Source organism: Hemiscyllium ocellatum, chromosome 45, assembly GCF_020745735.1.
Source record: "Hemiscyllium ocellatum isolate sHemOce1 chromosome 45, sHemOce1.pat.X.cur, whole genome shotgun sequence".
Lineage (NCBI taxonomy): Eukaryota > Metazoa > Chordata > Chondrichthyes > Orectolobiformes > Hemiscylliidae > Hemiscyllium > Hemiscyllium ocellatum.
Window position 1 is genome coordinate 13557216 of NC_083445.1, and position 288358 is coordinate 13845573.

At 41.7% G+C, this 288358-nt stretch overlaps 1 protein-coding gene across 4 annotated transcripts; it reads right to left on the reverse strand.

Moving 5' to 3' along the window:
- Window positions 1-2304: 2304 nt before the first annotated feature.
- Window positions 2305-153215, reverse strand: rfx1a (regulatory factor X, 1a (influences HLA class II expression)). Of its 4 annotated transcripts, XM_060855316.1 has the most exons (19): window positions 153152-153215; window positions 133105-133439; window positions 94199-94308; window positions 58669-58764; window positions 50828-50931; window positions 48887-49154; window positions 46832-47013; window positions 43246-43365; window positions 41312-41451; window positions 40207-40325; window positions 27681-27790; window positions 27251-27402; window positions 27023-27120; window positions 17953-18102; window positions 13049-13257; window positions 8706-8859; window positions 8199-8244; window positions 4803-4969; window positions 2305-2325 (listed from the first exon to the last, which is right to left on the reverse strand). In XM_060855316.1, the coding sequence occupies exons 2-18, from the start codon at window positions 133388-133390 to the stop codon at window positions 4812-4814; spliced, it is 2502 nt and encodes an 833-aa protein (XP_060711299.1). In that variant the 5' UTR covers window positions 133391-133439; window positions 153152-153215; the 3' UTR covers window positions 2305-2325; window positions 4803-4811. The 4 variants fall into 4 exon arrangements, with proteins under 4 accessions (XP_060711299.1, XP_060711301.1, XP_060711300.1 ...); XM_060855318.1 differs by lacking the exon at window positions 2305-2325 and having other exon boundaries at window positions 4671-4969; window positions 49034-49154; XM_060855317.1 differs by lacking the exon at window positions 2305-2325 and having other exon boundaries at window positions 4671-4969; window positions 41312-41427.
- Window positions 153216-288358: the final 135143 nt, after the last annotated feature.

A 288358-nucleotide genomic window follows, 5' to 3' on the forward strand; every position in this document is an offset into this window, starting at 1 on the left:
TGCCATTTCAATCTTATTGCACTTCTTTTTCATTCAGGTAAAGGGAAATTCAGTATTTTTACAACACTTCGTCCTTCACCAACCTTTACTTTCCCTTTCACTATCAAAGTCACTATTTAATGCTTTTAGTAGAATCCCAAAATAAAATATGAAAACAGGATTTGATCTGTTATTTTACACTTCAGTCTTGCCAAGAATCATCATTCAAATAAAAATAGAAATAACATGTCTAACAGAACTGAATTTCTTTATATTATTTTCCTAAGACAAGTTAAATACCATATCGTAGAGAATGAGGTCACCTGCTGTTGTGTAGTTTTAATATAGTTTAATGACACCAACACAAGTGAAATTAATACCTATTTCTTGCTTTACTAACACAAAGTAAAGCAATTATTTGATAAAGAGCAGTTTGAATAATTTCCTTTTTTTGGGTTGTTTACTAACAGGATCCTGTTAGTAGTGTAAAATGCATGTTTATATGAGGTACCTTTACCAGATCTAATTTAAGAGAGGAAATTTTTCAGCATTGAATTAGTCATCCATTTACAGCTTCAGTATTTTGCACTCAAGTTTGACTTGACTGACCAAGTATCCAAATACAGTAACCTCTCAATATGATGGTCACTTGAATCAGTTGCAGGGAGAAAAGCACATCTAAAGAAACAGACCTTGTGGCACAGACAGTGAGGTTCACAGATCGAAACTTCATGGTTCTGCTCCTGTTTAATCATTAAGCTTAAATATTAACAGAAGAAAATGACCATAGCTTCCTTTTTGAAAAAAAACGCTTTTTCTCATTTAAATTTTTAAAATTCCCTTGTGAGGAATTTCCACCTGTATGTCAGAAGATTACTTCAATCATCCAATAATGATTGCGTTAGATACAACATGGGAAGGACTGCTCAGCACCTGCCTAGGCAAAGCTGTAGCTCATGCTGCACTGAAATAATACTTTGTTATTTTTAATGGTGTCACGTGAGGATACATGGGCAAATCATTTTTGTTGACACCACTAGACAGTAGTGCAGGGAGGGAGACTATGTATGTTAACAGGTGAATGAACATTTATTGGCAGAGGATTACAAAGACAAAAAGCATCAATGTCAGCCATTAAACTAATGTATTCCTTCTGGGTCAATCATGTTGTGGGAATTAATTGATCAGAATACAATTAAAGCCCAATAAATTACCTCCAAAACAGGTTAATTTGAAGGGTCAACTACTCAATCCATTTTACATTCACTAAATATTTAAATATCCTTTTTGATTGTGTGTAGATTTTAAAAGTAAAGAAAATTGGAATTGTAACAAAGTTTGTTGATCACAGCTGAACAAGACATATGTCAACAATTTCTTGGTTTCTACTGATATTTTCTATTAGTTGAAGCATGACCATTATGGCTATGATTTACACTTTAAAAGCATATTTTTGACAGTGAGTGAATCATAACCACTGGAACTTTCGACACAGAATTCCTGCACCTGGTACTGAGGTGATATGTTTTGCATTTTGATGAGCTGATAACCTGCCCAATTTCTGAGTGGCTTCAGTGTTCTCGCTTCAACTAATAAGGCTGTGCCACCTATTGATTTTTGCTCCTTTTGTTCTTGTCTTGCAGCCAATTTAATATTGTGTGGGTCATTATTTAGAATTAATATTCAGAATTAGACTTTGGACCAGGTGAAAAGTCAACCTTAGTGAGGCAAAGCATTGGTTTGTAACCTTAAATTTATAAAAACACATTATTAGATTACTCTTTGGGATCTGTTGCACTCTTCCTGCATAAATTATAAAGTAATTCAAAGACTGCAGAGTGTTTCTTTTAGCTCTTCTTACAAGCTTAAAGACTATGCTTTGTAGCATGACAGCATTGGGCTCTCAAGTAGGAAATCCTCATATGAATTTACATTCTGGCATCACTTAAGAGATAGATTTCTGAAAGACAACAAAATCTAATTCAGTTCATCACTGATTATTTAACGGAAAGAAAGAAGAGTGAGGAGATAAAAGAATTCAAAACAAGATAATCATCAATGGATAGTGACCACACAGGCCTTGACAGAGGAGGTTATGTGAAAGGCTAGCAAAGTGAAAAAGTTGTCTGATTATTATCTAGTGTTTCCTACTATAAAATGTGCATGGATACATGGGTTAAAGACAGAATCAAATTCAATTGTGATGTCACACATTGTCAATAGCCTGTTGACACCCACTGGCCAGGCTCAAACATTGAGAATGACCATATGGGTGAAGACACTGCAGCACTGTCACCATTGGATTATATTCCAACATGGGTCAGTATCTTCAGGAGAAAGCAGAAACTGAAAAAAAATGAAAAAAAAGTATAATTTTCTTTAAAATGCAAGTATTTTGGGTTTTTCCCTACTGACAAGGAGGAGTCCCTAAGACTAAAACTTGTTATTTACTACATTTTTAATGGTTAGTTGGATAGAGCTTTGTTTCAGTTAAGGAAGTCAATTTTCGATAAAGACACTGCTCCAAATGAAAACATGGTAGTCAGAAATATAACAAGCTCAAAAGTTTGTTGCAATACAATTTCTCCATTAATAATATTTCCCAGGATGTTCATTATTTTCATAATTATAGAAGGCAGTGATGCCTGATGAATCAGCACGGTTTTGTTTTACATATATACGTTCACATATAAGGCTGATTCTGAATATTTTTCAGGTTGGATTAAGTGAACTTTTAAAAAAAACACAAGCTTAATTTTGAAATCTGAATAGAGGTTTGCCCTTGTTTGTGACTGTGCTTTAAGTTGATGCTAAACTATAATTCAGCAGGTAGATTGAAAAAATAAATATTTTGCACTTATATCAGTACAGCTGGTGTCATCTAGTGATCTTTATCAAGTTTGATGTAATATGTACAATGAGTATTGATAGCGTTCAACAGGGCTCTTCATAATAATTGTTTGTGATTTCAATTCATTGACTTGCAAATCACGTTCAGTATAGAAAAGATCAGAAGGCCTCTGCCTGAGAAGAGCATGGAGAATAAAGTGCTAACAATCTAAGCTCTATCCCTTTTACTGTAACATTTTAATGGGCCATCCTTGCAGAACAGAACAAGAATAATCAATCTGGAAACTTAAAATTCCATTAAATATTGCAACATAAATGATTAAACTACATCAACAAATCATACAGGAAAATATGACAGTTCCTGAAAGTTATGTCAATACACCAGCAAATTAGTGTTAGTTAAATTTTACTGAACATTGACCTAATCATATTATTGGCAAAGGATTTACATCTTAATACTTTTCTCCCCATTGCCTAAATTCCTGTCTTCCTTTGTGTTACATTTTGTAGTGGACAGAAAATACCTATAAAAGCTTTAGTTTGCAACCTGTGAGATAATACAACTTAGCTAATACTTCCAGTGAGCTCATTCCAATTTTCTAGCCTCTCTAGGACTCCAGATTCATCTCCAACTCACAAGTCTGATGTACCTCCCATGAAACACCAGGAATAGAAAGTGACTGTGCAACACACTTTCAGCCCAAAATCCCTATTTCCTTCGAGAAAAGTGCCTCATTATGTCCTATGTAATGGTCAATTCTTCAAGCCCATCACCAGCAATTAGGGCCACCTTAAGAAGGACACTGAGTTAAAGGATATAATAACATGGAAAAATGGATCGTATTTCTTAGGTTTCACTTGACATAAACTTTCATTCTATGAGCAGTACAGATAAAGAGAAATCCAAATGGTTACTAATTTATTTGTGGGAAAGTCAAAGAAAAATAATGCAAATGTGTAAAGTCAGTGTTCTGTTATAACTGCTGCCACTGCACAAGCTAATGCGTAGCCTTTCAAAATGTGTCTTAATAAATATGTTTAACTTGTAAAACAAACTAACATATTAAAGATAAAAACCTATAAAATAAGCAGAGGAACGTCTCCAAGATTGGCTTACAAGAGGTTTATTGGTGTGAAAGTATCATCATACTTGTCAATCTAGAATGAGTAATCTTTGATTCAACTCAATGTTATGTTCCCAGTTCAATCTGTGCTTTCTTGGCAGTAGGATATAGTTGTTTATTTTTGCTGAATGAAGCTACTTGTGTGATCAAACAGCTTGTAATTCTTTTAAAATGTGAATATTTAAAATAACATGTGTAAACTGACTCAATAGTCTAGTTAGTTTCAGACTTTATTTTAATTAAAGGTGCATCAGGGGCCCACATGTTAAACACACTAGCTCCTATACCTGTACAATGTTTAGTAGCACACTTATAAACAGACCTAATTTAATTTGAAATAAATTCTCTTAGAAATTCTAGTGGGATTTTTCATTTCACCTTTTGTTTATTCCAGTGGCAGCAAACAATACTCGTGGATGCAATGTTTTGGTTACGAAAATAAAAGTAAATGCAGCTGAATGAGATGAAATTGTAGTATTTGGGCAATAGGTTACTGACTTGCCTGGCTGGCATGGTTTTCAAAGAAAGAATGTAAGCAGCAGAATGCAGCATGATCCTGAGCTTTGTAAAGCTTCAGTTTCTATATTTCTTGTGAGCTGAGTGGCTTTAAATTTGTAACTGTGTGAAGATATTCATTTACCAACATGCTCTACACCTAGTGCCCAAATGTTTCTTCTTTATTTTTAATATAACTCATATAAATAAATGTTGAACTAAAATAATTTTGGCAGATGTTTGAGATTCGTGATAACTATAGACAATGTCTTTCTATGCAATGGCAATTAAGTGCCATGGGTAGTGAGCGAACTGCATTAAATTCAAGCAAAAGCTTTCTGATTTTTGTCCTACGTTTTATTCTCAGTTGGTTGGTGGTGCTTGGACGAACACTCCCCTTGAATCTGTCCGTGGTAATTTGGCTGGTGGCTCCATGGCATCTGTTACTAATGTTGGTTCATTGTCCATTGGAATTTCCTGTTGACTGTCATCATCACTTTCTTCTTCCTCTTCCTCCTCATCTGATTAAGGTGATTTAAAAGGAAAAAATGATACAAATTCAGAATCACCTAAATTAATAATTTACTCTTCCTCCACAAAAACCATTCAAGGAATATTTACTTTATACAAAAGCTTTAGATTAAAAGCTGGGCATAACGATGAACATGGTTGAAATTATTAAAAACAAAATCCCTAGGAATTATACAGTGCTTTTAAAACTGAAAAATATCCTAAGCAAGAGACATAAGAAGTTTAAAGGTGACAAAGATGAAAGCTAAGCAGTGGGCTTTGGGGAGGAAAAGAGGTGAGATTGTTTATAAAACCAGGACATGGAGCCCAGTCGAGCTTTCCGAAGGCAAAGCTTTTAAAAGGTGAGAGAGAGAGAGACAGAAGTACAAGTAGCTGTAGAGATAGGGCATGATATACTAGGAGAGGCTACAGATATGGGAAGCAAGGTAAAAACAATGACTGCAGTGCTGGAACCCAGAGTTTAAATTAGAGTGGTGCTGGAAAAGCACATCAGTTCAGGCAGCATCGAGGAGCAGTAAAATCGTGCAGTGCCTGAAGGGTGGAGAGATAAATGAGAGGAGGGTGGGGCTGGGGAGAAAGTAGCATAGAGTACAATAGGTGAGTGGGGGAGGGGATGAAGGTGATAGGTCAGGAGGGTGGAGTGGATATGTGGAAAGGAAGATAGGCAGGTAAGACAAGTCATGGGGACAGTGCTGAGCTGGAAGTTTGGAGCTGGGGTGAGGTGGGGGAAGGGGAAATGAGGAAACTAGTGAAGTCCACATTGATGCCCTGGGGTTGAAGTGTTCTGAGGCGGAAGATGAGGCGTTCTTGCCCCAGGCGTCAGGTGGTGAGGGAGCAGCGGTGAAGGAGGCCCAGGACCTCCATGTCCTCGGCTGAGTGGGAGGGGGAGTTGAAATGTTGGGCCACAGGGCAGTGTGGTTGATTGGTGCGGGAGTCCCAGAGATGTTCCCTAAAGCGCTCTGCTAGGAGGCGTCCAGTTTCCCCAATGTAGAGGAGACCGCATCGGGAGCAACGGATACAATAAATGATATTGGTGGATGTGCAGGTAAAACTTTGATGGATGTGGAAGGCTCCTTTGGGACCTTGGATGGAGTTGAGGGAGGAGGTGTGGGCACAGGTTTTGCAATTCCTGCGGTGGCAGGGTAAGTTGCCAAGACAGAAGGGTGGGTTGTAGGGGATATGGGAAGCAGACTGATCACAAAGTGATTTAAATATAAGGATAAGAACTCTAAATTTGAACATTTGAGGACCAGAAATCTGGCAAAAACAGATTAGATGGCTGAGTGGCATCTACTGCATGGTAAGATATACAGATAATCTTGGTGCTTTGAGGCAGGAATCAGATTAAGGTTGAACAGCATACTGAGGTAGGGAATAGAATTAATAATTGAGGTACAAATCTTGGACAGGAGCTGAAGATAATGGGTTTGGTCTCCCCAATGTTCATCAGGAGAAAATTGTGGCTAATCTGGGGCTGAATGTTGGGCAAATAGAAAAGCAATGGAAAGATCAAAACAGGGGGTGAGAAGGTAGAGTTGATTTTTGATAGCACCACATAAAAGATGATTCCATGATAGGTGAAGAAGGGCAGGCCAAAGATCTTTTGATCTTCAAGAGAGCTGTCTAGGAGAAAAACCATTGTTGGAGATGCAATGGCGATGATCAAATAGATAACAGCAGATCCAAGTGAAATCAGTCCCACTGTGCCTGACAACACAAGGGACATTGAATGAGACTAGTGTGGTTGATTATAGTAAAGTCTACTGGCAGGATGATATCCACAGTCATGCAGTATGCCATTTGCAACTTTACTCATAGCTGCTTTGGTACTGGACAGGAGTGGAAAGCTGACTGCATGGCATTACAGGAAAAAAAACCCATCACAAATCTGGGAGGTGATGACATTTTGAGAGACTTCAGACAGTAAAGGATGATTGGCAATGAGGAGTGTGTGTTTAAAAAATAAACAGCTCAATGACAATGACACATAGACATAAATTACACCCTGTAAATAAATAGGCCATTCATCTCAACCAGTCTATTTTGATGCTTATTCTTTACATGATCAATAATTTAAACCCATCATAGAGAATCCCTACAATGTGGAAAAAAGGCCATTTGACCCAACAAGTCCACACCGACTCTCCAAAGAGAAACCCACCCAGATCCATTTCCCAACCCTATTACCCTACATTTACCCCTTACTAATACACCTAACCCTCACATCCCTGAAAACCATGGGTAATGTAGCATGGCCAGTTCACCTAACCTGCACATCTTTGGATTGTGGGAGGAAACTGTAGCACTTGGAGGCATCCCCAGTGGCTTAATGGAGAAGGCACTGCTCTCCAGTGCCAGCGACTGTGGGTTCAAGTCTCACTGGGGCTTGAATTGGGTTTGCAATGAGGGGGAAGCTGAAGTGCTGTCTGTAATTCATTATGGGTGGCATGGTGGCTCAGTGGTTAGCACTGCTGCCTCACAGCATCAGGGACTCGGGTTCGATTCCAGCCTTGGGCACCTGTCTGTGTGAAATTTGCACATTCTCCCAGCGTCTGCGTGGGTTTCCTCCCATAATCCGAATATGTGCAGGTTTGGTGCATTAGTTAGGGGTAAATGTAGGATAATTGGGGAGGGGAATGAGTCTGGGTGGGTTATTCTTTTGAGAGTTGGTGTGGACTTGTTGGGCCAAAAGGCCTATTTCCACACTGTAGGGATTCTATTCTACTCTAACCCATTGTTAACATTGGGATATATATAACCTGAGCAACTCCATACACATTCCAAACAACAAGATTAGTTAGATGTTGTGACCAATCTAATTTCATTCCTATCTTTGCATACCTCTGAATATTTACACATTTATCTTCCATATGGAATCACACATCAAAAAATTCAAAAAAAACTTACTTGCACAGAAATACTTTAAGGAGGTGAAAGGATGTTGCTAAGGAAAAATGACTGCACTTCGCAGCAATGAACAACCACAACATTCAGTACCAGGACATGAGGTACTCATCATTCTCAATTAAGTGGTTGTGTTTGTTGAATCAACATAAATACCCAAATCAGAGAAAGGATGAAAGGCAATGCCTCTCACTCTCCAAATTTGCATAAATGATCAACCTGTCCCAAAGTTTAGAAATCTTCCAATACTACAAACTCAGTTATAAAATAAACATAAATGTGGATTTGCTTTTTGTGTTCAAGTACATTGCCTACCTTTGTCAGGATCCAGAGGGTTTAAAGCCCGTCCTAGATCAGCAAACTACATTAAAAGAAGAAACGTGTCTTATTTTGCCTTTAACTCATTGCATTGCAAAAGTGGAAGAGAACTAGACCAGCAGCTCTAGCAGTTGAGTACTACATGACATACTTTTGTGTTTAATCATTTAATTTTACAATAAATACTTCTACCACATGTTTTGCAAAATCAAACCGTGAATTTAAAATACATTGTATTTTGCATGAACTTGTCATTCTTTAGGAGTATAGATTTAAAACAATGCATTTTACACTATTTTTATACAATACAGTTAACAATTATTTATCCATTGTATTTCAAAAAGTAAACAGTATTTCAACAATTGATGCAGCGATTAAAGATTTGGCAAATAATATCAGTGAGAGTTTAGCATGAAGATTAAAATTGCCACATTAGCATGTAACAAATTAAAACATATGCAATTATGAGAACAAAATGGAGACAGAAGATTACATACAACTTACCTCACCCATGACAGCAATGGGTGTTTCTCCCTTTGCCTGTGCCACACGATGCTCTATCAAATAGTACATGTATTCATCATATAGAAGGCGAATAAGATGAAAGGACCCAAAACTTGCTGCACTCCTTAAAGTTAAATCCCGAATCACCATTGAACTAAAGTAAATAGAACAGTTCTTTCTGAAGTGCTGTTAAATGTTTTATTAATAAGAGTTCCTCACTACAAATTTTCTAAAAGCATACGTCATTCTGGAAACCTATAAGCATCCAACATTAGCTTTTGGCTTGGAAAGAAGACAACATAAAGAAGAAGTGTTTTTACAGCTGGTTTCCACTTGCCACCTACTCCTTAATTATCTAATCTTAACGGGAAATGTATTAGATGGAGGGTATGATTGAATGATAAAAATGTTTGCAGCACAAAAGAAGACCATTAAGCCCACTGTGCCACTCTCTGCAAGAGCAATTTAATTAGTTTTTTACCCTGCAACCTTTCTCCACATGCTGCTATTTTTTTTCTTTGTTCAGGTGTTCATTTAATTGACTTTAAAATCTTCAATGAAATCTGCTTCCACCACCCTCTCTGGCAATCCAAATCCTAACCACTCACTGTATAAAAATGGTGTGTCTCATGTAATCATTCACCTTAAACTGGTGTCCTCTGGTTCTTAAATGCAGGTCTGCCAATGGTAAAAGTTTGTCCTTATCCACCATCATGATTCTAAACATGGTTATCAAATTACTTAGCAGAGCTGATGAATATCATCAAGACTTGAAACATAAGCTAATTGTCTCTCCACAGATGTTGCCTGATCCACTGTGATTTCTTACATTTTTTTTTGTTTTCAGTACAGATCCCAGGATCTGCAGTAATTTGTTCCTACTCAGTTGTATGATCAGCCATGATCATAACGAATGGTGCAGCAAACTTAAAGGGCCGAATGGCCTACTTCTGTTTCTATTTTCTATGTTTAAAGGGAAAGATTTCAAGAGTGGATTCGAGACTGTCTTAGTCTTGGATTTATTGGAGTTGACTTTGTAACCCAAGAAGGAGCCAAATTACCTATCTACTGTCAATATGAAAACGATCTTGAGAGAAATAATTAGTCATAGTTTTTTACCAGGAGACTTGTGGAAGTGTACATACTGGATACAGTTTAACACAGCATGTTTACTAAAGAAGTTGAATCTCTTGTCAAGAGAAAGAAGGAGACTTATGTGAGGATGAGACGTGGAGGCTCAGTTAGAGCACTTGAGAGTTGAAAGTTAGCCAGGAGAGGACATGAGAAGTCTTTGGCAGATAGGATCAAGGAGAACCCTAAAGCTTTCGATAGGTATGTCAGGAATAAAAGAATGATGGGAGTAAGATTAGGGCCAGTCAAGGACAGTAGTGAGACCTTGTGTGTGGAGTCTGAGGAGAGGCTTAAATGAATATTTTTCATCAGTATTCACACTGCAAAAAGACAATTTTGTTGAGGAGAATACTGAGATACAGGCTGTTAGACGAGACTCGGTTGAGATTCACAAGGAAGTGGTGTTAGCAATTCTGGAGTGTGTGAAAATGGATAAGTCCCTTGGCCTAGATGGGATTTATCCTAGAATTCTCTGGGAAGCTAGGGAGGAGAATGCAGAGCCTTCAGCTTTGATTTTTATGTCATCATTGTTGACAGGAATAGTGCAAAAAGACTGGAAGAAAGCAACTGTTGTCGCCTTGTTCAAGAAGGGAAGTTGGGACAATCTGTAATTATAGACCAGTGAGCCTTTCTTTTGTTGTGGGTAAAATGTTGGAAACAATTTTAATAGATAGGATTTATAATCATCTGGAAAGGAATAAGTTGATTAAGGATAGTCAACATGGTTTTGTGAAGGGTAGGTCATGCCTCACAAACCTTGTGAGCTCTTTGAGGTGACCAAACAGGTGGATGAGGGTAAAGTGGTTGATGTGGTGTATGTGGATTTCAGTAAAGCCTTTGATAAGGTTCCCAATGGTAGGCTATTGCAGAAAATATGGTGGTATGGGACTGAGCTTGAATTAACGGTTTGGATTAGAAACTGGTTAGCTGAAAGAAGACAGAGGGTGGTGGTTGATGGGAAATGTTCATCCTGGAGTTCAGTAATTAGTGGTGTACCATAAGGATCTGTTTTGGGGCCACTGCTGTTTGTCATTTTTATAACTGACTTACATGAAGGTGTAGAAGGATTGGTTAGTAAATTTGCAGATGACACAAAGGTCAATGGAGTTGTGATCACTGCTGAAGAACGTTGCAAGTTACAGAGGGACACAGGTAAGCTACAGAGCTCGGCTGAGAGGTGGACAAGTGTGAGGTGATTCACTTTGGAAGGAGTAACAGGAACGCAGAGTACTGGGCTAATGGTAGGATTCTTGGCAGTGTGGATGAGCACAGAGGTCTTGGTGTGCATGTACATAGATCCCTGAAAGTTGCTACCTAGCTTGGTAGAGTTGTTAAGATGACATATGGCATGTTAGCTTTTATTGGTAGAGGGATTGAGTTTCAGACCTATGAGATCATGTTGCAGCTGTACAAAATTCTGGTGCGGTCGCACTTGGAGTGTTGCGTAAGTCTGGTTGCTGCATTATAGAAAAGATGTGGAAGCATTGGAAAGGGTACAGAGGAGATTTACCAAGATATTGACTGGTATGGAGGGAAGGTCTTATAAGGAAAGGCTGAGGGATTTGAAGCTGTTTTCATTACAAAGAAAAAGGTTAAGAGGTGACTTAAGAAAGATATATAAGGTGAGCAGAGGATTAGATAGGATGGACAGTGAGAGCCTTTTCCTAGGATGGTGATGGCTAGCATGAGGGGACATAACTAAATTGAGGGGTGATAGATATCGGACAGATGTTAAAGATAATTTCTTTACTCAGAGTAGTAAGGGCATAGAATGCCCTGTCTACAACAGGAGTGGACTTGCCAACTTTAAGGGCATTTAAACGGTCATTAGACAAACATATGGATGATGATGGAATAGTGTAGGTTAGATGGGCTTCAAATTGGTTTCACAGCAACATCGAGGGCTGAAGGGCCTGTACTGCACTGTCATATTCTATGTTCTATGAAACAAGACACCAACAACTTCAATTTTACTTCCCCAAATCAAAGATATCCATTCCACAGTTATATAAGATAATTTTAATAATTATTGGTGCTGATAGCATATCCTATATTCAGATACAAGCTATGAATTTGCATTGATGAAGCATTTTCTGGGATTCAAGTCACAGGATCAACAATTAGTTATTGTCGAAAATGATAACTGAATTTGGGAGGTGGTGGGAGATCAGAGGAATCCAAGTCTCCCAATGCTACTTACATTAATAAAACTTTCAGAGTACTGATGTGCATTAAAATAACTTCGTTTAGATAATCAGATCCAAACCACTGCATCCAAACAATTAAAATTTTGAAACTTTGAGTGTTGAAAATTTCATCCAGCAATGAAAATAGGACTAACACTCAGACATACTCACTCCATTTTATACTGCATGAAGATTGTGGCTTAGTTTGAGATATTTACCAATATTATGACATTAAAATTTCTTAACTTCTCTCTGCAGGTGTGGAGGAAGCCCACTCCAGCACTACATGGAGGATGCCAGAGGAACAAGAATGTCACTTTGTCTAACCAGCATAGTTTGAAGTTACATGTTATTCTTGTTCAACTACAAGACAACTGACTACATTTTAAAAGTTACCCATTGTTTGCCAAGGTTTTTGGGCGATCCAAATGAAATTTTTTTTAAATGCAACTCTGTCTTCTCCTCCACATGACTGAGTTCAGAAATGACACCAGACATATTTGAGAAAGTAGATCTGCAGCTGAAGGACTATTTTATTCAAGGTGAGGTAACAAGTTTATTGAACTGTCCCTTCATAACAACCAAACAGCGTACAAAGAGAACAAATGTTGTTAACTGTACAAAGTTTTGACATTTACTCATTAGTATTACTTACATAAAAGCACAAGAAATAAAATGCGTTGTATAAAACTAGTAGTTTGGTTCAAATGAGTGAAATATATTGATATAATATTTAAATTCAAATACAGTCATTCCTCCATATCAGCGAGAGTTCTGTTCCTGAGAATCCCTGTGATTGATGAAATTAAATTAAAAATCATTGATACATGATTTTTGCCTGCAACGTCTTTTTTTTATTGGTAAATTATATTTTTGGTGTGGTTAGGCGAATTCATGATTTCGTGGATACAGACGATTTACTGCAACCACTGTAATTAAATTTCCTGTGCATCATGACACATTATCAAGTATATTTTCATTTAATAACCCACTTCTACCTACGCAGAACAATATTATAAGACTTACCTGTAGAAGGACCACTTGAGCAGGAACTGTTTGGCAGCTTTGGGGAAACTAGGACTGCCATGATATGGTTTGAGGACCTGGGTTACCACACTGTCTAACCAGGATGCCCATTGCTCTAAGGAGTTCTGTTGCTGTAAAGTCATCTTAAAATCCTGTTCCAGCCTTTGCACAACACCATCCTCACAACGACACACCCATGAAGCTTGTTCCTGAAAAAAACCATTAAATCACTATTACATGTACATCTGCTCAAGTACAAACCGATTTTCAAAAGACAAGCTATGTTACCAGGGATTTCTCTCATTGACATAAAGACATTAGCAAGAGGCTGATTTAGCTCTGCTGATTAGTTTCACACTGCATGAACTCATAACCAATACAGAATCAATTCTGACTGAACTGAGAAAGTGCAAGTGACAAATCATAAAAGCCAGTTTGGCTTGGTTGATAGCATCTTAGAGTTAGAGGTTTGTAGGTTCAAGCTCTGCTTCAGGACATCAGGTGAATTTGACAGTTATTTGGAGGTTTGGTGGACAGCAAAGAAGGTTACCTCTGATCAGATGGGGCAATGGGCTGAACAGTGGCAGATGGAGTTTAATTTAGATAAATATGAGATGCTTCATTGGGAAAGGCAAATCAGAGCAGGGCTTATACACTTAATGGTAAGGTCCTCGGCATGTTGCTGAACAAAGACTCCTTAGAGTGTAGGTTCATAGTTCTTTGAAAGTAGAGTCGCAGGTAGATAGGATAATGAAGGAGGCATTTAGTATGCTGTCCTTTATTGGTCAGAGTACTGAATGGAGGACTTGGGAGATCATGTTGTGGCTATACAGGACATTGATTTGGCCACTTTTGGAATATTGCATGCAATTCTGGTGTCCCTCCTATTGGAAGGATGTTGTGAAACTTGACAGGGCTCAGAAAAGATTTACAAATATGTTGTTAGTTTTGGGAGCTTTTGAGCTATAGGGAGAGGCTGAGTAGGCTGGGGCTGTCTTCCCTGGAACGGAGACTGAGAAGTGACCTTATAGAGGTTTATAAAATCATGAGGGGCATGGATAGGGTAAATAGACAAGGTCTTTTCTCTGGAGTGGGAAAGTCCCGAACTAGAGGGCATAGGTTTAGGGTGAGAGAAGAAAAACTTAAAAGGGACTTAAGGGGAAACTTTTTCATGCAGAGGGTGGTGCATGTATGGAATGAGCTGCCAGAAGAAGTGGAGGAGGATGGTACAATACAATATTTAAAAGTCATCTGGATGGTCATGTGAATAGAAACAGTTTAGAGAGATATGGACCAGATTAGGTTAGGATATCTGATCGGTATGGACGAATTGGACCAAAGGGTCTGTTTCAGTGCTGTACATCTGTACTCTAAATACAGTACTGAGAAAATGCTGCATTGGTTAGATAAAAAATGGCAACTAGAATCTATTTGTTTGCTCTTGTGGTCAAGATGGATATTAAAGATTCCATGATAATGGCACAGAGTACAGAGTTTCCTATTACTCTGGCTAGCATTTGTACCACAGTGCAGACCACAAAAAAGACACTGCTGATCTCACTGCTATGTGTGTCATGTGAATCCTGTTGTGTCCACATAACAACAGTAATTGCATTGGAAAGTAATTTTTTTTAAACTTGAAGCATTTTAAGTTCTGTATTATTGCATGTCTTCCTGTAACTAAGTTGATTAACACTTTCTAGCTACTATATTGATATGGTACTTGCTTTAATATAATATAAACAGCAAATGGCACATGTATAGGACTATTACCATTTGATTAAGAAGGAGAAAATACAGTACAAAAGGAAGCTTTCAGGGAACATAAAGACTGATACTAAGAGTTTCTATAGGTATGTGAAGAGAAAGAGATTAGTGAAGACAAATGTATGTCCCCTACAGATAGAAATGTGCAAATGTAGAATAGGGGACAAAGAAATGGCTGAGCAAGTGAATATATACTTTGGTCTGTCTTCACAAGAGAGGACACGAATCAGATACCAAACATGTTGGAGAATGCAAGATTTAATGCGAGGGAAGAACTGAGGGAGATCAATATTAGTAGAAAAATGGTGCCGCAAAAATTGAGGGGATTGAAGGCAGATAAATCTCAAGGACCTGACAGTCTACATCCCAGAGTACTTAAGGAAGTGGCTCTAGAAACAGCAGTTGTATTGGTCATCTTCCAGGATTCTCTAGCCTCTGGTACAATCCCTGCAGGTTGGAGGGTAGCTAATGTCACTCATATACTCAAAAAAAGTAGAGAGAAACCAGGGAATTATTGACCAGTCACCTAGCATCAGTAGTGGGGAAAATTCTCGAATCCATTATTAAGGACATTACAGCAGAGCATTTAGAAAGCAGTGGCAGGGTCAGACAGAGGGAGCATGGATTTATGAAGGAGAAATCATGCTTCACAAATGTATGGGAATTCTATGAAGATGTAACCAGTAGTTGACAAGGGGAGCCAGTTGATATGGTGCATTTGGACTTTCAGAAAACATTTGATAAAGTCCTGCATACAATTATTGTGCAAGATTAAAGTGCATGGAATTGGGGGTAGTGTATTAAGATGGATTAAAAAAAACTGGTTGGTAGAGAGGAAACAAAGAGTAGGAATTAATGGGTCCTTTTCAAATTGGCAGGCAGTGACTAGTAGGGTGCCACAGGGAACGGTGCTGGGACCTCAGCTATCCACAATGTTATTAATGATTTAGATAATGGAACAAAATGTGACATCTCAAAGTTTGCAGATGATACCAAGTTAGGTGGGAGGGTGAACTGTGACTAGGATGCAGAAATCTTTCAGCATGATCTGGACAGGCTAGGTGAATGGGCAAATCAATGGCAGATGCAGTATAACTGGGATAAATGTGAGGTTATTCACTTTGGAAGCAAAAACAAGAAGGCAGATTACTACCTGAATGGCTGTAGATTGGGAGAGGGGAGAGTGCAGCGGGACCTGGGTGTCCTTATGCACCAGTCACTGAAGGTACAGCAAGCGGTAAAGGCGGCAAATGGTATGTTGGCCTTCATTGCGGGACGTTTCAAATACAGGAAAGGGGATGTGTCATTGCAGCTTTACAGGGCCTTGGTGAGGCCACACCTGGTATAGTGTGTGCGGCTTTGGTCTCCTTTTCTGAGGAAGGATGCTCCTGCTCTCAAGGGAGTACAATGAGGGGTTTCCCAGACTGGTTTCAGGGATAGAGGGACTGACTCATGTGGAGAATTGACTATGTTAGGATTATTTTCACTGGAGTTCAGATGAGTGAGGGGATCTCACACAGACTTACAAAATTCTAAAGGACTAGACAGGATGGATGCAGGGAGGATGTTCCTGATGGTGGGTGCATCCAGAACCAGGGGTCACAATCTGAGAATCTGGGGCAGACCATTTAGGATGGAGATGAGGAGACATTTCTTCACCCAAAGAGTGGGGAGCCTGTGGAATTCATTAGCACAGGAAGCAGTTGATGCCAAAACATTCAATGTATTCAAGAGACTGCTAGATATAGCACTTGGGGTGAATGGAATAAAGGTTAAAGAGACAAAGCAGGACTGGGCTATTGAGTTGGATAATCAGCCATGACGGTGATGAACAGCGGAGCAGGCTCATGCTCCTATCTTCTATGTTTCTATATTCTTCCTTTCACTCTTGGATTCAGAGATAACATCTTATGTGTGGTGTCCTCCACCTCCTCAACTATTATTTTCTTGCTCTTTTCAAGTATTAGGAGAGGTCTGAATCATTCTACATCTGAGGATATGGGACAGTTGGTGTTCTTAATGTGACTGGGTAAAAACAATGACTGCAGATGCTGGAAACCAGATTCTGGATCAGTGGTGCTGGAGGAGCACAGCAGTTCAGGCAGCATCCAACGAGCAGCGAAATCGACGTTTCAGGCAAAAGCCCTTCATCCTGATGAAGGGCTTTTGCCCGAAACGTCGATTTCGCTGCTCGTAGGATGCTGCCTGAACTGCTGAGCTCTTCCAGCACCACTGATCCAGATTCTTAATGTGACTGACCATTAGATATTAGGGTCAAGGCGGAATCTAGCATTGACTGACAACGCCATTTCCAGGAGTGGATCAAAGGATAACCATTAAATGAGGCAATATCTGGTTCATCCTTTTTTTCTCCCTAAATCAGGGCACTAAGTCTATACAATGGACAGATCTTCCAGTCAGTGGAGAAGCAATGACGTCCTCCACTACACTTAAAGAAGGTTGCCAACAAAGATACAGCAATCTCTGTGGTGCAGACTTTAATGATGGTAGTTTCTTTCTGGTGCTGAGTTAATCGGCATACAGCAGCAGTAAGGTAAGCAGCAAGTCACATTAAAATATTCCCATACACAAAAACAGGAAAGTTAAAAGTTCGCTACTTTTAATTTACTCTATTTAACAAAATAAATGATTTGAGACATACACATTGGATTAAAATAGAAGATAAAATATCATTAACTTCAATAATTTCAGAAGATATGTATAATTTATTATAAAAGAGAAATTTCCAATTGGAGACCTCCTGTACTCAATTTCTAAAGAATCATGCTTTCAGTCACAGCAATCACCAGCTTCTGCATTTAAACATGTAATTGTCAGTTTCAAATACTTATCCTTCAACTGGTCTAATATTTTGGCCAATTACAAGGTTGTGCCTCATGATCTGATTTGAAACTTTAAATGTTCCTGCTCCTTTTTCAACTTTAAAATCTGTATTTTGGTTGCAGAAGTCACATTGTCAGTTTCAAATGAGTAATGACAGCAACCACAGACAGTTCTGTCCTCATTACCAACATAAAATCCAGACCAGTGCTTCCTTAACACTACTTGGTTGAGATCAGCTAATTCAAATGGCTATGATTGGACCTGGAGCTTTTTTCTGGTGCAGTGCTAATTACCTGAACATTTGCAAAATCTACTCGGTTTAAATCACTCAGCATCTGGTTAATCTGTGCAGTATTCTGCAGCACAGCACGGGCTGCCTGAGCAAGATGATTTAAGGATGTGTAACGTCTCAGAGTCTGTGCAAAGGCACTTGCAGCTGCCACCTACAGGAGTTAGAAATGAACAGCAATGAATATTTAAGGTCCAAATACAATTTAAAATTTATTAATAATGGGCCAGTGGTGAGTGAATAAAACAGTCAAGGATTAATCTATTTTCTGATATAGAGTTTTAAAACATAAGTTACAGGATTACATTAAAGAATAAAATTAATCAAAGTGCTACAATTTTAACAGGAACACTGAATAAATCTTTCCCCTGCATATCCTGAAATAATGTGCATTAGAGGATACGTTATGCTCAAAGGACATCTGAAAATTAGCATATCAAATTTAACAAACAAAACGGCCTCCAGGCTGAACAAACAGCATGCAATTTGAGGCGATGGAATGAATACATGCTTATACCCTTAAGTATAACATATAAAAGTGTTAAAACTGTATTTGTAATTAAAAAAATTAAACAAATGATAAGCACAGCATTCAATTGGAAGGGCTTTTGTGGTGAAGTGGTAAAGTCCTTACTTCTAGAACTGCAAATCCAGGTTCATGTTTCACCTGTCCCATAGATGTACAAAAACATGTTTGAAGAGATTGGTTAAAAATTAGAATCTCTTAGAATCTTCTGACACTGTGGTAGTGTCTCTATCTTTAAACCTTTGGGTTAGAAGGTCCAGGTTCACATCCCAACTGTTCCAAAAGTCTGTTATAACATGTTCAAATAAACTGATTAAAGATACTTATCCTTCAACTGGTCTAAGTTTTTGGCCAATTACAAGGTTGTGTCTCATGGTCTGATTTGAAACTTTAAGTGTTCCTGCTCCTTTTTCAACTTTAAAATCTGTATTTTGGTTGCAGAAGTCACATGAAGAAAATCTACGGGTAATTGAATCCCCCACCCCACCGAAGAACTGATGCCTCATTGTTCTTTGATGACCTGTTACCTAACCTATGTAATGAAGTACGATGATGCATCATTCATTTGATGAGGAATATCAAAGAAACAAATTGATCACATTCCTGATTTTAAAAATAAATTAGTACTTGGATTTACCAAACATGACTGATATATTAGATACACAGAAAGAAAACCACAAATGAAGTTATTAGGTTATTTAACCCTTTACAATTCACATTGTCAGGTATAATTTGAGGTCATTGTTCTCCTGCATTTGGTAAGGCTTTCCTTAATATAAACTCTCCTTTGATCTGGCTACCTTACATAACATCTGTTTCCAGGGTCTCAATCAAAGACAAGACTAGGTCTGATCACTCCATTAGACTGCTGTACTGGACACCTAATTTGACACAAACTGAGTTTATAATCCTTACATACATACCATCTCAATAACTATTTCAACACTTGAAAAATCATCAATGTGCATTCTGCCTCATATTTTCCAAAGATCATTTTGCCAAGCTGCCTATTCTTTGTACATTTCAGCACATCAAAAGCACAGCTGTCCTTGTTGTCTCACTTGCTGATCATCCCTATCCTTTAGCAGTTCATTGGATTTTCATGAAGATCTGCAGCTTGGGTTATAGATAAGGTGGTTGGTTAGCTCACTGAGCTGCTGTGTTATCATGCAGATATTTCGATATGCTGGGTAACATCATCCGTGCAACTTCCGTGAAGCACTGTTGTTCTGTCCCGTTTGGTTTTTATGTGGTACGGTCTGTGGGGGTGATTGTCATTTCTGGGTCTTCTCTGCAGTGGTTTGTTCACTATGTCTTTGTGTTTGTTGATGGCCTTTTTAGTTGAAAACTAGGATACCAGGAACCCTCCAACATGTCTCTGGTTAGCTTGTTCTAGAAAGGCTGCTTTGTCATAGTTGAATTGATGGCCCTCTTGTGGGTCTGTGTATATGGAGATGAGGACAGTGATGCATGTCATTTAGTTGCCAGTTGGTGTTCATGAAGTCGGGTGGCTTCCTGTTTGTCTCATGTAGTGTTTGTTTGCAGTTATTGCAAGTGATTTTGTATAATAAAGTGTACAGGAAATTCAGCCACATAGTCCAGATTCTCAACTACAATAGCAATCACCTCTACCTCCACAAACCGAGCTGTGTAAGGGCACTATTCAAAACAACTGTGACACACTGCAACACACCAGAACTGTGCAAGGAAGAGGAAGAACTCTTGCACAAAGTCTTTGCTAACAACAGTTACCCCATCATTTTCATCCACTGATGCCTGTCCAACAGACAACCTAACCTGTGAAGAACATTTTAGAATTAACTATTTGGCTGTTATGACCACTAGGTATTATGGTAGCATGCCAACCAACAGCTACATTATGCCAACTACTTGCCAGGACAAAGGACCCATAGCCACAGCATGTAGGACCAACGTGGTATACAAATTCCCTTGCAATAACTACAACAAGCACTACATTGGACAAACAGGAAGAAAACTAGCCATCCAACTTCACGAACACCGAATGGCAACTAAACAACATGATCCACTCTCCCTCATCTCCATACACACAAACCCCCAAGTGGGCCATCAATTTGACTATGGCAAAGTAACTATTCTAGGACAAGCTAACCAGAGACAAACCGCTGCACAGAAGACCCAGAACTGACACTCACTCCCACAGACTGGGCCACAATAAAAACAAGTGGGACAGAACAACAGTGCTTCACAGAAGTCACACTGATGATGTTACCTAGCATGGTAACGAAACATTGGCATGATAACCCAGCAGCTCGGTGAGCTAACCAACTACTTCATTGGATTCTTGGTTTTTAATTTGAAATTTCATTCTTGCGCTTAAACTTCAAGGCTTTGCCCCTTTCCACCTCTGTAGCTCTTCCAGTCTGACCGCTCTGGCAAAACTCTTCATTTCTCAGACTTTTAGTTTATTATTAATTCCACTTTCTATTTGGAAAACATGTCTACACCTACAGCTGTTTGGGCTCTTTGGAATACCTTCCTGTAAACGCTAATAAATATCCCGTCACCAAGTCATCCTTTATTTACATGTGGAGAGTCCTTAACACTGAACCAGTTTCCTCAGAGCCAGGTCTTAAAAGTGAACGGGTTGTCTGACAGTCCCATTCTTATCTGTCAGCCAGGGCTCCCTGACTGGACCATAATAACCATCCCAATCAGGGAACTCATATTCTGTAAGGTCCAGCTGGTTGACCTCATTACAATCACTATACCTCTGGTCCTCGGAGTCAGAGGACACAGGTCAGTTTTTCTTTGTAGCTCCTCCTGGGGCACTGTAGCACCAGGTCAGGTTTGTCCAACTCTGCCTCTGACATGGGCAGTGCGTAATACACAGTAGCTCACCTCTTGTGCCCAGAGCATCTTGGAAGAAATTCATTCTACTCTTCAGGTGGCAAAACTATTGAGGCTGTGACATCCGCCGCGTCCATCGCAGATTTTGAGGTATCTTCAACATTTGATGGATAGGGAGAATTCACAGGTCCTGGAACAGTTGAAAAGTATGTCGAGGTGTCGGGCACGTCTTGCTCCCATTTGCAAGTTTGCAACTTTCATATGGTCCATGTGCCTGTTCAGCACTTGAACTTTATACATTACTGCACCTGACCTCGTGTCGACCATGCCTCTTACCCATCTAGGGCCGTTCCTATGATTTCTACACAAAACTTTACCCCCTGAAATAAATTACCTTTCTCGCTTAGCGGAGTCTTGTGTCCAGCACTGGCGTTCCTGATGCCATTTCACCCACACCTTCAAGTTTAGGAAGTTAGATTTAACCCAGAGCGGAGTCTTCTCGCCATGAGCAGTTCTACTGGAGCTATCCCTGCAGTTGCATGAGGGATGGTCCGATAACCAAATAGGAACCAGGACAGTTTAGTATCTAGTGAAGCTATAGGCTGCTTCTTTAAGCCTGCCTTCAAAGTTTGGGCTTCCCTTTCTGCCAAACATTGGATGATGTCCTTTATGTCGAATACCTTATGTTGAATATTCAAATTCCCTGCTGGTAAATGATGCCCAATTATCTCTGACCAACACTTCCAGGAGTCTGTGTATTGGAAAAGATGCACACAATTTCTCTTGCGTTGACCTCATGTTTGACAAATGCACTCTTAGGTACATGCAACCAACTTTGAACGTGCGTCTGCAATGACTATGAATGTTGAGCCCAGGAAAGGACCTGCACAGTCGAAATGTCGCGAGTCCAGAGTTTACTGGGACATTCCCACACTACTGATGATAATTTCTGTCTTTCTTGGCACTCTAGGCACTACCCCAACACAGCTATGTCTGCATCTAATTCTGGCCACCAGACATAACTTCTTGCCAACAACTTCATTTTGGAAAGCCCTGCTGGATTCAACCAGGATCTGGCAGCGACCTTTGCTCAGGACAATCACTCTTGGTCCCCATAACAATATGTCATCCTCTACTGTGATCAGGGCCCTCGGGATCCAAAATGGTTTTAATTCTGGTCAGCCCTTTGGACTCACCTATACCCCCAGCTGTTTTAGTTTTGCCAGGACTGGCTCTTGCTGCGTCCAAAGTCTGATATTGTCAGCTGTGACTGGAAGTGTGTCCACAAAATTTAGAAGCATTATGGACTCTTCCAGTGGCAGTACCACTGGTGGTGTATTTGCCAGTGGAAGGTAGTTCAATGCATCCACGGTGTTACTTGTCCTCTGGGACGGTTTTTGAACATGTAGTTATACACAGTTAGAATTAGAGCCCATCGTTGAATTCAGCCCGAAGCTACGGGTGGCACTGCCTTCTACTCTTTAAGGAGACCTAGCAGGGGTTTGTGGTCTGTTATTATTACAAATTTATGTCTGTAAAGGTATTGGTGAAACTTCCTGGCTCTAAATATGACTACCAAACCTTTCTCTATTTGGGTGTATTTATGTTCTGCATCAGCCAAAGTAGTACATGCATATCTGGTGGGCGTTTCTTTCCATGAGCTAATACTATCGCAATGCTACATGGGGAGGATATGTCAATATCAGATCTCGCTTGGGATTACCTGAGAGGATGATAGCTGCTTTATCACTTCCCTGAAAGTTATGCCTTGGCTAAGTGACCAGTTCCAAGACTGACCCTTTTTTAGGAGTTGACGCTCAGCTTCCAGAATGTAGGCCAGGTTATATATGAACTTTTCATCATAATTCATCAAGAGAAGTTCCTAAGCTCTGGTACAGACGTGGAAGTCAGGGCACCATTGATCACCCTCATTTTATCTTCTTGTTGACTCTGTAGCCCAAGTAGGTCATTTAGGGTGTCTGGAACTCACATTTTTCCCTTCTAAGGTATATGCCCGCCTAGGACAAAAGTCTAAGGACTATATCTAAGTTCTCTCAGAGGACTGTGGGGTAGACCTTGTAAAATAATCTCCATTGTGCACTGAAACGTTGCACAGCTGACAATATCCCAAATTTAAAAATCACACAACACCAGATGATAATCCAACAGGTTTATTTGTAAGTACTAACTTTTGGAGCACTGTTCCTTCATCAGCTAGCTGTGGAGCAGGATCATAAGACTCACAGTTTATAACACAGGGTCATGCAACTGAAACAATATATTGAACAAATTTAGATTGCTGTTAAGTCTTCATCTTTTAGAATGGTTTGCAGGTTTTGGTTCATTAATATGTAAATCCCAGATTTCTTTTAAGTCACATTCTCGAGGTAACTTAAGGTTCTATAAAAAATTGTGACATCTCAGCTTAGACAATGTATTAAAGGTGTGAGGTTAGACTGTCTGTATCCCAATCTTGAGTCAGACTGGTTGTATTTCCAAAGTTAGAATTGATAAAATGTTACATGGATGTACTCCTGCATTGACTGCCTGCAGATTCTGTGCTTTTTGAGGAAAATAGAATGTCCCTGCAAATACAATTCTGCAAATGCAAATTGACCCACCAACTTGTGTGTGTGTGCGTGCATGTGAGGGAGAGAAAGAATGTGAGTGAGTGCGTGTGAGAGAGTTTGTATTTGTGTGTGAATGTGATGGAATTTAAGCATGTGAGAGGGTGTGTGTGTGAGGGGTGTTTGTGTGTGTGGCTGAGTCTGCATGAGTGCATGAGTATGTAAGATTTTGTGTGTGTGTGTGTGTGTGTGTGTGTGTGTGTGTGTGTGTGTGTGTATATATACGTGTGAGCGAGAGTGCGTGGAGAGAGAGAGAAAGAGAAAATAACGTCGTGGGGTCACCTGTAGAGTGACATGAGCCCAAGATCCCAGTTGACGCCATCGTCCTGAGTTGGTCCTGACCAAACTTGGCTATCAGCCTCTGCTCAACCACTCTGTGCTGTTGTGTATCCTGAAGTCTACCTTGGAGGATGGTCACCCGAAGATCCGAGGTTGAATTTTCCTGACCGTTAAATTGTTCCCCAACTGGGAGGGAGCATGCCTGTCTGGTGATTGTTGTGCGGTGTTCATTCATCTGTTGTCGTAGTATTTGCTTGGTCTCGCCAATGTACCATGACTTGGGGCATCCTTGCCTGCAGCTTATGAGATAGACAATGTTGGCTGAGTCACAAGAGTACCTACGGTGTACATGGTGGATGGTGGTGCCACGTAATGGTGGTATCCATGTCAACACTCTGACCCATATTGCAGTGGTTGCCATGACATTGTTGTATGGTGTTACGGTCAATGTTGTCCTGAAGGTTGGGAAGTTTGCTGCGAACAATGGTGTGTTTACGGTATAGCAGTTCTTTAGATGCAAGAAGTGGAGGCGTAGGGAAACTCTCGGCGACACTGCAATCTTTTGCTATTAATCCTGTGTCTTATGATCTTGCTCCACAGGTACATGACGAAGGAGCAGCGTTCCGAAAGCTAGTACTTCCAAATAAACCTGTTGGACTATAAGCTGGTGTTGTGTAATTTTAACTTTGTCCACCCCAGTCCAACATCGGCACCTCCACATCGTCAATATCCCAAATGGCAGTCTTGTATATTGGTACAAATCCTTATGGGTACTAATTGTAGCATACTTCTGGGAATCCGAATCTAACTGCAATTGCAAATACACGGGGCTCATGTCCAGCTTCGCGAAGGCATATAAATCCTCTACGCAAGGGATTGGGTACTTCTCAAGCTGTAAAAAGTGATTTACCATTTGTTTCAAATTTTCATAAAGGTGAACCGACCCTTTGGGCTACACGATTGATACAGTTGGTGCTGCCCATTCTGCAAACTGGACTGGTTTGATGATTCCTTTGCTTTTCAGCCTCCTGACTTCTGCCTCTACTTTTGCTCATATGGCAAATGGCACTGGACAGGTCTTAGAGAATCATGGAATGCTTCCTGGTCAACATGCAAATGGCCTTGCCTCCTTTGATAATCTCCAAACCTTCCTGAAAAACATCTAGGTATTTAAGTAGGACTTCATTCAGGCAACCATTTTCTGATTAAAAAATGTTGAACCAATCTAAATGAATCCTTCTCAACCAATTTCGCCCTATCAATCTTGGGCCTGAGCCTTTTATTACAATCAGTAGTAATTGAACCAGCTGCTTCTCATAAGAGATCCAAGTTATACCCTTAATCTGTAAAGGTTCCCTGATATAGGTTCTCAGCCTAGTCAAGGTCTTGTGCAAATTTAAAGGGCTGGCATCCAGATTGAATTTTATTCAAGACTGGTTCTACAATCACCAAACTGGCTGGGCTGGTATCGTCCTCCATTAGAACCAGGTGACCATTTAACCAGCTGTTTATTTTGAATGACTCTGATTTGTATGTTGCTAAGCAACTTAACTGTTCCAAACGAGATGCAAGTGGACTTCTCAGGGTTTTCACTCTCTTGGATATAGGCTTATGAGTTCTCTTACTCAATTTAAGTCTAGTGTGACTCTTTTGCTGTCTTGCATCAGCATACCTGCAGCAACTATAATGGCTTGTTGGCCCAGATCCTGAAGAAAATTTTAACCGTTTGGCCGAAGCTTGGCTTTGTTTTGGTGATTTGCTGTGGGCTGACCTAAAGATCCTCTGTTAAGAATATGGCCTGAATGAGGCTACACAATTCCCTTCTCTCAAGTGGTGTTTCCAAAGCTCAGTCGGACTGGTGAGGGTGTCCATTTCCATTGGAATATCCTGAAACTCCTATGTTCCACTCGCTGCATTTTCCAGTGTTAAAGCTAATTGTAATGCCTGTTTGAAGTCCAGTTGGGCTTCAGCTAATAGATGCTTTTACATGGTTGCATCATTAATCTCACTGAAATAACTCCATACAGGCCAGTCACCAAGTCACCCTTTATTTACACACGGAGCCTTGACACTGATCTAGCTCCCTCAGAGCCAGCTCTCAAGATGAACAGGATGTTTGACATTAGTGTTCTTTTTTTTAAAAGGAGTCAGCTCCCAGAGTGAGCAGAACCTCTGATACTGTTTATACACTTTTTTCTTTTTTTTTCCCAGCACCCATGTTGTGTGCGCAAGTGACATTTCAGTTCTTATCTGTCAGCCAGAATCACTGATTGGACCAGATTAACAACCCCAATTAGTGAACTCCTATTCAATGAGGTCTACCTAACTGACATTATTACAATCACTATAACGATCACCTATCTTTTCAGACCCTCCTTAAAACATATCTTTTTGACAAAGCTTCTCATTGCTCCTACTATCTGCTTTTAAGGCTTTTTTTTGTCTGATTACGCTTCTGTGAAGTGCCCTCGGATGTTTTTCCAGCTTAAGGATACTGTATAAGTACATACTATTGGTGTAGATTTGAATATTCATGCTCTTAGGCACAGTAAAATTTGCCCAGTGTCAGCCATTTCTTTTCGTGACATTTCAAGCTGTGTTTCTGATTTCAAGTTTGCTAGTTAGGTACAAATGATATGACTCCATTTTTCTTGACACTACTGATTGTGATTGATATCAAAGTCATACACTTTTTATTAGTAAAAACTGAAAAAAAAGAGAATATGATCATGATAATATTAGCCTCTCCTAAACCTACAATGGATTGCCCTTTGCATCAGATTACATTTAGAGAACGGAGAAACTCATCTTACCTTCACACGAACCATTTCTTCAGGAACATTCATCATTGCATTGGTTAACCAGCTTTCCAAACTTTTTGCAAAATTTCGAATTGCTTGAGTCAAGGCACCTGGAAACCAAGCAGTTGCATTTAATACCTATAAATAACGATTCACAGAGCACAAGAATACCAAATATATATCCATAAAATTGTTCTAGCTATAATTGTAGCATTATTTAACTTTACTGGAAATACTCACTCGGGATAGGTCGTAAGACATCTGGGATAAGGATCTCCACCAGACCTTGGTAAAGCATGTTATCACAGTATTTTGTCCACTTCAGAGACGGCTCATACTTACAGAGAACAACCAGGCATGACTTAGGGAGGCGCTTCTCAGATTCATCGTGACTATGAAAAGGAAACATTGAGTTGAAAACAATTTGGGTCATTGTCAATGTCCGTATCATTTTTTAGTTTCTCTTTTGAATGCTAAAGAGGATCCTGACAAAACATTTGACAGTTTTGAAATATCTAGGATGCCATTCTGTCGGAATTAGATCTCTGGTTTAGTTTAATAATCCAATGCAATACCCATACCCCACCTCATCTATAGCTTACCTCAATTTTTTTCCCACCCTGACTTTTAGAATTCTTTTCTCCTGCAAGGCACTCTGTCAATCACTTACACTGACAATCCTGAGCCATCACTTGACTGGGAAGTGTTGTATCGCCAAAACGTCTTCCACAAAGTTTCAACCAGAGTAAACTGTAGGTTCACCATAACATCCAGGATAGCCTGCAGAAAGAATATGAAGAAGTCTGAAGAGTTTATTACTATTTTAGTAGTAATTTGTCTGGCAATGCTGTTAATAAATATGGAGAAATAAAAAAGGAATATGAAGTAAGAATGCTTTCATTCCAATAAATTCACTTTATGAATAAGAAGTATTATGAACTCTAGGAAAAGAAAGCTTCCATCTGAATAAGGGGAAAGTGAGCACTGCAGATGCTGGAGGACTCATGCCTGAAACGTCGATTCTCCTGCTCCTTGGATGCTGCCTGACCTGCTGCGCTTTTCCAGCAAAACATTTTCAGCTCCATCTGAATAAGCCCTTGATAGGCAGAAATCCTTTCTTGAGAGCAGCTGCTCCATCAAAGGCTGACATTCCTCCAGTACCAGTGTCATCACTGGAAATGGTAGCTACATTCAGGATCACAGTGAAGCCTTCAGCAGGGATTGATATTGGAGGAGAAGTAGGGTCTGGTGGCCAGCCTCTCTAATTCACAAATCCCTCATTTAAAGGACTCAATTGGCTTCTGAGATGGACGGCCAGCAACAAAGCTTTCCTCCTCCAGATTTTACTGGAGGGATGAACACCCTGTACTTTCCTCCATGAACACATGCCTTTGAAGCCTGGAGGGGGAGCCTTTAAATTTTGTCCATTGGGTTAACAGACAAAAAGGAGATGACAAAAAACTTTGCAAAGAAGGAAAATAATTGGAAGGCAAAGTGAAACTATAAATTTACATTATTATGAAAGAATTCTACAGACAAACAATAGAAGAAAACGTGGATGGTGACAGGGTCACACACCATTATGACAAAGATATTAAAATATCTACTGTGCCTTTGTATTCACTAAAATGAAGACACGTGACAACAGAAAAGTATCTGGAAAGATATCTGTGGATGGGGTGGGGGGAATTATTGGTAAATAGATTTAAACCCCAGGTGTAGATGGATTGTCATTGCATTTTTAGATGAAGTTAGAGGTGAGACAGGAGCGGCACTACTTCATTTACATATATGGAAAAGGAATTAGGAACAGATGGTGACTTGGTCCTTCAAGCATACTCTGCCATTCCATATGATCATGGCTGATCATCCAATCCTGTATCCTGTTCCCCTACTTTCTCCCCATAGTCCCAAGAACTATGTCTAAAAACATGACTTGGTCTCAACCACTTGCTGTGGCAGAGAATTCTACAGACTCACTACTCCCTGGGTGAAGAAATCTTCCCTCATTTCAGTTCTAAATGTCCTATCCCAAATCCTTAAACTGTAACCCCTTGTTCTAGACTCCCCAGTCATCAGGAACATTCTTCCTGCGTTTATCAGTCTAGTCCTGTTAGAATTTTATTGGTTTCTATGAAATTCTGCCTCATTATGCTAAGCTCCAGTGAAAATAGTCCTAACCGATGCACTCTCTCACTCTGCACATTGATTCCTGGAATGGCAGGACTAATCTGTAAACCTCTGTTGCACTCTGTCCATAGAGAGAACGTATTTCCTCAGATAAGAAGACCAAACTTTCACACACTACTTCAGGTTTAGTCTCACTAAGAACTTGTTCAACTGCAACAAGACATCCTTGTTCCATAAAGAATCCTGTCACTATGAAGGCTAACATACCATTTGCCATCTTCATAGCCTGCTGCATCTGCATGCTTGCATTCATGAAATGGTGCACAAGGACACTCAGTTCTTGCTGCACTCTTCCCTCTTTTCCCAATCTATTGCCATTGAGATAATCAACAGCTTTCCTGGCTTTACTATCAAAGCGGATAACTTCACATTCATCCACATTATATTTATTCTGTCATGCATTTGTTCCCTCACTCAACCTGTCCAAATCACTCTGAAGCATCTCTGTAGTCCCTCATAGTTCACTCTTCCACCAAGCTTGGTGACATTTAGAAACCTGGTGACATTACTTTTAGTTCCCTCATCAAAATCATAAATACAAATTGTGAATAACTGGGATCTACGCAGTGACCCTTGCAGTACCCCACTAATCATTACCTGCCACTCAGAAAAAGGCTTGTTTATTCCTACTCTTTGTTTTCTGTCTGCCAAACCGTTCTTCATCCATGTAATTATACGATCCTAATTCCACATGTTTTAATTTTAAATGCTAATCTTATATGTAGAATTTTATCAGAAGTCTTCTGAAAATCCAAGTAAATCAGATCTACTGGCTTATCGACTCTTATTAGTTACATCCTTGAAAAATGCAATAGATTTATCAAACTTGATTTCCCTTTTGCAAACCCACGCTGACTCTGCCTAATCCTATCAATGTTTTCTAAGCGGTCTCCAATAAATCTTTTATAACTGAGTCTAGCATTTTCCCAATTACCATTACTAAAGCTAACTAGTGTACAATTCTAAATAAAAACTGAATGAACTGCAGATGCTAAGAATCAGAAACAAAAACAGAAGTTGCTAGAAAAACTCAGCAGATCTGGCAGCATCTGAGAAGAGAAATCAAAGTTAATGTTTCTGGTCCAGTGACCCTTCCTCACCTGGACCAAAAACGTTAACTTTTCCAGCAACTTCTATTTTTGTAATCTATAATTCTACCTCCTATGTTAAATAGTGGGGTTACATTAGCTACTTTCCAATCCATAGGAACTGTTCAAGAGTCTATACAATCTTCAAAGGTGAAAATGCATCTACTACTTCCAGGGCCATTTCTTTAATAACTTTGGCATGTAGATTATTGAATGCTAGGGATTTATCGGTCTTTAAACCCATCAATTTACCTAACACCATTTCCTGGCATACTCATTTCCTTCAGTTCCTTCTGCTCACTACACCCTGCTTTCTGGGATGATATTTGTGTCCTCCTTAGTGATGACAGAACCAAAATATGCATTTCATTGGTTTGCCATCTGTTTCCATTATAATTTCCCCTGTTTCTGACTGTAAGAGATCTACATTTGTCTTAATCTTTTTCTCTTCACATACCTATAGAAGCTTTTACAATCAGTTTGTATGCTTGGCCAGAAGCTTACTTTTGTACCCTATTTCCTTCCACTTAACCAATACCTTTGCCCTCCTTTGCTGAAATCTAAATTGCTCCCAGTCCTCAGGTCTGCTGCAAATTTTGGCCAATTTGAATGGCCTTTCCTTGGATCTAACAATAATTTTCCTTGTTAGCCATGGTTGGGCCACCATTCCCTTTTTTTGTGCCAGACAGGAATGAACAATTATAACAGTTCTTCCATGCACTCTTTAAATGTTTGCCATTAAGTATCCACTCACTGTCATCCCCTTGTGATGTTTCTCAATTTATCATAGCCAATTCGTGCCTTACACCATCACAGTTTCCTTTTTAAAGATTCAGAATCCCAGTTTCAGAATGAACTATGTCATTCTCCATCTTAATTAAGAATTCTATCATACTCTGGTCACGCTTCCCCAAAGGGTCTTTCATAGCCAGACTGCCAATAATTCCTTTCTGGTTACACAATATCCAGTCTAGGATGGCGTGTGACGTACTTGGCTCTTCAATGTATTGATTCAGAAAAATCAACCCATACACATGCTAGGAATTCTTCCTCTATGATTTTGTTACTGATTTAATTTGACCAATCTATGTGCAGGTTAAATTTGCCTATAATTATAGTTATATCTTTACTGCTGTGGCTCTAATGTTCCGTTTAATGCCTTCTTAACATTACCACTACAGTTTGGAGGTCTATTTTTAATTCCCTTGATTATTTACTGCCCTTTGGGCTTTTTAAACTCTACCGATACATTCCACTCCACTACAGCTAATATCCTTCCTCATTATTGCATTAGATTCCTCTTCAACCAGCAGTTCTACCCCATGCCTTTTCCTCTTTTGTCTGTCTTTTCTAAAAACTGAATATACCTGGATATTCAGTTCACATCCTGTCTCTGTCATCCCAACAATATCATGCTGGTTTATATCTATTTGTGCAAATAATTTATTGGAAATGCTCCACATGTTGAGACACAAGACCTTAAGTTTAACTTCTTAACTTCTTAGTCTTTCTTACATTATTTTACACTACTTTTGCATTAGCCCTGCTTGATGCCTGTCCTTGAATTCATTTGTCTTATTTATCATCATGTCTTTTATTTTTGCCTGTTTTCCTCTCTTCTGTCTGGCTATATAAGTTCCCAGTCTCTAGTTTAAAGATTCCCCAACTACATTAGCAAACACTTCCCCATGGACATCAGTTCCGATCCTGCATAGGTCAACCCTTCCAGCTTTAACTGGAACCACTTCCCTGGAACCAGTCCCAATGTCTCAGGAATCTGAGACACCCCCCCTTTGCACAATCTTTCGATATACTATGGTCATGTAATTCATTTGGGGAAAAAATATAGTAATGGAGACCTGCCAGATTGCGAATGTGATTTCTATTTTTAAAAAGGGATATGGAACAAATCCTGGGAACTAAATATCAATTAACTTTATGTTGATGGTTGGATAGATACAGAATACGTACTCAAAGATGAAATAGAAAAATATCCAGAAACTAAAAATGTAACAGTTTCAAAAAAGAATGTCATGCCTGACCAATCTGACTGAGTTCTTTGAGGAAATAACAGAAAGGAATAAGATAATTAGATTAGATTAATTACAGTGTGGAAACAGGCCCTTCAGCCCAATAAGTCCACACCGACGCTCCGAAGAGCAACCCACCCAGACCCATTCGCCTACGTTTACCCCTTTACCTAACACTACGGGCAAGTTAGCGTGGCCAATTCACCTAATCTGCACATTTTTGGACTGTGGGAGGAAACCGGAGCACCTGCAGGAAACCCACGCAGACACGGGGAGAATGTGCAAACTCCACACAGACAGTTGCCTGAGGTGGGAATTGAACCCAGGTCTCTAATGCTGTGAGGCAGCAGTGCTAACCACTGTGCCACCTTGCCACTATAATGCAGTAGGCATTATGGTCAGAATTCTACAGGAACTGGAATGACATAGGATAAGGTGAGAAATGTTACAGAATTACACAAGAAGTCCAGCGAGGCCGATTCTGATATCGGGGACAACTTGCCGCATTTTAAAACCACTTTCTGGGTCTGAGGTGAGATACTTGTTGGACACTGACAGAATGCCAATTAAGGACGATTATTGCTTGTTACCCACTTCAATGTCCATCTCACCTTATTAGTATGTAGCTTCACATCCTACCAACCACCATGAACAAACTAGATGCCAAGATCTCTTGACATGTAAGTCAGGGCAGGTACCTATTATTTCAGCTCACTCCTAGCTGTGGAGAGTCTCCATGCTGCTTATCATAGCATCTTTAAGCACAAACAATGGGCATCAGCTGCAGGCATCTCTCAGTCAGACTTTGGCACTTTATATTTACATTGCAGGGTGCACCAACAACACGCAGTGAAAAGCTGCTGCAAGGACAGGGAAAGGCACCCCATTCATGATTGGAATAGGCTGCATCTCAGGGCTGCTTGCTTGCCCTTAGTGCCTATATGAATGCTCAGAGCATCTCAGCCTTGCTTCGCTGTGCCCATTAGTGCAGACACACACCAGACAGCTTGCATGTTGGTCAGCAGTCCTCAGTCAAAGAGGCAGACATCTTACTGTACAACACCATGCTACATCAACTCACATCTGCCCCAAGGACCAGCAGCTTACACAGCAAACCATGTCTCAAAATCTTAGGGATGTTGTCCTCACTGAAGTCAACAGAGGCACCTGTCAGCGAAGGGTCCCAGCACAGGAAGTTGAGGGCAGCCTCCAATAGCAGTCTACAGTATTGACACAATCAGTGTGTTCTCAGTAAGAGTTTCAATACCTCTGTAGCCTGGCACTGGGTCACAGTTAGTCCTGTGACTCTATAATGCCACTGTGGGGGAGATAGAAGCAATGAAGTCAGAAATGTGTGAAGGCATCAATCATGGGTCTGGGCTCTTCTTGTCCAGGGCTGTCCAGTTAATTTGCTCACAGATTGATATCAAGTTCATCTGGAGAAACTAGGGGAAGGGGAGGTTACGGAAAAAAGGGGACTGCGACAATGGGAACTTATTAAGGGTTGCAGGCTCGGAGGGCAGGAAATTAACAAATGTGAAGAGGGCAACAGTACCTGTAAGGGGGAATATGGCAAAGCCTGAATAGGAGTAATGCAAGAGGGGGACTGCTCCATGATAAAGAGCACCCTGGCTTCAATGGGGAATACTGTATCAAGACATCTAGCACGATCACCTCATATACCAGAGGTTGGGGGTGAGGTGGGGTGGTAGTTAAGGGGAAGTGTGCAGGTGAAGACTGTGGAGAATGTGGAAGCATTGATGATCCTTCAGGAATGACTGGGAGTCAAGGGAACTGGAAAATGGCTAATGTAACACCTGCTTAAGAAGGGAGGGAGTTAGAAGATAGGAGGTCATAGGTTGTTTAGCCTGACTAAATAAGAAGAGTTTGTGGTGTTAGGGGCAAACTACTGGCATGGATAGAGGGTTGGTTGACTGGCAGATAGCAAACATAGGAAATAGAGTGATCTTTTCGGAATGGAAGGCAGTGACCATTGGAGTTCCTCAGGAGTCAGTGTTGGGACTACAACTATTCGTATTACACATTTATGATCTGTTCAAAGGAACTTACGGCATTGTTACTAAGTTTATAGATGACAGAAAGAGAGGTAAAAGGACATTGCAGAAAGGCTTGGTCAGGCTAGGAGAGTGAGCAAAAAAGTGGTCTATGGAACATAATGGGGGCGAGTCTTAGGGGTTTTGCACTTTGGTAGAAAGAATAGAGGCACAGACAATTTTCTCAATGGAGAAAGGCTTAAGAAATCTGAAGCGCGAAGGGACTTAAGAGTTATTGTTCAGGATTCTGTTCAGTTTAACATGCAGGTACAGTTTGTAGTTAGGAAGGCAAAAACAATGCTCGCTTTCCTTTTGAGAGCGCTAGAATATAAAAGCAGGGGATGTATTGCTGAAGCTATATAAACACTGGTCTGACAGCATTTGGAATATTGTGAGCAATTTTGGACCCCACAACTAAGGATGGATGTACTGGTGTTGGAGACACGAACACCTACAGAGTACCTGGAGAGAAGACTTCTGAAGAGCCTATGTGTTTCCTCCTCCTGTTGGGTGCCCCCTAGCACCACCCTGTCTCCTTGTGAGAAAGTAGCATTTAGAGTGCACGTCAGGTCCTCCAAAACCAGTTGCCATATCTTTAGACTTGAAGACTAATGACTGGGGCAATGGGGTCCAGGTATGTGTGCTTCTCCAGCAGACCTGAGGGTACTGGATTTGATTCTCCATGGCAGTTAGCAACCTGCTCAAGTAACCACGAGACATAGAAACAGAAATAGGCCAGTCAGCCCATCTGCTCCTCCATTCGATGAGATTGTTGCTGATCTGATACCAATCAAATCTACTTTTCTGCTACCCATATTGATTAAAAATGTGCATGTCTCAGCCTTGAACATAATTAATGACCCAGTTTCAACAGCTCTCTGTGGTCAAGAAATCCACAGATTCATTATATTCTGAGAGAAGAATTTCTCCTTAAGTCCGTCTTAACTGCGGGATCTCTTATTTTGAGATTATGCCCTATTGTCCTAGAATCTCACGCAAGGGCTACAACCTTTCTGCATCTACTATCAAGTCCCCAAGAATCTTGTATGTTTCAATAAAGTCGTCTCTCAACCTGCTAAATTCCACGAGTACTGGCTGAACCTGCTCAACGAGTCCTCATAGACTATCCCTCCATACCTGGGATCATCCTAGTGAACCTTCTCTGGACTGTTCAAATACCAGTATATCTTTCATTAGATAAAGGGCCCAAAATACTTCACAGTAGTCCAGCTGTGATTGGACTAGTGTCTTGTATATTTTGAGCAAAAACTCTCTACTTTTATAATTCACTCTCTTTAAATAAAGGGCAACATTCCATTTCCCTTCCCTATTACCCACTGAATCCTATGTACTGCAGCTTTCTACATTTAAATAACATTCAGCTCCTCTATTCTTCCCGATAAAGTGCATAACCACACATTAACTTTATATTCCTTTTGCCAATTTTTCGTCCACTTGCTTAACCTCTCTATGTACCTCCGCAGACTCTGTCATCCACTTTCATCTCACTTACTCTCTTCCTCGCCACTTGACCTCCCATCTATTTTTGGGTCATCAGGCAGTCAGATAATTTCATATTTGAGGGAGTTGAGTTCCCATAGCATAGCTGCACTTCTGCAGTCTCTGGGCTATGAGGACCATCGCCTCCCATATACTGTCCGCTGCTCTTTTTCCTCCCTGTGCATGTGGATGAAGTCACTGATTGCTGACACAGGTGCTTGGACTCCAGCAATCCTCTGGGTGTTAGTGGCCTGGAATGTTTCTTCCTATGCCATCTACGGAACTGTCAGTGTGAAGTGCTCACAATAATGTGCTCCCAAATGTTTTAATTGTGACATTCCCACTGAAGTGTCAGTATCTGCACTTGTGGGAGGTACAGGAGGCAGTCGTGCCTATACTTCCTTTGAGGCCTTGGTCTCTTTCTTAAAGGTCAGGAAGGAGAGAAAGGGAACAGAACAGGCCATTTCTTCACTGGTCTTGTGGACATCCCACAGTTACCTGTAAGATACAAGAGAGAAAAGGCATTGCAGCCAATGGTTAGAAGTGGTGTTCAATTAATGATCCAGAGGCTGAGTTTATTATAAGAATTACACTGGAATGAAGAATGGAACTTACTCAGTTGGGAGGACATGGTGTCTTGACATCCTCACAGGAGCCATCCCAATCTTCCCCTGTGAAGGGCAAGATTCTTTGAGAAGCTCGATGTAGGGCACTCCTCTTCTCGTCTGGGCTCTTGCTGCCCTACTGTGAGCTGCATTCTTCCAGAATGAGGGAAAGGGAGAGATTGAGTGAGATGAAAGTGGATGGCATGGCTGTTCATCCAGGTGCAGGTGGTCAACAGGTGATGAGGTGTCCGGACGACTGTGTAGGCACTGCAGAGGCCTTGCAAGTTTAGTGGTCTGGAATGCGGGGAAATGACAGCAAGTGAGGGAAGATGTTGCAGGCAATAATGGGAGTTGTAGAGTATGAGCCTTGGTGGGATGTGGGTGCAGGAGCAGAGATACAGTGAGTGTGAGGTATCTGAGAGAAGAGTGTGACACTTACCCTGGTGGAGCAGAGAAGGTCACTGACCTTCTTGCGGCACTGTTGACCGCTCCTCTGGACTGTGGAGGCTGTACCTTCCTGGGTGGTGACCATGGACCAGGCTGCCAGCATCTGGTGGTGTGGCCTCCTCTGCTGGAAGAGAAAGTCCTTTCTCTGCACCACTCCATCCACCAGTACCTTCAGATCCCTGTCAGAGAATCGGGCACCAGTTACCCCTTCTCCAACATGTTGAGAATGTCTGTCACTGACGAAGTTACTGTGCTTGACCATGCACAGCAGCCTTTCAAATATGGCATGAGTGGCAGGGATGGCAGCTTTTCAGCAGATATAGAATGAGTGGTGAGTTCTTCTGGGAATAAAGTGTGGTGAGATGGGTTCAGAATTTGGCAAGAGGAGCACCTAGGTGTGAGGTAAGTAGCTAATAAGTTGAGTTTGGTAAGATATGACAAGAGATCTCACAAGAACTTGCAGTAAAAAATCTTCCAAAAGACTTGACAAAATTGACACAGACTTAAAAAAAATGTAAGATTCAACCTAATGGACTTAGATTATCAGAAAGCCCTTGACAAAGCGCCACACAATATGTCTATCACTGCCAGAATTGATTGTGGTGACTTAATCCAATTGAAAGGCTTGCCTGCGCTCCTAGCATCAGTGATATGGATGAAGATAGGAGCATGGGGTGGGCAAGTAGGATCAGGCCAATTAAAACACATAAGAAACTCTTCAGGAGCTTGCTTAATCTACCTTAGGTTCCATCTCCCCTCTAAAATGTGAAAATTTTGCATTTTTTCAAATGCAAAACCTACTGTCTAACTCTGCTATATAGAAGATGCTGTGGAATAAGGTTTATTTGACTTAGCACAGTGAATTTTGTACACAGCACCTGTGTTGTGGTGGTCCTAAATGCAGTGAATGCTTAATATGGTGGACCAGTGCTGAGCACACAGACTACACTTTCCCAGTCGAAATTGAGAATCCTCAATATTGGTGAAATTGCATTCATCACAAGTGGAAAATATTGCATCACAAATCTCATTTGCATTTTCAAGGAAGTGGACATTTCTGGGGAGCCAGGAGATGAACTACAACATGGAATACCCAGTTCCTAACCAGGACCTGTAGCCAGAGTATTTATGCAGTTGATTCAATCAAATTATATCTGGTCAAATGAGACCCCAATTACACTGACTGTCAGGGAAATAGAGTATCGTAATAGCACTGATTTACACTCTTTCATGTTGGAAATACTTTTCCATGTTCTGTACTTAAGTGGTTAGTAACATTTCTGCCATTTATCAGCCCAACTCTCAATATTGTCCAAGGCTTGCTCCATGGTACACAAATGAATTCATTACCTGAACAATTGCAACTGGAACTGATGTTACAGGAGTGCACAAATATGTTCATTTCTCACATTATGATAAGACCATGAGACTATACGAAATAGGAGCGGAAGTAAGGCCATTCAGCTCATCGAGTCCACTCTGCCATTCAACCATGGCTGATGGGCATTTCAACTCCACTTACCTGCACTCTCCTCATAGCCCTTAATCCCTTAAGAGATTAAGAATTTATCAACCTCTGCCTTGAAGATAGTTAATGTCCTGGCTTCCACTGCGCTCCATGGCAATGAACTCCATAGAACCACCACTCTCTGGCTGAAGAAATGCCTCCTCATTTCAGTTCTAAATTGACCTCCTCTAAATCTAAGGCTGTGCCCACAGGTCCTGGTCTCCCTGCCTAACGGGAACAAATTCCCAGCATCCACCCTTTCTAAGCCATGCATTATCTTGTAAATTTTTATTAGATCTCCCCTCAACCTTCTAAACTCTAATGAATATAATCCCAGGATCCTCAGCCATTCATCATATGTTAGATTGAGAGGTCTGTACATAACTCCCATTATGGTTTTTTCATGCCTTTGTGGTTCCTCAATTCTACCCACACAGACTCCACATCATCTGACCCTATGACATTCACTACCACAGATTTAATTTCTCTCTTAACTAACAAGGCAACCCCGCCCCTCTGCCCACCTCCCTGTCTTTTCAATAAGTTGTAAGTCCTTGGATGTTTAACTGCCCGTCCTGAATCCCCATAATCTCTGTGATCCCACCACATCATAATCATTCTCGATGATTTGTGCCATTAATTCATCTACGTTTTTACGAATACTATGAGCATTCAGGTAAAGCGCCTTAATGCTAATTTTCTTATCCTCATGATTTCCAACATCCCTAGTAATATGTCCTAAGTTATCATTCCTTTTTGCTTCATTCTTGTCTGCCTTGAACTTAAACCCTGCACACATGCAATCCTGCCGCTTAACTTTCTACTTGACTCCATATTCCCTGTTGCTTTGCCTTTCTCTTCCCCCCAACTCATGTTTAAAGTCCTAATGACCACCCTATTTTTCCTTTTTGTGAGAACACTGGCTCCAGATCGGTTCAGGTGGAGACCGTCCCATCCGTACAGATCACCCCGGTTCCAAAATTGATGCCAACGTCCCATGAAATGGAATCCCTCTTTTCCACACCAATCTCTTTGCCACATACTTACTTCCCTAATTTTCTTATCCATATGCCAATTAGCATGTGGCTCAGGCAGTAATCCAGAAATTATGACCTGCAAGGACCTGTTCTTCAATTTCCTTCCTCGTGCTTGATACTCCCCAAACAGGGCCTCCTTCCTAACCTTGCTAGTGCCAATGTGGATGGTAGGATAGCCCTCAAAGAAAATTAAAACTGCGTGACACTGCTCTGAGGAACTCTAAAAGAAGTGACCATTTTCATTTGTGTTAGATATGGCTCCAGATAGTGAATTTTTTTGCCTGATCACTACTGAATTCAATTTTACTGGGTTCCTTGGTACTACACTCAATCAAATGCTGCCTCAGTGGCTAGGATAGTTAATCTCACCTTGCCTCTGGAATTGCCTTGTCCATTTTGAATACAGATTATAATGTTTGTAACTGAGTGTTTCTGGCAGAACCCAAATTTAGCATTGTAGGCAAGTCACTGGTGTTATAACACTGTAAATGAAAGCTTGCATTACTTTGCTGACCATGAAGAGAAGATAACTGGCCAGATTGGGATTCCTGTGGTTAAAGCAAAGCTAGTGAATTTTTGACTTTGATGTGTAAATGCCATGCCTCATGACAGTACAGAAGGGCATGTTAGAGATACCAATGATGTACTCCTGTCTAAACCATCATGTTCATAACTTAAGGTTCTAACTATTATGCTTGGCTTTTATACGTATGATTTTAATCAGCTGTGTCACAATACCTCACAGTGCTCCCGATAGAGTAGTTGGAAAGCCTTGATGTGTTCCATAGTGATACCATCTGGCAATGTTTTTCCCTGCAAGTCTATTTCAACAAATTCTGGTAGAGCCCGAGAAGCATCTGTAATATAACATGAATTGAAAAATGCAATCACTAGTTAGTATTCTTGTAAAAATGGTATCAGACACTGAAAAATGAATCTACTGTAGGCTTGATCAATGCTCAGGCCAATGTGTCAGCTGAGTGCTTACATTAGTTGGTGATCTCACAAAATTTAGCAGCATTTCTCAGGCCATCAGATTAAATAACTAATTAGAAGGAAATCAGGAAAACTGTCACTAGTTGTTAATCAGCTATATTTTTTGGTCAGCTACAGAAAAGTATTGGTGCTAGTCATGGAGAAGGCAACCAACACAATGCTGACAGGAAGTTTTTTAGACTAAACATACTGAAAAGGTGGGTTTTTTGTGCTTTGTAATAATATGACATATATTTAATTATGTTTAGTTGATACTTTGATAACCAGAAAGGGTAGCCTTGTTAGGACAACACAAGATTTCATTCAGAATCAAGAATAATCATCAAAGCATTTTAGACAGTAATTGTTCAATCTTTTATCTATGATATTTCAACACACTATTAGCCTGTAAATCTACTTTTGGTATTGCAGCTTCATCTAGGTTTCTCACCTCAAAATATGCTCACAACAGGAATACAAATGAGATCAATTCATAGGCATGAAAAAAATATTTTCAATCATTTACCCATTTTACAAAAGTTCAGTATGGTCATAACAAATACCCACTCAGATTTTCCAGTCATTTATTCATGTGCCAGGTCAAAGTTTCTGTATGGTTAAGATGTATGTTTAATGATGAAATAAAAGATTGTGTTTTCACAGTTGGCCAAAAATTCAGAAAAGCTACTGAAAGTAAAACTGTTTAAAGCTTTTTTTATTTTATGCATTTTACCAGTTTATTCAACAAGGTGAGGAGAGAAGAAAGTCAATATTTATATTTTACTATCCATGATTACCTCAAATTGTAATGCAAAGTATATTATCTGCATTTGCTACTGTCTAATTTATCAGGTCAGTGATAACTTACCCAAGAATTGCTGATACTGCTGGACCTGCGCGCTGATATCTGACAGGCCACCACCCTGTTGCTGCCCAACTCCCATACCATTTGTCATCCCCTCCACCTTCTGGATTGGCTTGAGTCTGTAGCATGAAGGAGAAAACGGACTGAAATACAGTCCATTCCTTAATGGTCAAAGTAGCATTTTCCAAAAAAAAAAGAATAAAACCTACTTTTCACTCTTGCCATTTGATTCCAGAATCGCTATGTGGGGATAATTAAAGCTCTGAAAGGGACATTCCATTTGAAGTAATCCCCCAAACCATGATATTGATGCAAAAGTGACTTGGAAGACAATTAACAGACACAACCCCAGATTACGAATCACTGTGCCATCTACTTTATTTGTATTACAATTCTCATTGATGCAAAAGTGACTTGGAAGACAATTAACAGACACAACCCCAGATTACGAATCACTGTGCCATCTACTTTATTTGTATTACAATTCTCATATATTAGCAGGTGCACTATTTTAACTATAACAGCACTGCACCACATGCCCAACATGCTACTATCATGGCAATTGGAACAAATGGAATTCCACATTCAGGACTAACAGAATGCTCCAAGTGGTGTTCCTCAAAGAGCTGTGAAGAGGCCTCACATACAAATGACTTGGTTGGGAGGCACAGTAAGTTATATGGAGGGGAGCAGGAAGTTGCAAAGGCATGTGGATGTAGTGAGTGGGTAAAACAATAACAGGTGGACCAATGTGGGAAATTAAGAGGACATCAACTTTGGATCTTAGAAAGTTGAATCAGAATATTTTCTTAATTGTAAGAAACTACTGGCTGCAATGGAGTAGAAAGGTTCAGGAGTCCAAATCACTAAAGGCTGAACACAGATGTAGCAAAAGAAGGCTAACGGAGTGTGAGCCTTTGTCACAAGGAGACTGTAATTCACGTTATACACAACCTGAGTCAGACCTCTTTTGAATTATTATTTGGACACCAAACCACAGAAAATGCATATTAACTTTCATAGCGGCATAGGAAAAATTCAACAGAATTTACAAAATCACAGAATTCAATATGAGGATAGGTTGCATAAACCTAGCTTGCATTCTTTTGAGTTGAGAAGACTGATAATCCAGTTGATAAATTGATCTTTCAAGGTAGATAAACCATTTCCCTGGTTAGGGAATCTATAAAATGACAGCACTATTTAAATTCAGAGCTATGCCATTTGGGAGGTGGGATAGGTGAATATCAGAAAGAACTCTTCATGTCAAAAGTAACAGAAACCTGAAAGCTACTCCCTAAAATGGCTGTTGATGCTACGTACACTATAATTTACAAACCTGATTGACACGTTCTTTTTGTTCATTAAGAGAATCAAGATATATTGAATAAGGACAGGTAAATAGAGTGAGATAGAGAACAAGTTATCTATTTGAACAGATTCAAGGTGCTGATTGGTTAACTCCTGCTCGTATGTAGGATTCATCAACTAGCTTGCTAAGTAGAAAATATATATTAATTAGACTGGGACAATCATGGAGTAAGATTCCTTGAGGAGGAAAACTGTGTTAGGCAATTGGTTCTTAAGCAGGTAACTACCAGCATTGCTCAATGTACTTGCACTCAAATTATCAGCAATCATTTAAAGCATGTACAAAGTAAAGATAGTGAAAGCTAATGAAGTGATTAATTCACTTAGGAAAAAGGGATGCTGAAAAGTCTCATTAATCAATATCAGAGTTGTATGCAAATTATTTCAATAAATATTAAATAATATCCATTTTTATAAAGCTCTAATGGACACCACAATAAAAAGACACACATTCTTTATTTTGGATATGAAAGCCTGTCTGAAAATTGTAACTTGCCCAACCTGATTCAGAATTGATGCAAATCATCAGCATCAGCATAAATGGGAACTTTCTCTCATTCACTCACCTCTGTTTCTGTGTAAATGGCTGTTGTCTTATGGCCAGGTGTTGTTGATCCTCTATCAGTCGAATTAAAGGTGAATTTGCTTTAATGCGAAGTCCATAATAGTGATATTTTGAATTTCCCCTATTGATAAAGGAAAATAGTTTCAGAACAGTAGCTGGGGTGACCAGAAAATGCAGTCATAGTACCTACATTTGCATTCTGACCTTAGGAATATAACATTATGTTACTGGACTAATGTTCCAGAGGCTTTGATTAATGACCTAGACACATTAGTTCAATTTTTACCATGACAGCTGGAGGATTCAGATGTAATTAATTAAATAAACCTGGAATAAAATACCCATATCAATAATCATTACCAGAAAACCACCAGAGTTGCAGAAAAAACTCAGTTCCCTCATGCCCTTCAGGGAAGGAAACCTGGTGTCTATATCTGGTTTGGCCTATACATGACACCAGGTTCAAAGCAATGTAGTTGACTTAATTGCCATCTGAAATTGCCTAAAATGTTACTTAGGTACATTTTGCAAATATGTGTAATAAATGCTGGTCTTGTACTGATGCCAATATCCCATGAATTAATACAAAAACTTTTAAAATAATAAACAAGCCTTCCTGTTGATGCTAACTTGAAACACTCCAGGTAAAAATGACTAATGCCTGTGGCCAATATTTGTGTTGAAGCATGGAAGATTTACTTAAAGACGGCATAAAAAGTGCTGCAATACTGCTGTTCTGAGGTGGACTCAGCACACCTCAGAAATCAGTCCAGAACCAACTTGGCAAATCCAACTAAAACAAGAAATAAAGTTTAAAAATGATTGCAAGCAAATCACAATTTTATTTTACTTCTATTTTTAGTTGTGCAGCCTTTTTTCCTAATACATTTCTTCTTGTATCATATTTTAATTATCACTATATAGACCTTTATTAAAATTTGCATTTACAAGAAAATCATTCTATTTCTGTTCATTTTTTGGATAAATCTTGTTTCATGCCACAACCTTGTTTGACATCACACTTTTGTTAAAACTTGACAGAAAATAAGATACTGGTTATGATGTATTCTTATCCTTTTATGGCTTCTGCAGAATTTCTTTTCCATTGTTTTTGACAGTACTTTCAGACATTCCAATCTTTAAGTACAATACCTACTCAAAGTACAATACCTACTCTGTCCACAGTGTGGTGCTATCACATCATGGCCAAAGTTATATTTCCCAATTCCTTCGTCAAACTCCATCCCATATTCCCAATTCCTTCGTCCTACACCTCCTCCCACCCTGCCCCCTGTAAAAACTCCATCCCATATTCCCAATTCCTTCGTCTCCACCGCATCTGCTCCCAGGAGGACCAGTTCCAATACCGTACAGCCCAGATGGCCTCCTTCTTCAAGGACCGCAGATTCCCCCCCAGACATGATCGACGATGCCCTCCACCGCATCTCCTCCACTTCCCGCTCCTCCGCCCTTGAGCCCCACCCCTCCAACCGCCACCAAGACAGAACCCCACTGGTTCTCACCTACCACCCCACCAACCTCCGTACACAGCGTATCATCCGCTGTCATTTCCGCCAACTCCAAACGGACCCCACCACCAGGGATATATTTCCCTCCCCTCCCCTATCAGCGTTCCGCAAAGACCACTCCCTTCGTGACTCCCTCGTCAGGTCCACACCACTCCCGGCACCTTCCCCTGCAACCGCAGGAAATGTAAAACTTGCGCCCACACCTCCTCCCTTACTTCTCTCCAAGGCCCCAAGGGATCCTTCCATATCCACCACAAATTCACCTGCACCTCCACACACATCATCTATTGCATCCGCTGCACCCGATGTGGCCTCCTCTATATTGGGGAGACAGGCCGCCTACTTGCAGAACGCTTCAGGGAACACCTTTGGGACGCCCGAACCAACCAACCCAACCACCCCGTGGCTCAACACTTTAACTCTCCCTCCCACTCCACCGAAGACATGCAGGTCCTTGGACTCCTCCATCGCCTGAACATAACAACACGACAGTTGGAGGAAGAGCGCCTCATCTTCCGCCTGGGAACCCTCCAGCCACAAGGGACGAACTCGGATTTCTCCAGTTTCCTCATTTCCCCTCCCCCCACCTTGTCTCAGTCGATTCCCTTGGACTCAGCACCGCCCTCCTAACCTGCAATCCTCTTCCTGACCTCTCCGCCCCCACCCCCTCTCCAGCCTATCACCCTCACCTTGACCTCCTTCCACCTATCACATCTCCATCGCCCCTCCCCCAAGTCCCTCCCCCCTACCTTTTATCTGAGCCTGCCTGGCACCCTCTCCTCATTCCTGATGAAGGGCTCTGGCCCGAAACGTCGAATTTCCTGTTCCTTGGATGCTGCCTAACCTGATGTGCTTTAACCAGCAACACATTTTCAGCAAAGTTATATTTTTGAAAGGAAAGATGAAAGAACCTGAAAACATCCTAACCCACAACTCATTTCAGCCCTATTTTCCGTTGTTCTAACATTCTCAGAACAAATGAGTTATTTAAAAAAGTATACAAATTATTAGGGAACAGATTGGCAATTTGTGTCAGTTCAATAGACCCTTCTGATGTTTTGCTCTCTCAATAGCTGAAATTTTATACAAAATATCAATATTGCTGCAATAATCTGGTAGGTCAAACATACAAATAAAAACAGGCATGTTGAGAAGCCGAATAACTTTATCAGAGAGCTGCTAGCATCAGCTATTGCACTAATCAATGTGACTTTGGTCACCCATCATTAAATTCTCCACCCTTCTCCCAACCTTTTGCTTGTTGCCTTCTATTCTGTGCCAATGAAACTCAATGTAAACTCATCTTTTGGTTAGACAGCCATCTAGACTCAATGCTGAGTTCAACAACTTGATCATAATTTCTACACCCATATTTTCAGATGGCAGCTGTGACTGGTGGATTCATGATCATGACTATTCTTATTTTTGATTGTCTACTAGACACATCTTTTGTTTTTTTGCTTGTGTCGTGACAATTCCTTTCACCCTGCCCTATCATTTCTTTGGTCATTTAATCTCTCCAGCCTTTTGCTCCATCAGGGAGCTACTCTTGTGCTCTTTCCCAACTATGTCACTCCCTCTCTGCATTTGTACTTGATTTAAATCTGTTAAATCTCATCAAAACCAAAAGAACTGCAAATGCCGGAAATCAGAATATATTAAATCTCGTCATTTTTCAGATTGCGATGAAAGACCACTGACCTAAAATGTTAACTTTCTTTCTCTCTCCACAGATGCCACCAGCCTGACCAGCTAAGGATTTCCAAAACTTGATTTTTTATTTCAGATTTCCACCATCAGTAGCATGTTAGTCCACAAATAGTGGAAGTTAGAAATGCATCACAAATTTGCATTGAACACAATTACAAATGCAATTTCATGGAAATATGTGCATTCCAGAAGTTGTAAGAGACAATTTGTTAAAACGTTGAACTTGGAACTGTAGCAGTGCTGAAGATAATTCACATTTCAGCATTGGAATATTTCCAATATTAGATCATGCAGTTTTCAATTTGAATTATTATCAATCCCTCCTGTAAAATGGTAAAGAAAGCTAACCGTGTGCCAAGTCTCCGGGTTCGGAGTCCCATGAACACTGATCTTATCAGTTTGCCAAATGAGGCAGCATTTACAGGCTCCAGTTTCTGCTCCTGGCAGTGTAACAGGTAGTGACAATAAAGAGTGCTTCGAGGCAAACTCACTCCTTCTGCAGTTTCATAGTTATCTAATAACCACTGAACCTGTGCGAGAACAAGAAAAATTTTTGTTTTATTTCACCTTTATTTGTCATCTTCTTTGAAACATTTTACTGTGAACTTAAGTTAAAGCAATTTCCAACTTGTCAAGACTTCACATTTATTTAGCGTCATTGGAAAATAGCTACATCAACAATAAAGAGACTTTACAGTCTAAAAGGCTGAAAAACCAAAGGAGCAAAATAAAAGACATGTATTCATGTTCAAGAATATTTCCTTAAGATTAATTTACAGAGTATAGCATTTCACAAATAATTTAAATAACTAATTATCTTGCTGATGCATTGCTTGTGGAAAAACAAATTAAACTGAGATGGATTTTCAAATTATCACCGATACACAAAAATGATATTGCAGGTCTGTTGCCATAACAGAAACTGTTCCATTTTAGTTGTTCTCAGTGGAAATGATATTAGGCTATTTCGGCATTAAGAGGTTAATTTGCAACACCTTTCATATATCCAAGCAGGGAAAATTGAAAACCTGACCCCATTGTCCACGTTCCATAATTCTATCTCCTGATGTTTGATTTGCAATCATTTCCTCTGGTATTTCCTACTTTTCTGATTCTGTCTCAATCTTCCTCCCACCCTCTTACTGTAAATCTTTCCACTCATTGCCTTTCTTCGATCGCTTTCCCTCTCTGATTGCTCTGTCTGAAAGTAGAAATGATATCTCAATGTGTACATGTCTATCTCTAAAGTAAGCCTCACAAGCACAGAGGTGACACTCTTTCATTTAATGAGAATAACTAAAATGCATAATAATTGTTAAAACTTCCTGATCACCTAATAGCTGAAATAGTTCAGTAGGTATATAAAACAATCCAATTCATTTTGTATCAAATTTAGGTTTCATGCACAAAAATATCAGTGCCATCTTTTCTGTGTTTTAAGTTACTATGTTCTGAAATGTCCCATTTATTATCTGTTAGAATATTACCTTTTGCAGAATTTCACATTGTTTCTACAAGGTGTCAAATTTAATAAATAGGTCCTATATGAAGTGGTCTTATTATTATACAATCACAGTTATAAACCACTGGTTTTTCACTGTGCTTATGAACAAATACTTGCATAATATACAAAATAAAATGTAGTCTTGTAATGCACTAAAACTCACATTTGCCTGAGAAGGTTTGCCATATTTCATATATATTTTATAACATTACTCATTTCAATATTTAATATAGAAGATAGGCAGAAAACCATTAATTAATTATTATGCTCTTGTATCTGCCTTGTACAGAAATGTTTTAGTGGCCACAACAGTGAGGGTTCAAATGACTATATAAAGCATTAGGGGGTCAACTTTTGCTGTTCACAAAATCATGAGAAATCTCAGTTGTGATATAGCCACACATAATTCCAAGCATATATTTATTCTACACATTATATGCACACCAACACGAATCAGAAAATTCTTAAGAAAAATATGTCTATGTTTGTTTACTTTGTATTTATTCCCAATTTTATCCAAGGTGCTGCTCGCCCACAGATAGCATCCTTCTGTCTGGAGACTAGGATGGTCTGGTGCGCAGATTTCTATATCACAGTTTTCAATGTTGTTCCATGAAATAACAACAGAAAATACACTTGCTATTCTGCAAGTCTATCAGCTCAGCTTTTTCAAAAGAGCATCCCAAATTAGAAATATCACATCTAGCAAACACTGATTAAATTTAGTCTCAAAAGTGGCATGCAATTTATCGTGACAGGCAATCCTGTGACCCAGACCTTAACCATCTGGTTGGGAGGCAGGTGTTCTAACATTTGTGCTACTGGACCACCCTTATTGAACAACACAAAACAGAAACCCCAGGGGAGTCAGCACTTGGAAGAGTTGACCAGTGACTCACTGTGGCTGGAGAGGCACGCATGGTGTGACTGTAAGACTGACTGGAGCTCCCCAGCATGTAACCTCCCTGGATGACATAGGTCCCTCCTCCTGGGTTGGCCACAATCTGCCCTCCCGTGACATACATTGGCACCGTTCCACTACTGACCACGTTCTGCGAAGTCACCGGCGTGGCAACCTGGTTTGGTGTCCCCTGAGATTCATAGTAACTCCCGCTTGTGTTCTGGTTGTACAGCTGAGTTTCTGAGTAAGGGTAGGTATTTGAACGTCTGAAATGAAAGAAATACGGCAGCAGTTCCACAAAAATGACTCCAGTGACAGTTGCCTACTTATACTTAGAAATGCAGCAATACAAAACAATAGCGAATATAAAAGATAAACAAACCATATTGGAGACTCTACATTAAATGCCCTATTTTGGTTGCCCAGTAGGCATGCAGTTCTTCTAATAAATTTGCTCCATAGATCTTCAAAATCCTCTAAAACACAGTAGGCACTTACTATGGTAAAGAAAATTTAAAAACGCAGGCAATCAGGTACATGAATTGTCATTGCAGTTTCAAAACATGCTCAGTTACACCATTTACTATAACATTCATAGAAGTTTTGAATATGGAAAGTTTTGAATGTCCTGAGTGATATCCTGAGTAATTCACCACATAAACTATTTTAGAAGCAGGTAGTAATAAAAATGAGGAAGAACAGAAAATGTCTTTTAAAACAAATATAATTTGATAATTTCATAAGTTTAAATACTATACAGGTCAGGAATGATTCTTATACACTTGCTACAATTTGAAATCCTGAGACAGATGGTTGCAATTCAGCTTTTGTTTCAGTGATCAATGGAAATATTGATTTTAAAACTTGCTGAAAAGAGAGCTTGCTGTATTGGTCAGAACATTTATTTAATGTAAATTTACTATTAATATTTGTGATGTTTGAGCTGCAAATATAGGAGCCTTTAACTGTGAAAATCAATCTTTAAAACAGACATTCAGATTAAACATTTAGAAATGCATGAGTATCTCACAACAATGACCTGAATTCATACAGTACCCTTATATAACAATGCCCCAAGCTTCTAAGAAAGCATACCGATTTAAAAATTATCAACATCAAGACACAGCAATAGATAATAGGCCACACGATTCAAGCTTGGGGTAAGAGGGAAATTTTAAGAAGCATCTTCCAGGTGGAAATGTAGAAAGGTGGACAGATCCAGGGAGGGAATTTCACGTTGAAGTTCCAAACAACTGAAAGCACAGCAAACAATGTTGAAGCAACTAAACCTGGGAATGTGTAATTGGCCAGAATTAGATCCTTACAAAGTGCTCAAAACTAATTATTTTGGTTCATCAATAGCAATGAATTTCAAAATAAGTTATTTTAAAAATAACTAATTCTGCTTGCTATAAACTATAACCACACTTGTTGAAATCAGCACCCACCATCTCATTTGTGGTTTTGGTTGTTGTCTTCACTCGTGAAAGTTAAATGGCTTTTTATAAGCATGCAATTTATAACCACAGAAGTTTATTTTTTGACTGTTCAAACCCTGAACCTTTCACCTCTACCACACAGAAATGTATTTTTGAGGGATGACTGACTCTTAATATTGGTCATCTTGGGTGACATTTTTCTTTCTTTTCTAACATGATGTCTCTTTACTTCCCGTCAAGAAATTTTACCATGCTGTGATGATGCCACTGTTGTACATATGCAGTTTATGAGCTGTGATAGGATAATGACCCACATTATATTCACTCACATGAATTAAGGATTACCCATCAGTGGCCCTCAGGTTCTATGCTGTTTTCTTTACATGCTCAAACATTGTAATTATATGAAGTTGTACCCTTAAAAATAACACAAATTCCATTAACTTGTATATTCCTTGACCAGTTCTTGAAGTATTCTTACATGCTTTCTTTCTACTCACATTGTGCTTCCCGTATAGCTGGCATCACCCCCTTCTACATACTGCACTTGATTCGAGTAGACATGCTGAACCGGCTGCACAGGGACCTGTTGTAACTGCTGAACCTAATATGGAGGTCATCAGGAAGGAAAGGTTAATCAGGAGGTACTATTTATTAACTAACAAACCAAGATATCAAAACATTTGTCTTGAAGTGAAACTGCTAGACCATCTTCCTTAATAATGGCCCTAACTTCTTAACCTCTGTGTATCATAGTACTGGGGGGGGGAAACCAATTGAAATGTTTTGATATTATTATTTGAAGCTCACAATGCATTAAATACCATTATAGCAATACTGCTTCCATAAATCAGTGTGTTAAAATGTAAGTTGTGCCACCATTGGGTCATGCAAGTTATGACAAGCTTTCATTTCCTTTTATGATCACTATTCAGCAGCCACTGTACATGATGGCAACACTGCCATGACCATTCTGGGGAGACTGACAGGATTAAATCCTGATCAGGCACTTGGGCCTCCAGGTTATTGTGAGTGGACTTTTCCCACAGAAAGTCCAGTATGGGGCAAGTATATTGCCCCTGAGATGCCAAAGGGTAACAGCTCACCAGTACCAGCAGCATCACTAGGATTAGAATACTTGAAAAACTCAATCCGTTGTGAGTTTAGCATTAACATGCTATTTTAAAATATTAAAAGTTGTAATAATGCAACTTTATGCTGAGATACGAACTTTGGAGCTCAACTTAAATGAATATCAAAAGTTGAGCCATGATTTTCCACCTACATGGTGACACATGAACAATTCTAGTTTATTAACATGAAATGTTTTTTAAAAATTCAGATAGGATGGTTATAATAAATTGATTTATTAAAAAATGTGAGATTTAAAAAAAATTAATTTAGTTTGCTGCCTTAATTACCCTCAAGAAATTGATAGTGAGCTCCCTGTTGAACCACTGCAGTCCATGTGGTGTATCTATACCCACAGCGTTATTAGGGAAGGAGGGAGCTCCAGAAGTTTGAACCAGTGACTGTGAAGGAACAGCATCCCAGGTGTTAGTCAGGGTGTAGTTTTGAAGGGAAATTGTAGGTTGTAGTGTTCCCATATACCTGCTGCCCTTGTTCTTATAAGGTAGAGATCGCAGATTTGTATGGTGCTATCTATGGGTGAGTTGTTGCAGTTCTACTGTGGGTTGATGGTGGAGAGAGTGAATGTTGAAGGTGTTAGGCAGGGCTTCGACCAAGTGGGTGGCTTTGTCCTGGATGGTGTTGACATTTTTTGTTGAGTGCTGCTGAAGATGAACTCATCCAGGCAAGTGGACAATATTCCATCACACTCCTAAATTATGCCTTGTAGACTTGAGACATGCTTTGGGAGTCAGGTGGTGAATTACTTATCATAGAATACCCAGCTGCTAATCTGCCCTTATGGCCACAGTATTTATATTCCTGCTCCATTTCAATTTTTATTCAATGGAGATCTCCAGGATGTTGATAATTGGAAATTCAGTGATAGTTATGTCCTTGAATGTCAAGGGTGATGGTTGGACATAGTTATTGTCTGGCACTTGGGCAGCCTGAATCTTACTTGCCATTTATCAAACCAAGCTGAAATACTGTCCATAATCTAATCAAGTAGAGTCAGCATGGTTTCATGAAGAGGAAATTGTGTCTGACTAATTTATTAAAAGTTTTTGAAGAAGTCTCAACCAGATTGGATAGAGGGCAACTGATAGGTGTGATGCATTAGGGCTTTCAGAAGGCAAGGTAGCTCACAAAAGATTGTCATAAGAAAAGAGCCCATCATGTAGTATATCATGCAGGTAGTAAATCAGAGTTTATAGATAATTAGTTAATAGGCAAAACAGTGAATGGGGAGAAGGGCTTCTTTTTCAGAGTGGCAACTTCTTTTTAGCTGGGTTCTACAGGGATCAGGCCTGGCACTATAACTGCTTACAGCATAAATGAATGACTTGGAAGAGGGAAGTGAATGCGTCTATAGGCAAATTTGCAGACGGCACAAAAATAGATGGATTGGCAAGTTGTAAGGGAGATACAATTTACAGAGCGATATCAATGTGTTGACTAAGTAACAGGAAGTTGGCAAATGGAGTACAGTATAATGTGTAAAAATGTGAAGTTGTTCATTTTGGAAGGGAAAACCTGCAGAAAGCTGGAACACAAAGGGACTTGGGGGTGCTTGTGCATGAAACGCAGTACGCTAGCACACAGGGGCAGCAGGTAATCAGGAAGGTCAAATAAACTACAAGCAGGTTAGACTATAAAAGTAGGGAAGTCTTACTGCAACTGTACTAACCCTAACACTGGTATTATTTCATTGGAGGCCATTCAGAGATGTTTTGCTAGGATGATCCTGGAATGAAGGAATTGTCATACCAGCAAAGGTTAAATAGTTTTAGATTCTATTCACTGGAGTTAGGAAGAATGAGAAGAAATCTAATTGAAATATACAGGATTCTTAAGATGCTTAACAGAGTAAATGCTGAGAGGAAGTTACCCTCATGAGAGTCTACGACCAGGGGGCACAGTTTCAGAATAATGAGGTGCCAATTTATGACTGAGATAAGGAGGAAAGTGGCTGTGAGGAATGTCAGGTCAGTAATCATTCTACCGAATGGTGGTGCAGGCTTGAGGGGTAAATCTGGTAAATTTCCTCTGCACCCTCTCCAGTGCTATCACATCCGTCCCCTATAACGTGGATTCCAGAACTGCATAGAATACTCTAGCTGTGGCCTAATCACAATTTTACACAGTTGCAGCATAAACTTCCAGCTTGTAGACTCTATACTTCAACAAATAAAGACAAATATCTCATATGCCTTCTTAACCACTTTATCTACCAGTCCTGCTACCTTAAGGGATCTGTGAATTTCACACCAAGGTCCCTCTGATCCTTTGTGCTCCCCAGGGTCCTACCATTCATCACATATTCCTTTGCCTTGTTTGTCCTGCCCAAGTACATCATCTCGCACTCATCCAGATTGAAATTCATTTGCCACTGATCTCCATCTGATCAGATGGTCTTTATCCTCCTGTGAACTAAGGCCATCATCCTCACTATTTATCACCTCACCAATTTTTCCATCATCCTTAAACTGACCGATCAATCTGCCTACATTCAAGTATAAATTGCTTATATATATATCACAAACAGCAAGGAGCATCAGCTCACATTAACAGGGTTAAATTCCATCTGCCTCTGATCTGCCCATCTGACCACGGCAGGCAATGGCCTCATGATATTATCGCTGGGGGAATTGGGTTTGAATCCTGTTTCAGCAGATGGTGGAATTTGAATTCAATAAAAATAGTTGGAATTAAGAATCCAGTGATGGCCATGAATTGATTGTTAGAAAAACCGTCTGGTTCACTCATGTCCCTAATACTCATTTCGGAAAGGAAACTGCCATCTTTACCTGGTCTGGCTTACATGTGACTCTATACCTATAGCAATGTGGTTGACTCCTAACTGCCCTCTGGATAATTAGGGATGGACTATAAATGCTGTCTAGTCAGCAACACCCTCATCCCATGAATAAATTTTTAAAAATCTGTTTATATCCATCTTTATTCTTCCTCCTCATTGTCAACCACCCAGCTAATCTTTGTATTATCTCCAAACTTACTTATTATCCATCTCACATTATCATCTGCATAACTTATGAATATCAGAAACAATAAAAAATCCAGCACTGATCGCTGTGATACGCCAGTGCACATTGGGCTATAGTCACACAAAAAGCCGCCTACCACCAACCTCTGTCTCCTGGCATAAACCAATTCTGGATCCATCCAACTTGCCAAGTGAACCTGGATCCCATGAGCTTTTACCTTTCTATCAGTTTCCCGTGGACAATATTTGCGAGTAATCAATCAGGACAGTAATTGGCCAGGTTTGATTTGTTCTGATTTTTGTTGGCAATTTTCTAAATTGTTGGATAGATGTCAAAGTTGTAACTATTCTGCATAACCTGACTAGGCATGTGGCAAGTTCAGCAGCCCAAATTTTCATAATGTTCTTAGGGGCCATAACCTTTACAATATCCAAGGTCTTCAGCCATTTCTTGTTATATGGAATGAATTGAAATGGATGAAGTCAGACCTCTGTGGTGCTGGGCACCTCTGGAAGAGGCCAAGGTGGATTGTACACTCACCATTTCAGAATCAGGTTTTACCCATTTGAATAGATACTTTCTAAACTGCAGTAAGTTTTCAGGAATTCATTTGATGAAGGAAGATCCTTAAATAACAAGTATCTATAAATTGTGCACTAGACACTTTCACATGTGGATCAATGAAGCCTTAGTTTCCATTAGGCCATCAGACCTTGTTCTGTCTGTGGTTAGACATACGGTGCACTTTCATATAAAATGAAGAATTTATTGGCTAACACATTACCTCTCTTCTTTCCTTTTAAGAAAAACTAAGCCAGTAGTTTTTCCTTTGGGTTGCTGTCAGTTTTTGAAAACTTGTGGGCAGGGAACCTGAACACACGCAAGTGCTTTCAGGGGTTATTTGTGTAGTAAAGTTTTAAAACCAATGCTACTTGTTCCTTTGTATATATATAAATATATATATATATATATATAAATGTAACATAGGAATATTAATTATCTCAATGAAAATAACAGTGCATATCACTAATACACAATACTGTATATTAAAGACAAACAAAATCAGCACAACTTTCAACAGCAAACATCTTTAAGGAACTTGAACAACTCAGCTTTCTGTTTATCCTTATTATTACTTCTTATTGACCTACTTTAACAGCAGTTGGTCCTGTTCCAAAAACTAGTGCCTGAGGGACTCGCTGGACCTTGACTCGTTGCTCAGGGCTGGCTGGTAACATGGAGAAAAATGGAACCTGCTCAATAATCACTTTCTGCTCTGTGCTGGGAAGATGCTGGGGAGTAAATCGAATCACTTCGACTCTTGGTGCGGAGGTTGAGGGCATCATGTGCAAGACGTGTACTTTGTGTTCTGGACTCAGTGCTTGGGAGTTTCCTAACTGATGTTCTTCATGAATATTGTTCTTTGAGTTGGGAGAATCGGCAACTACCTGCAGCTTCTGATCTTTCTCTATCAAACTGGCAATCTCATTCTCCGTGCTCTAGTGTACAATATAAGCAAATAATTCTTACTAGATCAATGTACTCTACCAAAATAAAGTTACAACAGCAAAAGGTGGATGAACATGCTAACGGAACCGGACCAAATACAACCAATTTGAAAGATTTTTCTAATGGTTTCTAAGTCTGAAGCATTAACTTTGGCATACCGCAATCCAATTCCTAAGGGATCCAGACCGAAGGTACAAGATTATTCTTAATTTAAGTGGGGAAATCAATTTAGTCATGAAGCAGATGTGGGAAATACAAAAAGTAAACTGGTGCAGGGAGACTGACTGGTGAAAGGGGGAAGGTATGGAATCTGTGCCAAACGTAAACTGACAATTCTGGATACAAAATCAATTCCATTCCCCAGCATGGTCATCCCTCATCTGGTACACAAAATTCACAATATACTTTAAAAGAATTTGTGAAACAACTTGATATACACATTTTATAATGCTAACTTATCTATATAGGTTATAAAAGACATCCACTATCTGGTTTCTAAAAAATGGAAACAAATGGAATTGAATTGTTTGCCCATAAAAGACAATCAACTCTTTAATTTGACTGTTTTCCCAAATTTAAGATTTTTCATCCCGATAGGAAACATTTAGTCAGAAACAGAAAAACGATGGTGAACGATTAGAGATCAAACCTAAGAAGGTTAAAAAGTGAATATTTAAATAATTTTGAAGATAAGTTATTGTTCTGGTGGAAAGCAAATCAGATACTAGGAGATGACATACTTAATTAAATTAATTTATCGATACTTATGACTCCATAGATAGTTTATATATAATACTTGTTTTGTTTAATTCTGATAAATGAAAGAACATATCACTGCAAGTCATTTTAACCTCAGATAAACTGCTCATTTCAAGCCAAATAAATCATGAGACCATTAAGACAAGTTAGAATTGGCTGATTAGAAAGAATTTCAGAAAACTACTTAAGTGGAATATGGCCTACCTCCAATAATTTTGGCGTGTTTTTGCTCACTCCAGATTCAAGTTTCAAACAAAATCAATGCTTGCAATAAAAATATGCATTTTTCTAATTTTACAAGAAATGTAACCCCTATCTGGTTAAATTCAGATTTGTATCCTGTATTAATGATGAAATGTAAAATTATCTACCATGTGCATGGCTTACCTCATCTTTTGAATGCAATAGATTCACATTAATAGGTAATCACGAAACAAGTAAAATTATTGAGACACTGACTTTTTATAAAGCTTTTACTGAGATACGGAATTTTTCTACACTCACTGGGTATCCTGAAGTATATGTAAAAGTTTGAAAGATGTTACCAAGACAGAATGCAGACTTTCTTAACACTGCATTCTCCATGTTATTGAGTAAAGTTACATATTAATTCACAAAGCAGTGATAAAGTCAACTAGAAGCATTGAAAGAATGCTCCAATAATTCAATAACAACACACGCTTCTCCATCATCTTTAACAAAGTTGAATACTGTGGCAACATTAAACAAAACTTGACACCAAACAGCAGAAGGAAATATTAAGATAACCGAAAGATTGATCCAAGTGGCTTTAAGCAGAATCTCAAATTCGGAACGAAAGAGCTGGAGAGTTTTAGGGAAAGAATTCCAGCAGCTAAGGGAAGACCCACCAAAGTTGGAGTGACTAGAATTGGGATAAAAAGGTTAAAATCTCCAAAAAACTCGGTCATTAAATGTAAGAGTTCTGTTGTACTATGCAATGAAAATGAATAGTCATACATTTGATGCCTGCTCTGCATTGAGTAAAATCACTATGGACAATATTAATACAGTTATTGATGATTTCCAACTTAGAAGAAAGGCAGGAAATCAGCTTTGGTTGCTATTCTGATTCAGGAACTACAGCTGAAAAGTGCATGTCTGATGCATAAAGCATAGCTATGATTCCATGAGACTTTCTTTTCTTTGAATAGTTAACTGTCAGTATTCTAATTATACAACAAAAATGGAAGCATTGTGTATGATAAAGAAAGATAACTTTAGAACTGAATTCCATCATTAGTTACTGCCTTCAACAAAGAGAAGAGAAATTTATAAAGTGAGAAATGAAGTCTTGTCCCTATCTGGTCATGATACAAATATTTGCTTGCTTTTCAATAAGAAAAAAGTGTGTAATTTCACCTTAGGTTTTTCTGTTCTGGGTTAGATGCTTCTTAGATAAAATCTTGAGGTGGAGATGCTGGTGTTGGACTGGGGTGGACGAGCTCAGAATTCACGCGACACCAGGTTATAGTCCAACAGGTTTAATTTAAATCACAAGCCTTTGGAGCACTGCACCTTCATCAGCTGACAAGGGAGCAGCACTCCAAAAGCTTGTGATTTCAAATAAACCTGTTGGAAAAAACCTGGTGTCGTGTGACTTCTGAGCAAAAAAAAATCTGACTCAATTGAATGGCCACCTCATTGAGGAAAAAAATGTCTATAAAGCAACATGAGAATAACTTTGTCAAATGATAAGATCTCATATTGCCATTAATAATGATAATGTTCCTTTGTTACAACATAAACTTTGATCATCATGATTCTGTCTTTTCAATGCAATACAGAACACATATTTCTCAGATTGAAGTCATAACTTACAATTAACAAAATCAATAATGCTCATAACTTGATTCCCAAGTTAGTTTGAGTGGAGAAAATATAAGAATGGAGATAACAAAATAAACAATGCTACATACCTCCTGAGAAACATGAACTTGCTGAAGTGCTTGTACTGATAACTGTTGAACTTGGCTAGTTTTAGCAGCTTGGGGTGTTGTTTGCACAACAGACCTCTGTAACATCAAAATTAAAAATAATTAATTTTACTTTGAGCTTAACCTATAACTATCAACTTACTTCCTTACTTTATTTTATGCAGTGTCACATATTTAATATTTCAAACGCTTTGTCGTATGGAGAACCAAAGGATTGCTGAACAAAGTGTTTTCAAATTGCTGCACATATCTTCTCCTCCCTTAGCGCAGCAGATATAAAATTTAGAACATGATAAAAATCATCTTCTGATGAAAACTGTCAGAGCATCAGTAATAGTTCCATAGAAATTTCATACATTGCTGCTCCAATTTTGCCTGAGCAATGAGCTGAAAAGCTAATCTTCTCCAACAGCTGACATCAGAGAAACAGTTCTTTACAGAGCATAGCAATTGAATTGGGTGTCCAAACAGAACTGAAAAATAAAATTTATGGGAATCAGATCCTAAGCAGGTGACTTTCAAAATTACTTTTCAGAGGACTTTGGAAGCATTGAGTGCTCTCTCCTTACACTTCTTAAAAATAAACTTGGCAAACTTTTCCAACATGTTGAATGATCAACAGTTGTAAAGGGTTGTACCCACAGTTGTTTCTGGGGGTAATTTGCAAGGCACAGCAGAAATTCATCCCATGGAAGACTAAACATACTATGGGGAAGACGAGGCAACCATGGCTAATGAGGGAAGTCAGGGACAGCAAAAAGATAAAGTGTACAATGTGGTGAAGATCTGTGGAAGGCCAGAGGATAGAGGAAAACTAAAAAAGGGGAAGAAGATCAAACATTAGAGTAAGCCAACTAGTAATACAAAAGAAGATTTCAAGAGTTTTTTTTTAAAGATATACAAAAGGTAAGAGAGAAGCAGCAGTGGACATTGGACTACTGGAAAATGAGATAGGGGACGTAGTAACAGGGAATAAGGACAAGGAGGAGGAACTGAATAGGTACTTTGCATCAATCTTCACTGTAGCATATCAAAACTTCAAAATAGTCAGGGGGCATAGCTGAGTGCAATTGCCATTACTAAAGAAAATATGCTGGGGATGCTGAAAGGTCTGAAGTTGGATAAATCACCTAGACCAATGGACTACACCCCAGGGTCTGAAGGAGTTAGCTGAGGAGATTGTGAAGGCATTGGTGATCTTTCAGAGATCACTGGTGTCAGGGAGGGGTCTAGAGCATTGGTAAATGGTTAATGTAACACTCCTGTTTAAGAAGAGAAGGAGGCAGAAGACAGGCATTTATAGGTTGGTTAGCCTGACCTCACCTATTACTAAGATGGAGATTGTAGAGTACTTGGAAGTGCATGGTAAAATAGAGCTGAGACAGCATGACTTCATCAAGGGGAGATCATGCCTGACAAATTCGTTAGCATTCTTTGAGGAGGCAATGAGCAAGTAGGACAAATGAGAGCCAGTGGGCATCCTATTTGGATTTCCAGAAGGTCTCTGACCAGGTGCTACACAGGAGCCTGCTAAATAAAAGCCCATGGTGTTAGGGGCAAGGTACCGGAAAAGAGGATAGACTGATTGACAGGTGGCAAACACTGGGGGATAAAGAGGTCTTTTTCAGGATGGCAGCTGGGTGGCTAATGGGGTTGTGCATGAGTCTGTTGGGACTACAACTATTCACATTACACATTAACAATCTGGACAAATGAAATTTGGGCATTGTTGCAAGGTTTGCAGATGACACAAAGATAGGTGGAGGGACAGGTGTGTTGAGGAAGCAAGGAGGCTGCAGAAAAACTTGGACAGACTAGGTAACTGAACCAAGAAAAGGCAGATGGAATACAATGTGGGGAAGTGAGAGGTTGATACAGGCATAGACTATTTTCTAAGTGGAAAAAGGCTTCAGAAATCTCAGTACAAAGGGCCTTAGACATCCTAGTTCAGGATTCTCTTAAGGGCTAGAATACAAGAGCAGCGATGCACAATTGAGGCTGCATCAAGCTCTGGTCCAAAGGCATTTGGAATATGGTGAGTAGTCATATCTAAGTAAGGATTTAGTGGCCTTGGAAGGGGTCCAGAGGAGGTTCACAAGAATGATCCCAGGAATGAAGGGCTTGTCATATGAGCAGTAGTTGTGGACTCGATGGAGTTTAGAATGATAAAAAGAGATCCCATTGAAACTTACAGAATATTGGGATGTCTGATTAAAGTAAACATGGAGAAATGTTGCCACTAGTAGGACAGACTAGGACCCGAGAGCACAGCCTCAGACTGAAGGCACAACTCTTTAGAACTGAGATGAGGAGAAATTTCTTCAGCCAGAAGTTAGCGATTCTGTGGAATTTATTGCTGTAGAAGACTGTAGAGGCCAAGTCATTGCATGTCTTCAAGACAGAGAGAGGCAGGTTCTTGATTAGGAAGTGGATCAAGGTTTCACGGAGAAGGCAGGAGAATGGGATTGAGAAACATATCAGCCATGATCAAATGGTGGAGTAGACTTGATGACCAAAATGGCCTAATTCTGCACCTATATCTTATATCTAGGTCTAAGAACAAACTAAGTGGCCTTTGGATAGGTACTTCGTTGCTTCTCACTTTCCTTGATGTTTTTGCAATTATGCTCTTCAAAGATCTAGACACAAGTATTGCTTTACCAGAGAATCAAGAACAATAATTAGGACCACTGTGATGGGAAATTGTTGCCAAGGAGATTAACTATCTATGCATAGTGTTTTTAACACATAAAAATGTATACTATTCTGCATTATTTTGTGTTGGCAACACACGTTTAGAAAATGTGGCATGCTTGTTTATGAAATTGGGCCAGAAGTGTTTTAATTAACACTATAGACAAGAATCAACCAATTCAAATGGTCCAGAATATATCTGAGTAATTAACACCTATATGAGACAAGTTGTTTGGGAACTAGTTGAATCCATAGGTTTTCAGTTTTCCCTTTTTTTTATTAAAATACTTTTGTAACTCTAGATAAGAAAAATATGAAATGTAATATTATTGGAGATACTTATTAATAGTGACAATAAATCTGTAACAATAGCTTACAACAGACCTCAATTTAAAAAAGCACTTTCTGAATCTTGCCCTTTAAATGCAAATTCCAATTGGCTGACTCGGCACCTATTATTCTGGGAAGCAAATGTGGGCACATTTCTGACGGGGAAAGAATTGTCATGCTCTGTTCACACTGAAAGTAGTGCTAACCCTACTGCAAATTATAGTCCCAGTAAGTATTTGAGAATGTGAATGTAATATCAGTTTGTCAACCCTCACTCAGGAGAACCAGACAATAACATTGTCTGCAACCTATGTTTTTGGAATATATTTGTCCTGGTTGCAAACCCTGATGGTACTCTGCCAACAACATTATTGTAGTTCTTGCCAGTCAAGGGTTATTATATTAACTGCAAATTTTATCCACTGGTTCTAGCTTTCTTAATTTTCATTATCAGCCTTTCCAATCGACTAGCATTTTGTCAACATCCTTATTCAAATCCAAGTGCATCACATCTGCTGCTGTTTCGTCACATCCTCAAAAGATAACCAATAAATTCGATTGATAACACCTCTCCTTTGTGAATCCCTATTAGTTATCATTTACGATTTCATTTCTATTATTTCATTACCTTATTTTTAGTAAGGATTTTCAGATTTTACTTACAATGAACATCAAGCTCGTTATGTTGTAGCTTTTTTTCCTCCCATTTTTAAAAATACAAGCATTAACCATTTTCACCCTCATGTGCCTCTCCATTACATACTGATTTCTATTTGATGTGCAGAAGTTTTGCTTATACATTGCATTATCACTTGGTATTCTTTCAACCAGCCAGCAATGTGTTTAAGCTTTTGATTCAATGCAATCAGCATCATCCCCAAGAAAACATTCTGCAGCTCCCATATACACTTAACCAAATTACATTATAATTAGCACCATTAAATTTAAACTGCTTAATTCATAGTGGAAATATTTTAAGACAATAACATATGAATTCACAGAGAGAGAGATAATGTGACAGGAAAAATGTATTGGTCATATGCAAATAAAATATAATTCAGAATTACAAAGTGATACATTTTCAGAGGAAGAATGTAAAATGACAAATAAACAATCTTAAAATGGATGCAAAAACAGTGACGTCTGAGGATTCACATGAATAAAACTTTGTTATAAGGACATGTTGATAAAATATTTTAAAACAGAAGATCCTTGGTTTAAACAAAGAGAGGCAGTGAGTTCAACAAGGAAGTAATGCTAATACATTTTAAGTCACCAATTAAGCCTCAACCATAATTTTAAGGACCGGTCTCTTCATCATTTTCAAAGTAAGATTTCAAGGTACTTGAATGACACAAGGCTAAGGAATGTCATGGAATTGATCTCCTTAGAGCAGAAAAGGTGACTGGAGATTTAATGTAGAAAATTATATGGCTTTTTGATACAGATCTTCTGCTGCTAAAGGCAGGAAAGTTAGCAATCATTGCCTATCTCTTCTCTTAAATCTGTATCCAAAGTGGAGAGAAATGTATTTACACAGGAAGTTCTTATAACCTGAAAGGTACCCAATCATGCTGTGTTCAATGACAAGTTGGACTGAAAGGTCTGTTTCCGTGTTGTACATCTCTATGACTCTATGGTATGTATACATACCTAAACACTGACATGTACAGACAACAGCGTTGGGAGATGCCTCAGCCTACAACTTCATGCATTAATTTCACACACAACACGGAAGTCAAGTCCATTTGTGCTGATGATTTGCACAGAACTTAATATCGTACTCGCACTTACATTGGAAGTGACTGAAATCTCTGTAATGTGTCCTCTCAGAAAAGTAGGACCCAGAGGAAGGATACTTATGCAAAATACAGGTGAAGTGCTGTATGAAACTGTCCATCATGTATTGGTTCCAGTTATTCTGAATGTCTCAGGTATTAAGTTACTATCAATGTTGAAAACTTAACTTTGCATTTATAAGGAGTTGGTCAAAGAGGTTGTTTAATCAAGAGGGTTACACACTGAAGGAAAAATAAAAAGCACAGAAGTTTGGTAGGAGATGCTTCAGGCATTTACAGTGCAGGAGCTTCTACAGTTCATGGCTTACACAGACTTAAAATCACATTTTAGTATATGCATTATAGACAAATGCCTACAGACAGTTGATAGAGGATATGACTCAGACAGATGACAGATGATATGACAACAAAGGTCTTTGACACTTGGAGCAATGCTAGAAATCAGGACCCTGCTGAGTTCCATACAGATGGTAAGCGTCTGGAACTGACCGTTTAAGAACGGATGGAGATGCAGAGAAAAGCAGTAAATATCTGGGAGAGGTGTCAGAGCTCTAATACGGACCAGAGTGAAAGATGGAGAAATCTGTTTGTGTTTTGTTTGTTGTGATAGCTCTGGCATGCTACCTTGATGGAAAGTGAGGCCACATTCTTCATCCAGCAGAACACCCAGAGGTGGACAGATACATCTTCAGACATTTACTCCATCACTCTAGCTATGGTGCAGTGCAATAATTGCTAAGAAAGAGGTGGATGAGACACCTTGGTCTCTCGTTGTCCTGCTCGAGGAGTCAGAAAAGTGCCACTGCTCACTGTTAGGGAGAAGAACTTTTAGTCAAGTACCTGACTGACTTTATCCCAGTGCACTCCAAGGATACCCAACCATTCTACCATCCTTTTTCCCAGTGACCAAGTCACTTCCAACAGATCAGGGTGAGGAGAGTGCACATATGCTGAAAAACGTTGCATTTTTATCATGCTAGTTGCTGTAATAGTTATGTACATTCAAAAGAATGCACCTTATTCTCAATCAGTTCTGAATGATATTCATTGTCAGTTGTGGCATCTCAGAGTTTCCTGACATGAGCAGGCTTCCTGACATTGAACAGCATTTGTAGAGGCAGATGTTTGAAGTACATCCAAAAACCTAGCAATTGCTGTGCACTCAATTCTCATGCCTCTGAAGCTGCTGTCTGAACAGTGTCACTAGCCAAGTCACTGCATGCCTTGCTGGTGTTTACATGATAGAGTTCTTCCCAAAGATTTCTCTTAATCGGTGAATGTGTCAGTGACATATGTATCACTGCCAAATTGCAAGTACATGTAGCTTACAATGCAATGTGTATCTGGGTTTGCTGGTGCCAAGTGTCTGCAGCAATTTTTCTTCTGCTGCCCAAAGTTGTATGAATGTGCAAAGTTATACATGCTGTGTCCAGTTCCTATGGACACAGATGCTGCAAAGCTGTCTGAGCAGCACACTTAGTGAAAGTGGAATGTGCATTATTTCAAAATGGTCAACCATAAAAATCACAATCAAGGAGAATGACAGCCTATAGTGGTGCACAGATGGTTAGTGCCACACTTGGCTAGGAACCTGGTGGCAATGAGTGGCTCTTGGGGTTGTATGCCAGATTGCAACATAGTCCCAGTATCTGTCAGTGTATCTGCAACATTCACTCCCTGAAATAACATCATCTTCTTCCCCTTCTTCTTCATCAGAGAAGATATTTGGCTCCTTCATCTTCCCTTTGCAACTTCTGGCCGCTGCTTCATTGAATCCAGGGTCACATTCTGTCAGTTTCTCAGCAGTTGCACTATAGCCATCAGCCATCACGCATGCCTGAGGTTATCTGTGAACAGATGGAATGATTTGGTCCCTTGAGGCCTTCCCTCTTATCTTGAGCACTTTTGTTCAATGCAAAGCACATATACTGTACTTAATATCAGGCAACCATGGCCTCCACCCACCTGTGATCAATACCATCCTGGAGGAAGATAGACAACATCACTCTTTGTTGATGTAGTTATTTTCATGGACATCAGAGCAGTACCTTGGTAAGGGAAGTCATGACAATGCAGGCCCACTGAATCATTATTGAGCTTTCCAACTTCAGCCTCAGTCCAACAACTTACCTTGCCCTTCGAGAGGTTTCACCTATCACTTTAACAGAAATGAGCACCTATCAGAGAACAAAGCACAATGATGAAACATGGCTCTGACTCAATCTGCCATTAACTATCATAAACTAATTCCATAATCTTTTAATTTCCCTCAGTTACCCTCAATCATAGAATCCCAACAACATGGAAGCAGGCTATTCAGCTCATTGAGTGCACACCACCCCTCTGAAGAGCATCCCACCACCCCCATCCTATCCCTTTAACTCTGCATTTCCACCTAACCTGGACACAATGGGAAATTTAGCATGGCAAACAATCTAATCTGCACATCTTTAGATTATGGGAGGAAACCGGACCACCGAGAGGAAACTTAGATATACAGGGAGAACATGCAAATTCCACATAGGCAGTTGCCCAAGGGTGGAATCGAACCCGGGTTCCTGGTGCCGTAAAGCAGCAGTGCTAACCATTGAGGCACTGTGCCAACCCTCAATTCTCACAAATTCTGGAATATCCCTCTCCCCAAAATCATTCTTCTGACATTGAAGTTGTCTGCATGGTCCACCATCTCTGTTGTCCATGAAAGATCATTGGGATGACTCTGAGTCAACAGAAGCTGTCCTTAAGTGCACGATCACCTTTTTCTCCCAATTTTGCTGGGATGTCAGTTGACTGAGATCCATATGGCAGTCAGCTAATGTGTTTGAAAAAGGACTTTTGAGGAAAGAACACACCTGACCATGGTTCCTTTCCACTTAATTCCTCATTAGCAGGATGTCCCATTGATCGGTCAATTATACTCACCAATAATTCCAAATATTTCACAGATCGTCCTTCCACTTGGAGGACCTGCATTTTTGGAGCTATTACATTTTCAGGTTCAAGAAATTCACTTCAAACCCCAGTTACATCAAAGCTCCCAACCCCCACAAGCACCTGACCCTGTGCTTTACTTTTATCTCTCTCTGACCATGACATTACATTATTACTACATCCATCACACCCTTCTGTCCTCGACATGTCCTTCACCCTTGCCTTGCTTCCCTGATTCCTCCATCCCTAGGTCAACTCTGTCTGATGCATTTTGCCTGTTGCCATCTGATCTCAGTCATGGCCTGTCATGGATCAATCAATGCTTCCCAAGGAGAAAGAACAACTGCTACTCATTCCAACTCCAGCAAGTAAAATATCTTGCCTGCTAGACATCACTTGTATGCAGTTGGAATTCTGAAGGCACACATTTCTCACTTGTGGAGAATCTTATTCGAGAAGTACATTTAATTCTGGTGAGAGTGCCTTTTAATGAGCTTGAATGATATGCAAATTTATGCAAAAAAGTTCCCAAAGTTTGCTAATGGATAGTTTGGCTTGCTCTCAAACCTCTGAGAACCAATATTGTTCTAGCCCACTATCGGTAAGTTAACTTAAGGGTTTCCTTTGAACACACTTCCTCAAAAGGCAGTTAAAGTACAGCCTTTGAATATTTTTAGGGCAGAGCACGATACATTATTGATAAACAAGGGAATGAAAAGTTATTAAGGACAGACAAAATTAATAAAATTATCAGGTAAACCATGACCTTATGGAATGGCACAAAACGTTTGAGTGGCCTGTTCCTAATTCATATTTATGTATGTTCCCCTGCCTCCCATGAGCAGCAAAAGATTCTGCCCACTGTTTCTATTCAATTCACCAATTTCCTAATGAATCAACTTGTTTGTGGAAAGCCAGAAGAAAAAAAAAGCTATAATTTCCTTCATTGTAAGGTTGCATATGTTTCACAAACAGATCAAGAAAGTAAACTGTAATGAATAATTAACTGTACAATAAATCCTAAGCTGACAAAATACACATTTTAAGCAGTAATTTTAATGCAAACTCACCATTTATCAAGAGAGACAAAATCTGCACTGTCTGTGTAAGTGAGTAATGCTTAATATCTGTTCTCATCAGCAACCACAGAAAGCCTTTTGATGACATATTAACATCAATATGAAGGTTGAAAACATAAATTAAAGGAAAAGGAAGCACTGGGATGTCCAAACCACAATATTTTTTTGCTCGTTTGAAAAGGCAGTGCTCTAATCTGCTAAATTTTCCCTGATGCAATGCTAAAGATAAATTTCAAATAGCAGCACAATTAAAATAAAAGACTGCAAAATATTTTTTACGTTAAATATATCTGTAATCTCAAAGCTTTGCAAATCCACAATCAAAATAGAATTGTCAAGAATTCAAAACATAGCATTAAAGGTAACAAGTATCATTGAAAGTTTTTTTTTCCAACATCATCCCCAAAGACTGACATCAAAAATAAAATCAAAGTGTTCTTGTACATGGAATGCCATTGTCAGAAAAATGATGAAGAAAAAATTCATAGCAATAGCTTACAAAAGGAAAAGAGATTTATTTTTAAGATTCGAAGAATATGGGTAAGAAAGGGCAGGACAATGCAACTAAATGGGTACAACTTTCAGAGAGTTAGTATGGACATAATAAACTGAATAATCTCTTCTGCTGTTATTATATAATTTGGATCTCAAATGAAACTCCAAAGAGATTGAAGAATGCTTGGAATAAACTAAACAAAATGAAAACATGTAGTGGTAAAGATCTAAAAGAAATTTGAATAACCAAGACACAAGTACTTTCAGTATAAACTAAACTCATAAACCCATTAATGCATAAGAGACTTAACTGGTCACAGATCTCTAAACAACAAATAATAGTTTTGAAAATCCTTAACATCAACAGCACTAGGATTAAATAATCTGTTAATTATCGAAAATCTGTACTTAATTATTCCAACTGATAACTGCACTATTCTTCCACTGCATTTTGTTTGCAGTCAAATTATATTGGCTAAACATTGTGAGGCACTGAAGTTAAAAGTTAAGAGTTAAAATTGAAAGTTAATATCATCACTACATGTGCAGGAGCAATCCGAGACTATGCAGGATAGGTGTGGGTATTGCAATTGCAGTGTGGAGAAATCCAGGATATGCAGAATAAACTGTTAACACAAATTAAGTTTATCTTAAGAAAAAGATGAAGTAGACTTTACACTGGTCCATACAAGTAACAATAATGAGTAATGAAAGCACATTGAATAGAAACCATTCCTGAGGGCTGTTAACATCAGTACTTACCAGTTAACCTACAGTTTACAATGTTGCACTTTATTATGGAACGTAAATTTTAGATTCAGTCCAAGGCCTTTACTGTAACTTAGACATTAATAATAAACCACATCACTATTTATTGGTTAAAAATATTTCTCTTTTTTTTAAACCTCTTCTCCTGTTAATTTGATTACTGATTTATTGTTTTACATCTTTTTCTAACATTATGGAATTATTACTATTCTTGCTTTATTAAGGATACAATTTATCATTACTATCCCAAACATCTGTTACTGTTTTACTGAAAATTAAAAATAAAACTTAGATTGCTAGAACAAACTGAAGTTCTTACAGCTATAATTCCTTATAGTTTGAGACTATAAAACTGAAGCAATCATCCAATGTAAGATTTGTTTCATTTTAAATTCTTTCAGATTAATTGAGAACATTTTTATTTACTTGGTAATTAAGTAAAAGCTAATGTGCCTTTTTTTAACATGGGATGATGTCATGCATTTAGATGTAGCAACACAAAGTCATGAAGCAGTTTACATTGAGCATGGTTCACACAATTTCTGTAAATTGACTTCTACAATGGGAGCATATATTTCTGGAATAATTCTTAGGGAAGATTATGTTCATGGAATAGTTTGACAAAGAAAAAGGGTGTTAAGCATATGAGACAATAATGTAAATTACACTGAAGTGGATCTTTGCAGTGACCCCTTTTGAAAAAAGAAATAATGGAGCAATTCCAAGAATTATTGAATATATGAAGATTCTGGTATACTTGAAACTGAAGCAGACTCTGACTGCAGACTTGGTCAGATGTGAAATAGCCCCCCCCAATAGCATAACTCCACATCTCTGGAGGCAAGTTATCACTCAAAAGTAATCACTTTTTTTCACTTCCTCTATTCTCATCCAATAACATTCCCCTCCCACGCTCCACACTCCTCTCCCCAAACACCTCTCCAAAAGACATAAGTTCCTTCATTAGTACAGTTTCCATAAGTGCCAGGCGCCTAAGCGTACCATTCAAATGGCCATTGGTCAGGTATAAGATTATATTGTGAATGTCTACCAACTAAAGGTGCCCTAACATTCATAATGACAATTCTTTAATGGTTTTACATTATGAAGAAATGTATTAGTGAACTGATTAGTAGAGTTTAATGAGACATAACTGTCAGGTAACAAATTTAATCACTTGTGGAAAATATGAACACTCAATAGTTTGCAATATTTGCCACAAATTTGTATTACTGCAATATACAAAGATATCCGATTAGGATTGATATTAATATTGAAACTGCATAAACCATACCAATTATTATTCTTCTTTTATTATAATGATAGTAAGAGCAGGATAACAGCATCAATACCCATGAAAAATTTGGCACAAGACGATTTAATAAAGATTATTCTGAATTTTTTTCACTAATGTCATAATTCACTGTAGCAGAATCAATCACAGATTAAGAATGTCCTTCAGTAAATAACGACCAGAATTTGTGGCATCCCTATTCATAAACTAAGTAACATCTCTAAAACTGTTACCTGATGCATTATTTTTACCTGCTGGACTCCCAGCAGCTGGAGCTGCGGGAACTGGTCCACTTTTGACTGTACCACATTCTGTACTAGAAGTCTCTGCTCAGGAGAAAAGTAATACATTATAGAGAATCCAACTTGAAATGCACTCTGAAACAATTGTAACGTGGTGTAAGGAAATTCAATCAACATATATACCCAACCCATGTTTGAACTTCCCATTCAACACAAACAATTGCCTTCTGTCATTGATAGAAAAAACAGCAAAACCTTATTAACTCTTTGAAGTAATCAAATTAATCACTTCTGCACACAGGGTGATGAATAACAATCTATGCTTATAAACTATTAAAAAAATTGGCAATGATACAATTTAATGCACAAACTACAGCTTAATCTGGTAGCAAACTGACATTAAACTTACAATTTATCTATCCCATCATCCTATTCAGATATGCTACCCTTTTAAGAAAACGGATGACTTCTAATATAAGCCACTTACGTCCTATTTGCTGACTTACTAGAGGGTGGGCAAACTTTCCTTCCCAATATTCTCACTTCTATTCCTGTCATAGAAATGCATTACCAAATGTTCTCATTTAGCAAGAAGGCAACACCAAAGAAGTAAACTACAAAAACATAATCAATGGTAATTTGTTCAGTCACCAAGAGGCAAGGCATTTTGGTATAGTACTCGAAGAGTTGGTTTTCCATTGAGTAATCAGCCACTAAATAAAATTGTTTGTGAAGATCGAAGACCCCTTAAAGAGGGGCTTCTCGGTTCAAGATCAGTCAAAAGAATTGACAAATGCGGTCTATTCAAAAAGAAAGGGCCATTCATTCCATGACTACACCATAAAGGCATGGATCAAATTAATTCAATTCAATAAAGTTGACAGAAGTGTAAATATTATCAATATGTCTATTAATGTTTTCGAAAAGATCAGTGACCATCATAATGCATTTTCCTTGAACTATTTATACACTACAACCACCTGATGAAGGAGCGACACTCCGAAAGCTAGTGCTTCCAATTAAACCTGTTGGACTATAACCTGATGTTGTATGATTTTTAACTTTGTACACCCCAGTCCAACACTGGCATCTCCAAATCATGGTGGATATATGTTGTGTTCAGTTATATTTTTAATTTCAGTTTAGTTGTTTATTGTGATAGGCCAGGCTAATATTCAAGATAATTTGGAACAGCCAGCCTTTGCTAGGTGATTTGTTAAAGATGTATGGAAGCATTAAAAAAAAGGGGTCAGCATGGTGGCTCAGTGGTTAGCACTGCTGCCTCACAGCAGCAGGGACCCAGGTTTGATTCCACCCCCGGGCATCTGCCTGTGTGGAGGTTGCACATTTTCCTGTGTCTGTGTTTGTGTGGATTTTCTTCCACAGTCCAAAGATGTGCAGGCTAGATGAATTAGCTATATTAAATTGCCCATAGTGTCCAGGGAGCAGCTAGGAACTGGGCACAGTGCACAGGATCATTGTAAGGGAATCTTGTTGACTGGCATTTAGAAGGTATTTGCACAATTATCAGTACATACAAAGCACCCAGAAGCCCCGTACCCCTGCCTGCTCTTTAAGAAACTCCTTAAATGAGTTCTACCTTAAATGAAACTTCTGCCTCTAATACCAAGTCTTTTTGGTCATCTGTAGGAATATTTATTTTCATTGCTTGGTGTCAAATGGCATTTATAATGCTGCTGCAGATTGGGGCACCATATTATGCTAAAGGAGCCAAACAAATGTTGCCTCCAGTGTGACTATCTCCTTTATTTCTTTGTTACCACTACATGTGTGGTCTGATTACAGCGCAATAAGGTTTGATCCTAAGTTTTGATTAGGTGGTTCAATATTATATTCGCATTAGTGATTTCTACTCTTAATTGATTGAACATAAACATGTCAGTTCACTGTAACAACAAAGTTGCTTTCAAGTTCATCTTTAGTTATTTGAACACCACAGTACAGGTACTTATGCTGCTTAGTTTTCTTACTGAGTGCTGTAGCCTTTGGTCCAGAACTTCATTGCATGTCCTTTCTTAAATTGGTTTACCACTTGGGTTATTAGTGCCTCAGGGATATTACTGAGGCTAGTCCAACAGTATCTGCTCATATAAGGTTGTTTACAGTGCTGTTTTTGACAGATGATTCTTCCTTGATCAGAGGTTCTATGATTGACATGGAAATGAATTAACAAAACTGGATTTGCAATTGGCTATCTGCCTTGTCAGTATTTTTTAAAAACGTATCAATAGATGAGTTTGTTTCAAACTACTAGTAGCATTTGGATATTCACTGACGCCTCATACTAATTGTCAGTACCTCACAAATCTCTCTTGAAACAACAGAATAAGTACAATCTATCTAAGTTGGAACAAGTCACCTATTATCCCTGTGCTCACACAATTACATTAATTCCTGGTTTGACAAAGCCTCAATTTTAAAATCCTCATATCTCTTTTCAGCTGCTCCACAATCTCATCCCTTCCCATTTCTGGAACTTTGTCCAGCTCTACAACCCTGATATCTGCATGCTTCCTCAATTCTGTATTTTGTACATCCCTGATTTTCACCCCTTCACCACTGCCAGCAGTAACTTCAACTGTCAAGGCTCTAAACCCCAGTAATACCCTCCCAAATACCTCTTTAGCTTTATCTCTAGTATTTAAAAGCTTCTTATAATCTATAAAAGAGCATACAAATTGGCCAAATAAAATGCTACCAATCCTCAAGTCTGCTAAGGAGGACAAAGGGATTAACTAAGTGGGGGGGGGGGGCATAGACTACAAGAGTAAGTTTGCAGGGAATATGAAAATGGATTACAAAAGCTTCTATAGATATACATAGAGGAAAAAAAGGTTAAGACAAATGTAGGTCCCTTATAATCAGGAACAGAAGTTACAATGGGGAGCAAAGAGATGGCAGACCAATTAAGTACATATTTTACTTTCTACCAGCAATATTAGGAAACACGGGTATAATGAGAGGGAAGAACTGGAGGAAATCAGTATTAGCACAGAAATGATGTTGGGGAAATTGATGGGATTAAAGACAGATAAATCCCTCGAGCCTGATAATCTACATCCTAGAGTAATTAAGGAAATGCCACTTGAAATAATGGATGCATTGGTGATCACCTTTCAAGAATCTATACACTCTGGAACAGATTCTATTGACTGGAGAGTAGCTAATATTACCTCACTATTTAAAATGGGAAGTAGAGAAAACAGGGAATTATAGACTGATCAGCTGGATATCAGTAGTGGGGAAAATACTACAGTAAAAGATTTAACAGGACAGCACTTAGAAAACAATGACAGAATTAGACAGAATGAGTCTGGATTGATTAAAGAGAAATGATGCATGATAAATCTTGCCTGGAAAGGACGCAACTCCAACAACACTCATGAAGCTTGATACCATCCAGGATAAAGCAGAAAGCTTGACGGGCGCCACATTTACATGCATCCACTCCACTCACCACTGATGCTTAGTAGCAACAGTGTGTACTGCTTATAAGTGCACTGTGGAAATTCACCAGAAGTATTTAGACAGCACCTTCTAAACCGCAGCCACATCCAATCAGAAGGACAAAGGCAGCAGATATATGGGAACACCACCATCTGCAAGTTCTCCTCAAAGCCACTCATCATCCTGCTTGGAGATATATCACCATTCCTTCACTGTCGCTGGGTCAAAATCCTGCAAATCCTTCCTGAGGACATTGTGAGTCAAACTACAGCGCATGGACTGCAGTAGCTCAAGAAGGTAGCTCACCATCACCTTCTTAAGGGCAACTAGGGGGCAGGCTGACCCAGCTAGCGATCCTGAGTAAAAAGAATAAGATTTTAAAAATCTACTGGAATTTTTCAAGAACATAACTAGCAGACTTGGTTAGGAGGAGCCAGTGGATGTGGTTTAATTGGACTTTCAGAAGGCTTTTCATAAGCCCCAACTAAGAGACTAGCATGTAAAATTAAAATGCATGAGACTGGGGATAGTGTATTGACATGGTTGGAAAAGTGGTTGGCAGACAGGAAACAAAGAGTCGGTTTGAACTGGCCTTTTTACAAGTGACAGGCAGGAGTTATTGGGGTACCACAGCGATCAGTACTTGAACACAGCTATTCACAATGTATATTAATAATTTAATGGAGGAAATTAAATGTAATAAATTTACAGATGACACAAAGCTGGGTGAGAGAATGAACTTTGAGAGGATGCAGAGATGCTTCAGTAAGATTTGGACAAGTTGAGTGTGTGAGCAAATGTATAGCATATGAAGTGTAAAGTGGGTAAATGTGAGGTTATCTACTTTGGCAGCAAAAATGAGAACACATGTTATTACCTGAATGGCAACAAATTGGGAAAGGGGAGATTGCAATGAGAACAGGGTGTCCTTGTAAACCAGTCGCTGAAAATAATCTTGCAGGTGCAGCAAGTGGTGAAAAAGGTTAATGATATGTTGGCCTCCACAGTAAAGCACTTGACTATAGAAACAGGGATATTTTGCTGCACCTATGCAGGGTCTTGGTGAGGTCACACTTGGCGTAGTGCGTGCAGTTGTGGTCTCTTTATCTGACTATGGAAGTTGTGAAATGAAGGTTTACGATACTGATTCCTGGGGTGGAAGTACTAACGTATGAAGAAAGACTGGATTGGTTAGGACCATATTCAGGGAATTTTATAAAAATGAGGGGTATTTTTATGGATCAGACCAAATCCCGTCAAAATATATTAAGAAGATAGTCTTTTTCATTTGCTTTTTTTAAAAGGCAAATGAAAGGCATTGTGCTCCAGAGGCTATTTAGTTGGTCAAACAACCAGGCTTGAAGCAAAACACTATTTATTCTTACACAATAGCTAAAATACAAACAAAAGAAAGCAGAATTTGAATAACTTAATTGGATTGGAAAACCCAGAATACTAAATCAATTAACTACTAAACAGCAACTGTTACAATATAGTAACATCCCATAAACGCAGTCCTCACTTTCTCCCACAAACATACCCTTGGCAAAGGCAAATTCCATAAAATAGATCGTCTTACATGCAATTCTAGCAGCAGAAAGAGAACCAAGCTTTTAACTGTCACAGAGGGAAGAAACAAAGTTTCCACATTCAGCTTCCACATTCAGACCCCAGTAACTACTGAAAATCCTGGTTCTGTGGGAGCTTGAACTCACCACTCCAAGCTGCTTCTATTTTTCAAACTTTAAAAAACAAAATCAAGGCTTCACAAGCTGGTTTACTTTATTGACTGGGATCAGACTGCTTGCCACCTCTATCTCAGTCTCTCTTCATAAGAAAACCAGGACAAAATACACATCTTAAAGCCATAGTATCAAAACAGGATTTCATTGAAACCTATAAAATTCTAACAGGGCTAGACACAGCAAACACAAGAAGGGTGTTCTTGACAATTGGGAGTCCAGAACAAGAGGTCACAATCTAAGGATACAGAGCAGGTCATTTAGAATTTGACATGAGGAGAAATTTCTTCACCCAGACAGTGGTGAACCTGTCACAGAAAGTAGTTGATGTCAAAACATTAAGTGTTTTCAAGGAGGGAGATATAAATTGACAGGCTAAAGGGATCAAAGAATATGGGGAGAAAGTGGAAAGAGGATGCTGAGTTAGAAGATTAGCCTTGATCATAATGAATGATGGAACAGGCTCACAGAGTTAGATAGCCCACTATGCTTCTGTTTTATACGTTTCTACATTTCCTCTTTGAGCATGTATCCTAATATCTTCTTACATGGCTCAGAATTAAAATTGATAGTGTAGCTGTGGAGTTGCAGTAGGACATTTAGTACATTTTAGTACTATAAAAATGGAAATTGATGAAAAGGTTTTACCTTTTTTGATAATACTCCTGTGGAGGATCTTAAGATGTTTTAGAAGTGTTATGGAAATGCAACCAATTGCTCTATTTATGAATTTGTATGTGTTTAACCATTTCAATTTGCCTGGTATGCCCATTTCTTTAATTAGTGCTGAATTATGCCACCGATTCATTTTAGGGATGGGAGACATATTGTTCTTGTTTTCTCCAGAGAATACTTGGAGATAATAATTATGCACATTATTAACTTTTTTGATGATGCTCATTTTCAATGCAATTTCTATATTTTACTGTTCTTATTTCTCTTTGATAGTCCTCCCGCTGTAGCAATACTGAAATCACTTTTGCTATCATATATTGCCTCTACAGCCACAAACACATTTTTTCTAGGTCTCTCTTTAATTTTTAATTTGTTTTTGCATGCTAGATGGATGGATTCACCTTAGAGAATCCATCTTTCTCCACGCATGGATATATGCGCACTTTTCCTTCTTCATTCATTTTTAATTTCACTCAGTAATTCATTCAGAAACATGCATGTTTAACTAGAGCTATCTGATCTTAGACTGAGGTCTGCCTTGCATGCCCAGCATTATGTTTTTTAAAGATACTCATGTCTTCTACTGACTACAGTTAAATATCCTACTCCAGTCCTTTGTTTTAAAATTTCACTCACCTCTTTGAATTTAGCACGGTGATTCAGTGGTAAGCACAGTTGCCTCACAGAGCCAGGCACCCAGGTTTGATTGCAGCCATAGCTGATGGCCTGTGTGGAGTTTGCACATTCTCCACGTTTCTTTGAAACCTTTCCTATCCATGTAAATGTCCAAATGCCTTTTAAATGCTGTTAATATACCAGTCTTCCACTGGTTGCTCATTCCATTGGCGTACCACCCGCTGTGTAAAAATATTGTCCCTCAGGTTCCCTTTTATTCTTTCCCCTCTAACCTTTAACTGATGCCCTCTAGTAATAAATTTTCCCAACCCTGAGACAAAGACCGAGTACGTTCACCCTGTCCATGATTTGCATGATCTTACACACTTCTATTACACCCCCCTCAGTCTCCTATGCTCTAAAGAAAAAAAAGTCCTAGTTTGTCCAATCTGTCCCTAGGAATCAGACCCTTGAGTCCCGGCAACATCTTTATAAAGTTCTTCTGCACTCTTTCTAGTTTAATAACATTCCTCCTATAGCAAGGTGACCAAAACTGAACACAATGCTCCTACTGCAGCCTCAACAATATCCTGTACAACTGCAACATAACTTCCCAACTTCTATACTCAAGGCCCTGACTGATGAAGGCCGGTGTGCCAAAAGCTGCCTTCACTGCCCTGTCTACCTGTGACTCCACTTTCAGAGAACTGTCCATCTGAACTCCTAGATCCCCCTGTCCCACTACACTCCTTAAGGCCCTATCATTCACCATGAAACTCCTACCTTGATTTAACCTTCCAAAATGCAAGACCTCACACTTATCTATATTAAAATCATTTGGCCATTTCTCAGCCCACTTCCCCAGCTGATCAAGGTCCTGATGCAATTTTTGATAACTGTCCATGAGACTTCTATTTTAGTGTCATCTGCAAACTTACTAATCATACCTTGTACATGCTCATCTATATCTCATTGATATAGATAACAAACAGCAATAGGCGCAGCACCAACTATTGAGGCACTCCACTAGTCATAGGCCTCCAGTCTGACAAGCATCCTTCCACTATTACCCACTGCTTCCTACCATCAAGCAAACTGTGTACCTAATTTGCCAGCACCCCCCTGGATTCCATGCAATCTAACCTTCCAGCGCAGCCTACCATGTGGAGGCCTTACTGAAATTCATACAGACTATGTCTACTGCCCTGCCCTTGTCAACCTTACCGGTCACTTCAAAGAACTCTAACAAATTTGTGAGGCCTTATTTCCCATGCACAGTCATCTGATTATTCCTCATCAAAGCCTTTCTTTCCAAATGCACATATATTTTATCTCTCAGAATCTTCTCAAGTAACTTATCTGCAACAGATGTTAGGCTTACTGGTCTATAGTTCCCAGGTTTTTCTTTCCAGCATTTCTTGAATTAGTGTACAACATTTGCTACCCTTCAGTCTTCCGGGACCTCACCTGTGGCTAATGATAATGCAAAAATATCAGCCAGGGCCCCCACAACTTCTTCTCTAGCCTCTTGCAGTGTTCTTGGAAAGATCTGGTCAGGACTAGGAGATTTAACCACTTTCATACATTTAAATATGTACAACACCTCCTCTACTATGATTATGGACTGTCCTCAAGATATGACTACTAACTTGCCTAAGTTCCCAAGTCTTCCTGTCATTCTCCACAGTAAACAAAGGAGAAGAAATATTCATTGAGGACCTCGCCCATTTTCTGTGGTTCTACACATACATGCCTTGTACATGCTCATCTATATCTCATTGATATAGATAACAAACAGCAATAGGCACAGCACCAACTCTTGAGGCATTCCACTAGTCATAGGCCTCCAGTCCGACAAGCATCCTTCCACTATTACCCATCGCTTCCTCCCATCAAGCAAACTGTGTACCTAATTTGCCAGTACCCCCCTGGATTCTATGCGATCTAACCTTCCAGAGCAGCCTACCATGTGGAGGCCTTACTGAAATCCATACAGCCTATTTGAGGGATCCTGTTCTCTCTCTAGTTATTCATTTTCTTTTAACATACTTAAAGAACCTCTTTGGATTCAACTTAATCCTCTCAGCCCAGGCTATCATGTACTACCTTTTTTGTCCTCCTAGTTTCCTTCTTCAGTAAACTCCTGTATCCCCTCCAGGGATTCCTTGATCCCAGCTGCCTATACCTGAGCCATGCCTCCATTTTTTCTGGTCAAAGCCTCAATATACTGTCTCTGTGGAGTTTGTAAATTCTCCCAGCATCTGCATGGGTTTCCTCCGGGTGGTCCGGTTTCCTCCCACAATCCAAAGATGTGCAGGTCAGGTGAACTGGTCATGCTAAATTGGCCATTGCATTAAGTGCATTAGTCAGGGTAAATATATAGTAGAGGAATGCGTCTGGGTGGTTTATTCTTCGGAGGATCTGTGTGGACTTGTTGGGCCAAATGGCCTGTTTGCATAGTGTAGGGAATCTAATCAAACCTAATCTAATCTCGTTACCCTTGAAACTGAATAATTTGCCAGCAATATCTATTTCCAATATTGGAACTAAAAGTTATTTTCACTTCAGCATTCATTAATATTGAATGTAGATCACTCGTGGTCAGACATACCTTAAGTAAAAATAAGATTGAGTCATTAAAGACGATCAACGGAATAAGTTCAAGGAAAGTTTTGCAGTCCAACTATCAAGCTCTATATCCTGTAAGGAATATTATTCTTAACATACCAACGTACAACTTTGTTTTTTAATTCCTATTGTGCATGTCAGAGATAGGCTGAGTGCCTCATTATTAGCCTGCATGAGGTTTAACTTGACAATAAAGTCTTGGCAAAGTTGCAAACATTATTTTCAGCTTACATCATGTTGAATCTGTGCTACCACATAAATTACACGTTTCTATTATGCTAGAAATGCTCAGCAATGGCCACTCATCCATTGAAGCAAAGCAGTTGAAGAATTTAGTTACAATGTGTTCATTCACATTATGTATGTATATTCGAACTGTGAAGCTAAATGTGCAAATAAAATTATGCCACTTCCAGAAAGCTGGAAATGACAAATACTTACTTCTTACATTCTAGACTGACCACTTTGGCTTAACTCAGAAATTATTAACAGCCTTGGCTATATCCAGACTCCAGGTGACCAAAACTTGCACAATGAATCCTTAAAAGTAAAATATGCAAATAACTGGGGATTCTCATTTATCTTAACCATGTCAGCTTTTTTTTAAAAAAAATCTTGCATGTAATTTCTTGTATTCTTTGCAGGGAAGTGCAGTGGGACAAAGTGGAATCTCTGCATGTTTGCTGAGTGAGGTGTTGTGTTCTTTTTTCAAAATCTTTTCTTTTTGGACACCAACAGTTGAAAAGCTGCAATGACAGGGCTGAGTTTGAAAATAAACCTGATGGATATCATAGGAGAAGTTGCAGTTCATTAATTTTAATTAATCATTAAGTTTTGTTTCTAATAAATATGAGACATTTAATGTGTTATAGGTTATTTTTATTAACTTTATCATCAGCCCATTAAATTCATTAATACCAGGTTCCTGTTCATTCATTCATAACCCTTTACTAACCCATATTTACTTTAACACATTGTCATTTATAAACTGCAGTTCTGTAGCACATTTTACTGTCATAAGATAGAACAAATTTAAAACAATTCTTTCAAACTATCACTGCATTTTCACCCCTTATCAGCCCTTACTAAAAGCAGTGTTTACCTCTGAATAAGTGTAGCATCCCCACCATCATATCTCCATGAAATATTATAATATTAATCAGCCCTTACCAAACAGCTCCTGGACCTGAATAGATTACAGAACACCAAACAGTTCCCCCAGTTAGTATGTACCCGTTAAATACCTTTTAATTGGGTTATTATCCCTTTAAGAAACTAACTGACAAAACAGCTTTCCACGAAATTGCATGAATGAATTATATTCACACTGGCAAATAGTAAACAAATCTCATGACCCAGTTGCTGTAATCAGTTTAATATCCTTTATTCTTTTATGAAATACAGGTACAATTTTTAACGTTTTTAGAGCAAACGGGCCCAGTATTTTTACTAATATTTACTAACTTAAAAGACAAAAGGACTAACACCTCTTAATTATGCAAGCAGACCAGACAGACACTCTTAATCCCATCAGAAGTAGCAGCCAGCATTTAGCACGTTTTAACCCAGCTCCTGTCTGCCAGGGCAGAAACCCCTCAAACCTTTATGTAACACCATAGTAATGGAATTTTAGTCTATGTAAGAACTGAGTATAAAGGGACTCTTGTGAGAACTGTATTCTGCAATTCTATTGTCACCTTGAACTTGTGCTATGCTACTGAATAAAAAGATGATCTTCACCTCACCGATTCTGGTCGTTATTTGAACATGATCCCGCAACTTGGCATAAATAATACAAAATTAATTTCAAGGAGCAGACTCGGAATTGGTTAAGTAGAACATTGTAGTACTGGAGAAAGGGGATGTCTCAGACAGTTCAAGGGCAGAATTGATTTAGTTGGAGTGAAGTAACAAGAAGGGTGCAATTACATTGTTGGGTATAGTCTTCTAACCAGCAAATAGTGGAAAGGATGTAGAGGAAAAGTATGCAGTGAAACTGCAGAGCGATGCAAACATTATTCAGTAGTATAATGGGGGTATTTAATTCTAGAATCTACTCTTGGATAGTGACAGTGGTAAAGGCAGAAAGAAGTAAGCATTCTTACCGATTCAGGAGAATTTTCTACAGCAATATTTATCTAGTTCAATATGAAAAAAGGTATTAATACACTCAGCTCTTGGGAATGAGATAAAATTAAAAATCACATAACACCAGGTTATAGTCCAACAGGTTTGTGTGGAAGTACATGCTTTCGGAGCATTGCTCCTTCATCAGGTAGCTACTGGGACAGAATCATAGGACACAGAATTCATAGTAAAAGATCGAACAACTGATACAACGTATTGAACAGACCTAAGTTGTGGTTAAGTCTTTAATCACTTAGAATGGGTTGCAGGTTTTGATTCATTAATATGTAAATCCCAGAATTTATTTCAAGTCACATTCCCGAGATAACTTTAAGGTATTATAAAAATGGTGCCATCTTAGTTCAGACAATACATTAAAGGTGTGAGATCAGAGTTTGGCTGTATTCGAACCTTGGGTCAGATTGGTTCTATTTTCTCATACACATCTCTACACACACACACACACTCTCCAAGGCATCTACTCCATCACACTTATGTACACACTTTATCAAGCATACGCACATGTAAACTTGCACACTCTCTTCCCCCACCCCACCACACACCCATACTCTCTCTCACTTTCCCTCTCACACAAAAGGCATATACACAAAAAAGTCAATGAGATGAATTTGCATTTACAGATTTGTATTTGCAGATACATTCTATTTTGTTAAAAAAGCACACTATTTGTAAGCAATCAGTCAATGTGACATTTTATAATTCCTTCTGTGTCCTATGATCTGGCCCACTAACTATCTGATGAAGGTGCAGCACTCCAAAAACTTGTGCTTCCATATAAACCTGTTGGACTATAACCTGGCGTTGTGCGATTTTTAATTTTGCAAAAGTGAGGACTGCAAATGCTGGAAACCAGAGTTTAGATCAGAGTGGTGCTGGAAAAGCACAGCAGGTCAGGCAGCATCGGAGGAGCAGGAAAATCAACGTTTTGGGCAAAAGACCTTCATCCTAATGATGATGGGGGAACAGTTAGGGGACAGTGATCACTGTATCATAAAGCTAAGGGTTACAGTGGAATGGATAATGGACAATCCAGAGTAAAGCAATTCAGGGGAGGGAGGGATACCTAACTGCAGCAAGAATGGAGCTGGGCCAAATAGACTGGAACCAAAAAGTTGGCAGGAAAATAGTCTACATTCAAAGAATAGATGATTCATATACAGTCAAGGAATGTTACCTTAAAGTGCAAATAGGACAAACAAATTCAGAGCTCTCTGGATTAAACAGGAGAAAGGCATTAAAATAAAGACAAAAAGTGTGTTTATGACTGGTATCAGGTGGAAAATACAACTGAGAACCAAGCTGAATTCAAGATGTTCAGAAAGCAAGTGAAAATACAAATAAGCAAAGAGGGAATATGGAAAAAGACGGGAGACATTTAGCATGTCTGGCAGCATCAGTGAACAAATAGAGTTTACATTGAATACAGTGACCCTTCTTCAGAACTGGACTCAAAATGTTAACTCTGCTCTCTCTTTACACATGCTGCCGGATCTGCTGAGTGTGTCTGGGGTTTGTTTTCAGAGCTGTAGCATCCGCAGCTCTCTGCTTTATGAAAAAAAATTAGTCTAACATAATAGAGTTTCCAAAAGTTGTGGGAATACTTAAGGTATTAAATGAATATTGTGCATCTGTCTTTACTAAAAAAGGTGTTATCCAGGCTTTTGCAAAACAGGAAGTAACTCATATCTAGAAGGATTCAAATTTGATAGTGTGGTCATAATGGATAAGCTGTTAGCCCTTTATAGTTGACAAGGCACCTAGACTAAATGATGTGTATCTGAGAATATTGGAAGAAGCGAAAGTATAAATTGCAGAGGCACTGGCCATAGCTTTTCAGTTTTCCTGCGTGTGGAGCCAGAGGACTGAAAAAATGCAAATTTGATTTATGAAGGTTTAAGGGAAATCCTGGCAATTTCAGATCAGTCAGTTTAACTTCAATAGTGGGGAAACTTCTAGAAATAATAATTTGGTAGAATCAAAAGTCACACCAGAAAATATGGGCTAATTATAGAATATCAGCATGGATCTCTTGTGGAAAAATCATGTTTAAATAATTTGCTGAAGTTCTTTGAAGAGATGACAGAGAGGGTTGATGAGGCTGTTGATTTGGTGCACATGGACTTCCAACAGGTTTTCATTGCCAGGCTACACAACATGAATAAATGGAACAATAGTAAGATTGGATATAAAATTGGCTGAAAAACAGGGTTCCCCAGGAGTCTGTTTTGGAATCTTGCTTTTCCTGGTTTATATTAATGATCTAGATCTTTGAGTGCAAAGGAAAATTTCAAAATTTGCAGATGAAACAAAACAATAACAGCAGAAACATAAAACATAGAATATTACATCGCAATATAGCCCTTCAGCCTTCGATGTTGCACCATGCTGTGAAACCAATCTAAAGCCCATCTAACCTACATTATTCCATTTTCATCCATAAGTTTATCAAATGGCCATTTAAATGCCCGGAAAGTTGGCAAGACTACTACTGTTGCAGGCAGTGTGTGCCACACCCGTACTACTATCTGAGATTAGGAACTATGTCTGACATCTGTCCTGTATCTATCACCCCTCAATTTGAAGTTATGCCCCCCATGCTATCCATCACCATCCTTGGAAAAAAGCTCTCGCTGTCCACCAGACCTCCTGATTATCTTATATGTCTCACTTAAGACACCTCTCAACCTTCTCCTCTCCAACAAAAACAGCCCCAAGTCCCTCAACCTTTCCTCATAAGACCTTCCCTCCATACTGCAGCATCCTAGTAAATCTCCTCTGAATCCTTTCCAAAGCTAACACACTGTATGCCTTCATAACAACTCTATCAACCTGGGTGGCAACTTTCAGGGATCTATGTACCTGGACACAGTGATCTCTCTGCTCATCTACACTATCAATAATCTTACCATTCCCCCAGTACTCTGCATTCCTGTTACTCCTTCCAAAGTCAATCACCTTACGCTTTTCTGCATTAAACTCCATTTGCTATCTCTCAGCCCAGTTCTGCAGCTTATCTATGTTCCTCTGTAACCTACAATATCCTTAGGCACTACCTATAACTCTATTGACCTTAGTGTCATCTGCAAATTTACTAACCCATTTTTCCACACCCTCATCCAGGTCACTGATAAAAATGACAAACAGCAAAGAACCCAAAACAGATTCTTGTGGAACACCACTAGTACTGAACTTCAGGATGAACATTTCCCATCACCCACCACACTCTGTCTTCTTTCAGCTAGCCAATTTCTGATCCAAACCGCTAATTCACCCTCAATCCCATGCGTCTATATTTTGTGCAGTAGCAACCATGGGGAAGCTTATATAACACCTTACTGAACCTCAATCCCATCTAGTCTAGTAGCCTGTTTCTCAGTATTCTCCTTGACAACACTGCCTTTTTCCAGTGTGAATATTGCAGAAAAATATTCATTTAGCACTTCCCCTATCTCCTATAACTCCACGCACAACTTCTCATAACTGTCCTTGATTGCCCTAATCTTACTCTAGTCATTCTTATAACCCTTATATACCTATGAAAGTTTTAGGGTTTTTCGTGATCTTATCCGCCAACAACTTCTCATGTCCCCTCCTCGCTCGTCTTAGCTCTCTCTTTAGGTCTTTCCTGGCTACCTTGTAACTCTCAAGCGCCCTAACTGAGCCTTCATGTCTCACCCTCACATAAGCCTCCTTCTTCCTCTTGACAAAGAGATTCAACTTCCTTAGCAAACCACAGCTCCTGCGCTCGACACTTCCTCCCTGTCTGACAGGTATGTACATATCAAGGACACACAGTAGCTGTTCCTTGAAAAAAATCTCCACATTTCTATTGTGCCCATGCCCTGCACTTTCTTTCCCCATCCTATGTTTCCTAAATCTTGTCTAATCACATCATAATTGTCTTTCCCCCAGCTGTAGCTCTTGCCCTCTGGTGTATACCTACCCCTTTCCATCACGAAAGTAAACATAACTGAACTGTGGTCACTATCACCAAAGTACTCATCTACCAACAAATCTAACACCTGATCTGGAAAGAATAGATGCACCTGAATGAGACACAATACATCTCAGCTGGAATACTATGTATAGTTCTGGCCATCACACTTTAGGATAAATGCGAACACATGGAAAGAGTGTGCAGAATAGGTTTAAAAGAATGGTACCAGGGATGAGAAATTCTAGTTACAAATAAAGATTGGCGATGTTGGGACTGCTTTCCTTGGAGAGAAGCAAGGAGGAGATTTGATTGATCTCTCTCAAAATCATAAATGGTCTGGAGAGAGGGGACAGGAAGGAACTTCCCACTTGTGAACTGACTAAGAACAAGGTGGCGCAGATTCAAAGTGATTTGCAAAAGAAGTAAATGCGATGTGAGAAGTGAGAGGTTTTACACGGCAAATAGTTTGGGTCTGGATACATCACCTCAAAGTGAAGTGTAGGTTGATGCAATCAAGGCATTCAAGAGTGCATTAAATTATTATTTAAATTTAAACAATGTGCAGGATTGAGGCGGGGGTTTGCCAGAAGATTGGCATGCACTTATGGTGCTCATTTGGGCAGCCAATACTCCCAAGTTGGGAGACAAATTGGACTTAATAGCCTCTTCTTCACCACAACAGTTCCAAGATTCTACTATTCCTTTAAATAAAATCTGGTTTTAAAAACTGAATTCCTCAAAACTTACTTGGGTCTTTTGGTTCCTATTTTCCCTAAGATTTTATCATGATGTTTTGCACATTAAAATACATCTTGAAGAACATCCTAATTTTTTTAAATTGCTAATCAAAACTAGTTGTAATATTCTTTATCCATGTAACCAATGAAGAAGCTTTATTATTACACCTATATTTCTCATTTATAGATTGCATTATAATGTCAGTAAAACAGAGCATCGTATCTCTATCATACATTTATTGCCATATATCCACATTAATTAGAGCTAATTTTATGCAAAGGGTTTTCTGGATCTAAATTTCAATTACCTTTTCCCATATTTCCTTTAAATACATTTGACAAAAGAGACATTCATCCTATAGAAGGATAGTTTGCTATGAGATAAGTGCTGATGATTTAATTTTCTCCTGGAGGGAATGCTAATTTAAACATAAAGCGATGTTCCCTAAAATTGAATAGCTGAAATACAATGCCACTCATTAAACTAGAGCAGTGAAATACAATAATCAACACATGACTCTTATACGTCAAAATATTGACTGTATACATTATTTGAAACCTGTAATAATTAATCTACAAAATAAACTTTAACCAATTCAGTCCTCTATAGAGGGGCTGTACAAATCCACACAAATATTCCATAAACGACAGCGTGAATATTCATTTAGGGGAAAAACCGCTAAGATTTATCGCAAAACTACAGAAAAAAGTTTCTTCTTCAACATTTTCTTGAAGCAATTGCTGGTTTTTTTTGAGGACATATTTTGTAAAACTTGGACTCTACAGCAATGAAATATGTCATTTAAATAAAAAAACAGTGGTAAAACTCTTTACATTAGTGGATTTTGCCAGCTTTAGTTTCACTGAGATTTAATACAATCCTAATTCCATTTGAATAAAGTTTCAACAATTCCTTGGTGGCTAGTTCCACCCAACTTTTTTAATTGGAAAAATGCCATTGTACTTAAATAGCTAATCCTAATAAAAGACTATTTTACTCAATTTCAGAGTGAACCTTTCTATTTGACTCCACAGGAACGTGCCTTGAAGCAGGTCTCAGTAAAAGGTTATGAGTAGGTCAAAGAGATTGGTACCGAAATAATTCTGACTTCCCACTTACAATTCAAATAAAAGCTCAATAGATAATGGAATTTATCAGATTGAGTCAGACTATAAAGTAACAGGAAAGTCAAAACATTGTTACTAATGTGTATATTGTTACTAATGTGTAAAATACTTACTCTATTTTAAGCAACTTAGTCAATAATATGCAGACATAACTAAGTACAATAACAGAAGAGATGATTTAAAATAAAGACACATTTCCTGGAGTGGGGTATTTCATGACGTTCTCCATTTCATAGATATTTTCCTCATGATTCAAATTGAAAAGAACTTAGACCACGAAATGCTAAATTTGCAAGCTGGTAATGCCATTGCAAAGTCAAAAGAGGCACCTGAGACCTGGTGAAAACTGGGATAAAGTTTTTCCTTAATCAATAAATCAAATATTAAAAGATAGAGGAACATTGGAGAAGGAAATAATGTGGTTAGACTCAAATTAGATTTAAGAAATCAGAAAATAAAGGTATAGAATGAAAGCATAATGAAAATACTTTAAAAATGAAGATTTTAAAAAACCTGTAGGTAGTAACAATTTATATCTACCTGCAGGAATAAGAATCCACAGTTTTCATTACTCCCTTTTTGGGTGTTTGAAGTTGCAGGACAGTGCAGGAACATAATTCTTGTTTACAAAAGGATCTTTACATGATGAGTAACAGCCCAACATTTTTGCAGCAAGTGTGTTTTATTTTAACTCTGCAAATACAGCAACCTCTTTAACTTCAAGGAAGCTGAAAATGAACTCCCTTTTTAAGAGTCTATGGAGTGACAAATCATCCAGTAATTTGTGGTCATTTGAAACTCTCAAAGCATCTCTTCCTCATCACAAATTACTGGGTTAATTACATACTAATAACACTGTGCACATTTAACTATCGTTCTCCTCAGATCTTTGGTATGTTATTCTCTTTCTCTATTTGCTACAAAAACAAATCACAAGTCTATGACTTTATAACTTTCAATTACAATATCTCCTCCACCTTTTTTAAAAAATTCATTCATGGGATGATGGCGTCACTGGCCAGGACAGCACTTATTGTCCATCCCTAATGGCCAAGGGTGTAGTTAAGAGTAAACCACATCGCTGTGGGTCTGGAGTCACACGTACGCCAGACCAGATAAGGATGACAGATTTCCTTCCCTAAAGAACATTCATGAACTAGATGGGTTATTCCTACAATCAACAATGGTTTGATGGTTATCATCAGACTGTTATTCCCAGGTTATTATTGAATTTAAATTCCATCATCTGCCATGGTGGGATTCGAACCCAGGTCGCCAGAACATTATCTGGGTTTCCGTATTAATAGCCCAGCAATAATACCACTAGCCCATTGCCTCCCCATTGCCTGTTTTTAACAGGCTCATGTTATCTTTAATCACTTGCTATACCTGAAACATTCTCAATTCTATTTTCCTTGCATTCCATTGCTAATCTTTGAATTCCTCCTCTATTTGTGGGAGTTTAATTTATATTTTTTTGTTGACCAGGTTTGCTTCATTTTACAAGTCAGTCTTACTCAAATTAAAATACTAGTTTCTGACTCACCCTCTCAAACCAATTATGTTCTATCATGCTATGGTTCCTATTAGCAAAGTGCACCTCTATCATTAGATCTTAAAGTCATAGCGATGTACAGCATGGAAACAGACCCTTCAGTCCAACTCATCCATGCTGACCAGATATCCTAAATTGATCTAGTCCCATTTGCTAGCATTTGGCCCTTATCCCTCCAAACCCTTTCTGTTCATATATCCATCCAGATAACATTTAAATGTTGTAATTGTACCAGCCTCCACAATTCCTCTGATAGCTCATTCTATACACTCACCATCCTCTGTGTGAAAAGGTTGCCCCTTGGGTCCCTTTCCTCTCTCACCCTAAACCTACACCCTCTAATTTTGGACTGTCCGACCCCGGGGAAAAGTCCTTGTCTATTTACCCTACCTATGCCCCTCATGATTTTATAAACCTCAAATAAGGTCACCCCTCAACCTCCGATACTCCAGGGAAAATAGCCCCGATTCAAGCTTCTCCCTATAGCTCAAAGCCTCCAACCCTGGCAACATCCTTGTAAATCTTTTCTGAACAGTTTCAAGTTTCACAACATCCTTCCTATAGCAGGGAGACCAGAATTGCAAGCAGTATTCCAAAAGTGGCCTCACCAAAGTCCTGTACTTAATTAATTCATTACTAAATCTAATATTGCCTATTCTCAGAATATAGCTCCAAAAACACCCAAGAAACATGCAATCATTCAGCTTCTCCCAATCTATGAGAAAATCAAAGCCTTTATAGTTATACACAATTTTCTCTCATTGGCTTTGAGAAGTCTGCTGGCAACTCCTAGTATTTGCATCTTTTTCTATTCTGAATTTCTATAAACTTGAATGTACTCTCTTTTCAATGCTTTAATATGCTTCATCAATATTGCCACTTTTCTGTTGTCAATTTTGTTGTCTTTTCTAAATTCTGTAATGGAATATTTATCATTCAGCTAGGTCATGGAGATGGCTATCATTTCTGGATTTCCATTTCTAATTTGTTTGTTTTATTCCTTATGCTATGCCCATGTGTATAGAAGGTTGATTGCATAACAGAAACTTTGGACCTGATGCAGTTTTTGATGCAGGTTTCAAGCATCCTTGTTTTTCATAACTACTGTTCTACTTTGATATTCTAATTTTTTCAGATGGTAAAGTATTCACATTATGTTTAACACTATTTATGATCTGCCGTTGAATTTGTTGCCCTCTTGTGAAGGTAAGTGCAAAGGTGAAAGGCAAAAATTCACACCACTGACCCAGCTTGTGGGCCCCAACCTGTCACTGGGCCATTTCTCTGGAAGTGAACTGGCAGTTTGAAAGGCTAACCTCATGCAAGTGGCATGCAGTCAATTAATGAGAATTAAAAGCCCATCAAGACCTGCTGGAATTCTTTGAAGAGGTGACAAGTAGGTTAGACCAGGGAAACCCAGTGGATGTGGTCTATCTAGACTTCCAAAACGCCTTTGATAAAGTGCCACACGGGAGGCTGCTGAGCAAGGTGAGGGCCCATGGTGTTCGAGGTGAGCTACTGGGATGGATTGAGGATTGGCTATCTGACAGAAGGCACATAATTGGCATAAAAGGTTATTTTTCGGAATGGCAGCCGGTGACAAGCGGTGTCCCGCAGGGTTCAGTGTTGGGGCCACAGCTGTTCGCATTATATATTAATGATCTGGACGAAGGGACTGGGTCATTCTAGCGAAGTTTGCAGATGATACGAAGTTAGGTGGACAGGCAGGTAGTACTGAGGAAGTGGGGAGGCTACAGCAGGATCTAGACAGTTTGGGAGAGTGGTCCAGGAAATGTCTGATGGAATTCAACGTGAGCAAATGTGAGGTCTTGCACTTTGGCAAAAAGAATAAAAGCATAGACTACTTTCTAAACGGTGAGAAAATTCGTAAAGTCAATGTACAAAGGGATCTGGGAGTGCTAGTCCAGGATTCTCTAAAGGTAAACATGCAGGTTGAGACCGTGATTAAGAAAGCGAATGCAATGTTGTCACTTATCTCAAGAGGGTTGGAATATAAAAGCACCGTTGTGCTACTGAGACTTTATAAAGCTCTGGTTAGGCCCCATTTGGAGTACTGTGTCCAGTTTTGGTCCCCACACCTTAGGAAGGACATACTGGCACTGGAACGTGTCCAGCGGAGATTCACACAGATGATCCCTGGAATGGTTGGTCTAACATATGAGGAACGGCTGAGAATCCTGGGATTGTATTCAGTGGAGTTTAGAAGATTAAGGGGAGACTTAATAGAAACTTACAAGATAATACATGGCTTGGAAAGGGTGGACGCTAGGAAATTTTTTCCGTTAGGCAAGGAGACTAGGACCCGTGGACACAGCCTTAAAATTAGAGGGGGTCAATTCAGAACAGAAATGCGGAGACATTTCTTCAGCCAGAGAATGGTGGGCCTGTGGAATTCATTGCCACAGAGTGCAGTGGAGGCCGGGATGCCAAATGTCTACAAGGCAGAGATTGATAGATTCTTGATGTCACGAGGAATTAAGGGCTATGGGGAGAATGCGGGTAAATGAAGTTAAAATGCCCATCAACCATGATTGATGGCGGAGTGGACTCGATGGGCCGAATGGCCTTACTTCCACTCCTATGTCTTATGGTCTTAAGACTTATCATCAAATGCTGATAAATGTTCCAGTTGGTCTCTGTTTGTCCTGTAAGGTTTCAGGTACTAGGCCAGTTGCCTGGAAGCAGTGTCCCAGCAGCAGACCGGGGTAGGGTGGGGGCACTGGAAGTCAATACCCATGCAAGCTTTGAGATCTTGTCTGCCCCTCGAAACTGTTGTAGTCTGGGCAACTTATATACGTTGCTTAATCTAAAGTTTTTTAAAATTTGACTGCACACTCTTAAGATGTAGAAAACCATTCGCCTTAGGCACCTTATCTATCTCTTCCCTGATTAAAGTTGCTTTTTTTCTCCAGTTGGAGGAATTCCTAATGGCCCACCATTTGAAAGTACACCTTTCACTCTTAACTATACAGTGAACTTGCGCACTGGGCACTAATCTGCAAACTCGAGGAAAATCCCTACCAAGTTCAGTCTCTCAAATTCTCTGGGACCATGACCTCTACTTCAGCCTGACTGAAGGATCGTTTTCCAAACCCATAACCCAAAATTCTACCACTGGATGTTTCTCTCATCACTTTTTACCACTAGAATATATTTTGTTTTATTATTATTCTGCCCAAACCCTTCCCCTCTCTTTATTGGTTTATTACATAACGTCTTGCAAAACAAATTCCATGAGGTTTCCTTATTAAGGCAAACTCCATTGTGATTTTAAATAAGGGCAGCTTGGAGAATCTACAACAATGTCATAAAATGTTACTGTTAATTACTTTTCATGTTAAAATCAAAGCACATCAGTGTGTAGGTTGTTTTAAATAAAAACTCATATCTCATCTGTTCATGTGAGTAAGCTCTGGACTTCTAAGCTAATTCAAATCCCAATACTATCTCTCATTCACATTTAATTAGCTCCATTGTTTCATCAGTTCTAAACCAGACTGTTAGAAATCAAAGATCAAAGTGATGCAGAAAGAGATATTTTTATATAACACTTGGAACCACTTTCCTCAAGGTGGAATGGGAGTCTGAAATGGAAAATGATCCAATCAGCTATAGCATTGAATGGTTGAATAAAAGGTTTACAAGCCTTATGGTGATTTCACATTCTTGGTTCTGTTATGATGGGAACAGTTAGGACATGCTCATTTCTCCACTCACAAAGTAAAATCACAGCTTCAGCTGCACATACGTAACTCTGAGAAGTTATTTATCATGACTGAAAAGACAGCAACTATAATTTGATCCCCTTCCTATCATTTCAGGCAGAGAATTATACCAAGAGGAGATAGGAAGGTCGCAAAAAAAAAACATTTATTAAGGCAGTAAAAAGATGTGAACCATACTACAGTGAATAAGTTGTTAATCCATCAAAAAACATTTTGCAGAAATGCATCTCATTCTAGACTGTTTACACTGGTATTTATTTGCAGAGATGCATTGTTACTTCGATAAATTAAGTCTAGACAAAGCATGATTCATTCTGGCTTGAATTGTGGCTCCTAAAATTTAACAACATCGATCGCAGTCAGTAAAAGTCAACAAAGTGTTTGATGGTTGACCCCAAAACAGTACAGTAAGAAAAACTAGCTACCTGAAGAGGGAGCAGTGCTCTGAACTTCCAACAAACCTGTTGGACTATAACCTGGTGTTGTTTTTTTTAAAATTACGAAAAACTTGCACTTTATTTTGAAAATGATTTGTGGAATTTTGAACTATTTTAAAGATATTTCAAAAGAAGGACTTTTAAGAGTTGATGTCAATTATAAAGTGATCAATTAGAATTTTTTTGAATAAGAAGAAATAAGATGCATGTGATCTGGTGACCCTTGACCAGAAAGAAAGTTAACATACAAAAGCCATGTGGCCAAATGCAAAGGAGAGTTGTAGATAAAGCGAGAACAGCAGAGGCACATTTACAAGGAACTGTTTGTGATACAATCTTTAAGTACTGAAAGATGCCAAGATAGAGTTGAGTCAGGGATTATGAATTTAACTGAGTTTTGCTAGAGTCAACTAGATCATTTTATTGGGTTTGTTAAAGCAGACTGAGAAATCTGTGGCATCGAGACTGGACTTGAACCTAGCTAAGGAAGTTCTGTGGGCATGTGTCTTTCAAGTGACGTCAAAATCTGGGCACCTTGGCTGAAATACAACTGCTGTTGAATGTAAATTGAAGGTTAACTTGATTCAGTAGGGAAATAAGAAATCCTTTATATTAGAGGCTGAGTTAGAGAACTTTGGAACTGCACATGGTGAAACATATCTGTGGGATGCAGGTGCAAGACGTGGCTTTATTAAAATGACTAACATTTCTAGTTGAAGGATAATTTATGAGCTAATTAGTTTAATTTGCATTGGTTCGGATTCTGGCAAAGTTACAAAAAGTGAAGCCTTACTGGCAACCTCTTCATTTGGCAATTGTTTGGCAAAAGTAGATTATTTTGGTTTACAGTTTTGCCATAAGGATTGTAACAAAAGGCATTCCATACTGATGATGTAAATCGATAGTGGCAAATCTCTTAAAAGGACATAAGAAAAAAATGTATGCTAATATGTTTGATTGTTCTGTTGGCCGAGGGCATTTAAAAGTTACATAAAATATTCAACAGTTTGTATAAATATAATTTGTATGAAGATTCAATACATCATTCTCTATTGTTTACTTACCTGCTGCGATGCCTGAACTTGCTGTACCACCTGTGTCGGCACTCCAGACTGTGGACCAGCTGAAGAGGAGCTGGAATCCGAACCTGTCTCGGTTGGCCTCATGCTTGCTTCTAAACAAAAACAGTAACATTTCTTGAAACATGTTTGTAACCTCTGTATTTATTTGAGAAAAGTTTCTGTTTTTGAAAATCTAAAGTAACAAATTATCTAAGGACAAGAACAGAAACTGTTGCTGAACTAAGCGGGTCTGGCTGCAAGAATGGAGAGAAAACAAAGTTAATATTTTGAGTCTATCTGGAACCTGAGTTGAACATAGTACATAGAAATAGAACATTACAGTGCAATACAGGCCCTTTGGCCCTCGATGTTGTGCCAACCTGTGAAACCAATCTGAAGCCCATCGATCCGAAACTGTTCTGTTCTCGTCCATGTGCTCTCCAGCAATTTCTTTGTTTTTGTTTATTTCAGATCTCCATCACCCACAATTGTTTGTTTAAAATTATGTAAGGAATTTGAGATGTAGCAGGGACATCTTTAATCCAACACTGCCAACCTCACCCATTTAATTCACAATTCATTGTTCCAATGATATCTCATGCTGAACTTGGCTTTTTTTGCTTTACCTTTTATAAGTCAGGGTATCATTTACCAAGATATTGAGAACCATAAGAAGCAGGAGCAGGAAAGATCTTAAGGCCCATCAAGCCATCGTGCCATTCAGTACTGATTTGGTCATACCGATCTTCAGCTTCAAATCCACTTTCTGCCTGCTTTGCTGTTTCTTGATTCACTGAGTGGCCAAAAATCTGTCTATTGCAGTCTTAGATATACTCCATGATGGAATATTCACAATTCTCTTTACCAAAATTGGAGAACAGTACCTTTGTTAATAGACCAGTAAACAGAGACCTGGACTAATGCTTCAAAGACGTGAATTCAAATTCAACCACAGCACAGCAGCTGTAATTCAAGTAATTAAGAAATATGGAATAAAAACACTGATCTCATAAATAATGGTGAAATCATTAAATTCTGTGGAATCTCATCTGATTCACTAATGTAATTCACAAGAGGAAACCTGCCATCCTTATGTAGTCAAGTCTATAACCTAAAGCAACATAGATTAAATACCCTTAAATGTCCTCTGTTATGACCAAGCAAACAGCGAGGCCTGAGCATGCTTGATCATTCAATATGATCATGAATGCTCTTCTACTTCAATTCCATTTTCTTTCTGCAATAAAACAGGAACAATATTGCAGATTGCAGTTCCATACCAGCACCTAATCATGGCACTGGAATGGCCCAGACAATTATTCTTGACAAGTCCTGATATAAAATCTCCGGTCTATTACATGGAGGGCCATTCAAAGACTTTCCTCAAAGCTATGGCTACCAGACTTTCTAATAGGTAGGAACTAAACCAAGTACTATTTGGTCATGGTTCCTGAGGCTTGTTTAGGGACAGAATTGAAAGATTGTGCTTGCATGCTGAAAAATAAATCAGCTGATTTGCAAACCACAACACTGAAATCAGACATTATGTCTACTATGATCCCAGCTGATGGCAATAATGGACAAGTCAGATCACAGAATGAAATTTAGCTTGATATATCATATGTCTAATTTTTGTAGCTGGTTTACTGTGGTGATTAGTCAATCAAATATTCACACGAGGTTGCAGATGTTCTTTAACAGAACACAAGTTTATTAGACAAAGGAAGGAAACAAAGTCATACATACGTTGAAGACAATTGAAAAAGTTCTTAACATAAGTAGCAAAACAAAGTTTCAACCTGTTGCCCAACACTACCCTTGTTGCACAACATTATACTCAATTTTATTAACCTAAATATCATGCATTAAGACTCTAAAAAAGTATTTAAAAAGTTTGCAAGTCCAAATTCACTACTGGTGTTATTTCATATCTGAACAGATCACAAAATATTCACAAAATGCTGCTATTTTGATGTAAATAATTTCCATTATGTTCATCAGTTTCAGTTATTTGGTGTGATTAAAATTAATCTAATTCAGTTTAAATCATATCACATTTACTTATGTTCAAAATTCTATAGATTCTGGCACGATTCCTGTAAATTTGAAGCAAGCACACCTCACCCCGATTTTTATGAAGGGAATGAAGCATCTTCTGAATCTTCATTAATGACCTTCCCTCCATCAAAAGGTCAAAAGTGGGGATGTTTGCTGATGATTTGCCCAATATCCAGTGCCATTCATGATACTTCAAAGGTCACAGTCAAATGCAACAAGTTTAGGACAATATCCAAGTTAAGGGCTGACAAGTGGTATGTAACATTATATCTTAAAATATTCAGGCAATGATCATCTCTAGTAAGAGAAAATATAACCATCACCCCTTGACATTCAATTGCATTCCCACTGTAGAACCTTCTCTCACAACATCCAGGAGATTATGACAGATCAGAAATTGAACTAGTCACACAAATACCATGGCTACAGGAGCAAGTCAGAGGCCAGGAATCCTACAGCAAGAAACTCACCCCCTGACTCCCCAAACCCTTAAGAGGCATAAGTCAGGAGTGTGATGGAATACTCCCAACTTGCCTGGATGAGTGCAGATCCAAACAACTCTCAAGAAGCTTAACACCATCCCAGGATACAGTAACCCATTTAATTGGCACCAGACTGACAAACATTCACACCATTACCAGCACACAGTAGCAGTCGTGGATACTATTTGCAAGATGCACTGCAAAAATTCACCAAGACACCTTAGAGAGACCCTTTCAAATCCATGACTATTACCATTAAGAAGAACAAGGGCAACAAATACCTGGAAACACCACCATTTATAAGTTCCCCACTAGGCTCCATACTCAGTCCTGACTGGGAAATTTATCAACATATCACTGGGACAAAATCTTGGAATTCTCTCCCTAACAGCAGTCTGGGGTAAATCACAAGGGCAATTAAGGATGGGAAATAAATGCTGGCCAAGTCAGCAATGCCCACATTCTAATAATGGATTAAAAGGTATACATGTCCAGTGATCAACCAGCATATTAACCAAACTGCAAAGTAAAACTCATGATCTATCAAACTATGTTTCTCTCTGGGGTTTCTGAATTGTCCAAGTTACCAACAGCTGGGATCATAAGATCACAAATCATAATATTAATAACTATACACAGAACAACGTCGATTATCCGAATGAGACTGGCGGGGAGTATTTTGTTCGGATAATTGATTGTTCGGATAAAGGAAAAAGCTTTTATGGGACTCGAGATTTTGTTCGGATAAAACGAAATCTAGGTAACGAGGCTGTTCTGTACTGCTGAACATATTCTGTGAACTGAGCATAATGAATTGAAAGATTAATAAAAGTGCTCTCACCTCAGAGTCAGAAGTAAATAATATAGGCTGACAATGCAGTAAAGTGCAATAGGACTGAGATGTCAAATAAACTAAATTCATTCTTCTTTTACTGATTCGAACTAATCAATTATGCCTATAATCTCGTCAAATTATTCCAAGAACATTGGTTCAACTCCTGATACTGATGCATTATGAGTAAATGGAAAGGGAGTCAGTAGCATCACAGTTGCTGGAATTAATAAGTAAAATTCCATTTATATTGTGCTTTTCACAATTTTGCAGACTCTCATGGCACAGTGGCTCATTGGTTAGCTCTGCTGCCTCACAATGCTAGGGACCCAGGTTTGGTTCCAGCCTCAGACAACTGCCAGTGTGGAGTTTGCACATTCTCCTAGCGTCTGCGTGGGACACCTCCAGGTGTTCTGGTTTCCTCCCACAGTCCAAAGGTGTGCAGGTTAGGTGAATTGGCCGTGCTAAATTGCCCATAGTGTTCAGGGATGTGTAGGTTAGGTGCATTAGTCAGGGGAAATGTAATAGGGTAGGGGGAATGGGTCTGGCTGGGATACTCACAGGGTTGGTGTGGACTTGTTGGGCCAAGTGGCCTCTTTCTATACTGTGGGATTTCTATGAATACCTTAAGTGTTTCAGAGCATTTGAAGTGTAGTCACTGTTATAACTTGGGAAAACCTGGCAACAGATTTACACATAACAAAGTCCACAAAAGCAATGATAAATTAAGTGTTCACAACAGGTGAGTAAGAAATAGGACTCATTGCGATGACTACCATGTTAAATAACCTACCAAAGTTTGTGGCTCACCACCACTTTCTCAAAGGTAACTGGGAAAGGGCAAAAATGTTGACTCAGCGATTTCACGTGATTAAAAAAATCATGCAATAGCAGTGTCATTTAAACGAATGGGACTGGAATCGCATTGTATCCAGAAATTTGCATTCTACAAATAACCATCTAAATTCTTCAACTGTGTTAAAGCCAATTCACATTGAAGAAAGATGTTATAGCAGAACCGTCTGTACTTGGCTGAGATATCAAAGGACAAGTGGCTCCAGGAAGTCATTCACCAGTTTACAGAACTGGATTTTCAGATGCAAAGGAAGAGGTAGAAACAGGAACAAAATTGAAAAAATCGTACTAGTTAATCACTGAGATTATTCCAAACACTTGATCATAGTTGCAATTTAGAAGTATATTGTTGAAATATAACAGTAATCGAGAAATTACATTGAAAAAAATTCAAATAAAAAATCCCATGCAATGAATATTTCAAAGCATAAAATATGTGAATCACAGCGTACAATGCTGGAGGGGGTCAGTTTAGCTCAGTTGGCTGGACTGTGAAGTAGTATGATGTCAACAGCATGGATTCAAACTCCATACTGGCTGAAGTTACCATGAAGGACTCTCCTTCTCAACCTCTCCCCTTGTCTGGGGTATGGGACCCTCAGGTTAAGTCATCACCAGTCTTGTCTCTGTTTCTCTCTCTCGCTCACTCTCTAAAGCAGGCCTTTGGCCTGGTAAGACTATGGTGACTCAGCCTACAATGTTAGAAGGCTGGAGTGTACCAATTTATTGTTCTGCAAACCCTTGCCTATAAACTACCTGCCCTACATACAATTGTCAGGGATTTTTCAGTGAAATTGAGCAATTACAAAATAATTTTAACTTGCAGAACTCTAGTGACATAAAGACATCCAAGGCAAGTTGCTAAGCTTTATACTTATTTTTACTAACCACAAGTTAATCCAGGTAGTTAATACTTAATTTTGCATGCAGTTATCTGGCTTTCTTTTGTTTTTCTGTTTGTGATTTATATCATTCTTGTGTATCTAAATGCTACTTTAGACCAATGTAGGTAGGCACTTCAGGAACGGAGTACAGTACTTTGGAAGCACTGTCTTTGAAAATGATACATTAAAGTGCGGCTCCATCTACCCTCTCAGATAGGTATAAAAGATTAATGACATGATTTCAAAGCTCAGCAGACAAGTTGTTCCTCAGTGTCAAGGCCAAATTTTGCCCCTTAGTCAATATCATGTGCAACAGATTATTTGGTCATTATCTCAATATTCAAGGGACACTGCTGTGCACAGAATGGCTGCTGTGAGTATACTTCAGAAGTACCTCTTTAGAATTAAAAACACTTTAGAATGTCTTGAGGTCAAGAAGATGCCATACAAATTCATTTATTTTTCTAAGCTTTAACATGCCCTTTGATCACTAATCTTTGTTTCATGCTGGTAAAACAGATTGGTAAAGTTATCATTACTAATTCTGAATCACAGTTATTGCTCTGTCCAGTCAAAGAAAATTCAAAGTTCAGTTTATATCCGATTGATGCTATAGAGAAATTCATCGTCCAAGCATATAGCAAACATTAAATTGGAAGCTACAAAAAAGTCTTGCTAATCTATTTTTTAAAAAATCTTTCACTAGGTCTCTCTATTGATTTTGACAGTACTTTTCTTTGTATTGCTTTTACTTTCTTGAAAGAATACAGTAATTGTTTTTTTGAATAGTTGGATTTTCAAAGTTTAGTATGCTGTTGCATACATCTTTTGCACACTGCTCATTGAGAATTGATCTTAAGCTAATTTAAACGGAAATAGAGATAATCTACCACAAGAAACACTTTGTTGTAAACTGAACTTGCATCTTCTAAGCTGTTTGCTTACATTATTTGTTCTTCGCCCTGTTGTAGCTGTGATCTCACAGGGAGCATTACATTCTGACTTCCTACACAACTTTTTCCTGATCAGGTGACAAGAAGCATACTTACATCAGAGCTTGATAAGCAAACTGACATTTTACTTATATCCACTTAAGAGTTGCAACAATAACTGCAAAGATTAAATATTATTTTTGGAAAAGATACAATACTTTGTTGCATTGTACATTAATAAATACCTCAAGTGCTGTGCAAAAAAAAACCTTACTTTTATTGTTTTGATTTTGATCACAAGCTTTCATCATTCACCATTGTTAATTGCTAGGTCAACATTTCTCATTCAAACGTGCTATATCAGCTAAGGCAAATTATAGAATCTGACCACTGTTTGACTCAGCCACATGCTGATACATTATATGTCAACTGATGATAGAACAAAAGAAATACATATAAGGCAAACGGCAACATACTCATCTTAAGTCAGAATTTGCGGCTCAAGACCTGTTGCAGAAACTTAAGTTTACATCCATATATCTAAAATTGATACTGATACTTCATTGCATCTATTCAATGCAACCAGTGGCAGATAGGACACTTGTCATACACAGGATCCAAAAGGCAAACTCATGGGGTTTCCACTGACCTCCTGAGGCAAATGAAAAGTGGGGGACAGTCTCGCTCAAATATTGCTTGATCAATATTCCTGTATTGGGAAATGAGCAGTTTGCATAGAGCTGTACCCTCAACTTCCCACCCCAACTGTGCTCAAAACTACCACACTATATCCCATCGTGTCCTGTCACATAGGCCTTCAGCAAACCTCGGCCTCTCCTTGGACATATTGCTAGTAGCTACCACCTCTCCTACTGGTGCAATGGATAGTTTCCAGCATATCAGAGGATTATACCAGAATTTTGACACATGCTTGATCCAGTTGGCATTTAATTTGGTAGCCATTCCTGAAAGCAACACCAACTGCAGCATTGAATGGCAAGAACCCACTACTCCAATTATATACTTTCCAATACCACAAATGCCATACTTTCCAAAGCGAAGAAATCTAAAAATCAGAAAATTAACCTAATGTGATTGTGTTGCTCACCTCTCACCAAAATGTTGGAAGGTTCACGAAAGAAACCTGGCTACTAGTCAATTACCATTCTTTGGCAGTTGAGGAAAAACAAAATATTGGAGAAGTTAATGTAGAGTTCTGGAATATAAGAGATCGAAACCATAATGTCTCAGAATTCATTCTTTTAATGCAAAAGGCAAAATGTAACCTACCAAGTTTATACGTTTCAGTATATATACATTGATGGTCTGGATGACAGCAAGGGGATAGTGCTTGCTTCATACATAAAAAAATTTCAACTCAGAAAGCCTTAAGTTCTGGAGCATAAATTCCCTAATTCAATATCACTTTAAATTTGGAACAATCTATAAGCAATTTGTCGTGTTCAGCAACAAGCACGTAGCAGTCAGATCGATCAGCCAATCATGTTCAAGAATTCGTAGACAACAAACATGAAAGTAGAAGTAGGGGAAAAGAATTTAAATCATTAGAAGGAAGTGAAATAAGGATTTGAAAATACAAGAGATTAAGGCAGAGCTTAACTGTGATAAAACAATCGTTATAAAGAAAAAAAACCTCATTTTTAAATTCTACATTATTTAAATTTTCTTCTGAAGGTAACCAGGCCATGTGTTAGAAATCAGGCCAGGTGTTAGATTTGGAGGCAGGAAAGCACTTTGGTGATAGTGACCATAATTCGGTTATGTTTAATTTAGTAATGGAAAGGGATAGACATGTACCGCAGGGCAAGAGTTATAGCTTGGGGAAAGGCAATTATGATGCAATTAGACAAGGTCTAGGATCCATTGGATGAGAAAGGAAACTGCAGAGGATGGACACAATTGAAATGTGGAGCCTATTCAAGGAACAGCGACTGCATGTCTTTGATAAGCATGTACCTGTCAGGCAGGGAGGATGTGTTCAAACGAGGGAGCCATGTTTACTAAAGAAATTGAATCTCTTGTCAAGAGGAAGAAGATGTTTGTGTAAGGATAAGACATGAAGGCTCAGTTAGGGCGCTTGAGTGTTAAAAGTTAGCCAGGAAAGATCTAAAGAGAGTGCGAAGAAGAGTCAGGAGGGGACAGGAGAGGCTGTTGGTGGTTAGGATGATGGAAAACCTTAAAGCTTTCTATAGATATGTCAGGACTAAAAGAATGTCTAGAGTAAGATTAGGGACAGTCAAGGTAGTGGGAAATTGTGTGTGGAGTCAGAGGAGATAGGAGAAGCGCTAAATGAATACTTTTCGTCAGTATTCACACTGGAAAAAGACAATGTTGTCAAGGTGAATACTGAGATACAGGCTACTTGACGAGATGGAGGTTTCACAAGGCGGAGGTGTTAGCAATTCTGGAAAGTGTGAACATATATAAGCCCCCTGGGCTGAATGGGATTTATCCTAGAATTCTCTTAGAAGATAGGGAGGAGAATGCAGAGTCTTTGGCTTTGATCTTTATGTCATTATTGTCTACAGGACAAAAGTGCCAGAAGACTGGAGGAAAGCAACTGTTGTCCCCTTGTTCAAAAAGGGGAGTAGAGACAACCATGATAATTATAGACCAGTTAGCCGTACTTAAGTTGTGGATAAAGAGTTGGAAAAGGCTATAAGAGGTAGGATTTATTCCTCTTATAAGGAATATGTTGTTTAGGGATAGTCAACACGGTTTCATGAAAGATAGGTTGTGCCTCGCAAACCTTACAGAGTTCTTTGAGAAAGTGACCAAACAGGTGGACAAGGGTAAAGCAGTTGATGTGGTGTATATGGATTTCAGTAAGGCGTTTGATAAGGTTCCCCATGGTAGGCTATTGCACAAAATACGGAGGCATGGGATTGAGGGTGATTTGGCAGTTTATTTCAGAAATTGGCTGGCTGAAAGAAGACAGAGGGTGGTGGTTGATGGGAAATGTTCATCCTGGAGTTCAGTTACTGGTGGTGTACTGGGGCCACTGCCGTTTGTCATTTTTATAAATGATCTGGATGAGGGTGTAGAAAGATGGGTAGTAAATTTGCAGATGACACAAAGGTCGGTGGAGTTGTGCATAGTGCTGAAGGATGTTGCAGGTTACAGACGGGTATACAGATAAGCTGCACAGCTGGGCTGAGAAGTGGTAAATGGAATTTAATGCGGAAATGTATGAGGTGATTCATTTTGGAAGGAGCAACAGGAATACTGGGCTAATGGTAAAATTCTTGGAAGTGTCCATGCACACAGATCCCTGAAAGTTACCATCCAGGTTGACAGGGTTGTTAAGAAGACATATGGAGTATTAGCTTTTATTGGAAAAGGGATTGAGTTTCAGAGCCATGAGGTCATGTTGCAGCTGTACAAAACTTTGCTGCGACTACATTTGGCATATTGCGTGCAGTTCTGGTTACCGCACGATAGGAAAGATGTGGAAGCTTTGGAAAGGTTCAGAGGAGATTTACTAGGATGTTGACTGGTATGGAGGGAAGGTCTTACAAAGAAAGACTGAGGGACTTGAGGCTGTTTTTGTTAGAGAGAAGAAGGTTGAGAGGTGACCTAATTGAGACATCTAAGATAATCAGAGGATTAGATAGGAGAGTCTTTTTCCTTGGATGGTGATGGTTAGCATGAGGGGACATAGCTTTAAATAGAGGGGTGATAGATATAGGACAGATGTCAGAGGTAGTTTTTTGCTCAGAGAGTAGTAGGGCATGAAACACCTTGCCTGCAACAGCAGTAGACTCGCCAGCTTTAAGGGCATTTAAATGGTCATTGGATAGACATATAGATGAAAATGGAATGGTGTAGTTTGGATGGGTTTCACAGGTCAGCACAACATCGAGGGCCGAAGGGCCTGTACTGCACTGTAATGTTGTGTGTTCTGTGAGTTAGCTTCTATATTCGCTTTTTAGGGCTAGTGATATTTATTTTCCTGTCAATGGTGAAGCACTTGGTGTATGATGCACAAAAATCTGTACTTAAGTGGCTAATAGGCTGCAATGAAAACTTCACTTTGCAGCAGTGTCTTGCATCGGGAGAAACAGTGAAGTCTTTTGAACTAGCTAATTAGTGAAAACACAGCACCAAAATGTCACTATCCAAAGGCATACCCTGAGGTGAGTCTTCTGCTCAGTAACAAATAAGTTTTTTCTGTTATGTTTCTAAATATTTAAAAATTATGATACTTCCAAAAACTATTTTAAAAGAATTTTAACACGTTTCTAATAGTTGTTGTTTTCAGGGTCTGTCCTTTGGGTATGAAAGTGGGCTAGCTCATCTTCCCACAACCATCCAGCTCCTCTTCTCATTTCTGGTCTCTTCCCACACAACCCCCTGCTTCTTTCCAGCATTCCCAAACCTACGACACCCCACATCTTCTTGGCTCCGATGATATAGAAACAGCACTTCAGGGGAGGGGGAGAAACACCGTGAAACCACCTATTTCTTCACAAAGTGCTGTTTCTGACATTAGCCAAGACTTTGGAATTGGTGTGGGAGTTCAAAAAGAAGGGAGAGAGGAGCTGGATGGATAGATATTAAGAGGAGCCGAGTCGTCATTTGTGACTCTCATTGATTGCGATAAATCATGATATTTTCATCCACCTTGTTGGACAGAACTACTTCTCATAATTTTTAGTCACCTTGTTAAATCACATTATAGTCTTTCCAAGTAAAAATCTATGTATGTTGTGTGCAAATAAATTCTAGCTTCCATATATGTAGATTAAGCACATCTTGTGTGGAAGGCAAATATCATAATTATGATTGTGAGTTGTCCACTGTGGAAGTAGATAAATAACTTTTATCAACACAGATCAAACAACCACTTTACTTGCCTTTTACCAGACTTGTGCTGCCTTGGCACTGCTTACAATAAGACAAATATTTCGATCATATATATGAGAAATCAGAGCTTCAAAATAATTCATTACTGTAAAAAGAACAAAATACACTCACACCCAGACAAGTTCATATGCTGTATTCCAGAATATATCTTAGTGTAGCAGATCACAAAATAAAGTTCTCATAATCAGTACAACTTTCAACTACAGAAATATAACGTGGATATACTTCATATAAAACACACAGTCATTATTTTCATGAAATTATATTGAAAGGCAGTAACATTTAATTTTGTTTAAATTGCAAATTATATTTGTTTTAAGGATAAATGATAAAGACAAAAGTAAGACACTTTAAAACATTAAATTTTTCATGAATACAAAGTCCTAACATGTTAATATGCTTGGAATATTTCACCCATATTCTAAAAGAAATCAAGTTATAAATGCAAAGGCTATACTTACTGGGAGACATGATCATGATACAAAAATTATCATGATTGGACATGGACTTTTTCATTGACAAGAACTCCATTATGTTGTGCTTCATAAAGCTTCACTACCATTCGCAAAGCATCAGCTTATGTATCCAAGACAGACCTTGGAAACCTAATCTCACAGCATGACCCAGAGGACTGTCATATTTCTTATCATTAGCATCACATTTTCAAACTCCATGAGTAGTCATATTTCTCAGGTAATGAGATGGGTACAAGCACCACGCTTATGGTATTATTTTTGAAAGATTCTACTGTGTATTGATGTATTTAAAATTTAGGATTTGGAGAGTTTGTACTTTAGATAATATGTTGCCATGTATTTATAACGTGACTCATTTATCAACAATAAAGAACAGCTACCTTGATTGCGGAGGACTGGGTGTGGATAGCTATCTCTGAAGAGCATAGGTGAATATTTGGAAATGTCAAATTAGAAAATTATTCTTCAGATTTGCTTGATTATCTATGGACATAAAGGAGTATTTAGACAGAAATTCTGTCAGGAAATTGCATGGTTGAACAGAGAGAATGATAGGGTAGATCATACATGTTTTGAATAATTTTATGATGGGCCAGGTGGTTTCTTTTTCTTACAATATTAAGATCAATGAAAGGCCAATTGTAGGTCTGGCAATCACCTTAAGATGCTGGTGCAATGGTCTTCCAACGTTCCTTTTAACACACGTACAAATTGTAGGATACATCAGTCAGGATTTTAATTGAATAAACAACAAGAACAATTTGTACTTGGAGGAGGTTTTACGGACAGTCATAAAAGAAGGAGAAAGAGGTAAAGAAGTGGAGGGGTTCAGGGAGAGAATTCCGGAACTTATGGCTTTGTTGGCTGACTGCATAGCCATTGATATTGAAGTGATGATAATTAATGATGTATAAAAGGCCAGGATTATTCAGTGCAGAAACTTGGAGAGAACTCCTCCCCCACCATTTCTGTTGAAAAAGGGTTAAGTAACCAAAGGACATAGGTTTAAAATAATTGGCAAAAGAATTACAGCCAAAAAGAAAATAATATTTTGTTTCAAGAATATAAAACCTGTTATGCACTGGAATATATGGACTTAAAGTGTGATGTCAGCAAACACATTTACCATAAATACAGAATTGGATATATGATTGAAATTAAAGGAGAAATATCTAGGTTCATCTGGAAAGAACAGGAAAACAAGGCTAATTGGTTGAGTTTTTCAAAGACCTGGCACGGATATAAAGGGCAGAGTTACTGTATTGTATGCGGTACGAATCTATAATTTTCTCCTGTTGCTTGCATTACAATGCGAAACATAAATGCTTTTGAAGCTTTTCTTATCCACATTACAGGAAAAATTTGACCTAGATGTTTTTCTAGATTTATACAGCAATCAAACTCTTTGTTTGAAAGGGTGGATGAGAACAGGACGGTAGGATTGCTGCTAGATAAATATCTATTGGAAAGGAAACGGTATTGATGGGGTGCATGTGGGTAAGACACATAGTTCAAACTCTTACTTGACTGCAGTTCTAACTACCATTTGGCCAGTGGGCTGGGAGTGCTGACAAGAGTCAGGAGGTCACCGCATTTTGTAGGGACTGAAGCAGAAATAAGAGCTCCCAAATTGCAATGAGGCTGTGTGAAAGAAACAGGCTACCGAACGATGAGAGAGCTGGGTGGAAGCAAAGCAATCAGGGCAGAGAGGAGAGTGTAAAGGACATGCATAGGGAGAAGTAAAAAGAATTGTTGGCGGGGGGTCTGGAGGAATAATATATAACAGGTCAGATGCCAGAAAACAAGCATACATTCACCTATCCACAAGAATCCTTGATCAACTGATTCGAATTCTAGCTCCTAACTGCACTAGTTACATGTATTTGGAAAGGCAAGTACTGATTAGGGATAGCCAACATGGCTTTGCATAGGGGAAATCCTGTTTTACTAATTTGATAGAGTTTCTTGAAGAAGTGGCAAAGATGATGGATGGAGGCAGAGTGGTGGATGTTGTCTACATGGACTTCAGCAAAGTGTGTGACAAGGTTCTGCATGGTAGACTGATTAGCAAGGTTAGATCACATGGAATCCATAGAGAGCCAGCCATTTGGATAAAAAAAATCAGCTTGAAGATAGGAGACGGAGGATAGTTGTGGAGCCTTGTTTCTCGGACTAGAAGCCTGTGACCAGTGGTGTGCCACTAGATCGGTGGTGGGCTCATTGCTTTTGTCTTTTATATGCATGATTTGGATCAGAATATAGGAGAAATGGTTAGAAAGTTGCAGTTGACACCAAAGTAGGTGATGTAGTGGACAGTGAAGAAGGGTATCTCAGAATATCACAGGATCTTGATTAGATAGGCCGAGGAGTAGCAGATGGAGTTTAATTTAGATAAACGCGAGGTGTTGCATTTTGGTTAGGCAAGGCAAATCAGGGCAGGACTGATACACATAATGGTAGGGGTGCAGGTTCATAGTTCCCTGAAGGTGGGAGTCGCAATTGACAGAGTAGTGAAGAAGGCATTTGGCACACTTGCCTTTATTGGTCAGTCATTGAGTATAGGAGTTAGAATGTCATGTTGCAACTGTACAGGACTAAAATCTGATTGAAGATTTGTAGCTCGGGTATCCGTTGTTGTGGTTCTGTTCGCCGAGCTGGAAGTTTTTGCTGCAAACATTTCGTTCCCTGGCTAGGGAACATCATCAGTGCTGTTGGAGCCTCGTGTGAAGCGCTGCTTTGATGTTTCTTCCGGTATTTATAGTGGTTTGTTCTTGCCGCTTCTGGGTGTCAGTTTCAGCTGCAGTGATTTGTATGTGGGGTCCAGGTCGATGTGTCTGTTGATGGATGTTCTTGCTGTTTCCGGGTATCAGTTTCAGCTGTAGTGGTTTGTATATGGTGTCCAGGTCAATGTGTCTGTTGAGGGAGTTTGGGGATGAATGCCATGCTTCTAGGAATTCTCTGGCTGTTCTCTGTCTGGCTTGTCCTATGATAGTGGTGTTTTCCCAGTCAAATTCATGTTGCTGGTTGTCTGAGTGTATGGCTACTAGAGATAGCTGGTCGTGTCGTTTTGTGGCTAGCTGATGTTCATGGATGCGGATTGTTAGCTGTCTTCCTGTTAACGTAGTTTACAAAATACCATGCAAGGACTGCACAAAACACTATATAGGACAAACAGGAAGACAGCTAACAATCCGCATCCATGAACATCAGCTAGCCACAAAACGACACGACCAGCTATCTCTAGTAGCCATACACTCAGACAACCAGCAACATGAACTTGACTGGGAAAACACCACTATCATAGGACAAGCCAGACAGAGAACAGCCAGAGAATTCCTAGAAGCATGGCATTCATCCCCAAACTCCCTCAACAGACACATTGACCTGGACACCATATACAAACCACTACAGCTGAAACTGACACCCGGAAACGGCAAGAACATCCATCAACAGGCACATCGACCTGGACCCCACATACCAATCACTGCAGCTGAAACTGACACCCGGAAGCGGCAAGAACAAACCACTATAAATACCGGAAGAAACATCAAAGCAGCGCTTCACACGAGGCTCCAACAGCACTGATGATGTTCCCTAGCCAGGGAACGAAACGTTTGCAGCAAAAACTTCCAGCTCGGCGAGCAGAACCACAACAACTGTACAGGTCATTAGACAGGCCACTTTTGGAATACCGCATGCAACTCTAGTCTCCCTGCTATAGGAAGGATGTTGTGAAACTCAAAAGGGTGCAGAAAACTTCGACAAGGACATTGCTGCGGTTGGAGGGTTTGAACTATAGGGAGAGGCTGAGAATAGGCTGCGGCTACTTTCCCTGGAGTGTCAGAGGTTGAAGGGTGACCTTATAGAGTTTATGAGGGGCATGGATAGGGCACCTAGTCATGGTCTTTTGCCTAGAGTAGGGGAATCCAAAACCAGAGGGCACAGTTTAAGGTGAGAAGAGAAAAATATAAAAAGGTACCAAAGGGGCAACACTTTCACACAGAGGATGGTACACGTATGGAATGAATTGCCAGAGAAAGTGGTGGAGGCTACTACAATTACAAAATTTAAAACGCATCTAGGTGGGTAAATGAATAGAAAGGGTTTAGAGGGATATTTGCCAAATATCCGACAAATTAGAGAGTATTAATTTAGGATATCTGGTCAGCATGGACGAGTTAGACTGAAGAGTCTGTTTCCATGCTGTACGATATGACACTGCTCAAACTACAATATTTGATTTGATTTATTTATTGCCACATATATCTTTTACAAAATACAGTGAAAGGTGTTGTATATAGTGTTAAGATTGAGAAAACAAATGGCCATGGATCTGCAATCAAGAGCAGAATGTTAAAAACTGAAGCACTATTTATTCAGATGTCAATGTAGGTCAATGGGCATGAAACATGATCCAAGTGAGGAGATAGGCAGCAAAGGAGTTTTTAATGACCTCAAGTTTTTTGAGGATCAGAACTGGACAGCCTTTCATGTTTTATTTGTCAGTCTAGAAGTAACAAAGGCATGGATGAGTATTTCAACAACAGAGGAGTTGAGGTGAAGTTGGGAATGTTAGAGGGGCAAATGTATAGTCTTAATGGGGTGGGATGGACATGCAGTCAGAATCTCATTATTTCATTCTTTCCAACTATAACGCATATTTAAACAATTGAGTGTTTAAATGATCCTCATGCAATAAAAACACAGATGTCAATCACAACATTATTTTTAAGTTTAAGTGACAACAGTGTAAAAACTAACTGAAGTGGAGGAAAACTGCACTACTTCGATTTTAATTAGTACGTTATCAAGAAGATAATGGCAGATCTGTGCAAAAGTCTCAGAAAAAATGGAGTGACATAATTAATGCTGTAAATCACTTACTCCATTATTTCTTCTTTCTTTTGAGGCGTTCAAGGGCCAATACGATGCAGATGCACCATTACAATGACGCAAGTCCCAGGAAAATCTGGGTCAATATGAAAGACAGGAGCTCAATGATTATGATATGCTCATGTCAGAAATAGGAACATCTAAATACATATTCAAAACTTAACAGATTTTACGCCCAGATTGTAAAAGACTCCTTTCATAGATAATCACTTAGTTTGGAGATATTTGGTCTATACACAGTTGACTATTTTCTCATTTGCCAACCACTGTATTATGACATCATAAAAACCAAGCTTGAATATATTCTGGACAGACAGAACTAAAAGTATCGCATAAAACTTGGTACTACAACGCCAATTTGTGGATGAATTAAAAGTGACTGAACAGGTTCAGGCATCTGTAAAGGTTAGGAAAATAGTAAATCACCAAAGCCCACAGTCATATACCTGAATCTGAAATTATCCCCAGTTTCTCCAAACTATAGTACTGTTTGGCTTTCATTAATAATCTCTCGCCTTGTAATTCCAGTTGAGCAATATTTAGTTGTCACATCCTGATTTGTCTCTTTTTGTTCATAAGCTTTACAGTCTAAGTGCCTATCATTTAGATTTCTAAATAATAGAAAATATTTTCACTGAGCAAAACAAAGAAACATCCTATCCTTCCTTTCCCTAAAATTCCAATGGCTAAAAACAATAGGAATTTTGAGCCTTCATATTTTATAGATATATTTTGTATATACATCTATTCTCTGAATTTACTGAACCCAAGTATAGACAAATCTTGTAGATCACAGAACAAACATACAGTCAAAGCAAATCTCATTGTCATTTTAGCACGCAGAATTGTTATTTTTAGTTATTTCTAGTTAATAACAAATGATCACAATCCCTCACAATAATAACAAAATGCAACAAAACAAACATGTCAAGAAGGAAGATGAACTGCCAGATCCATGCAATTTTGAACAGGTATCAGACACTACCATTCAAACAATAAACTGACAGTCATTTGCATCAGTTAAAAGAAAACCAAATGGGTCAATATGACCTGAAATGTTTGGTTTAAATGGAACATGTGAAACAAAACACTAAAAACTGGATTATATGGATTCTAAATGTTCCATACACATCCAAAACAAGTTCCTGGTCACAATCATTACAACTGAAGGCTTTTGTTTCTCACTAATTAAGGTTCTCAACATTTGGCCAAAAGCTGCTGTGCATATATAACACTTGGCAATAAAATACCAACCTTTCTGAAAGTTTTTCCAGCAACACAAGAAACTGATGCAATACATAACTCCACTTCAATTTCAGTTCTATTAATTCAGCCAAAAAACTCACATTTCCTTAACAAAATGTCGCTTACGAAGCATATACTTGTGAAAGAATTCTTTTGATGGGCTGTGGGATATAGGTAAAGTAGTGTTACTTCTGCAATTATAATTACTTATACAAAGTAAATGAACTCACACCAATGTGTAATTGTTTCAGCCAAGAGCTGAGTCAACAAGAATGGAAACTATGTGGAGGAAATGCATAATTGTTTTTTTGTATTAGCTAAAAGTGTATGCAAGAAAGAGACGGGACTGCAAAACAATGGTAGATATTACAGGCGACTAGATAAGATGCTGTGAGGGGAGGCAGTTAAGCTAGATACGCCTGTACAAACAGTAGGTATAAACATCTGTTTCCCACTTTTACAGAAACACAGGCGACTCAATAAGATGCTGAGAGGGAAGGCACAGATGGAGGGAGTAGATAATGGTAAGGAAAGGATATGCCTAACAGTGACACAGCAGCCTTGTGAGAAATAAGCATTTTGTCACAGACAAGGCCGGATAAAGCAAGAGATAAACAGGAGTAATGGGTACCGGTCTTAGGGAAGTGGAGGATGTAAACAGGGGAGGTGCAATGAAATTAAAAAAAATATAGAAACCAAATTATATAAATATCGAGTATTTGTTGAATTTGGTGTGCGAGTCCCTTGCCTTGTAGACAGACAGTGGACATCACACCCTCTTGCAAGAGTAAAATAAATGATACTATTAATTCAGATCTTGTCTCGGACTGAAATTATTGAAGTCTGAGAGCTTAATTTCTCACAATTGGGGGCTTGTCCGGGATGTTCTTCCATCGCCGGGGGGAATGGCTAGCCTTGGACACTAGGAAGACGTGCCCCGTTCCCAATTGAGGAGCGGTCTCATGTCCCGGTTTGGTCCGCTCCCTTGGGTGACTGGTACGAATCCCACAAGAGAGACATCTGAATCAGACAGTGAAAGAAGGTCGATAGAAAATACGGTGAAAATGGGCCAGGCAACTCTGTGCACAGACCAGGGTAAGAAAATTGACTTTTAAGTACTGCTTTGGTGGCTGGGATTGAGTTTTAGTAGTTAATAAGGGACTAACGAAGGAACTCAATATGAGTTGTGCCATGGGTAAGGAAAAAAGCCTCCGGGAAAACAAAAGAAGAAAAAGGCAATGGAAATGGAGGCAGGGTCCCTTACAACATATCTCCAGAAAGTCCGCTGGGCAGGATGTTGTGGAATTGGAAAAATAATACTTGTACAAGGGAAAAAGATGATTAAATATTGTCGCTTTGTATGGACTAAGGAATCCATTCTTCGTGCCGCCGTTTCTGGTCAAAGTACAGGTTGGACGAAGACTGGGTTTGTAAATATCTGAATTTATATGTCAATGTGAGAGAGAGAGAGAGAATGAAAAGAGCTGTACAGCCGGTAAAAAGTTTAACCCTTTGTGATTTGGTTTGAATGCACATTTGTTTGTTGGTGATTGAATGTTTGCGCTTTATTCCCTGGAGCTCGAGTTCCAGGACTGTTTTGAATCTGATTTTTATTATGGAAACTTAATATGAAGTCTTTTAAGGTTAAGGATTCTATAGAGATTATGAAAAAAAAGATAACTCCTGTTCTTTTTACAGGTCATGATTGCCTTACTATCAGTTTCTAACTAATCTCTTTTATCCTTACATAAAAGCGATTTATGGAGGACAGTTGAAGTTTCAATTCAACATTAGATTGTAATAAAAACAAAATCCTATGGTTATCCTGTGACCTTGGATTCGGCCATTGTTCATGCATTAGAAGTTTTTTTTTTAAACTTGAATATACAAATTCTTTTAAGGCAGCTCTGATTATTTCACGACCTATAGCATTGTAATAAAGCAATGATTGGTCAGGACTACTTAAGAAAACTAATTTTGGATTTAAATTAAGGGACTAAAACTGGGTAATTATAGTGGATTTCAAAATTGAAAACTGTATGCATTTTACATTTTAAATATTAAATACTGAATAAATGAATGTAAATATATAAATGTATTTACAAGTTAGGAACAGGCAAGTCAAGCATGAATTGATGAATTGGTATTTGAAGTTATGGGGAGCTAGAAATATTGCAATATTTCTTAAAAAAAAAGGGAAGAACGTAACGACTTATCCCCTTCGGGAGGTACCAATAGGGGACAAAGAGATTGGGTATGTAAGTGTCCCCTCACCAGTGGGGAGGTCAGAACATTTAAAAAGGTATGAAGGTTCTGGTTGAGGATCCGGTAGGGTTATCTGAACAAATTGAACAATTTTTGAGGCCCAGTCTGTATACGTGGGCTGAGTTAATGTCTATTTTGAACATACTATTTACTGGGGCAGAAAGGGGACTTATACGAGGAGCATCCATTAAAATATGGGACAGGGAACACCTGATTGGAGATGGGGATGCTGGACAAGGTGAGATGAAGTTTCCCCTCAGCGACCCCTAGTGGGAAAATCAAAACCCGGAGCAAAGAGAAGAAATGAGGGAATTGAAAGACCTGATTCTAAAAGGAATAAGATTAGATTAGATTAGATTACTTACAGTGTGGAAACAGGCCCTTCGGCCCAACAAGTCCACACCGACCCGCCGAAGCGCAACCCACCCATACCCCTACATTTACCCCTTACCTAACACTACGGGCACTTTAGTATGGCCAATTCATCTGACCCGCACATCTTTGGATTGTGGGAGGAAACCGGAGCACCCGGAGGAAACCCATGGTGACACGGGGAGAACGTGCAAACTCCACACAATCAGTCGCCTGAGTCAGGAATTGAACCCGGGTCTCAGGCGCTGTGAAGGCAGCAGTGCTAACCACTGTGCCACCGTGCCGCCCATATGCCACCGTGCCGCCCATTGCCACCGTGCCGCCCAGGGCAGTTCCGAAGTCACAGAATTTGACTAAAGCCTTTGAAGTTAGACAGGAGAAAGATGAGACTCCTTCAGCTTTCTTGCAAAGATTAAGAGACTCAATGCGGAAATACTCTGGAATGAATCCTGAGGACCCAATGGCACAGGGTCTTTTGAAAGTACATTTTGTGACAAAGGCATGGCCAGACATACAGAGAAAGATACAGAAGATAGAAGGGTGGAGTGAAAAACCATTTGATGAATTGTTGAGAGAGGAGCAGAAAGTGTTTGTAAAGAGAGGATAAGAGACAAAAACAGAAGGTGAAAATGATGGTAGCTACAGTTGATGAAGTAGTTAAGAAAAGAATGGAACCAATATTGAGCAACCGGAGCGGCAGGTGGCAGCATGTAGGACAGAGAGGATGTGGGGAGAGAGATAGACCCTATTGTAAGGGCTAGAGAAGGGAATCGTGGAGGACTACAGATCCCTCCCCTTGAAGTAAGTTTAAAAAGGAAATGGGACATTGTCTGTGAGCGACAATATCCCATTTCCATAGAAGGTAAACGAGGACTGCAGCCAGTAATTGAGGGACTGATTAGAGATGGATTGTTGGAGCCATGTATGTCTCCTTATAATACCCCAATTCTACCTGTGCGGAAATCTGATGGAACTTATCGATTGGTGCAGGATTTGAGAACATTAAATCGAATAGAACAGATCAGACACCCAGTGGTGCCAAACCCCTATACGTTATTAAGTAAGATCCTTCATGACCACAAATGGTTTAGTGTGATAGATTTAAAGGATGCCTTTTGGGCTTGTCCCTTGGCGGAGGAAAGTAGGAATTTGTTCGCCTTTAAATGGGAAGACCCCAGGACAGGACGGAAACAGCAATACCGGTGGACTGTGCTCCCCCAGGGGTTTACAGAATCCCCGAATTTATTTGGACAGATGTTAGAACAAATATTGGAGAAATTTAGCAGCCCCAAGGGGACTACCCTGTTGCAGTATGTAGACGACCTCTTAATAACAGGAAAAAGAAGAGAAAGAGCAGTAGAAGCCACTAACAAATTATTGGATTTTCTGGGCCAGCAGGGCCTGTAAGTATCTAAAAACAAATTACAATATGTGGAGCAGGAAGTGAAATACTTGGGACATTTAGTTAGTGAGGGAAAGCAAAAGATAAGCCCGGAATGGATAGAGGGAATAGTGGGGATGCCGCTGCCCAGGACTAAATGGGAGTTACGTAAATTTTTGGGTCTAATGGGATATTGCAGATTGTGGATTGATTCCTATGCTCAAAAGACTAAGAAATTATATCTCAAACTATTAGAGAAGGAACCAAAATGTCTAAGTTGGGATGATGAGTAAAAAGAACTAGTTGAGGAACTCAAAAGAGATCTGATCCATGCCCCCGTGTTAGCCTTATCTTCCCTAGATAAACCTTTCCACCTCTTTGCTACTGTAGGTAAGGGAGCGGCTTTGGGAGTATTAACCCAGAGGTGGGGAGGAATGAAACAGCCAGTAGTATATCTTTCGAGACTATTGGATCCAGTATCCCGGGGATGTCCTGAGTGTGTGTAGGCTGTGACTGCCACTGCGAGTGGCTTGTCTAAAATAATATTGGAGCACATAATTCCTCAATATGGGCTAGTAAACCGTATAGATTCCGACCAAGGAACTCATTTTACCTCTCAAGTGTTACAGGGGGGTAATGAAAGGGTTGGGAATTTCCTGTGAGTTCCATACTCCATGGCTCCTGCCATCATCAGGAAGGTTTGAGAGAATGAACCAAACACTCAAACGACAGCTCTCTAAATTGATAATAGAAACCAGACTCCCTTGGACCAAATGTTTACCTATAGCTCTCTTGCGAGTACGAACAGACCCAAGGAAAGATTTGGGACTATGCCCCTATGAAATCTTATTTGGATTACCTTATCTGGGAACGAATGGAGAATTGCCAATTCCCGAAACTAAAGATTTGTTCTTAAAGAAGTATATACTGGTCTTGTCCTCCTCTTTGTCTTTCCTCAGGAAACAGGGTTTATTGGCACAGACTCCACCCCTTGAATTCACCGTTCATCCCATCCAGCCAGGAGATTGGGTCTTAGTAAAATTATGGACAAAGACTAAATTGCAGCTGAACTGGGAAGGGCTTACCAGGCTCTTTTGACCACCGAAGCGGCAATAAGGACGGCGAAGAAAGGCTGGACTCACTACATTCGGATCAAAGGGCCAGTGGAATCTCCAGTTGAGGACGAAGTCTGGACAGCCGAATCAACGCAAGACCCGCTGAAACTCAGACTAAAGAGACTTTGCGTAACTGATTATACAGTGGCGACGCAAGCGCGGGATTATTTCTGTAGGATTGTATATTAAATCTTGGTGCTTCAGCATGATTTTTAGAATATTGGGAATGCTTAGAGTCATGATGCTAGCCCTCTTAGTATTGGGATTTTGTCAAATATCACTTTCATATGTATTATTAATAGTTCCTGAGTCTGATAATCTACAAGTAATAGACGCTGATGCATGCAGCTTAGAAAATTGTGGAGATGTAGATAATCAGAGACAGTACCACAGCTCTGAGATACATCTTAAGTCCTATGGAGATGGCCTTGGGGATGGTACTTGGTATAATGGTCTCGTCACAGTACACCGGACCTCCTTCCAACCAGCTCGCGATTGTCCCGATAAAAAGTGTAACCTAATATACCTGACAATAAAGAAAATGAAGCAATTCTGGTTTGGGGGGGGGGGGCACCTATGAGATACAATTAAATGAAACATTTGGGATAGAAATGAAAGCAAACGGGAAGGATTTCTCGGGTTGTTGTTTTCGCATTAGCGCAGGACAGGGAAAACGGGCAAAACTACTGGATAATGATATACAACCTTTCACCCCTCCCACTGATCCTAAAGTAGTAAAAATTATAGAGGTAAAGGACTTGAAATAGACTATCGAAATAGAAACTGGGTACGGGGATACAAATGCCTGGGTTGAATGGGTAAAGCATACTGTAAAAAGTCTGAACAAAAGCAGTTGCTCTGCATGTGCCTCCGGTAGGCCAGTGGCCCAGGTGGTTCCCTTTTGATTCGGGTGGAAGCGAGACAGGAAGGGCATGAATGTATGATAGCCCTGTATCAGGATGAGACTGCATGGAATGATAGAAATTGTACCTCCCTATCTCTGATGTTCCCTCCCTTGGAGAAAAAAGATGCAAAAGTCCCCCTCACATTTTCTGCCGCAGTTGGAAATCACACGTCGTGTGTGCGTAGACGAGGTACAAATCGGTCTAGAGATTTGGGGGAGCTGAAATTATGTACAGAGATTAAAAATGTTACTGAAACGGAGAAGAGAGGGAACTATTCAGCACTAAAGGTTCCCCGGGCGGATCTGTGGTGGTACTGTGGAGGCAAAATATTGAGACCCACCCTGCCTCCGGATCGGAGAGGGATATGTGCAATTGTACAATTGGCAATTCCATTTACCCTGGCATTTGAGAAGGAAAAGATAGACGGGAAAAAGGTAAGGGGTAAGAGATCACTTTTAGGCACTTCTTTCGATGACAGGATTTATCTCAATTCTATAGGAGTCCCTCGGGGGGTACCTGATGAGTTCAAGGCTCGTAACCAGATTGCAGCAGGCTTTGAGTCAGCTCTCTTTTGGTAGGTAACAATTAATAAAAATGTAGATTGGATAAATTACATTTTCTATAATCAACTGAAATTTATAAATTATACAAGAGATGCAGTTAAAGGAATATCAGAACAGCTTGATGCAACAAGTTGGATGGCATGGGAGAACGGAATGGCCCTTGATATGATTTTAAAGAAAAAGGGTGTGTGTGTGTGTGTGTGTGTGTGTGTGTGTGTGTGTGTGTGTGTGTGTGTGTGTGTGTGATGTTAGGAGGAAACTGTTGTACCTTTATTCCTAATAACACTGCACCTGATGGTTCAATTACTCGGGCCTTAAGGGGATTGACTACCTTAGCAGAGGAACTGGCTGAGAATTCAGGAGTAGACACATCTCTCACAGGATGGCTTGAATCATGGTTTGGAAAATGGAAGGGGATGGTGGTTTCCATCCTTACTTCCCTGATAGTAGTAGTCGGGGTATTGGTGGCCACTGGCTGTTGTATCATACCCTGTATACGAGGTCTCACCCAAAGACTGATTGAGACAGCCTTAATGAAACAGATGCCCCTAAAAGGGAATCAGGCTGAGGAACTTTATTGACTAAATAATGAGGGGATGAGTGAGACCAAGATGAATGAAACCTCTGGTATGATGCTTGCGAATTTCGGGGGCGACGCTTAAAAGAAAAATGCAGAAGATAACAAATAGTAATTAAAGAAAAAGGGGAAATTGTGGGATATAAGTAAAGTAGTGTTACTTCTGCAATTATAATTATTTATACAAAGTAAATGAACTCACACCAGTGTGTAATTGTTTCAGCCAAGAGCTGAGTCAACAAGAATGGAAACTATGTGGAGGAAATGCATAATTGTTTTTTTGTATTAGCTAAAAGTGTATGCAAGAAAGAAACGGGACTACAAAATAATGGTAGATATTACAGGCGACTAGATAAGATGCTGTGAGGGGAGGCAGTTAAGCTAGATACGCCTGTACAAACAATAGGTATAAACATCTGTTTCCCACTTTTACAGAAACACAGGCGACTAGATAAGAAGCTGAGAGGGAAGCACAGATGGAGGGAGTAGATAATGGTGAGGAAAGGATATGCCTAACCATGACCCACAGCAGGATGATGTCAAACGGCCTTGTGAGGCCAGAAATAAGCATTTTGTCACAGACAAGGCCGGATAAGGCAAGAGATAAACAGGAGTAATGAGTAAAGGGAAGTGGAGGATGTAAACAGGGGAGGCGCAATGAAGTTTAAAAAATATATAGAAACCAAATTATATAAATATTGAGTATTCATTGAATTCGGTATGTGAGTCCCTTGCCTTGTAGACAGACAGTGGACATCACACCCTCTTGCAAGAGTAAAATAAATGACACTAATGATTCAGATCTTGTCTCAGACTGAAATTATTGAAGTGTGTGAGCTTAGTTTCTCACATGGGCCATTCAATTATGTCTCATCTGCCATCCGTACCTGATCTGGCTTGCATGTGACTCCAGACTCACAGCGATGTGGTTGACTCTTGATGTACTGAATGGATGTTTTAAAACCAGCAACCTACTAGTTTAACCCAAAGAATCAACATCAATTAAGTACAATATCTTCACATATTAGTCATAACAAAAAAAGTGTTTCCACTTTCGATGAGGATGCTAATAGTGCAGAGAAACTGGAACAGAATAATATGATGAAAGGTGTGTAATATATAATAACAATTTCTGAAATTTAGGTTACTTTCAAAAGAGAAATAGGTGGAATATATTTATTGCTATGAAAATTATAGAGTCATAGAGATATGCAGCACCGAAACAGACCCTTCAGTCCAACTTGTCCATGTCGACCAGATATTCCAACTTAATCTAGTCCCACCTGCCAGCACCTGGCCCATATCCCTCCAAATCCTTCTTATTCATTTACCCACCCAGACGCCTTTTAAACGTTGCAATTGTACTAGCCTCCACTACTTCCTCTGGCAGCTCGTTCCATACACGTACCACCTTCTGTGTGAAAAAGTTGCCCCTTAGGTCTCATAATTTTATATCTTTCCCTTCTCACCCTAAATCTATGTCCTCTAGTTCTGGACTCCCCCACCCCAGGGAAGATACTTTGTCTATTTAAGCTATCCATATTCCTCATGATTTTATAAACATCTATAAGGTCACCCCTCAGCCTCCAATGCTCCAAGGAAAACAGCCCCTGCCTGTTCAGCCTCTCCCTGTAGCTCAGATCCTGCAACCCTGGCAATATCCTTGTAAATCTTTTCTGAACCATTTCAAGTTTTACAACATCTTTCCGATAGGAAGGAGACCAGAATCGCATGCAATATTCCAACAGTGGCCTAACCAATGTCATGTATAGCGCAGCATGACCTCCCAACCCCTGTACTCAATACTCTGACCAACAAAGGAAAGTATACCAAATGCCTTCTTCACTATCCTACCTACCTGTGACTCCACTTTCAAGGAGCAATGAACCTGAACTCGTTGTTCAGCAACACTCCCTAGGACCTTACCATTAAATGTATAAGTCCTGCTCTGATTTCTTTCCCAAAATGCAGCACCTTGCAATTATCTAAGTTAAACTCCATCTGCCACTCCTCAGCCCATTGGTCCATCTGATCAAGATCCTGTTGTAATCTGAGGTAACCTTCTTCGCTGTCCACGACACCTCCAATTTTGATGTCATCTGCAAACTTACTAACTATACATCTTATCTCACATCCAAATCATTTATATAATTGTTGCTTAAGGTCAGCAAATATTTATGAATAGTGTCTAAATCCAGTATTGATTAAAAGTAATTTGACTGCAACGTCCTGTGGTGCTAATGGCAACAGGTTTATATTGTTGAGTTTATGACAGAAAGTGTAAACAAATTTAAGGTCATAAAGCTTTGATTTCAGCTCTATTCAAATCAGAAAACACCAGAATTGAGTTCAGAAACAAGTTTTAGTTGCTCTCCTAGCAGGTCAGTACAGTTCAGGAGAAGCCAATAACCTCAGCAGAAGCACCTAGTTTGTGCAGCTTCCAAATCAGCACAGCCGGGATTAAAAAAAACTGCATTGAAACTAAGCAAGTTTAGACTTCCAGATTTGTGAAAAGTATACATCAGCAGACTCAGAAGGGAATCTTCAAATTGTCTCCACACTCTACAGGGAAGAACCAGTTAAGTACAAACCACAGAACTCGATACAAGGATATAATTTCTCTGGAGTTGAGTCTCTATAAATGATGTTGGAAAACAGATAGAAACTTTGTTTTAATGTCTGTATTAAGATCTTTCCAATTGTAGTTATATATATGCATGTATTCCCCAGGTTGAGAAAAGGTACAGGTTCCGTTTAGGAGCCTGTTCACAAGTCGATTTGTATGCAAGTCAGAAAACAATGCAGGGCAATGTAAAGCAGTCATCAGGAAATGTTCATACGTTGGATCCCTGTGTGGGATCGCATTCCTAAGTATGAGTGCCAGTAAGTAGGATGTTTGTAAAGCAGAGACTCCCTGAATAAAGCTTGGTTTGTTTGTTTATTTTCTTTCTTTTATTATTTAACAACAGTAAATTACACATGTTATTAAAGAACATCTGCAGTCTCACACAGATACGTTTCTGAAGCTAACCACCATGTCAATTAAGCGAACAAAAAAAAACTTATAATTCCAAGTTTCATTCTAGGATCCAACTTGCCCAGCTGAAATCATAACAAGCAAGGACTCTTGCAAGATTGATATTTATTGAATTTAAGAGGCATCGGAGTCTCTTTTAAAGAAGTGGGTTGTTGCAAATACTGGATATAAACAGGAATTTGTGATGAAGTTTATTCCATGGATTTGTCTGTGAAAATGGCATTGGATGTTGCATATGAGATTTCTGGGAGTAAAAGACACAATATTGGATTTATTTGAAATTGTTAATTAAAGCTAACTTGAGAGACTTAGTGAGGAAGTTGAAAGCAATAAAAGCAAGAACGAGATGCTTCAAGCAATAACTCAATATTTAGAATTAAAAGGAGGGAAAGCTGAACTTGAGAAATCACAGCTAGAATTAGTTAAGATTCAATTAGAAATGGTAAAAAATGACCTAGAGGAAGAAAAATGAGCAGACTTGAATTGGATGCTGAAGAAAACAGAAATAGAAAGAGATGAGAACGAAGAGAAACGAGCATAGGAGAAGGAAAACAGAGCAATGAAAAGGGAAATGAAATTTAAAAAGTTATAACTCCGAACAAACATGAAATCAGACACAAGCCTAAAGTAAATGAGGAAAAAAGAGGTAGTCACCCAGACAGTAATTCTGATTCCAAAATGCAATATGATTTACCTAGAAATCTGCATTTAGTACATTAATGCGCAGATATGGAATTGAAAGATTTTCATCTCATTTGAAAAGGTAGGAAGACAGACCAAAAGATGTCCGGGTGTAAATGTTCGTGTTTTAATTGGTATAACTATGAATGTATATACGCCAGTTTGTCAGAAGAACTATCTACCAACTTTGAAACTGATGGAAAAGCAATACTCAATGTTTATGAACTGAAGTTTGCCCTAAAATTTAACTGATAAGAAAGAAACCTAATGAGAGTTTTGCAAAATTGCATCAGGTGAAGGAGCAGCACTCCAAATGCTCGTGCTTCCAAATAAACCTATTGGACTATAATGTGGTATTGTGTGATTTTTAACTTTGGAATTAACAAGGAAGCTTCAGGAACAGAAAACCTACAGATACAAGTGGTACTTATTTCAGGGAACATACACAAGGATACCAATTAATGAAAAAGTATGCCTAGTTCTAAAGAATGATTTGAAGAGAATAAAATGCTCCGTTGTAATAAGACTGGTCATAACAAAGCTAAATGCTGGAAACTAAACGTGAGATCAAGTGCAGTAGGGGGGAGTCTCAAGGGAATCCTCAGTAAAGGGGGCATCCGGGAAAAAAAGGTATTGAAAAGGTAATGATAATGCAAAGAGAACAAGTTTCCTTAGAGTCCACTAAAAAGGGAAAGGTGACTCAGGACAGTCAAAAAAATTTTCTTTGATCATTGTAGAGAATCAGATCAATGGTGGTTCTGAATATTTTATCTCAAAAGAATAGGTTATTCCTTACTATTTGAATCAAAGTTAAACCAGTAAAGACACTCGAGAACACTGGGCAAATCAATAACTGAAGCTGGCTAATTAGATAGATTACCTACAGTATGGAAACAGGCCTTTCAGCCCAACAAGTCTACAATGACCCTCCGAAGAGTAACCAACTCCATTCTCCTACCCTATATGTACCCCTAACTAATGCACCTGACACTATGGGCAATTTAGCATGGCCAATTCACTTGGCCTGTATATCTTTGGATTAATGACACCATTTATTTTCCAGTGGGGTAAATGAAGGAGAAAATAATAATTGTAGGTATATATGGAGGTTACAAACCAGGCCCATTAAACATATTTGGATTAAAGAATGACTTAGTAAGTGGAGAAGTTAAAATTGAAGGTGAAACAAATCTAAATAGAAGAAATTGATTTTATCTGGAAATAAACAGATTTGTTCAAAAATATTTCTGGGGGAGATGAACAAGTGGAAGTAAAAGAAACTATAAATGTTACAACATAAAAATTGTTTCCTGTGTTATGACTAGTTCTCAGGCACATAAAATTAAATGGGATCAGAAGTCATTATGAAAAAAGGATATGTCTTCGAAATTCCATTATCAGCTACAATTTTCAAAAATGTAAATAAAAAGGATGAAGGAAAAAAAGACTGGGGCTTTTTAGCCCATCTTCTTTCACAGAAATGTAACAAGCAGACCCTGAATTGAGAAAGTTATATAAAACAGCATACGCCAAATAATTATAAAATCCCTACAGTGGGGAAGCAAGCCATTTCGCTCATCGAGTCCACAACAAGCCTCCAAACAGTATTCTACCTTGACCTAGCACCCTACCTGATCCCTGAAACCCTGCATTTCTCATGGTTATTCCACCTCGCCTGCACATCCCTGGACACTCTACGCAATTTAGCATGGCCACCCTCACCTGCACATCTTTGGATTGTGGGAGAAAACTGGAGCACCCACAGGGAACCCAATCAGATACAGGGAGAAGGTACAAACTCCATATAGACAGTTGCCAGGGGGTAAAATCAAACCTGGGCCCTGGCACTATGAGGCAGCAGCACTAACCACTGAGCCACCAATGCCACTCCAAAGTAACACTAGTGATTTTTTTTAAAGCAATTAGACCAATCTCAATTCAAATTTCACCAAATGCCGTGTGGGATTCGAAACTATAACCTCAGATCATTAGCCTGGCCCTTTGGATTACTAGCTCAGTGACGTGACCACAACACCGCCATCTCCCCATTATAATCTACTCGAAAACTGAATCAGAACCAATATTTGAGTGCTTTTATTTGGAAGACAAAGTACTAATGAAGAAACAGAGACCACCTCAACTATCGAAGAAGGGATAAAAGAAATGAACTAAAAGAAGTGAGACTAATTGGATTGGTCTTGCAGAGAGTGGCACAGGGAATTAATATCACAAGTTCTTCTGCCCGATTTGCAGTAGTTGTCAGGGGTGTACATAAAAGTGAAAATATGCATTTATTATTTCTTTGATCAATATCTAGACAACAGTTGTTTTTCACAGAAATGCATAAGTACACAGTATACTGGGTAGCTTGCTGTAGTTAAATCACTTCAACCTCTGCTGTAACAAGATTTCACTTCAGCTTATGGGCAGCCAATAAATGCATTATATGAATCATGACGTCTAAAGTTTGAACCTGAGATTGAGTGAATTTTCAAAGTTGTATGAGTTAGCTACTATAAAACAAAAGCACCAAGGAATAATTAAAATCGTATCCTACAACTTTGTAGTGCTATGAAAATCAGAATGACTGCAAATTTTCCAACCATGCTGCTATAGAAATGAAAGGAGATGAGACAATATTAGAATTCTGTTCGACTCTGAGTGCAAAACTATGAGACAGCTACAGCATTGAGTAAAAGCACAACCAATAAGAGTAGCAATCCTGTTACAATTAATGGGAAAAGAGTGCTGCAAACTATACTGCTGGACAGATATCAGCTGATGAATCAGCATAATCATGTTTAAAGGTGATAAATGATTTATAACTGTTTGAATGATGACTGCAGAAGGATAGCATAAAGTGAACATCAAGTATTAGATAGACACTTCTTGCAACATCATGAACTTTGCAAGCTTTTATGAAGTGATTCAAGATGATGACACAAAAATGAAATCCTCCAGGGCAAGATTCAAACTATATGATGGAATGATACTCATCCCAAGAGGATAAGTTAGGTATATAACCCAATGCAATGAGATGAATTAAGAGCTGATGATCCAGACAAGGACAAGTATTCAGGACAAAATTATCACTAAAGGGAAGATTGTGATCTAGTGATATTACCACCCAGAGATCTAGGTCTTCTGGGAACAAAAATTCAAATCCCATCACAGCTGCTGTGGAATTTATGTACGACTAATAAAAAGATCTAGATGTGAAAGTTTGTCTCAGTAATGGCAACCAGGAAACAATTATTGACTAAAACAAAGAATTGCAAATGCTGGAGATCAGAAACAAAAGACAAAATTGCTGGAGAAACTCAGCAGGTCTGGCAGCATCTGTGGAGAGAAAGCAGGGTTAACATTTTGATTCAGCCAAGTTTGGAAGAGGGACCACTGGACTCAAAATATTCACGCCATAATTTCTTCAGAGATGCTGCCAAAACTGTGGCTTTTCTCCAACCACTATTAATTGTTGTAAAACTGTCCTTCCTATAATGAGGCGACCAGAACTGAATGCAATATTCTAAGTGTGATCTAACCAAGGCTCTATAGAGCTGCAGCATAACCTTGTGGTTCTTAAACTCAATCCCCCTGCTAATGAAAGCCAACACACCATATGTATTCTTAACAACCCTATCAACTGGGTGGCCACTTTGAGGGATCTGTGGATGTGGATCCCAGAATCGCCCGTTCCTCCACACTGCCAAAAATCCTGCTTTTAACCCTGAAATTTGCATTCAAATTCAATTACCGAAATGAATAGCTTTACACTTTTTCAGGTTGAACTCCATCTACCACTTCTCAGCCCAGCTCTGTATGCTGTCAATGTCCTATTGCAAGTTACAACAGCCCTCCACACTATCCACAACTCCACCAAACTTTATGTCATTGGCAAACTTACTAACCCACTCTTCCATTTCCTCATCCAAGTCATTTATAAAAATCACAAAGAGCAGAGGTCCCAGAATAGACTCCTGCGGAACACCACTTGTCACCAAGCTCCAGGCTGAATACTTTCCTTCTACTACCATCCTCTATCTTCTATGCGCCAGCCACTTCAGTATTCATACAACCAAATTTTCCTGTATTCCATGTCTCCTTAATTGGTAAATGAGCTGAAAATGTGTTGCTGGAAAAGCGCAACAAGAAGGGCTCATGCCCGAAACATCGATTCCCCTGCTCCTTGGTTGCTGCCTGACCTGTTGCGCTTTTCCAGCAACACATTTTCAGCTCTGATCTCCAGCATCTGCAGTCCTCACTTTCTCCTAGTTAATTTATAAATGAGCCTACCATGTGGAACCTGAACAAATGCCTTGCTAAAATCCATGTACACCACCTCCATCAATATGCTTTGTCACATCCTCAAAGAATTCAAAAAAAGCTTGTGAGGCATGACCTGCCCCTCACAAAGCCATGCTGACTATCTCTAATCAAACTATGCATTTCCAAATGATAATAAATCCTTTCAAAATCCGCACCAATTTATCCACAATCGACGGAAGCCTGACTGGTCTGTAATTCACAGGGTTATCCCTATTCTCTTTCCTGAACAAGGGAATAACATGTACCACCCTCCAATCATCTGGTACGATTCCAGTGGACAGTGAGGATGCAAAGATCATCACCAAAGATGCAGCAATCTCTTCCCTCGCTTACCGTGGAAACCTTGGACATATCCCATCTGGGCCAGCGGACTTATCTTTCCTCATGTTTTTCAAAATTTCCAGCACATCCTCCTTCATTACATCAACCTGCTCAAGCATGCAGATTGATATGCTCAAGCATATCAGCCTGTTTCACACCGTCGTCACAAATGACAAGGTCCCTCTCACCAGTGAATACTGAAGCAAAGTATTCATTAAAGACCTCCCCTATCTCCTCCAACTCAAGGCACAAGTTTCCTCCACTATCTCTGATCAGCCCGACCCTCACTCTGGCCATCCTCTTGTTTCTTACATAAGTGTAAAACATCTTGGTGCTCCTCAAACAACCTCCACCTTTCTGTTGTGCATTTCCCAGAGAACATCTGTTCCCAATTTATGCTCTACAGCATTGTAATTCTCCCTCCCCCAGTTGAATACTTCACCATACCATCTGCTCCTATCCCTCTCCATGACTATAGTAAAGTTCAGGGAGTTGTGATCACTCTCACCAAAATGCTCTCCCAGCGAGGATCTGACACCTGACCTGGTTCTTTGCCAAGCACCAAATGCAATATGGCTTCCCCCCTAGTTGGCCTATCTACACATTGAGTCAAGAATCCTTCCTGGACGCACCTGACAAAATCTGCTCCATCCAAACTATTTGCGCTAAGGAGGTTCCAATCAATATTAGGGATGTTGAAATTACCCATGACAACAACCCTATTATTTCTGCACCTTTCTGAAATCTGCCTCCCAATCTGCTCCTCCATGTCTCTGTTGCTACTGGGGGATCTATAGAAAACTCCCAATTAAGTGACTGCTCCTTTCCGGTTTCTGACTTCCACCCATAATGACTCAGTAGACAAACCCTCCTCAATGACTTCCCTTTTTTGCATCTGTGATACTATCCCTGATTAGCAATGCCACTCTCCCACCTCTTTTACCTCCTCCCTGATTCCTTCTGAAACAACTGAACCCCAGACCATCCAACAACCATTCCTGCCAATGTGATATCCAAGTCTCTGTAACGGCGACAACATCATAGCTCCAAGTACTGATCCATGCTATAAGTTCATCACCCTTATCCCTGACACTTTGAGTTAAAATAGACAAACGTGAACCCATCATATTGACTGCAACTTTGCCTTATCAACTGTCTATCCTTCCTCACAGGCTCTTTGCATGCTATATCTGCTTGTCACCAGCTGCCTCATCCTCTGATCCGTAGCTCCACGTTCCATCCCCCTACCAAACCAGTTTCAACCCTCCCAAAGAGCTCTTGTAGACCTGTGTCCAGGAAATTAGTGCCCCACCAGTTCAGGTGCAACTGTACATTCCCACCTTCCTCAAAAGGTATCCAATATCTGAAGCCCTCCCTCCACCACTAGCTCTGCACCCATGTGTTCAACTGCATGCGCTTTCTGTTCCTAACCTCACTAGCCCGTGACACTAGCAATCCTGAGATTACTACTCTGCTCATCCTACCTTTTAGCTTCTAACCTAATTCCCTATACTCACTTTTCAGGTCCTCATCCCTTTTCCTAGCTATGTCACTGGTACTGATGTGGACCACAACTTCTGGCTGCTCACCCTCCCTCTTAAGAATCTAGCAGACTCGATCCAAGATATTCCTGACCCTGACTCCTGGGATGAAAATGTGTTGCTGGAAAAGCACAGCAGGTCAGGCAGCATCCAAGGAACAGGAGATTCGACGTTTCGGGCATAAGCCCTTCTTCATTCCTGAAGAAGGGCTTAATCCCGAAATGTCGAATCACCTGTTCCTTGGATGCTGCCTCACCTGCTGCGCTTTTCCAGCAACACATTTTCAGCTCTGATCTCCAGCATCTGCAGTCCTCACTTTCTCCCTGACACCTGGGAGGCAGCACGGTGGCACAGTGGTTAGCACTGCTGCCTCACAGCGCCAGAGACCCGGGTTCAATTCCCGACTCAGGCGACAGACTGTGTGGAGTTTGCACATTCTCCCCGTGTCTGCGTGGGTTTCCTCCGGGTGCTCCGGTTTCCTCCCACAGTCCAAAGATGTGCGGGTCAGGTGAATTGGCCATGCTAAATTGCCCGTAGAGTTAGGTAAGGGGTAAATGTAGGGGTATGGGTGGGTTGCGCTTCGGCGGGTCGGTGTGGACTTGTTGGGCCGAAGGGCCTGTTTCCACACTGTAAGTAATCTAATCTAATCTAATCTAATACCATCCGGAAGCCTTGATTGTGACCACAAAATCTCCTGTCTGTTCCTCTAATCATTGAATCACCTATCACTATCACTCTCCTATTCTCCCCCCTTCTCCTCAGTGCCAGAGACCTGGCCACTGTGGCCTTCCCTTGGTAGGTCGCTTCCTCCCCAACAGTATCCAAAGCAGTATACTTATTATTGGGGGAAACAGATGCAGGGGATCCTTGCAGCCTATTCCCTTTCCTTCATCTGACGGTCACCCAGCTGCCTTTATCCTGTACATTAGGTGTGACTACCTCCCTATTACACCTTCAGCCTCCCGAATGATCTGAAATTCATCTAGCTCTAGTTCCAATTCCCTAATGTGGTCTGTGAGGAGCTGGAGTTGGGTGAACGACTCGCAGGAGAAGCCTGCAGGGATGCTAGTGTTAACCCTTACCTCCCACATGATTGTAGATATTTTAAAAGCATCCTGTTCAAAGAAGACATTGATTATACCACTCTTGGAATACTGCATGCAATTCTGGTCTCCCTGCTACAGAAGAATGTTGTGAAACTTGAAAGGGTTCAGAAAAATTTACAAGGATATTGCCAGAGTTGGAGAATTTGAGCTATAGGGAGAGGCTGAATAGACTGGGATTATTTTTCCTGGAGCATTGGAGGCTGAGGGTTGACCTTATAAAGGTTTACAAAATCATGAGGGGCATAAATAAGGTGAATAGAAAATGTTTTTTAACTGAAGTTAGGAGAGTCCAAAACTAGAGGGCACAAGTTTAAGGTAAGAAGGGAAAGATTTAAAAGGGACCCAAGGGACATTTTTTTCGTGCAGAGAGTGATACGTGCATGGAAAGAGCTGCCAGAAGTGATAGAGGATGGTACAATTACAACATTTAAAAGACATTTGGATGGGTATATGCATAACAAGGGTTTAGAAGGATATAGGCCAAATTAGGATTTAGGATATCTAGTCTACATGGACAACTTGGACTGAAGGGTCTGTTTCCATGCTGGATATCTCTATGACTTTACAACATCAAGCAAAATCCACATATCTCAAACGAAGCAAATTTAAAGCTTAGACTGGTAACCCTACATGTGCCAGAGCAAGTCATTAAACCATTGAATGCTGAAGTTCTTGTCTCATTTGTTATCAGATTGTGAACATCTATGCAACTCACACCTAACAGCGTGTAGTGGTATTTTAGTACCAAAAAAAAGCAGCAATTTTCAAATTGAAAAAGTTAGTAAGAACAGCTCAATGTGATCTGGAAGTCATCAAATCCAGCAAAGTTATTGAGTGTGAATGACAAGCATTTTGCTTTGATCAAGCACTTGCCATGGGAAAAACCCTTCCCTGGAGAGGAATATTGCCCAGGAACGAACAAATACAAACTGACAACTTGCACACATGTCAAATGCATGTGCAGAGACAGATGAAAGTGGGACTGAAAGAATTAACGCCCAGTTTTGTCAACAAATAATAAAATCATTGATGGCTACTAAGCACATTGGGTATCTTGGTTGACTTGTAATTGCAAATAATAGTGATCGTAGACATTTTTAATGGAAATGGGGATGTTTGGAGAAACACATGTATATATATTGCATATAGCTGCCTTGACATAGCTATGCGACCTTGCCTTCTCTACAGTTCATTGCAGTCATTAAATACATTACTTCAAAGCAATATTTAAATACAAGTGCTCCGCTTGTTCAAGTTACAATGAAGTGAATTCATACCAGCAAATACATACAAAACAATACATTTTCTCATTTGCAATATGTTCCTCTGAACCAATATTTTGCAATTATTTGGAACATTGACCAGAAAAATTAATCATGCTTCCTTTTTTTTCAGTCCAATAATATTTCAGAAATATTTCTGAACTGTCCAATGAATGTTAATTTGTAGGACAACGGCTGCCGTACATTCAGTTAAATATCACAAGAATACAGCAACTCTAAATTTCGTAGCTGCAGACACTAATCAAAGAAGCAGCTCCAGGGCAAGCAAGGTTGCTCTTGCTAGTGTAGTTTGTTGCACGGTAAAAGGGAATGCCCAACCCAGCAACATTCTGTGAAAGTCAGGAAATTGGACTTTTAAAAAAATAAAACTAAACCTGAGCAAATAAAAAAGACGTGTTTTCCATTAATACAATTCTGTAAGCTCTCCTCTGCAGGACAATAAAGGTCAGATTTCCAAGATACCCTTACAATATATGGCAAATAAACACACATCCAACTTAAATTTTGAATGTCTTCACTCCATTTCCAGTTGGAAATTAGTCTGACTTAATGCTCCAAGGCAGAATCAAAAGGATTTTGCAAAACAATTTATTATCAGGCTCTGATGGAAGAAAGAATGAGCAAAAGGAATAAAGAAGAGCAAAATAGATTCTGAACTGAGGCAATTTTATTAGCAATGCACTCAAGTATGGCTGATGCCATTTTGGTACTTCGATAGTTCATACTTAAAACTATTGAACAGCATATTAAAAAAAATCAATTGTTTCAATTGCTGCAACTTCACATTCAGTGAAATGCCATTTTATATTAAATGACATGTAAACTTTCTCATCTTAGGAAATTAGGTGATCAAAACTCCTATTGAGAAACCTGGAACTAAAGTAATAACATTGGAGAGAACATCCGAATGCTTATGCAACCAACAATAAAAGCAATATATTTTTCACCTGCCTATTGGCTGTAAAACTAAAATATCTGTCAAACACAGTACAATGGTTTTCACACTATGCTTCAAGCAGGAGTTTTGCTACAGTGGCCACCATAACATTTCCAGTTATCTTCAACAACTCATTTTTTAAAAAGTACTGGCTGCTAGCTGCCTAATCATTTTATTTTCTAATTATATCAGTTGCAATCTTAATTCACTTTCACCTCCAAATTGCTAACATTGTTCATTAAATACAATTTGTTTAAAAAAATGATTTCTTTCTAAGTTTATGGAAGAAATAAGAATACAATATTCTCTCAATAACCACAAAACACTCAAGAATCCCTGAATGATGTAGATCAATGCACAAAATCTCACCACTTCTTTTTTATTCAAGTTGCTAGTCATGCTTTCCAATGCTAAACTGTGTTCAGGCAAGAGAGTCTCTTCCCCCAGTCAGACACAGCTACTATGATGTGGCTATAATCTCCTACACCTTAAAATACTATAAGTAATGAAATGCACTACTGGTTAAAAAAAAAATCTGTTGCACCATGAGTCAATGTTCCCTTTTTCATTTGGGGTCCCTAGGTTTTGTATTGCATGGCCCCTTTAAGATTGCTATGTAACTAAATATGTCTTCAAGGGAATAGTTGCCCATCAGCCTGGTTTTTGCAGTGTGCTGTATGTTTTACATTGCGCATGACTGTGCAGCAGTCACAAAGACAACATTACTAGGACTTATCTTAACTGGTCTCACAGATCTGATATAAAGTTTTTGTCAACCATAACCCTCATGAAAGCATCTCAATTGTCAGATTATGCCTTCAAGCCTTCTCAAGGGTATATCATAGTGGATAATTTGTGGCCTTAAAACAGGGCAGTTATACAGCCTGAGACCGCAATGATAAGGACATACACATGATATTTTTCTTTACCTGTACAGAATGTATGCTGTACCCACCTGAAACTGTAACCACAATGTACTGCTGTGGTGCTGATACTGGTGACAACTGAGCAGAAGGCTGTTGTTGCTGCTGCGATACCTGTAGTTCACTGACATACTGTTTTTGGGATGATGGTGGTTGTTGTTGTTGTTGCTGCTGTGATGGTTGTGCAGCAGTCTGCAAGTCTGTGACATACTGTTGTTGAGTTGGTTGTTGCTGCTGTTGCGACTGCGACTGTTGCTGCTGCTGCTGAGGCTGTTGTTGAGCTGGTGGGAGTTCTGTAACATAGGCCTGTGTTGCCATACCAACCTCTGCAGGTGGTACTGTTAAATGCCACTCTCCACTTTGTCCACTAAGAAAACAAAATAAGAAAATCAGTGGATAATTTACAATAATCACAAAATGTAATTAGCTTCTATCAACTAATTTTAGCTACCATTATGCATTACATTTAACAATAGCAATAGCTATGTTGTGCAAACCATGTCATAAATTAAAATGTAAACTGGTACTTGTACTTTAACCCACCTATGCATGACACATTTGGTTCAAAGTTGAGCAATCCAGCTAAAAACGGCAGCATTAAGTTAACAATCAACAAACACAATCTCCAATTGGCATATTCTTTGGTTGGAAAGAATTGCTATGACCCCTAATTAGTCATAGGCAAAATTTGTTGAACTCGTCTTGTTCTGCAGATTTCAAACTCTTATCGGCCAATTAAAGAAATTAAGAAAGAATTCCTGTTCTCACATCAGAAAGAGATATAATCACTTTGCCAGTAGTTGGGATCTGTTGGGACAGAAATTGGAGAAGGCTTGGAAAGAATATATATATTTTTTAAAGAGTCTGTTAATCTCTGATTTTTGCCTTTTTATCTTCTTTGCGTTCGCCTAGCTGCACAACCTGTCTGTGAAAGAGCAAGTGGGTGATTTGCTTCAATGACATTTCAACTACCCTTCAATAGGCCTAGAGCAGCCTAGAGATGACTTCCTATTAATTTCCCTCTATGCCTGCAAATAAAATACTCATAGCAATGATGAGTCTGAAAATGATAGCGCAAGTAACTGAACCCTATGTCATATTATTCTGAGGTGCCCCACTTTAGTGTTTCACCATACAATGCTGTAGTAAGTCAATAAACCTTTAAAAGAGTATACTAATTCATGGATAAGATAAGGAGCAAAACACACCAAGCAGAAAAAGTCTATAATTCAATGCTGTAGCTATAATCACATTCATCTAGCCTTGCTGCTGGCTCAAGTAAGAACATAAAAGGTACAGTTGATCTCTGCAAACATTATCCAGGGGCAACACAAGCATACCTTCTACCATTATTGTACCCAAATCACGACCTTCATATTGCAATAACAAACCCAAAATGAAACTCTTTAAACAAAACATCTGTTCAATGATTAATATAGATATTTCACGTGGAGGTTACATGTGAATTCATAATGGGGCTCATTTTGGCAAGAGCCAATACTTATTTTTGCAAAACGAGCAAAATACTTACAATTATGGCCCAACATCCAACCAGCAGACACTATTTAACTTACAGGTAAACTTTATTTTTCAGTGTTTCCCTCACATATGACTCAATTTAATCAACAATGTGGTCACACACCTCCCTAGATCTACAGCTGCTAGAACAGCCTGTTGTGAACTGGTCATAGGACAACTAGTAGATGATTGCACAGGGCTTCCTGGACCATGGTGGAACCCATACAGCAGACAGAATCCATTGATATTAACTATGTTGGCATACTGAAGCAAGATGAAAACCTGTTACTGTATTGACAGAGATATTTTTCACTGCTAAAAACACTCAGAAGAATTCAGACCAAGAATAAAAGTTTCCTGAAAGAGATAGAAGATATGGTACATACACCAGCATAGAAGCCACCATTGGGAAGGGATGACCAATGTCCAGAGATCCAGGATATAGTAATGAAGGAATTGCCTGGTTCAGAGATCTACAACACTATAAAGAGGAAATTGTCTGTTTCAACAGGAAGATGTCCTTCATGAAGGACATACAAGACATTAAAGATCCTCCGATCTGTTGTGACTTTCAGAACTCATCCTGTCAAGAACAGAATCAAAGTAAATGGTTTTCAAACTCAACATCTACCAATCCTCCAGGTTCAAAGAGAATGCACTCTGGGAAAATAATGAAATATCCAGATCACCTCAATTTGTGAAGTCTGAGGCTTGGTTAGAAATGATGTAGTGCTAAATGATCTTATATACACTAAAGTATAATAATAGACACAAATAGGGACATATACAATGGACTTATACAAGAGAATGCCTTAAGATTATGATATTGTAATAGGAAACTGGTGGGAGAACAGCATAGGATTATGAAAGAATAATACCCCCTTCCAGGATTTCCTCAGGTCTTCTGTGACCAATCATCACAGAGTAATTTGTATTTAGTTGCAAATATGCAATAAACTGTTCCTTATTAAAGGTAAAAACAATGACTGCAGATGCTGGAAGCCAGATTTTCCTTATTTAAAACAAGAGCCAATTCCTCATTATACAAGTAAACGGTCTCTCTTTCTACCAAACCTGTAGATCCCTAGCCTAAAACAGGACAGTGACTACCTAGCTACACATGTCGTGCAAATGCAGACAATCTCCTATGACAAAGTAGTTAGTAATTAGGATTATTCATCCAACAGACACGAGGGTTATCCTGGTCAAGTTTAGTCAAGATGGATTTGATCAATATTAGAAAAGTAGTGGGGGAATCATCAGGTCAGATAGTGGACAAGGTTAGTCAGGTGGTTGGAGGTTGCATTTGGAATATCGAAGGAAAGTCAAGGTGAGCAGTCTGAGTGATTGAGAGATTTTCTGTCAGAAGTTCAAGTTTTTCAGGCAATTCCCACAGAGGTCAGCGTGTCGAGACTTCAGTGGAGCCCGGAGTAGCATCTTAGGTTGCACATCTGGTCTCCAATGCTCTGGACCATAACCTGATCAGGATACAGCACCATTCAATACTCCTGTAAAGTATCTCAGGACATTTATCACAGTAAGGCATATAAGCACATGGTTTCGTTGTTATGATACTTGTCTTTGTCAGCCTGCCACAGAATGAAGGAAGCTTCTATCTGCTTACTGTAATTGTTGATCACAGCTAACAACTTACCATTCATCAACAGTGTTCAGTGAGCAACAACTTGGCAAATGGAATAGATTGTGGAGAAATAAGAGGTTATGAAGAATAAAGGAGCTGAATATTATTTAACTGGATAAAGTTCTCATCCATCAATCTTAAAAAGCTAGCATTCAAGTTCATTGGGGAATAGGGAAGGCAACTAGAATGCTGACCTTTATTTCAAAAGGAATGGAGCACATAAGTAGGGGGGGGTTGCTAAAACTACATAAGACACTGGTCAGAACAAAGCTAGAATACTGTCAAAAGCCCCTTAATTAAGGAAAGGTATACTGATATTGAAGGCAGTCCAGAGAAGGTTCACTAGACTGATATCGTGTTTGGAAGAGCTGTCTTATGAGGAATGACTGAGTATTTTGGGCCCATATAGAACATTGAGAGACAACCTTATTGAAACATACAAGATTCTGAGGGGACTTGACAGTTGTTTCCCCTTGCTGGAGAGAATCTCAAAAGACATCACTTCTCCACACTGAATTTCATCCACGACCTATCCACCCACTGTACCAAAGTGTCATACCCTGTCAAAGTTCTATACTGTCCTCCTCACTTTTGTGTCATCCACCACTTTGAAATTGTCCCATGCACACCAATATCTAGATCATTTATATTTATCAATGATCCCAATACCAACCCCTGATGAGTTCCAATACAATCATTCTGTCATGCTGAAAAATACTCCTTAACATTTATTCTCTGTTTCCTATCCCTCAGCCAATTTTATATCCATGTTGCTACTGTCCCTTTTATTCTATGACCGATAACTTTCTTCAAAAGTCTCTGTGACATTATATATCAAATGTCTTTTGGAAGAGTATGTACACCACATCAACAGCCATCTATTCACAACCCTCTGTTACGTCTTTAAAATCTCCTACAAATTAGTCAGATATGATAAACCCTTAATAAATCCAGGCTAACTTTTCTGAATCAATGCACAATTTTTTATGTGACTTAATCCTATCCCGAATATCTGTTCTAGGAGATTTCACACTACAAAGTTAAACTGATAGATGTGCAGCTGCTGGCTGATCTTCACAACCTGTTTTGCACAAGGCCATAATGTTTGCCATTTTCCAAATCTTTGTCACAACCCTGAATTCAAGGAATATTGAAAAAAAGTATGAGCACCTCTGCAATTTCCACTCACTTCCTTCAACATCCTTTGATGCACTTCATCCAGTACCAATCTCTCACCAACTCTAAGTACCAACAGCTTTTTCAATAGTCCTCCTTATCAATTTAAAACCCTTCTTGTGATCAGGTTTCCCTCTGTCACCATAGTCTGGGCAGAATTGCCTTGTTGGTAAAGACAGATGCAAGTATTAATTTAACATCTGTCATGCCTCTTGACGGGAAGTGCTTTCTGCTCTCTAAACAGCCCTTGTCCTCCTTAATCATCCTTTACTTATTGATGCACTTGTATAAGACTTTGGGATTGCCTTTTATGCTAGCTGCCAGTCTATTTTTAGTAGTCTCTCTTTGCTTCTCACTTGCATTTTCACCTCCCTTCTTAACTGCCTGTGTTCAAGTTTGGTTCTCAACTGTACCTGCTACCTGACACTTGGAACAAGCACACATTTTCTTCTTTAACATAGCTTTATATCTTCTGTTATCCAGACAGCTCTGGATTTGTTTGTTGTACCTTTTGCTTTGAGGGCATACACCTTGACTCTGCCTAAGCTAATCCTTTGTTCAGTGACTGTTTTTCCTGCCAACCTTAAGTTCCAGTCTATTTGGCCCAGCTTTGTTTTTGCCCCATCAAAGTCCACCACTCACCAGTTGATTATTCTTAATGTGGATTGATCAAAGTCATTTTTTATATTATGGTAATGATTAATATTCCCTAAATGATCACCCATTATCATTTGATCTGTTTGGCCCATGCCAATCCCAACAGCTAGGTCTAGCAGTGACTCCTTTCTTGTTGGACTGGAAATGTTGGAATGTAATTTATATTAATTTCCATTTTATGGAACGTTTGCTGATGCTAACTTAAATGTTTAAAGCCTTAGAAATGCATTGGAAATAGGAAAAATGCCTGTACTATTTTAACGGTGTCTGCATAAAACCCAATTTTAATTGCTCCATCAATGACGACCATACCTTAAGTTGTGTAGGCCCCAAGTTCTGGAATTAGCTCCCTATACCTCTCTACCTAACTTTCCTTCTTTGAAACACTCCTCAAAACCTCCTACTTGACCAAGTATTTGGTCATCTGACCTAACATCAGCTTATGTCACTCAGTGCAGCAATGCTTTTCCTATAAAGTCTTGAGACATTTTATGAAGTTAAAGGTGCCACATAAGTATACAGAGCTGTTCTTGGAAAGAGTTTTTCTTATTTTCAATTCAGAGTGCAAAAGACAACGAGTACCATGCTTAATACAAAACAAACTTCAAACAAACAGCTCTGAAACATTACTGAATAGCATAATAAGCCATCATTTGAAAGGAAATCATTTTTACAGTAAGTATTTACATGATATGGATATTTTGAGTTGCATTAAACAATATGAATCAGGCATACCATAATCAATTACATTCAAAATACAGGTTTCAATATTTGCTTGAAGGTAACGAAGAAGCTAGCTTGAAACAGAAACCCAGACAAATGGACTCAATGGCAGAACTTATTTAGCATGTCTTGTCTACACACCCCACCCAGATTAAGAGGTTGGCTGACTATTGAAGTTGAAGGAACAGAATTTCAACACTAAGCAACAGCGAAGAAAGGAGGGAAGGAAAGAGAGAATGGAATCTTCAGGGAGGAAGGTGCTAAGAAGGTTCACAAAGGTACCCAATCATATTCCCAAACAGATAAACTAAGTTCAAAAAGAATTTATCATATGATCTCCTTCCAGCTACCTCAGGCAAGACTGGTACTTGTAGGGAATGCTGTATGACTAGAGAAAGTGAGGTTTTAGTCAAGAAAATGAAGGAAGCGTATGTCAGGTATAGACAGCAGAGACCGAGTGAATCCTTACAGTTTAAAGGCAGTAGGAGTATACTTAAGAGAGAAATCAGGACGGCAAAAAGGGATATGAGATAGCTTTGGCAAATAATGTGGAGGAGCCAGTGTTGAACTGGGTTGGATAAAGTTAAAAATCACACAACATCAAGTTATAGTCCAAGAGGTTTATTTGGAAACACGAGCTTTCGGCGTGCTGTTCTTTCATCAGGTAGGTGTGAAGCAGGGCATTAAGACACAGCATTTATAGAAAAGATTACAGTATCATGCAACTGGAATATATATTGAACAAACTGCAATCTAGGATTGTTCAATATATAATTTCAGTTGCATGACACTGTCTTATGGTCCTGCCCCACAATTACCTGATGAAAGAGCAGCGCTCCGAAAGCTAGTGCTTCCAAATAAACCTGTTGGACTGTAAACTAGTGTTGTGTAATTTTTAACTTTAAGATTAAGAAGAATCCAAAGGGGTTTTATAAATACACTAAGGACAAAAGGGTAACTAGGGAGAGAATAGGGCCCCTTAAAGATCAGCAAGGCTGCCTATGTGTGGAACCGCAAGAAATACTAAATGAATATTTTGCATCAGTGTTTACTGCGGAGAAGAATATGGAAAATAGATAACATGGAGAAATAAATAGCAACATTTTGAAAAATGCCCATATTAGAGAGGAGGTGATGCTGGACATCTTCAAACCCATAAAGGTGGATAAATTCCCAGAACCAGATCAGGTGTACCTTAGAACTCTGTGTGAAGCTAAGTGATTGCTGGACCCCTTGTTGAGGTATTTGTATCATTGATAGCCATAGGTGAGGTGCCAGAAGACTGGAGGTTGGCTAACGTGATGCCAATATTTAAGAAAGGTAGTAAGGAAAAGCCAGGGAATTATAGACCAGTGAGCCTGACATTGGTGGTAGGCAAGTTGTTGGAGGGAACCGTGAGGGACAGGATTTATCTGTTTTTGGAAAGTCAAGGATTGCCAATAGTCAACATGACTTTGTGCCTGAGAAATCATGTCTCACTAATTTGATTGAGTTTTTTGAAGAAGTAACGAAGAGGATTGATGAGGGCAGAGCAGTGGATATGATCTATATTGACTTCAGCAAGGCGTTCAACAAGGTTCTTCATGGTAGTCGGTTTACCAAAGTTAGATCACATGGGATCAGGAGGGAGCTTGCCAATTGGACACAAAATTGGCTTGAAGATAGGAAACAGAGGGTGGTGGTTGTTTTTTGGACTGGCGGCCTGTGGTATGCCTCAAGGATCAGAGCTGGATTCACTACTTTTTATCATTTATATAAATGATTTGGATGTGAACAAGGGAGGTATAATTAATAAGTTTGCAGATGACACCAAAATCGGAGGTGTTGTGGACAGCGAAGAAGGTTACCTCAGAGTACAACAGGATCATGATCAGATGGGCCAATGGGCAAAGGAGTGGTAAATGGAAGTTAATTTCGTTAAATGTGAGGTGCTGCATTTTGGAATGCCAAATGTTAAAATCAGCTGCTATGTTTCAAAACAAAGTTCTTAGTTAGCTGTAAAGCGCCTTAGGATATCCAGCAGCACAATTAAGCAGAGCCAGAATGGAAGCAGATTGCCTAAATGGTGAGACGTTACAAGCTCTGAGTTGTGGTTAAATCTGGGTTCTAAGTGCATGAATTAGTATACAGGATCATCAAGAAATCAGGAAAGCTAATACGATATTATGGTTTATTATTAGTGGTGAGCTGTCTTTTTGAATCAGGAGAAAGTGAGGTCTGCAGATGCTGGAGATCAGAGCTGAAAATGTGTTGCTGGAAAAGTGCAGCAGGTCAGGCAGCATCCAAGGAACAGGAAATTCGACGTTTCGGGCATAAGCCCTTCATTCATCCTGATGAAGAGCTTATGCCCGAAACATCGAATTTCCTGTTCCTTGGATGCTGCCTGACCTGCTGCGCTTTTCCAGCAACACATTTTCAGTTTTTTTGAATCAGACAGGTTCTTAATCACCAAGGGGATGAAAGTGGTTAGCACTGCTGCCTCATAGTGCCAGGGACCCAGGTTTGATTCCAACCCCAAGTGATTGTCCGTGCAGATTTTCTCTGGGTACTCTGATTTCCTCCCACGATCTAAAGATGTTCAGGTTAGGTGAATTGGCCATGCTAAATTGCCCACAGTGTTCAGGGATGTGTAGGTTAGGTGCATTAGTCAGCAATAAATATAGATAATAAGGTAAGGGTCTGGGTGGGTTACTCTTCAGAGGGTCGGTGTGGACTTTGTTAGGCTGAAAGACCTGTTTCAACACTGTAGAGATTTTATAAGTACTATCTAATATTTCAGTTACGCCGTGTAAGGACATGTGGTCATACCAACAAAGAACAAGTGTAGGCCACTCACCCCTTTAAGCTTGTTCTGCAATTCAATAAGATCATGGCTGATCTGATTTTAACCTCAAATCTACATTCTTGATAATCTTTCATCCCCTTGGTGATTAAGAATCTGTCTGATTCAAGAAGACAGCTCACCATGAATAATAAACCATAATATCATATTAGCTTTCCTGATTTCTTGATGATCCTGTATATTAATTCATGCACTTAGAACCCAGATTTAACCACAACTCAGAGCTCTGTAACGTCTCACCATTTAGGCAATCTGCTTCCATTCTGGCTCTGCTTAATTGCCTTGAACTTATTCAAATACCCTGTTATAATATTTCAAATGATAGTTTTTAATATTTTCTCTACAACATATGTTAAGCTAACAGGTTTGTAGTTTGCTCCTTTGAATAAAGGAGTTGTATGAGTTATTTTCCAATGGAAAGATTATCTAAGATCCAAATTTATTACTACTATCCTGCGACTTCTGCTGAAACTTTGGTAAAAGTTTAAGCGCCAACATAGGTTTGATCTAAGACGTCTGGGTCAGACGAGAATTTGGAACATTTGAAGCTAATGTTCCAAAAAAGCATCTTTGGGACTAAGCAGCTTCACAGGCCCCCTCACTGCATATGCCAGTGAAAAGGAATCTATGCAATCATGCCTTTCATGAATGTACATCTGGGGATTTGACACTTGCATTTGGAACAGTATAATTGCTCTGCACAATGTAAGGACCCAGTGTGAGCAACCAAAGCTCATTGTATACATTGGTACCAATGACTTAGGTTGAAAAATGGATGAAGTCCTGTAGAGTGAATGTAGGGAGTTAGGCAGGAAGTTAGAAATCAGGACCTCAAGAGTAGCAATCTCTGGATCCACCTGAACCGATATCCTGGGAGGGAGATTTGCTGGAACTACTTGGGAGGGGTTAAAGTAGTCTGGCAGGGGTCAGGACATTAAGCATTACTGAGATAAGAGAGAAAGTTGAGGTTGGTACAGAAGTTAAAGAGAGCATGTTAAACAGACAAGGCAGGCAAGAGCATGGAAGAGAACATGGGAAGACTGATGAATTAAACTGCATTTACTTCAATGCAAGAGGCCTGACAGGTAAGGCAGATGAAGTCGGGGCACGGGTGTGCCATGGGATTGGGCTATCACAGTTATTATAGAAACAGGCCAAGGGAGGGACAGGTCGAGCAGATCAAGGCTCCAGAGTATAAATGCTATAGGAAGGATAGAAGGGAAAGCAAGAGAGGAGGCAGGTTTGGCACTCTTGATAGGGAAAACATCACGGGAGTACTTAGGGAGGATATTCCTGAGTGATCATCCAATAGGACCCCCAAGAGTCAGCAGGAAATTGTGGATCAAGTATGTAGAGAGATCACAGTTGTTAACAATAACAGGGTTACAATAGTAGGAGATTTTAACGTTCCAAATATGGACTAGGATGCCATAGTGTGAAGAGCTTGGATGGGGAGGAATTTGTTGAAGAAGACTCTCAATCAATATGTAGATGGCCCTACTAGAGAAGGGGCAAAACTTGACCTCCTGTTTGGAAGTAAGGCAGAGCAAGTGACTGAGGTTTAGTAGAGGATCACTTTGGGATTACTGACCATAATTCTATTAGTTTTAAAATTGCTATGGAAAAGGATAGGCCTAGTCCACAAGTTAAAGTTAAAGTTAACTTGGCCAAAGTCAATTGGCCAAGACCAATTTTGATGGTATTAAATAGGAACGTTCAAAAATTGATTGGTGAGGCTATTCACAGGTAAAGGGATGTTTGGCAAGTGGAAGGTTTTCAAAGGTGAGATAATAACAATTCAGGGCATGCATGTGAAGGACAAGACCAGCAGGAGTAGGGAACTGGATGACTAGAGATATTGAGGCTCTCATCAAGAAAAAAAAGGAGGCAGCATATGTCAGATATAGACAGCTGGAATCAAGTGAATCCCTTGAAGAGTATAGGGAGTGTAGGAGGACACTTAAGAGGGAAATCAAGAGGGCACAAAAGGGACTTGAGATAGCTTTGGCAGATAGGATAAAGGAGAATGCAAAGAGATTCTACAAGAATATTAAGGGCAAAAGAGTAACTAGGGAGAAAATAGGGCCTCTTAAAGATCACCAAGGCTGTCTATATGTTGATCTACAGGACATGGTGAGAACTTATACGAATATTTTGAGTCAAATATTTACCATGGAGAAAGACATAGAAGTTAGGGAACTCAGGAAATTAATAGTGATGTCTTGAAAAGTGCCCATAATACAGAAGAGGAATTGCTGAAGGTCTTAAAATGCATAAAGGTAGATAATACCTAGGGTCCTGATCGAGTGCAGGATATCGTGGAAAGCGAGAGAAGAAATTGTGGGGTCCCATCAACAGCTACAAATGTGTGGCCAGAAGATTGAAGGGGAGCTAACGTCGTGCATTATTTAAGAAAAGCTGCATGAAAAGCCAGGAAACTACAGACCTGTCAATCTAATGTCAGTGGTGGTCAAGTTGTTCAAAGGAATTCTGAAAGACAGAATCTACATTAATTTAGAAAGGCAAGGACTGATTAGGGATGTGGTTAAGTGCACGGAGAAACGTGTCTCACAAAATTGATTGGGTATTTTTGAAGAGGTGACATAAGAAGATAGATGAAGGCAAAGTGGTGGATGTTTTCCACATGGACTTTAGCAAGGCCTTCGACAAGATTCTGTGTGGTTGACTAGTTAGTATGGTTAGATCACATAGAGTCCAGGGAGAGCTAGCCAATTGGATACAAAATTGGCTTGACAGTAGGAGACAGAGGATAATAGTAAAGAGTTGTTGCTCAGACTGAAGACCTGTGACTAGTGGTGCGCCACAAGGATCGGTGCTGGGTCCACTGCTGTTTGGTATTTATATAAACAATTTGGTTGAAAATATAGGAAGCATGATTAGTAAGTTTGCAGATCTCACCAGAATTGGTGGTGCACTGGTTAACGAAAAAGGTTATTTAAGAGTACGTTGGAATCTTGATCAACTGGGCCAGTGGGCTGAGGAATAGCAGATGACGTTTAATTCAGATATATGTGAGGTATTCCATTTTGGTAAGATGAACCAGAGCAGGACTTCCAAAAATTGATTGGAGGGGCCATTCACAGGTAAAGGGATGTTTGGCAAGTGGAAGGCTTTCAAAGGTGAGATAATAACAATTCAGAGCTGAAAATGTGTTGCTGGTTAAAGCACAGCAAGTTAGGCAGCATCCAAGGAACAGGAAATTCGACGTTTCGGGCCAGAGCCCTTCATTGGGCTCTGGCCCGAAACGTCGAATTTCCTGTTTCTTGGATGCTGCCTAACCTGCTGTGCTTTAACCAGCAACACATTTTCAGCTCTGATCTCCAGTATCTGCAGACCTCACTTTTTACACTAATAACAATTCAGGGCCAGCAAGAGTAGGGAACACTGGATGACTAGAGGTATTGAGGCTCTCATCAAGAAAAAAAGGAGGCAGCATATGTCAGATATAGACAGCTGGAATCAAGTGAATCCCTTGAAGAGTATAGGAGGACACTTAAGAGGGAAATCAAGAGGGCACAAAGGGGACTTGAGATAGCTTTGGCAGATAGGATAAAGGAGAATGCAAAGAGATTCTACAAGAATATTAAGGGCAAAAGAGTAACTAGGGAGTTAATGAGAGGACCATGGGAAGCATTGTCAAACAGAGAAACATCGGGTGCAGGTACATAATTCCTTGAAAGTGACGTCACAGGAGACAGAGTGATGAAGGGGGCATTTGGCATGCTTAATATGCATGCTTGGACTGAGCACTAAGTCCAGGAGTTGGGATGTCACGTTACAGCTGTACAAGACATCGGTAAGGCCACATATCCAGTGCTGTATACAATTCTAATTGTCCTGCTATAGGAAGGATGTTATTAAACTGGAAAAGGTGCAAAAAAGATCTGCAAGGATGTTACTGAGACTGGAGTGTTTGACTTATAAGGAGTTGCTGAATAAGCTGGAGCTATTTTCCCTGGACGATAAGAGGCTGTGGAGTGATTTTATACAGATTTATAGAATCACGAGGGGCATAGATAAGGTGAATAGCCACAATCTTTTCCCTGGAATAGGGAGTCTAAATCTAAAGGACATAGGTTTAAGGTGAGAGGCAAAAGATTTTAAAATGACCTAACGGGCAACTTTTTCACACAGAAGGTAGGGTGTATATAGAACTATTGCCAGAGGAAGTGGTAGAGGTGGGTTCAATTACAACATTCTAAAATTCATTTGGACAGATACATGGATAGGAAAAGTTGAGAGGGATACAGGCCAAATGCAGGAAAATGGGACTAGTTCAGCTTAGGAAACCTGGTCAGCATGGATGAGTTGGGCCGAAGGGTCTGTTTCCATGTTCTATGACACTAAAGCTGAATCTTTGCAAATAGCACCTATATGATAAATGTCATTGCTGGATGCTTCTTATCAGACAATTTCCAAACTCTTACTATTTGTGCTTACACTTGAATGGATAAACGAACAGGATATCAATGAGTTTGCCAATGAATATAATGCTTTTAAGAGATTAGGCAAGAAATGCTGATGGGAAATAATCACAGTAAAATTTTTCTGTGATTTTTCCAATTACCTCAAAAAGAGGGATATAATTTAAGAGAAAAACAGCTATATAGCTGCTTAAATTAGTATGTGTTGGCAACGAAGAGAGTAGCATTCAATCATGATGCTTCATATATGGGAAATATACTGGAACAGACTTGAGGGATGAATACTTTCCTTTTGTTTTGCAACATCTGACAATTATACTAACTCATCCTCTTCACGGGGTACTTATTTTAGAACATGGTCTTGTTAATTGTCCTACCCTTGAACCAAGTTAACATAGAATTGATTGTCTCCTTTGGGGAGTACTAGTCCATAATGCAACGAAGCAAATTACAGAAAATGATAGCAAGGTTTAGGCCTCAGTGAATGATTGCATAGTCCAATCCTGGGCAGCATGGTGGCTCAGTGGTTAGCACTGCTGCCTCACAGCACCAGGGTCCCAGATCCGATTCCAGCCTCAGGAAACTGTCTGTGTGTAGTTTGCACATTCTCCCTGTGTCTACGTGGGTTTCCTCCGGGTGCTCTGGTTTCCTCCCACAATCAGGTGAATTGGCCATGCCATAGTGTTAGGTGCATTAGTCAGGGGGGGTGGGTCCCTCTTTGGAGGGTCAGTGTGAACTTGTTGGGCTGAAGGGCCTGTTTCCACACTGTAGGGAATCTTAATTTTAATCTGGTCAATGTTTGGGCCGCTAAATTGCAACAAATTCTCCTTTAGTAAGTGACTGTGAAGCCAGTTTAACTGGAAATCAGTTTAACACAGATAAAAATATAGCCTGATATCGTGAGATTAGTTTCTGTGTTTGAATATTTCACATAATATTTTAATATTAATAAATTGATACAACTGTTCTAACTTGTTTTATTTGTCCAGATTAGAAATATCTAAAGTTAGCAGCAGGGAAGGAATGTACAAACAAGCAAGTAACAAGAGTAGGCAGATCTAGAAATAGAACAACAGTAACTTGTAATGAAACATGAAATGCTGTGTTATGTCCATTGCTGCATTTTCCCAAATAGCAAAACTGGAAGTTACTGAAAGCAAACATATACTGATAATTAGACACAACTTGTTAATCTCTGTGTCAATCTATGTTATTCTCTCATGAGCTGTTTTGTTACCAAACTTTTACCTCCAACTTTCACACATGCTGTACAGCCTTTATACTTGCTCTTGTCTATGTACATTTGTTTCTTACATTCTTCTTCTTCTATCATTCCAGCTTACAATCCTTTATCTTCTTTAAATTTATCACCATGTCTGGCCACATTTTAATTTCTTCTTAAATATTTAAAAGGTAAGAACATAGAGAAAAATAAGTGCCAAAATATGCAAAATTGGAGTTGGGATTGAGTTCAGGCAAGGAAAGAGGCTGCAAGGAGAAACCACAACAGACTCGGATGTTAAAGAATCCAGCCATAGTTGGATAGGAAGGAAGTTTCTGATGCTAGCCAGTTTGCAGTTGAAGGTCAGGGGAGCACTATTCACGTGAGTTAGCAGTATCAGTTTTAAGAGGATTCAAAGACTTAGGCTACACACTTGGGAGCTCCGTCTTTGAGAGGACTTCCATGTTTACAAATTGGTCAGAATAATCCAAAATGTGCTGCATTTGAGCTTCTTTTCCGGGTGTCTGTAAATCATCCATGTTCCACCACCATACAGCAAGGTGCTGAGAACACAAACTTTATAAATCATCTGTTTGATCCAAAAGGTCAGTCTTTAAGCATAATGGATATATCATGGCACAATATAGTTACAAATGTAGGAGTCATTTCAAAGGCAGAGGTTCTAAGTAAAATGAGGTGGTTTCAGTGGATCAGGCACATCTGCAGGATGAGAAACAGCAGCATACCTAAATACCTTCTACACAGTGAGGCCGCTATAGCCAGCTGGCAAGTTGAATGCCCAGGGACTCAAGGATGCTTGCAAGCTTGACATAAACTGCCCTAAACATTAACTATCACACCTGGGAGCCAGTAGCTCACAGAAAAATGGGTCTGCCTGCTTCATGCTGACATGCCCCACCACAACCGGTGAACTGCAGCAGCTTGGCAGGAGACAACAACACTGTAAACAGGCAACAATGTCACATGGCATCTTAACGTATAGTTAAGTAGAAATTGCATTTCAAGGATTGGCCATCACAGCCATCAGCAAAAGTATACCAAATCAAGGCTCCACAACTAAATGGTTTACTGCACATCCATCATTTCTTGCGGATGGAAGGATGCCAACAACAAACACTTAGTCAGTTCTGAGATTCATACAGCAGCTAACTTCCCAAATAGTCTATCTGTTTCTTCTAGGTTTTAATTTTTAGTAGTTGCATTTGTAGCTCTTTTAGGGTTGGTTACCTCTGTTGACTAGAGTGTAATGCTTAATAACATCAATAGCGCAAATGCAGTGAAGTAGTTCTTGGGGCCTGCCTCTCCACCTTGCTTCATTGTGATATCATAGTTCATAGATGTTTGGAAAAGTAAGTTTGGAAATCCTTGGACAATGAGGATGCTGTACCAAAATAAAGTTATGGCATTAGGTATTTCAGCTGATTGGTTTGAATTTTGAACTTGTACATCTGCTGCAAAGCAGAATCCTGCTATTAACTTTGCCTAGTTTGAGCCAGCAAGAAAACCAAAGAACAAATCTGTTTCCAAAACTTTAATAAATGCAGCAGTTGACAGTACTGAAGATTGGCTTTGGAGATACCACAACACAATTGAAACATTTTGAACAAACATTTAGATTAGGGGTGAGGCAAAGTGAGTATCAATGTTAAAAGTGGGATATTAGAAAACTGGTGAAGAATCTCTTGAGGCACAAAGGTAGTATCTCCACCCAGAGACCTGCAATGTCTTGTTCAAGTCCTGCACCCCACAGAGATTTATCGTAACATCATTGAATTGGTTACAGAGTCAGGGAGATGTACAGCATGGAAACAGACCCTTTGGTCCAACCTGCCCATGCCGACCAGATATCTCAACCCAATCTAGTCCCACTTGCCAGCATCCAGCCAATATCCCTCCAAACCCATCCTATATGAACCCTATTCATATACCCATCCAAGTGCCCTTTAAATGTTGCAATTGTACCAGCCTCCAGCTTGCTCTGGCAGCCCATTCTATACATGTACCACCCTCTGTGTGAAAAAATTGTCCCTTAGGTCTCTTTACTATCTTTCCCCTCTCACCCTAAACCCATGCCCTCTAGTTCTGAACTCCCCAACCCCAGGGAAAAGGCTTTGTCTATTTATCCTATCCATGCCCCTCATGATTTTATAAACCTCTATAAGGTCACCCCTCAGCCTCCGATGCTCCAGGAAAAACAGCCCCAACCTGTTCAGTCTCTCCCTATAGCTCAAATCCTCCAACCCTGGCAACATCCTTGTAAATCTTTTCTGAACCCTTTCAAATTTCACAACATGTTTCTGATAGGAAGGACACCAGAATTGCACGCAATATTCCAACAGTGGCCTAACCAAAGTCCATACTCTGACCAATAGAGATAGGCATACCAATCGCCTTCTTCACTATCCTATTTACCTGCGACTCCACTTTCAAAGAACTATGAACCTGCACTCCAAGGTCTCTTTGTTCAACAACACTCCCTAGGACCTTACCATTAAGTGTATAAATCCTGCTAAGATTTGCTTTCCCAGAATGCAGCACCTCGCATTTATCTGAATTAAACTCCATCTGCCACTTCTCAGCCCACTGGTGCATCAAATCAAGATCCTGTTGTAATCTGAGGGAGCCCTCTTCGCTGTCCACTACACCTCCAATTTTGGTGTCATCTGCAAACTTACTAACTATATCTCTTATGCTCGCATCCAAATCAATTATATAAGTGACGAAAAGTAGATGACCCAGCACTCCACTGGCCACAGGCCTCCATTCTGAAAAGCAACCCTCTACCACCACTCTCTGTCTTCTACCTTTGAGCTAGTTCTGTATGGCTCGATCTCCCTGTATTCCGTGAGATCTAACCTTGCTAACCAGTCTCCTATGGGGAACCTTGTCGAATACCTTACTGAAGTCCATATAGATCACATCTACTGCTCTGCCCTCATCAATCCTCTTTGGTACTTCTTCAAAATACTCAAACAAGTTTGTGAGACATGATTTCTCACGCACAAAGTCATGTGGTTGATTAAGAAGTGAAAGAATTGGCTCCATTTTGCCCTAATGATCTGACTAGTCCAATGTTATATAGTTCAACTTTATCATTATTGGAATCTGATGACATTAATAGCAACCAGTTCACTGCAGTATTAGACATATAATATTATTTCTCAACATTCCTAATTCACAATGATGTATCGATTTCCATCAATAGTGATATTTAAAAATCTTCACAGTCTTTATACCACATGTGTGGTAAATATAAAATGATTGCTTGGAGAAGGCAATAACATATTGATTTGGAGCAGTCTTTCCACATTGGTATAACCACCAAAAGCCATTAAATGCACTGAACTTGCATCAGAGTATACCTAAATAAAAGCTGCAATACTCATTTTCATGCAATGACCATTATGTCATGGTTTTGCTAAAAGTTTTTTTGTGATGTAAATCATTAGAATTATTGTAGATTAATTCATGAAGTAACTTGTATTTTAAAGTTTTACACATTCCATCTAATCTACTGATTCTGTACTTTGGCTGACATGTCTGGATGTTGAACTTCACATATCATCGTCGTAGACAGCTCTGTACTGTGCATCTTCTCATTCATCAGATCAGGAGAAACAAATCACAAGCACTCTGGATTCCTTACCCAACACTACTAAAACAATACACACACTGTATATTTTTATCCTTGGTACATACTTGGAAGTCTTTATACCCCCTAACAATCAGATCCCTCTATATGGTTACATGCAACTGGTTTATTCTAGCCTGATCAGAAAAGCTTCTAACTATAGCTAACAGTTAGGAGGAGCATAACAAAGGTTGACTGAGCTGATTTCTGGAGTTAGAGGATTATCATCTGAAAAGGGGGAGCAAACAGGTATTCCACTCCCTGGAATTCAAAAGAAATGAGAAATTATCTAATTGAAACACAAAATTAATATTGGGGTTTGCAAGAGTATATGCTAAGAGATTTTTTTGCCATGGCTGGGGAATGGAAATCAGGGGTTAGAGTCTCAGAATAAGGCAGCACTTCCCAGTGCGGCTACATTTTAAATTCCTCTGGCACCACGCTATCCCAGAGTGAAAATTTAGAGCGGTGTGGACATAAAAGCTGTTGACAGGGGAGTGAGATTCTTGTGTCAGGCGGAGGAGTGCTGTTGATGTCAAACGTGCCATGAAATGTTTCAACTACAGCATGTTTTTTAAACTACCTTTTCAGTGCACATTTTGCAGCACAAAAAAAATCTGTCCATTAGGATATGCCTGTCATTATATAAAGAGGACTAGCAGCTGTTTGCAATCAGTCTGACTGCCACAGCTCCCTCAGAGTAACAGGTTAGTTGTTCAGGACTGAAATGTTTCTTTGTTAATTCTCTACTCCAAAGAACTGAAATGCTTAGTCATTGAGTGTAATCAAGGCAGAAAGCAGATTTTTTTTTGACTGTTTGGGAAATGAAGGAGGTAGAACAAAAAGGGAGTTGAGCTAAGTCTTGTGTGATGCTCAAAAGGGAAGCCACACTCCAGACAAGGGCTAATCAGTGATTTCTAAAAGTCCAGCACAACTTACTTTCTGAAGTAGTGATTCATAGCAAAAATATGTTTTTGAGAAACCCACAAATTGATCACTTCTCTGATAATCTTTCACTATCACCCAAGCACTGGCTTACAGAAACTGCACATCAATTAAAATTCTGCTAATCCACACTAAACCAAGCTTGCCTGATACCTTGAAACAGTGTGCTTTCAAAATCTTCAAGTAAAAATTCCTATTTATTCTCAATGGAATGAAGCATCAGTTTGGCGTGACGTATTGGATTGTGGTTAAGAAATCGGTGGTAATCTTGTTCAATGGTGGTGCAAGGATTGAAGAGCCTACACCTGTTCCAATTTATTCTATAAGGTTGATCATAATGGTTATAAACTGCACCAAAAGAATTATTTGCAGTTTTTTTTAAGCACTTCAGAGACATTAAAATACTTCGAGGTGGAGACACTGCTGTAAGTTAAGAAACAACGGAGCAGCACATGGAACATCTAACACCATCCATACCAAATGAAACCAGGAAGTGAAGGCGGCGCTGGGCCACGCCCACATCAGCGTCATCGCTGGCGTTTGAAGCCCTGCCTCGTGCTTAACCGCTTCCCGCGCAGGTCAACGAGACCACCCACCACCCGAACCCCCATTGGCTGATTTACACGGCGGATCCCACATCCCGGTTGGTCGCTGAAACCGTCAATCAGCCTCTGTCCCGCCCCCTCCCCTCCCCTCCCCCACTTCCAGTTGGGCTACTCCGCGGTTAAAAAAAAAGCGGACCTCGCCTCCTTCGCCCGCCGTTCACTACATACAACTGTACTCGCTGCACTATTAACGAGCGGATTTTTTCTTTGGTTTCGGAAACCCGCTTCAGCGCAAATGAAACCCACGCAAAAATTATAAACCTTTAAAGTTCACATCCTATCAATTATGGAATGCTTTACCCCGGGTTTGTTTCTGACACATCCGACGCTACTTCTGACAATAATTAACCACAACAAAAAATTATCACAGATTTTATAAAAAGTTCGATTTACTTCATAACTATTACGAAGAGAGAATAAAGCCTCGGTATCTGGCCGGAATTGAATAGTTTAGAGTGATCTTTGGACTCCTAACAACCGCCATTTTGTGCCTGAAAAATCTTTTGGCATCGTCATATTAATTTTTTTATCTTTTTAATCTCTTTGGCTGAGAATTTTGGCCCGTATTTTATAATCTCCTGTCAGGAAAAAGTGTTTTTGTTTATCGTACGAAGTTTTTTGATGATCAGAGAAGAGAGAAAAAAAGAATCACCTTTGTGGCGTAAGTTGTTGTTTGACGGGGTAACAGTCGCCAGGACTACGGTGGCTATGGCGCTCGTCCTCAAGGCAACAGTTGCTAGCCTCCGGAATCAACCCAGGCAACGCAACACCGGAAGGCCTGCCCACCTCCGCGATGCTGACTGGCTGCCCACATACAGGCCCGCCCATTACCCCGCCGGTGAGTGGTTGGGTACCTGTCAGTCGCTGTTTGCGGCATTTCGGTTGGCTTAGCTCTACGTCAGTAGACACATACACCTTCCGCGCGATGGTGACGAGTTCAACGTGTCATGGAGACAGACGACGCATGCGCCCAGCATGCCTCCTTGCCAGGCACTGTGGGAAATGTAGTTCTTCGAAATGGACCACGTTGTCTCATAATTCGGCTTTTGGAAGGGCAAACCTAGCGCTGGAGGAGGTGCTGGAGTTTACAAGGATCACACTAGAAGTTCGTGCATATGCATTAAAGGAAGGAATGGAAAGGATAATGAAATAAAAACAAAGTTCTTCAGAAACCAAGCAAGTCTGGGTTGCATCTCTGGAGAGAGAAACAGTTGCCTTTGAGTTCAACATGACTCTTAAGAACTTTTCTGAAGTTCTGAGACAGTCACGTGAGACTGGAAATATTAACCTGTATTTCTATCTCCACAAATGCTTCCACATCTGCTCAGTTTCTCCAGCACTTTTTTTAATATCAGACATCCGGCATCTGAACGTTTTCTCTTTCATCTGAGGGTTAGGTTTTGATAGACTTGATAGAGAGAAATTATCTTCTCAGCATAATTAGAAATCATCCCGAAATCCAACAGAGAATCGAGAAGAAACTTTTTAGCCCAAAGACTGATGAGAATTATGAACTGGGTGTGCCACAGGGTGTGAAGGCTCCAATGGAGTATAAAATGGCTTGGTCCAGCTGAACAGCAGTTTCTGTGCAGTACATAATATTCAACAATCGTTAAATGCTTGTAGTAGAAAAGGAAACCATTCAAACCAAAGGAAACCAATCTCTACGTGCTGATGTATCACTTCCATTATCTCCTGCCATTCTTTGACTTAATCTGTCTGTTCACCAGCTGAAAAATTTAGAGGGATGTTTTTGCAATTCTCCAGCCACTCTCCTGCCCTTTTCCTGTTTACTTACAATTTCTTACCTTCTCAGGTGTTTTTCCTATTCTCTTTGAAATCCACTATTGAACCTCCATCCCCCACATTCCCAAGCTGTACACCTCAAACCCCAAACTGTGTAACTTTTTCCCATATGTTCTCATTGTGTTTTCTGCTAATCTACTTTTATTAATGCCATCTGGTTTTCATCTATTCTGTCACTAAGAACCATTTCTCACTATCAACTCAGATCAGACTCTTCATGAGTTTAAACATTTTTATAAAATGTAAATTTTCTTTTGTCAATGTCAACTTCAGCTTTTCCAATTTATCCAGGAAATTCAAGTCCCCCATTCCTGGGAAAAATATTTATGAATCATTCCTGCATCCTGTCTAAAGTTTCAAATCCTTCCTTAAACGTGGTTCCCAGATTGGACACAATACTCCATAGAATCATAGAGATTTACAGCACGGAAACAGACCCTTCAGTCCACTCGTTCATGCCAACCAGATATCCTAACTTAATCTAATACCTGTTATGAAGTTGTAGGTGTACTGTACCTTTAAGAGAGAGTGAAAGCTAGAAAGACTTAACAAGCACAGAGTGTGTTGAAAATTTAAAAATGTAACATTTGGCTGTGAAACAAATAGCTGGAGATGGGTTGCCATGGTACACAACATATTCAAATTTGGCCAATCAGTTTAAATTATGCCCCAAGATACCAAAATACAATCGAATTTGAATTTTACTATTTTGACGACATCAAACCAATGAGACAATCCAATGTTTTGGGGTATAAAAGTCTGGTATTTTGAACAGTTAGCTCACTGAAAGGTACCTGTTATTATGAAATCTGTGCGGCAGAAGACCAAAGAATAGACCCAGAAAAATCTGCAGAGGAAGATGTAAAGGAGACTCGACACAGCTGACTGATTTTGAAATTTGAATTTTTTATAAAACTTAATTGGAGGGATTTTATCGGATCAGTATAATATTGTAGAGTGGGAGATAGATAAATTGATCAGATAAAGAAGGTTTACAGCATAGATAGTTGTTGATAAATGTTCTTTTTTCTTCAAGTTAAAGAATAATTTGTTAATTTTTTTCTTTAATGGGATTTGATAGTTCTTTGTCACTCATATTTCTACAGATTACAAGGTGAGATGAGCTTTTCTGTGTGTCTGGTTTAAATTAGCAGAAGGATTTACCCCATGTTGTAACAGTTTGGGGGCTCAGGAGCATGATTTGGACAGATCCAGACTGGGATGTGGACAGAATTGAATAGATTTGGGGTACATAAAAAGCCCAGTAGAATTAAACACTTCAGGTTAGTGTCCTAGATCTTTAAATAAAATGTGGGTGAGACAATTTGTTTAATTTCGGTTCCTTGTGGTTGGTTAAATTAAAAGTGAGAGAAATGTCCCTTAAAATTGCTAAAGACGTTCTAGGATTTGAAGATGATTCCCAAATTTGCCAAGAAAGTTTAGAAAGAAAAGAGCATACTCTTAGAATTAGCAAATAAGTTAGAATTGGGTTTAACCAAGGACAAAATTAAAGTGAAAATTGTAAAGGAACTACTCAAACATCTAGTTGTGTCAGAGGAACAGACAAGTGCTATAGAATTGGAAAAACCTAAATTACAATTGAGAAAAATTCAGTTAGAAGATAAACAGAGAGACAGAGGAAATAGAGAAAGATAGAGAGAGGAAAAAGAGAGAAAAGGTTCTTAGCTGAGCAAAGAGAGAGAAAAAGGGGGAGAATTTGAACTTGAGAAGTTGTGACTTAGTCAGCATAGTTGAAAAATGTGGTGCTGGAAAAACACAGCAGGCCAGATAGCATCCGAGGAGCAGGAGAATTGACGTTTCCGGCATAAGCCCTTCTTCAGCCTGAAACGTCGATTCTCCTGCTCCTCGGATGCTGCCTGGCCTGCTGTGTTTTTCCATCACCACATTTTTCAACTGTGGTACTCCAGCATCTGTGGTCCTCACTTTCTCCTACTTAGTCAGCATGTTCAAATTAACATGATGGAGATTAATGAGAAGGTAGTGATATATACAAATATGTCAAAACGCTGCCACATTTTGATGAGAAAGGTGTTGAGGCCTTTATTTCATTAGAAAAATTAGCTAGGCAGATGGAGTGGTCTGAGGACATGTGGGTAATGCTAGTTCAGACTAAACTGGTAGGCAAAGCTAATGAGGTATTCAAAGTTAGTGCGAAGATTTGTAGCTCGGGTGCTTGTTGTAGTGGTTCTGTTCGCCGAGCTGGAAGTTTTTGTTGCAAACGTTTCGTCCCCTGGCTAGGAGACATCATCAGTGCTGTGGAGCCTCCTGCGAAGCGCTTCTTTGATGTTCCTTCCGGCATTTATAATGAGGTATTTGCATATATTCAGATGAGGGGTCAAAAGCTTATGACGAGTTCAAACAGTCTATCTTAAGTGCTTATGAATACCAGAGGCGTGTAGACAGCGGTTCAGAAACATAAAGAAGGAACCAGGTCAGACATATGTTGAGTTTGAAAGAATTAAACAGTCCTTTTGATAGATAGGTGCAGGCCTTAAAAATATAAGACCTATGAGGCCCTAAGTGATATTATGCTACTGGAGGAGTTTAAAAACTCATGTCCAGGGATGACAATAATTCACATGGATGAACAGAAAGTTCAGCAAGTGAGAAGAGCACCAGAGTTAGAAGATGAATACAAGTTGGTGCATTAGACAAGCTTCCAGCAAGAATTTCTCCTGTGAGGGATAGAAGTTAGGAGAAGGGGAGATCCTACACTATGAAACAAAGAGGAGAGGACACTGGTAATGGTTTACCACAGGTTAGAAAAGAAGCCCAAGAGGGTGGAAAAGTGGTGAAAGGCCTCAGGTGTTTTCATTGTGGTAAAGTGGGACATGTAAAGTCACAGTGCTGGTCATTAAAGAAAGGCACTGTGGGAAATGATGTGATAAAAGAGGCTAAGCCAATGGCATTAGTGAAAGTAGTTAAGGAAACCCCAAGAAAAGTCGAGGAACTACCAGAGATGCACAGCCGAGGCAGGGGCTGGGTACGGAGTTAGTGCCTAATGGCTATAAAGGAGTTGTCTCTGTGGGTAAAGTTTACTCAGAAAGAACGGGGGAGAAGATTAGATTAGATTCCCTACAGTATGTAAACAGGTCATTTGGCCCAACAAGTCCACACCAACCCGCTGAAGAGTAACCCACCCAGACCCATTCCCTTATCCTATATTTACCCCACACTAATGCACCCAACACTATGGACAACTTAGCATGACCAATCCACCTAACCTATATCTTGGACTGTGGGAGAAAACTGGAGCACCCGGAGGAAACCCACACAGACACGGGGAGAATGTGCAAACTCCACACAGACAGTTGCCAGAGACAAGAATCAAACCTGGGTCCCTGACACTGTGAGACAGCAATGGTAACCGCTGAACCACTGTACTGCCCACTGCAAAAAGGGCAAGAAGTTATAGGTTTGAGAGATACAGGATCTAACCAGTCTCTAATAGTAAGAGGTGAAAGTATTTGCACTCTGTCTGACCTGTTACCTGAGAGAGTTGCAATTTATGGGATAGATGGACAGAAATTTAGCCTTCCCCTATGTAAGATAAGGTTGGAGTGCCAACTCAAGACTGGGGACGTAACAGTGGCAGTGATTGACAGAGTATCAGTCCCAGGAATCTAGTTTGTTCTTGGGAATAATTTAGCAGGGTCCAAGGTGTGAGTAACATCCCTTGTTGTGGAGAGTCCAAGGAAGACCAGGGAACTGAGGAATTAAAAGACAAATACCCTGGTATTTTCCAAGACTGTGTAGTAACAAGATCCCACTTTCATAAGTCACAGCATGAAGCAAAAACTAAAGAGAAAGATGAAGGAGTTGAGGTTCAGTTAGCAGACACCCTGTTTGATGTCAAGTTGCAGGAAGAACCTAAACAGGCAGAAGGTCAGACAGAAGTGTTTAGTCCTGAAAGGTTAATGGACTTGCAACAGAAAGACGAGACAATAAAAGATATATATGTTGATATGTATCCGAAAAGGAGGCAGAGGATATTCCTCAGATGAAAATGGAGACCATGGCAGGTTAGTGCAGAGGAGAAATGGGCCAAAGTGCACCAGATTGTGTTGCCGGTAGCACACAGACAGCAAGAGTTACAGGTAGCACATGGACTACTTGTAGGAGATCAGTTAGGTGTACGGAAGATTCAGGCTAAGATACAAAAATTGGCCATTTTGAACAGTTCGCCAGAGCAACAAAGAACACCAACTGCCTGCAGAATCACTCTCTGAAAGATACCTGTTCATATGAAAGCTGTGCAGCAAAAGACAGAAGAAAAAAAACCCAGAAAAAACTACAGGCGAAGATGCAGAGGAGAATTGACACAGCTGACTGATTTTGAAATTTAAATCTTTTTGTAAAACTTAATTAGGGGAGTTTATCAGATCAATACATTGTTGTAGAGTGGGAGGCAGATACATTGATCAGATTAAGAAGGCTTACAGAGTAGATTGTTGATGTTAAATGTTCTTGTTTCTTGGAGTTAAAGAATACATGCTTTTTTTTTCTTTAAATGCTGGGATTTGGTAGTTCTTTGTTACTCATACTTTTACACATTAAGAGGCGAGGTGAGCTTTTCTGTGTGTCTGGCTTAAATTAGCAGAAGGGTTTACCATGTGTCGTAATATCCCATTTGCCAGCATTTGGCCTATATTCCTCTAAACCTTTCCTATTCATATACCCATCCTTTTAAATGCTGTAATGTACCAGCCTCCATCACATCCTCTGGCAACTCATTCCATCAATGCACCACCCTTCGTGTGGAAAATGTCCCTTCAGTCCCTTTTATACCTTTCCCCTCTCACCCTAAACTTATGTGTTCTAGTTCTGGACCCCCACCCCAGGGTAAAGACCTTCTCTATTTACCCTATTTATGCCTCTCATGATTTTATAAATCTCTATAATGTACCCGTCAGCCTCCGTTACCCCAGGAAAAAAGCTCCAGTCTATTCAACCTCTCCCTGTAGCTCAAATCCTCCAACCCTGGCAACATTCTTATAAATCTTTTCTGAACTTTTTCCTCTAGAGCCTCAACATTACCTCCCCATTTCTGTACTCAATGCTGTGTCCAATAATGGAAAGCATACCAAATGCTTTTTTTCACTATCCTATCTATCTGCGACTCTACTTTCAAAGAGCTATGAACCTGCTCTCCAAGGTCAGCAACACTCCCGGGAACTTATATTTAAGTGTAGGAGTTTTGCTAATATTTGCTTTTCCAAAATGCAGCACCTCACATTTATCAAAATTAAACGTCATCTGTCACTCCTCAGCCCATTGGCCCATCTGATCAAGATCCTGTATTCTGAAGTGACCTTCTTCACTGTCCACTACACCTCCAATTTTGGTGTCATCTGCAAACTAACTAACTATGTTCACATCCAAATCATTTATATAAATGACAAAAAGTAATGGACCCAACATCGATCCTTGTGGCATACCACTGGTCACAGGCCTCTAGTCTGAAAAGCAATCATCCACTATCATCCTCTGTTTCCTACCTTCCAGCCCATTCTGTATCCAAATGGCTAGTTCTCCCTGTATTTCATGAGATCCAACCTTGCTAACCAGTCTCCTACAAGGAACCTTGTTGAACGCCTTACTGAAGTTCATATAGATCACATTCCAGTTGAGGTTGAACCAGACTCAAGGTCATCGTATCTTCCTTGTTTTTGTACTCTGTGCATCTATTTATGAAGCCGAGAATTCTCTACGCTTTTTAACAGTTTTCCCAACATGCCTGCTCACATTCAAATGTTTTTAGACATTTACCACTTGTCTCTTGATTCCTGCATCTACTTTAGAATTGTACATTTTCTTCCTTATGCCTCTTCTTTAACTTCCCACCAAAATGTATTCCTTCATGTTTTAATTTATTTCTCCATTTGAGTTTTCAGTTGTTGAGAACTGATGTCATAGAGTCACAGAGATGCACAGAACAGAAATAGATCCTTCAGTCCAACTCATCCATGCCGACATAGAGTCATAGAGATGTACAGCATGGAAACAGACCCTTTGTTCCAACCCGTCAGTCCCAGCCTGTTTAGTCTCTCCCTATAGCTCGAACCCTCCAACCAGTAATCCAAATTCAGTTAGTGATCAGGGACAACAAGATGTGACTGCAAGTGAGGCAGGCAAGGGGATTCTGAGTTTAGGAGTGGAGGAGCCTCAGCCTCGACCTTGGCAAACAGGTATGAGATCGTTGTTTCCTATATGGATGAGGGAAATGGCTGTGGACAGGATGAGCCAGCTGACCATGGCATCATGGTGCAGAAGGTCATTCAAGAGGGGGGAGCAAAAAGACAAGTTGTTGTTACAGGGGATTCTATAATTAGGGGGAGAGATAGTATCCTTTGTGAGCTGGATCATGAGTCCCGCATGGTGTGTTGCCTGCCCGGTGCCAGGGTACAGGACATCTCCAACCAGTTTGAAAGGATATTGGAGTGGGAGGGGGAGGATCCAGTTGTTGTGGTCCATGTTGGCACTAACAACATAGGCAAGGCTAGGAAGGAGGACTTGTTTGGTGAGTATCAAGCACTAGGAAGGAAATTGAAGAACGGGTCCTCGAGGGTCATAATCTCTGGATTACTGCCTGAGCCACATGCTAATTGGCATAGAGATAAGAAAATTTGAGAAGTAAAAATCATGGCTAAGAGATTGGTGTGGGAAAGAGGGATTCCATTTCATGGGATATTGGCATCAGTTTTGGAACCAGGGTGATCTGTACCAATGAGACAGACTCCACCTGAACTGATCTGGATCCAGTGTTCTGGCAAAAAGAATAAATAGGGTGGCCATAAGGACTTTAAACTTGTGAACTGGGGGGGAAGGGAAAGGGAAAATAGCTGGGAGTATGGAGTCAAGTAGAAAGATAAGCAGCAGGTTAGCATGTGTGCAGGGTTTAAATTCGTTAAGGATGAGATTTCTAAATTCTTGGAAGTGCAGGGTCAGATTAGAAAAAGTCAGCATGGATTTAGTAAGGGGAGGTCGTGCCTGACAAACCGATTAGAATTCTTTGAAGAGGTAACAAGTAGGTTAAATCAGGGAAACTCAGTCAATGTTATCTATCTAGACTTCCAAAAGGCCTTTGATAAGGTGCCTCACAGGAAGCTGCTGAGTAAAGTGAGGGCCCATGGTGATCAAGGTGAGCTTCTGGCACAGATTGAGGATTGGCTGTCTGGCAGAAGGCAGAGAGTTGGGATAAAAGGTTATTTTTCGGAATGGCAGCTGGTGACAAGTGGGTCCCGCAGGGTTCAGTGTTGGGGCCACAGCTGTTCATTTTATATATTAATGATTTGGACGAAGAGACTGGGGGCATTCTGGCGAAGTTTGCCGATGATACAAAGTTAGCTGGACAGGCAGGCAGTACTGAGGAGGTGGGGAGGCTACAGAAAGATTTAGACAGTTTAGGAAAATGGTCCATGAAGTAGCTGATGAAATTCAATGTGAGCAAATGTAAGGTCTTGCACTTTGGAAAAAAAGAACACACGCATGGACTATTTTCCAAATAGTGAGAAAATTCATCAAGCCAAAGTACAAAGGGATCTGCGAGTGCTAGTCCAGGATTCTCTAAAGGTTGACTTGCAGGTTGTGTCCGTGGTTAAAAAGCAAATGTAATGTTGTCATTTATCTCAAGAGAGTTGGAAATGTAAAAGCAGTGATGTGCGACTGATACATTATAAAGCTCTGGTTAGGCCCCAGTTCGAATACTGTGTCCAATTTTGGGCCCCACACCTCAGGAAGGACATACTGGCACTGGAGCGTGGGCAACGGAGATTCACATGGATGATCCCTGGAATGATAGGCCTAACATATTGATGAACAGCTGAGGATTCTGGGATTGTATTCATTAGAGATTAGAAGATTGGGGGAGATCTAATAGAAATTTACAAGATAATGCATGGCTTAGAAAGGGTGGACGCTGGGAAATTGTTTCTGTCAGGCGGGGATACTAGGACCCGTGGGCACAGAATTAGAATTAGAGGGGGTCAACTTAGAACAGAAATGAGGAGACATTTCTTCAGCTAGAGAGTGGTGGGCCTGTGGAATTCATTGCCACGGAACACAGTGGAGGCTGGGACGTTAAATGTCTTCAAGGAAGAGATTGATAAATTCTTAATCTCGCAAGGAATTAAGGGATACGGGGAGAGTGTGAGTAAGTGGTGTTGAAATGCCCATCAGCCATGATTGAATGGCGGAGTAGACTCAATGGGCCGAATAGCCTTACTTCCACTCCTATTTCTTATGGTCTAATGGTCTTAACCCTAGCAACAAGGATTATCATATTTTAAAGTACATATATAGACATTGCAATTATATAGAGGAAAAATGGTCAGCAAAAATTTTATTTTGTTTTATTAATTTGTGGGATATGGGCATCACTGGCTGGGCCAACATTTATTATCCTTCTCTAGTTGTCCTTGAGAATGTGGTGGTGGGCTGCCTTCTTGAACTGCTGCAGTCCACTTGCTGTGGGTTAACCCACAATACCATTAGGGAGGGAATTCTAGGATTTTGGCTCAGTGACAGAGCAGGAATGACAATATATTTGCAAGACAGGGTGGTGAGAGACTTTAAGGGAAACTTGAAGATGGTAGTGTTCCCACGTACCTGCTGCCCTTTTCCTTTGAGTGGAAATGGTTATGGGTTTGGAAGGTGCTGTCTGAGGATGTGTGGTGAGATTCTGCACTGTATCTTGTAGATAATTCACACTGTTACTACTGAGCATCAGTAGTGAAGGGATTGGAAGTTTGTGGATGTAGTGTCAGTTAAACGATCTGCTTTTTCCTCATTGGTGTCGAGCTTCTTGAGTGTTGTTGAAGCTGCACCCATCCAGGCAAGAGGGGGGTCCATCATACTCCTGACTTGTGCCTTGTAGATGGTGGACAGGGTTTGCGGAGTCAGGAGGTGAGTTACTCGCTGCAGTATTCCTAGCCACTGACCTGCTCTTGTAGTCACTGTATTTATGTGGTGAGTCCAGTTGTGTTTCTGGTCAATGGTAAATCCCAGGATGTTAATACTGGAGGATTCAGGGATGGTAACGCCATTCAATGGCAATGGCTGGTAGTTACATTGTCTCTTATTGGTGATGCTCATATCCTGGTATTTGTATGACCTGAATATTACTTGCCACTTGTCAGCCCAAGCCTGGATGTTGTCCAGCTCGTGTTGCATTTGAACATGGACTACTTCAGTATCTGACAAGTTGCGAATGGTGTTGAACATTGCACAATCATCAGCGTGCAATCATCAGCTTCCAACCTTATGGTGAAGAGAAGGTCATTGATGAAGCAACAGAAGATGGTTGGGCCAAGAACACTATCCTGAGGAATTCCTGCAGAGATGTCCTGGAGCTGAGATGACTAACATCCAACAACCATGAGAATCTTCCTATGTGTCAGGTATTGAATTGAATCATTTAATGTTACAAATATTCAATTTAAAATACAGTGAAAAGTGTATACTGTCACTGTACGTAGGCACCATGACTTCAACCAGCAGAGAGTTTGCCCCCAGTACCCATTGATTCTAGCTTTATGAGGACACCTTGATGCCACTCTCAGCCAAATGCAGTTTTGACATCAGGGCTGTCACTCTCACCTCAGAATTCAGCTGTTTTTTCTATGTTTGAACCAAGGCTGTGCAGTGGTCACTCTTACCGATACTGTCATGGACAGATGTATCTGCAGCTGACAGATTGGTAAGGATGAAGTCAGATATGTTTTCCCCTCTTGTAGGTTCCCTCACTAGCTGTTGTAGACCCAGTCTAGCAGCTATGTTCTTTGGGACCTGACCAGCTTGTTCAGTAGCACTGCTGCCAAGCCACTCTTGCTGGTAGATGTTGAGATCCCCCATCCAGAGTGCCCTTGCCATCCTCAGTGCTTCTTCCAAGTGTTGTTCAACACGGAGGAGCACCGATTCATCAGCTGAGGGAGGACGGTACGTGGAAATCAGCAGGAAGTCTCCGTGCCGTTGTTTAACCTGAAGCCATGGGACTGAATGGGGTCTGGAGTCAATGTTGAGGACTCCCGGGGGAACTCCGTCTTGAATGTATCACTGTGCTGCCACCTCTACTGGGTCCGTTCTGCCGACGGAAAATGACATATCCAGGGCTGGTGATGGTGGTGTCTGGAACATTGCTTATAAAGTATGGTTCCGTGAGTATGACAACGTCAGGCGGTTGCTTGACTAGTTCCTGAGACAGCTTTCCCAATTTTGGCTCTAGCGCTCAGATGTTAGTAGGGGGACTTTGCAGGGTCGACAGGGCTGTTTCTGCTGTTGCCGGTGCCTAGATTAATGCCAGGTGATTTGTCTGGTTTCATTTCTTTGAGACTTTGTAGCGCCTGGCACAACTGTTAGATCATTTCAGAGGGCAATTGAGAGTCAACCACATTATGGGTCTGGAGTCACCTGTAGACCAGAATGCATGAAGATGGCAAATTTCTTTCTCTGAAAGACACTAGTGAACCCCAGGTGAGTTTTCCCGACAATCAGCAATGCTTTCATGGTCACCAGTAGATTCTCACTTCCAGATTTTTCAAAATTGAATTCAAATTAGACCATCTACTGTGGCTAAAAACAAATCCAGGTGCCAGAAATTTACCTGAGTTTCTGGATTAAAGCAGCCTTCACTGGTAACTGGAAAAATACAGGCTCTTTGGGATACAAACTGGTACTATGGCTACATTTGATCGCCGGAGATTTGGAGACTCTCTTTTCCAAGGAGGCCCTGTTCTCCAATCTTCCAATAGTAAGAATCTCAGCCCTTGACATGTTTTGACCTCCCTGTGTGGCCATTAGGGGAGAATGTGCAAGCAGTCATAATGTTCATTTATAAAGAGGCAAGGAGACCCTAAATCTAAATGCAGACAAGCAAGTGTTTGGCATTTTTGGTCAATTTTCTTTTGGTGATATTTATCTCAGCATACACCACTGGGAACAGCGTCTGAATTATGGAGCTACTTGAGGCGAACCTCAATGCTTTGTTAAAGGATGCTGAAAAAGTGGGAAAGCCATTCATTCAAGTCTTAAAGCTTTAGGACATTTGCTGGTCACTGTCATTAAAGAACTAAGTACTTGGGTGGATCTGTAATCATGAGAATGGAATCATTGGCAGAGATTAATGGGCATCAATCTCTCTTGGCTTCAAGTTATCTAAAGAAAACATAGTGTGTCTTTTAATTGCGGAATGTAAATTAGTGGTAAGAATAGAAAATAGAGACAAAAGCTAAATTGGTATAATAGTTTAGAGTGAACCACTGTTTGCTATAACCAGACTGGAATAATGAAGATTGGTACCTGAAGTTATAGAGTCAGAGAGTCTCAGAGCTGTACAGTGTGGAAACAGATCCTATGGTCCAATTCATCCATGCTGACCAGATATTAATCAGGTTTTAAGTTTGTTCGCTGAGCGGGTAGATTTGTTCTCAGACATTTTGTCACCATGCTAGGTAAGATCATCAGTGAGCCTCCGACGAAGCACTGGTGTTCTGTCCCACTTGCTATTTATCTGTCTTGGTCTATTATGGTGGGTGATATCACTTCTGGTTCTTTTTCTGAGAGGATGGTATTTGGGGTCCAAATCAATGTGTTTATTACAGTTCCGGTTTAAATTCCAACCCTCCAGGAATTTCAGTGAGCTCTCCATTGGCTTTGAGTTCTACAATGATATCTAGGAAGGGGAGCCTGTTGTTATTCTCTTCCTCTTTGGTGAACGTTATACCAGTAAGGATGTTGTTTACGTGATTGTGAGTTTCTTCTAACTTGTTCTGCTTTGTGATGACAAAGGTGTCTTCCATATAGAGGACCTGAAGCTTGGGCTGAATCGTTGGTAGGGCTGCTAGTTCTAACTTCTGCATAACTGCTTCTGCTAAGAGTCCTATAGTTGATTTGTTTGTAGGTCATGTTGTTGAAGGTGAAGTCAATTGTGAGGCACTTGAGGCTGCTGGACGTAGAAGACCTTGTTAAAGACACTCGTTGGTCTTCCAAACGTGTTGCAGCAAGTTCCTAGGTTCTTGACAATGTGCTGATGGATGCACTAAAGTTTGGGGAACTGCCACAAAGGTTCAATGCTGGAAAGGCCCTTGTCTAGCCATCCCCACATCTCCCACCCCTACATCATAGAGCACTGAGGGGTTAGAAACCATGTAAAAACCCTTGGCTGTATAAACCAGAGAATGTTTGACATGAATTGTAATTGTACCTTGTAAAAATTCATTCACTTGTTGATGGTCCCTCACAGATGAGGTTGACTCTCTTCCACTCTCAGTGTGTGTCCATAGGAGGCTGTACAGACTGATGTGGTTACCGCAGGCTCTGTTACACTTGGGACAGAAGGTGGTTACGGGAAGGGGCAAGTGGTGTTTGGTGTGGCAGTGTGCTCCTTTCACTGTTTTCACCCGGCTTCCAGTTTTACCCGCTTGAATGTCTGGAGGTGCCTGATGCCTTCCTGGATAATGTTCCTCTGCTTTGGATGGTTGTGGGCCAATGATTCCCAAGTATCAGTGAGAATGCCACACGGAGGCCTCAAGGGTATCAGTGAAGCACTTCTCGGACTACCTGAAGCTCACCTGCTGGGAGTAGAAAATATAACCTGTAACTTATAAAATATTAAAATCCTACAGTTCTTAGTTTATTTAACAAAAGAAATTTAATTCAGGTATCTGATATAACCAAAAGAAGAACAAATTCTGCACAACTTTGAAGACAGCTTTTCCCTTGCGTTGTGATTATAACTTGTAAAAATAACCTATAATGACAAGAATAGTGGGACATCTTATGAATTGTCAAATTTGAACTGATTTATCTTATAACTTGCAAATTTTTTTGAACAAACTATATTTTGCAAAGAAAAATCTCTTCAGTAGAACTGAAAACAGTTTTAACTCATTGTCCACTGATCACACAATCAGTGAGGTACATAGAAGTACGGAAACATAGAGTCATTCAGTATAAAAAGGCAGACTGTTGTTGGGGAGAATCTGCTATCGGGGTACCTACATTGGGGCTAGGGAGGGGAGCACCATTATTAAAGCAGACACTGTCAGATACCAGCTAAAACACAGCCATGTAAAGTAAACCCAGCCACTGCAGGACTGTCTGCCTGGGGCCACATTCCTGGGGGATTAGAACATGTCCGTCAGTTTCAGATCATCCTATTACACTCTCATTGATAATAAAGGAAACCGGTAACTATCGGATAGTGTAAATCGCACCGATACCACACTTGATTGATAAAGTACTTGCTAATGCCTCCGCTGACGTCAAACTCATTCGGGTCCTATGTTAAATGATAATATCTGTATATTCAACTATGGAGAACTATTGTGAACGCCCAGACAGCCAGACGCATGGCAATGAGGAAACCCTTCCAACAATAAACTTTTAATTTACAAGATCGGAAACTGCCGAACCCAGGATGTCTACCCATTGTTCGGCACAGCAGGAGTGGGACAGGTATCTCGGGGCAGCCAATAGAGACACTAATCCCTTCACAGACAGGTGAACCGACCAATGAAAGAGCCGAACAAGGGGAACCTGACCGGGAACTCGAGGAAGCGCGAAGTATAACTGCACCAGATCCGAAGGGAGAGTCAGAACGCCTTCTCCAACGAATTTACATGCTTTTGAATTCGTTGTATAGTGTACCAGTTTTGATTCTGTAATAAACGGTGTTTTTGCTCCAAACTCTAGACGGTTTGATCTCTCCTTCCAACGAACACGTAGAGACGAGACCATTCGGTTTCCGTCTCAACAGATGGTGAGCCTGAACGTGGGAAGGGAAAGAGACGACCGCAAGTTGGCCACGTTGGCGGACCAGAGGGCAGACAAACTTTCGGCCGAACTTTTAAAAGGTGAGGAAGCGCCTGTTAAAGCAAAGACTTCCAGTAGGTAAATTTTTTCAGTTAGTCAGTCTTTGTCTGCTCCCTGATCCTCACCAACACAAACAGTACTTTTAAATCAGTTTGGCAGCAACGGTAAGCTATTTTCTCACTTCTTCACTAATACCTGCCTGTTCTCGCGGTACTGAAGTGACTAATTGATCCATGGCTAGCCTTAAGTTAATGCGCAGTTTTTGAGTTGAGTTTTACGCGTGGATTTCGGATCCTGGACGCAGCTTTTTGAGTTTGAGTTTTACGCGTGGATTTCGGATCCTGGACGCGGTTTTTGAGTTAAGTTAATGCGTGGATTTCGGATCCTGGACGCAGCTTTTTGAGTTTGAGTTTTACGCGTGGATTTCGGATCCTGGACGCGGTTTTTGAGTTAAGTTGATGCGTGGATTTCGGATCCTGGACGCGGTTTTTGAGTTTGAGTTTTACGCGTGGATTTCGGATCCTGGACGCAGCTTTCTGAGTTAAGGTAAAAGCGTGGCTTACGGAGCCTGGACGCTTAGTGAAATTAATTGAGACAGCGCTGACCGCACTTGACTGATTGGATCCTTTCTCTTTTTATTAAGCACTTTAACTCCGACAACTATCGATAGACACACTCGCTGCTAGCATTCTAAGGGGACAGAGGGCGGATCTCATCTCCTGGATAGGGTTTACCTGCACAGGCGTTTGCCTTAGACCGGTTGTTAAGAGCAGAAATCTGCCACGCGAAGGTCAGGCTTTTGAAAAACGCACTGGGTTTAAAGCAGTACCCACCAGGTGAGATCCGTCATGGGGGACTTGAACTTTGGACCACCAAAAATGACCCAATTTCAACCATTACGCCCCGGAGTGCCCTGGTGGCACCTCACGGTCTGCACAGACGTAACTTGGCATGCCCAATTATTACTGGACAGTGTAACAGTGCACAAGACAGCACTGGATCAAGTGTTTAACCAAGCGCCCGCCCAAAAAGACCTGATATTGACGAGACTAAAAGAGACCTTCACAGATACGGCGCTAATGACCAAAATTTTAAACGGTCTCCTACTCGCGCCGCACTATTCAGCGCGGCAAACGATAGCCCTAGGGAAACCCCCTACTGATTGGGCACCACCGACCGCTGAAAAATCCCCGGGGTGGAAAACGAAACTGTTAGTCACATTCAACCAGCAATGGCAAGGGGGCCACTGTACCTCCACCACAGCCCCAGCCATTTCGGACGCCCCCGACCGAGATTTGCTACGGTTTCACACAGATTGTCAGTTTCTGCGAGTATGTAATGCCCCGAAACATGTCACTAAAACTGGGGACAAGGGACTGCGACAGGCTGAGACGAGAGTACGGACACACCGACAGTATGCGTGGGTTGGCATGCATGTGGATGAAAACCAGTGTGGGGCCGGCCCAGTGAGAGAGGGAGTGAGTGAGTGAGTGCAGTGATTTTTAACAGACGTGGCAAACGGAGGTGTCGCAGCAAATGTTTCATCCCAGGTCTCGGTGTACAGTGGACCGGCACCGACAGCCTGAGTGACGGACAGGGACCGTGGGAAGCCGCCCAGCAGCCGAAAGCAGGTTTACTGGTGTCGGTGTACGTGAGTGTTGTTCTCTACACTTAGCGGTTTGGGATTGATAACTTAACGGTCGGGGATTTTTCTCCATAGTCTCGTCTTGATTTTTAGGATTAAATGCCGCTTGTCCCCCCACTATCACTTTTAATTACTCTTATACTTGGAAAGGAATACCTGAATGTAGGGAGGGGGCGCAGGAAGGGATGGTTGAGCTTTTATTTTAATAACACTACGGTTGTGGAATCCTAAGACAGTAAATCCCGGGGTGTCCCGTGCTCACCCTAGTTTTGGCGGGTCACCCTTCTCTGGGCGGGTCACCTTAGTTCTTGGCGGGCTTTCTTGCTTTTGGCGCGAAGACTCAGGTTGGGCGGGGCCAGCTGACTTTTGGCGCGAACGTTCAGTTGGGGCGGTGCCCGTTCGCTTTTGGCGCGAATGCTCACTCTTGGCAGGATTGCACAGTCTAGAAGGGGCTGCTTGCCTGCAGACGTTCCGCGACCCTTTTAGCTCAACTACCGCGCCACCACTACACCGATGGGTCTCTCAAGCGTCATTGCCCTACTTCATGAGATTACTTGATGAACAGGTCCACTTCAGTTACTGGGATGTCGATATGAATCATGCCTCTAACCACATCTTCTCTGACAGGTTGTACCTTTTACTTTTAACTATAACGTCCCGACCAACAACATGCGCACTGCCGTATCGCCATACTGTGCGTTTTCATTTACAATGTTTTGTATGTCCAGTGTTTGGCCGTACCACTGCCCAAATATCCCCCAACCCACTTATTTTTGTCTCTCTCTCTTTTTCCCCTGCTGGTCACAGGCCTCAGGCCTCCAACTAGGACGTGCTACTCAGCACACAGCAGGGTGTTTGGCCCATCTCTTTTCCTCGCAGCCGCTCACTCGTCTTTTTGTCCGCCGGCATGGGCGTTTAGGCCATCCCTTTTTCCCCTCATGTTCACAAAGTGCCAAGAGCGAGGAGGGGCCCACCTACTCCTTCTTCCGTCTATGCCCTCCAAATTTTAAAGCCCTCTCTCACGAACCCATTTTTATCTTTTCTCCCAAGTCCACAGATTTTTTCATTAGCTAAAGCATTATGGACGCTCATTTTAAAGCAATTTTCTCCTGCTACTTGTTCCCCCTCCTCAACTTTGCAGCTAGGGAGGGTTGAGCTACTGCTGCCACAGACACGGCCATTTCCAGTCCCTGAAGCGGGTATTGGCAACCATGTGGGGTGAAGATGCCAGCCAGTCTACCTGTCTGAGGCTACACTCTCCAATGCTTTGAACATGCAACCTGTAACTGCCAGTCAGTACCAAACCTTCCCATTGAAATCTCGTACAGACTCCTCTTGCCGATTGTACTGCCCTATCCTACAACCCCGCTCCCCATTCCCCACGCCATAGTCACGCCCCTTCATCGTTTTCTCCCAAACCCACACACTTTATGTTCACCGCCGGATCTGAGGTCGTCTTAGTTCTGTCTTTCATTCAGCTTGCATGAATTCAACTGGGTCTTGCTGAATAGAAGATCCGCGGATCCTTACACTCCATCTCTTTTAAGGTTTTCAGCTCCCTGAGGTTTTCTACCAGGACACAGTAACTCATCTCCTGGCCTCATCTCTCCATTAGGGCATTTCGCTCACTACGCTTCCACTGCCGTGCTTTGCGCCCCATCTTCTTTCCAAAGTCTTATGCTTCCTGAGGTTTTGCTACCAGGACTTTCCCCACTCTCATGCTCCCTGAGGTTTGCTACCAGGATTCGTCACGTCATCTCCAAATAATAAATGGTGCCACCGCCACTGCAAACTTAAAGGTTCCCAACCCCTCTGTTGCACTGTGGGCGCTCACGCCTGCCTTTCATTTTTCTCTGTTACACTCCTGGCCAACGTTCTTTTTGTCCTCCACCGCACCTACACTATCGGCAGCACTTTGCTGTCACCTTTTGCTTGAAGGCATCATACATACAATCGCCTCCCACAGGGATCAATACTCAGTTCCTGCCCAAATCCTTCAGTCTCTTCAACTGCGAGTAGTCCTCTCCAACTCATCTGTTCGTACCTTTTGCAAGGCGCTGGTTCGCGCTGAGAACAGCAGGGTCACCAGGTTCCTTTATGATTCTTCTCCCGGAGTATCTTTTAAAGGCTGTTACTTCCCTCAAACTGATCAAATCCTCAAGTGTCAAAAGGAGGAAAGTGCTACACAGACAATTTCTGTCCTGACCTGTCTGACCATCCTTTTATGATACTCTCCCTCTCCCTCTCCTTTACACAGGGATGAAGTCCGATATGCCCGCAGCACCTGCGCATTCTCTTTTGTCTATGCCACACGGCCCTACACACACACACAGATTCTTGCATACACAAGGATTATACTTGCACCTCTCGTTTTGTATCTCGTTTGGGGGGACAAGTCCCCTCAGGCAAACAGTCCAATTTCGTCCCACCGCAAATCTCCTAATTGCCCAGAGTTTTACATTGTCCCCCTCTCCATAATCATCATCATCATATCTTATACTGAGCTGGCTGGAAACACATAGGCCACCGCACGCACCACTTCTCTCATTGCTCCAGGTCAGCGCAACCTAATATATCCCTAAAGTCACTCGATGAGACGGGACCTGACGGGGAGGTGCAGAAAGAGAGGGGATCATGCAACCCCACCTTGGCACGGTTTCTACGTAGAGTTTGGGTTGCTGCCCTTCTACACCGACATGGGTCTGTTTCACTGATATCTTTGCTCTTCTGGTACTTTATTCTGCTGTCTAAACTCTTCATTGGGCCTTCTCTTGGGAGGTCCACCTGGTTTATCATAAACTCCGCTTCGAGCGGGCAAATAGCCGCCAGGTTAAGTTTGTGCCCTTTAGCTGGTGACTCAACCCCTTTTAATCTACATTGGTCTTTCTCCATTGTATAGGCGCCTTTCCCGATGTTACCAATACTGTCTACCTCACAGTCGCGGTTCGCTCCAATATCATACCCAAGTGTCTGGGGGCGAAAATCCCCGCCCTGCCTGCTAGACGGGGTCCCGGCCGCCTTGAGGCTTACGCTGCACGCCCTGAGAGGTTAGGGGGATCTCCTGCGCTGTGTCTTCCCTAACCACACGTTGGAAATTTACCTGCTCTATTGTCCTGTTGCCACAGAGTTGATGGGGATCCTCATCATTTCCACATTAATGACCCTTGTCCTAAACGGTCTCCATGGGTGACTCATCAAACGATTGTCCTACGACAACCCCATTGGTAGTGCGCCTCGAGCACGGGCAGTTCCCCGGGGTGCAAATCGAAATTGCTTGCGCCCCTTACCGCGCAGTATCAAGGCGTACCGTAGGCCTTCCCCTATGCAGTCTATTGTAGTTCCCTTCTCACTATTACCAATCCCACTTCCCTCTCGAGGGACTTACTATATTTTTTCGACACAACTCCTGGACGAATGTTTTTACACTTCAAACATTGCGTTTTAAAACATACAGGCGCCTGCGCTCCTGCAGCTGCTAGCACACATTCCCACCGAGTCATAACTGCCACTCGTACTATCTTGCATTTGTAACAGTGTCCCGACTTTCATCTACCCCATGTAGTGCTGCTGCTCAAATGGACACGGATTATCCTACTAATTGTCTTCCACAGTCTGCGCACGCTTGATTTTAACTTTGTCACAATATTGCGCTTTGACACCTTTTGCGTGACTGCTCCCCGCAATTACCTCACCGACACTGGACCAGTGTCATGATTACGTTTTAACATTTTTCCTCTGCCTCTTCGTTATTCGACGAACATTAAAACACCTATACTATAATCTGGCTACCCCTGCCTCGACTGCCTTTATGTGGCAGCCCGTGCTGGGGAGCTTTTTCTCTGATTTGAGATCACGAATCCCTCTGACTTCCTTTGTGTAAAGTTGTACCCCTTCCCTTACGTGAAACCACTCCGTCCAACTCGCACAGAGTCGCTCTATTTTTATGTGACTCCTCCTGGTAGATATTTTTTCATTGCAATCCTGCCACGTACAGGTCCACAACTCATAAGAAAGGTTATGGGTTTCAGACTGCCTTCATTTTTTCACCATTGCCTTCTCATATCTGCTCCCTCCATTCCTCTTGCACAAATGGTTGAGTACACTCTTCCTGGTTGCATTTGACAGTCCACATGAGCACAGACCTTATGTTCAGGAGTACTGACTGGAGAATTTGAGGACTGCCTCCCGTCCATTCCGGTTTCCCAGACATGCCACCCCAAAGACCCCATACAACACAACACTTTATTTCCCATAGTAGTCACATAGTTCCTGACTGACCCCGCCATATATCACCCTGGTGCTGCGGGGACTCTTTTTACTGCATTCCCACAGCCCCATCTCACTGATTTAAAGGTGATGAGGTATCTTTACTTTTCAACCGGACCCCCATACGTTGAGCTCCACCAGGAGACGCCGCTGCCACCAACTCCGACAACACGACAGCCTGTGTGTGACCTCCTACAAACGGACAGGGACACATCCAATACATGCTGTAATGCGACGTCCGCTCGTGAGCCATGATACCGGGTTTCTTGCTTACGGCTGGTTGCGATAAGGGCTGGCGAGTGGGGACCTCCCAATTCTTTTCCCCACTGGTATATTACCGCCGTTCCATGAGCTCGCGGGTTGGGCGTAGTAAATTCTATCTCACCGGTGCGTGTCAGCTCCCTCAATGACTTTCTTTCGAATTCGTCTGATCCTGTTGTACTCATGACTAACTTTTCATCTTCATGTACGCTAAATGCAGCCTGGTTGTCCAAAGAGCCCCCACTTATTTATTTTGCCCGTTTACATTGGGGATATGTGAATTCATCCTTCCATAACAGCGGGTGGGTGAAATGTACTGTGTGCCTTGGCAATTGCGACACTGCTGTTCTCGCAAGCGGCCTTTGCGGACTGTCCAGTATTCCTGACTGCCCTCAGCCACCCTCGGAGGCCACTGACCATGCTACTGAGCTGCCCATGCCTGTCCTTGGGGTGGTGAAATGGATGTCGCCATATATTACTCAATGCAGCACGACTGGTTAGCCAATGACGGGTAAGATCCCTCGGGCGAGGGACAACCTAAGACAGGCACAGTCGCGCATTGACATCGGAACGGGTGGCCTCCGTTCGTCTCCATTTGATGAGATTTCTGCCTGCTTGCATCCGTGTCGGACGGTTGGACAGCACTGCTGCTCTCTGGAGCATACTGATCTACGGGACCACCGGGGCACAGTACAGTTTCACACTGGGGTTCACATCTCTAGCGGGTACCTAAGCTGCTGGTACCAGGCTGTTCCTACTCCCTTTCCAAACTTACAACGCCTATTTACATTTGCCGGCTCTTTGGACTACAGACTTGCGTTTACTAAATGGCTTACTCATTCTAACGCACTCGCGTACATTTCGCCAGCTCTGACTGACTTATTGCAATGTTTGTCTAATCCTGTGCTTTTCGTTATTTCTGCAGACACTGCCTCAATTACTTCAACTATTAGTTTAGCTTAGCATGCAGCTGTGACCATCTATTGCTTAATTGTGTAGCGGCGTGTTTTTCAGGGCACCCTTCATCCCCACATGACTGTCTCCTTAGAACCGGTGAGTCTGGTCGATCCAACACCGGACATCGGTCGCCTCGTGGGGTTGCGTTCCTTACGGGATAAGGGGGTGTGGCCACTTTCGAGGCCAAGGGAGGGAATGTTGGGGAGAATCTGCTATCGGGGTACCTACATTGGGGCTAGGGAGGGGAGCACCATTATTAAAGCAGACACTGTCAGATACCAGCTAAAACACAGCCATGTAAAGTAAACCCAGCCACTGCAGGACTGTCTGCCTGGGGCCACATTCCTGGGGGATTAGAACATGTCCGTCAGTTTCAGATCATCCTATTACACTCTCATTGTTAATAAAGGAAACCGGTAACTATCGGATAGTGTAAATCGCACCGATACTACACTTGATTGATAAAGTACTTGCTAATGCCTCCGCTGACGTCAAACTCATTCGGGTCCTATGTTAAATGATAATATCTGTATATTCAACTATGGAGAACTATTGTGAACGCCCAGACAGCCAGACGCATGGCAATGAGGAAACCCTTCCAACAATAAACTTTTAATTTACAAGATCGGAAACTGCCGAACCCAGGATGTCTACCCATTGTTCGGCACAGCAGGAGTGGGACAGGTATCTCGGGGCAGCCAATAGAGACACTAATCCCTTCACAGACAGGTGAACCGACCAATGAAAGAGCCGAACAAGGGGAACCTGACCGGGAACTCGAGGAAGCGCGAAGTATAACTGCACCAGATCCGAAGGGAGAGTCAGAACGCCTTCTCCAACGAATTTGCATGCTTTTGAATTCGTTGTATAGTGTACCAGTTTTGATTCTGTAATAAACGGTGTTTTTGCTCCAAACTCTAGCCGGTTTGATCTCACCTTCCAACGAACACGTAGAGACGAGACCATTCGGTTTCCGTCTCAACACTGTTCAGTTCAACCAGTCCGTGCCAAACATAATCCCAAACTAAACTAGTGCCACCTGCCTGCTCCTGGCCCTTATCCTTCAAACCTTTCCTATTCATGGACTTATCCAAATGTCTTTTAAATGTTGTAACTGTGCCCACATTCACCACTTCCTCAGGAAGTTCAGTTCCACAAGTGAACTGCCCTGTGTAAAAGGTTTGCCCCTCATGTCTTTTTTAAATGTTTCTCCTCTTACCTTAAAAATATGCCCCCCCCTCCAGTCTTGAAATCCCCTGCTCTGGGAAAAGATACCACCATTAATCCTATTTATGTCCCTTATGATTTTATGAACTTCTACATGGATGCCTCTCAACCTCCCAAGCTTCATGGAAAAAATTTCCAGCTTAAATCTTCCGTATCCTGCAAAACCCTGGGTAAATCTCTTCGGAACCCTCTCTAGCTTAACAATATCCTTCCTTTAAATGGGTGACTAGAACTGGAGGCAGTACTCCAGAAGCCTCAACAATGTCCTGTACAACCTCAACATAACATCCCATCTCCTATATTCAAAGTACACGTGCAATGTGAACTCATATCCACATCAGGTCACAAGCCAAATCTTTGTCCGTATAAAGCATGAACAATTGACATGTACTAAAACATTATTATCTTTGATGTGTGCACTATTCTTTTAGATATATATAGTTCAGCAACATAATTGGATTTTTGATTACCATTCATTGTGAACAGAATCAGATATGGAATAAATGGCTGAATCCCAGACATTATGCTTTATATACCACCATGGACAGGCAACTTAAATTAAAATCCTAAAATCCATGATTTATTTAGCAAAAAAAATAATTCAGGTGTCTCATGTAACCAAAAAAAAAGAATAAATTCTGCTCAACTTTGAAGACAGCTTTTCCCTTGCGCTGTGATTTATTCGAGGTGGCTGCATTACTCGGTTAATGAAATAACATCCATCTGTGATTTTCAAACAAGTCCTTCTATCGCTATGTGAATTTAAAGAACACTGAACATTTTAAAAATTGATCTACATACAGAAAAGTACAGGATCTAAATAAATGTTGCCGTAGCAACTGCACTCCTATCAACAGGACATTTCCACTGTTCAGTTAATTAACACCTACTGTTTCAGCCCTTCACAAGCACGGTGTAATTAATGTCTTTATGCAGGTCTTTATGACAACTCTGTGTATTACACTGTCTTAATCTATCACATTTTCTATTTATCTATCATGCTAAAACACAGCTTTTATTATTTCTATGTCATAAAGTAATACTACATTTTTTCACATGAAACACAAGAAAGACCAAAGAAATCTGGGTTAGACTTTATCAGGATCATGGCAATGTGAACTTACATAAAGTACGTATTCAGTAGCCACAGCATCTTCATTGCATTGAAGGTTCATCTTCTGGGGTCCCTTGTGAAATCTAGACATTGAGAAGAGTGATGAGAGTTGAATTAGAGCTTTTGAAAAATGAATAGCCTCAGTCATGTCACAGACTAACAAGAGGACAATTGAGTATATTCTTGAGAAACCTGGTGTGCATTTGCTTAATGCAGTGATCTCATGCTTTGGGTATGTGATGTGACCTGGAGGGGTCCAGGAGAAGAGGTTAAGAAAGACACAGCACCTGGAAAATGTGCAAGATGACCTGGATGGGCAATATTAAAATAAGAACTGGTTTGTTAATGGGGCAGACAATGATGACAGCAGAGAATCAAACATAGCAGAGGAAGTTTGTTGACAATGTGACCACCTCTCAGAATGAGAGTGGATGAAAGACAAGAGTACCAGTAGAGATAGTTTTCTTTCAATATGTGAGATACCTCATTACATTTACTATTACAGGTTATATTTACAAGGTACAATTACATTTCACGTCAAACATCCTCTAGTGCATTCATACTGAGGTGTTTTACATTGTTTCCAGCTGTTTGGTGTCCTGTAGCAGGAGGGCTACGTGTGTGAACGTGTGTGGACTCTGTCCCAAGACTGTCCCTCAGAAAGTGTCCTACATCTCGGACTGTGCTATTTGTAATAAAGCAAAATGGCATTCCGTAGCACACTAAAACTGGGGCTAAATATTCACCTGATAAGACTGATAGATCAGTTTAATTTATTTAATTTCAATCCTAAAGCAATTAATTAAAATGCTAATTGTCCTTAATTGAATTGAGCAAATTGAGCTTCCTCTGTAGATTGCTCGTGCAGTTTTACAGAGTAGTACTGGAACAATTAATAGCAACATTTAAAAGAAGGAAGAAGCAAGTTGCTTTCCATTCCAACCTCGAACATGTTTGAAAGCATTACCCAGCTAATTAATTTACTGTTGAGTTTCAGCTGTTTGTGATGTAGAGAAACACAAATGCCAATGTGCACATTGTAAGGTGTTACAACTATCAACTCTTCTGGGTCTTGCAGTGTTTATTAAGGAAAGGCAGTTGGCTAGGATGCTGGGGAACCACTCTATCATTAAGGAACATGCTGTGTTTATAAAACAGGTCTCATTTTAGCACCTTGCCCAAAAAGCAGCATCTTCAACTATGTAGCACTCCCTCGGAATAACACTGATGTTTTAGACTTGAGTATGTAGTCAAATCCACGTTGAATCTTAAACCCAAATCCTCTACTTCAGTAATAGAAATGCTGCCAACTTAACCAAGTTTACATTTTGATGGTGTAGACACATCAATTTGAAGGTCTGGAAGCCCAAATGTACTGTAATTTCTCAAATTGTCAATATTGTAAGACAGTTTTACATTGTAACTATCTTTAAATCAGGACTGCTTTCAGACAGATTCCTAGATACTTTTTTTCTACAGTCTGGCTCCCAGTCAAGTTCAGTATGAAATGCCACATTTAATCAAATGCATAGAGCTCTGCTCCTGAATTGTGGATACTTTGAGAACTTAGATAGAGTACCTACTTTCTCAAAGCCAATGTATGCAACATGGAATCAGTTAATGCAGAATTATATCCTGCAAGAAAAAAGAATGTGACAGTCACCAGAGATCGGGCGAATGTCTGTGTGGAGTTTGCACATTCTCCCCGTGTTTGTGTGGGTTTCCTCCAGGTGCTCCGGTTTCCTCCCACAGTCCAAAGATATGCAGGTTAGGGTGAATTGGCCAGGCTAAATTGCCCATAGTGTTAGGTGCATTAGTCAGAGGGAAATGGGTCTGAGTGGGTTACTCTTCAGAGGGTCGGTGTGGACTGGTTGGGCTGAAGGGCCTGTATGCAATCTAATCTAATCTAGAAACCAGGTAGTAGGGCCATACTCTTGTTCAAAGAAGATTCCTGGATTTTGATTTTACATTCACTTGAGAGGGAATAAAGGCCATCAGGAAGATAACATTTCTGACAGTCTTGTATTTTCACAGTAGTCCACTGGAATGTTTACTTACTTTTTGCTCAAGTCACTACATTACCAAAAGGATGTGGATACTTTGGAGAAGGTGCAGAGGAGGTTCACCAGGATGTTGCCTGGTATGGAGGGTGCTAGCTATGAAGAGAGGTTGAGTAGATTAGAAACATGGAGGTTGAGGGGGGACCTGATTGAGATCTACAAAATCATGAGTGGTATAGATAGGGTGGATACAAGAAGCTTTTTCCCAGAGTGGGGGAGTCAATTAGTAGGTGTCACGAGTTCGAAGTGAGAGGGGAAAGGTTTAGGGGAGATATGCATGGAAAGTTCTTTACACAGAGGGTGGTGGGTGCTTGGAGCATGTTGCCAGCGGAGGTGGTAGAGGCGGAAATGATAGTATCATTTAAGATGTGTCTAGACAGATACATTCATGGGCTGGAGCAAAGGGACAAGATCCATAGAAAATAGACAGCAAGTTTAGATAGAGGATCTGGATCAGCGAAGGCTTGGAGGGTCAAAGGGCTTGTTCCTGTGTTGTAATGTTCTTTGTTCTTTGTTCTTAAGTCTCTGGACTGGTACTTGAACCTATTGCACAAGATTCTGAAAGGGTTAATGTTCATGTTACATTGGCACCACCCATTCCCCTTAAGTCACATGCAGTTGTTGTGCTACGATAAGTTCAATTTTTGCTTTCAGAGGGAGCAGATATATCTGTATGAGCTCCTTAGGTTTCAGTAATTATGACTGGCAATTGCACTTAGTACTATTGTGCGTTAAATTATCTTCTCACCTAAGAAAAGTGTCTCTTCTGCCTAAAATCTATAGTGCTGTATCCTCGACCATCAATCACTGGCTGGGTCTAAGAAAGGCAAGGTTATAGGAGAATCAAACGATCCTTACCCAGTACTACATACCAACAGAGGTGGCAAATACAGGTGGGAAAATACCACAATACAGGAGTTGGGAGGTCATGTTGTTGCTGTACAGGACATTGGTTCAGCCACTGTTGGAATATTGCGTGCAATTCTGGTCTCCTTCCTATTGGAAAGATGTTGTGAAATATGAAAGGGTTCAGAAAAGATTTACAAGGATGTTGCCAGGGTTGGACAGTTTGAGCTATAGGGAAAGGCTGAACAGGCTAGAGCTGTTTTCCCTGCAGTGTCGGAGGCTGAGGGGTGACCTTATAGAGGTTTATAAAATCATGAGGGGCATGAATAGGGTAAATAGACAAGGACTTTTCCCTGGGGTGGGGGAGTCCAGAATTAAAGAACTAGGGTGAGAGGGGAATGATATAAAAGATACCTATGGGGCAACTTTTTCATGCAGAGGGTGGTACATGTATGAATGAGCTGCAAGGGGAAGTGGTGGAGGCTGGTACAATTACAACATTTAAAAGGCATCTGGATGGGTATATGAATAGGAAGGGTTTGGAGGGATATGGGCGAGATGCTGGCAGGTGGGACAAGATTGGGTTGGGATATTTTGTCAGCATGGACGAGTTGGACTACAGGACGTGTCAAACCCATTTGATGTCAGACTCCTCCAGGAGTTTCCTATTGCTTTCCACTGGATTCGGGAATTTTAAAGCTATTTTGCAGCAATTCTCAAGTAGCAACATAACTAAACCCTTTGTTTGTTTGCCCTGATCCTCCACTGTCCCATTTATTGACACGAATTGCTTGAGTGACAGTAAAAAAACACCACTAGAGATTTTGATTACAGCGAACAAAAATTACCTGGTATATGTGCAGGATCATGACCATCATTCTAACTCAAATTATAACTCAACATGATTATTTCTGCTCACTAACTTACAATATATTAGGGGCATCTTTAATATGAGTTTGAAATGTGATCTTAATTGTTGCCTTAATTGTTCTTTAATTGAAAAGCAAAGCAGATGTGTATCAATAGCTCTTTGAATTTTCAAAATAAAAGGTGTATCAAACCTCATCTGTACAGTGATGACATTTTCTGGCAAATAACTACAGTGTAAACAGTTAGGGGATAATGCATAGTAAGCTTTCCTGTCACTCTTGATTCAAATCATATTTTTATTGTCTATTGCATGCCACCATTTACAAATACTCCCCTTTCTCTAACTATAAACATTTACATGTTGCTTCTGCTGAGACATATTTCACAGTTTCTCAAAGTATTAAAAACCTGTATATTTTATAGTTAGCAATACATTTACTTCTGTGCTTCCACTGAATTAAGGTTTTAGTAAAATTTAACATTCTCCACATAAAGGTACAAGTTCAACACAAGGGAGGTCGCATTTTAAGTTATTTCATCTGACAGTAGCAAACAGTGCCCTTTTGTGGTGGCTTAGATCATTGCATAAAGCATACAAATTCATTCTGCTTCCCAAAGCTAAATTATCCAATAATTTTAAATAACCCAAGGGCAGCAAAATAGCACTGGACGAATTGTTTTTAAAGCCCTGTTCAAAATTTGAGTTATCCAGTAATTTTAATGAAGTGATTTTCAGTCAGTAGTAGGCTGCAACACATTGTGATAAAGTGAATGCTGATATATTAACAAGCACAGCTGAAAATGTGTTGCTGGTCAAAGCACAGCAGGCCAGGCAGCATCTCAGGAATAGAGAATTCGAAGTACACTTGTTTCAGCATTTCTCAGTTTTGTACTTCTAATGTACGTAATTCTTGGGACAAAGATGGGATGTTAAATACCCAGATTCATCCTCAGTAAACTGAAGAAATCAATAAAACACACACACTCTTCATATTCGAGTTGTGAAACAATGAGAGGTAACAGATGGGCATGAAAAATCACTGACAAGTCAGATAAAGGAAAATCCAAAGGCATTTTATAAGTACATTAGAGGCAAAAGGATAACCAGGGAAAGCGTGGGGCCATTAATAACAAAAATATGGAGCTGGAAGAAGGAGATGGGGTTTTGAATGTGTATTTTGTATTGACTATGGAGAAGTTTGGTGTTTAGTATAGAAATCAGAGAGGGGAACTGTGATAAACGTGAACAAATTAGTATGGAGAGGTGGAGGTATTAGCAGTTTTAGTGGGTTTAAAATTGGATAAATCCTCAGGCCTCGGCGAAATGTATCGCAATCTTTAGTGTGAAACAATGGAGGAGGTTGTAGGGCCCCTGAGATTCATTTTCAAGATTTCCATAGCCACAGAACAGGTGCCAGAAGACAAGAAGATAGTTAATGTGATACCATTATTCAAGGAGTCTAGTAGGGATAAATTAGGGAACCATAGACCAACGAGTCTAACATCAGAGGTGTTTGAAAAAAGTTCTGAGAGACCAAATGGATCTCCATTCAGAGAGACAATGATTAACCAAGGACAGTCAGCCTCTCTTTGTCAGGCAGAAGATTATATCTGGGGGTTGGTTAGCTCATTTGGCTGTCCAGCTGATTTGCAATGCAGAGTAATGCCAACAATTCCCGCACCGACTGAGGTTACCATGAAGGAGTCTCCCCTCACCTGAGGCATGGTGACTATCAGGTTAAACCACCCTCCTGTTGTCTCACCTGAGGCATGGTGACTATCAGGTTAAACCACCCTCCTGTTGTCTCACCTGAGGCATGGTGACTATCAGGTTAAACCACCGCCCTGTTGTCTCACCCTGAGGCATGGTGACTATCAGGTTAAACCACCCCCTTGTTGTCTCACCCTGAGGCATGGCGACTATCAGGTTAAACCACCGCCCTGTTGTCTCACCCTGAGGCATGGTGACTATCAGGTTAAACCACCCCCTTGTTGTCTCACCCTGAGGCATGGTGACTATCAGGTTAAACCACCCCCTTGTTGTCTCACCCTGAGGCATGGTGACTATCAGGTTAAACCACCCCCTTGTTGTCTCACCCTGAGGCATGGCGACTATCAGGTTAAACCACCCTCCTGTTGTCTCACCCTGAGGCATGGTGACTATCAGGTTAAACCATCCTCCTGTTGTCTCACTTGAGGCATGGTGACTATCAGGTTAAACCATCCTCCTGTTGTCTCACCCTGAGGCATGGTGACTATCAGGTTAAACCACCCTCCTGTTGTCTCACCTGAGGCATGGTGACTATCAGGTTAAACCACCCTCCTGTTGTCTCACCTGAGGCATGGTGACTATCAGGTTAAACCACCGCCCTGTTGTCTCACCCTGAGGCATGGTGACTATCAGGTTAAACCACCCCCTTGTTGTCTCACCCTGAGGCATGGCGACTATCAGGTTAAACCACCGCCCTGTTGTCTCACCCTGAGGCATGGTGACTATCAGGTTAAACCACCCCCTTGTTGTCTCACCCTGAGGCATGGTGACTATCAGGTTAAACCACCCCCTTGTTGTCTCACCCTGAGGCATGGTGACTATCAGGTTAAACCACCCCCTTGTTGTCTCACCCTGAGGCATGGCGACTATCAGGTTAAACCACCCTCCTGTTGTCTCACCCTGAGGCATGGTGACTATCAGGTTAAACCATCCTCCTGTTGTCTCACTTGAGGCATGGTGACTATCAGGTTAAACCATCCTCCTGTTGTCTCACCCTGAGGCATGGTGACTATCAGGTTAAACCATCCTCCTGTTGTCTCACTTGAGGCATGGTGACTATCAGGTTAAACCATCCTCCTGTTGTCTCACCTGAGGCATGGTGACTATCAGGTTAAACCATCCTCCTGTTGTCTCACTTGAGGCATGGTGACTATCAGGTTAAACCATCCTCCTGTTGTCTCACCTGAGGCATGGTGACTATCAGGTTAAACCATCCCCCTGTTGTCTCACCCTGAGGCATGGCGACTATCAGGTTAAACCACCCTCCTGTGGTCTCACCTGAGGCATGGTGACTTTCAGGTTAAACCATCCTCCTGTTGTCTCACCCTGAGGCATGGCGGCTATCAGGTTAAACCACCCTCCTATTGTCTCACCTGAGGCGTGGTGACTATCAGGTTCAACCACCCTCCTATTGTCTCACTTGAGGCATGGTGACTATCAGGTTAAACCACCCTCCTGTGGTCTCACCTGAGGCATGGTGACTTTCAGGTTAAACCATCCTCCTGTTGTCTCACCCTGAGGCATGGCGGCTATCAGGTTAAACCACCCTCCTATTGTCTCACCTGAGGCGTGGTGACTATCAGGTTCAACCACCCTCCTATTGTCTCACTTGAGGCATGGTGACTATCAGGTTAAACCACCCTCCTATTGTCTCACCTGAGGCATGGTGACTATCAGGTTCAACCACCCTCCTGTTGTCTCACTTGAGGCATGGTGACTATCAGGTTAAACCACCCTCCTATTGTCTCACCTGAGGCATGGTGACTATCAGGTTCAACCACCCTCCTGTTGTCTCACCTGAGGCATGGTGACTATCAGGTTAAACCACCCCTCTGTTGTCTCACCCTGAGGCATGGTGACTATCAGGTTAAACCACCCTCCTATTCTCTCACCTGAGGCGTGGTGACTATCAGGTTCAACCACCCTCCTATTGTCTCACTTGAGGCATGGTGACTATCATGTTCAACCACCCTCCTATTGTCTCACTTGAGGCATGGTGACTATCAGGTTAAACCACCCTCCTATTGTCTCACCTGAGGCATGGTGACTATCAGGTTAAACCACCCTCCTATTGTCTCACCTGAGGCATGGTGACTATCAGGTTCAACCACCCTCCTGTTGTCTCACCTGAGGCATGGTGACTATCAGGTTAAACCACCCCTCTGTTGTCTCACCCTGAGGCATGGTGACTATCAGGTTAAGCCACCCTCCTATTGTCTCACCTGAGGCATGGTGACTATCAGGTTAAACCACCCCCCTGTTGTCTCACCTGAGGCACGGTGACTATCAGGTTAAACCACCCTCCTGTTGTCTCACTTTAATAAGGCTTTTGATAAGGCGTTACACGAGAGGCTTGTCAAGAATTTAAGAGTCCACGGAATTCAGGGCAATTTGACAAATTGGCACCAAAATTGGCAAAGTGTCTGGAGTTGAGGATGCTATTAAAGATTGATCTTGTGACTGAAAATATGTGTCCAGTCGCATACCATCAGGTTCAGTACTGAACCTTTTCTGTTTGTAGTGTACAATAAAGATGGTTAATAGTAAAGTGGAAAACCTTAGAGTATAGACCCAGGAAAGGGGGTTGGTGCATGAGTTTGGGATGGGAGCGGGAGAAGAAAAGGCTTTGAGAGTGAGAAAAGGCCTCTCTTCTCTCCTTCCTTCCCCCTCCCCCTTACCTCGTGGTCATCCATCCTCCCACCTTCCCTGCTTGTTTCTCGCCCCACCCAATCTTTCCCAGGCTGCTCCCTGTATTCCCCTCCAGCCCTGTTCATGACTGCATCTGGTAGATACATGCATGAGTCTTATTGGGGCATGTACAGGTGCTTGGGTTAGGGTTAGGGTTAATGTGATTGCACTTAAGAGTGCAAAGAGGAGATTTCATAGAATCCCTGATGTAGAAACAGGCCCTTTGGCCCAACAAGTCCACACCAACCCTCTAAAGAATGAACCACCCAGACCCATTCCCCTACACTGTTATCCTACGTTTACCCCTGACTAATGCACCCAAGCTACACTTCCCTGAACACTATGGACAATTTAGCATGGCCAATCCACCCTAACCTGCATATCTTTGGACTGCGGGAGAAACCGGACCACCTGGAGGAAACCCACACAGACACAGTGAGAATGTGCAAACTCCACTCAGACAATCGCCTGAGGCTGGAATCAAACCTGGGTTCCTGGCGCTGTGAGGCAGCAGTGCTAACCACTGAGCCACCATGCTGCATTTGCGGGAACATTATCTAGGATGGAACAATTTGGCTATAAATAGGCTGTTTTCCTTAGAGCAGGGAAGGCTGAAGGAGAGAATCTAATTGAGGCCTATAAAATTATGAAGGACAAGGATAGGCATGGATTGGAGAGAACAATAATGAGGGGCATGGATTTAAGTTAAGGGGCAGGAGGTCTCAAAGTGATTGAAGAAATAATTTTTTTCCTTAGATGGTGGTGGGTATCTGAAACTCACCGCCTAATAGGATGGTAAAGGTAGAAACCATCATGATATTTAAGAATTACTTAGATGAACACTTGAAAAGTCATAGCATGCATGTATCTGGGAAATAGGATTAGAGTAGACAGGTGCTTGATGACCAGTGTATACATGATGGGCTGAAGGGTCTCTTTCCATGCTGTAATATTCTATGACCATAACGTATCTCCTTTCTGCTGGAAAACTTTGAGTAAATAACAGGGAAGGAATTCACTGATATTGTGGACAAATGATAAACCCTTCACTGCTTGTAGTACTATCAAATTATAAATGAAAAATTGGTCAATTGGTCATTATCTAAACTGTACTGGCATGGTAAATGGGAATATTGTCACATATTACAAGTGGAATGGAATGTAAATGCACAGTTATTTTAATACAATTGTACAGGGTATTGGTAACACCATATTTAGAGTACAGTATACAGCTTTAGTCTCTGTATATTTAAGAAAGTACACAATTATACTAGAACATGTTCAGAGAAGGTTCACTTGTCTGATTCCCAGGATGAGGGAGTCATGTCATGAGATAACATTGGACAGATTAGGCTTGTATTCAAAAACAGAACTTGCTAGCAAAACTCGGCAAGTCTGGCAGCATCTATGGGAAGAAAGCAGAGTTAATGTTTTGAGGCTGATGACTCTTCATCAGAACCTGATCTCCAACATCTGCAGTTCTTTGTTTAGTTTAGGCCTGTATTCATTGGAGTTTAGAAGATCAAGAAGAATCTTACTGAAGTATATAAGATCCTGAGGGTACTTGATAAGGAGAATGATGTTTCCTCTTGTAGGTCAGACTAGAACTAGAGACACAGTTTAAAAATAAGGAGTCTCCTACTTGCAATGAAAGTGAGGAGAATTTTCTTGTCAGAGAGTGAGAGTCTTTGAGCTCTCTTTGTCAGAGAGCAGTAGGGGCAGAGTCATTAGATGTCTTTGAGGTGAAGGGATATAGATTCTTGAATAACAAGGAATTTAAAGGTATGGGGTTAGCAGAAATGTAGAGTTGATGCTACAATCAAATTAGCCACGATCTTTGATTGGCAGGGCATGGTCGAGGGGCTGAATGGTCTACTTCTCCTGCTAATTGTACATATTTCGAGTGACAGTAGATTAAAGGGTATCTGAGCAGTGAATGTGGTGACCACTTCTTGTGACTAGGTCTTGAAGTGTGCATTATGAATACGATTCACACCAAACACTGCAAGGTGATAGAGAGGTACGTTAAAACTAATAACTCTGCCTCAGCACATTCAATTTACTCATTTCATAATCCAACATAAAACATTTAAAATGAAACGCAATTCCATATTTGCATTATTTAAACAGATGACAATGCCTGATCATACTGAACAAATGATGTCTTAAGCTGAAGGTCCTCCATCTTTCTGATCTATGCAGTTGGCCAACCTCAGTTCTAACTGACTTCAAACTAGTGAGGACAGAAAGAAAGAAGCTAGTCTGATTTTCGCTCTCGACCATTGTCTTAGGATTCCAAATATGTAACAAGAGTTGCATGTTCAGAAGGATGGGAAACAGGACCTAGGCAAGAAGACCACAAAGGAATTCATTCTGTGTAACTACTTGAAAGAAATACTTAGTCGCACTGAAGAAGAGCCCAGTTTAACATTATACCATGAAAGGAAACATACATACTATTTACTAATTTAGTTTAGGTCTTAGCAAGTTTGCAACTAATAAAGAAATTTCTTTCATGATATTGGACAAGCTATTGTCTTCAAATCCTCTTTATAAATTAGTGGTGTGGACTCCCCCCTGTAAATGCTACACTAGTGATACGAAACGAGAAAGGAAATGATTAAAAATAACCAATGGCCTGTGAAATGATGTATTGATAAAAGTAAACATTAATATAGAAATAGCATAAACAGACAAGGTCTTTTCCTTGGCGTGGGGGAGTCCAGAACTAGAGGGCATAGGCTCAGGGTGAGAGGGGGAAGATATAAGAGACCTAAGGAGCAGCTTTTTCACACAGAGGGTGGTACGTGTATGGAATGAGCTGCGGAGGAAGTGGTGGAGGCTGGTACAACTGCAACATTTAAAAGACATGATTTGGAGATGCCAATGTTGGACTTGGTGTACAAAGTTAAAAATCACACAACACCAGGTTATAGTCCAACAGGTTTAATTGGAAGCACTAGCTTTTGAAGCACCGCTCCTTCATCAGGTGGTTGTGCAGTACACAATTGTAAGACACAGAGTTTATAGTAAAAGTAAAATTTATAGCACACTGTAAACTTTTGCTATAAATACTGTGTCTTACAATTGTGTAGTCCACAACCACCTGATGAAGGAGCGTCACTCCGAAAGCTAGTGCTTCCAATTAAACCTGTTGGACTATAACCTGGTGTTGTGTGATTTTTAAGCATTTAAAAGGCACCTGGATGGGTATATGGGGAAGGGTTTAGAAGGATAAGTGGGACTATATTAGTTTAGGATATCTTGTCAGCATGGACGAGTTGGACCGAAGAGTCTGTTTCCATGCTGCACATCTCTATGACTCCATTCATATGCAGTAAGATCAATCTAAAGCACAATTGGCGGATCACATACAAACCTTGAATAGACTCTATGACTCTATGAATACTTTGCTCTAAACTGAAATATTGGCATTCCAGCAACCGCTCAGAAAACTTTGTGGTATACAGCAATTTGAGTCCAATGACTCAGCACGACAACAATCCACACTGTGGTTCACATGACAAGATAATTGGATAAAGTTAAAGCAAGAACCAGATCTTGAGGTAACTCCTTCAGAAATTTGATGCATATTGGAGCAGATTATTTCACCAAAATTTTACATAGTCTAATTGCGATCGGTTGCACATGTACAATTCAGTTGGGTAGGAAGGGATTATTGGATTTGAGTTTACTCTGGCATTAACTTCCTAACCTCAATTAGACAATCAGAGAAAATGTTCTGGGTGAATTATTAGAAATTCTCTCTTCCTTTCTTACCACCAAGGGATGAATAACAAGGGCAAGATCAAAAATTAGGAAATCAGACAAGTAAATGTTTCACATATGGTACCTTTCACAACTGAAATATTAACTGTATTGTTTCCTCCATGGTTATTCTCTCACTACTCCTCTGAACATTTCTGCAGTTTTCAGTTTTCCAGCCTGCACCGTACTTTTATGTGTTCTTCTGTTTTCAGAAGCAAATTGGCCCGTTCCTGGACACGTAGAAGACCAGTAACACATTGAGTTGCTTCCATTATTCAGATGGAGATTCATGACCTCCCACATCCAAGAGCTGCCTCCTGCCGCTCAAAATGGACGCATGGTGCCACTCCCTCCTAACCTGAAAATAAGAAAGCAGCCAGGCTCAATTGGATAGTTTGTGGCTCTCATTCAAACAGCCCTACTTTCTCCTGTCTCCAATATTTGAATATAACTAATAAAAAGTTAAAAAAAACACACTTTTTAAATGTTCCTGTGATTTTTCTCAAAGGTCACTTGCACCATTGCCCTGCTGATTTATCCTTACAAATCTACAATAATTCTGCAGAATTGGTAGTCATTGAGAAAAAGGTCCACTGCAGCTGAGTGCAGTTCATCGGTTTGTTCAATGTAGTAATAGAGGATTGATGAGTAGTCATGTTCAAGGCCAAATGGGACAGAATTGTTTTATTGAGTGGAAAATAACAGATTATTATTGTACAACTCTATTAATCATTGTGGAATATAGATCTTCCACGAATTTCCTTCATTGATCTCTGTTTTCTTTAATCATGTCTCACTAGCCATTTGCTTTACTCTGCTTTACTCTATTGGCAACTCAATGCCAACAATAACTTGTTCTCCCACCTTGGCATCTGTATCAACCATACTTTTATTTAAATGTCTTATATCTCTCTTTGGCCACAATCCCTTATATCTCCATAGTGCCCTCAAGCTGCAACTCTCACAGATAATTATGTGGTTTTTAGCATGCCCTATTTTAGTTGCACCAACATTGGCAGATCATCTTTTATTTGCAACGGTGTTAAGCTCTGAAATTTCACCTAAATGTGTGTATCATCTTGAAGGTTCCTTAAAGCCTATGTCTTTGTTCAAGTGTTTAGTCATAAATCTTGCACATAATACAGCTAAGTGTCAAATCTTTGCGTGATAATGCTCTTGAGAAGCACCTTGTATTGAAAGGGCTACATAAAGGCACAACTTTGTATCTTGGTGAACAGAATTCCCGGTACATATCCAAACCAACTTTTCACTGCTTGGTTCTTTTTCTCTCAATTCTTATCTCTGGCCAGTGCATATTAATAGTTTACTTGGAGATATTTACTGACTAAACACAATCAGCTATTTTCATAACCTTTTCTCTTCTGCATGTTTCTGTCCTGGTGTTTACAAATGTGAAATTTTATCTTTTGAGATAAAGGTTCAGAACTAGTATATGGATTACGCTAAAATCCTCACTGTGTGATTGTCAGAATGCAGGTTAATTTGCAGAATTCTCTGTTAAATGTTCACGTGCTCCACGCTCCCACTCTGAACCAGCAATGATATGCAGTGAATTTGAGTTAAAGTTCATAGTCGGAATAACATCGCTGGTGTATTTTAAATTCTTGTGTGGGAGTGGGCATTACTGGCAATACTATTATATAAAAAAATCACTAAAGCAGTTTGGTTCTGTACAGTAGCACATGAAGGAACAAACAAACCTTGGAGTTTGACTCTATTAAACAAACAAGCTAGAGGTATTTCTTACCTATACAAGACTACGTTTGCATACATTTGAGGCACTGGGAGAGTCTGATAACTGTATGGACTACCATTTACCTTCAGCAAGAAGACCTCAGACGGTGGTCTTTCCCCACTGTGCCTTGGTGGCAGTTGCCCCAAGCTTTAGTGCGTTCCCCAGCACGTAGTCCTGGACCTTGGAATGTGTCAGTTCAGTTAGGGTCAACTCCCTGCTCTGGAAGACCTTGTTGACCAATCCCAGTCCTTGAACTGATTGATTCCCCCTGTCATTTCAATGGGCAGCTGGAATCACATGTTGGCCAGACTAGATAAGGACAGCTGACCTCCCTGCAAAAAGTACAATAGTGAAGGACATGGGTTTTTATGACAATTGACAACAGTTACCATTAGACTAGTTTTCGATCCTAGATTATTTTATTTAAATCAAATTTCATCATCTGCTGTGGTGAAGTTCAAACCCATGTCTCCAGAACATTAATGTGTAGCTCTGGGTTCCAAGTCCAATGACATTAACATTATGCCACTAACTCCCACTTTCAGGTAAAATTCCCAAAGTGCACACTGTAGTTTGTGAGCTAATTTGGGGAAGGCAATGAACTGGTGCAATAATTGCTGATTTATTAATTCAGAGTCTCAGGTGATGTGTGGGGGCCTGCGTTCAAATCCCCCCATGGTAGACAGTGGAATTTGAATCCAACAAAAATCTGGAAATAAGAATCTAATGCGACCACAAATCCAATGTTGATTGTTGGAAAAAAAATCCATCTGGCTCACTTATGTCCTTTAGGGAAGGAAACCACCATCCTTACCTGGTCTGGCCTACATGTGACTCCAGACCCACAGCAATGTGGTTGACTCTTAACTGCTCTCTGGGCAACTAAGGATGGGTAATAAATGGGCCCAGCCAGCGATGCCCTCATTCTGTGAGTGTTATTAAATATACAACATGATGATTGCTATTGAACTTGGATGAATTGTTATAATATTTGAAAACAACTTCATGATTAATGAAAATTTGGCTCTTTATGTCTTCCTCAAGGAATTAAAAATGTTTGCCAAGCAACATATGACTTTCACTTTTATGGGACTTAAACAAAACTATTATTTTAACTCAGCTGAAAATGTGTTGCTGGTCAAAGCACAGCAGGCCAGGCAGCATCTCAGGAATAGAGAATTCGACGTTTCAAGCATAAGCCCTTCATCAGGAATGAGAGAGAGTAGCCAAGCAGGCTAAGATAAAAGGTAGGGAGGAGGGACTTGGGGGAGGGGTGATGGAGGTGGGATAGGTGGAAGGAGGTCAAGGTGAGGGTGATAGGCCGGAGTGGGGTGGGGGCGGAGAGGTCAGGAAGGAGATTGCAGGTTAGGAGGGCGGTGCTGAGTTGAGGGAACCGACTGAGACAAGGTGGGGGGAGGGGAAATGAGGAAACTGGAGAAATCTGAATTCATACCTTGTGGTTGGAGGGTTCCCAGGCGGAAGATGAGGCGCTCCTCCTCCAGCCGTCGTGTTGTTATGTTCTGCTGGTGGAGGAGTCCAAGGACCTGCATGTCCTCGGTGGAGTGGGAGGGAGAGTTTTTTTTATTAGATTAGATTACTTACAGTGTGGAAACAGGCCCTTCGGCCCAACAAGTCCACACTGAACCGCCGAAGCGCAACCCACCCATACCCCTACATTTACCCCTTACCTAACACTACGGGCAATTTTAGCATGGCCAATTCACCTGACCCACACATCTTTGGATTGTGGGAGGAAACCGGAGCACCCGGAGGAAACCCACGCAGACATGGGGAGAACGTGCAAACTCCACACAGTCAGTCGCCTGAGTCGGGAACTGAACCCGGGGCTCAGGCGCTGTGAGGTTGGTTGGTCCGGGCGGCCCAGAGGTGTTCTCTGAAGCATTCTGCAAGTAAGCGGCCTGGACAGGGAGACAGGCCGCTTACTTGCGGAACGCTTCAGAGAACACCTCTGGGCCGCCCGGACCGGGAGACAGGCCGCTTACTTGCGGAACGCTTCAGAGAACACCTCTGGGCCGCCCGGACCAACCAACCCAACCACCCCGTGGCTCAACACTTTAACTCTCCCTCCCACTCCACCGAGGACATGCAGGTCCTTGGACTCCTCCACCGGCAGAACATAACAACACGACGGCTGGAGGAGGAGCGCCTCATCTTCCGCCTGGGAACCCTCCAACCACAAGGTATGAATTCAGATTTCTCCAGTTTCCTCATTTCCCCTCCCCCCACCTTGTCTCAGTCGGTTCCCTCAACTCAGCACCGCCCTCCTAACCTGCAATCTCCTTCCTGACCTCTCCGACCCCACCCCACTCCGGCCTATCACCCTCACCTTGACCTCCTTCCACCTATCCCACCTCCATCGCCCCTCCCCCAAGTCCCTCCTCCCTACCTTTTATCTTAGCCTGCTTGGCTACTCTCTCTCATTCCTGATGAAGGGCTTATGCTCGAAACGTCGAATTCCCTATTCCTGAGATGCTGCCTGGCCTGCTGTGCTTTGACCAGCAACACATTTTCAGCTGTGATCTCCAGCATCTGCAGACCTCATTTTTTACTCTATTATTTTAACTCATTCAGGATTGTGGTGTGCAGTATCTCAGGCGCGCCACTAGAGGTTCCCAGTCAGCTGTATGGCATTGATCACAGGCGTATGAATCATAACTGAGGAAAATGTCTAAGTCCTCCCACAGGAACATATAACTGCGATGTCTTGTGTTTTCACAATATATATATTCAATATACAATCCAACTTAAAGTCATATACTTTCAAAGATATGGAGAAATTACAGATAATTTCCAGGATGTTCAAGAGGTCAGAATTCGATGTGTGTGGAGATCTCAGGAGGTGTGGAACCAAAAGAGATTAAAGAGATAGGGTGGGACAAAACCACAGAGGGATTTGAAAACAAGGACCAGAATTTTAAAATCAAGATGTTGCTTAATCAGGAGCAGTGCAAGTCAGGAGTAAGAGGTGAATGAGATCCAATGCGAGTTAGGACAAGAGCAGCAGGGTTTAGAATACACTCAGGTTTACAAAAGTAGAATCCAGGAGACTGCAAGGGTGCATTGAAATAGTGAATTCTAGAGTAACAAAGACATGGACTAGTCCATATTACAGATATACATTTCCAAAACTTCTTCATTGACTGTAATGTAATTTGGTAGTTCTGAGATTGTGTGACATTATATAAATATGTGTGTGTGTGTAGTGATTGTAATGAGGTCAGTCAGGTGGACCCCATAGAATATGAGTTCCCTGATTGGGGCTGTTAAGCTGGTCCAATCAAGGACCCCTGGCTGACAGATATGAACAGGAGTGTCAGACATCCTGTTCACCCTGAAACCTGGCGCGGCACGTGTAAATAAAGGGTGACTTGATGATGGGATACCGGCCTCTGTGGAGTTATTTCAAAATGCATGTTCCTTTTTTAATCTTCTCCTGCCAAGCTAATGGAGTTCATTGATGTCATTTTCCAGTTTGCTGAAGGACACTCCATTGTTTAAAATATATAGCCATAGTTTGCTGAAAAAGCAATGACTTACACCATAATTAACATGTAGTTTGTACATCAGCTTTAAGTGAGAAAAAGGCTGCACCAAGAACTGTAAATTGCCTCAAGTGGCTAGGCAATAGCCATTAGCTTTTCATGAAGTTGCTGCATATTTGCCTATTAAACCATCACATAATTACCTGCGTAAGTACTCTTTTAATGACAGGTTATTTGTTAATGACTGTCAATTAACCTTGCTGGTCCAGGAAGTTAAAAAGTGTAAATGTGGAATCTCATTCCATCACATCTTCATTGTTACAGGAGATTTTTAAAATGGAAAATGTTAATGTTTTAGTTTTGCTCTTTTTGTGTCTTAATTCCATATTTTTTTCTCTTTATTCATTCACCTTTCTTTACCAGATTTGACATTGAACTCATCTATTCTAATTCCAACTCAGTACTTCCTTTATATTTCTCAGCATTTTAGTCTCACCGATGAAGGAATTAGATTGAGTGTTCGGTGCTCCTGAAGGTCCGAAATGCCTTGTTGACCTCACTGCACGGTTAACAGTTCACACATACAGCAACTTTATGGGTAAACATTTTTACTTCCTAAACATAGATGAATAAATCTAATTAATAGGGTGAGAATTTAGAAGCCCACCTCAATAAACTCTAGCCCAATATCTCCTTTAATTGCACTATTGACTTAGACATGGGAGGTTGGACAGTGACCTACTCACAACACTGCTATCACTGGCTGCCAGAGGAGACTGACACCGGCACCACTCCCCACCTCTTCCTCCGCTACATTGATGACTGAATTGGTGCCACCTCGTGCTCCCACAAGGAGGTTGAGCAATTCATTAACTTCACCAATACATTCCACCCTGACCTTAAATTTACCTGGACCATCTCTGACACCTCCCTCCCCTTCCTGGACCTCTCCATCTCCATTAATGACGACCGACTTGACACCGCCATTTTTTACAAACCCACCAACTCCCACAGCTACCTGGATTACACCTCTTTCCACCCTACCTCTTGCAAAAATGCCATCCCATATTCCCAATTCCTCTGCCTCTGCTGTATCTGCTCCCAGGAGGACCAGTTCCACCGCAGAACACCCCAGATGGCCTCCTTCTTTAGAGACCACAATTTCCCTTCCCACTTCGTTAAAGATGCTCTCCAACGCATCTCGTCCATATCCCTCACCTCCGCCCTCAGACCTCACCCCTCCAACTGTAACAAGGACAGAACGCTCCTGGTGCTCACCTCCCACCCTACCAACCTTCGCATAAACCAAATCATCCGCCGACATTTCTGCCACCTCCAAACGGACCCCACCACCAGGGATATATTTCCCTCCCCACCCCTTTCCGCCTTCCGCAAAGACGTTCCTTCCGTGACTACCTGGTCAGGTCCACACCCCCTTACAATCCACCCTCCCATCCTGGCACCTTCCCCTGCCACCACAGGAATTGCAAAACCTGTGCCCAGACCACCTCCCTCACCTCCATCCAAGGCCCTAAAGGAGCCTTCCACATCCATCAAAGTTTTACCTGCACATCCACCTATATCATTTATTGTATCCGTTGCTCCCAATGCGGTCTCCTCTCCATTGGGGAGACTGGACGCCTCCTAGCAGACGCGCTTTAGGGAACATCTCTGGGACACCCGCACCAATCAACCACACCATCCTGTGGCCCAACATTTCAACTCCGCCTCCCACTCTGCCGAGGACATGGAGGTCCTGGGCCTCCTTCACTGCCGCTCTCTCACCACCAGATGCCTGGAGGAAGAACGCCTCATCTTCCAAATTGGAACACTTCAACTGCAGGGCATCAATGTTTCCTCATTTCCCCTTCCCCTACCTCACCCCAGTTCCAAACTTCCAGCTCAACACGGTCCACATGACTTGTCCTACCTGCCTATCTTCCTTTCCACCTATCCACTCCATCCTCCCCCTGACCTATCACCTTCATCCCCTCCCCCACTCACCTGTTGTCTCTATGCTACTTTCTTCCCACCCCCACCCTCCTCTCATTTATCTTTCCACCCTTCAGGCACTCTGCCTGTATTCCTGATGAAGGACTTTTGCCTGAAACTTCGATTTTCCTGCTCCTCGGAATGCTGCCTGAACTGCTGTGCTTTTCCAGCACCCCTCTAATCTAGAATCTGGTTTCCAGCATTTGCAGTCATTGTTTTTACACAGATGGATGACTCACATCCTTCACGCCAGCAAAGACACAGACAAAGTGTTACATTTCCCCAGCGTGGAAGGCTGCCACTGCTCTCAGCTGTGGCAACAGAGAGCAGAGCGGATTTGGTGGTGCAGTGATATCTGATCGGCTTGGACAGGTTGGACCGAAGGGTCTGCTTCCATGCTGTACATCTCTATGACTATGACTATAAGTGGCTGTTAAGTGACCATTTGGGGGCCTCAGTTGACAGCAGAGTGGGAAGGAGAAGTTTGGATCTTCCTCCTCAGCACTTCATTCCTGTGGTGACTGGGAAGTGTTCCGTATCTCTCCAATGCCAACCGTCCAATTATCTTACACTTTCCCAGGCATTTCTCAGGAGGGGAAGATTCTATCCATCATTATCAGAATTGACTTACTCTTCCAACTCTCCCTGACTGATGATGAAAGGCTTTTAGTGCAATCACTGGAAATGTGGGAAAATATCTGGTTTACTTCACAGCTTTAAAGCAAAGGCAACATTGTTTTCAAAATAAGCTTTAACAGAGCAGCCAGTGTTACCTCGTCTCCAACAACACGCCTTCTCACTTTTGATCATTTAGGTTGGAATGCCTTCCCAATTCCACATCATTACACATTGATTGGATGAGCAGAAACGTTCTGTGAAATAAGATTTGGGAAATTGTTCTATTGCGTTTCTGTCATTCCGTCAACCACTAATTCCATCACTCTCCTGGGCCACTGCCAATTCTTTGTAACTTTAGTGTCCAAAAGACCCTTAGCTGAACTGCTCATAACCTTCTTATCAACAAGACTGCCTGCTTTCGGCCCTAGTTTTTATGAATTCCACGGGATACCGGTATTGATAAAGTTTGCTATTCAACCACTTACACTGAAAGTTTGTTCTATGCACTCGTTTAATTTAGGCCAAAGGAAATATTTAATTATACAGTTGCATTAGATTTCCAATAAACTAGAGTACGGGACTTATTAAAAAAATGTATATATTTATAAATAATGCTTTTAATGAGGCAGAGCTCAAATAAGCTAAAAACAAACAGATATATTGTGAACTTACTGATTACTGGTGAGTGATATTAGTTGATGTTTAGAATATTTGTTGTGCCAAATGTTGATGTGAAACACGTAGGTTTTGTACACCCCCAGAAACCTTGACCGAGCAGGTAATGGTTAACTTTCTTTGAACATCTGAATTTGATAAGACAGCAATTTGAGCGTTTCACAGGCAGGGGAAGGGAGTGCCTCCTATTTTTATTGCATTCCATCTGATCGATGGAAAGTGATGTGGAGGAGAGAAAGGAAGCTGGCAAGAATGTTTTCATCACCAACCAAAGCCGACAAGCTTGGACAGGACAAGGTAGGTGGATAGCTGAACACGGAAACTGAAGCATGCAAGTAGCAACCTGACCTGAGTATCTGCAAACATGGCGCCAGTCTCATTCACTCAACTTCTGGCACCTACTTGCACTTTGGATTGAATTTCATCTGCCCTTAACTGAAGGTTCAAATATCTTTGCCAGTTGCTGCTTAACTTGTTTCTTCCCATAAATCACTAAATCAGAGTGTGCATGTTGACTCAACATATAAAACAAACCCATGGCATTGAATTATACACATTTCACTGTATTTTCAGAAAATATAAGTGACAATAAATTGCTATTCTATTCCACTCCATCTTCTGGCCTTCAATATCTGCATATATGTGGCATACTGCCCAATTGTCCGTTCAGCCACAACAGAGTGTACTCACATTAATGATTAGGCTCAATTTGTCACCTGACAAATGCTTTTTTGACTGACCGGTACCTTGTAACTTGGAGTAAAGTATCAAGTGGATGATGCCATCTGTGCTGTATGGATGTCTCATGGCACCACACTCTTTGCGTTAGATGCTGAAGACATTTCAATATGAGGCCCAGCCATACCCCCACTTTTATACTCGGCATCAAAGTTACACCCTTCTTTAGTGGGATTTTTCAAAGGCTGACCTCTGAGATTGGTGGTAAGTTCCCTGTTCCTTGGATGCTGCCTGACCTGCTGTGCTTTAACCAGCAACACATTTTCAGCTCTGATCTCCAGCATCTGCAGACCTCACTTTTTACTCGAAGATTTTAACCTACTGCGAATCCTCTTGCAAGGATGCCTTCCTTGAAGAAGCTCTCTTCCATCCCTGATGAAGGGCTTTTGCCCGAAACGTCGAATTCCCTGTTCCTTGGATGCTGCCTGACCTGCTGTGCTTTAACCAGCAACACATTTTCAGCTCAATACAACTGGGCCCAACCTTAACTCATTCAAAATCCCACAACACCAGGTTATAGTCCAACAGGTTTATTTGCAAGTACAAACTTTCAGAGAACTGCTCCAAAAGCTTGAACTTCCAAATTAACCTGTTGGACTATAACCTGGTATTGTGTGACTTTTAACTTTTTCCACCCCAGTTCAACACCTCCACATCATTCAAAATCGATTCTCTTATACAAAGTTAAAAATGGGACCATTATTACACTCCATTGTGAAGTGGATCAATTTAAATTTGAACCGGGGATTCAGCCCAGAGATTCATACCCTCCCTGTTTAAATGACGCACGAATGTTTATTTTAGCAAGATAGAAATCATAATGCCAGAAAAATGACAACTCCTCCAGTGAGATCACTGAAGATTCTGTGCATTTTCTGAAGCATCCAAATTCACAAATCCTGAAAGGAATTTAGCATTCCGGTTTGGAAGGTCCTGGATTTCTGAGATGGGTTCCTCTGCCTTAAAGAAAGTTTATTCAAGGACCAGCTGCTGTGGGTCCTTGATAAATCTGTACCAGTCAGGCAGGGAGGAAGTTGTCGAGCGCAAGAGCTGTGGTTTACTAAGGAGGTTGAATCCCTTGTCAAGAGGAAGAAGAAGGCTTATGTTAGGATGAGATGTGATGGCTCAGTTAGAACGTTTGACAGTTACAAGTTAGCTAGGAAAGACCTAAAGAGAGAGCTAAGAAGAACCAGGAGGGAACATGAGAAATCATTGGCAGATAGGATCAAGGAAAACCCTGAGGCTTTCTATAGCTATATCAGGAATAAAAGAATGACTAAAGTAAGATTCAGGCCAATCAAGGACAGTAGTGAGAATTTGTGCGTGGAGTCAGAGGAGATAGGGGAAGTGCTAAATGAATACTTTTCGTCAGTATTCACACTAGAAAACAACAATATGATCAAGGAGATACAGGCTACGAGACTAGATGGGATTGAGATGCATAAGCAGGAAGTGTTAGCAATTCTGGAAAGTGTAAAAATAGAAAAGACCCCCTGGGCCAGATGGGATTTATCCTCGGATTCTCTGGGAAGCCAGGGAGGAGATTGGCGATGCTTTGGCTTTGATCTTTATGTCATCATTGTCTGCAGGAATAGTGCCAGAAGACTGGAGGATAGCAAATATTGTTCCCTTGCTCATGAAGAGGAGTAGAGAAAACCCTGGTAATTATAGACCAGTGAACCTTACTTCAGTTGTGGGTAAAGTGTTGGAAAGGGTTATAAAATATAGAATTTATAATCATCTAGAGAGGAATAAGTTGATTAGGGATAGTCTACTCAGTTTTGTGAAGGGTACGTCATGCCTCACAAACGTTATTGAGCTATTTGAGATGGTGACCAAACAGGTGGATGAGGGTAAAGCAATTGATGTGGTGTATGTGGAGCTCAGTAAGGTATTTGATAAGGTTCCCCATAGTAGGTTATTGCATAAAATATGGAGGCATGGGATTGAGAGTGATTTAGTGGTTTGGATCAGAAATTGGCTAGCTTAAAGAAGACAGAGGGTGGTGGTTGATGTGAAATATTCATCCAGGAGTTCAGTTTCTAGTGGGATACTGCAAGGATCTGTTTTGGGTTCACTGTTGTTTGTCATTTATCTAAATGACCTGGATGAGGGCATAGAAGGATGGGTTTAGACTAGTTGCCCTACAGTGTGGAAACAGGCCGTTCGGCCCAACCAGCCCACACAGACCATCCGAAAAAGAGCAACCCACCCAGACCCACCTCCCTCTGGCCTAACACTATGGGCAATTTAGAATGGCCAATTTGCCTGACCTGCACATCTTTGGACTGTGGGAGGAAACCGGAGCACCTGAAGGAAATCCACGCAGACACTGGGAGAATGTGCAATTGAACCTGGGTCCCTGGTGCTGTGAGGCATCATGCCATGGATGACACTAAGGTTGGCAGAGTTGTAGATAGTGACAAAGGATGTTCTAGTTTACAGACAGACTTAGATAAGCTGCAGAGCTGGGCTGAGAGGTGGCAAATGGAGTTTAATGCAAAAAAGTGTGAGGTGATTCACTTTGAAAGGAGTAACAGGAATGCAGAGTACTGGGCTAATGATAAGATTATTGGTAGTGTAGATGGGCAGAGAGATCCTTGAAAGTTACCACCCAGGTTGATAGGGTTGTTTAAGAGGCATACGGTGTGTTAAAATTTATTGGTAGAGGGATTGAGTTTCGGGACAGCTGCAGTTGTACAAAACTCTGTTATGGCCACATTTGGAGTATTGCGTACAGTTCTGGTCACCGCATTGTAGGAAGGATGTGGAAGCTTTGGAAAGGGTTCAGAGGAGATTTACTAGGATGTTTCCTGGAATGGAGGGAAGGTCTTATAAGGAAAGGCTGGGGGATTGAGGCTGTTTTTGTTAGAAAGAAGAAGGTTGAGAGGTGACTTAATTGAGACATCTAAGATAATCAGAGGGCTAGATAGGTTAGACAGTGAGAGCCTTTTTCCTCAAATAGTGATGGCTAGCAGGAGGGGACATAGCTTTAAATTGAGGGGTGATAGATATAGGACAGATGTCAGAGGTAGTTTCTTTACTCAGAGAGTAGCAGGGACATGGAACGCACTGCCTGCAACAGTAATAGACTCGTCAACTTTAAATGGTCATTGGATAGGCATATGGACGAGAATGGAACAGTCTAGGTTAGATGGGCTTCAGTTTGGTTCCACAGTTCGGTGCAGCATCGAGGGCCTAAGGGCCTGTATTGTGCTGGAATGTGCTATGTTGTAACTTAGATGAGAGAGAAGTGAGATCGGGGCATTCAGTAAAACATTTCACTCTTGACTGGCTCAGTTATTAGGACTCTTAGCTTGGTTAGGTTGTAGTTTCACATCTCATACCAAAGTTTGAGCACAGTTTTAACCCAATGCTATGATACAAAGTCTGCATTGTGCAAGCTGGTGACTTTCAGATGAGATGTTCAACTGAAGTCTTTGTTATCTGTCCAGTCGTATGTAAATGCTCTCATAGTATTAATTAAAGATAAGCAGGAGATAGATTCTCCCTAATAGTACTCCAGTAATACCAAGGTAAAGGGAAAACAACACTTATACTGGATGAGATTACTGATTTGTTAGCATGTAAACTCTGATTGGTAGAGTTGTTGCCCTGAAGAATTAATGATGATGGACAGTTAACTGCCGAGTTTTGTTTAAATTTTGAACAAGGCAATTTGACTCTGATAGGCCCAAGCATTACCCCTGGAAATGAACCAGGAAATACCTGTCATCTACATTGAAACTCATGCAAGCACCAAGAACAGATCAATTGATCATTCATTTTACTTGGTGTTTTGTGGGGATTTGCCAGAAGCAATCGGTTGAAGACCTGGAGGAAATAACAGAGATCAGGAGAGGAGGGCACAAAGAGAATTCAACGCATGGCTGGGAATTTTAAATGTGTTGCATTGCCAGATCGGGAGCCAATGTAATCAGTATGAACAGGGCAATGGGATTTTGTGTGAATTACGAAATGGGCAGTGGAGGTTTGGATTGCAACAAGGTTATAGAAGGTATTAGATGGAGAGCAGTCAGACCAATACAGGAATGGTCAGGACTAGTAGAAAGAAGAATATGATTGAATGTTTCAACATTGGATTGACAGTATTGCAGCTCGACAACATCTCTGTTCATTGATTTAAAAAAAGAACTAGCAACATCCTGAGTGTATGAAAACACTAATAACCGTGGATGTTTTCTTCAGAGTGGGGAGCATGTTCAAATGTTTTTTTCTGATAGATGGGAGGGAGGAAGCGAGTTAGAAAATGACGTTAATGCAGATAAAAGAATGGATAAAGGCTCTTCATCCAGATCCATAGGTTGACAGTGAGTAATATTCCCAGGACATCCTTAATGGAATTTCTAATATTATCAGTAAAAGTCAGAGGATGGAATATTCCGTTTTTGGACTAAGACTGAAAACAGGAAAGGTTTGTGGACAGAAACCACATCCTACCTTGTTCAAAAAGCTGGGTGGATCATGCTTCAATCAGGCAACCTCCTCTGATAATGTTTGGCCCTGCTGAGCATTTCCATCAAGGTTTTCATAACAACAATGAGGACATTGTGCTGAGCTGAATGCAAGAAGAGAGAAGCTTTAGCATGTCATATAATCCTAACCACTGGTACTCAGGTAAAGTACAGTGTACCAGGACAGATCTCTTCATAAAAAAAAGAGGTAAATGATACTTCCAACAGCGTTAGTGGGTAAGGAAAAGTGGACATGGTCCGTGTATGGAGATTCAAATACCTGCATCTCTCTGCTGTTCCTTTTCTTCCACCAAAAAAATCTCAATTGTTGGATTTCAACAGGAAGACCAATATTGTATGTATTTTTATAAATATGGCAGAGGCAAAAACCCCACCGTACTGCAACTATATGATTGAGTGAACAAAACACACAATTGTTTCTGTAGAAAATAAAGGCAGTGGAGTCATTCCAACAGGCCAAAAGGGGTTGAGACAGAATATTGCAAAGGTTGGAACCCCATCAGAGCAAAATGAATTAATGAATGATTATATTGTCACATGTATTTGGAAAAATATAGTGAAAAGTGTTGCCACAATCTGGTGCCATTTTAGATTACAAGAGGAATAAAAAGAAATTACTTAAATAGACCTCCACCACCCATTCAATTGACAGAAATATATAAAGGCAGACAAATAAGAATACTTGTTCACCTTTACAGTCATAGAGTCATAGAGATGTACAGCACGGAAACAGACCCTTCGGTCCAACTTGTCCATGCTGACTAGATATCCTAAGCTAATCTAGTTCCAGCACTTGGCACATATCCCTCTAAATGCTTCCTATTCATCTACCCATCCAGGTGCCTTATAAATGCTGTAACTATACCAGCCTCCATCACTTCCTCTGGCAGTTCACTCCATACATGCACCACTCTCTGTGTGAAATGTTGCCCCTTAGGTCCCTTCTAAATCTCTGGGCCCATGTGAGTCTCCGTTTCAGGTCCAGCCCAATGCCCAGCAGTCCCCTGCTCCACTGCCATATCCTCACGGACATCGCTGGGAGTCCCAATCCGGGCCCACCATACAGCCAAAGCTGTAACCACATCCTCACTGACATCGCTGGGAGTCTCAATCCGGCCACCATACAGTCATAGCTGTAACCACATCCTCACAGACATTTCTGGGAGTCCCACACCAGATCTACCGCAGGACCATGAGCCACTGCTGCAGCAGCCACATCACCACCTTCACCACGAGTCCCACTCCAGCCTCTTCTGCGAGGACGCCTCCACTATCGCCGACAAGAAGATGAAGAGAAAGAAAGAAGATGAAAAGGAGAGTGAGAAGGGTGAGGCTGATCTGGAGCGGACAGGCCCAGGACCCCGAATGCTATCTACCAGGTTGGTGCTGCCATCTTGCTGCATTGGGTGACAAAATCGTTGACATGGCAAAGTGCTTTATCAATTAAGTTAGCCGGCGTGACAAACTATTTCATGAAGCTTTCCCTCCAAAGCCCTGACCTGTATCTCTGTCAATGTAACTTAGTGGGATTCAGATCTGCTTCCCTATCTCCCACAGGTTATAACGAGGTTCTATTAGCCCCAAAGAGCAAAAGTTAATTTTTTACCAATCAAGTGGAATACTTCTCTACAAAATCATATTATGGCACAATTCCAATGGAATAAAACCTGTGAATTTGTAAGACTGAAAGCAGTTCAAACCAAGCATTCTTCACTCTTAAGAAAAAACCTTGTGGTATTAGCAAAGCATGACCCACATGGGATCCAACTTCAGTTTAAACACAAACAGTTTAAATATTTCTCGCTCCAATGCAATTTCCCCTTTTTTCCCTTCTCTCTTTCTGAAAATTCCTCTTCCCTGGGAATTCTCTAGCTGTGTAATTGTATCTGATTCCCTCTCAAAGGAAAACACAGAAAGTCCCCAAAAGCCAAATGCAATTTCCTTTTCAGAGCCCATAATTCACAGTTTTTTGTCAGGCAATAATCGCTATTCATAGGAAACAGTGCGTTTAAAACCCAAATATTTTCAATTCAAGCACGCGTGTCCCAGCTGGTGAGATTAAATGACACCATACCATACAGAGTTACTGCCATAAGCCTTGTATTAGTCAGGCCCACCGCACAGTTGCCAAGCTTTAGAAATTAATTCAAGCCAGCTTATTGGTCAAGAGGGAGCTGCCTACAACCCCTTATTTTCATCCCATTTAGAAAAACATCTTTGAGAGGTCAACCATTAAAACTTGGACATCGAATCTTGTCAGGATAATATTTCCCAGAAAAATTGCATCATTTTTGCATTAGTGTAGAAATGCAAAGCTTTCACTGGGGGGACAGTTAACTGGAATAATAAGCAGCCACAAAAACATCTGTAAAGTTTTGAATATGTTCAGTGAATTACCTCAATGTTTCATTTTGAGAATTCTGCAGTCTGTGACTCACCTCCTGACTTCCCAAAACCTGTCCATCGACCGCAAGACACAATGTGATGGGGTATTCTCCACTTGGGTGCCGCTTCAACAACACTCATCCAAGATAAAGCAACATGCTTTATCAGGATCCCAGTGACTTAGACAATCATTCCCCCCACAACCAGGGACACCGGTGATAATGTGTACCACGTATAAGAGGTACTGCAATCATTTGCCAAAGTTTCTCCTCTTGGTAGCTTCTAAACTCAGCACCTCTAACACCTAGAAGGACAAGGGCATCAGGTGAATAGGGAAACCAGCTCTCCACATTTCTCCTCCAAGCCATACATCAGCATGGACTATTATTGTTTCTTCAATGCAGCTGGGACCATGTTTAATAGCTCTGTGTGTGTACCTACACCACATGGATTACAATGCTTTAAAAAGGTGGCTCATTATTAGCTTCTCAAGGACAACTAGGATCGACGATAAATTATGCTTTAGACAGTAATACTGAAAAAGATCAGCTTTTACGGTCTTTATCAGTACAAGACAATTAAGGATATATAGCAATACCTAACTAATTTCCATCAGTATTAACTCTGTCACTCTATATAATAAAAAGGGACCAAGATCATACAAGTTTTATTAACATGACAGCAGTTTTACTGACTGTCAAAGGCATATTTTTATAAAAAATTCCAAAGAATATAAAAACAAAAAGCAGTTAAAGCATGCAAATCAAACCTGTGTCCATTTTGGATTTTCCGTGCCGACAACATATTCTTGCTTTTGCAAGGAACAAATGAATCTCTTAGGAGATACAGTGAAAAGTATTCTGTCGTCACAATTGGCACCATTTTGTGGCACAAAAGAGTGAAAAGAACGTATTTAAATAGAGCTCATCTTCATCGGCTGGGGTCTCAAATATGTCTCCAGGACTTTTCCAAGGTCCTCGCTCCTGGCCCATTGCCTCCAGGAGTTCCTGCTCTTACATTACTGCAGTTGACTCCTCACCACCAATTCCAGGAGTCCACGCATTGGGTCTACGAAGCCAGGAGTTCAGTTCATGCTCTTGTCACCCTGTGACGCCTCCCTGTGACATCAGGAAGATGAAGTAAAGAGAAAAAGACGAAAAGGAGAGAGGAGTAAAAGAAAGGATGTGGGCCCTTTAAGACTGGGAGAGTTTGGGAATGCTCAAAATACGTGAAAATACTTCAAATGCTGAAAGCTGAAATAATGAATTGACCCAGAGGAAAGAAAGAAAGAATTCAGACTGAACGCCTTTCACAAATTCAGGATTCTCCCAAAGAGCTCATAGCTAATTCAATATTTTTGAACTGTAGTTACTGTTATATCAAGGAGACATATGGTAGCTAATTCATACACAGCAACTTCCCAGAAACAGCAATATTATTAACAATCAGATCACTTGTTATAGCAATTTTGGATGAGTGCTAAATAAGGTGTAGTAGAGGCTGAGGCAGAGTATTGCAAAGGTGCCAGGAACGTTTCCCTGTCAGAGGATCTGTTCCACTCAACTGAGAGGGATGGTAGGGCCTAGGCTGATTGTCTAAACTGAAAGACAGCAGTTCTGACAAAATCACATAACACCAGGTTATAGTCCAACAGGTTTAATTGGAAGCACTAGCTTTCAGAGCGCTCCAAAAAGACCTTAAGCTGAAACTCTAGTTAAGCTTTATTTTGCATAAGAGCTATCTCGGTGAAGCAGTTGAAGTCAACACAGGGACAGCCACCAGGAAGATGGTTAAACAGCCACTGGCCCTTTTAAATGCTTTCTAGAACCAAAAGAATAGCGCTTTAGCTAATGTCCTTAATTCATAGTGAAAGCTGTCTGGAAGCATACATGGTACTAATGTAAATTTCAAGGTTACAAATCACACACACCAGGTTATAGTCCAACAGGTTTAATTGGAAGCACACTAGCTTTCGGAGCGACACTCCTTCATCAGGTGATTGTGGAGGGCTCGATCCTAACACAGAATTTATTGCAAACGTTTACAGTGTGATGTAACTGAAATTATACATTGAAAAATTGATTGTCTGTTAAGCCTTTCATCTGTTAGAATACAGTGATAATTTCACTTCTTTCATGTGTAAATCACAAAACCTTTTTTTTAGAGTTGCATTCTCGGGTTAGCTGTTAACAAGGGTAATAGTTAGACCTTTTGTTGAAGGTGTTAGCCCCCTGTGTTCTCTGTCTATGACGTGATGTTTAGATTGATTCTAATCTTAAAAGTGGGATAACAGTGTTTTACATAAATTCATGCAGTTTTTGAGCTCAGAGTTCTACATGAATGTATGCAATTTTTGAGCAAAGTGCAATGTAACTCTGCAAGTACAAATTCACCCCACAAAATATATGTGTGCATGTGGGTCTGTGTGTGTGTGTGTGTGTGTATAGTGGGTGCAGAGTGTCTTAAGTCTGTGAGGGGGTGCATGTGTGAGTGTAGGAGTGTGTGTGTCTACAAGGGTGTGTGTGGGTGTCTGTGTGCGCGTCTGTGTGTACCTGTGTCCGTGTGTGTGTGAGAGTGTGTGCGTATAGGAATATATTTTGTGGGGTGAATTTGTACTTGCAGAGTTACACTGCACTTTGCTCAAAAATTGCATACATTCATGTAGAACTCTGAGCTCGAAAACTGCATGAATTTATGTAAAACACTGTTATCTCACTTTTTAGATTTGAATCAATCTAAACATCAGGTCATAGACAGAGAACACAGGGGGCTAACACCTTCAACAAAATGGTAAAAACAATGACTGCAGATGCTGGAAACCAGATTCTGGATCAGTGATGCTGGAAGAGCACAGCAGTTCAGGCAGCATCCAACAAGCAGCGAAATCGACGTTTCGGGCAAAAGCCCTTCATCAGGAATAAAGGCAGTGAGCTGGAAGCATGGAGAGATAAGCTAGAGGAGGGTGGGGTGGGGAGAGAGTAGCATAGAGTACAATGGGTGAGTGGGGGAGGGGATGAAGGTGATAGGTCAGGGAGGAGAGGGTGGAGTGGATAGGTGGAAAAGGAGCTAGGCAGGTCGGACAAGTCCGGACAAGTCATGGGGACAGTGCTGAGCTGAAAGTTTGAAACTAGGATGAGGTGGGGGAAGGGGAAATGAGGAAACTGTTGAAGTCCACATTGATGCCCTGAGGTTGAGTGTTCCTCCAGGCGTCTGGTGGTGAGGGAGCGGCGGTAAAGGAGGCCCAGGACCTCCATGTCCTCAGCAGAGTGGGAGAGGGAGTTGAAATGTTGGGCCACGGGGCAGTGTGGTTGATTGGTGCGGGTGTCTCGGAGATGTTCCCTAAAGTGCTCTACTAGGAGGTGCCCAGTCTCCCCAATGTAGAGGAGACTGCATCGGGAGCAACGGATACAATAAATGATATTAGTGGATGTGCAGATAAAACTTTGATGGATGTGGAAGGCTCCTTTAGGGCCTTGGATAGAGGTGAGGGGGGAAGTGTGGGCACAGATTTTACAGTTCCTGTGGTGGCAGGGGAAAGTGCCAGGATGGGAGGGTGGGTCGTAGGGGGGCGTGGACCTGACCAGGTAGTCACGGAGGGAACGGTCTTTGCGGAAGGTGGAAAGGGGTGGGGAGGGAAATAGATCCCTGGTGGTGGGGTCTTTTTGGAGGTGGCGGAAATGTCGGCGGATGATTTGGTTTATGCGAAGGTTGGTAGGGTGGAAGGTGAGCACCAGGGGCGTTCTGTCCTTGTTACGGTTGGAGGGGTGTGGTCTGAGGGCGGAGGTGCGGGATGTGGACGAGATGCGTTGGAGGGCATCTTTAACCACGTGCGAAGGGAAATTGCGGTCTCTAAAGAAGGAGGCCATCTGGTGTGTTCTATAGTGGAACTGGTCCTCCTGGGAGCAGATACGGTGGAGGTGGAGGAATTGGGAATACGGGATGGCATTTTTGCAAGTGATTGGGTGGGAAGAGGTGTATTCCAGGTCGCTGTGGGAGTCGGTGGGTTTGTAAAAAATGTCAGTGTCAAGTCGGTTGTCATTAATGGAGATGGAGAGGTCCAGGAAGGGGAGGGAGGTGTCAGAGATGGTCCAGGTAAATTTAAGGTCAGGGTAGAATGTGTTGATGAAGTTGATGAATTGCTCAACCTCCTTGCGGGAGCACGAGGTGGCGCCAATGCAGTCATCAATGTAGCAGAGGAAGAGATGGGGAGTGGTGCTGGTGTAATTACAGAAGATCAACTGTTCTACGTAGCCAACAAAGAGACAGGCATAGCTGCGGCCCATACGTGTGCCCATGGCTACCCCTTTGGACTGGAGGAAGTGGGAGGATTCAAAGGAGAAATTGTTAAGGGTGAGGACCAGTTCGGCCAAACGCATGAGAGTGTTGGTGGAAGGGTACTGTTGGGGACGTCTACCAGTGTTAACAGCTAACCCGAGAATGTAACTTTTAAAAAAAAGGTTTTGTGATTTACACATGAAGGAAGTGAAATTATCACTATATTCTAACAGATGAAAGGCTTAACAGACAATCAATTTTTCAATGTATAATTTCAGTTACATCACACTGTAAATGTTTGCTATAAATTCTGTGTTAGGATCGAGCCCTCCACAATCACCTGATGAAGGAGTGTCGCTCTGAAAGCTAGTGTGCTTCCAATTAAACCTGTTGGACTATAACCTGGTGTTGTGTGATTTTTAACTTTGTACACCCCAGTCCAACACCAGCATCTCCAAATCGTAAATTTCAAGAGTTACTTAAAGGGATATTCACCACTTAAAGGGATACTCAACAGGAAAAAGATAGAATGTTTGGTAGCGCGGTATAAAGTTAACAATCTTTCCCTCAATGTCAGCAAAACTCAAGAGCTGATCATTGACCTCTGGTAGTAAGGAGGAGAGCATGCCCCTAACTACACCAATTGAGCTGCGCTAGATATGGTCGAGACATCAAGGTCCTAGGGGTGACGATCACCAACAATCTGTCCTGGTAACCCATGCTGATGTGACAGTCAAGAAGGCACAACAACACCTCTGCTTCCTCAGAGGCTAAGGAAATTTGACACATCCATAAGGGACTCTCACCAACTTTTATAGATGCACCATAATAAACATTCTATCTGGATGGATCATGGCTTGGTATGACAACTGCTCTGTCCAGAAGCATAAGAAATGACAGAATGTTATGAACATAGCCCAATCCATCTCACAAGTCAACCTTCCATCCATTGACTCCATCTACACCTCTTATTACCTCAGAAAGGCAGCCAACATCAAAGACCCTTCCCATCCTGGTTATACTAATTTCTTCCGTCAGGCAGAAGATACAAAAGCTTAAACACACATACCAACAGCTTCTTCCCTGCTGTTATTACTCTGCTGAATGGACCTCTCAAAATTTCAAATCTAATGTTGATCTTGCTTTTTACACATCATCTCTGCAGTTGTAACTTTGTAATCCTTGGTCTGTTCTGCCACCCCGTGATCGTTGTATGGTCTGATTTGCCTATTCTGCACACAAAACAAAAAACTTTTCACTGTACCTAGGTACATGCGACAATTATAAATCAAATCAAGCATTTAATTTTCATTGCTGCTGGTGTTGTATAAAGGAACCTCTGAAACACATTGGGAGATTTTCTAGAGCATTTCATCAGGATTCCACCAAGACTTGAATAACGTTTACTCACTGATGATTTCACCTGTAAAAGGAGCTGCGCTATTCAATCTTATTAGACAACTTATATGAGTGACCAGAGAAAGCGGTTGTTTGCTTGGAGTTTTGCTTAGAGTTCCTATTGTCTGGATATGGGATGGGCTAGGCTGAACAGTACCAGGTGATACAGGCGCAGGGAACAGATGGACAAGGGAAGAGTATTGAGTACAGGAGTTGGGAGGTCATGTTGTGGCTGTACAGGATATGGGTTAGGCCACTGTTGGAATATTGCATGCAATTCTGGTCTCCTTCCTATCAGCAGGATGTTGGGAAACTTGAAAGGATTCAGAAAAGATTTACAAGAATGTTGCCAGGGTTGGATGGTTTGAGCTATAGGGAGAGGCTGAATAGGCTGGGGCTGTTTTCCCTGGAGCGTGGAAGGCTGAAAGGTGACCGTAAAGAGGTTTACAAAATTATGAGGGGCATGGATAGGATAAATAGGCAAGGTCTTTTCCCTGGGACAGGGGAATCCAGAACTAGAGGGCATAGGTTTAGGGTGAGAGTGACAAAATATAAAAGGGACCTAAGGGCCAATGTTTCCACACAGAGGGAATGTATGGAACGAGCTGCCAGGTGAAGTGGTGGAGGCTGGTACAATTACAAAATTTAAAAGGCATCTGGATGGGTGTATGAATAGAAAGAATTTGGAGGGATATGGGCCGGTTCCTGGCAGGTGGGACTAGATTGGATTGGGATTGGATTGGGATTCCTGGTCGGCATGGAGGTGTTTGACAGAAAGATCTGATTCCATGCAGTATACCTCTATGACTCTAACTGAAACAGCTTATATTTCCTCATGGGAACAGGACATTCTTCAGTCTCTGGATGTCCTCTGTATTGTGCAGTATCTCACTAGATCTCTGAACAATCCTGGACTGTACTTTGTGTGACAGCTCCTCTACACTTTCAGCAGGATAGGTGAGAAAAGCCCATGTATACTGCTGTTTCCATTCTCAATTACACTGAAAAGAGGGTTTTTTTAAACAGCTTTGCATAGCTGATTTTCAAAGGATTTTGTTGTATCCATACCTTTGGGATGGAAACTCTAGAGTTTAAGTTCTACCTCAGGATTTGATGGCTAAGAAGGTGTGTCATAACACATCCAAACAGACTAATACTTTTAAAAAAACTATTTGACAAAAACTGCGCTATCAGTGCTTAAATCAGCAAAGTGTCTGTTTAGCATCTCCTACAAATGATGATAATCAACGTTTAGGACCAAAAAGCATATGTTCAATGCAGACTTTCAAACAGTCTAGTCTTACTAACACTTCACCCAAATAACAACTATTTTCACATTTCTGCTCTCAGCTCTTTTCCTTACGTCTTTCGCTATAAAAGGGCCCCTATTTCATGTCTCATCTAAAAGACAGCACAGGAATGTCAGCCAAGATTATGTGTTCAACTGCCTGGAGTGAAGCTTAAATCCACAATTTTGTAACAAACATGACAAAAATGATACTGCTGAGTTGTAGTTGGCACCTACAAAAATGAAGATCTGTTTAATAAGGTTAAAGATGTTAAACATTGAAACAGACAGTTCCAAGATTAGTTATCACATGTTTATTGCTTGAAAGAGCTTTCATGGCGCTACCTCTTTCATTACAGTTCTGAAAAAAATTGTTTTTTCATATTAACACAATGAGTAAAACAGAAAACACACCATTAACCAAGGGACAGATCAAAGTAAAATAGACTGCTGCTTTCTGCATTTTTGTTAATGTTAAACATATGCCTGAAAGAACATCCAAAGTAGTAAATACATGAGAGAAATTGAAAATACCAGAATAGGAAATTTAGAGTAATAAAGCAAAGAAGCTGGTGACCTTCTCTGTTTTTGATTTTTTGAAGTTTTACTATTCAGAGCATCTTAATATTTTAATACATTTTAAATGCCTTAGTTTTCTTCCTCTGTAATGTAGATGCAGCTAATAGAACAATGGGAATTCATCACAATGCCATCATAAAGCACAGTTTTACTTTGCCACAACATCAACCTAACAGGGCAACTTAGAAGTGAGGTCCTGATCACACTTTAAGTCCAGTTGTTAGAAGATCACTGTGGGGAACTCTTCCACTGCCCTGTCAGACAGAGTATATCACAGTACCTCAAACTGAATTCAAGAAGTACTCATGTGGTCTGTGAGATCTCTTGGGTGTTTTCTAAAGTTAAGCAGAGGTTTTTGTGTTTAGGCGGTGCAACTAACCCCACTCATCCTCCCAAAATTGTTTAAAAAAACTATTAGTCCAGAAATAGAATGATCTTTGCCGTGTCTGTAGGAGAGTCACAGTCCCTTAACTCAGATATCTTAATCATCATCGAATTAGTTAGTTCAGTTAACTGGATGGCTGGTGAGTTAGCAACTTTACCTTTAATCATCTTTACATTTAGATCCATAATACTGATCTCGATGAAGGGGAGGCAATGGCCTAGTGGTATTATCACTGGATTATTAATCCAGAGACCCAGGTAATGTTCTGGGGATCGGGGTTTGAATTCTGCGATAGCAGATAGTGAAATTTGACTCTGATTTTTAAAAATCTGGAATTAAAAGGCTAATGATGACTATGAATCCATTGTTGATGTTGGAAAAAAAAACCATCTGGTTCAGGGAAGAAAATCTGTCATCCTCACCTGGTGTGGCCTATATGTTGCTTCAGACCCACAGTAATGTGGCTGACTCTTACCTGACTCCCCCTCCCCAGGCAACTAAGGATGGGCATTGGTACTGTCCCAACCAGTGAAGTCCTAATCCCATGAATGAATTTTTAAAAACACCCTATCTCACCCTACCTTCTGAACGATAGCAAAGGTTATGGATGTATTGACACTTGGTGAAGTAAAATTTAGAATGGAAATATAAGTTGACAACAAAGATAGTTTAAGTTATGACAATTTAAAAATGGCACACAATTGACTTTTTCATACTGTGAGTAGCAATTAGCTATTCCTATCAGGAAACATATTAGAGTGTTTTTCATTTGACAGTTAATAAAACAACAAATTTTCTTGGAGCAAATCAATTCGTTTTCAAGAATGTTAATCTGCACTTTTTGCCCATTGTTTCTGTGCAACCCTCTTGACTTCCTATTTATTTTGCAACTTCAATTTGTATGTTTACATCTCTGAGTTGTCAAATGCAGATTATATCATGGCAATGATCCACATTATTGCATTATTACTATACTTATCATTAAAGAGTCTCAAAGCAAAGCCACTTTTTTGAGATGGAATTTATATCAGAAATGTTTCGCCTGTTTAAGCAATTTTATCTGAGCCACTGGTTACAAAGTAGCTATGATCATTGCATGAGTGATATATCTTTAAATCTACATGCATTGGAAAACCTGTAAGGAACCTACAGTTCACCTTCTTTATGGCTAAATACATTTGCGTGTTAAGTCTTGAGGTGATGACCATGCGCATTTCAGTTATGGCACGGAAAAATTACCTTCACCTCTCCAATCACTTCGACTGTGGAATTTACATTCATGAGGTACGAAATGTTGAAGATGAAGGAAGAGCAGAAAAACTCTCAACTATGTTCTAAATGAAGAAAAAACAAGATACAATTTAATAATGCAATCATGATTTGTTTTGTTCAGACAATTGTTGCAATTGGACTTACTCCATTTAATATGTGAATTGTGATAACTCACAAGGGCCAGCATCTAAAAATCAGAAAGGTGTGTTGCTTCCCTGGTGCCAGGATCAAGGATGTCTCAGAGAGGGTGCACAATGTTCTCACTCTCAGAGAGAGGCCAGCAAGAGGTCATTGTCCACATTGGAACCAACGACATTGGAAGGGAAAAGGTTGAGATTCTGAAAGGTGATTACAGAGAGTTAGGCAGGAATTTAAAGAGGAGGTCCTCAAGAGTAGTAATATCCGGAATACTCCCGATGCTACGAGCTAGTGAGGGCAGGAATAGGAGGATAGAGCAGATGAATGCATGGCTGAGGAGCTGGTGTATGGGAGAAGGATTCACATTTTTGGATCATTGGACGCTGTTTTAGGGTAGAAGTGGCCTTTACAAGATGGACGGATTGCACCTAAATTGGAAGGGCTGAGACTGGCACAGTTGAGATCAGAAGCGAGTCAAACAGTCAGGGCAGGCAGGGACAAGGTAGGACTAATAAATGAAAGTGCATTTATTTCAATGCAAGGGGCCTAACAGGGAAGGCAGATGAACTCAGGACATGGCTAGGAACATGGGACTGGGATATCATAGCAATTACAGAAACATGGCTCAGGGATGAGTAGGACTGGCAGCTTAATGTCCCAGGATACAAATGCTACAGGAAGGTTAGAAAGGGAGGCAAGAGAAGAGGGGAATTGACGTTTTTGATAAGGGATAGCATTACAGCTGTGCTGAGGGAGGATATTCCAGGGAAGTTATTTGGATGGAACTGAGAAATAAGAAAGGGATGATCAACTTATTGGGATTGTATTATAGACCCCTAATCGGCATGAATGAATTGGACGGAGAGTCTGTTTCTATGCTGTATATCTCTATGACTCTATAACCTGGAAATATTCTGGTCTTGGCCTGATAATTGTGTGGTAATTGTGGGAGACAGATCAATAATTGTGAGGTAAACCTATCACATGCCACTGATAACCAGCTAAAACAACACGAATCGCATCTACCTCCTCTCACCTTTCACATGTACGACTATCAGTGAGTGTTTGACAAGGTTGGGAATGACTGTGTTTAACTTCCAGCTCAGGATTTGAAGGCTAAGCAGGACAATGTTGGGAGTCATGATATGGAGGTGCCAGCGTTGGACTGGGATGGACAAAGTTAAGTAAAAAATGAGGTCTGCAGATGCTGGAGATCACAGCTGCAAATGTGTTGCTGGTCAAAGCACAGCAGGCCAGGCAGCATCTCAGGAATAGAGAATTCGACGTTTCGAGCATAAGCCCTTCATCAGGAATAAGAGAGAGAGAGCCAAGCAGGCTGAGATAAAAGGTAGGGAGGAGGGACTAGGGGGAGGGGCGATGGAGGTGGGATAGGTGGAAGGAGGTCAAGGTGAGGGTGATAGGCCGGAGTGGGGTGGGGGCGGAGAGGTCAGGAAGAGGATTGCAGGTTAGGAGGGCGGTGCTGAGTTGAGGGAACCGACTGAGACAAGGTGGGGGGAGGGGAAATGAGGAAGCTGGAGAAATCTGAATTCATACCTTGTGGTTGGAGGGTTCCCAGGCGGAAGATGAGGCGCTCCTCCTCCAGCCGTCGTGTAGTTGTGTTCTGCCGGTGGAGGAGTCCAAGGACCTGCATGTCCTCGGTGGAGTGGGAGGGGGAGTTAAAGTGTTGAGCCACGGGGTGATTGGGTTGGTTGGTTCGGGCGGCCCAGAGGTGTTCTCTGAAGCGGATGGACAAAGTTAACACTAGGTTATAGTCCAACAAGTTTATTTGGAAGTACAAGCTTTGGGAGCACTGTTCCTTTGTCAGGTAGCTATTGGGGCAGGATCGTGGGACACAGAATTTATAGTAAAAGATCAAAGTGTCACAGAGTGTCATACAACATGAGAAGTATTGCAGACAATGCATTAAAGATGTAAGGCATGTCTGCATCCCAACCTTGAGTCAGAGTGGTTCTATTTCCAAAGTAGGAACTATAAAATGTCACATGGACTGACTGCCTGCAGATTGTGTGCTTTTTGAACAAAATGGAATGCATCTGCGAATACAGATCTCCAAATGTAAGTTCACCCCATAGACGTGTGTGTGTGTGTGTGTGTGTGTGTGTGTGTGTGTGTGTGTGTGTGTGTGTGTGTGTGTGTGTGTGTTCGCGCGTGAGTGAGAATGTGTGAGGTGAGGATGTGTGGGCACGAGGGTGTCTGTGTGTGAGTGATGTTAGTGTGTGTGCATGAGAATGTGTGAGGGTATGTGGTGCGAGTGTGCGAATGTGTGTGTGAGAGATGTTAATGTGTGTGAGAATGTGTGAGGGTGTGTGATGTGAGTGTGTGTGATGTTAGTGTATGTGTGTGTGATGGAGGGTGTGTGTGATGCGAGTGTGTGTGTGATGTTAGTGTATGTGTGTGTGAGAATGTGTGAGGGTGTGTGGTGCGAGTGTGTGTGTGTGTGTGTGTGTAGGGGTGGGTGGGCAGGGTGTGGGGGTGGTGGGGTTATTGGTGGTGCCCGCAGGGTGAGAGAGAGTGAGAGTGTGTGTGAGTGTATGACTCAAGATTGGGATGCAGACTCTCACCTCACACCTTTAATGCATTGTCTGAGCTGAGATGTTAACTTTTTAAATTTAAAACCTTAAGTTATCTCAGGACTGTGACTTGTAAGAAGTTCTGGGATTTACATATTCATCACTGGAAACCCGAATCCCCATTCTAAATGATTAAAGACTTAACAGCAATCTAGGTTTGTTCAATACATCGCATCAGTTGTTTGACACTTTGATCTTTTCCTATAAATTCCTGACGAAACGTGGATTGTCCTGCTCCTCAGATACTGCCTGACTTGCTGTGCTTTTCGACTATAAATTCTGTGTCCCACGATCCTGCCCCAATAGCTACCTGACAACGGAACAGTGATCCGAAAGCTTGTGCTTCCAAATAAATCAGTTGGACTATAACCTGATGTGGTGTGATTTTAAACATTGGAAAAAGCTGAGTATCCTGTTGTGGCTTTAAGAGTTTATTTTGTCCTGTGTCTTTTTTTGAAGGGATGTTTTAAGGCAGGGGTAGTGAGCAGTGTACTCAGAGCCACTAAAGTAAGCGACTTGTGAGGTTATGGTTTTTGTTTTAAACGGAACAATAGAAGCAACCTGAATGGGTGTGGTCAAGCTCTCACATAACTAAAATTTTTAGTTTGGGCTTTCAGCAGTTTCTGTTGAGGCCTTAAAGAATTGGAGGTCATGTTTCCCATGTCTTGGTTACAAACAAAAGCTTAGAGGTTCCCATCCTGCTGCTGGAGTTGCATGTGAGACAACCTGTTTTCTCAATTTGCCTTTTGCCAAAGGTTGTGTTTATGGGATGTTATTCTATTGGAACAGTTAATTAGTAATAGTTATTGTATCTGCTATTCGGACAAGTTTTCCAATAGTGTTAAGCTATTCCCATTCTTTCTTTCTTTTGGTTTGTCATATTTTAACTGTAGTGGATGAATGAAGAGTGTTTTGCTTTAAATCTGGTGGTATAATCAATCAGATTGCATCTGGAATGCAATGTCTTACATTTACATAGAAATGCAGGAAACTTGTGCAGGAGTAGGCCATTCAGCCCTTCAGGTCTGCACCATTGTTCAATATGATCATGGCTGATCATGCAATCCCAGTATCCCATTCCCACTTTCTCTCCATAAGCCTTCATCCCTTTAGTTGCAAGGGCCATGAACCAATCTCAACAGTGTCCTGTGGGAGAGAATTCCACAGGTTCACAAATCTCTAAATAAAGAAATTCTTCCTTACCTCAGTCCTGAATCGACTTGAAAATATGTAGTAGTTAGAGTCTCGACTATCTTCTAAATATTTTGAGCTGTTTTGGTCTGGTCCATAACACTGCCATACTGACAGCATAGCTCCACTCAAACGCGAGATATTCTGTGGATGATTATCTGTAGTACCAAAGGAAAATTATGACACAGGAAAGGGCAACTAGGGACAGACAACAAATGCTGGCCAGCCAGCAACACCCAAGTCCTAAGATTGAATACAGAAGGCCATTCAGCCCATTGAGTCCTGTACTGGCTGAAGGAAAAACTAGGCGCTCATTCTAATCTCATCTTCTAGCACCTAGCCCAAAGCCTGGCAGATTACAGCACTCCAGATACAAATCTCTGTCCTTTTTCAGTGAGTTGAGTGTTTCTGCTTCTACCACCAAACCAGGCAGTGAATTGCAGCCACCATATCCTCTGGGTGAAAGGTTTCTCCTCTAATCCTTCCATCAATCATCACTTTTCTATCTGCCGAACAACCAATGATAACAGAGTTAATTTTCATGTTATCTGAAAATTTCCAAAGGCGTCCCAAAAATCTCGACAGCCTCAAGTCAGAGATGTGACGGAATGCTCACTGCTCAATTGGATAGTGCAACAGTAGACTGCCACCATCTAGAACAGATGGCTTGTTTCATTGGAGACTATAGATGCAATTTCTACTCCAACCCCCCAACTGGCACACTGAGAATGCAAGACACTTAAAAGATGCATTACAATAACTGATCAAAGTTGCTATAACACTCGAGACCTCTACTGTATTGTCAGGAAGAATCAGTTCCACAAATTCACCACCCCCTCCCTGGCTGAAGAAATTCCTCCTCATCTCAGCTCTAAAGGGTTGTCCCTTCACTTTGAGGCTGTGCCCTCGGGTCTGAGTCTCTCCTACTGGAAGAAACATCTTCTCTGCATCCACTCTATCCAGGCTTCTCAGTGTTCTGAGTTTCAGTACAGTACAAGTTTTGATGAGATTCCCCTCTCATTCTTCTAAACTCCACTGAGTACAGACCCAGAGTCCTCAAACTCTCTTCATATGACATGCACTTCATCCCCAGGATCATCCTTGTGAATTTCTATGAAAGTGATAGAGGGTTGTTGTTTGGACTGAAGACCTGTGACCGGTGGTGTGCCGCAAGGATCGGTGCTGGGTTCACTGCTTTTTGTTGCTTATGTAAATGTGATTTTAGGAGGCATGGTTAATAAGTTTGCAGATGGCATCTAAATTGGAGGTGTAGCGGACAGCCAAGAAAGTTATCTCAGGGTACAACGATCAGATGGGCCGATTTACTAAGGAATGGCAGGTACAGTTTAATCTAAATAAATGAGGTGTAGCAGTTTGGAAATGCAAATCAGAGCAGGACTTATACACTCAATGGTAGGGTCCTGGCGAGTGTTGCTGAACAGAGACCTTAGAGTGCAGGTTCATAGTTTCTTGAAAGTGGAATCACAGTTAGATAGGATAGTGAAGGCAGCATTTGGTACACTTGTCTGTATTGGCCAGGGCATTGGATATAGGAGTTGGGAGGTCATGTGCCACTGTGCAGTACATTGGTTAGGCCTTTTTTGGAATACCGTGTTCAATTATGGTCTCCCTCCTATTGGAAGGATGTTGTGAAATTTGAAATGGTTCAAAGAAGATTTACAAGGATGTTGCCAGGATTGGAGGGTTTAAACTATTAGGGAGAGGCTAAACAGGCTGGGGCTGTTTTCCCTGGAGCATTGGAGGCTAAAGGTTGACCTTATAGAGGTTTATAAAATCATGAGAGGCATGGATAGGGTAAATAGTCAAGGTCTTTTGCCCAGAGCAAGGGAGTCCAAAACTAGAGGGAATAGGTTTAGGGTGAGAGGGGAAAGATTTCAAAGGGACCTAAGGGGCAACTTTTTCATGCAGATGGTGGTGCATGTATGGAATGAGCTGCCAGAGGAAGTGGTAGAAACCGGTACAATTATGGCATTTGAAAGGTAGCTGGATGGGTATATGAATAGGAAGGGTTTAGAGGTTTATGGGCCAAACACTGGCAAATGGGACTAGATAATTCAGGATATTTGGTTGTCATGGACGAATTGAGCTGAAAGGTCTGTTTCCTTGCTGTACATCTCTGTGACTCCGTGGCACTCAGTGCATAACCTCACGGTTTCCCACATTGCATTCTGTCGGTCACATTTTTGCTCAATGTCCTAGCCTCTCCAAGTCCTTCTGCAGCCTCCCTGCTTCTTATCACTATCACTCCTTATCTTGTCCCTCTGCCTATCTCTGTGTCATCCGCAAACGTAGCAACAATGCCCTCAGTTGCTTTGTCCAGATCATTAATGTATAAAGTGAATAGTGTGGTCCCAGCATGGACCCCTGTGGAGCTCCACTTGTCACTGGTTGCCATTCTGAAAATAGTTCCCTTTATCCTACTCTCAGTCTTCTTCCAGTCAACCAGTCTTCTGTCCTTGCCAGTATCTTGCCGGTAACACTTTGGGCTCTTGTTTTACTTTGCAGCCTCCTCTTTGACACCTTGTCAAAGGCCTTCTGGAAATTTAAATAGATCATGTCCACTGGCTCTCCTTTGTCTAAGTTGCTCATTACAAAAAATCCTAACAAATTTACCAGGCATGATCTTCCCTTGACAAAGCTGTGCTATAAAACCTTACCAATGACCAAGGTCAGGCTAACTGGCCTACTGTTTCCCATCTTCTGCCTCCCTCCCTTCTTAAACAGGGGCTCAACCATGTGAAATAATATTGTGCATGAACCTGTACATAGGCAGTCTATTTGGTAGGTGAGGATTTTATGTTCAAGTTTAATCCCACCTTCAGTTTTTGTATTATTCACTTGCAGGATGAGGGTGTCTCTTGGCTAGTGCAGCATTTATTGTCTGACCCTAACTGCTCAATTGCATTTAAAAGTCAACCCCTTTGCTGTGGGTCTGAAGTCACTTGTAGGCCAGGCTAGACTGCATAAGGACAGCGGTTTCTTTCCCTCAAGGACTTTGGTGAACAAGATGGGGCTACTTTCACTGGATAATCAATTTTCTCACCCTTCTTGCCCCAGGGCTGTTGAAATGTCTTTGAACACGTTTACCTCGCTGAAGCCCAAAATGATAGTCAAAGACAAACCTGAAACGTTCTTGAAACAGTTCCAAGTTGACCACTTCACAGATCCCATATAAAAAAAGAAAGACTTTCATTTATATGACCACCAGATGTCTCAACTCACTTGGCAGCCAATGGAATGGTGTTGTAATGCGGGAAACACAGCAAATGATTTTACACACGTTTCTGCCAACAACATTTCTGCAAGCTTCCACAGTGAAGGAACTGTGGAGAATTTGGCATCTGAAATGCTGGCTTATATTCAAATTGTTGAACACAGACACTACTGGAAAGAAACTAGGTCCTCACGTGTAGTTTTCATGGTGTTAACAAGTTCAACCAGTCTTTGCCATTCACAGACACTTTGGGCAGCACGGTGGCTCAGTGGTTAGCAATTCTGCCTCACAGTGGCAGGGACCTGGGTTCGATTCCACCCTGGGGTGACTGTCTGTGTGGAGACTGCATGGGTTTCCTCCCACAATTCAAAGATGTGTGCATTAGCCATGAGGAAAGTAGGATTACAGGAACAGAGTAAGGGGGGGAGGAGGGGGCGCAAAGTGAATCTCGGTGTATTCCTCTTCAGAAAGTTGGGGTGGAGTCGATGGGCTGAATGGCCTGCTGTAGGGGTTCTATAATTTCTAAAGACTTACATCAATGTTAGGCCAGGCAAAAGTGAGGACTGCTGATGAACGGCTTTTGCCCGAAACGTTGATTTTCCGGCTCCTCGGATGCTGCCTGACCTGCTGTGCTTTTCCAGCACCACTCTGATCTATACTCAATGTTAGGCAGAGAGATGATCTTGTAGGTATGAGAGTGATGCTTAAACAAGGACCTGATCTAAAATAACGAACAGAAATATTCTAGAAGTGCAGAACCTAGCTACAGGACTGATTATCTAGGAATGGTTTTGCACACAGGCTGTCTGACTCCAGGACGTTATTCCAACAGCTTGACTGTTTTACGGAAATAAAGAGGAAGCCTTAAGGACAATGAGGCTGGTGAATGCTGGCAGTACATTGCCCAGGCAGCTGACTGAGCCTGGTAACATCAGTAATGTTATCTGCGAGTTGGGTTCAATTTATGGTAAAAGTAGTGAACTGACTGTTTTTCAAAGTAAGCACTGTCTTTGTCCTGTGAAAGTAAAACTCCCTGAGGTTCAAAAGAACATAGTAGTAGGAAGGAAATAGAATACGTGTGGAGTTTAAGCACACCAGAAGGAGTAACACTGAACTCTATCAGTAATATTGGAGACATTGAGGAGGGAGGGAGATCGGAAGGGTGTGGAGAAATCAGAGGACTACAGGGCCGGGGAGGAGGTGCAACCATAAAGGAAAGGGTGGAGTAACGTTATGGGAAGGTTTGTTGATGAAGATGAGGATTATAAATGTGATGGAGTGATGGTGGGAAGTTGAGGTGTTTCAGCAACAGTAAGGATTTGATGTAGGTCAGGAGGCAGAGCTGTTCAACTTTGCACAATTTTTTTATTCATGTCATGACAATGGTTTTGGTGAAAATAATGTTTCAAGGTGATAGATCTGATCTGGAAGTGCTTGACAATTCTGCAGCATTGATCTTGATGAACACAAACATCACACTAAAAATAATAATGCATAACTTAGATGAAAGCTTCTGGCTTTTAGATCCTCAGTTTTGTTACATCCGAAAGATATTATTATCAGACGGAAACAAGTAACAAAAGTGCGTACTTTGACAGAGAATCTCATTTCCTGTTTAATTACAAAAATGGAATCTCATGGCTAAACCTAGTTTCCTTTTTGGAATTTTGCCTAGAAAATAAATTTATTTTCTGGGATTTAGTTCCTATTTAATGGGAAGTAATATTTCCTTGTTTCTAAAAGAGGTCTGGGAAAGTAGGCTATCAGTTCATCTTCTGAAGCAACGTCTTTCCACCTGAGGACACCTCAGGGTTAAGATTCAATTCATTGTAAGAATGCCACTTAGGCATACGAAGACATCAGGAATCATAAAGATTGACAAAGCATGGGGTTACAAGCCATACATACAGACAATTTAAGGGTGGCACGGTGGCTCAGTTGTTAGCACTGCTGCCTCACACACCAGGGTCCCAGGTTCAATTCCAGCCTTGGGTGACTATGTGGTAGTTGCACATTCTCGCTATGTCTGTGTGGGTTTCCTCCCACAGTCCAAAGATGTGCAGGTCAGGTGAATTAGCCAAGCTAAGTTGCCCATCATGATAGGAGCATGAGTCAGAAGGAAATGGCTCTGTGTGGGTTACTCTTTGGAGGGTCAGTTGGGCTGAAGGGCTTGTTTCCACACTGTAGGGAATCTAATCTAATTTACAAGACTGGGAGCAATACTTCCAATTGTTTCATCTCAGAATATCTACAATACTCACATCCTGCTCTAAATTGTCAGATATTGTAAGCATTTACAAGCCAGATTACTGTTCTTCTTCTCTCTCTGGGTCCCACTCCAGACGGGGGGTGGCTGAATCGTGCAATCCTGGCACCTCAGACTCTGTCCCAGGAGGGGCAAGCGGTGGTGTTTGAGAAGGCGGGGGAGTGAAACATTTTCAGATATGCCCGTTCTTTATTCTGCTTGCATTTGACCTCCACCTGCTCCACCCAGTGACATTCAAAGTGTTTGGTGCCTTCACGGATGCTTCTTTTCTAGTGTTTGTGTATTCTAGGGCAAGCGATTCCCATGTTGGGGATGTTGCATTAATCTCAAGAGACTCTCAGGATGTCTTTGTAGTGTTTCCTCTGCCCCTCCCAATCATCACTTACCATTGCAGAGCTCAGAGTAAAGCACTTGTGGAGGGAAACTTGTTGCAGCCGACACCTCATGTGTTGTTTTATCAACACATGCTGCAATCAATGTCCAACTCAGCCAATTTATTCCCGGGATTAAGAGTTATGCTGTGGGATCCAAGATGGCGGCGACTCAGCAAGTCTGAGTCTATAGTGCTCCTCCCAAGACCTAGGCAAAGTGGGCCACACTCACCAAATCAATTAAAAATAGTTTTTATTTAATGTAATTAGTGGTTTAGTACTAAATTTATACAGTTCAGTCTCCTGTAAAAATGACTAGGGGGAAAAGAGCCTGCAGTTCTCAGCAGGCAGCAGCCCCTCCCCCACCTTCCCCAGCTGCAGCAGAGGCGTCCGCCGCCACCCCGGGGGACTTACCTACGGTGGCGAGCCTCGCGGAAATAATCTCCAAACTCGACGCGAAGATCGATGCTTTCATAGAAGAGTACCGAAGTCGGTGAAATTCACTCTCGGCCGCGCTACAAAAGCATAGCCGAGACATCGAAGAAATTGAATGCAAGTCGGAGGGGCGGAGCTAAAGGCCACGACCTCCGAGGCCCTTGCAGAATCAGCGGTGGATCGGGTCCGGACTCTCGAGCAGCAAGTCCGGACTTTAGAGAACCACATTGACGACCTCGAGAATCGAGGTACTCAAAAAAATATTCGTTTGCTGGGCCTTCCCGAACGGGAAGAGGAAGGCCAGCTTACAAGGTTCCTTGAACAGGGGCTTCCACAGTTCTTGAATCTGGAGGCTGGATCAGGCCAGGTAAGGGTAGAATGGGCCTACTGGGTCACAATACGTGGGCCAGGCTCGAACCAGCGCCCCCGCCCGGTCCTGTTTCGGCTGCAGAGCTATAAGGTGAGGCAGATGCTTTTGGAAGCCTCCAGAAATCTTGGGAAAGATCCCCAAGCCATGACTCATAAAGGATCCAAGATTATGTTATTTCAGAATTTTAACCAGCTTTGGTTTGAAAGAGGAAGGCGTTTGATGAAGCAAAGAAGTGTTTAAGGGATTTAAACATTCAATGCTCCTTGCGCTACCCAGCTATACTACTCTTTAGCCATGAAGGGTCTGTGTTTAACTTCAGATCACCGGAGAAGGTCAAGGAACTTTTGGACTCTCTTAGACAAACTATAAGAGTTAATTGATGTTGTTTTGCCCGACCCCCACCCCAGTCTACACCCCCCTTTTTTTCCCTTTCATTATCTCACTGTTTAATATTATCTCCTTGGGGTGGGAAGAAGGACATATTTATTCATCCTTAACTTAGCGATTTCCTTTCCCCCCTATATATATATATATAAGGCCAGGGGGTCTAGTTAATGTAGATGGCGGGGGGGGGGGGAAGATGGCTACCTTATCTTATTTTATCTTTGTCCTTGGGAGCGGGGTTGTTTTCCCCTGTTATTTTGTATTAATATATTTAATTATTATTTGCTGAGACTGTAATTTTATAGTCACATATGTTCATAGATGGTATTAACATTACCAAATATATCCAGGCGTTGGTGTGGGTGGGATGGTGGGGGATAGGGCACTCACTGTTAGTTCTAGTTCAGTAGTATACTTGAATTTTCTTTATCCTATCATGGGGTGCCTGGGTCAAGGGTGGGGCACTGGTTGGGAGAGGTTATGGTGGGTTTTTTGGAAAGGAAGTGATGCCCCCTGGGAATAAGGGGGAAGATCTCCATTTGAATACATTTTATACTTTTTTTTTACTATTTAGAATTTTTTTTATTATATTGATCTGAATGTACTAAAGAGCTTTTATTTTTGTGAATTTTATGTGCTCTATGCTCGGGATGTTTTGGATAAATACAGGTTTTGTCGTGATCTGATGTTAACACATTCCGAGCATGTATATCACTGCTCAATTTATGTGTTATCAGTTGGATTTTTTTTCTCTTGAATAATGTAAGAATTTTAATGATACACCCTGGCTAGTTGTAAGTTAGATGAGTAGTTAGTTGAGTTTTGTCTTTTTTTCTTGGTATTTCTGTTTTCTTGTTTGATAGATTTTGGTGATCATTTATTTAAGATTTAACTGTATATCAATGTTTATACTTGGGTCTTTTTTTTAGTTTTCTTTTGTAAACTTGTGGGGAAAAAAAGAGTTATGCTGTGAGCTCCAGAATTTGCAAATTAATTTACAAATTTGCTTTGAGTAAATGATAAACACTCTTAGCCTACTCATAGTTTATAAGAATTTGTACATTAATTTGCTCTTAAAATCAGCACACACAATCAATTAACTGGTTTTAGCCAGAATGGGAATAATTTAAAATGTTCAATCTCATTTCCTGGATGTAGCAATGATTAGAGATTTTTAAAAACGTCAAATTTTAATAAAAGTCTTTTTTGACTTTCTTTTCATTCAGCATTTTTCTCTCTCATTATTTCTCTTGCTCTAGCTGCTTTAATATTAATATGCATGATCTAATTTGTCCTCGTTTACGTATCATTCCTCCATTTCTTTCTTAATCCTTCAAACTCATTGCTTAGGGAGATATTCTGTTGAAATTGTCATTCACCGAGTTTCCAGAAGCCATGTTGTCATCACCATCATATTATCAGCTTTCACGTTCAGCAGACAAAAACTTTTGAACTTTAGAAAACAGACCAAGTAACTAGCAGAGAGAGAGAGAGATGAATAGCAAGACTCAATTCTGTTATCATTGGAGGATGAACACATAAAAGAGATCTGTTCCAATAAAGGTTAAAATGACAATGAGTTGTTTGAAGATATGGTCTTCTTCATCTCCTGACATCTCATGAATTGTTTACTTAAGAGGCTGTGTTCAAGTGTTCAACATTTCCAGCTAAACTGCCGGTTAACTAGCTAACTGAAGATTTCTGTCTGTGCCAATGAGTTGTGGCATTAGGTAATTGAGTTGAAAAGATAAGGCAGCCAATCCAGCACAGAGTCAGTCCTGATTTTGTCAATGACAGCCTCCCTCAAGGGAGGATGGTCATTTAAACTCACTAATAAAAATAGAACCACCACTGCAGAGTCCTGAGTTTTCATTCTAACAGCACTATCAACCCTCACATGATCCATGTGACCCAACTCGCCCAACCTGTGCTGCCACTTGATTCCGACTCTCTCCCCACAGCCCCTCATGTCTCTCAGCTACTTCCTGCCCCGATCCATCCCATTGGTTCCTCATGGCCTCCATGCCAACCTATGGCCATAATACCCCCTGGTCCTCAAACTCTCCATGCCATCCTCTGCTACCTACATTATCTCCATGGTTATTTATACACTTTAGCCGACCTCATAACAACTATCTACTCCCAGGGCCCCTCTAGCCCATGCCAACCTATGCTCCCTCATGCTTATGCCACTATCTAACCACCCTGTAGCACTTCCACTAGAAACCAGATGCTATTATTCTGTATTCGGGTTGCTGGGCTTGGATTTGAAATCTGAAGTCTGAGCCTAAACCCTGATTTCCACTATTCATGTTCTAATCTTCTTGACCAGAATTTAACATTATAGATATGCTAGATTCTGAGCTTCAGCTCACAACATTTGTTGTGCAGTGGAATCATTTTGGAAGGCAAAATTGGAGGTATTTTGGCACAATGGAAATGTCCCTAACTCTGGACCAGGAACTCAAAGTACAAGTCCTACCTCAGGTTTTGATGACCATGAAGGTGTGTCAGTTGGTAATTAATTTGAAAATCCTTCCAATATGCCTGGGGCAGGCAGTAACAGTGGGAGAGTTACCGGACCATCCAGAACCATGTGGTAAGTGCAGCTCAACTGTCTCTCATTGTTCATGTGCAACCCCACATTATAGGAAAATCGTGCTTTAGAAATAGCGCTTAACATTTTGGTGATGAAATTAGGTTATAGTCAACACACATTTTAAAGTTGTGCCTTAGAAACTGTATTCTCAATTCATCAGTCGTACAATAAGGAATTTGTATTAACGAAACACATATTATAGCAGAATGATCTGTGGACCATTATAGCAGAATGACCCGGAGACCTGTAGCAGAATGACCTGGAGACCAGTATAACAGAATGACTTGGAAACCATTATAGCAGAATGACCAGGAGACCTGTGGCAGAATGACCTGGAGACCATTATAGCAGAATGGCCTGGAGACCATTATAACAGAATGACCTGGAGACCATTGTAGTAGAATGACCTGGAGACCATTATAGCAGAATGACCTGGAGACCATTATAGCAGAATGACCAGGAGACCTGTGGCAGAATAGCCCGGAGACCATTACAGCAGAATGGCCTGGAGACCATTATAGTAGAATGACCTGGAGACAATGATAGCAGAATGAACTGCAGGACATTATAATAGAACGACCTGGAGACCTGTAGCAGAATGACATGGAGACCATTATAACAGAATGACCTGGAGACCATTGTAGTTGAATGACCTGGAGACCATTGTAGCAGAATGACCTGGAGTCCATTATAGCATAGTGGCCGGGAGACGATTAGAGCAGAATGAACTGTAGGCCATTGTAACAGAATGACCTGGAGACCATTATAACAGAATGATGTGGAGACCATTATAACACAATGACCTGGAGACCACTATAGCAGAATGGCCTGGACACCATTATAGCAGAATGGCCTGGAGACCTTTATAGCAGAATGGCCTGGACACCATTATAGCAGAATGGCCTGGAGACCACTATAGCAGAATGGCCTGGACACCATTATAGCAGAATGGCCTGGAGACCATCATAGCAGAATGGCCTGGAGACCACTACAGCAGAATGGCCTGGAGACCATCATAGCAGAATGACCTGGAGACCATGATAGCTGAATGACCCTGAGACCATTATAGCAGAGTGACCTGGAGACCACTATAACAGAATGACCTGTAGACGATTATAGCAGAATGGCCTGGAGACCATGATAGCAGAATGACCTGTAGACCATTATAGCAGAATGGTCTGGAGACCATTATAACACAATGACCCGGAGACCATTATAGCAGAGTGACCTGTAGATCATTATAGCAGAATAGCCTGGAGACCGTTATAGCAGAATGACCTGGAGATCATTATAGCAGAATGGCCTGGAGACCATTATAGCAGAATAGCCTGGAAACCATTATACCAGAATAGCCTGGAAACCATTATAGCAGAATAGCCTGGAGACCCTTATAGCAGAACAACCTGAAGACAATGATAGCAGAATGACATGGAGATTATTATAGCAGAATGGCCTGGAGACCATGATAGCAGAATAGTCTGGAGACCATGATAACAGAATGGTCTGGAGACCATTATAGCAGAATGGCCTGGAGACCATTGTAGCAGAATGACCTGGAGATCTGTAGCAGAATGACCTGGGGACCATTATATCACAATGACCCAGAGAAGATTATAGCAGAATGACCTTGAGACTGTTATAGCAGAATGGCATGGAGACCATTACAGTAGAATGAGCTGGAGACCATTATAGCAGAATGGCCTGGAGACCTTTATAGCAGAATGGCCTGGACACCATTATAGCAGAATGGCCTGGAGACCACTATAGCAGAATGGCCTGGACACCATTATAGCAGAATGGCCTGGAGACCATCATAGCAGAATGGCCTGGAGACCACTATAGCAGAATGGCCTGGAGACCATCATAGCAGAATGACCTGGAGACCATGATAGCTGAATGACCCTGAGACCATTATAGCAGAGTGACCTGGAGACCACTATAACAGAATGACCTGTAGACGATTATAGCAGAATGGCCTGGAGACCATGATAGCAGAATGACCTGTAGACCATTATAGCAGAATGGTCTGGAGACCATTATAACACAATGACCCGGAGACCATTATAGCAGAGTGACCTGTAGATCATTATAGCAGAATAGCCTGGAGACCGTTATAGCAGAATGACCTGGAGATCATTATAGCAGAATGGCCTGGAGACCATTATAGCAGAATAGCCTGGAAACCATTATACCAGAATAGCCTGGAAACCATTATAGCAGAATAGCCTGGAGACCCTTATAGCAGAACAACCTGAAGACAATGATAGCAGAATGACATGGAGATTATTATAGCAGAATGGCCTGGAGACCATGATAGCAGAATAGTCTGGAGACCATGATAACAGAATGGTCTGGAGACCATTATAGCAGAATGGCCTGGAGACCATTGTAGCAGAATGACCTGGAGATCTGTAGCAGAATGACCTGGGGACCATTATATCACAATGACCCAGAGAAGATTATAGCAGAATGACCTTGAGACTGTTATAGCAGAATGGCATGGAGACCATTACAGTAGAATGAGCTGGAGACCATTATAGCAGAATGGCCTGAAGACCATTATAGAAAATGACCTGGAGACAATGATAGCAGAATGACCCAGAGACCATTACAGTAGAATGAGCTGGAGACCATTATAGCAGAATGACCTGGAGACCTGTAGCAGAATGACCTGGAGACCAATATAGCAGAATAGCCTGGAGACCATGATAGCAGAATGACCTGGAGACAATGATAGCAGAATGACCTGGAGACCATTATAACACAATGACCTGGAGACCATGATAACAGAATGGCCTGGAGACCATTATAGAAAATGAGCTGGAGACAATGATAGCAGAATGACCTGGAGACCATTATAGTAGAATGACCTCAAGACCATGATAGCAGAATGACCTGGAGACCACTATAGCAGAATCACCTATAGGCCATTAAAACAGAACCAGCTCGAAGGTAGAAGACAGAGGGTAGTGGTGGAGGGTTGTTTTTCAGACTGGATGCCTGTGACCGGTGGACTGCCACAAGGATCAATGTTGTGTCCTCTACTTTTTGTCATTTATCAAAATGAGTTAGATGCTATCATAAGTGGTATGGTTAGTAATTTTGCAAATGACTCCAAAATTGGAGGTGCGGTAGACAGCGAAGAAGGTTACCACAGATTAAAACGACAATCAATGGGCTGAGAAGTGGCAGATGGAGTTAAATACAGATAAATGCGAGGTGCTGCATTTTGGGAAAGCAAATCTTAGCAGGGCTTATACACTTAATGGTAAGGTCCGAGGGAGTGTTGCTGAACAAAGAGACCTTGAAGTGCAGGTTCATAGTTCCTTGAAAGTGGAGTCGCAGGTAGATTGGATAGTGAAGAAGGCATTTAGTATGCTTTCATTTATTGGTCAGAGTATTGAGTACAGGAGTTGGGAGGTCATGTTGCAGCTGTACAGGTCATTGGTTAGGCCACTGTTGGAATATTGTGTGCAATTCTGGTCTCCTTCCTATCGGAAAGATGTTGTGAAACTTGAAAGGGTTCAGAAAAGATTTACAAGGGTGTTGCCAGGGTTGGAAGATTTGAGCTATAAGGGGAGGTTGAAACAGGCTGGTGCTGTTTTCCCTGAAGTGTCGGAGGCTGAGGGGTGACTTGTAGAGGTTTACAAACTTTTGAGGGGCATGGATTGGATAAATAGACAAAGTCTTTTTCCTGGGGTGGAGGAGTCCAGAACTAGAATGCATAAGTTTAGGGTGAGAGGGGAAAGTTATAAAAGAGACCTAAGGGGCAACATTTTCACACAGAGAGTGGTACATGTATGGAATGAACTGCCAGAGAAAGTGGTGGAGGTTGGTACAATTGCAACATTTAAAAGGCATTTGGAAGGGTATAATGAATAGGAAGGGTTCGGAGGGATTTGGGCTGGTGCTGGCAGATCAGAGTAGATTGGATTGGGAGATCTGGTCAGCATGGACGGGTTGGACCGAAGGGTCTGTTTCCATGCTGTACATCTCTATGACTCTATGACCTGGAGACTATGATAGCAGAGTGTCTGGAGATCTATAGCAGAATGACCTGGAGACCATTATAGCAGAATGACCTGGAGACCATTATAGCAGAATGACCTGGAGATCATTATAGCAGAATGGCCTGGAGACCATTATAGCAGAATGACCTGGAGACCATTATAGCAGAGTGCCTGGAGACCATTAATACAGAATGACCTGGAGATCATTATCATAGAGTGATCTGGTGATCATTATGGCACAATGGCCTGGAGACCAACATAGCAGAATGACTTGGAGACCATGATAGCAGAATGACCAGGGGACCATTATAGTAGAATGACCTGGAGGCCATTATAGCAGAGTGACCTGGAGACCATTACAACAGAGTGATCTGGAGACCATGATAGCAGAATGTCGTGGAGACCATGATAGCAGAATGACCTGCAGAGTATTAATACAGAATGTCGTGGAGACCATTATAGCAGAATGACCTGGAGACCATGATAGCAGAGTGACTTGGAGACTCCAAGCACAGGTTTCTACTTCCATCAAATGTCATCCATGTTCCAAGGATTGACCGCAGGCATAAGGTGACATGTAACATTACTTATAGCAGCACTAGCTAACAGAACACTCATACAAAATAGCTGTCTGTTCTCCTTTAATAGAATCCGTACAGTGTGGAAGCAAGCCATTCGGCCCATCAAGTCCACACCAAATTTGCAAAGAGCACCCCACCCATAAATACCCTATCCGTGTAATTCTGCATTTCCCAAAACAAACCCACCTAGCCTACACGGCCTTGGGTACTACAGGGCAATTTAGCATGGCCAATCCACCCTTACCTTTGGTCTGTGGGAGGAAACCCATTCTGACATGGGAAGCATGTGCAAACACCACACAGACAGTCACCCTAAGACTGGAATTGAACCTGGGTCCCTAGAGCTGTGAGGCAGCAGTGCTAACCACTGAGCCACCATGCCTACCAAATTCTTTGCTTTCTTCTTACTGTCAATCCTTTCCATTGACAAGCTCAAATCTCTTCCTCTCCTCAAGCTTGGACAGTATGGATGACTGATTTCCATGGGTAGCATTGTAACCAAGCTCTGTCTCACTTTACCCAGAGTCCACAATTCACCTTAGCAACTATCTTTCACATTGATAATTAATGTCTCACTGACAAAACAAGGATCTGACCTCCTACATGGAGTAACTCATGCGTCACAAGATCTGCTCACCCTCCATGCTAGCTTTATGGTCAACGTTTGCTAGTTTCCTGCTTTAGCCTCTCCACTCCACTCATCTCATTTAAAACATTTCTCAAATCCTTTCTCCATGACCAAGTATCTGAATGTCTCCATGTTTGGCTCTCTGTCCATTTTTAACTGATTACTCCCCTTGGAACTTTCCCAATGTTAAAGGCACAACATAAATTGAAACCATTATTGTTACATATGCCCCACACATTCAGCAGTAATCCCAAGCCGCAGTGTGAATATAAAGCCAACATTTATTTCCCTTCCATAATCATCCTTAGAAGGTGCTAGTGAGTCGCCTTCTTTGTCACTGCCATCCACCTTGTGTAGGTACACCCATTTGAGGCAGCTCCAGGTTTTTGGCCCAGTGACAGTGAAAGAAAACTCACCGATTTCCAAATTAAGATGGTGTGCAACTTGGAGAGGAAATTGTTATGTCCCCATTAACCCATTGTCCTGTTCTTCTAGGCGGGAGACATTGCAGGTTTGGAAGTTGATGTCAAAGGGGTCTTGCTGTCCAGATGGAGTGCTGGTGATGGTGGGAGATGAGGTGGGAATCAAACAAGTTTTTTTTCCCTGAGAGATGTTGAATTTCTTGAGGGCTATTGAATCTCAGACATCAAGGCATTACTCCAGCCATTGGACACGAGGAGTCAGGAGGTGAATTAATTGCAGCTTCTGACCTAATATCCTACTGTAAAGTACAGTATTTATGTGTCTAGTAAAGTTTTACCTTCTTTAACTAAATGCATTCAATCTTATTGTTGTTTGATATTATACAGCTTCAGTATTGTTGACAAAGGCAAGTTGTTGAAGAATTCCATCTTGTACTCATCAGGTGGCCCTGCAGTGCGCTTGCACATGCTGGAAGCTACATGTATTAAAACCCTGTTATGCAGGTCAAAAGAATGTAACAGAGCACACCTGTTTCAATTCAATCCAACAGCTGACAACCATTCTCTGGTACATTTCTTAGGGCAATGTCTTGACCAATCAGAGTCAAACCTGCCTGGTTTAAATTTAAACAAAACTTGACAATTAATTGTCAATCATCATCAAACTAGTGCATTCTTCATGACCATGCCTCGATCGGAGTCTACTTACCAATCAATTAGCTCTTTTCTTGTCCAGTATCATAAGGTTCTTTTCCCTTTACATTGGTATTTCTTCAAATTGTCCTCATGAGTGCAAGATGAAAACATTTGACAAAATGTATCTTTTTCAGCAAAACTGAAAGTTCACTGCAGTGTTCCAACTGAGATTAGCTCACATCATATGTCTAGGATAATATTGGCTGCCTGGTTAATTTCTAAGAGCATCCATTCATTAATTCTTATGTGGTGTTATAATACCTTGTTTAAAGGAGCCTAGCAGCCAAACCATTCAGGATTCTGTCCTAATCCAAAGGCAGCAACAATAACAGAAAAGTGGGATTACCACCTATTGTTTTAACTCAAGATTTTACAACTTTAACAGCTCATTGTAACCTGAAGCTTAGACGTCAAACTTATGGGCTGTTATCTTTAGAGGTGGACAACATGGGTTATAACGAGATGTGTGGCAGAACCAGTGCAGCGAGGCCCATCTCAACATTGAGAGCATCTCATTCCATCTTACAAACATTAGGGTGAGGTTCTCACTAGGAAGTGGCAAGATGCCAATTAGAAGGGAATAACATTTGTTAAACACCTTGTTAAGGCCACACTCACCTCATTCAGCTGCCGAGTTTACTAAACCCACTAAACAAGCTGAATGCTGGGTAAACTCGACAAGGAAACCAGAGCATGCACCTCTTTTTGCCAGAAACAGAAGTTAAACATCCTCTGCTTGAAGGTCCAAGAGTCAGGGATGCAGTCAGGTGAGAGTTGGACTTGGAGCCATTCCCAATCTTCCAATGCCAGGGCCCATATTCCCTTCTCCGAGTGGTGTGAGGACAGATTTCAGGCCCAACCCACCCATAAGGCTCACTCTGCCCTGTTGTCGGCTATCCTTTCCTGAATAAGTGGAGGGAAGGAGACAAATGAATTAGACTACAGTGGGTGTCACAGCAGTTTGTGCTGGTTCTAGGTAATAAGATGTTATGAAAGACTGAGAAGGCAGCATAGAGAACATGCAGAGTTATGAGTGTGGGATTTTGAGGGAGGCGGGAGAAATTGAGGTAATTTGTTGCATGCAGTAGTGCGAGTGGCAGGGCATGAATATTGGGGTGAGGCAGGTGCAGTAGGGGATATCGGGTGAGTATGTTAGGTAGCAGAGAGAATCTGGCCCTTACACAGGTGAAGGGGAGAAGGTCACTGACCTTCTTTCAACACTGCTAGCTGTTACTCTGCACCCTGAAGGCAGCATCGACCGGGTGGTGAGCTCAGACCAGATTGGCAAAGTCTAATGGCTTGGCCTCCTCTGTGTACGAGACCATCCACCAGAATGTCCAGGTCTCTTGGGAAAACACCTTTCTCCTCTCTGCCATTTCCAACTGTTCTGTTAACAGACAGGGCTCTGTCACAATGCTCCAGCTCATTCGGGAACACAATGGGCTTCAAAAGATGGTGCAAAGGAAAGGAATGTCTGTGTTCCAGCAGACTTCTGGTGAGTGTGGCTTTTTTTCTGGGAATTTCTAGGATGATAATATTCTGGAAATTGGTTGTGCAAGATGCCATTGGAACAGGATAGGTATTTAATGCAGTGAGATTAATAAGGTAGGCCAAGAAAACATGTTAGGCCTTGCCTCCAAAAACTCAACGTAACTTGCACTGAAGAATGTATGATTCAGCCCATAGATTTCAAGTTAGTAATATCTTGAACAATTGTACATTTAAGTGATTTAATATTTTACACACAGTTAGTCTCTAATTCTGTAAGTCATTGATTCAGCTTCCATCATGTTCTGATCAAACAGGAAACATAAGATAGCAATACGTAGTCTATGGATAATCCTGGCAACTTGCCTTTGTATTCAACACATCAACCAGGACGGCTGTAGAATCATTAGACTCTTGGAGTCACTTAAACTGAGCTTCTGGTTTCATTCTTCACTGTCCCCAGTTGCCCCAGGTTTGAATAGTCTGTCATTGTAATTATGCTGGTGGGAAAAGTGAGAAAGTGTGATGTAACTCTCTATAATTGGGATCAGGTCTTAACAAAAACATTTCAATGGATGCAAGGCTGAAACTGAAACAGATCCAAAAGAGAATTGGAGAAATCTAAAAGCACTTGGACGTATCCCAATTCAGAAAGCTCAAACTTATCCAGTCTTGGAGTGAAGCCTGTGTGAACTTGGAACTGGAGAAACATAGCGCATTATCTTTATTTTGGGAGGAGTTAACAGAGGTGTTGTTAGAACCAATGTTAATAGATTCAATGCTTCATTTGCACTCTATGACTGTCAAAACTTGCTAGTATTTGATAAGCAAATGCTGTTTGATTGGTATGTAAAGACTGCATTAGTCAGAAGATAGCGTTGTGATTGAAAATCAGATGGAATTGTTGGTAAACCATCCAGATGTGGAGTTCCTTCTTTCATAATGCCGTTCTGGTATATTGCAACCTCTAAGGACCATGTCATTTAGAGATTATGAGAGAGTATTTTCAATTGTGCAAGTGATATGTCGGTACAAGTAGTGTCCACATTCAGAAACAGAAATTCCAATTACTTTTGCCCTTGTGTTAAAATGCAGTTGAACATCACATGAGTGGCTGCAAACATTATGGACATAAGTGAAGCACTGGCATATTCAGCAGCGGAACTTCATCTGATCCCTCTCGAGCTGATATAATTATATAGAAATGACAACATGGAAAGAAGTCAATTAATCCAGATAGTCTTGATTTTAATAGGACATTGCTGTCAAGAGCAGCATGGGGGGGAGGGGGTGGGGGTGTGTGTGTCTGGAGTCACATGTAGGTCAAACCAGTCAAGAATAGTGGATGTCCTAAGGTTTTTAACAAATTTGATGGGCTTTTACAACAAAAATGATAGATTCATGGTCTCCTTTACTGAGACTGGTGTTTAATATCATTTTATTTAACGGAACTTAAATTGGCTGCACAGTGGTTAGCACTGCTGCCTCACAGCACCAGGGTTCGATTGCAGCCTCAGGCAACTGTGTGAAGTTTGCACGTTCTCCCTGTGTCTGCGTGCATTTCCTCCAAGTGCTCTGGTTTACTCCCACAGTCCAAAGAGATGCATGTTAGGGTGGATTGACCATGCAAAATTGTCCATAGTGTCCAGGGATGTGAAGGCTAGGTGGGTTAGCCATAGGAAATGTAGGGTTATGGTAGGAGGATGGTTTGGGTGGGATGGTCTTCCGATGGTCTGGTGTGGACCCAATGGGCCAAATGGTGTGCTTCCACAGTCTGTGAAATGCTACCAGTGCACTGTGGGATTTGAACATAGTCCCCAGAGCATTACCCTATGGTTCTTACTAGTACAGTGACAATATCACTCCACCATCCTCTTCCCACAGCTACATTGCTGTTTATCTTGCAACATGTGGCCTGTTTATATATCCCTTTGCTAATCCATCCAACAACTATCTAAACTACTATTAAACAGTCTTGTGATTTCTGCTCCATTCACAAACTACGTTCATGTAGTCTACAACCTCGCCTTGTGAAAAAGTTTCTTCTGCTGGATGTTTTAGGTTTCTTAAATTAAATCCTGCATTGATAAGCTTTCTTTCAGGATCCATCAAACACTAGAAAAAAAATGTATTTGTGTCTACTCTGTCCTACCTCTTCATAATGTTAGACACCAGCATAAACTTATCTTGTGATCTTGGTTTTAATGAAAATGACTCCAAGTTTTCATTTTTTTTTCTCTTATGTCTACATTTCCTCAAATAAAAGCAGTATCCTAGTGAAACTGTATTGCTCATTATCCATAACTTTTCCACTTTGCAAAACTGTGGAGCCCAAAACTGCTCACAGTAGTCCAATTGTGATCTTACTAATACCTTTCATAGTTCATCATGACATGTTGAATTTGATGTAATTGAAATGCCTCACTCATTTCTTGGGAAAGATTTCCAAAATGAATTCATAAGAATAAATATCTAATTATTGACAACTCTTTTCCTTGCAGCAACAAACACTTAGGAACATACAAATTAGGAGCAGAATCAAGCTTTTCACCATTTGAACACCATTTCTAGCAACCAATGAGACTTTCACCCTAAAAATATTTAATGATCTCACATCCACTGAATTTCTGAGATCGAAAATTCCAATATCACATAATCTTCCGAGAGAACAAAATTCCCCTCATCTCTGTCCTAAAAGGATAATGTCTCATTTTAAAACAGTGCCCCCATTGTTCCAGACTCATCCACAATTTTTTAGTAGTCCATCTTGTCAAGACCTTTCATCTTGTACACTTCAATCAAGTCATAGGTTAGGCCGCTTTTTGAATATTGCATGCAATTCTGGTCTCCTTCCTATTGAAAGGATGTTTAGATTATTTACAGTGTGGAAACAGACCCTTCGGCCGAACAAGTCAACACCGACCCGCGAAGCGCACCCACCCAGACCCATTCCCCTACATTTACCCTTGCAATTTAGCACGGCCAATTCACCTTAACCTGCACATCTTTGGACTGTGGAAGGAAACCAGAGCACCCAGAGGAAACCCAAGCAGACACAGGGAGAACATGCAAACTCCACACCTGAGGCTGGAATCGAACCTGGGACCCTGGTGCTGTGAGGCAGCAGTGCTAACCACTGAGCCACTGTGCCGCCCCGATGTTGTGTAACTTGAAAGCTTTCAGAAAAGATTTACGAGGATGTTGCCAGGGTTGGAGGGTTTGATTTATATGGAGAGACTGAACAGGCTGGGGCTGTTTTCCCTGGAGCATCAGAGGCTGAGGGGTGACCTTATAGAGGTTTATAAAATCATGAGGGGCATGGATAGGTTAAATAGACAAAATCTTTTCCCTGGAATGGGGGAATTCAGAACTAGAGGGCATAGGTTTAGGATGAGAGGAGAAAGATATAAAAGGGACCTAATGTGCAATTTTTTCACTCAGAGGGTGGTACGTGTATGGAATGAGCTGTCAGAGGAAGAGGTGGAGGTTGGTACAATTACAACATTTAAGAGGCATCTGGATGTGTATATGAATAGGAAGGGTTTGGAGGGATATGGGCCGGATGTTGGCAGGTGGGACTAAATTGGGTTGGGATATCTGGTCAGCATGGGCGGGAAGGACCGAATGGTCCTTCAGCGTCTTCAGTATTTTCTTTTGCCAATCTCCTAACCATCCTTTGTACCATCAACAATACAGTCACATCCCTCCAAAAATAAAGTGAAAGGAGGTAGGTTCAAAACTGAATTGAGGAGAAACAATGTCTCTCAAAAGGTTGTGTGTCTGTGGACAGCAGTATGGATCCCAGCGTTCAGTGCAGGCAGAATTAATCAACAGGTTCAAGGAAGAAACCGATATGTTTCTGATGGAAAGCGGGATAAAGGGGAGCAGGCAGTAGACTGGAGATGAGACCAGGATAAATTGCGGAGGGGCTCGAAGAGCTGAATTGCCTACTCGCAGTCCTAATTCTGATGTTCCAATGCATGTGCCTTTGATCAAAACTGACCACTTGGATGAGGTAACCTGTAAAGGTCACTGCTGTCAGTAGATTACAAGAAAATAGGTGACGATCTTCTTTTAACCTGTATGATAAATCACATGAAATGATATGTCTGTGTACCATTGGCTCCTACTCTTCGATCTGAGTTTTATTTAGTTGATGGGAAGTTTCCTTGTTTCTTTAAAGCACACAGCAGCAGGCTTGCCGTCATCTTTTGGGACATCGAATGTGAAAGTTGGGAAGTTATGCTAGAGCCATACAAACCTTTGGTTAGGCCACATTTGAAATATTGAGTGCAGTTCTGGTTGCCACACCGCCAGAAGGATGTGGATGCTTTGGAGAGAATGCAACGAAGGTTTACCAAGACGTTGTCTGCTCAGGACAGTTTTAGTTCTAAGGATAGTTTGGAGAAACTCAGATTGTTTTCACAGGAAAGACAGAGGCCGAGGGGCGACCTGATTGAGGTCGCCGAAATTATGAAAGGCATAGATAGGGGTGGATAGTCTGACGCCTTTTCCCCCAGGGTAGAAAGGGCACAGGTTCAAGGTGAGAGGGGAAGGTTTAGGGGAGAAGTGTGGGGAAAGTTTTCACCTAGAGGACGGTGCGGTCTGGAATACACTGCTAGTGGAGGTGGTATCAGGCACATTAGCCAAGTTTAAGGCGTATCTTGATAAGACACATTGACGAGAGATGAACAGAGGGATAGAAACTGCACATGGGCATTAAGTGGAGGATCTAAATAAGGATAAGGAATTGTTGGGCTGGAGGCCTGTTCCTGTGCAGTTTTGTTCTTTGTTCTTTCTACTTTGAAATTTCATTCCAGTAGGATGTGAGAAAATGTAATGGCACAAAATTGTTTCAACTTTAATGTGGGTTATCAAATTTTAACTTCAAACATTTGATTGTTTAACCTGAGATCTTTCATGACCTTTAGTGATTTTTGAAAATAAAGAAATATGGATCTAAAATGGCTATAATGGTCGACTGACCACAGATTAGAATAAACAAAAATATTTGCACTGCTTTTACTATTTTTGTCTAAAGACATTGAAGCCAAACAACTAAAAGAATTGTGTGTTTGCACCTCCTTTTTAATTCACACTTATATAATGTTTTCATAAAATAGGAGATGAAAGTTGTACCTTCCAATTATGCAGCTTGGAAAGACAATGGAGTCAGACTCAGGAACATACAATGAACTATATTCCAACTGTTGTCTCTTATTATCTCAGAAGGCAATGCCTAGTAATAAAGTAAATTGGTGAAACAGTTGTATATTAAGAGTTCAAAGATATCTATAAATGTCACCACTGCTAAAGATAGCCATCAACAATTAAACAAGTGTGGTCTCAGATTAATAAAACAAATCTCAAAGACTTTACAGACCTTTAAACTGTGCAGCCTTTACTTATACTGTCTGTGTTATACACTGCTCTCTTTTAAATTTTTTACCTGACTTGTGTGTTTGATGTCACATTTTTGCAGCATTAGAAGGTAATAAAATTCCTCTTCCTTTTACTCAAAAAGCATTATAGTTGACCCCTTAATTTTGATCCAGTTCACATTGCTGGGTGGCATGGTGGTTCAGTAGTTAGCACTCTTGTCTCACAGCACCAGGGAATCGGGTTCAATTCCAGCCTCGGGCGACTGTCTGTGTGGGGGTTTGCACATTCTCCCTGTGGCTTTATGGGTTTCTGTTGAGGGTTCTGGTTTCCTCCCGTAGTCTAGTTAGGTGGATTGTCCATGCTAAATTGTCCATAGTGTCTAGGAAAGTGTAGGCAGGATGGGTTAGCCATGGGAAATGTGGGGATATGGGGATGCTCTTCAGAGGGTCGGCGTGGACTTAATGGACTGAATGGCCTACTTCTGCACTGTAGGGATTCTATGAATAATACAGTTGTGTGCCATAAAGAAATTCGTTAACAGACCAAGAGGGGTTAGAAATAAGTCAGCCAATTCCTCAGGGATCAGGTCCTAACAATAGACAGAGCTCTGCAGGAAAGTTTAAAGAAACAGTAATTCAGTGCAGAACCTAGACATTGGTTATTAAAAAAAAGAGTACTTGTTAGAGGAAGTAAGGAAATGCTGAATGATTGTCCTACGTGGTGAAAGAAAGCAACTGAGAGGTCATATCATTAAAGTATAATGTTTCTGAATGGTCGAGAAAAAACCTGATTTTAGAAAATGGTTTCTATGTAAATCCAGGGAGGAGACAAACATTTCAGCAGCTTCTTCAGGCACAGCGATCAACTCAAAAATGGAGTCTGACAGCAGAAAAGGTATAACGCCTGGAAACATTTAAAAAACATTGATGTAATGACAGATAAAGTGTTGTCATTCTGGATGCACAAGCTAAGCAGGACCAGATGGGACTTCCCTGATCTGTATCATACCTATAATCCTGTGAAAGTCAAAGGTCTCTTGTGTATCTACACAAACAACGACTCGGTTTTTGACCTATATGCACCTTCTGAACAAATAGCATGATGCGGAATATTTTGTTTATGTTCTGTCTTCCTCATGCCTCTGAATTTAATCTGTCTCCCGCTATCATCTCCTGACCCTTTTATTGAGGTGCCGTTCCATGACACCTCGAGCTTTGTTTGAGGAGATCTGCTCATTTAGTAACATAGGCAGTGAGAAATAGTAAATATTTGACTATTGTCGGCACCATAACCAAGCCTGATCCTGTTCTGACCAAATTATCCCATCAGGGGGCGGCACAGTGGCACAGTGGCTAGCACTGCTGCCTCACAGCACCAGGGATCAGATCCTGCCTTGGTTGACTGACTGTATGGAGTTTGCACATTCTCCCCTATGTCTGTATGGAGTTTGCACATTCTCCCACAATCCAAAGATGTGCAGGTTAGGTGAAATTAGTTGTGCTACATTGAGATGAATATAGGTAGGTTACTCTTTGGAGGGTCGGTATGGACTTGTTGGGCCAAAGGCCTGTTTCCATACTGTAGGGAATCTAATAGAGTCATAGAGATGTACAGCATGGAAACAAACCCTTCGGTCCAACCCGTCCATGCCGGCCAGATATCCCAACCCAATCTAGTCACACCTGCCAGCATCCGGCCCATATCCCTCCAAACCCTTCCTATTCATATACCCATCCAAATGCCTCTTAAATGTTGCAATTGTACTAGCCTCCACCACTTCCTCTGACAGCGCATTCCATACACGTACCACTCTGTGTGAAAACGTTGCCCCTTAGGTCACTTTTATATCTTTCCCCTCTCACCCTAAACTTATGTCCCCTTGTTCTTGACTCCCTGACCCCAGGGAAAAGACTTTGCCTTTTATCTTATCCAAGCCCCTCATAATTTTGTAAACCTCTATAGGTCACCCCTCAGCCTCTGACACTCCAGGGAAAACAGCCCCAGCCTGTTCAGCATTTCCCTATATCTCAAATCCACCAACCCTGGCAACATCCTTGTAAATCTTTTCTGAACCCTTTCAAGTTTCACAATATTTTTCCGATAAGAAGGAGACCAGAATTGCACGCAGTATTCCAACAGTGGCCTGAACAATGTCCTGTGCAGCCGCAACATGACTTCCCCACCCCTGTACTCAATACTCTGACCAATAAAGGAAAGCATGCCAAATGACTTCTTCACTATCCTGTCTACCAGCGACTCCACTTTCAAGGAGCTATGAATCTGCACTCCAAGGTCTCTTTGTTTAGCAGCACTCCCTAGGACCTTACCATTAAGTGTATAAGTCCTGCTAAGATTTGCTTTCCCAAAATGCAGCACCTCGCCTTTCTCTGAATTAAACTCCATCTGCCACTTCTCAGCCCATTGGCCCATCTGGTCAAGATCCTGTTGTAATCTGAGGTAACCCTCTTCGCTGTCCACTACACCTCCAATTTTGGTGTAATCTGCAAACTTACTAACTGTACCTCTTATGCTCGCATCCAAACCATTTATGTAAATGACAAAAAGTAGAGGGCCCAGCACCAATCCTTGTGGCACTCCACTGGTCACAGGCCTCCAGTCTGAAAAACAACCCTCCACCACCACCCTCTGTCTTCTACTTTTGAGCCAGTTCTGTATCCACATGGCTATTCTCCCAGTATTCCATGAGACCTAACCTTGCTAACCAGTCTCCCATGGGGAACCTTGTCGAACGCCTTACTGAAGTTCATAAAGATCACATCTACCGCTTTGCCCTCTTTGTTACTTCCTCAAAAGACTCAATCAAGTTTGTGAAATATGATTTCCCACGCACAAAGCCATGTTGACTATCCCTAATCAGTCCTTACCTTTCCAAATACATGTACATCCTGTACATGTCAGGATTCCCTCCAACAACTTGCCCACCACCGAGGTCAGACTCACTGGTCTATAGTTCCCTGGCTTGTCCTTACCACCCTTCTTAAACAGTGGCACCACGTTAGCCAACCTCCAGTCTTCCGGCACCTCATCTGTGACTATCGATGATACAATATCTCAGCAAGAGGCCCAGCAACCACTTCTCTAGCTTCCCACAGAGTTCTAAGGTATACCTGATCAGGTCCTGGGGATTTATCTACTTTTACCCATTTCGAGACATCCAGCACTTCCTCCCCTGTAATCTGGACATGTTGCAAGATGTCACCACCTATTTCCCTACAGTCTATATCTTCCATATCCTTTTCCACAGTAAATACTGATGTAAAATACTCATTTAGTATCTTCCCCATTTTCTGTGGCTCCACACAAAGGCTGCCTTGCTGATCTTTGAGGGACTCTATTCTCTCCCTAGTTACGATTTCGTCCTTAATGTATTTGTAAAAACTCTTTGGATTCTCCTTAATTTTATGTGCCAAAGCTAATCTAAAAACATTTTCCGACATTGGTCTTTTAAAAAAAGTACGAGTAAATTTTGATTTTCTTTTTCATTAGTTAGTGATGCCAAAATATCCAAAACATTGTAACTTGCATATTACCAGGATCAGCATAGGAGAGGTGATGGCTTAGTGATATTATCACTGACCCTGGCCAACATGTGCAGGCTAGATGGGTTCGCCATGGTTATGGAGATGCTCTTCAGAGGGTCAGCGTGGACTTGACGGGCTGAATGGCCTGCTTCTGCTCTGTAGAGATTCTATGAATGATATAGTTGTGTGCCATAAAGAAATTTGTTGATAGACCAAGAAGAGTTAGAAATAAGTCAGCTGATTCCTCAGGGATCAGGTCCTAACAATAGATTAGATTCCCTACAGTGCAGAAACAGGCCCTTCGGCCAACACCGACCCTCTGAAGAGTAACCCACCCAGACCCATTTCCCTCTGTCTAATGCACCTAGCACTATGAGCAATTTAGCATGGCCAATTCACCTAACCTGCACATCTTTGGACTGTGGGAGTAAACTGGAGCACCCGGAGGAAACCTACACAGACACAGGGAGAATGTGCAAACTCCACACAGACAGTTGCCTGAGGCTGGAAGCAAACCTGGGACCCTGGTGCTGTGAGGCAGCAGCACTAACCAATGAGCCACCGTGCCGCCCAAGCCAGAGGCTTACTGCAGTTTTCCAGTGTAGCTTAGCGCAAGTTGGAAGAACAGAACTTCATTTTCCACCTGCAGTCTTCTGGACTCAATATCGAGTTCAACAACTTTAGGGCTTGAGCTGTCCCAAGTCCTTACCCCAACTCCCACACACTAGGCCTTGTTACCACACAGTGTGCTGTGATACACCTCCCATTGTTAGCTACTAACACTGCTGAAAATGTGTTGCTGGTTAAAGCGCAGCAGGTAAGGCAGCATCCAAGGAGCAGGAGAAATGTCGAATTTCCTGTTCCTTGGATGCTGCCTGACCTGCTGCGCTTTAACCAGCAACACATTTTCAGCTCTGATCTCCAGCATCTGCAGACCTCACTTTTTACTAGCTACTAACAGTCCCCATTAACAGCCATTCACCCTCCGAGCCAGATCATTATCCACTTCTTTGTCTGTCCAACTGCTATTCTCTCTCTTTGAGGTCTATCCCTGCCTATCATTTACTCCTTAACCCCCGCCCCACGCTATCTTCTGCATATACACAGACGTTATCCTAATTACTATCAAGGGTCACTCGACCTGAAATGTTAACATTAATTTCTCTCCACAAATGCTGCCAGACCACTGAGCTTTTCCAGTAATTTCTAATTTTATCGCTGGACTGTTAATCAAGAGATCTAGCTAACGTTCTGGGGATCTGGGTTCAAATCCCACTACAGCAGGTGGTGAGATTTGAATTCAATGAAAATCTGGAATTAAAATCTAATGATGACCATGAATCCATTGTTGGAAAAACTGAACTGGTTCACTAATATCCTTCAGGAATGCAAACTGCCATCTTACCTGGTCTGACCGAAATGTGACTGCAGACCCACAGAATGTTGTTGACTCCTAAATGCCCTCTGGGCAATTAGGGACAGGCAATAAATGCTGGTCTAGACAGTAATACACTCGTCCTGTGAATGAACGAGAGAAAAGCAAACTTTGTGTAAGCTTTAAACATCTCTGTATGAGTTAGTTGTGAACAGAAGAAAACCTATTGGCCTATTGGTCCTCCCACCATGTTGAATACTTCAGTAATAGAGGTCGTGATTCTGGTAGGATGTGTGGTCTCAGATGTGACTTTCCCCAGCACTTCAGTTGACTTGGTTCAGCCAGTGACAGTAATAACGTGGCAGTACTGTCGGCCTGTGAGATCCAACCCTGAGCTGGTGACCCAGAAATGGACCTTGTAATGATGTTCTTGCCTGGGCTTTTCTTCCATTGTCACTGGTATGTTAGAATTGATCTTAGAAAGTAATTGTGCAGAGTGCAAGTGGCAAGGCATTTACTCTGTGTTTGCGCTGGATATGTAAAATTTTCCGTTTACACAATTGGCAAAACAAATATCTTGACATCTCCCAGCACAAATCTGACTTACTTCTTCACTTGGCGCGGGTGGTGGGTGTGATTTACTGTGGCGGTACATCTTTGAAAGGCAGAAGACCTGGAGGCAGTGAAACCGATGCGAATCATTTGCCCTAATGATCACACATGGCTTTCTGTTCACAACGGGAACATGAAACATAAAGACTGATCACTGAAACAAGAGCCTTAGAATGAATATGAAAGCAAGTTCCATTGGTCATGAGCTAAGGAGCTTATCATCTGTAAAAAGCCCCTGAACTAAGTGCATTTTTCTTGCCAACTACTCTGTGTAACTTTTGTGAAACAAATTGTTGCTGTTCATTAGGGCTGCTATGTAAAGCGAAGATTGGGATCTTAGCGTTTTAGATGAGATTAGATTAGCTTCCCTACAGTGTAGAAACAGGCCTGTTGGCCCAACAAGTCCACATCGACACTCCAAAGTGTAAACCACCTGGCCCCATTCCCCTCTGACTATAGCACCTAACCCTATTGGCCAGGCTAAATTGTCCATAGGGTTAGGTGCATTAGTCAGAGAGAAATGAATCTGGGTGGGTTGCTCTTCGGAGGGTTGGTGTGGACTTGTTGGGCCATAGAGTCTGTTTCCACACTGTAGGGAATCTAATCTATGGGCAGTTTAGCATGGCCAATCTACCCTAAACTGCACATCTTTTGGATTGTAGGAGAAAACTGGAGCATCCAGAGAAAACCCATGCAGACACGGGGAGAATGTGCAGACAGTCACCCAAGGCTGGGATCAAACCCGGGTCCCTGGCACTGTGAGGCAGCAGTGCCAAACACTGAGCCACCCTGCAGTCATTCAAGCGCTCTCCCTCACAGTGGGCACTCCTGTCTCTGTGAATCCATCACCCCGGCCGGAAACATGACCTGGTAAGGGAATGTTAGGAGGCAGGAACGCCAGGGAAGAATAAAGGCTTATTGAAGAATAAACAGGAGAAAGGCTGAACAATGCAGTTAGGGTGTAACATGGCATGGAGGATGAGATCTGCCAACATTCAGTGGAGAGGGTTGGGACTCAAACAATAACTTCCATGACCACCAAACTTCTCAAAAATCTTAAATCAGTTCTGAGGAAGGGGGACCAGACCTGAAATATCAACGCTGATTTCTCTCCACAGATGCTGCCAGACCTGCTGAGCTTTTCCAGCAATTTCTGTTTTTGTATCTCAACAATCTTTACAGGTGTTGACGTACTCTGAAGGTGAAAGTCACCGCTGTAGTGCAAGAAACAGGACAGCCGACTGGTGCATCATAAATTCCCACTAACAGAGCGTGATAATGATCAGATCATTTGTTACCGTGTTGGTGATGAAGGGATAGATATTAGCCAGGATACCGTGATGACACTTTTGCTCTTTTTCAAAATAATGCCATGATGGCATTCGGTGTAACAACTCACCAGAAAAACATGAAAAACAGCGACGGTACCAAGATATGATTTTTCTTTAATGTCACAAAGGAGGTACTTATTACACTTACTGGTAAACATTTATTGAAAACAGCTTTTTTTTTGACTGCTTGGGCTGAAAGATAAGTAAAGCTTGAATGTATAAAGTGGTTAAATTGATCTGACTGAAAAACTGAAACTTGGACAGGAGGGAAACTGGTTTTGGTCTTATTTCTGTTGCATCCTTGGCCACTGTACTCTGTATCAGCACAACCTACCTGGCAGTAAGATCAAGAAACATTAGGTTCTATCCCTGTTCTGTGTCAAGTTTGCTGATCTCAGTATATGTGGCCACAAGGGTACTACCATCACACCCAGAACCTCTAGTTATAGAGAGCAGAGATCCCTAACTGCTATTTGTCGATTCCTTGCCTATCATTCATTCCTCACTTCCTCCTCCTGCTCCTCACAAGAAATCCTTTGGTTGAAGATGGCTGTTCCTTGAGAATGGCTGGGTAGAAGTGAGATCTCATTGTTGGTTTGTAGATGGTGTCTGCATCCAACAGTAACCTCCAGGATGGAGGTCATTGATGGGTAGAAGGAGGGGCAGATTCTTGACTCAATCAACTGCCCTCTCTTCCCACATTCTGACAATATGTCCTCACTATCATGAACATAAGGAGATCAAGTGATGACAGGATCAGGCATGACTGACATACCTTGTTAAGCAAGATACCAGATGGTTGCCAGTACAATGGTGCATGACTTTGGGAGATGGAGAAAAATCTGATTCAAAAAGTCGAGGAAGTGTTAAATCAAAGATAGCAACGGGGAGGATCAGATTCAATTAGTTCAGGAATATGGCTCTCCTGAGACTAATCATCCAAATCCCACAGTTTACTGTTCTCTTGAGGGTGTATTGATCTCAAGTCAATAATCTGATTCTGATTGTCCAGCGTGAACACTGCGCTGTACTGTTCATTAAACCAGCTCAGTGTAACATCTGTAAACTGATTATTGGACAAAAGCCAATGTACCTGCCTGTCACCCAGCCCAAACTGGGAAACATCAAAACAATGTTTCCCTTGTTCTCTTCTGTGCAGTACTGATCAATCTGTGTATTTTGGAGATTGCGAAATAAGTCACAAAAATTAGACTCAGTCTGCAGATTATCACCATCAAAAGTTCAAAAACCTATAACGTACATCACTTTATTCCATTTCTGAGTTTGCATTTGATTGTTATTTTATAGCAATTTCAATAAAGCTTTATGGAGGCCCATCCATAGCCATGACCTTAGGTTCAGCTTATCGCTGTAACTTGTTCCTTAACTTTAAATTCAGATTCCTTATCGATGTTTAATTATTAACTCCACCTCCCTCTGCCAGCCACTTTCATTTCCCACATCACCTCATGAAACAATGTCTCCTTTCATTCATAAACTACTCTACTGTATATTCAACTCACATACAATTACCATCACTTTACTCCTGCCAAACTCCACTGGCTTCTTTTGTTGCAGAGAATGAATTTCAATCTTCCTGATCTTCCTAGCCTTCCCTCGCCTCCTCCTACTTGTGACCTCTAGTTCCATTCTCCTACATCCACTTTGTGGTATCAGCCATCTTCTTGTTCTTAGCATCACCATTGACCTTTCCCTTTGGTGCTAAACCTGCCCTCCTCAAGTCAATGCTTTTGCACCATCCAGAATATTCTCTTTTCTCCCCTCTCCTAATTCAGCCTTGGATACTTTCAAGTGCTCTGATATCTCTGCATTGGAAATCCACTGGGACTTCGACAATAGCTGCGGACTGAGAACCACAAGGAATCTAAATAAGTCATAAAAACTGTGGAAATTCATGCTTGCTGTGAAAGGAATGTTAGCTGAGAAAGCTCCTTGTGTTTCTTAGGGGACAGCACGGTGGCTCAGCGGTTAACAATGACATCTCACAGCGCCAGGGACGTGGGTTCAATTCCAGCCTTGGGTTGCTGTTTATGTGGAGTTTGCACATTCTCCTTGTGTCTGCATGGGTTTCCTCCCACAGTCCAAAGATGTGTAGGTTAGGTGGATTGGGCTGTGCTAAATTGCCCATAATGTCCAAGGATGTGTGGATTAGCCCTGGGAAATGTAGGGTTATAGATATGGGGTTGGGTTTGAGTGCAATGGTCTTTGGAGGGTTGGTGTTGTCTCAATGGGCTGAATGGCCTGCTTCCACACTGTTGGGATTCTAACCCTCAAATTGCTGATATCTGGATCTGCTCTCAGTCCCCTATCCTCAATTAAAGACCCCTAGCTTGTTAAATCCTTCATGATAGTTATAACCTTTCTTTCTGTAAATCTCTTGCATCATTTTCCATGGATCTATATACTTTTCAGAACATGGAAATCAGAAGTGCCCCATTTAATCCAAGTGTGGTCTGAACAAGGTTTGATAGAAGTTCAATAAAGCTTCTCTGTTTTTCAATTTTATTCCTGCTAAGATGAACCTAAATACCACATTTTAAAAATAAATATTGAAGCATTTGGACTTATGTTAATTTGAATATACATCTGATTAATTGTTAAGTTTTCTGGTGGAATCTGTAACACACCCAGCTAGTGAATGGTTAACATTTGAAATGGAAAGTTTAGAATTTGTCAACATTTCTGGTGATAACAGTATCCTGTGGTATGCCCTACTGATACAGAACTTTGCTTGAAACTCATTAACTATAAAGTACACCAAGTTCTCAGACATTAAATTTGGCCATGATTCTGGTTATTAAGTATTCGGAGTGCACCATTGTAAATTATTTCCTTCTGTTTAGAATCTCATCCCCATTCTTGCTTGTGTCTGATAGAGTAATCCCTCTGCTGTGCTTTCTACTATTCTGAGCAATAGGAATTGGGAATTGGAACAGGGTATAGGTGGGACCTTTCCTGTGGCAGTATTGGTAATGTCCTGTTAGTCTGCCTTGTGGCTGTTTACTGTAACTAAACAACGTCTAAAAACATGAAATCTCATGACTGTTTCAGATATCCCAGTATCTCCCCAGTTTCATTAAACCTGATGGACCACTCAAGAAAAGTTGAGAATTTTCTCTCAAAATTGCATGTATCAATTGCTCAGCTTCCTCTAACCAGGCACAATTTCAAAAAAATTGGAATCCTCCTTCCTTTGACACGTTCAGATGCTGAGCACACTATTTGCCAGTGTGTCTTGTTTGCATGAAGGCGTTAAGTCCTGGAGTCCCCCTTGAATCTCAAGGTGAGCCAACCTCAACGTTCTCCCTTGGACGGCCTCCAATATTTGCCTTGTTGTCAGTGTTCAGACAATCGATAACCTCACAGCAGAATGCAATATTTTCCCTTTCGGAACTGTGTGACGCATGCACCAAGGACACCATTTGATTTAAAGTCAACTTTTGCAATAAGTAATAAGCAGTTGAGTAAAATGAGTACATATTTGGACCTTTGCAAAGTTCCTTCTGAAAAGGAGAGGATATCATTGTCTGGATCTGCCGGTAGGAAGAGTAATTTTAAAATAATCAGGTGGCCGAATGGCCTGCTTCTACACTGTAGGGATTAGATGATTCTATGACGATAATCATGTTAAGGTGGACTGACCACGTGGAGTAGTCAAGGTGACTGACGAGAGCTTAATAAATGATGAATTGAAACCCTCATGTCATTCTGAGACCTGAGTCAGAGGTGACATCATTCTAAGGTTTACTTTGTTGGCAATCTCCCCATTAATGTCTATAGGTCTGAACATTCAGAAACAATTGTTGTATGAGCAATCCTCACTGCAGACCAGCTTGTTGTATGAGGCCATCTTCACTATTGCTCACATTGAGCTGGGATTTCTACCGCTATCCTCTTCTTAGGATAGGAACCTCCAGGGCCCGCACACGTGATCGGATGTAACAGAAGTGAAATGATTTGCTCATGTTGAGTCTCATGTCCTCAACTATATGTAGATTATTGCACACTGGCAACTAAAAACAAGTTACGCTGATGTAATAGAGATTATTACAAAGACTGAGAAGGATCAGGATAGTAGGTCTTATATGACACCCATGTGACATTATCATCGGGGGCAGTCCCTAAGGCTCTCGTCAGTATTAACACTTTCAAGGGAAAAGTAAGAATGAACTTTTATATATTTTACACGTCAGTGTGTTTTAGAAATTTCCAGAGAGAAGACAATTCAAGTCCAATCAAACAACAGGCCTGGCTGAACTCATTAAGTGTCACAAGGATATTTGCTTCCCCTCATTCTGGTGAAGAGTGAAAGGAGACTATACCAGATTCATATCTTGTCAGATACAATTCAAAGCTTCTTCTGCACTGCCAAGCTGAGGTTTCCGTTGGTGATGAGAAAATTGCTTCCTCCAGTTGTAAATTTAAGAAGTCATTGGCAAATGTTTCTGGCAAAGTTGTAAGGATCTGCTACTAGTTTCTAATTTTCTTTATCAACGCCAGGGGAAATCTTCTGCAGCTATTAATGTAACCCTATGTTTGGGGATGTTGCTGTACAATGCACCTTGTCAGCAATGCTCTATTTTGACACTCTCAACCTTTGCTCCTGCAATCCTCTTCCATGTCTATGTCACCTAAGAGCTTGACTATTCCAATGTTCCCCTGGATGACTTTCCATCTTTCACTTGGCATAAATGTGTGCTATTCAAATTTCTGAATGTCTCATTCATCTCAAACACACTTTGACTGGCATGTTTGCCCTCATTATCTCCATAAGGTTCTCAAACAACCCTCCACCCTTCACCCCTCACCCACACCTCTAGTTCCAAGCTCTCTCTCACATCCCTGACTTTAATAATCAGGTAGCAGACAGAGAGTGGTGGTGGAGGGTTGTTTTTCAGACTGGAGGCCTGTGACCAGTGGAGTGCCACAAGGATCGGTCCTGGGTCTGCTACTTTTCATCATTTATATAAATGATTTGGATGTGAACATAGGAGGTATAGTTAGTAAGTTTGCAGACGACACCAAAATTGGAGGTGTAGTGGACAGCAAAGAAGGCTACTTCAGATTACAACGGGATCTTGATCAGATGGGCCAATGGGCTGAGAAGTGGCAGATGGAGTTTAATTTAGATAAATGTGAGGTGCTGCATTTTGGGAAAGCAAATCTTAGCAGGACTTATACACTTAATGGTAAGGTCCTAGGGAGTGTTGCTGAACAAAGAGACCTTGGAGTGCAGGTTCATAGCTCCTTGAAAGCGGAGTCGCAGATAGTTAGGATAGTGAAGAAGGCGTTGGTATGCTTTCATTTATTGGTCAGAGTATTGAGTACAGGAGTTGGGAGGTCACGTACAGGACATTGTTCAGGCCACTTTTGGAATATTGCGTGCAACTCTGGTCCTGTCGGAAAGATGTTGTGAAACTTGAAAGGGTTAAGAAAAAATTTACAAGGATGCTGCCTGGGTTGGAGGATTTTAGCTATAGGTAAGGGTTAAATAGGCTGGGGCTGTTTTCCCTGGAGCATCAGAGGCTGAGGGGTGATCTTATAGAGGTTTATAAAATCATGAGGGGCACGGATAGGATAACTAGACAAAATCTTTTCCTGGTGTGGGGGAATCCAGAATTAGAGGGCATAGGTTTAGGGTGAGAGGGAAAAGATATAAAAGGGACCAAAGGGGCCAATTTTTCACGCAGAGGGTGGTGCATGTATAGAATGAGCTGCCAGAGGAAGTGGTGGAGGCTGGTACAATTACAACATTTAAGAGGTATTTGGATAGGTATATGAATAGGAAGGATTTGGAGGGATATGGGCTGAGTGCTGGCAGGTGGTACTAGATTGGGTTGGGATAGCTGGTCGGTGTGGAGGGGTTGGACCGAAGGGTCTGTTTCCGTGCTGTATATCTCTATGACTCTATCCCACTGTGGACCGGGTATCCTTCAAACTGCCTGGAGCCTATGCACCACAATCACCTGCTTAAATCTCTGCTTCTCAACCTCTCTCCTCTTTTAAGATGCTCCTTTAGACCTATCTGCTTGCTGAAGCTTCTTCAAGTGTCCGATTTCTCTTTCTGTCACATGGTGTCAAACAAAATGCTTTTATTCATATCTCTTATAAACCTTGGAACTTTTTGCTACATTAATGAAGTGGAGTGAATTTGTACTTGCAGAGTTACATTGTACTTTGTTCAAAAACTGCATGAATCCATCTAAGACTCTGTTAACTCACTCTTTCTTTCGATTAGAATCAGTCTAAACATTATGGCACAGACAGAGAACACGGGGCTAACACCTTCAACATCTCAACATCTTATCTGGGCTGACACCAATTGTTACAGTTAACCTGAGAATGTAACTTTTAAAAAAAGTTTTGTGATTTACATATGAAAGAAGTGAAACTATCATGGTATTCGAACAGATGAGAGACTCAACAAACAATCAAGGTATCGTTCAATGTATAATTTCAGTTACATCACACTGTAAACTTTTGCTATAAATTCTGTGTCTTACAACTGTGTACTCCACATCCACCTGATGAAGGAGCGACGCTCAGAAAGCTAGTGCTTCCAATTAAACCTGTTGGACTATAACCTGGTGTTGTGTAATTTGTAACTTTGTACACCCCAGTCCAATACCGGCATCTCCAAATCATAAGTAAATGGAAGTTGTTATTGATTGTTATCCCTTTCCCACTAAAGTGGTTCTAACTGCGCGAGATTTTAAGTTGTATTAAACTCAATGCTCAGTTTCCATGCTGAGAGGCTGGCTGGAATTTTATTTCTAAAACTCCCCTTTGAAGGAGAAACAGTATAGTTTCCAAGGGTTGGGGATTTCAACACGAGGGGGCATATGTTTAAGGTGAGAGGAGAAAGATTTAAAACAGGCACGAGGGACAACGTTTTTACACAGAGCGCGATTCGGATGTGGAATGAACTTCCAGAAGAAATGGTGGGTGCAGGTACAGTGACAAGATATTTGGATAAGTGCAAGAATAAGAAATGTTTGGAGGGATATGGGCCAAGTGCAGGCAGATGGGTTTGGGATTATGGTCGGTGTGGACTGGTTGGAACAAAGGGTCTGTTTCCCTGCTGTATGACACTATGATCTGCTCCTGTACTTACACTTTCATAGGTGAATAGCAACAGGGTTAATTCTATAAAATGGAGCCAATGATGGAAGCTAGAAATTCTTTCCCATCCTAGTATCCCACTACTGTCTAATATTCATTTTGTGTGTCGCATATTAGATTAGATTAGATTCCCTAGTGTGGAAACTGGCCCTTCGGCCCAACAAGTCCACACCGAACCTCCGAAGAGCAACCCACCCAGACCCGTTTCCCCCTGAATGATGCATCTAACACGATGGGCAATTCAACATGGCCAATTCACCCAAACCTGCACATCTTTGTGAATGTGGGAGGAAACCAGAGCACCCGGAGGAAACCCACGCAGACACGGGGAGAATGTGCAAACTCCACACAGACAGTTGCCCCAGGCTGGAATTGAACCCAGGTGTGAGGCAGCAGTGCTAACCACTGAGTCACCGCGCCACTCTGTTGTTCACTGATAACTCTGATCATAATGCTTTGTGGCAAACTGGAAGATCCAAAGAAACAAGGAGAGGAAATTCTGACTGAAGAAATAAAAAAAACTAAAGAGAAAAGATCATAGCAAAAAAAATCTAGGGGAGATCTTAACACACACGATGTGAATCAGCAATCTAGCAGCTTTATTTCAAGTACATATAACAATGGGTTGAGAATGTGCATTGTATTTTTTTTCCCATGCATCATGTTCTGGATCAACTTGAATAGGTTCAGGCGTTTCTCTATGTTCCCCCCTGCAATTAATCAGGATTAGCTTCCAGCTATGTGGATATTGGGACCAAACTAACATGAGACTGATTTAAGGTCAGATATTTCCATGCCATTTCTTTGTACGTTGTCCAGTTGTGAATTTTTTAAATTAGTGGGAGCTGAATGCACATGTTAATTTCCAAGCAACCTTTCTTGACAGTGGGACTTTCCAGTGAGGCAGGAGATAGCTATTGGATGTCATTATGAGTTAGCACAGGCCCCACAATCAAGGAAACTGGGTAAATGCAGAAGTAAGCTATTCCAAGAGCCATGCAAGTAAATGGCTTTTCTCCATAGTCTGTGCTGTTTTTGTTATTGGCAGGCTCACCACCACAATTGCTAGTCAGTGACCTCTGCTGGAAAGTGCTTACAGAAATAATGGACTGGACTTGGCTGTCATGGTGGAAGGGTTTGCTGAGGCAGGCTAGGTAAAGGTATTAAAATAGCAGCTCTTGAACCGTGACACAACGCAAGTCTGTGTCTTCACAACAGCTGAAAGACGTCAAAACAGGAAACCTGTTTTGTGTTTCCATGACATGGCAAAGAGAGTTCAGCACTCAGTCAACTATAATTCCAACTAATACTGTTCCATTAAAATAGGGTTTTTCTAAAAAAAATTGCTGACCAGCTAAAGGCAAGGCCAATATGATTAAAATGTCTTACATTTTGTTTGAAGGTGGGTATATGATGTGCTTTTGAGGCTAGCGGACAAGTTGGCTGCAGGATATATCTGCTATTTAGCAAATATTGCAGAATTATTATGGCTAAGATGATAGACCTCTAACAACCATAATCACTTTCTTCTGTTCTACTAATGACTCAAACCAGTGGAGAATTTTACCCACTGATTCTGTTGACTGCAGCTTAACCAGGACTCCTTGAAACCACATTCAGTCAAAAGTTTTGATGTCAAAGACAGTCACAATCACTTTCTCTCTTGAGCCGGAGGTGCCAGTTTTGCACTGGAGTGGTTTATAGGTTATAGTCCAAAAGATTTATTCAAAATCTCAAGCTTATGGAGCCCTGCTCCTTAATCAGATGGGTAGTCACTTCACCTGATGAATGAGCAGCACTCTGAAAGCTTGTGATTTTAAATAAATCTTTTGGGCTATAACCTGGTGTCATGTGATTTCTGACTTTCCCCTCTTGAGTTCAGCTCTTTAGTTCATGTTTAGACAAAGGCTCCAAAGAGGACAGCAGTTGAGTGGGCCTGACAAAATTCAAACTGAGCAAATATCTGAATATTTGCAATTGCTTTATATTTTATCACATTGTCCAGGCTTCAAAGCTGTACACAATGGATTGTTTCTAATTGCTAGCATGACTTAATAGGCTGAATGGCCTCCTTTTGTATAGCAGTGACTCTGACTGACAGTGCCAAATGCAACAACCCAACATCCTACAAGCAACAACACAGCATATGACCAATTAATGTGTTTCTTCACTGTGTTCAATGGGGGTGGGGGGGTGGGCAAAACATTGAGAATCCTTACTCTTCTTTAGAGTCCACTTGAATGTGCAGAGGGTCTGGTTAATGCCTTCACAGTCCAGTACGCCTGTCAATGCTACATTCGGTCAGTCCTTAAAATGTCAGCCGAGATTGTGAGATCAAATACTGGAGTTTGACTCAATGACACGTCTTTCTGTTCCTAAATTGAGGATTAATATAACAAAATACAGAAAGGTGTAATCATTTGGTAAGGGTTTGTGAATTCCCTTTATGGGGAAAGAAAACAGGCAGGTGGACTTTGTGCTGCACTAAGCAGGCCCTATGATTAGCTCATAAAATTACTCACTATTTGTTGACATCAGATCCTTTATGCTCACAGAGAATATCATATTCCAATCTTTAGCGGAGGCAGAACAATGAACTATTCATTGTTTAAAGTATTGCATGTCATTTGTACTCCATACCAAGTACAAATTATGCAAAATCCCAGGAGCAAAAATCTCAGCTGATTGGAGTTATGTAGACAGTATTAGAATGGGGGTGGGGTGGTGGGGTGAGGGAGCAGGGAATTACAATGTAAAGTTCAATTAATAACTGCCATGATTGTTTAGCTTCTTAGTTCGTTGAGTATTCCACTAAATAATGGGGCTATTTACAGGGAAGGACAGAAACAGCCTCTTTATTGTCAGCTTCACGGAAGCCATCGAGCTCCAACACACCAGGGATCGTGGAATTAGAAGGCCACTAAATAGTGGAATGGATAAGACCATCAGTAGGAACAGGAGTTGGCCATTCAGCCCCTTGAGCCTGTTCCACCATTCAAGAGGATCATGGCTGGATTCTCACATCCGCTTTACTGCACTTTCCTCGTGACCCTGGATTCCTGACTGATGGAGAATCTAACTATGTCAGCCTTAGGGATAGGGAAATGGGATAGTTTCAAAGAAGGAGGAGGCCAATTTTGTCATCAGGCTTGCCACACTCAGCACTGCTGCAAATTTGCACATACAACTTTGTTCTTATATTCAACAAAGATCCTCCTTTGGCATTAAGGAAGATCCTTGTAACTTGAATGAATTTACTTGTCATATGGGTTTCATTACCAAGTCTCTGTTTCATTGACCCAAGCAGTAACCATCCCAAGTATATCTCCATATTTGGGAAACATTCGCTTGTACTTGTCTTGTGTGCCTTTTCCCTCTCTTACAGCTGGTGGTTGTGTTTTCTTGGAGACGGGAGCTGAAAATGGAACCAGCTGTGTTTTCCTTCTTGCTCTTACAAAGACAATGTGGCTGTTTGGGATCGGGAAATATGATGCTACTGAAAGACACGGCTCACTGTCAGCTCTATACTGAAACAATCCAGTTAAAGAGATACTGTGCATGAGGCCTGGAGTCAGTCTCAATCCACTAATGAAGTGATCACACAAACCTATCTTTCCCTTTCTGTCCCTGATCGACTCGCAGTGTTTGTCTCTGTTCAGTTTCCAGTGTTTGAGGTGGCAAAAAATAATCTGTTTGATCCTATAAAATGATTAGATTAGATTCCCTACAGTATGGAAACAGGCCATTCATTGTTGTGGTTCTGTTCGCCGAGCTGGAAGTTTTTGCTGCAAACGTTTCATTCCCTGGCTAGGGAACATCATCAGTGCTATTGGAGCCTCCTGTGAAGCGCTGCTTTGATGTTTCTTCCGGTATTTATAGTGGTTTGTTCTTGCCGCTTCCGGGTGTCAGTTTCAGCTGTAGTAGTTTGTATATGGGGTCCAGGTCTATGTGTCTGTTAATGGAGTTTGTGGATGAATGCCATGCCTCTAGGAATTCCCTGGCTGTTCTCTGTCTGGCTTGTCCTATGATGGTAGTGTTTTCCCAGTCAAATTCATGTTCCTGGTTGTGAGTGTATGGCTACTAGGGATAGCTGGTCGTGTTGTTTTGTGGCTAGCTGATGTTCATGGATGCGGATTGTTAGCTGTCTTCCTGTTTGTCCTATATAGTGTTTTGTGCAGTCCTTGCATGGTATTTTGTAAACTACGTTGGTTTGGCTCGTGCTGGCTATTGGGTCCTTTGTTCTAGTGAGTTGTCTGAGTGTGGAAGTTGGCTTGTGTGCTGTTATGAGTCCTAAGGGTCGCAGTAGTCTGGCTGTCAGTTCTGAGACGCTCCTGACGTATGGTAGTGTGGCTAGTCCTTTTGGTTGTGGCATGTCCTCGTTCTGTGGTCTCTTAGGCATCTGGTGATAAAGTTGCGTGGGTATCCGTTTTTGGCGAATACCTTGTATAGGTGTTCCTCTTCCTCTTTTCGCATTTCTGGTGTACTGCAGTGTGTTGTGGCTCTTTTGAATAGTGTCCTGATGCAGCTTCGTTTGTGTGTTGGGGTGGTTACTTTCATAGTTTAGGACTTGGTCTGTGTGTTGGTTTCCTGTGTACCCTTGTGGTGAATTCTCCGTTGGGTGGTCTCTCTACTAACACGTCTAGGAATGGGAGTTGGCTATCCTTTTCCTCTTCTCTTGACAAATGACAAGAACATAATCATACTACCAGCAGATAAAGGCAGAATGACGGTCATCTTAGATAAATCAGACTACATCAATAAAGCACAACTACTCGCAGATACCAACACCTACCAAATGAAGGATTCCGACCCCACACCACAACTCACCAATAGAATAATCAACACACTAAGGAATCTACAAAAAAATGGACAGATAACCAAAGCGGACCAGCAAAGAATGAAACCTGAAAGCAACAACACCCCCAGATTCTACGGACTACCCAAAGTACACAAACCAGACATCCCACTCCGACCCATAGTATCACTACCAGGGACACCAGCATACAAACTGGCCAAAGAACTACAACAAAAACTGAAACACCTAGTCAGCGGATCCAAGCACTCCATACAATCAACACAGGAATTCTTGGACATCAGGAATACACACATAGACAAAGAAGAAACCATGGTATCATTTGACGTGACGGCACTGTTCACATCAATTGACAAAACCCTAGCCAGAGAAACAATAGCCAACCTACTGGACATACGTAACAGAACACAGGAGGCCGAACCTATCAACAAGGACGGCATACTTAAACTACTAGACCTGTGCCTCACCACACACTTTACATTCAACAATCAGATATACGAACAAATCAACGGAACACCCATGGGATCACCAATCTCGGGACTCATAGCAGAGGCAGTTATGCAAAGGTTAGAACATACAGCCCTACCACAAATCCAACCCAAACTCTGGATCAGATACGTCGATGACACCTTTTGTAATCATCAAAAACACAAATAGAAAAAAAAACACTGAATCATCAACGCCACACTCACAGGAATACGATTCACGAGAGAAGAGGAAAAGGATAGCCAACTCCCATTCCTAGACGTGTTAGTAGAGAGAACACCCAACGGAGAATTCACCACAAGGGTACACAGGAAACCAACACACACAGACCAAGTCCTAAACTATGAAAGTAACCACCCCAACACACACAAACGAAGCTGCATCAGGACACTATTCAAAAGAGCCACAACACACTGCAGTACACCAGAAATGCGAAAAGAGGAAGAGGAACACCTAAACAAGGTATTCGCCAAAAACGGATACCCACGCAACTTTATCACCAGATGCCTAAGAGACCACAGAACGAGGACATGCCACAACCAAAAGGACTAGCCACACTACCATACGTCAGGAGCGTCTCAGAACTGACAGCCAGACTACTGCGACCCTTAGGACTCATAACAGCACACAAGCCAACTTCCACACTCAGACAACTCACTAGAACAAAGGACCCAATAGCCAGCACGAGCCAAACCAACGTAGTTTACAAAATACCATGCAAGGACTGCACAAAACACTATATAGGACAAACAGGAAGACAGCTAACAATCCGCATCCATGAACATCAGCTAGCCACAAAACAACACGACCAGCTATCCCTAGTAGCCATACACTCAGACAACCAGGAACATGAATTTGACTGGGAAAACACTACCATCATAGGACAAGCCAGACAGAGAACAGCCAGGGAATTCCTAGAGGCATGGCATTCATCCACAAACTCCATTAACAGACACATAGACCTGGACCCCATATACAAACCACTACAGCTGAAACTGACACCCGGAAGCGGCAAGAACAAACCACTATAAATACCGGAAGAAACATCAAAGCAGCACTTCACAGGAGGCTCCAATAGCACTGATGATGTTCCCTAGCCAGGGAATGAAACGTTTGCAGCAAAAACTTCCAGCTCGGCGAACAGAACCACAACGGACACCCGAGCTACAAATCTTCAACCAGACTTTAAACAGGCCATTCAGCCCAACAAGTCCACACCGACCCTCCGAAGAGTAACCCGCCAGACCCATTCCCCTACCCTATATTTACCCCTGACTAATGCACCTAACACTGTGGGCAATTTAGCATGACCAATTTACCTGACCTGGATTGTGGGAGGAAACCGAAGCACCCGGAGGAAACCCACGCAGACATGGGGAGAATGCGCAAACTCCACATAGACATTACACCCGAGGCTGTAATCGAACCCAGGTCCCTGGCACTGTGAGGCAGCAGTGCTAACCACTGAGCCACTATGCCACCCCTAAAATAATACTAAAACATCTCTTCTTCCTCAAGAAGCTAAGGAAATTCAGCACGCCCATAAAGACTCTCACCAACTTAGAAAGCATTCTATCTGGATGCATCACGATTTGGTTTGGCAACTGCTCTGCCCAGGGGTATAAGAAACTACGGAGAGTTGTGAATACAGCCCAACCCATCACAAAGTCCAATCTTCCATCCATCGACTCCACCTACACTTCCCACTGCCTCAGGAACATAGAACATAACAGCGCAGTACAGGTCCTTTGGCCCTTGATGTTGCACCGACCTGTCATACTAATCTGAAGCCCATCTAACCTACACTATTCCATGTACATCCATATGCCTGTCCAATGACGACTTAAATGTACTTAAAGTTGACGAATCTACTACCGTTGTAGGCAAAGCATTCCATACCCTTGCCACCCTCTGAGTAAAGCAGCTACTTCTGATATCTGTCCTATATCTATTACCCCTTAATTTAAAGCTATGCCCCCTCGTGCTCTCCATCACCACTCTTGGAAAATGGCTGTCCCTGTCCACCCTATCTAACCCTCTGATTATCTTATGTCTCTATTAAGTCACCTCTCAACCACCTTCTCTCTAACAAAAACCTCAAAACAGCCTTTCCCCGTAAGACCTCCCCTCCATACCAGGCAACATCCTAGTAAATCTCCTCTGCACCCTTTCCAAAGCTTCCACATCCTTCTTATAATGCGGTGACCAGAACTGTACACAATACTCCAAGTGCGGTTGCACCAGAGTTTTGTACAGCTGTAGCATAACCTCATGGTTCCGGAACTCGATCCCTCTATTAATAAAAACTAAAACACTGTATGCCCTCTTAACAACCCTGTCAACCTGGGTGGCAACCTTCAAGGATCTGTGTACCTGGACACTGAGATCTCTCTGCTCATCTACACTGCCAAGAATCTTACCATTAATCCAATACTCTGCATTCTGGTTACTCCGACCAAAGTGAATCACCTCACACTTGTCCGCATTAAACTCGATTTGCCACCTCTCAGCCCAGCTCTGCAGCTTATCTGTGTCTCTCTGTAACCTACTACATCCTTTGTCACTATCCACAACTCCACCGACCTTAGTGTCATCTGCAAATTTACTAACCCACCCTTCTACGCCCTCATCCAGGTCATTTATAAAAATGACGAACAACAGTGGACCCAACACCAACCCTTGTGGTACACCACTGATAACTGGACTCCAGGATGAACATTTCCCATCAAGCCAATTACTGATCCAAACTGCTATATCTCCCACAATCCCATTCCTCCGCATTTTGCACAATATCCTACTGTGGGGAACCTTATCGAACGCCTTGCTGAAATCCATATCCACCACATCAACCGGTTTACTCCCATCTACCTGTTTGGTCATCTTCTCAAAGAACTCAATAAGGTTTGTGAGGCATGACCTACCCTTCACAAAACCGTGCTGACTATCCCTAATCAAATTATTCTTTTCTAGATGATTATAAATCCTATCTCTGATAACCTTTTCCAACACTTTACCAACAACTGAAGTAAGGCTCACTGGTCTATAATTACCAGGATTGTCTCTACTCCCCCCTTCTTGAACAGGGGAACCACATTTGCTATCCTTCAATCTTCTGGCACCATTCCTGTAGACAATTATGATTTAAAGATCAATGTCAAAGGCTCGGCAATCTCCTCCCTGGTTTCCCAGAGGATCCTAGGATAAATCTCATCTGGCCTAGGGGACTTATTTTCACACACTGCAGGATTTCTAATACCTCTTCCTTGTGAACCTCAATCACGCCTAGTCTAGTAGCCTGTATCTCAGTAATCTCTTCGGCAACATTGTCGCTTTCTAGAGTGAATACTGTTTAAAAAGTATTCATTTAGTGCTTCCCCTATCTGACTCCACACACAATTTCCCACTACTATCCTTGATTGGCCCTAATCTTACTCTCGCCATTCTTTTATTCCTTAAATATCTATAGAAAGCCTTAGGGTTAACCCTGATTCTATCCACCAACAACTTCTCATGTCTCCTCCTGGCTCTTCTGAGCTCTCTCTTTAGGTCTTTCCTGGCTACCTTGTAACCCTCAAGCACCTGAACTGAGCCTTCACATCTCATCCTAACATAAGCCTTCTTCTTCCTCTTGACCAGAGATTCTACTTCCTTCGTAAACTACAGCTCCTGCGCTCTACAGCTCCCTCCCTGCCTGACAGGTATATACTTATCTAGGACACACAGGAGCTTTTCCTTGAATAAACTCCACATTTCTAATGTACCTGTCCCCTGCAGTTTCCTTTTCCATCCTATGCTTCCTAAATCTTGCCTAATTGCATCGTAGTTGCCTTTCCCTCAGCTGTAACTCTTGCCCAGTGGTATATACCTATCCCTTTCTATCACTAAAGTAAACATAACAGAATTGTGATTGCTATCATCAAAGTGCTCACCTACTTCCAAGTCTAACACCTGGCCGGGCTCATTACCCAGGACCAAATCTAATGTGGCTTCACCCCTTGTTGACCTGTCTACATACTGTGTCAGGAAGCCCTCCTGTACACTCTGGACAAAAACTGACCCATCTATAGTACTCATACTATAGTGTTCCCAGTCAATATTTGGAAAGTTGAAGTCCCCCATGATAACTACCCTGTCTCTCTCACTCCTATCGAGAATCATCTTTGCTATCCTTTCCTCTATCTCTGGAACTATTCAGAGGCCGAAAGAAAACTCTCAACAGCGTGACGTCTCCTTTCCTGTTTCTAACCTCAGCCCATACTACCTCAGTTGACGAGTCCACAAACATCCTTTCTGACCAACAATGCCACACCTCCCCCTCTTTTACCATCTTCTCTGTTCTTACTGAAACATCTAAATCCTGGAACCTGCAACAATCATTCCTGTCTCTGCTCTAACCATGTCTCTGAAATGGCCACAACATCGAAGTCCCAGGTACCAACCCTTGCTGCAAGTTCACCCATCTTATTCCAGATGCTCCTGGTGTTGAAGTAGACACACTTCAAACCAACTTCTTGCTTGCTGGTGCCATCTTGCGTCCCTGAAATTTGATTTTGGACCTCCCAACTCTCAACCTTTTCTATACTTGAACTACACTTTTGGTTCCCATCCCCCTAGTTTAAACCCACCCCAATAGCCTTAGTGAATTTCTCCCCCCCCGCCTCCCCCTAGGATATTGGTCCACCTCTGGTTCAGATGAAGACCATCCTGCTTGTAGAGGTCCCACCTACCCCAGAAAGGGCCCCAATTATCCAATAATTCAAAACCCTCCCTCCTGCACCATCCCTGTAGCCATGTGTTCAACTCTCCTCTCTCCCTATTCTTTGCCTCACTAGCACGTGGCACAGGCAACAAACCAGAGACAACAACTCTGTTCATCCTAGCTCTAAGCTTCCATCCTAGCTCCCTGAATTTCTGCCTTAAATTCCCATCTCTCTTCCTACCTATGTCATTGGTGCCTATATGGACCATGACTTGGGGCTGCATCCCCTCCCCCTTAAGGATCCCAAAAACACAATCAGAGACATCACGAACCTTGGCACCTGGGAGGCAACACACCAACTGTGAGTCTCTCTCGTCCCCACAGAACCTCTATCTGTCCCCCTAACTATGGAGTCCCAATGACTACTGCTCTGCTCCTCTTCCCCCTTCCCCTCTGAGCAGCAGGGACAGACAGTGCCAGAGCCCTGTACCCCACTGCTTTCCCCTGGTGCTGGGCCCTCTACAATTTGTCATTAACATAAATGATTTGGATGCGAGCATGAGGTACAGTTAGTAAGTTTGCAGATGACACCAAAATTGGAGGTGTAGTGGACAGCGAAGATGGTTACCTCAAATTACAACAGGATCTTGACCAGATGGGCCAATGGGCTGAGAAGTGGCAGATGGTGTTTACTTCAGACAAATGCGAGGTGCTGCATTTTGGGAAAGCAAATCTTAGTCAGGACTTATACACTTAATGGTAAGGTCCTAGGGAGTGATGCTAAACAAAGAGACCTTAGAGTGCAGATTTATAGCTCCTTGAAAGTGGAGTCGCAGGTATATAGGATAGTGAAGGCGGCCTTTAGTATGCTTTCCTTTATTGATCAGAGTATTGAGTACAGGTGTTGGGAGGTCATGTGGCAGTACAGGACATTGGTTAGGCCACTGTTGGAATATTGCATGCAATTCTGATCTCCTTCCCATCGGAAAGATGTTGTGAAACTTGAAAGGGTTCAGAAAAGCTTTACAAGGATGTTGCCAGGGTTGGAGGATCTGAGCTATCGAGAGAGGCTGAACAGGCTGGGGCTGTTTTCCCTGGAGCGTCGGAGGCTGAGGGGTGACCTTATAGAAGTTTACAAAGTTATGAGGAGCATGGATATGATAAATAGTCAAAGTCTTTTCCCTGGGGTTGGGGAGTCCAGAACTAGAGGGCATAGGTATAGCATGAGAGGGGAAAGATATAAAAGAAACCTAAGGGACAGCTTTTTCACACAGAGGGTGGTATGTGTATGGAATGAGCTGCCAGAGGATGTGGTGGAGGCTGGTACAATTGCAACATTTAAGAGGCATTTGGATGAGTAGATGAATAGGAAGGGTTTGGAGGAACATGGGCTGGGTGCTGGCAGGTGGGACTAGATTGGGTTGGGATATCTGATTGGTATGGATGGGTTGGACTGAAGGGTCTGTTTCCATGCTGTACATCTCTATGACTCCAAGTCTACCCCCCAACAATATCTAAAACGGTATACTTATTGTTGAGGGGAATGGCCACAAGGGATCCCTGCATTGCCTGCCAGTTCCCTTTCCTTCCCCTGACTGTAACCCATTTGCCTTTTTCTTGTACCTTAGGAGTGACTACCTCCCTGTAACTCCTCTCAATAACTCCCTCTGCCTCCCAAATGATCCGAATTTCACCCAGCTCTAGCTTCAGTTCCCTAACGTGGTTTTTGAGGAGCTGGAGTTGGGTGCACTTCCTGCAGGTGTAGTCAGCAGGGACTCTAGTGGTGACCCTTACCTCCCACATTCTGCAGGAGGAACATTCAACTGCCCTGACCTCCATTGCCACTCTTCTAAATTCCCAAAGAGACTATTGAAAAAATAAGGAATAAAAATAAGCTTGTTACCTGACCAATCTGGTGCACAGGTCCTTTTTTTTGGTTAGAGGAGGAGGATGGGTGGGAGGCACTACCCGAGTAGTGTTTCGGGTAACGCAACCACACAAATATATGACTTCCCAGAAGTCCTTCGCTCCTCCCTCGCCACTCTGGCAAAATGGAGGCCCAACTCCTGAGGTAATTCCCTTTTAACGTGGGAAAACTCACCCTTCCCAGCAGCCCTTGCTTCACCTTCTCTCCCCGCCGCTCTGGCAAAAATGAACAACAAGGTAATCAACATCATCAAATACCCCTCCCACCCCAGTTATACTCTCTTCCATCAGGAGAAGATACTTAAGCTTAAAACACATGGACCAACAGATTCAAGAACAGCTTCTTCTCTGCTGTTATTAGACTTCTGAATGGACCTCTCAAATTTGAAATCTAATGTTGATCTTGCTCTCTGTGCACCTTCTTTGCAGCTGTAACATTGTATTCCTTGCTCTGTTCTGTCACCCTACGATCTTTGTATGTGATGATCTGTCTGTACTGCACGCAAAACAAAACTGTTCACTGTACTTGTGACAATAAGTCAAGTCAAAGATAGCAAAGTTGAATGTTCAGTGTTGTACTATAAGTACCTCTGTTCTTGGTGACTTCCAAATTACATATTTTCAATGCAGCATGTATCTGCCAAGTTTGAAACAATCCTACACAGCAAAATCTCCAGTGGCATTTCCTCTAATGGACTTGATTTAAACACCATGCCTGCTTGAATTTCCTTGAATTGAATGTGGAAACGTCACCTTTTGAAAACTTGGAAGCTTCTATGAAGTGACTTGGTAAAGGATTCAGTGATAGGAATGGGACTGACACCATGTGTGAAACCCCTCTTGATTTAATTAATTTTCCAAACCCATTTTAAAACCAGGAGCAGAAATCAGTTAAGTGTCAATTTTAGTGAGTTTGTGTCAGTCGGCCCTAGCGTGTTTTCTGATACTATTATCAGAAACACATCATTACCATACCCACAGTTCTATGGAACCTTTGAGCAATGGAAGATGGACACATTCCTGCTGGGACCTTCTGGGGTTCCCTGCACCACACTTGGCCAACAGGCAGTCCAAAGCTGGCCCGAACCTTCCATGTGAATTGCCTGAGGTATGTTAGACAGAGGGAGATTGCCAACAGGGACCCAGTTGACACGGCAACGTACCAGGAAGAGCCACTCTCTTCCCTAAGGACCACAGAGGAGACCATGCCACCAAAACCTGCCAGCCTCAGGTTGCCACTCAGATCATTGCTATTTTCATCGTGTGGAGACATTGCACACGATGAAATTAATTGATTTTCTTCCTGTAATGTTCTTCTCTGTGCTACCTCACACTCACTATCTCTGTTTCTGCACTCACCTCCCACCAAGTCTCCTGCTCTGCCACTATCACCATTGCAAGCAATATCTTCCATCACCTGCTCTCACCACTTACCCCCCACCATCATCTGTGCACCCACCTCCCCCCAACTAATCCTGCATGACCTCTGCACTGTCGGCTCACTCACTCAGACACCTCTGCATGTTGCTCCCACCTGATTAACCTGCTGTGCTAGCCCCTTTCAATCTCACTCAATCCCTCCCTTTCTCTCATTCCAGGAGAAAACCATTCACAGTAGGACAGAGGAAGCCCAGACAGGTACAAGGAATAGAAGGATGTGGACCACAAAAAGCCAAAAGACTTTTAGATTCGAATAAGGCATCATGGGTCAGCATAGCTTTGGTGGACCAAAGGGCCTGTTCCTGTGTTGTATTGTTCTTTATTCTCCACCCTATGAGTAGAGGACGCTTGCCCTTGCCAGTGAGGAGCACAGGCACTCCCGTGGTGATGCTGAAACAGCCAGGCCTGGACAATCATTGTCCATTTCTGTGCTGCTCTCCCATTAGCACCACTATGATCGTCACCAATCTTCAGAGACATTTTGCGATGCATTCTGTCTTTTATCTCTTTGGTACTAGTAGCATCTGCATGGTCTCTGTGGTCAAGACAGACTCCCAATAAGGGGCAGAAATCCAACAGTATATCAGTTTCTTCCAGGATTGAGCTGTAATCTGAGTTCTCCCACAATCCCAATAGCACCACCTTTCACAGCTTCGAGACCCCTTTACTCCACCCACAGTATTTTATAGCCGGCTAAGTACTTGAGTTGTAATAGCTGCTGTAGAGAGAGAGCAGGAACCAGTTCAAGCAGCAAGCTTCCACAAACAGCAATATGATAACGACCAGATAATATTTTCCGTGATGTTGATTGAGTGATAAACATTGGTTATGTTAGCAATAGATTATGACACAGGGTAAACCTCTTTGTTAATTTAAACTGGCAACACAGAAAAGATTCACCCTGTGCTATAATCTGTTGAAATTCCAAAGGCAAAGACCTATCCTAGAGGTCGCGATTTAAAGTAAAAATGAATAAATTCTTTCTTTAAGTCCAACAGAGAATATTAAAACTCAACTATTTATAACTCCTTTCTCTTAAACCTATCTCCTACCTCCCACTCGACAATACTAGTATGATAAAAAAAACCCAATTAAGATTTACAAAAAAATTCAATTTCAAAACCAGTCAGCTGTCAAATCTTCTGTTTGTATCTTCCTATGGAGATTTCCCTCTGCCAACTTTTCGATGTTTTGCTGCACAAACTCCTTATAGACTGGTACTTTTCAGAGTTGTTCTGCTGGCAGTCTGTACTTGTTGATGACTTGGCAGTTCTCTCCATAACTGTTCAAAATATCCGGTTTTATACCCTAAAACATTGGATTATATAATTGGTTTTAATATTATCAAAATACTAAATCCAAATTTAATTGGATTTTGGTATCTTGGGGCATAATTTAAACTGATTGGCCGAATTTGAAATTGTTTTTGTGTTCATAGCAATACCACTGTCCTATTGGTTTCAATCAAGTGTTACGTTGTTACCTAATAAAAGCAAATTACTGTGGATGCAGGAATCTGAAATCAAAAGAGAAACTGCTGGAAAATCTCAGCAGGTCTGGCAGCATCTGTAAGGAGAGAAAAGAGCTGACATTTCAAGTCTAACTTACCCTTTGTCAAAGCTAAAATACTTTCTCTCCCGTCACCTTCTTTCAGGCTAGTATAACTGCCTCCCTATTTCTCCCTATTTTTAGCTTTGATAAAGGATCAGTTAGACTCAAAATGTCAGCCCTTTTCTCTCCTTACAGATGCTGCCAGCCCTGCTGAGATTTTCCAGCATTCTCTCTTTTGGTTTTACATTGTTACCTTTTCAACCCTCTTAAAAAAGGTACAGCACCTCTCCTGCTTTTTGACATCATTCCATGGAATCTTTTACCTTTAGAGTAGGTGAGGCCTGAGCTTAAAAACATATGAATGATGAGGCAGCACATTGTCTCAGTGGTTAGCACTGTTACATCACAGCGCCAGGGACCTGAGTTCAATTCCACCCTGGGGAGACTGTCTATGTGGAGTTTGTACATTCTCCCCGTCTCTGTGTGGGTTTCTCTTGAGAGCTCCAGTTTCCTCCCAAAGTCCAAAGATGTGCAGATTAGGGCGGACTAGCCAAGGGAAATGCTGGGCTACAGGGAGAAGATAGGGCAGTAGATTGCAGTAGGATGCTCTTCGGAGGATTGGTATGGACTTGATGGGCTGAATCGCCACCCCCAACAATCTTTGATTCCCTCGTTAGTCAAGAACCCATCTACCTCTGCCTTAAAAATATTCAATGACCCCCACCTCAACCACAGTCTGCAGCTCCAGTGGCCTAATGGATAAGGCACTGGTATCCTAAGCCAGGGGTTGTGGGTTCAAGTCCCATCTGGGGTGTCTGACTCTTCCTTGTGTGTCCTTAATCTGCTTTGCAAACAACCGCTTATCTGCATTCAGTTGATGGGGTGGGGTGTTCCCTGTCGCCTTACACAGCCCTTTAGGGCAGCACGGTGGCACAGTGGTTAGCACTGCTGTTTCACAGTGCCAGGGACCTGGGTTCAATTCCCGCCTCAGGTGACTGACTGTGTGGAGTTTGCACGTTCTCCCCGTGTCTGCGTGGGTTTCCTCCGGGTGCTCTGGTTTCCTCCCACAGTCCAAAGATGTGTGGGTCAGGTGAATTGGCCATGCTAAATTGCCAGTAGTGTTCGGTAAGGGGTATATGTAGGGGTGTGGGTGGGTTGCGCTTCGGCGGGTCGGTGTGGACTTGTTGGGCCGAAGGGCCTGTTTCCACACTAAGTAATCTAATCTAATCCAAAGCCAAAAGCCCCTCTCTGAGAAAAGAACTTGTCCCCATCACCAACCTTCCCATGAAGCTGTGCCTGTGCTGGAATCTCTACACATGCCAAGCAACATGCCACTTCCAGACATTGCTACTGGACACAAACCAGGCTGCAGATACAAAGATTCGAGGCAATCTTGCTCATTGTCATTTTAAATGATTTATTTTTGAACTGTGTCCCCTGGTTCCAGTTTGTCCTACCATCCTCTCTGCACCCACTCTGTCAAGCCTCCTCAAAATTGACCAACCTTAAACCTTCCCCCTCAGCGAATCTCAGGTCAAGTGAACTTCCTCTGACAGATTTATATCATCTCTCCAAAAAAGGATCCCAAAACTGTAACAATGTCTCATCAGAAAGAAATCACAACCTCCAACAACCTAGCTCTCCCTCAGTACTGTACACCTCAAGGATCAGACTCAAGATTAAGTTGCTGGTGCAAGATTGGAATTCACAAACATCTGACTCAAAGCCAAGAGTGCTACCCACTGAGACATGGCTGACACCTATACAGTTGCTTGCATGCATCTGAGGGGAGACAGGTCAGATCTGTATCTGAATTATTAATACATCTTTTCCCTCATCAGCACTTGTAATGGTAAACAAGACAGGTTTGTTATCATTGCTTTGGGTTTTACCACTCCTCCTCCTGAGATTAGATTAGATTTCCTACAGCTTGGAAACAGGCCCTTCAGCCCAACAAATCCACACCGACCCTCCGGAAAGTAACCCACCCAGACCCATTTCCTTCTGACTAATGTACCTAATACAATGTGCAATTCACCCTAACCTGCGCACCTTTGGACTGTGGAAGGAAACCGGAGCAGACATGGGGAGAATGTACAAATCCCACACAGAAAGTCACCCAAGGCTGGAATCGAACCTGAGTCCCTGGCGCTGAGAGGCAGCAGTACTAACCACTGAGACACCGTGCCGCCCACAAGGGGTTGATGGGGTAACACTTGGTCTCTGTTTAATCCCTGCACATCTCGAGTGTTAACAGCATCCTACACACTGATGCTTCGTATCTGGCTGATGGAGTTGCAGTGAGTTACAAATCTGCCAAATTTCTTTGCAGAACTCTATCTGATAACCCAGTGTTCCTGCAACTGCTTCAAGGAAAGCAGGAAATCCTATCACCCGCCCCCTCTATTTTTGTATATGTTCTGATAAAGACCCAAAAAGTTGCTATTCTTTTTAAGTTTAGAGTGCACTACATTATAAACAGGAAAAATACCATGTAACACTCTGAACTTTGAGTCGCCAAATTCTGTTAAGTGTACGGGTTGGGAAACGTTGGGCTGGATTGGATTTGCACCTTGATAGGTTCGTGAAAAAATGAAAAGTTCCCAGTATCAGCGCATAATTGAAATATAACCACAAAGAAATAGCTCAAATTGTTGTGAAATTTACTGCTGATTTTAGCTGACTGCTAGCTGTAATTACACAGTATTGTATGATCCATTTGCAACGTTTTGGACTGAAGAATTCAGGCAAATGACAATAATATCTGGGCCACACAAGTGCCAGGTGAATAATCATTTCCAACAAGGGAGAATCTAACCATCACTGCTCCATGTACATTGGCAGTATTTCATTGGCTACCGTAATGCCAATCTCACTCCTGGAAGTTAATGTTGGTTAGAAGCTTTACTGGACCAGCAGTATAAATACTACAGCTACAAAAGCAGGTCAGAGATTGGGATTTATATGGTGAGTAACTCATCTCCTGACTCCTAAAAGCTTGCCCACCATCTACAAGGCACAAGGGGTAAAGTCAAGAAAAGTAAGGGAAATCGTAATATGGGAAATGAAGGTTAGAGAATAGCAGGAAGAGACAGAAGGGATAAACCCTTGAATGCACTAACATTTAATCAACTATATGTCACTAAAATAACAAAAAGATAAGAAAAATACAAAACTAGAGGCTGCATCTGAATGAATGTGCCATTCATAATAACGCAATCAAATTAAAAACATGTACTGAAGTAAATAAATTAATTGAAGTTAACAAAAGTATCAAACTGAAGAAAAAGGCATACAATTGTGCAAGGATAAGTGACAGGTCAGGTGACCATAAAGCATGGCAGAAAATTACTTCAAGATTAATCAAGGAAAAGAAATTGGAATGGAAGAGGAAGTTAGCTAAGAATGTAAAAACGAGTAGTAAGAATTTCTACAAGTAATGTGAATGTTGGTCTTCTAGTCAGCGAGAATGTAGAATTAATGGTAGATGACAGGGTGTCAAGATCATTTAGAGTCATAGAGATGCACAGCATGGAAACAGACTTTTCTGTCCAACTCGTCCATGCCAACCAGATATCAAACTAATCTAATCCCATCTGTCTGCAACTTGGCCCATATCCCTCCAAACCCTTCCTATTCATATACCCATCCAAATGTCTTTTAAATGTTGCAATTGTATCAGCCTCCACCACTTCCTATGGCAGCTCATTCCATACAAGTACCACCCTCTGCATGAAAACGTTGCCCTTTAGGTCCCTTTCAAATCTCTTCCCTCTAACCCTAAACCTATGCCCTCAGTTTTTGACTCCCCTAGCCCAGGGAAAAGGCCTTGTCTATTTACCCTGTCAATGCCCCCCATGATATATGAACCTCTATAAGGTCACCCCTCAGCCTCCGACGCTGCAGGGAAAACAGCCTCAGCCTATTCAGCCTCTCCCTACAGCTCAAGCCCTCCAACCCTGGCAACATCCTTGTATATCTTTTCTGAACCATTTCAAATTTAACAACATCTTTCTGATAGGAAGGAGACTAGAATTGCACACAATGCTCCAAAATTGGTCAACCAATGTCCTCTACAGCTGCAACATGACCTCCCAACCCCTGTACTCAACACTGACCTATAAAGGAAAACATACCAAATGCCTTCTTCACTACCCTATCTACCTGCAGCTCCACTTTCAAGGAACTATGAACCTGCACTCCAAGATCTCTTTGTTCTGCAACACTTCCTAGGACCTTACCATTAAATGTATAAGTCCTGCTCTGATTTACCTTTCCAAATGCAGCACCTCATATTTATCTGCCCATCTGATCAAGATCCCGTTGTATTATGTAGTAATCTTCTTCGCTGTCCACTACACCTCCAATTTTGGTGTAATCTACAAATTTATAACTATATCTCCTATGTTCACATCCAAATAAATGATGAAAAGTAGTGGACCCAGCATTGATCCTTGTGACGTTCCACTGGTCACAGGCCTCCAGTCCCTACCATAATCCTCTGTCTTCTATCTTTGAGCCAGTTCTGTCTCCGAATGGCTAGTTTTCTTGTATTCCATGAGATTCAACTTTGCTGACTAGTCTACCATGAGGAACTTGTTGAACCCCTTACTGAAGTCCATATAGATCACATCTACCACTCTGCCCTCAACAATCCTTGTCACTTCTTCAAAACACTCAATCAAGTTTGTGAGACATTATTTCCCACATACAAAGCCATGTTGACTATCTCCAATCAGTCGTTGCCCTTCCAAATACATGCACATCCTGTCCTTCAGGATTCCCTACAATAAACTTGCCCACCACCAAGGTCAGGCTCACTGGTCTATAGTTCCTGGCTTTTCCTTACCACGTTTCTTAAATTCCAGCATCACAGTAACCAACCTCCAGTCTTCCAGCACCTCACCTGTGACTATTGATAATCTGAATATTTCAGCAAGGGGCCCAGTAATCACTTCCCTAGTTTGCCACAGAGTTCTAGGATACACCTGATCAGGTCATGGGAATTTATCCACCTTTATGCATTTTAAGACATCCAATACGTCCTCCTCTGTAAAATGGACATTTTTCAAGATGTCAATCTATTTCCCCACATTCTATATCTTCCATGTCTTTTTCCACAGTAAACACTGATGCAAAATATTCTCGGCTCTCCCCTGTCTCCTGCGGTTCTACACAAAGGCTGCCTTGCTGATCTTTGAGGGGCCCTATTCCCTCCCTAGTTACCCTTTTGTCCTTAATGTATTTGTAAAATCTTGTTTGATTCTCCTGAACACTCTCATGTCCCCTTTATGTCCTCCTGATTTCCCTCAAGTATACTTGTCCTGCCTTTACACACTTCTAAGAATTCACTCGATCTCTCCTGTCTATACCTGACGTATACTTCCTTCTTTTCCTTAACCAAACCCTCAATATCTCTCGTCATCCAGCACTCCCTACAGCAGCACGGTGGCACAGTGGTTAGCACTGCTGCCTCACAGCGCCAGGGACCTGGGTTCAATTCCAGCCTCAGGCGACTGACTGTGTGGAGTTTGCACATTCTCCCCGTGTCTGCGTGGGTTTCCTCCGGGTGCTCCGGTTTCCTCCCACAGTCCAAAGATGTGTGGGTCAGGTGAATTGGCCATGTTAAATTGTCCGTAGTGTTAGGTAAGGGGTACATGTAGGGGTATGGGTGGGTTGCGCTTCGGCGGGTCGGTGTGGACTTGTTGGGCTGAAGGGCCTGTTTCCACACTGTAAGTAATCTAATCTAATCTAATCTACACCCATCAGCCTTGTCTTTCACCCTAACAGGAATGCTTTATCTTTGGGTTCTTGTTGTCTCATTTCTGAAGGCTTCCCATTTTCCAGCCATTCCTTTACCTGCGAACATCTGCCTCCAATCAGCTTTTGAAAGTTCTTGCCTAATACCATCAAAATTGGCCTTCCTCCAATTTAGAACTTCAACTTTTAGATCTGGTCTCTCCTTTTCCATCACTATTTTAAAATTAACAATTCTGGTCGCTGGCCCCAAAGTGCTCCCCCACTGACACCTCACTCACCTACCTTGCCTTATTTCCTAAGAGTAAGTCAAATTTTGCACCTTCTCTAGCAGGTACATCCACATAATGAATCAGAAAATTGTCTTGTGCACACTTAAATTCCTCTCCACCTAAACCCTTAAGACTGTGGCAGTCCCAGTCCATGTTTGGAAAGTTAAAATCCCAGACCATAACGACCCTAATATTCTTACAGATAACAGATCTCTTTACAAATTTGTTTCTCAATATCCAGCTGACTATTGGGAGGGGGGGGGGGGGTCTATATTATAATCCCAATAAAGTCATCACCCCTTTCTTACATTGCAGTTCCACCCAAATAACTTCCCTGGACATATTCCCTGGAATATCCTCCCTGAGTATATCCGTAATGTTATCCCTTATTGAAGTAGTAACAAAGAGGATTAGCAGACAACAAAAAGTTATCTCAGAGTACAACAAGATCTTGATCAGATGCTGATCCAATGGGCTGAGTGGCGGCAGATGGAGTTTAATTTAGATAAATCTGAGGTGCTGCATTTTGGGAAAGCAAATCTTAGCAGGACTTATACACTTAATGGTAAGGTCCTAGGGAGTGTTGCTGAACAAAGAGACCTTGGAGTGCAGCTTCATAGCTCCTTGAAAATGGAGTTGCAGATAGACAGGATAGTGAAGAACGCATTTTGTATGCTTGCCTTTATTGGCCAGAGCATTGAGTACAGGAGTTGGGAGGTCATGTTGCGGCTGTACAAGACATTGGTTAGGCCACTTTTGGAATACTGCATGCAATTCCGGTCTCCATGTTTTGGAAGGATGTTGTGAAATTTGAAATGGTTCAGAAAAGATTTACAAGGATGTTGCCAGAGCTGGAGGGTTTGAGCTATAGGGAGAGGCTGAACAGGCTGGGGCTGTTTACCCTGGAGCGTCAGAGACTGAGGGGTGACCTTATAGAGGTTTATAAAATCATGAGGGGCATGGATAGGGTAAACAGCCAAGGTCTTTTCTCAGAGTGGGGAGTCTGAAAACTAGAGGGCATGGGTTTAGGATGAGAAAGGAAAGATTTAAAAGAGACGTAACAGGTAACTTTTTCATGCAGAGGGTGGTATGTGTATGGAATGAGTTGCCAGAGGAAGTGGTAGAATTACAGCATTTAAAAGGCATCCGGGTGGGTGTATGAATAGGAGGGGTTCAGAGGGATGTGGGCCAAATGCTGGCAAATGGGACTATGCTTATTTAGGACATCTGTCCGGCACGGATGAGTTGGACTGAAGGGTCTGTTTCCGTGATGGAAGACTTTGTGACTGTGTAACTTTTTAAAAAAAGGAGCGATGTAGCAAAGTGATTGCCTATGTAAATTCCATGGCTGCCTGGACAGGGAGAGAGAGACAGACAGACAGAGAGAGAGACAGGAATGTCACACCTGACAAGGCATCAGAGAAGCTACAAGAGGATGGACTTAGAATGGAGACATGCAGTATCTCAGATTGTAAACATGATGATGAGAAGCAGCAGTAATCCTGGTGGTAGATGTATTAGCATTTTCCACTTGGGAATATACAGGGACAGGGCTTAAAACTAAGTTTCAACACTGGTCTGGGTGGGTTGGTGGCCTGATAACCTAATGGGAGGTCCAGTGTACCATGAAGCTAATAATGTTATGAACAGCCACTAAAACACCATTGCACTACAGGAGGACAAATAAATTCCAATAAACCTGCAAAACGAAGGATCTTAATATCACCTGCTCAGTGATCAATACCAACTTTAACAGTATCATCCACTGTAACAGCTGCAATAGTTTATGATCAATTCTTCATAAATGACCCAAAGACTGATTCAGGTCATATTTTTAACCTTCATTCTTTTCCTGGACTTACCCCTTACTCCTAATCTGTGTGAATATGTGTTTTGCTACTATTTCCTCTTGCTTTCAGTCACAGATAAACTCATTTTTTTTAATTCAAGAAAAAACAGTTAAGTTAGCTCCTTTTAAGACACAAATTCATTTGACTGGGAGGAAGGGAGAGTGTTCTTTGTAAATTAAACTTCTCTGGACCAACTGAAAAGGGCAGCTGAATAAAGGCAGGGATCCAGTTCAATCCTCCTCTCCCAGGACCTGGACAATTTGGGTATCCTGTCTGGAGCCACTATAACTTTGGAAACTTTCTCCCCAAACTGATTGTAAAGTAAGGAAACGACAGGCACAATGAACAAATATTTTGATCTATCTTCATTATCGAAAATGCAAAGAATATGTTTCAGTAAAAATGATAAGGCAAGAGGTGGAAGAGAGAGGAACATAGCAAAAAGTGGAACTGAGTAAATTGATGCATTTGTGGGTAGACAGGTCCTCAGGTCTCCATGAATTTGGTTCTAGACTCTTCAAATAGGTGGCTAATGAATTAGTCAATCGTTGGTGTTCAGTTTCCAAAATGTACTAAATTCTGGAAAGGTTCCTTCAGATTGGAAATTAGCAAATATACCTCGTCTATTCAGGAATGGAGTGAGATGGGACACAGAAAACTATCCACCAGTTAGCTTGATACTTGTTGTGGGAAGGTGTCCGAAGTGATCATTAAGGAGTTTGTAGTGGCTGTAACGAGGTCAGCTAGGTGGGCCTCATAGAACCAGGTTCCCCCATTGAGACTAGTAACCTGGCTCAATCAGGGAGCCCTGGCTGTCAGCTACAAACAGGAGTGTTAGTGGTTTTGTTCGCTCTAGGAGCTGGCTCTCGAGGAAGCTGGATGTGCGTGCGTGTACAAGGACTCTCCTCCTTGAAGATGTCAGAGGGGAAGGGGACTATCCCTGGATCAGCTGCCCCACATCAAGAGAGCTGAAGGAAGGAAAGAGGAAGAAGGAAAAAGGAGGAGGCAGAAGGAGGTGAGAGTTCTGAGTCCTGGGCCTACTTTTGGACCTGCAGCCTGGGCCTCACCCAGGTCAAGGGAGTGTTGCTGCTGACCTGGGGCCCACTCCCACTGCTGGTCTCTGGGACCCCGCCCAGGCCTGCCTTCACCACCGCTGCCTGGGACTCGCCTGGGGCCCACCTTCACCGCTGCTGCCTGAGACTTGCCTGGGAGTCCCTCCCCAACAGGTCTGCCTCCACCTTTGCGACCAAGGGCCTTCCTGGGACTCGCCAGAGGCCTACCTCAACTGCTGCTGTCGCCTGAGGCCTGCCTCCACCACCGCTGCCTGGGACTCGCCTGAGGCCCCTTCCCACAACCTCCACCACTGCTGCAACCGAGGCCCACCTCCACCGGTGCTGCCCGGGACTCAATTTTGGGGCTGCCTGGGACTTGCCTTGGGGACCCTCCCCAACAGGTCTGCCCCACCACTGCAATCAAGGGCCTGCCTAGGACTTGCCTGAGGTCTGCCTCCACCACCGCTGCCTGGGACTTGCCTCGTCCCGTCCCGTCCCCTCCCCTCCCCAGGACCTCCACCATTGCCACTGCTGGAGGCCCACCTCCACTACTGCTGCCTGAGACTCAATTTTGGGGCTGTCTGGGACTTGCCTTGGGGACCCTCTCCAACTGGTCTGCCCCCCCACCACCGCGACCAAGGGCCTACCTGGGACTCACCTGAGGCCTGCCTCCACCGCTGCTGTTGCCTGAGGCCGGTCTCCACCGTCACTGCCTGGGACTTGCCTCGGGTGATTGGCCTTGGGCACATCCCCAGGACTTCCGCCACTGCTGCTGCCAGAGGCCCAACTCCACCCCTGCTGCCTGAGGCCTACTAACATCCAGCAGCAGAGTATGGCGAGCCCGAAGGTCGCGGGGCCCAGCCGCACTTACGCCGGGGTAGCCGGTGCCTTAGGCTCGGCTGTCCCAACACCGGCCGCAACCGCAACCCCCTTCAGGCACCTGACTAAACGCCTGGGGGTCAAGGACTATCCCCACCTCAACATGTCCATCGAGGCCTGCAGTAAGGCCATGGCTAGTGTGGTCAGCCCACTGGCCATCGTTGCTGCGGCCCGAATGTATGGGAAGGCCATGTTTTTCCTGAAGACCTAGCAGGCAGTCCACCTGGTCGTGGAGAGGGGGCTCACTGTGGGCGGGACACATTTGCCCGTCGACCCTTTGGTTACGGCCCAGAGGGTTGTGATCTCCAACGTCCCGTCCTTCATTGCCAGCGAGCTCCTTCCCCCCCACCTCACCACCTTGGGGGAGATCCAGTCAGGTGTTCAACCGCTCCTCCTCAGTCTTAAGGACCCTGCCCTCCAACTCATATACTCCTTCCGACACCAGGTGTTCATTTGCCTGCCTGGGAGGTGGTCACGGAGGGCTCTTTCACCGTCGTCCACGAGGGCACAGCCTACCGCGCCTTCTGGACGGCAGACGGCATGTGGTGCCACCTGTGCCGCAAGGTGGGACATTTTAGGAAGAACTAGCCCACCCAGAAGGCTACCCAGCCCACACCAACGGCTGGGGGTGGCGCCGCCGCACCCACTCCCCCTCCCCCTCCCCCAAGGTCAACACCGCAAGCCCCGGCACCGGGGGCTAAGCCGGAGGCTCCCAATGCCTCAGCCTCTGGCAGGGAGGGGGATGAGCGTCCGACCAGACGGAATGCGCTCAGGAAGACGCAACGCATCAGGCCCACCCACGGGGAGACCACCCTATCACCATCCCCTTCCCCTCCCCCTAGCCCATGACCCACCCCGCCCCAGCACAACAGTGCCCCTGCGGCCATGCCAGTGTCGCCCCGGCACGGGAACCCTGACACCCAAACCCGTATCTGATCTTGGCCCCACTGACCCCAGCCCCAACCCCAACCCCAACCCCACCCCACCCTGCTACAGAAACCCCTGGGGCTTCAACACCTGCCCCTGGCACCGCAACAGCTGGTCTGAGGGTCCCCGAGCCCCGCCCCACCCAGCCACCCCATGGCATGAACCTGAGGGGAACCGCCACTACCCTACCTCCTGCAGCGACTGTGTCTCTGGGGCCCGGAGAGGGAACTGAGCCCCTGCCCGCCCGTCATCACCTGATAAACCAAGGGCGGGGCAGGAAATGACATGGCTGACCCTCCCCATGATGGCTACGCCCCCTGTCTTCCCCCAGCCAATCGTATTCTGGGAAAGGTTGGGGAGGAGGGACCTCGGGCCTCATGACCACCAAGGTGGGCGGGGAGGGGAAGGCCCATAAATTCGCCCCTGCTTCTCTGGGGGAAGAGGTGCTGGCCCTTGGTGAAGGGAGATATCCCAGCAGCGTGTCAGTGGTGCAGCTCCTCTCTATGGGGCAAGCTGACAGTGCCTCTTGACTGTCCTGCACTGTGACCTGGCCAAGCCCCCAGGGGCTATAGCCAGGCCTTCCACTGGTATAACGCCTCAGGCCCCTGGGGTGAACTTTAACTACACGGGCTGTGGTGCAGGTGACAACGGTGAATTCTCTGCTGGGTCGTCGAGCAGGGGAGGAAGGTGTTACCCTTGCTCCTCCCTCCCAGACTGTTTTTCTGGGGGCCTTGGCCCTGGAGGAGGACCTTTCACTGAGGAGCTGGGCATCCTGGTGTCGGGAGAGGAGCAGGGCCCTGAGCCTCTCCCGCCCGACGACCTGAACTCTGGGCATTCTAGGAAGGGGTGTGCAGAGGAAGGTACTGCCGGTGACCCTGGGGGTGGGTTCACTGGAGATTTGAGGCCAGTTGGTAGTGCCGGACCAGCTCCCATCCTCTCGGTGGGGGAGGGGTCGGTGACTGAGGGCGACCTCCCGGAGGAAGGTTCTAGATCGGTGGCGGACACTGGGGATGACGTGGAGTCAGTCTCCAGTGACATTTGAGTCCCAGGTGCCCCCCACCGATCTCCCCCTCATCCCCCTTGAGGAACTCCGGGAGTTTGTCGAGGAAACTGAGTCGCCGGGATAGAGCCCAACTGGCACTCGACCGCTGGAGCTCCTTTGAAAGTGTACTGGTCGGCCCACGCTGCGCGCCAGGTGCCTGGGCTCGACGCAGACAAGCGAAAGCGAGTCAGGAACTTCCTGGGAGCACTCCTGGTGAGGGCGAGGGACTTATGTGCCCCTCTCTCGTCCTCCCAGTAAATGTGTATATAGTTTTTGTTAACTGTGTGTACTGGTGGTGGTTGCACTATGCTTCCGACATGGAGACAACGATAGCCAGCCTCAACATCAACGGCAGCAGGCAGTCACAGCGCAGATTCCAGGCCCCCTTGGTCCTTCGGGACGGGAGGTATGCGGTGTGCTTCCTGCAAGAAACCCACACTACCCCGGGAGACGAAGCCACCTGGCTCTTGGAGTGGCGGGGGGGGGTGGAAGAACTACATGAGTCACCTCACCCGCAGATCTGGCGGGGTGGCATCTTGTTGGCCCCGCATTTTCAACCAGAGATCTTGGGGGTCAGGGAGCTGGTGCCAGGCCGTTTGCTTCACCTGACGGTTCGGCTGGGGGGCGCGGTGCTTCACTTGGTGAATGTCTACGCTCCCCTGGCCGGGCTGAGGCAAGCGAGCTTCTTCGGAGAAGTGTCAGCTCATCTCGCCTCCATTGACGCGAACCAGTGCGTCGTCCTCGGGAGATTTTAACTGCGTCCTCGAGGACCGGGACCACGGTGGTACCCGCATGAGTTCGGCGTCAGGGAGGAGGTTGGGGGACTTGGTCAAGTTCTTCGATCTGGTGGACGTCTGGCGGAATCTCCATCCTGACTCCATCGCCTTCACCTTCGTGAGGCCTGGGGTCGGAACGTCCAGAATCGACCACCTGTACGTTTCGCGGGCGTACGCCTCCTGTTTTCTAACGGCATCGATGCGGCAGGTGTCATGCATGGACCATCACCTGGTGTGGGCGGAACTCCTTCCGTTCGGCGCCAGGCTCGGCTCCGCCTGGCACTTTAACAACCTGCTGCTGGAGGACGAGCAGATCCAGGACTCGTTTCGTCGTTTCTCGGCCGGCTGGAGAAGGAAGCGGGTAAGCTCCCTGAGGCTATGGTGGGACGTGAGCAAGGCTCACGTCTGCGTCTTCTGTCAGGAGTACGCGAGAGAGTTGACAAAGAGGCGGTGATCCAGGATCAGGGAGTTGGAGAGGGAGATGTTCGACATGGAGTCACGCCTCAGTCAGCCCGACACGGACCCGGCCCTGCGTGGGGTGTACGAAGAGAAGAAGGCCGCGCTCCTGGAGCTGCAGCTCGTCGGGGCTCGGGGCGCGTACATGAGGTCATGGATCCAGCTCCTCCAGGACCTGAACTGTTGCTCCCCCTTCTTGTACTCGCTGGAAAAAAGGCGAGGCACCCGTCAGCAGTTCCTTGTGCTGCTGGCCGACAACGGGTCCCTCGTCTCTGATCTGGAGGGTATCAGGGCCCACGTCCGATCCTATTACACGGCCCTGTTCTCTCCAGATCCGTCCAGTGAGGATGCTCGCAGAGTGCTGTGAGGACCTGCCGCAGCTCGGCCCGGAGGACGCCGGATGGCTTGACGCTCCCGTCGCTTTAGAGGAGCTGACTGGCGCCCTCGAGGGGCAAATCCCTGGGGCTGGACAGGCTGACTGTGGAGTTCTTCAGGGTGTTCTGGAACGTCCTGGGGAGCGACTACACGCAGGTCCTGAGTAAGTGTCTAAATGCTAGAGAGCTGCCCCTTTCTTGGCGCAGGGCGGTCATCGTCCTGCTGCCAAAGAAGGGGGACCTTCGTTCTTTAAAGAACTGGCGTCTGGTCTCCCTCAGCACGGATTACAAAATTTTCGCCAGGGTGTTGTCTTCTCGCCTGGCTTCCGTGCTGGCCCACATGATTCACCCGGACCAGTCCTACACAGTCCCAGGCCGGAGGATACACGACAACGTCCACCTGGTCCGGGACCTGATCCGTTTCTGTCGATGGGCTGGTCTGCCGAGCGCCTTCCTGTCTCTCGACCAGGAGAAGGCGTTCGACAGGGTCGATCACGAGTACCTGCTCGGGACTCTGCGGGCATTTGGGTTCGGGATGCAGTTCGTCGCCCGGATCTGACTTTTGTACGCCGCCGCAGAGTGTCTGGTTAAAGTTAACGAGTCCCTGAAGGCGCCCCTTCGCTTCGGGAGAGGAGTGCATCAAGGCTGCCCCCTGTCCGGTCAGCTGTATTCCCTGTGCGTGGAGCCTTTCCTGCGCCTCTTGCAGAGGAGGTTGTCGGGGCTGGTTCTGCGCGGTGCGGGCACGGGGGTGGTCCTTTCGGCCTACGCCGACGACGTGCTCCTCACTTTCGCTGACCTGGGGAGGATGCGCGAGTGCCAGGCCGTGTACTTGGCAGCGTCTTCCGCCAGGATCAACTGGGCCAAATGTTCCGGACTACTGGTGGGTCCATGGCGGGTGGACTCTCTGGAGGAGTTACTGGGTTCAGCTGGAATACCACCATCTCCTGTAGCTGGGGGTCTACCTCAGCCCGACCGAGGAATCCTGGCCGGCCAACTGGCAGGAGCTGGAGGCCAAAGTCTCAGCTCGCCTAGGCCGCTGGACAGGACTGCTCAGAGTGCTATCTTACAGGAGCAGAGTGCTGGTTGTAAACCAGCTGGTGGCCGCCATGCTGTGCTACGGGCTGGTCACTTTGGTCCCTCCTCCTGGCTTTGTCGCTGACATCCAGAGAACGTTGGTCGACTTCTTCTGGGACAAAAAGATGCACTGGGTCACTGCACAGATTTGGAGTCTCCCTATTGAGGAGGGCGGTCAGTTGCTGGTGTGCGTCCACACCCAAGTCGTGACGTTCCGCCTTCAGACCTTGCGGCGATACCTTTTACGTTGAGCCACCTCCTCGGTGGTGCGCCCTGGCGACTGCATTTTTTTTTCCACCAGGTGCGTAACCTCAACTACAACACGCAGCTCCTGTTCGTCAACCGTGACAGTTTGGACGTTGCCCTCAATATGCTGCCTGTCTTTTACCAGGACATGATCACTGGGTGGAACATGGTCGAATCGCGTCGCGCCTACCCTCCGGCAGGAGTAGCGGCTGTCATCAGGGAGCCATTGCTCAGGAATCCGCACCTCCGTATTCGTGGTTTCGATTAACTGTTGGAGGGGAGGGGATCTGGGGTGAAGGATGCTGCACGCAGCAGTCTCCTGCAACCGCAGATTGTGGTGGTTCACGGACTCCACAGAACAAGCAGTTGGGCTGGGAGTCCATGGACCATGTGTATATTGGGTGTGGGTCACTCCCTCTTTGATTTGCTGAAAAACCTTCTCTCCTTTTGGTTGCACTTCAGTCCCACGCTCCTGATCTTCGGGCACCCAGTGCGGAGGAGGGAAAGCAGGTCTGTAGACCTCCTCGTGGATCTGATCCTGGGCCTGGCCATTAAACAGGTTCAGGCAGCGGGCTGTGTAGGGGGTTGAGGGCCGACTGCCTGCCCCCTCTTCCACGGTTACGTTAGGGCCTGCGTCTCCTTGGAGAAGGAGCACGCGGTGTCCACCAACAGCCTGGAGTTGTTCAGGGAGAGGTGGGCGCCATAGGCAGTGGAGTACATTATTTCCCCCTCCAACTCTATTTTGATTTAGTCCCTGCCCTCCCCTTCACTGTTCGATCATACAGCATTGCCCTTTGATGTGAAGGGCACTGCTTGTCTCAGGCCACTCGGGTGTTTTCTTTCTTCCTGGTGGTGGAAATCGAATAAAGATTTGTGCAACTTGTGTCTCTCGCTGTGTCTCACACCTACACACACACACAACATGGGTGCTGGGGAAAAAATAAGCACTACTGCAGAAAAACAAATAAACAGGATTGTTCACAAACCAGGAAAGCAAAAATAAATAAACAGGAGAGTCAGAGGCTCTGCTCCCTCTGAGAGCTGACTCTGAAGAGGCAATGTTATAGTCAAGGACTGAAAGAAAAATAAACCGGATTGTCAGGGGTTCTGCTCACTCTGGGAGTTAGCTCTGAGGGAGCTGGGTCAGTGTCAATGACTCACCACATGTGATTTAATGTCAGGATACTGGCCTCTGTGGAATTATTTCAGAGGTAATAGCTGGGCACTGAGATTTAGGTTTATTGTCACATGTATATAAAAGTACAGGGAACTGTGTTTCTGACATGTATATTAAAATATAGTGAACTGTGTTTCTCATATACAAAATACCAAGTGTTGCCATGCTCTGGTGTCACCTTGAAACAATGAAAATGATGCAGGATTTTACTGCAATATAGTTCAGATTTCCTCTTCTTGTTGTTACCCTCTGCTATTCTTCCATTCACTGCTTCACTTTGGCTGAGATCTCTGCAACAGTCGCTGGGGACCTGTGTTCGGGATCTGTAATGGGCCCTGAGAGCTCTGTCGTTGCTGCTGTTCCTGCAACTGCTCTGCCCGAGGCGGAGCCCGTGGGCCTGGTCTCGAGCATCCTGCGCCCCCTCCGATGCTCCGCCAGACGCTGCTGCCGGTCATTGGTCGCTGGGATCCTAGCTCCGGGCTCCTCCGCCTGCGATGTCAGACCTGGAGCCAGAGGGGATGAAGGAAGTGAGCATGTCAGCAAACTTTGCAACTAACACAAAAATGGTGAGGGCAGAATGTTGTGAAGAGTTGGATTCAGGCTGAGTGTGTGGCAAAAATCTGGTGGATGGGGCACAACGTGGGAAAGGGTGAAGCTGTTCACTGAAGAACAAAAAAAACAGAATATTAACTAAATGGAAAATAACTTCAAAATTATTTTGAGTCCGGGGAATCTAGATATTCTAGTGCACAAATAAAAAAAAAGTTTACAACAAGCTGAAGGAATGGTGTCCTTTTTTATGTGAGGAATCAAATATCAAGTATTTCGCCGCTCGTCGTGTGACAGCCCTTTCATCCCTGGAATCAACCTGGTCAACCTCCTTTGATCTGCCTCCCGTGCCACTACATCCTTTCTTAAGTAAGGAGACCAAAACTGGACACAATATTCCAGGTGTGGTCTCACCATTGCCCGATATAACTGGAACAACACTCCTTGACTTTTACAGTCCAGTGCTTTTCAGTAAATGCCAGGATTCCATTCACCTTTTCTTTTATATTACTGCACCTGCACACCTACTTGTTGTGATTCATGCACAGAATCACCCAGATCCCTCTGCACAGAAGCACTTTCAATCTGTTTCCATAGGTTATTTGGTCATAGGACGTTTTGCTGACTCCAGTTTTCGTCTTGAAAAACATTGACCTTTCAGCACTGTTTACTGGCTAGCTACTATGTAGAAACTTGTGCGCGTTTTGTTCTCCTTAACTCTGGGCATCAAAGGCAGCGCTGTCTTTAACAAAAACCTGCCAAGCTCCTGCAGACTGGAAACACAACCCCTGCATTTAGGAAAGGAGGATGGAAAACTACAGGCCTACTAGCTTGATGCCAATGGAAGAGAAATATTAGAACCGATTATTAAGGATATGATAACCGAACACTTCGAAAATAGCAGTAAAATTGGGTCAATGTGGAAGGGAAGACAGGTTTGGCAACTGTGCTGATATACTTTGAGGATGTTACTTGCAGCACAGATAAAGGAGGGTCAGTAGATCTGATGTATTTGGATTTTCAGATCTTTGATAAGATCATGCGCAGGGGATTAAAAAATAAAATCAGAACACATAGGATTGCAAATAGCATCCTTGTATGGATTGAGACTTGGTTAACTGAAAGCAGAGAGTAAAAATAACAGATAAATGTCAGGATGATGGGTGTTTACAGTGGGATAAACTAAGGGTCAGTGCTAGGTCCATAACTGTTATCAACCTGTACCGATGATTTAGATGTGGGGAATCAATCGCA

What these genes read in the sequence shown, in the direction of transcription:
- rfx1a (XM_060855316.1), bottom strand. Translation starts at nt 133,390, where the DNA reads ATGGCAACACAGGCCTATGTTACAGAACTCCCACCAGCTCAACAACAG. An exon ending in TCTATCGGGAGCACTGTGAG is followed by an intron (nt 27,791 to 40,206) that starts GTATTGTGACAC and finishes TTCTTTCTGCAG; the next exon opens with GCTATCCTGGATGTTATGGT. An exon ending in GATGGCTCAGGATTGTCAGT is followed by an intron (nt 27,403 to 27,680) that starts GTAAGTGATTGA and finishes TCCTTTTCATAG; the next exon opens with TCACGATGAATCTGAGAAGC.